Raw genomic sequence first — 275,725 nt, 5'->3', positions numbered from 1 at the left:
TAAGGTGTTAATGTCACTCATACGTTGAGGATATATTATATTACTTTATTTATTTTTTATTTCTTTTTACCATACTATAACCGGGAATATTATAGGTGATACAAGGAGACAGGTGGACAACATGCCTGGTTATCCAACTTAGGGATAATTTTGGTATTTTTGGATATTTTATGATTCGATGTCACTGTGCCTACATATTTCTATTTTCATTTTGGACAAAAATATCCTCCAAACATGCACTTTTTTAAAACGGAAAAGGGCCTAAAATACTCTTGAAATATTGAAAATGGTATAAAATTACCCTTTATCCACCTATTGGCTCCAAAATGCCCTTTTCATCCACCTATTGGCTCCAAAATATCCTTGTCATCCACCTTTGGGTTCAAAATTGACCATGTTTTTAATTGTTTTAAAATTAAACTCTTTAAATATTTTTTAAAATACTTGGCATTCAACTATTGATTATAATTTTAATTTATTAATATAATTTATAAACCAACCCACTACCCACTCATTACTAACTAAACCTCACTCAATTAATAATTCAATTAAAATATCAAAATCGTCATAAACACTACTAGAACACGATGAAATTATAGAGTCCTGAAAAAGACATTCAAAATTATTCGAGTCTGAATCGAAACACCAATTAAATTTAGGTTGAGCCTCTTATTTAGGAAGACACTTTCTTTCAAAATTGAATTAGAAATTTATGATTAAAGGTAAACAAGTAATATATCCCGAATTAAATCATGCACTTTTTTAAAATATAATTTTATAAATATTTATGATTTGTTTTAAAACCTTTAATATATTATTTTGAAAAAAAAAAGTTACTTATTAAGTAACATCACATAATTGAGACGTAGGAATAATTAAGATGAACATAGTCAGACTTTTAATTTTATCAGTGATTTTTATTTAGCCACTTGAATGTATGATAATTTAGTTCTATAATTTTTAAAAACACTCAATTGGCAGTAGCTTGCATTAATAATATGACGGATTTATTAAGAGAAATTTAATTAGTAATGGGTGGGTAATAGATTGATTTATAAATTATACTAATAAGTTAAATTATAATTAATAGTTGAGCACCACGTATTTTAAAAGATATTTAAATAGTTTAAATATAAAATCGTTAAATAAGTGGTCAATTTTGAACCTAAAGGTGGATGACAAGGGTATTTTGAACCCAATAGATGAGTGGGAAGGGTATTTTGAAGCCAATAGGTGGATGGAGGATAATTTTGTACTATTTTCAATACTTTGAGGGTATTTTAGGCCCCTTTCCATTTTTTTTAAAAAGAAAGTGGAATTCATTATTGATGTATTGAAGGATGTTTCGGTAATTTTCTTATGATGAATTCGTTTTGTTTGTTTTCTTTACTATATTAAATAAATTGTATAAAATATTATAAATTATAATAATTAATTATTTAAATATATAAAAATATATAAACTATTTGATTGATTATTTAAATTTTATCGATGAAATATAATTTGAGACAAATAGAATCTATATATTATTTTAAAATTACTTAATAAGTATGATAAATTATAGTAATTAACAACTACAAATATTTCAGAAAGCATCACAAATTACAGTCAGGGGGCGAATCTACGTTGCTGGGTTGGGGTGTCGCGGCGTCGAACGATCTAAAAAAAATATTGTATAGATATGTATAAATATTGCCACCCACCGATTGTACTGGAGAAGAGCCCAATTGGCAAAGGAGAGAGTTTGCCACTTGTCAATGCAGGTTCGAACCACAACAACAAATATCTATATTTTTTGCTTGCTTTTTTTTTTCTTTTTCTTTTCTTTTTCTCCATTCGTTCTTTGTTATTTATTATTCTTTATTAATTCAAATTGATCTCTTTTCATAATTAATTTTTAATTTTTATTATTTTCTTTTACACTAATTATTAATTTATTGATATGAGTAATATAGTAAATTTTTTTTTATCAATTCGTGAGTACTCAATTATGAGGGTCAAATGAATATTACTTTAAATAGTAGTTTTTAGAAAACATAAGTTTCAAAATGTTCTTTTTTTAATTTAAACATTCTTTCAATCTCTACCGACGTTTTTGCTAAATAAGAAGAATAGGCTGAAACTAAAATTTTTATTGTTCCAACTATATATCTCTAACAACACATAAAGTCGATGGAAGATGAATATATTATGTTAATATTATTAGATGGTTTCTACAAGCTCAAATTTTAATGTAATTTTTTTTTCTCAGAGTTTCAACGAATAAGACATCTAATTCCAAAAAGAAAATAAAAATTGAATTGTTTAGTTATCTCCGATTACATAATATATAAAATAAAATATTAGTATATGCACATTTGATCGATTTGTTTATAAAAATAAAAAAATTAATAACTTGAATTGTAACAAAAAATTAAAGCAACCGGAGACCTTTTATCTTACTTGAACCTTAAGGCACCCCCGACCTTCAAATCTTAGATCCGCCGCTAATTACAGTAATTAACATCTATAAATATTTCAGATAAATTTTACTTTATTTAAATCTCACAATTTTATTAAGATCACATAAACCGAGAAAAAAGAAATAACCCTTATAACTTAAAAATTATGCGAAAAGTATGACAAATCATACTATAATAATTAACAATTTAATATTTTAAAAGACATTAAGAATAACCACAGTTAATAATAATTAACAATTTAAATTATTTAAAATTAATATTAAAATTTAATTAACTCTTTAATATATACGTATCATATAAACTGAAATAAAAAATAATATATATTTGACTCGTGCTAACACGGACTCCGCTATCTAAGTACACATATATTCTTCACAAATCAATATGTTATTTTTAAAATTTTATTTTTTGGTGTAATGTTGTTCATATGTCAGGAATATACATTTATATATATAAGTGACAATAAACACACAACTGAAGGTCAACATGTATGCTTTAGCTGTGGGCTTATTTATATACCCAGCTATTTGCCCTACTGGATTAGGCTTCATATTTCAACCCCAAAGTTCGAGTTCAAACCTTGCCAACATCATTTTTTATTTTTGTTTTAATTTTAACTTTTTTTCGTTTACTTTTATTTGTTATGTTACGCTTTTCGAAAGTCAATTTGACTAGTTTTCAAAGTTAAATTTGATTACATAAATTTGATATTTAACCAAAACATGTAGATACTCAAAACTATATTGCAATTTTTTGCATATCAATATGATGAAAAAATATATTGTAAAATGTTAGTCAAAATTTTTATGATTTGACTTTAAAAATGGAAAGTATGACAATTAATAGTGAAAGAAGGGAGTATTATTTTGATAATTAAAGACATCTACATTTATTAATTGATTTACGAGATTTTCACCTTAAAAATTTGTGTTTTAATTAATAGAGGTCTTTGATTAATTTAAGTTTATTTATTGATTTGAGGATTTTGACATTTCGTATACGTAAATATATTTCTTATTCATATTTTAGTTGTTCCATCTTAACAACACAAGAGATAACCAATATGTCTGCTTCACATGTGTGGTTCCACGCGATAGTTAACAATATATTAACTCTTAAAATTCTATTTGTGTCATATATATTGAGACAAGGAAAATAATATATATTATTTAAAATTATATAAAATATTACAAATTACGATAAGTATTAACTTAAAATATTTAAAATTATATTATAATTTAATTAACTGTTTAAATTTTATCTATATTACATAAAATAAAATAAAAAATGTGTGTCTAGTGTCAGGAATAATGCATAAAGTTCGACTTAAAAGAGAATAATAAATTAGGGAATATCGATGCTTTATCATTGACCATAATTCTCAGGCCTCATGTGATGTATTAACACTCATAATTAACTCATGTACATTACTTATTTCAAGTTAGTTGGTTGTATTTCCATTTTATAGTTAGTATTGTAATAGTTAGTTACATAACAAACTAGTTAGTTAGTTAGTTATTTTCTTTCCACTAGTTTGATCCATCTAGTCACATGTATATATACACTTCATGAGTAATGAATGAAGGTAACAAAACACTTCACAATTGAATCACAAATCCCTGCATTGCAGTCTTCATTTTTCCAGTTTCGTTTGGGGAAGTTTGCAGCTTCATCAATGGCTGCTCATGCTACACTTTGAAGATCTTAACATGGTATCAGAGCACACGGTTAATTGCTCTTTTCTTCTTCTTTTGGTTACTCGTTTTGATTGATTCTCAATTGATAACAAAGTTGGAAGTTACTGTGTTTGTTATACTTTCTGTTTTTCTGAAAGTTCATCTGCGATCTGTTTCCTTTCTTTATCGAGGAGTTCATAATAGTCATTGTTGTAATGGCCATCGAAACTACTACATCCACATCTGCATCTGAGGGATCTGTCATATCTGGAAGTGATGCCAATGATGTTCTGTATGTGCATCCTTCAGATAATCCAGGAATGATGCTTGTCCCTGTTCAATTTGATGGAACAGGATATAGGACTTGGAGAAGAGGTGTTATGAGGGCATTGTCAGTAAAAAACAAGTTGGGGTTCATTGATGGAAGTTGTGAGAAACCAAGCAGCAACAATTCACCTCTGTTACGTCAATGGCAGAGGTGTGATGATATGGTGACATCTTGGATTCTGAACTCTTTAATCAAAGAAGTTTCAGACAGTGTGGAGTATGTAAGCAATTCTGCTGAGTTGTGGAAGGAGTTGGAAGACAGGTATGACCAAACCAATGGAGCAAAGTTGTATCAAATTCAAAAGGAGATCAATGATCTCACACAAGGAGTTTTGGACATTACTGTATATTACACAAGGATGAAGAAGTTATGGGAAGAATTGAATACTTTGAATGTGAAGAATCACTGCAGTTGTGTCTGTGTGTGTGGTGCAAAGGATAGTATATTCAAGGCTGAACAAGATAGGAGCCTGATTCATTTTCTTATGGGGTTAAATGAAGTGTACACAGTGATAAGAGGAAACATTCTCATGATGAATCCTCTTCCTTCTATGGGACAGGCTTTCTCATTGTTAATCCAAGAGGAAAAACAAAGAGAATTCAAACCTATTGGTAGAATGTCTACAGATTCTGTATCTTTGAATGTTAGAGCTGTTGATAACAAAGGACATGGAGAAAGACCTTTTAGAACAAATTTTCAAGGAAATAGCTATGGAAATTATGGTGATACTAACAGTAGTTCAGGAGGAAATCACTATCAAAGTAACAACACTAACAGGAATGTCATAGTGTGTGACTATTGTAAAAGGGCTGGACACATCAAGGATAAATGTTATAAGTTGCATGGATATCCCCAAAACAATAACAACCAAAATAATAGATCAGGAAGTTATAATGGTGGCCAGAATTTTAGACAACAAGGCTCAAGCTACAAAGGAAGGAGAGTGGTAGCAAATGTACATGGTTCTGTTGGTGATGTGGTATCTGCAAATAGAGAAGAACAATCACAATCTCAAGGTGATGTGTTAAAGAGTGTTAACTTTACGAAGGAACAATATGGACAGATCATGAATCTGCTGCAACATTTCAAAAATGAGAATGTGGGAGAAGATACTGCTATCAATAATACTTCTGGTCTGGCTGCTGGATCAATGAACTTTGCAGGTATTGTGGTTTGCTCTTCCTCTATTGTTTTTGACAATCTATCATGCAAATGTTTTGAGTCAAGTGCTAACTTGTGGATCATTGACTCAGGAGCATCAAACCACATAACTTTTAGTAAGAATTCTCTAACCAATATCAAAACTTTGCCTACTCCTATACTAGTTTCTCTTCCAAATGGATACAAAGTCAAAGTAACAGAGTTTGGAGATGTACCAGTCACATCTAATATTACTTTACATCAAGTCTTATATGTGCCTTCTTTCAAGTACAATCTAGTTTCAGTCCATTCACTAACTAATACAATGAAATGCATAGTCATGTTCACTAATGCATTGTGTCTATTGCAGGCCCCTTTAGTGAAGAGGCCACAGGTTCTTGGTAATTGTAGAGATGGGCTTTACTTCTTATGCACAAAATGCTTGAAGACATCTGAAAGAGTCAGTACATGCCAAATATGTTGTTGTTTTCCAAATAGTAGTCCTTTTTCTAGTTCCATTAGAGGTGAAACATGTAATTCTTTTTCTGATAAATCCTATTCTCTTGATCAATACAAAGTGTTTGCTTCTAATTCTGTTCCTTTCAATTCTTTTAGTCATGTTATGGCTGATCACAACTCTGGAGATAATGTAGACTTGTTGTGGCATAATAGACTTGGCCATGTACCTTTTGTTAAGATGAAAAATATCATTGGATTACCAGTTAATTTTTCTTCCAAACAACCTTTCTGCTGCAATATTTGTCCTATGTTAAGACAACAAAGGCTACCTTTTAGTCATAGCACAAGCCAAACCAAATCTATTTTTGAACTGCTACATGTAGACTTATGGGGACCCTATCATGTATCCACTTATGACAACTACAAGTATTTCATTACTTTGGTAGATGATTATAGCAGATCAACTTGGACACACCTCTTGAGTACTAAGAGCAATGCTTTACAAATTTTGAAAAATTTTATAGTCATGATAGAGAATCAGTTTAGTACCACTCTTAAAAACATTAGAACAAATAATGGGCTAGAGTTTAATAATAATGAAACACATCAGTTTCTTTTATCCAAAGGAATAGTTCATCAGAAAACTTGTCCATATACACCTCAACAAAATAGTGTAGTGGAGAGAAAACATAAGTATTTGTTGGAAACAGCTAGAGCTCTTTTGTTTCAATCTAAACTACCTATAAGATACTGGGGAGAGTGTGTTCTAACAGCTACACATATTATTAACAGACTACCATCGAGTTATTTGAGAAATAAGTGTCCATATGAGGTATTATACAATAAGAAACCAAGCTATAGTCAGCTTAGATCTTTTGGTTGTCTTTGTTACCCTACTGTGCCAAAGGTACTTAGAGATAAGTTTGAGCCAAGGACTACTCCACATGTTTTCTTAGGATATGTTTTTGGAACTAAAGGTTATAAGGTAATGAATCTAGCTACAAAGAAGTTACATATCTCCAGGGATGTAATTTTCCATGAACATGTCTTTCCTTTTACTTTGTCAACTGAAAGTTCTTCTTTCCCTTCTGTTTTGAAGTCATTTTCTTCTCCTGATTATACTGTTTCAGATTCATACAAGAATTGTGTAAGTGATTATGACAATGTGACTGATACAACTCCTTCTCATCTACCTACTCATATTACTCAAAATCATGATATACCTTCCACTAATCCTATTACTTCTTCAACACCTTCTCAACACAATACTTCCACAATAATACAAAGAAGATCACACAGGGAAAACAAAATACCATCACATTTGAAAGACTATGTTGTCAATATTCCAAAATTAAAATCATTCAGTTCTAACACATCCAACACAACCCTCAATAACAATTTGTCACTTACTGCATTGTTTACCAAACACCATCATATATCTCCTGAAGTCATTGCATCTAATAGTCAGTCACTTGTTGAAAATATTTGTCATGATAGTGAGCCATCTTCATATGAGGAGGCATCCCTAAATCCTGCATGGCAAAAAGCCATGACACAAGAAAGCATTGTATGCTAATGATACTTGGGACCTTGTTGCATTACCTCCAAACAAACAAGCAGTTGGATGTAGGTGGGTATATAAGGTAAAACACAAAGCAGATGGGAGCATAGAAAGATTCAAGGCACGACTAGTTGTGAAAGGGTATACACAGCAGGCTGGAATTGACTACACTGAGACTTATTCACTTGTGGTTAAGATGACCACAGTGAGAACTTTGATAGCTTGTGCAGTAAAGAAAGGTTGGAACATGTTTCAACTTGATGTAAATAATGCATTCCTTCATGGAGATCTTCATGAAGAGGTTTATATGAAACTACCCCCAGGACTTGAAGTACTTAATTCAGGGCTGGTGTGTAAATTGAAGAAGTCCCTTTATGGTCTTAAACAAGCAAGTAGACAGTGGTACTCTAAGCTAACTGAAGCATTGTCATCCAGAGGATACTCACATTCACAATTTGATCACTCATTATTTTACAGAAAGGAAGGTTCCTTGGCTGTGTTTGTTGCAGTATATGTGGATGATGTTATTTGAACAGGCACAGACACAACTGAGATTGCACATTTGAAGGCATATCTGGATAACACTTTTAAAATCAAAGATCTTGGAAGTCTTCACTATTTTCTAGGCTTGGAGATTCTTGATACAGCAGATGGGGTACTTATTTCTCAGAGGAAGTTTGCTTTAGACTTGCTAAAAGAGTATGATTGTTTCAATTATACACCTTTGTCCTCTCCTTTAGATCCTACTGTTAAATTGAAAGCCAAGGAAGGAACCTCTTTGTCTGATCCTACTTTCTATAGACAGTTGATAGGCAAGCTGAACTTCTTAACTAATACAAGATTAGACATAGCTTTTAGTGTTCAACACTTAAGCCAATTCATGCAGGATCCACGAGCTCCACATTTACAAGCAGCCTATCATCTGCTTAGATATCTCAAACAGGATACTACCTTAGGAGTTCAGTTGTCCAAGGATCCTGACTGCACAGTCCAAGCCTTTTGTGATTCAGATTGGGCATCATGTCCAGATTCGAGGAGGTCAGTTAGTGGCTATTTAGTACTACTTGGGAACAACCCTATTAGTTGGAAGTCTAAGAAACAAGAGACAGTCTCCTTGTCATCAGCAGAAGCAGAGTATAGATCACTCAGAAAAGTTGTAGGAGAACTAACTTGGATCCATAGGTTGCTTACTGAGTTAACTGTCTCTATTTCCTCTCCTATTAGTGTTCATTGTGATAGTCAATCTGCCATTCATATTGCTCGCAATCCTGTGTTTCATGAGAGAACTAAACACATTGAGGTGGATTGTCACTTCGTACGTGATAAGCTTCAGGAGGGGTTAATTTCTTTGCATCATGTATCGACTTCAAATCAGCTTGCAGACATTCTTACCAAGGCCCTCACTGGCATCAAACACTCAGCCATCTTACACAAGTTGGCTGTGAAATCATCACTTCCAACTTGAGGAGGGGTATTAACACTCATAATTAACTCATGTACATTACTTATTTCAAGTTAGTTGGTTGTATTTCCATTTTATAGTTAGTATTATAATAGTTAGTTACATAACAAACTAGTTAGTTAGTTAGTTATTTTCTTTCCACTAGTTTGATCCATCTAGTCACATGTATATATACACTTCATGAGTAATGAATGAAGGTAACAAAACACTTCACAATTGAATCACAAATCCCTGCATTGCAGTCTTCATTTTTCCAGTTTCGTTTGGGGAAGTTTGCAGCTTCATCAATGGCTGCTCATGCTACACTTTGAAGATCTTAACATGATGCAATCTGTAGGCAAGTGAAAACTTTAATTGAATTTTATAAACTATGTAATAAATAAAATAAATAACAAAAGGCCAAAGAAAATTGTGGACAATTTTTCGACACATTACTTAAATTAGCCAACCTAGGGTCTAGATAGGATTGAATTAGCTTAGTAATTATGTTCTTCCATTTATTCTCAGTTCACATTTTTATTCGAAAATTTTAAATGGCATGAACTTCGAAAAATATTTATTAACATATATAATTTCTTATTAATTAATATATTTATTATTTTAATTCAAATTCAGCTTAATTTATTAGTCAAATCGAGTCTCACCAGCAAAATGTCTGTCTCTCTTGTTAATAATGTTTAATTCGAATCTATATAAAAATTCGATTAAATTTAGTTTTACATTGCAAAGTTTTATATTTAACGGCTAAAATATTTTCTAACAAAGGTAACTTGTATCATATAGGGATGTGCATCGATTGATTCAATTAGGTTCTTGTATTATTGATTCGATTTATTGATTTTCAATTTTAAATACGTTAAATCAATAAAATACTTCTTTAATTAATTTTTAATTTATTATTTTTTATCCTCAACAACTTGATTTTTAGTATGACGATTGAGAAAATACTTATAAAATTCATATATGACTTCTTCAACAATTTGACACAATAAAACAATAATATAACTTTGTAAATGCTTATAAAATAGATATAATAATAACTAACCTTAAAAGAACTATATAAATGTAGCGCAAAGAAAAATTAAAAGAAATATAATTATTACTTTAAATTCTAATATTTTGTACACTGTAAAATTGTAAACTCAAAATCACTATGAGTGTTAATTGAAGGACAAAGACAATAACTGGCAGTAAGATATCATGAAAAATATTTTATATTTATTTACTGTTAAAGTAGTTAATTACATTTTTAATGGATTATTGATTTGTCCACTATTCAAACACAAATCCCAACCGATAGTAACTTTTTTTTTTAAAAAAAAACAAATCATTAACTCAATAACCAAAAATCAATAGCATTTTTTCGATGTGGTTTATCCTCAATACAATTTTTGTATACCTATAATATTAGAAGGACTCAAATTTTCGTGGAACTATTACTGGAAAAAAAATCAACACGTGTTGTGCTCAAAAGATAGTTTCATGTATTCTAAAAAAGGATAAAAAATTATTTATAAAAAAATAAATTTGAAAAATAATATAATCTTATTATAATATAAATATATTTTTAAAATTTCGAACATAAATTGAAAGATACTTATATATTTTTCCTTACAATAATAAAAATCTTTATCACTGGACCACCATCATTACTAGTTGATGATGGACAATATTAGGTTGAGCAAATGCTTGTGTATCGTGAACATACTACTTGATGGCTTGCAACTAGCTAGTTGTCTAGGATTCCATTAATATAAAGGCACCACCAATCATAGTTTGCTACAAATATATATTGTTTTAGAAGTTAACATTCAACAAAATACTTACTTATATACTAGTATTATCATGTAAAATGACAAAATAAAAATATAGTATATAGTAACAAATTATATGATCTAGATTTATAGAGGAAAATTGAGATTTGGATTAAGGAGAGGTCACAAAAATCAAGATTTGTTCTAAATATTCTCTCTGTACAATAGCTAAAAGTTAGATTTCTACAGCAAAGAGCTGGCAGGCATTCCTTTAATTACCCTGTCGGCAATTTCAATAGGACAATGCCACATCGGTGGAAATGGACTATGGTTTACACTAGTAATTACGTAACCCATTTAATTTGTCTAGAATTTTATAAATTTAGCTTAATATATATTTTATATTATAGGTATGAATTACTAGCTATTTTTTTTTTTAAATAATTTATCTACTATCTTTTTTTAACTTTTATAGTATTTTTATAAGTTGAAATCCAAATTACGATTATAAAAGTTAAATAACATGTTAAAATTACAAGTCAACCCAATTTTAAGCACATTTGAGCCAAAGTAAAATCAGATTGGTCATGATTCTGTCTGATATCTATACCGATCCATTTTAATATTTATAGTTTCAATCCAATTCGCTCATTCGATACCCCTACAAATAAGTCTCACATTTATATATAGGGGTGCAGCCATGTGCAAGTGAGAATGTATCAAAAAAAATATTGTATATATAAATAACTGATACACAAAGTGATTAAATAATATATTCTAAACATCTTTAACACAATATATTGTTGTAAATTAACAGTTTTAAATTCCTGAATTTCAAACACCTTGAATGAGCCGATACTTGCGTGTTCAAATTATATAGGACTAGTTTCTTGTCCTTGCTTTCTTAAAAGGGGGGGAAAAAAATCAATACATACACCAATAAAAAAGAACAACTTATATTTGCACTTGCCTTTTTACATTCTTGAAAATTGGATTACATCACACCTCCAATCAATTTTTATTACTACAAGGCATCATAAATAAGATATTTATCCCTCCCATTAGTACAATATTATCCTAATTATGCAACAAGCCACATCTTGTATGTATAATACAACTACAACAACCACCTACGACTTGTTATTATCATCCATCTTGACCACTTAGTGAAAATGAAAGCCACAACACTTTCAACATCATTACTCTTTTCTATTAAAATAATGTATATCTACACAAGATTCCATTATTATTTGACATTTGATGAATATTCTTCACATGCACCCTTGTCCTTATTAGTTGCTTCCCAATAAATATGACAATTATTATTATTTATACCAATCATTAATCAACATGTTTAGTACGTCCATTCTTGAGGTAGTTGCATCTCTTGGTCATTTACCACACTTGTTTGGTCTTCTAAATGTTCATTAACCAAATTATCTGTTTCATTCTCTGCATTTGCAAACAAATCAATTACCATAAATGATTTTTATTTTTGTAAAAAAAAATAAAATTAAGATTCAAGCATCAATATTTTAATTAACCAAATCTAAGAGATCATGCATCAATATTTAATGTTTCTAACCAAACAGATCATCTAATCTCGAAATTATCAATATTAATGATCCAAACGTGAACAACACTTTTAAATTCTAATCCATTTTATTCAATATCTTCAATTCAATTGCTACGAAAACTACTCTCATCATTTCACTTTTTTACTTGTCTATTATACTAAAAATAATAATTATTTAAATCATTTCCCCACAACTAGAATCTTATATTAATTATTGTTTCTTAAGGCATGTGCAAAGTCTAAAATGAACCAAGTAAAAAATGACGAAAAGAATAAATCCATTTTTCACGATCAATTATATGTATGTACTTTATCTTTTAATTGATCTGACAGTATAAAAAATATCATAGCTTACCATTTTTGGGAAAGTGAGTGGGAGAGACAGCACATGTGTTTGATTGAGACAAAGCATCCATATGGTTGTAGTGTTGTTGTAGAGCTTGTAGAACTCTTGCTGGTATTAGAACCGTTGAACTTCCTGTCCATTTGACATCAGTAAAGTATTTTCTATTGTTAGTTCTTGGATTGTTAAACGATATACTAGTAAAATAAGTAATTATTTTGCATATTATGCAACACAATAAACCTAATTGTCATCTACTTTTTGAATTAATTAAAAAAGGACTATGTTGATACTTTACTTGTTCTCATGATTATTAACTGTTTTATCACTTAATTTTTATGTATTATGTTTAACTTTTAATGGAAGAAGTAGTATAAAAAAGGCAGAGGCTATGCAGATCTTGCAGATATATAACTTATGTGGTAGAGAAACTATTTCTAATAAATTCTCGATACAAAAAAATATTTAAAAACCGATTTGAAAAATTCAAAAAGGAACTCATGAAAATACAAAGAAAAGCCAAACGTGTTTGCAGTAAAAATAAGATAGATAATCAAAACAAAAGAACAACAATAAATTGAACGTTGTGAGTATTAGTTATTCAGTCAAATATCATAAGGACCAAAAATTAGAATTTATAAATACTTCAAAAAGGATAAAAAGTCCCAATAGTAATTCAAAAGTTCTCTTTGATAACGGACTAGAAACCATATTTTATACAAATAATGATACCTTTTTTTCTTCCTAGCTACTATATGGACCCCCAACTAACACCCACCCATATTGATAGCTTAACCAAAACTAGAAAAGACAATTTTATTTTGAAAAAATGAAATGTATTAAAATACTAAAAATAAAAACCACTAGGGTTTAGGACATTCTAACAATAACTTTTTGGTAATTAATTTCTATTCACAAAGTATATAAATTAACTAGAATCGCAGCTCAACTACTCTAGTAGATAGTCAATAAAAAGGTGCTAAACCAAGAAGAGGTTAGAACATGAATTAAATTTTTTTTTGAAAAAGAACAACATACTAATCTCACCAAATGGCTAGGAAGAAGTCGATAGAATATTACACAAATTTTATTTCTATTTATATAAACAAAAAATAAAATTGTTTCTAACAAACTCTCTTTTAAAAAAAATTATTTTGAAGCCGAATAAAAATAATATCTAGCAAAGGAAACAGTAAAAGAGTAGCTCAATTATTGTTTATGACAAAAAGAGGAGTTATGATAAGTATTAGAAGAACTATGTGGTATGAAATACTCAAAAACAATTCAGATAAGACTTATCATATGATGACGTACTTATTATAAAAATGTCTCTATCATAATTCATATTCATAAAAAAAAAACCATAAATTGACAATCGTGGTGGGGTAGTAATATTGATAATATATTATATTATATGACTTAAATATAAAGTTAGTTGTTGTCTAGCGTGAATGCCTTAAACTTTAGCAACTAAAATTGATTAATCCCACTATTTCAAGATTCTCATGTAAATACATTGGCTAATTCGATTCAAATACAGATTCCTTGGATAAGAAAATTAATATTAATCTTTTCATTTTATAGAATCAATTAGAATCTATAATTGAGGTTACTTACAGCGTACCAATTTAATTAAAGTCATTTTCACTTATCTATTGTGGTCATTTAATGTGAATTATATGTAAGATATAAGTAATAAAAACGTTTAATTATATTAGTTTATTCGCAGTACCCATCACAAAAGAACAGCCAATGAAATATTACCTCATAAATAAATCGTTATAATCAAAATTCCATTTCACACTTTGCCTATTTTATGATGATTAATCTAAAATTTAGTTTTCGTGGATTCGATCTTTAAAATATGTTATTATAGTCGCACCACTTTTATTTTAATGATTAAGATTATAAAATTAAAAAAAAAAATCTTTAAAGTATGTATTGACTCAAAAAGAATCACATAAATTAAAAAGGGAGAAGCACAGGTACTTATTATTGAACAATAATTTGATTATTTTGTATCTAAACTAGGAATTAACTTGATTTGTTTCTTAAAATAAAGATTGATTTTTACAAACTATACTAGCTTAGTTACAAGATATATATATATATACTATTTATTTATTATTTAAGTTCTAAGAAAAACAAAATGTTATGCTTTACTTGCAAAAATTCCTTATGATACTAATAAAGATATCTCTAAGTTATCAATATTGAAAAGGTGATTTAAGATTAAATTTGAACGGATGGAATAAAATCATGCCTAACATTTTTCTCAAGTTCTTTAAAGTATGACACATATAAAATAAAATTAAGGTAAAAGGTATATAAAATTAATAAAATATTTGATTTATCATTTAAAAACTTGATGATTAATACTAGTATAAGTTTTGAGGAATAAAATAATAGAAATTGAAATAATTAAATTTCACATGGCTAAATAAAATAATTCTACCCACCTATAAAACGACTCCTACAGGTGTGATGGGATAGTAGCTACTGAGTAGTAACTAGTAATTACTTAATATAACTTTTAAGTTAGAGTTTTGAGAATGAAATTGTATTTATATAAGTGATTTTTACCTTTTAGGGTAATAGAATTTGATCGAGTTAGATTCCAAAATTAGTACATAAAATAAAATAAATAGCTCCAACAATATATATATACTGGAATCTAATTAGCAAATGAAGGTAATCCATGTGGGCAACCTGAAAAATTCATTTGTGATATTGATAGGTTTCTTGATCCAGTAAAAAATGTAGGCGGACAAAGTTATAACGCAACTCAACTGATTGAAACATAAATGGGGTCCTTTTTAGCCCCATTTTGGTGGACTGTTCAAATCACAGTTTTTTTAATTTTTAATTGAATTTAACAGGAAAAAAAATAGAGATTGAAAAAGTTCAAGTAATTGGAGTAGTAGTAAGCATACCAGATTTCTTCTTTTTTGGTTCTGTTGTTGGTGTAGGAAGAGGATTTGGATTGTTAATTGTGCGAGGCAAAAAAACTCCAGTTCCAGATGACCCGTTTTTCGACCCGGATCCACCGAGAAATATGGCCGCCCTAATGCCTGCTCCAGTACTCTGTACTGGATGTTGAGGATGAAGATGATGAATCTTATCTCCATTTTGGCCATGCCCACCAACTGTTTGTTTTTTTGTCAAACTACTTCGTGTGTTGTTTTTTTCAGTTTTGAGTTGCTGAACTGACTCATTAGTTGTCCCCTTCACTTTTTTTCCTCTTGAATTAGAGGGCTTTTGTTTTCTTGTTGTTGGTTGGTCTTTCAAATGGTACACCTACACATAGTTAAGTTAGATGGTGAATAGTTATCAAGAAACAACCAATAAAATCTTGCTAAAATTTCAAATTCTTACTTGAATGGGTCTCTTCAAGTCATCACTAGAGTAAAATACAGTATTAGAGTTCTTCATTTGATGATTCACAGAGTCTGTATCAGGATTAACATATGTGCCTAAAGATTCTTGATTATAGTAACATATCTCCATGGAACTGTAATTTGACCAACTCCCAGCAAACCCATATGTGTTTGATGTCTGAAAAAGAAAAACCAAATTCATTAAAACCAATAAAAATAGGTAAAAAGTTGCAATCTTTGAGAAGATATAGTTTAACCTGAACAGTATAAGGAGTAGAATTGAGGACTCTGTTTTCATCATTTTCATCTTCTTCTTCTTCTTCTTCATCGTCTTTAAGCATATAATCAGCCATTTGCCGAGTCAATTGAACAATGAAATCTTCATCTTCTTCGCTTTCAGTTTCATCAGTTTCTGTTGAGCCAAGTTCAGACCCAAAAGGGCTGCTCAAACCAGAGGAAGATGAGTGTTCTGACAACCCATAAGTACCAAAAATCGAATCATTCCCCCAATTAGCTTTCACTTTCTTCAACCCATCTGTTCTCTGTTCCTCACAGCCAGTGCCTGTAAAGTTAAAATCTTGAACTTTCTTCTTCTGTTTCTGTTCTTCCATTGCAAAACCATGAGTTGGAGGAAAACCTTTCTCTTCTTTGCCACGTAACACAGAAGAATAAGATGCCATCATTACACACTATGTGAAGTTGTTGAATTTTGCCGTTTGAGAGGAAATACAGCAAAAAAGATGCAATTTTTGGGAAAGGACGAGTTTGGGGGCTATCAAGTTGAACTTGGTCTTAATATAAGGGCTAAAAGAAGAGGCGCGAGTGTTAGGGTTTAGTGGTTGGACAGTACATTTGTCTGGCCTCCTTATTCAACTGCCACTTGTTGGGTACTAATTACATCAGAGCTTAATTTTTAATTATCAATTCTACGATAACTTACGCTTGCTTAAATGGTTGAATAATTACAAATGTCAATTTACATATTAACTATTCGAGTCATGCTAAAAGATAAGAAGAAACACAATTCATCCTCAAATTATATGACAAGTAAGAATTGTTAGTTTACGAATTTAAGTGACATCGAAGGATCAACGAAAACACGATGAGAAAACTATAAACTTAAAATTCTGAACTCGAAGGCGGATGCCCTTTTGAGGCTTTCGTAAAAGGGCTTCTTTTTTATGGTTGTATTATTGTTGTAGTTAGTTATCCTAACACACAGGCTACTAAAGAATTACAGATGTTTATGGTTAAGAGTGGTTTGGAGTGTCATACCTGTATGGTGGACTCATTGAGTTGGTAACCAATTCCCACTCTCCTAATGTTTTAAACCCAAAGGTCAATAAAGAGAAGAAAAGACAAGAGAAAACAACTGTTTTATTCAACTTTTTCTTCTCCTTTTTTTTTTTGGTTTTGTTTGGCATAAGGGCTAACTTTTGACTTAGACCATGTGTAATTAGAGGGAAAACTGTGTAACACATGTTTCAACAATGAGTTTATGTTTTTGTAGGAATCAAAAATAAGAAAGGTAACGTAATACCGTAAACACTACAAAAGAATCAATGTTATGAAATTAAATTTAATAAGAGTTTCTTGAAATTATTAGAAGATGACTTAAAATTTTAAATTCGCTACATTTTTTTTGTGTGTTGAAGTGTAAAAGTTACAAACGTTATTCATGTTAGATGGTTCTTGGAATCTTAGTGGTCCAATAAATTGCCCAAGTCTAACTATCGACGCATCATACGGTGCTTTTGTGTAGTAGGGGACCTAATTTATAAGTTATTTATTATTCATGTTAATTCAATAATTTCTGTGCTTATCATTTTTCTTTTGGAATAATATTATTTCAACTAATATCTAATTATAAATTTAATTATCATATATAATTATTTTAAAATTCATAAACTTTAAATCAAAAATGTGTCTCGACTCTCAACTAAGAAAAAGGCTTATATTTTTTAAATTGTCGTATAGACAAAAGTTAATGGTGTGGAATCATAAACTTTCAAAGCTAAAATCCACTAGCATTTGTTGCCCAGGCTAATCACCAGCTGTTGTACTGTCAACAAAGGATTAGTTCAAGCTTTGTTTTGATAAAAATAAAAGGATTAGTTCAATAATCAAAACTAAACCCCAAAATAAAACTAGTCATGCATTTAAAAAAAATGTAATTCTTGTACGCATCCATAAGTGTCACAGCATAAGTTGTGAAAGCCAAATTATTTATACATTTTTCTTTTCGTAATAAGATGCTCATAGATCTGAAAGGGAGCAAATACAAAAGTAGTTGTCTCGTGGGCAAAAATCAAAACAGAGGACCAACCGACAATAAAAAATGACTTATTTAAGGATGGAAAATGAAACACTTGCCAACGTTTGGCCCAATGATTATAACACCGAATTAAGATTTTAAGCTTATAGATTCGAAAAGATAAAGAAGGTAAATAATTATAGTGGATGATTTATAGATAATTGAGTTGAAATTTATTTTTATGATTAAATAATCTTTTTGTCTTTACATGGTAGATTTATGATTTACGTATAACGCATCTTCTTTAAATTTCACGTGTGAAATTACTTTAAAAAGATTATTATTATTATAATATTAGATGTTGGATAAATTATTGATACATATTAATGAAATTATAGTTAAATATAAATATAAGAGTTTCAAATTAAAATTACGTAGCTCTGTTAAATCCATAATTCAGATGCCTATACTATTTTTAACATATTGTGAGCTTTAATCCAACTTAGAGAAAAAAGTTATTGTGTTAACGGTCTTTGAGCCAATAAATACATAATACATATTAAAACTTATCCGCATCGAGTCTTTACATCAAATCAATATATGCATGTCATGTGTTTAAATTTATAGTTATTTTACATTATTAAATCACGTAATAATAGAAATTGCATTATAAACACCGATACGAATAAGCTTTTTCCCATAATACACGTTCATATATATTATTTTTAATATGCAATTATGATTAACTAATATATATTTGTCACTTTATATAATTACTTAATTATAGAAAATTTCCATTATTTATTAATATAAAAATTTGTTAGGGTAAGTATCTACTATATAACTAAAACATATATTTTAAGGTTAATTTCGCGGGTTTAGTTAAATTACTCAAAATATACGTATGTATTTGGGGAAAAATCAAAACAATTTATATCTATAATAAAATAAGGTCACCTTTGTTGATATATAAATCTAGTACTAGTATAGATTTACGTGTTAAAATCATTTAACTTTTGGGTTTAACAAGCTAACTTAAAGTAGTATAATTCTTAAAATTTGTTGTACCTTTTAGCTAATTGTTATACTTGTTTTTTTCCAATTTATGTACGTGCATTATCTATTATCTTGGTGTGTTAACCAATTTTTTTAAGCCTATCTTAACGTCAACTTACTTCTACATGTCAATTCATGTTTAATAATGACATGGATAGAGTACTGCAATTTGAGAACTTTCATTTTCCTGTGTCATATTGCAAATAGATTGCATTATAAATTTACAACTTATAATTTTATGATATACTTCATCTACTTCTTATTTAATCGCAATGTTTGACTGGGTATTCAAGGTATTAGTTTAACTTATACATATTTTATATGGCTTAGACTCTCAAAAGAACGTTTGATAGCTGGTTTAGAAATATGTTATGCAAGTATTAAATTCTGCATAAAGTATATTATATTTGATAGTTGGTTAGGAGGTAAGTTATTCATGTTTAGAATTAATACAGTATTCTACTGTTTTCAATTATTAGGAAAATTCATATAGCTAATAATCTATGTGAGTTTTAATACATAAATAACTAATACTTGCATTACTCTAATTCTCTGACCAACAACCAAACGAATCCAAAAGAATAGTAGTCTTACTATTTTCATTCACTTAATTAAGTGGTTGCTCTAAAGTTGTTTGTTCTATCAAAGGTAGAATAACGTGCAAGGCAACACTGATATATGTATACATACTACACTAGAAACGTATTCTCATAATATATATATATATGTATATACACAATTATATTTATCGAGCCTGTCATTACATTTGTCGTGATGACATGATCAAATAAATTATAGAATTTTAACTATTTAAAAACAAGTTGCTGTCATAACATAAATTAATTTTGTTGCCTAAATAATTAACAACTGCGTTATGAATTTCGCTAAGAATGTTTAAAGCTTTATTACATATTGCTAAAACAAAAAAGAAAGATTGATTTTCATAAATAATATGATATTCTATATGCATAATATAATTTTTGTGATGACACTTGGTGACATGTTTAATTGTTTGCCAAGAATTTAAATATAGAACTCATTAAAATTAAATCGGTTATAATCAATCTCTTGCAACACAAATAATTCTGTAATTTTATTTAATAAACATATTAAGCTGATGTAATATTTATATAGTATTAATGGATTTTAAATTTTTTTTTCTCTCTCTCTAATACTATATAGACGAAAGCAGAATGATGATGCAAATTTATATATACCGCAAATTGCGACGTGTTAGATGATGATAACATGAAGATTCTATGTAATTTTTTTACATTTTACTTTTATCGTTATTATTTCTTATCATTTATTTTTATTTGTTATTAACATGAAGATTCTATGTAATTTTTTTACATTTTACTTTTATGGTATATTATTTCTTATTATTTATTTTTATTTGTTATTATTTGATCTGATAAAAACTTGTTTACAAACGCATATCATTCTTTTATTGCTTTATATAAGTGCAGAATGCGAATACATTTTTATCCTTACTAGCTTACTTGAAAGATAGATAATTTATTAGCCCTAGTGATGAACATGATTGGGTTGGTTCAAGTTTTTCAAATATTAAATCAAATCATTTGTCTCGGATTTTTAAACTTATAAAATCAAACCAAACCAAAAAAACTCGGGTTTTTTAATTTCGGATTTTTGAGTTTTTTTGGATTTTTCAATAAAGTATTCATACAAACGTATAATTACTTGTACTTCAAATATTTCTTTAGTCCTATCAAAATACAATTATCTAAGTTATTTCTCAAGAAAATAATAAAAAAAATGATATGATTAATGACACTAAAATATCCAACAAAAATATAACAATAGAATCGCTTAGAACAAATGTTGCAAATTAATAAATCATAATAAAATTGATCATAATTTAAAATATTAAATCATGCTAAAATAAGTTTGGTAAGTATTAGTTACATGACTAAATATTAAAAGAAAGTAAAATTAGATCATGTGTTTTAATTATCTAAATCTATGTAAAACTAAAAAACAAATATTCAATACTATTGTCATTCTTAGTATTGAATTGATTTTCTTTTTGCATTAGTATTAATTTGATTTTACTTCAAATTTTATTATAATTACCAACATGTATGAATTATAATCTTTATTAGATCATTAAGAATTCTAACTTCCAAACATGAAATAAATATATTAAAAGATTAAAACTATAAAAAAGTATAAGATATATTTAAAAATTATATCAAAGTAAGTATTTTATGTATAAAATAAAATTTTAAAATTATATATATAATTATGTCGGGTTGGTTTGGTCTCGATTTGAGTTTTATAGTTGAAACCAAACCAAACCAAACCAAATATAGTCGGGTTTTTTTATCCAACACCAAACCAAATAAAACCAAATCACTTGTCGAGACATTTTTTTTTATTTAACTCGATTTACGATTTAGTTTGATTTTTTATTCGATTTTATACACCCCTATAGTCAACTATATAGGTATATACCTTATTATTAGCCGTGTATTTTTAAGAATCTGTGTCGACTAATCATCGTGAGTTATTGTGATCTCATATTAAGGTTCAAAGAGGATAAAGTTTGCACAAATTCTACCAATTGTTTTTGATAAATCTATGCAAAAAATTGTATATGGTAGTGTGACTATTTGTATGGGTTAAAAAGAAATTCAGTTCACTAAGTAAACAACATGTCGTTGTAGTATAGTGGTAAGTATTCCCGCCTGTCACGCGGGTGACCCGGGTTCGATCCCCGGCAGCGGCGTTAATTTTTTTTCGAACTCTCTCTTATCTCCTCTTTTTGAAGATTATCACAAACAAAAATCTCACCGTTGATAGCCACTCATACCAGTAATGGCAATTCTCAGCTTCTGCTTCTGTTGTTCAAAACTCCCCTCAAATCCAAAACTTCATTTCCCCCCACAAACTCATCAAGCTACATCACAGGTTTCTCTAAAATCAGCTGAATCTTCGAGAAATGGTTTCATCTCTTTAAGTGAGTCAATCTCAAGAGCAAGTTTTCTGGCTCTTCTCTCTGCTTCACTCTTCTTTGCTTCAGATCCTGCTTTAGCCTTTAAAGGCGGAGGCCCTTACGGTGCTGGAGTAACAAGAGGCCAAGATCTAACAGGGAAGGATTTTAGTGGTAAAAGTTTAATCAAACAAGATTTTAAAACTTCAATACTCAGACAAGCTAACTTTAAAGGTGCGAAGTTACTCGGAGCTAGCTTCTTTGATGCCGATTTAACTGGTGCTGATCTATCCGATGCGGATCTTAGAGGTGCTGATTTCTCCTTAGCTAATGTGACTAAGGTCAATTTAAGCAATGCTAATTTGGAAGGAGCACTTACAACGGGGAATACATCTTTCAAGGGTTCCGTTATACAAGGCGCAGATTTCACCGATGTTCCTTTAAGAGAAGATCAACGAGAATACCTTTGTAAATTTGCTGATGGTTTGAATACAGTTACTGGGAATGCAACACGAGAGACATTGCTTTGCGAATAGCTTTGTATAGTGTAAGCTTTGTACTCCTTATAATTTTCCCTGAATATGAGTCTGGCTATTCAACCTGTTCATGAGTTTCCACATAAACATCAGCAGTTAGAACCCGTATTCGGTTTGATTATATTCGATCAAATTGCCATATAGCTTGTATTTGCATTATTATGGTTCACTTGCAAGGCACAAAGATTGATTTGGATGGCTTGTCATGGTGGCTTGATATCTCTTGTGTCTATGATAGTTAAAGACTTGTTAAGATGATGATTTGAAATCCTTTAACATTGTTAGCACTTACTTCAATGTAATACAATCTCTAATAATCCATTTAAGCTACTTTGTTGCTCAAACTAATGATTCAATTACTTCCGTTATGGTTAACCTTTGGAATCTTGAAGGGAAGTAGGTAATATCAGTCTCCGCTTTAGCCCTGTTTTATGACAAAAGGTTCAAGATTCCAAAGCTTAGCTATAAAGGAGGAAGTTGAACTAGCATTAGCTCGAGCAGCAAAGTATCTTGTATGAATTAGAGATTGTATTTCACTGCGAGAAGTACCATCAATGTTGAAGGATTCCAAATCCAACAATTTAACAAGTTTGCACGTGTCAAAGATGAAGGAGATATCACGCTGCCATAACTAGCTATCCTAATCGATCTCATTGAATGGTAAAGACTACATTTTGAGTGAGATGGTCGCCACACATCAATCTGATCTGGTAAGAATGAAACTAGATTATATTTTTTGATTGTTTGTGAATTATGCTTGTCCGATTCTTATTGTTGTGTGATCCAAAAAGTATTCCATGATCACGGGTTGATGTTGTGGTACAATCAGTCCTCAACATTTCCTATTCAGAGGAATATTGGAGATTCACACATGCCTCCATTAGCATGCTTCCTAGGTCCTTATTGAATGGAACTGCCACCGAGCCATTATACTGGCAAAGTGTTGTTATCTTCTTATTCCTTCATTTTGCAAAGTCACAAGTTTTCAGTATATTGCCTCTGAAATGAAATGGGGTCTTCAGTTTTCGGTTTATCAGCTTTTACATGATTAAAAACTAGAAGAAAGATGATAATAAGTCCTGGCCTTCACTCCCTGCTAAAGAGTGATGGTAGAAGTGCAAAATTGAGCTCAACCAGCATCCACGTATCAGCTTTAGATGACATAGTAGAATGAACTCGCGCTTTATCATGGCACTCTATCTCGGCCTGCCCTTAAACTCCACCAACCCAAGTGCTGCAACAAAGCTCTGCATTGATGGTCCAACTGTATCTATGGATCTTGTGAGCTTCAACACACTACATCTTTCATCATTCCTCTTGCACAGAAACAGGATATTAGGCCTAAAGAATAAAAACAGCAATGGCAATGAATAAAAGAGCAGCAAGCCTGGATTTTGCTAATTTGCAGTTGGATCAAGGGTTGCACATTCTTGAATCTGGAATTTTTTTACCTTTTATAGCTCAAGGTTGGGACTTCGAATTGTCCTTAATGATGCAAGACAGGCGCCATTAAACCAGTTGATGTTAGCTGCTGGATCTAATTCATATATATCTATAGTTTTGCCTTCCTTTACTTGGTTGAATATTTATCACTAAAGTGGATTTTTCTTTTTCTCTTTGAAGAAGGTATTACGTCTTTAGAAAAGAAAGTCTCTAACTTCATTGCCAATTCTGTTGTTTTTATACTTTGTAGCTCAATCATTGCCAAATTCTTATTACCTTGCTATCACTGTCAGCAAAGAGGTGAGGTAATATGTTCTTCAGTTCTATTATGTATAATAAAAATAAATAGAATTTCAAGCCATCAGACCCATACATATATCAACCATCAATCTTATTCAGAATAGGCGATGCAAGTTCATTGCACAGTAGATTTCCAAAGAACCAATTCATGCAAGTCTTGACAAGAACTTATTCAGAAATTTACATCGTTTAATTGCATACGAAGAGTTAAAAGGAGTATAGAGATATAGTTCCCACAGTCCCTGCTTTGTAAGGCACAGTACAGAGCTAAAAAGATTTAAAAGGTCCATGTCATATAAGGTTTCAAATAACCATCAAGAGATCCCAGAGTAAAAAGTTTCGAGTCTGTCAACACATGGCCGTACTAGTAGTCTTCAACAAATCTATAGCAACCTGCTTCCAAGACTTCCAGAACTCCTGCAAATTAATCAAGAAATTATGGAACGAATGATCATTTGTAGCGCAACAAAATAACATCACGGTGTTACAGGAAGAAGTGAAATTATCAACATCTTAGCTAAAACAAGATACATTTTTGGAAACGACGTATTTCATTCTTTATGATAATGCCCCCACCCCTTTAAAATAGAGCAAGTTTCAACATGAATCTTTTTGTGGGTAAAAGAGTAAGCAATATGGAAGTAGACAACCATCATCATAAACTTTGCTGTTCAACATAAGAAAAAACTAAGATAACAAGTTCAGAATTTGCATTAAAATTAAATTAGAATATTTCAAGATAAAAGGTTCCGACATCAGAGACGCATATTTGGTCAATGGAATAGCTTTTGATGTCCCTCACTAACTTACCTCTACTAAATAAATGGGAATTCACGTCTTGGGGGATCGGAAGCCGTGTTTCTAGTAATAAAGTGACCCTGAAAACAAGAATTTTGCAAAAAAACTTAGCTTCCACTGATGAGTACTTGCAACAATTGCAATATAATTAACAACATGCATACCTTGCCACCAGTTTCCTCTAGATGCACTGTATTGGGTGTTTCCACTATAATCGTATTCTCCTCCTTCCTTCTTGTACTGAAATGTTTAAAAGTACATCAAAAGGAGTTAGCTTATCACATTGCATATTTTAAATTATGAAGATGATTATAAGCAAAAGAACTCACAGAAGTATATGATAGAGTTTTATGAGCATCAGATGATTTGATGTACATGTCCTCTTGACCACCATATAAGAGAGAAGAACTTAGTGGACATGTTTCCCCTCTATCTTGAAAAAGTGACTCATGTTCCTTACTGGATCTGCAATGCCCTGCACCTTGTTTATTTTTCGTCACGTAAGCTGCTCAAGGATGTATGTTTCAGACACTACTTTATCACATATCTCACAATAAAAGTATTGCTATCTCAGTGTGAATGCCGAATATACAAGCAAAAGCATCAAGTTACCACAAGTTAGAACCTAGGATTGAAAACAACTGTTCATGATTATAGAACTGATAAAAGAAACTGATTGTAGTGGTAAACCAACACATCGGTTTTCCAGTGTATAAAAGCTCATCATTATTACGCGGAGACATACATCTTTCATTTATAGCCTACTCATACTCTTACTACAAGTTACAGAGTTAAGGCTTTGTTTGGATTTATACCACAAAAAATACAGATCAAGTGTGTGACCAATTGATTGTGATGGGAATGGAAAGAGGTGTCTGAGAATCTCTTATATGTTATAGGTTTATCTTATGTCGGTAGAATCAAGTATGTGAAGCATAACAATGATTCTCCAAGAGTCCCGTGTAAATATAGATTGGAAAATAACACAAATTAAATGAGGTGAAACAAAGAGAGGAGGAATGACGATGCGGAAAAGAGAGAGATCACAAGTGATAAGACACCTGTAGCTGATTTGTTCCATGCCCTACAACCAGACGACTGTTTCTCCAGAGATTGTATGAGTTCAGCTGCCGAAGCTTTCCTTCCCATAACCTACAGGAATGTGGAAGATGAGATAGTTCAATAACTACTACTTTTATTTTCAAAAAGGAGAACACACAAGCAGATCGATGCTATGCTATTTCAAACTATCACAATTACTTTCCTAGTTGACCATCAAAAACACTTTTTTCAGCTTAAACTTCTATATTGTTACAACTATCACAAGTCATGACTTATGACATAATCATAAAAATTTAGAAACAGAGTTTCTGGTATTTACATGAGTTAAAGAATTGTCAGATTTTGGTTAGGAATTCAAGTTGACTCTGCGTTACTTACCAAACCTTCCCAACAAAGAAAAGCTAAGAAATCCTTTATCTCTCCAATGCTATGAAATTGCAATCCCTCAACTACAAGAACATCGAAAGATCCCTTGACCCCAATTCCCAAATTCTTATGTATCTGAATTTGATTGTATATCTGAAATGATCGAAATCGCAACACCCTTAACTACAAGAGTACAAGTTGTATTGATCACAAATTTTGCACGCACATCAACTGTTCCACAAGGTACGTGCCATCTTCCACCAACATAACTACCAATTAACTCTGCCACAAGCACCCACATCAACTATTCCACAAGGAGAAAGTAATAGCACAAATTGGAGTATAATCCATTAGATACCCATAAACCACCTCTAACATTTCATTCACAGGTTTCTATCACAGAAATTAGATAACATAGTTTCTCTGGTTCACAGAAATTGATGGAATTGCCATATTCTCATTAGTAAAAACAAACCCATATCTTTCCACTACTTCATTAGCAAATTGCATCTTATTTCTACTTCTATTTTCAGTTAGACACATAACAATAACTTGGAATCATATAATCAAACCCTTGACCCCAAATTCCCAAATTCTTATTCCATTGAATTATTCAACAATAAACTTTAGTATTAAGTCAAATCATATATAATACTCTAATTTTGTTCTTATAAGGAATAAGTACCTTAGATGGTGGTGGGAAAATTGAAGAGAAAATACCAGTGGAAGCAGAAACATCAGCAGAACCCACTTGCTTCTTCTTACTACTTTTTTCCATTGAAGAGAAAGGTAAAGTACCGAACGAAGATTTTTTCTCTATATAAAATAATTGAAGATGCAGATTTTTGTATAGTAGGGAATAAGTATATGAGAATTTTGAGGAAAAAAAAGAACCCGGGAAAAAATAAATAGTGAAATCTTGAAAGCTCTACATAAATTGATTACGTTACTATTACTCCTATTCATTTTGCTTTGATTCATATATTAAAAAAAAATGCATAAGTTTTTCGATCTATGTCCGAAATTTTATAGAGACACTTATATTATATTAAAATTTTATTATTTTTTGAATTTATTTTAAAAATAATTTTTTATCACTTTTCGCGCACTAGCTTGAAAAAATGTACTGAAATCACGAGATAGTATCACGTTGGCCAAAAAGGAATAAAAAATTGTTTATTAAATAAGTTTAAAATTTTAGTATAATATAAGTGTGTCGCTGAAATTTCAAGCATAAATTTAAGGAGTACTTGTGCATTTTTCTTATATTAAAAGTTACTATTTTGTTTACTTGATTTATATACCAAAAATAGAATTTCACTTCATTTTAGCAAAGTAAATTCTCTTTATTAACTATTTTTTATAGTAGAATAATTTCCTATTCTAGATAATAATTCTGAGATATAGTGAGATTTTTTCATTTTATATTTGATTAAGCGTATTGATTTCAAACGGAGATACTGAAATGACATAATTTATCTCATGAAATATTATATTTTGTTCATTTTATCTTCAAATTCAACCATACAATAATATTAAATAATCACACAAAGTAGTAAAAGGTCAAATTAAAAGTTCTAAAATATGGGTAATGAGGTAAGTTTAGGATTGTATCATATCAATAGGGACAAATTAATATAAAATAGATGGAGTATTGATTTTTAACTTTGACTTCAAATTTAAATATTTTTTGTTTTAATATCAATAAAATACTATCCAAATATTCTTTTCTTAGTTGATACTGTAAGTTTCTCTTTCATGCCTTCTTTTTCAGATTCTAAAATATCCTAATCTTGAATTATTTTTGGTATCTTTAAACTTTATTTTATAAAAAAAAATAAAAAAATCGTGTGGTGTCACATTTTGTAGAAAACAATTTTGCAAAACCACAACAATCACTATTATGGACCCCTACTATATAATACAAAGTAGTTTGATGATCGAATCACGTTTTAATTTTGGAATCAATTTAATATAAAAAATTAGAGTAAAATAATTAATATTCATCTACAAATTTGTGAGAGATACAATTATATATTATTAGAGGCAATAAAATATTCGGCTGATTTATATTTGCACAAGGCTCATTATAGCTAATGGTGTTTTGTATCAAGTTATATTGTCTTTTAATTTGATTCATTCAATTATTTTATAATAAATTTAGAAAAAAGTGAAGGATAAATAAGATTGTTTGGTAGAGTAAAAATAATGCATATATTAGCTTTGTGTATTAGTAGTTTTTTGTTTGTATATTTTTCGTGATAATATATAACTAAAGCTTGCATTAGTTATACACTTTATAGTGTATTGAAGTGCATTACTAATACCATGAATACCTAGGTATTAGTAATAGTGAAAGGAATCTTATACATGTATTAATATGGTTAAAGATCCAATCACCCCTCAAAACGCTTTTACATCTTTTCTGTCATAATTGTGGACGTTACTTTTGTAAATAAATATTTTTATACAATACATATTATTTTTTCGTACACCAACCAAACAAAGCATAAGAAATATACTATGTATAACTAATGCAAATATTACTAATACATTATATTGAACATTATTCTTATACTGTGTAAAACTAATGCAAATATTACTAATACATTATATTGAACATTATTCTTATACAGTCTACCAAACAATCGTAAGTATTTCATTTTTTAGATTTTCTACTATATTTGAACTTTTTAGCTAAACCGTCATCAAATATTTGTCGAAATAGAGTTAGAACTATCAATTTCGGAGTTTCATATTTTGCAGGAAAATTCAACAAACGGATAGTTAAGCTATCCCATAAACATTAATTATATAACTTGCAGAATAAACCAATTACCAAAAAAGAATAATCTGTGAAAAAGAGTTTGTAAATCAAACATTGTTTAGAAAAAAATAAGTATAATTCCATATGTATAATTCAGTATAAACTAAACGCCCACCTTATCTGAATATAGATTACATTGAAAGAATTAAATAGATTTTTCTACACTTCAAGATTTGATACCCATCCTTTTTCTTATCTCTTACACACATAGAGATTTATATATATATATATATATATATATATATATAAAATATAATATATGGCTGGCTCTCTTGTCTTGGTAGAGTCAATTTTCATAATATTTTTTGTGCACAAGACAATAGAAAATTTGTCCCTTTGATTAATGATGACCCCTACCTATGAAAAAGGTTTAAATATAAAAATGTTAGAACAATCGAAAAGGGTCCAATATATATGTGGCTTTCCTCATTACTGAGATATATATATTTTAATTATTAAAAGCTAGTGTATTTGAGGCAATTAACAACGTTAAAAAGCTTATCTATAAATCAATTAAAAAAAAACAGAGACATGTAAGAGATAAATCACCAGTGATAGTCCCTTTTCTTTTTTTCTTAGTGCTGACCCCATTTTCTCTTCCATGTTTTCAATTTATATACATTTCTTAAAAAATCTCAAATAGCACTACCATTCATCGAATCAACACAAACTAACAAAACGTCCTCCTCCACCCCTTCAAAATATATCTCAAAAGATCCATCCCAGCATATTAATTAAATCGATGTAAGATTTAAAATTTTATGAGTTAGAGTTTGTAATTATATTGCGATTTATCTAAACTTGATTCAAAATCTATCATTTGAACATTTTTTTAATAAATAAATTAAGTTTGAATTTTTAATATATACATTAAAAATAAAAGAACGTGGACGGCAGGATTCGAACCTGCGCGGGCAGAGCCCACATGATTTCTAGTCATGCCCGATAACCACTCCGGCACGTCCACTTTTGGCCATGTGTTACCACATCAGTTTATTATCCATCACACAACAGAAGAAAAAGAAATGTAAATTGTAAGAATGTAATATACTGATTCGGTTGCCAAGCCTTAAATAAGATCGATACATCCTAGTAGAACATAGCAAGTATGACAACATTAAACAGAATGCGTAAAAATTGACTTGAATATGATTCCGTAGATTTACATTTGTGTGTTTGCCGGCGCATCGAATATAACAGTAAACAAAACGTCGTGTATTATTCCATTTATTGGACGTGTCCTCTACACAACAAACAAAACAAAAAGGAGAAATGTAAAAGTTTAAAACTAGTAGATGTGTTTTATTTAGAGGATCATAATCCTCACATCACATGAGGTCTTCTTGAAGACAACGATCGTAAATAAGGTTGTCCGACTCATAAAGCATTTACTAAGGTAATGTTGTTTCACGTTGCTTATTTGAACCGTGAAAGTAACACCATTGATGCTAGTAGCCCTTCCCCTTCTTTCCTTTTTTTTTTTTCGCGTTAAGAGTAAGCAATTAAAATTTGAGATTGGAGGGATTATAGGTGTGTGTTGATCGATCACAAACAACAATTGTCAATAAAACGGGGACAGATTACTAGTAGTATAAGAAAGGTTTAAAAGAGGATCTCAAGTAGCCCTTCAAGCATCTAAACACATCAAGTATATAGAGCCTTAAAAATTCAAGTACCGCATGATACATGAACATTCATCCACACGGGGATAAATTCTGCTGTTAAAATGGGTTAACCATGGAACAGATAAAACTGAGGCCCCAAATTGTCTTAATACTATTACATTCTCCAGCAGAAGAAGACAACATATGTACCAAAAGTTACAGTGCCAACGTCAGAAACAACTAAAAATATCAACATCCTACCAGCTCCAATGGCAATTTGATGCTTTTTCCAAACTTCTATACCTTAGGGCCCCAAAGTAATATTGTTCCTGGGAAATGTACACTCAGTTGCGAACAAACTAGGGAGGTAATCAAGAAATGAAACATAAAACAGTTATAAATGGCAACAGAAAAGATTCAATTGCACAAAAGATTATAAAGATGATAGATCAGATATGTGAATCTTTGGCTCGTAAAGTATTACCAAGAAAGAATAAGGAAACACTGTACAATCAGGAATTTTACCCCAAGGAGAAGAAGTAATACCTCAGGTGTGCAAATAATTGGCAGCCATCATCAATTCCAATGTGATCTCAGGCTCAATATGGAATTCTGTTTCCTTGCCACTGCAGATGAAAAAAAATCCATATAAGTACAACCAAACAAAATCAACTGCATATAAGAAGTGGAAGGAGTTGCTTCATAAGATCAAAAGGATAGGAGTATCAATACTCAATAATAGTTCATGTTTGGGGCTTCCAGATTGTGATCCACAACAAAACCAGGAACACTTGAGATCTATTAGAAGCTAGCTCACTAACTCATAGAGATGTTACAACAGAACAAAAAAGCAGCAAGATACTGGAAGAGATCTATTAGAAGCTAGCTCACTAACTCATATAGATGTTACAACAGAACAAAAAAGCAGCAAGATACTGGAAAAAACTATGTGCTACTTGAGCATGCACCACTATCTGTGTGAAAATCTCTAATTTACAATAAATTATCTACCATATGGACCAAAACAAATGGTTTCCCCAAACATTGTAGATGAAGCAAAATTCGATTCAGTAAAGCATCATCTTAAATTAAGTTTTGAAGTGGTAACCGTCTTATATAAAAAATTCAATGCTCTCCTCCTCAGTGCTACAAGGAAGTCAAGGAAGCAGGTAGTTGTACCACAATGGATAGTAACACCAAAAAGTTCCCAAAACTGTAAATTTTCAGTAAGAAAAAACATCATAATAAGAAGTTGAAGAGGACATAAGTCTCAGAATCACCCTGTTCTTTTGGTTGCACACTGCAGGGCTATCTCTTCATTTCAAGCCTACTTGGTAAAAAGGAAGTCTTAGTGGTTGACAGTCTCTTGATTTTGCATTGTTGTTTTGGTAATATACTGCAACCCTAATCATTCATTTCTTTGAGTTTGGTTGTAGAATACTACCCTACTTATTCATTTCTGAGACTACTTGCTGAAAAATTAAGACAAGTGGTGAAAGGCCTGTTGAGTTTGCATTGTTCCATTGGTTCTACACTGCAACCCTACTCATTCATTTCTTTGAGCCTACTTAATAAAATCTGAGACCCTCCTTGATGAAGTTGCATAATCCTGCATACTTCCCAAATTTCCATGAATATAAACCTAGAAGCCACATATGCCCTCATTTCACCCAGTGATAAATTTCAAAACTACATTTCAGCAGCAACTTAGGATTTCTAACCCTGACTATTTTTAAAGCAAATGCAAGCAAAACTTAGGACCACCGTTTAGGACCAAAAAGAAACTACAATCTAGTTTACCACATATTGGAACCTAGCAAAGACAAAAATATATATCATGATCAATATGAAGGCAACCTCAAAGATGCTTTACATAGATGAATACAAGTTCATGAGCATGTCCTATTTACAGCTATTTCATATAACCGCGAGGAGCTCTCAGATCTAAAACTATGTATGCTATCGAAAATATTGAACATCAAAAACACAATAATGCAAATGCTCCTCTTAGGGCTCACAAATTACTAAACCAGAAACATCTGAAAAGCCTAAAACATGGATAAAAACATACCAATATAATGGTTTTTATTTTTTTATAACCATGGGGTCCAGGACAGCTTGAGCACACCTGCAATAATTTCAGGGGATACCTGCCACTCCATCAGCAAAAGGGACTCGGTAACTATGTTCCACTAGGGCTAGGACGGGACAAATGGAAAGAAATAACCTAATGTTTTGGTCACCTGAGACTTCATGGCTCTCAACCCACTTCATTGACTACTAGGCCACACCCCTACATGCTCATGGATTTTCAACTATTGTCAGTTAGGCTCCTTGCTCATACATCAAATTACAACAACGTACTTGGTGTAGTCCTTCAAAGTTGGGGTCTAAGAAGGATAGAGTGTACATAGACCTTATCCCCGACCTCAACGGCAGAGAGGGTGTTTCTAATTGACCCTGGACTCGAGAAAAAACAGTCAAATCGTACATATGAAAAAATAATGCCCAATGTAGTTATAAGTCCTTCTGAATTAAAGGGGTAAACCTGAATTCTATATTTATATAACTAAGAAATCAACACAGGACAACCATAGCAGTAATTTATGGTGTTTAAATTAAATGTAAGATATGACCTTGCATATTGAAGGGACCAGTAAAAGTACTGGCAGATCTTCTCAAGAATGGTGGTGTTAATCTCCGGGAAAGTCACTTGCCCATGCTCTGTCTCAGCAAAACTCCCTGTAACAAGCAAATTACAAATAGTTACAATCACATCCCAATTACAATCAAACACCAAACAGAAAATAACAATCGCACCAATCAAGGGAATCACATTTCTGCTGCAATTACAACGATTATTAAATTAAATCGCAATGGACCCCAAAAAAGCCCTAATTGAAATTGAACAAAGGGAAATTGACCTGGAGAAGTGAGCATGTTACGAATAGTCTGAGAAACCATAGCAGCCTTCTTATCAATGATGAATTCAAAACCTTCACGGCTGATTAGCTTCACGGTATCCTCCTTCTTCATCTTCGCCGATGGGTTAATGCCGAAAAATCAATTGATCAGTTTGCTTGTGGAAACGATAAACGGAAAAGATACACTCGTGCGTAGATGATAGAGGTAAAAAGGAAAAGCTTATTGGAAAAGTTTTGGTCATTGACAGATCCGAACTAGTGGATCGGGTTGGAAGTTGGTATTAGAAGAATTGTTGGGCCGCATGTATATCCACGTTTATATGTATTTTGAGTGATTCATATATATGTTAAATATAGGCATAATACATAAATATGTCTTTTAACTTAGTTTCAAATTATATATATGTCTACGAATTTTGGGTTTGCACAAGTAGACACTTAAACTTGTATAAAGTTGAACAAATAGACACGCACGTCCTACATGTCATTTTTTGTCCTATGTAGGATTTTGTCATGTACGACTCATGTATTTATTCATTTAAAAGTTTGATAGTTAAAGTGTCTGTTTGTGTATTATGAAAGTTCGAGTTCAAAGTTAGAATTTGAAGTCAAGTTTAGGGTTCAATATATATTATGCCTTAAATATATGTGTATTTCAGATACATGCGACTAAATATATGAGATATAATCTAGGCATAATACATAAACATGACTTTTAAGTTGGCGTCAACGAATCCAACTTTGAATGCGCACGAGTAGAAATTTAAACAATTATAAAATTGAACAAGTAAACATAAGTATCCTACATGACATAATACACGTAGGATGCCACGTAGAGTACAAAATTGTCATCTACAGCGAATGTGTTCATTTGCTCAATTTTATACAAGTTTAAGTGTCTACTTGTGCACACCCAAAGTTGAAGGTCATAATTGTCAATTGACGCCAAGTTAAGGGTCATATTTATGTATTATATCTACAATATATCTAGAACAAATTACACGAATTTAACCTCATGTATCTGATATACATGTATTTCGACGTATTTGCAGGCACCAAAATTTAGTAAAATATGTAATATTGTAAATCAAGTGTCTTTAAGTAATTAACTCCTAAACTAGTAAATTTATGTAAGTTTCCCAAGATCTAATACAACCCCTAATAAAGCATTTTAAATCGACATTTTTAATTGTTGGGAAGGGAGGATGCATGTTTTTTTCATTTATCTAGTAGGGGCTTAAGTTAATCACATAAACTATGTCATTTCTTTTAATTATATACATCAGCCTCAAATAACAAATACATATAATTTTACAACTTATTAAGCCACATAATTAAAGAAAATAAAACTATTTATGCAATTAACTTAATTATATTATAGATTAATAAAAACACACTAAAAATAATTTTAAATTAAAACACTTTGTTCAAGATGTTATATGGTAATAGGCTAATAGCACATATATAGTAGTAAAGTACTCGAGTTTAATTCTTAGTGAAGGAATAATATAGTTTCAGTCATTTCATGATGAGACCATATATGTTATTTACGTTTTGCTATTTCATGATGAGACTAATAATGTTTGTGGTTGACGCATACAAGAGAAAGTTAACGCATGCTCTATTTTATTAATCATTGATTAATATAATAAATGATATATTATTTTTAGAAATATTAAATTTTAATATTCATATTTTACTTTTATATGATATGATGATTGTGTTTGTCCTACCAAAAAAGAATAAAGCCTTCTAAAACTTTCATCATTACTTATTTTATGTATTTACCTTATTTATATATAAAACAAGATTTTATTTAAAAAAAATTGTATTCCGAAGTCGATCAAACATATACACATAAAAGTATATGAGTAAGTATAGTTACATAAGAAAATTTAAACCTTTGATTAAGAATTTTGAAAATTAAGAGTGTGTTTGGTATGAAGGAAAATATTTTCTGGAAAATGTTTTTCAATTTTCTCAGGGGCAAAAGTTTTGGAAAATGTTTTTCAAATCAACTCATTTTCCTCATAATTAAGGAAAATGACTTCCCTTCAAAAATTAAGAAAAACATTTTCCAAAGTTCTCCTCCAAATTTAAATTACATTTTTTTTTTGGAAAAAACATCAATTTTTAAAAAAAATTCAATTTCAAAATTTTATTTTTTCACTCGATCCCTGACCACCCTCCCCCTAACCCCCTCCTCAAAAAATTAATTTTGCTTTTTAAAAATATTTTCAACTTTAAATTTTTATTTTTAAACTCCTACCTCTCCTTGGCCAGCCCCCCTACCCCCCACCCCCCACCCCCACCCCCAACCCCCAAAAAAATTAATTTTATTTTTTAAAAATACTATCAACTTCAAATTTTTATTTTTTCACTCCTACCCATTCCCTTTGCCCCCACCCCCACTATCCCCCCACACCCCCACCACCACTACCCAAAAAAAAAAATTATAAATTTTTTTTTTCAGTTTTGTAAATTATTTTCTACTCTAGTAAAAATAAAAGATGTTCCTCAAAAACATTTTTCATTCATAAATTAAACACTAAGCTAGCGTTTGGCCATAGATATTCAAATATTTTTGGCAAATATTATTTGGATGAAAATTTGGGTGAAATTTTACCATGTGTTTGGCCATAGAATTTGAGAAACATATTTCATTTTTTTAAGAAATATGATTTATACACATAAGTTTCTAAAACTATCAAACTAACCATAAATTTGTATTACATAACACAATAGAAATCTCACGTAACAAGATTTATGACTTCCGCAACAAATCAACAAGAATCATTACAGTAAATATTCGTATAGTGAAAAGGTTTTGGTACAAATCATGATAATGAAAATACAACTAATATAAATTCGGGGAAAAAAGAGAAGAAAACAAAAGGAAATAAATATTGCAATCACTGAAGAACATATGTTTTCTCATCTGAAAGAGTTCAATCTATTCTTTAATATAATCTTCCCACATTTTATGAACAATCTCTTCTCGATGAGCTTATATTTTCGAATCAGACGATCGAGAAGATGAAGCGATGTTGTTACCCTGAGCCAGTAGTTCGTCACTTTCATCAACAAACATATCATCATTTTCATTTTCATTAAATATTTCATCACTACTTTGGTGTTCACGTAAAAAATTATGCAATACAGCGCAAGCAATTACTATTTTCACTTGCATGTCACATTCATAGTTGTTCATGCCTTGTCTTAGTATTCTTAATCTACTTTTTCATGTACCAAAAGTTCTTTCAATACATTGCACAGAGAAGTATGTTTATAGTTAAATAGCTCTTTTCCATTCTTAGGCTCTCTTTCACTTCCTCAGTAGTCCTGCAAATGATAGCGCATTCCAATGAATGGAGCTAAAAATCCTCTTGTGTTCCGTAGACCAACATCAACAACGTAATATTTATCTACCAAAATAAATAAATGCAATTTTCATGTTTTATTTAGTAGCTAGTTCATTAAGACTAATTATAATAAAGGAATGTATGAAATTAAAAGAATGCATGTAGAAGGGAGCTTTGGTTGGTGTCAATAAATATATTATTTTTGTAAAATAAAAAGTTAAGGGTAAAAATTGAATTTCTAAAACTTTCCAAATAATGAAATTTGGCCCAAATACTAGTTTTTTCTAGTATTTGGGAATTTGAAAAATTTGCCAAATAATAAAAAAGTGTATGGACAAACAAAATTTGCCAAGTTTTTTCCCAAGTTTTACTTGCAAAATTTATGGCCAAATGGGCCCTAAAAATCATTTCCAGAAAATATTTTCTACACACCAACCAAACATGAGAAAATAAGTCCAAAATCTACTTGTTTTCTAGGAAAACATTTTCCTTCATACCAAACACACCCTAAATGTAAAATACTTAATCCAAAATAATTTCTATTTTTACGCAAAGTGAATACTAATGTGACAAAAGAAAAGAATATCATCAATTTGTTTTATTATTCTAATATAGTAAATTAATTCAACAACATAAGTTATCTATCAATGAAATAATTTGTGACATCAATAAAATATAAATAATAAGATAAATAATTTCATGATCGCCTGATATCTCCAATCAAACACAAAATATAATAATCATAAGATTAATACTTTATACCTCCATTAAACGACTCCTTGAATTAGGAAGGAATACTTCAACATTAAACATTCACATCACAGCCCGCAGCCAGTCATTGCCAACGGAGTCTTTCCGCAAACAGCTCACCAAAACGTCGCCGTTATATTTAGCCTGAAAAAGACTATTTGATTCTTAGTTTTTGCAATAAATAAATAAAAGAATTATTTAAAAAATTGTGTGATAATAAGTCATTTTGTAAAATTGACATTTCAAAGTTAGATTCACTTAATATAAAAATAGAATTTTTTTTTAATTTAACTAAAAATTAAATCGTATAGCAATAAATATATTAAGGTGGTTATACAACTGTCTCGTTTGGACGGAGTATATATAGAAAAAATATGAATGATAATATAAGCAAAAAATAGTAGTGCGCACATTGGCCGTTTCAAAACTTCAACATTTCTCTTTTTCCAAATCATCCATTTTCTTCCTCAATCCTCTCCAGTTTCCTCTCCGGCCGACGCCGTTCCGATCTCTCCTTCCGGTAAGCTTTATATCTGCATATGATTACATTTTTCTCTATTTGAATATCAACATATACATATGCGTGAGAAAATAGCCTCTGTTTTTTGTTCACATAGCAGTTAGGTTTAGTCTGGATCCGATTAGATCAGGAATTTGTCGATCTGAAAAAGGTTTGTTCGTTTGTGTAGGTTTTGGGAGAGAAGAGAGAAGAGATCAAAGTGATCATGGCAAATAAAATGGATCACGAGTACGATTATTTGTTTAAGATCGTCGTGATTGGGGATTCTGGAGTGGGGAAATCAAACATTTTATCCAGGTTCACGAGAAATGAGTTTTGTTTGGAGTCCAAATCCACTATTGGCGTTGAGTTTGCCACCAGAACTCTTCAGGTTTGTATCAATTGAATGGTACAGTATAATTTTATTTGCATTCCTGTTAGCTTCAGGTACGGTGATTTTCTGATTTCTATTAGTTTAACCTTCAAGTTTTTATGAAGCATGAAATGATGAAAACTATGACAAATTGTTGAATGATTAATTTTAAGCTATCGGAATTACGCATTTCTGTGGTTTTGTAATGTGAATGTCATAGAGATAATTGTTACTATATGACTCATTAGTTGGTCCTTTCTCTCTTTTTCCATTGTAAGCAAAAAACAAACATCTTAGACATGGTCATCATCTAGTGAATGAACGCGTGCCAACAAAGTTTGATTCTTTGATAGCGTATAGATTCATTCATTATTTCAAGGTATGCACAAGGTACAATTGCATATATGTAGCTGGACCTTTGTATGGACATGCTTGTTATGAGTGAGGAAATTTTGGTAACTGTGGTTTTACATCTGAAGCATCATGGTTACGGATTGATCAGTCCCTGTGAGAGAAGTAGTACAATACTCTTATTTTCTTCTCTAGTAAAAGGGAAGATGTCTATATCTTATGGGATTTGAGTGTTCGAGTGGCGGTTATTGTGTCCTATAGGTCAAAAAGATTTTACACCATGAAGAACTAAATTTTGTAAGCCCTGTGGAACAATGAGGCAAATTGCTTTTGCCATCTGCAAGGTTCATTTCTTCTCATTGTTAAGGCATGGAAATGTGGGATGATACAAAAGTATTGTTCTTTTGACATCTCTCACTAATTCTACTTTATGATGCAGGTGGAGGGGAAGACAGTGAAGGCCCAGATATGGGACACTGCAGGGCAAGAAAGGTACCGGGCCATTACCAGTGCTTATTATCGAGGAGCAGTTGGTGCCCTCCTTGTCTATGACATAACTAAGAGGCAAACGTTTGACAATGTTCTGAGGTGGCTACGGGAATTGAGAGACCACGCAGACTCTAATATTGTAATCATAATGGCTGGAAACAAGTCTGACCTTAGGCATCTTAGAGCAGTCTCTGAGCAGGATGGTCAAGCTTTAGCTGAGAAGGAAGGGCTGTCATTTCTTGAGACGTCAGCATTGGAAGCTTTTAATGTTGATAAGGCGTTTCATACTATATTGACAGATATATACCAGATCATTAGCAAGAAGGCATTGGCAGCACAGGAAGCAGATAGCACTGCACTTCCTGGTCAGGGTACAACCATCAATGTCAGTGATACCTCCGCAAATGTGAAGAGAGGCTGCTGTTCCACTTGAGTTTATGTTTCAGAAAGGAAATAGAATTTATAGCAAGGCATAAACTTTTAATTTTCCCTTGTTTCTTTTCTTTTCTTCTATTTCCTTCATTCAGGGCAAGAGAGGCTAGTAGATTACATTCTTGATTGATAAAGAGCAGAGCTTGTTTCGTGTTAATATTGCCTAGTGGTTTAGGACTATCTATACTTCATATGATACACAGTTTACCCATTTACTTAAGAAAATTGTGGATACTGGTGATGTTGGCAAGATCAAATTAACTCTACTTGGTGGTACACATGAGTTGTAAATTCAATCAGAGTATGTTTCCTCGTGTTTCTGTTAATAAAGTTATGTCTGCTGTTCTGTGAGTGTTTCTTATGAATATGTCTTCTTTTTCTCACTATTGGTTTTGCTGAAATTTTGCTTCCAGTACAATATTCTGTGTCGGTATTTAAAGCAAGGAAACTTGAATATGATGTTCTTGGAAAGGAATAATGGAAATATTATCGTCAAGGAAGGGAAATGTGTTTAGTTTATTACGTGTTGTTGAAAATGACAAGAACAAGAACGTCAAAGTTGTTGAAAATGGGTAATTTGAAAATTTCAAATCACATGAGTGGAAATAAATTAGCCATTGATGCAAACATATCATGCATCATAGTAAACAAATTTACATCTATTTAGTCGCTTTGATTAGCAAGTTGCAAAGGAACAAAAATACCCCCGTATGTGGGAGAAGTTGACCAAGTCACATAGTGGACGGCTGACAACTTGGTTAAAAGGTGTGGCTTCTCAAAATTGCAAAAGGCACAACTTGGGAACTCCAGTTGATGATTAGTGCATCCTTATAATGGAAATAATATGAGAAAAATTTACAACTTTCATGTCTTGGACCTTAGAAAACTCAAAAGCACAGCAGAAATCTGGGGTAAAAGAACATCTAATTTCTCAAATTATGTTGGCAGTCATCACTCTAGCTAAGGGTTAACTAAAATAATTATGCTACCAAGAAAACAAAGACTATAAATATGAAGTACATTCACATCTAAGCTATACTCAACAAGAGAGAGATATAGAGAAAGAGAGATGAAGCAAGCAATATATACAATCTACAATGAACCTGGTTCAACTTGTATGGTTACATGATGAATTCTGTATGTGGTGTCACAATATTCCCTAACATTCTGAATAATTTCATAATGGTTGACTCCTGGCTCAGTTACAACGTGACAGGACAAAACAATTTTCCCTATAGTGATGGCCCAAACATGTAGGTCATGAACATCTTTTACTCCTGCTAAAGATTTTAGGCCATTCTCGAGTTGAACGATATCAACTTCCTTTGGTGTCCTCTCCATCAATAAGGAAAAGATAGTCTTAAGCATGGGTACAGTAGTACTAAGAGCAAAGATTGAGAAAAAAATAGTACAGAGAAGATCAACCACCAACCATTCTGGTTTGTACCACATAATAGCTCCAGCAATCATCACACCAACAGATTGTATCAAATCAGATATAACATGCAGGTAAGCCCCTTCAATATTTATGTTTGATGGTTTGCTGCAACTATGGCATGATGCTACCAGTTTCGAGCTCTCTTCTTCATTTCTTGGATGCAATTCTTGCATTTCATGATCATGATTGTGATCATGACCGTGACCATGGTCATGATCCTTGCAAGGACTAAATGAATGGCTATGGAGAGAATGATCATGTCCAAGCCACACAACTGAAATGAAGTTTATTATGAGACCAAATGCAGCAATAGCAAACATAAGCTTCCCATTCACTTTGGCGTTAGTATGAAACATTCTCTCAGTTGCTTCATAAATCAAAAAACCAGAGATGAGCCATATCAGCTGTACAGAAATAAGGGCTCCTAAAACTTCAAGTCGGTGATATCCAAAAGAGTGTTCTTTGGTTGCATCCCAGCCAGACACCCAAACAGCAAAAAGCGAAATAGAAAATCCAACAACATCACTAAGCAAGTGAGCTGCATCAGTTAGAACCGCAAGACTGTGGGCTTTCACCCCTCCAATGGTTTCCACTGCCATGACCATAACATAAAAGATTATGAGCCCACAAAGTTTCATACTTGACTTTGACCTTTGTCTTGAATCCAACAGACTGTGCTCTTGCTCTGAGAAGGAGCAGATAGGATTGCAAGAAAAATGAGCACGATTACAGTTGCCATTGCATTTAGCTCCCTGCAACTGCTTCATTTCAGACATGGAATCCTCTTGTTGCTCCATCTGTGTCAATATGGATTATTGTTAGCCAACTGTTCAAATGAATTACAAATGTGTAGAATTGCAGCATTTGAGTTAAAAGTGAATTGACGGGTACACTTCCAACTCCCAAGGCTGCTTCAGTGACATATATCAAGGTGATTGTGGAGTAGAATTGCACCCAGAATTGCATGGATCAGTATACCGTTATAAGATGTCAACAGCAAGAATAAGGAAACAAAACAGTAGATGGTAATACCTAGTTAATTTGTAAGTCAACCCAATGAGCTGTAAATCTAAACAGTTAGTCCTAGTTTGAAATGTACTCAAGAAAAGTTAATGCAGCATAATGGTCTGTACACTTCATTCTATAGGTTCTATGGTATACATACATGTTTCACCAACATTTTTGAAGTGTGTCCTACATCATTATTAAGCTTGTAATATCTAAATTCACATCAATATCAGATTCACATCATGCACCCAAGGATATGGCGTAGAGGTCTCAGTAGAAGACAAAACACTAGATAATTCTCCCTTATCTATTCTAGCCTTGGTGGGATATGATCTCACGGTAAGCAAAAAAATAAATATCAGATTCACATGGCTCCCAATTTGAACTGAAATCAGCCATCATAAAACTGATATTGAAGGAGTCAAAATGCTCTCAACTCTAACTTGTTTAAAAGTCTTTCAATCAGATCTTCAACTCATATTTGATATAACTCATCATTCGAACTCCATTTCTTCTGAAGTTTTATGGCTGTTACACTATTCATTAGTCCCAGAACAGGGGAGTCAAATTTTTTTAAAAAACAAAAATCGTGTTTAATTATAGATACCCAAAAAAAAACATTATTCCAATCACGGGTGAATGTTTGAAACTCCGAATAACCAATACTAAAATTACAGAGAAGAGAAACAACAACTAACAAAAAGATGGCAAAAGCAAATTTGCAACGGATTTATAAATTCTTTTTACCTGGATTCAGATGCAATATAAAAGCCGGCAGGGGAAGCTAGGGCTTGTAGCTGTAAAAGAATAAAATGAGAAAAAATTGAATAACCATTGTTGTATATAGGAGTTGCAGAGGCGGAGTCAGAGGCCAATCATTAAGGCGCTGAATGGGCACACCAAATTTGATTCTGACGGAAGAAGAATCAGGGTGGCCGGAAAGGAAAGGTAAGAGGCCACCAACATTTGTTTTTCATTATTCTCAAATTGTTCTGATATATATAATTATTTTTAATTTTCTTTTACTATTTATATAATCTCTCTGTTTTCTCGAGATATTAATACAAATTGATTAAAAAAAATTATATCGAGAAAAAAGCTAAGTCAGAATGAGAGATTTTTCTCCATATATATACATGTTACTCTTATTTAGGTTTTATCCTATGAAATTGAATCGTATGCATATTATTAATATTAATTTTCATCAAACGAATAATTTAAATATTTAATTTTACTTCAAATCTATGAATATAAATTTTAATTAAAAATAACTAAAGATTAATACTACATTCGTATAATTAAAAGATACTTTTTGCATGATGTTAAAAAATTAGATGATGAGTTGATGACACAAATTTAAAGATAGAATATTTTTGGTAGATACTTTATTATCTACATTTACTAAAATGACTTTTTAATTATTTACTGCATCATGGTATACAGTTAATGTAGTCTATTTCTTTTATTTGTTGAAGTTAAATTTATGAAATATAAATTGTGATATGTAGTAATTTTAATTTGGGGCCTCACCATTTTTGTGATCTCAATTGTTTTTAGTTTTATCTGTTTCTCAATTCACAAAATTCTTTTTCTTTTTTAATGGGAGACAGGAAGGGTAAAATAATAATAATATAAAAATATATTTAATGTAACAGAAAAAATAATTTTAATAAATAATATGATAGTTCGATTTTAATATTTTAAAATTTTTATTTTAATAAAAGTATGATACATGATATAATGATGAGTAATAATTTAGTAGATAACAAATTTGATGAATAATGATTATGTCAATCATCACAAGTGACAAACTTAATCGGTAGCAACATAACACTATTTGTTGGTTCAATTAAAATAAAATCTTGTAGTAAAAATATTAAAACGATTTCTATGTTATCTTTTTTATTTATTTCATTTAATTGGTTTATATCAACCTAGTGCTTTTTTGACTTTGAAAAAAAAATCTCATTTTTTCTATCAATTTATTGTTCTTTTATATACGTTTCCATTATAAAAAATGATAGTAATTAAAATTTATTTTTAAAAATAAAAAATTGACTCATGGAACAATGAATTATTTCCGCATTGGGGACTAACATATTTTAATGTCTAATTAGATCAATTCTCTACTAGGGTTTCTAGATTAGAATATTTATTAACTCAACAATGTGATATCAGACATTATATATCTACTGTACGTACTTAATACACATATAATACTTATGGTCATAATAATAGCTATGTACATATACACACTTTATGCATGTATTTACTAATTTTAAATAAAAAATACTTATTTAATTCGATGATAATAATTCTCATTCGATTGATCTATTAATAATTAAGAATTTACCTTGTAGATCTAATAACAATTTTTACATGTTGCTTTTAATCTAACAAGATTCTCAAGCATCATATATTTTTTTAGCATAAATTACTTTGATATGATTATTAAGAGATTAAAAGTAAATTTATTTTGATTAAGTCATTTGACTACGGGAAGGTGAACTTTGTAAAAGCATTTATTTGATAGGAAAGAATAGGACTTCTGACTCTAAGCCTACCCTATTCAGAATTTTCAGCTATTGATGTTATCCTCTTAGTTCCCAAGGGTGGAGATGATGAGTCGGTCCATGAATTTTCCTTCATTTTCTCTTGTCGCATTTCGCTTAAAGGATTGAAGGGAGATAGTGCATCAAGGTATTCGCAAGGGCTAACTTGATCCTCTTTATCGTAGTATAGTCTTTTAGTGACACGTTTCAGTTCTCTTCCCTGTAACTTAGAAAAACTGAGTCACCGATTCAGGTACAATATACTATCATTACCGCCTGGACAATTAGACAACCAATCCGTAATCACAACGAGCTCAATCAAGCATTATATCAAAACTATTCCAATACTTCTCTAATCTTTTCTTTTGTCATACTATTAATTATAAGCAAATATTAATATAGGAATGTTCGACTCGTGACCATTTCTGACCCAATAATATTACACAAAAAAGATATTAATGAAACTATTAGTAGCTACATTTGGCATCAATGCAAGTTATTGCTTAACGCCGGTGATTCCTAAAAAAAGTGATTGAATTCAAAACGTCTCTTTTTAAAGCATGTCTTACCAACAGATCTGCTACACCATTAATTTCCCTATAAGAGTGCTCCACGACAACACTAATTAGCTGGTGGAGGAGCCACCTGCAATCATGTAAAATGTGAGAAAAAGTAACGTAAGTATGTGCAAAAGAGTAATAATATATATCTTGAGCGTCAATCTCAGCTATGAACACGTAATATAACACTCTAGAACAAGTATAAGTCCATTGAAATATGCAAGTAGTTAAGCTATAACGCCATTAATAGCAACACTAGAGTTCATGAATCCTAAAATTCAATGACACACACAATTCTAATCTCAAATATTCAGAGTATTAAAATATTAATGTGAAGCTTTATGTCAATCAAGCAATTGAATACTATCTTATTAAAGTTTTTAAATGAATACTTTAAGGATGATATATTTGTTCAAAATTTGAAAAAATGAAGTAACATTTGATGTCAGAACCAAGCTTTATATATATATATATATATATTGATTTCGACCCGCAAAGTCTCAATTTTTCGATAAAATATTACCCAAACGCCAATTCAAGTGAAAAGGAAACCCTAGATTTTGATTTATAGTAGCAAAATTGACAAAGAGCCACACGAGGGAGGGTCAAGGGCTGCACAAGTTACATCGACTCCGACATCGGAGTTTGCAGCCCTCTCCGCCTCCAAAAATATCTCACTCTTCTTTATCCCACCAATTATTTCACATCATCATCTAACCCCCACCCCCAGATTACCATAAAAATCAAACCTTTATGGATTCTTGGGAAAAACTGTGACCCCATTTTATTGTTTTTCCATTTCAGTATTTTCTTGGCTTTTTAGGTTTTATTTAGGGTATTATTGAGACCCCCAAGTAGGAAAAAAGGAGAAGGAGAAAGGGAGATGGCTCAAAATGGGCAGGGGATAGAACCTGCGGTTCTTGATGACATAATTAACAGGCTATTGGAGTTTAGGAATGCAAGAACTGTTAGACAGGTTCAGCTTTCAGAGGCTGAGATTCGTTCTCTCTGTACTGCTGCAAGAGCAATCTTTCTTCAGCAGCCCAATCTTTTGGAGCTTGAAGCCCCTATCAAGATCTGTGGTAATTTTTTTTTCTTAACCTTCTTGTTTTACTTTGTTGGCACAGATGAATCATTATTACATGCATGTTCATATTTGCATTTGAGTTTGTGAAACCTCTGCTAGTTGTAAGGGTTGAAGACCTTTAAATTGTCTAGTGACTGTTATTCCGCGCGGTTAAATGTGAAAATTAGTTTCTTTGACCTGAATGAAACTTGTGGGGTATTGGCGAGGGTCTTCTCAGTTCTTAGAGCATGTGTGATAGCAGGAGAAGATGAAAAGCTGTTTGTTCATTTTGAATAGTTTTTTTTTCCAAAAAGTTTGAAAGTTTGCCCCCCAAGGCATAGCTCTAGTGGCATAAGGTGGAGGAAGCGAAACCCAGTATTTATGTGGAGAAGGATAGAAGGGTGGGCCCATTATCCACTGATTTTAGAAGGCTGTGATTAGTCCAAAGGGCGGGGTCACTGACAGATTTCTCGGTAATAAAAAAAGTTTTAAAGGTTGATTGCACAGTCGCCCACTATGTAGCTTGTCATTTTAATATAAATACGGGATGTATTTGTAATATGGTATACTCGTGGGATACAGTTGAATAGTGTATCTGCTGTTGGATATCATTGCTATGATATGTCACATGACAGAGCCCTGCTCCTAATGCCTATCTTTTTGCCTTTAGTATGTAACACGGCTAAAGAAAGAGATTGCTGAAAGAGCGATTTACTTGAAAGACAGTAGGAAAGTGAACAGATGTAGAAACATGGTTCAGAAAATTTGCAATTAGGCTTTCTTTGCTTGAGGCTTTGGGATAGAGAGTACCCTTCCTAGAGGGTGGCTCATCATCCTAAAGTGATCTCTAAGTGTAAATTTTTGGTTGTTCATGGTAATTCTTCACGGTTTACCAAAAAAAAAGGTAGCATGGCTCTTTGTTTGTTTAGCTATAATTTGATAAGATTACAAGGCTCTCGATTAATCTGTTAGGCTGTAGTTCAATAGGATGTGTTAGAAAAGATAGAGTAGAGTCCTTGCGTTTCCTGGAGATTGTTCTTCTATTCTTGAAAGAGTGAGAATTTAGTCTCTCGATATCTTTTCTTGTTGTGCTTGTTGAATTGCTTCGTTATTTAGACTTCCCTTGAGATTATGTTGTCATTATTATAATATTTTCTTATATTGTTTCTATCTTTCATATCTATTATCAGGAAGTTTGTTTATTTCATAACAAGATCTTTTCCTTACCTGTTCACCTCTTCAGTAGATCCATTTCACTTTTCTGTTTCTTTGTTAGGGGATGGTTGGTTGGGGCAATCTGTCATAATCAATCTTTGTATTTGGTCAAACTAATTAGCCTATCTCTTCCTTTTTTTCTGGATTCTAGGTGATATTCATGGACAGTATGGTGATCTTCTGAGGCTTTTTGAATATGGTGGATTCCCACCCCAGTCCAATTATTTGTTTTTAGGGGACTATGTGGATCGTGGCAAACAGAGTTTGGAGACTATATGCCTTCTACTTGCTTACAAAATTAAGTACCCAGAGAACTTCTTTCTGTTAAGAGGGAATCATGAGTGTGCTTCTATTAACCGGATATATGGATTTTATGATGAATGTAAGCGCCGATTCAATGTGAGGCTGTGGAAAGTCTTCACTGATTGTTTCAACTGTCTTCCCGTGGCAGCTCTTATAGATGATAAAATACTTTGCATGCATGGTGGTCTTTCTCCTGATCTAACAGACATGGATCTGATACGAAATTTACCTCGTCCTACAGATGTTCCAGATTCCGGTTTGCTTTGTGATTTACTTTGGTCAGATCCTAGTAGGGAAGTTAAAGGTTGGGGAATGAATGACAGGGGCGTCTCATATACCTTTGGTCCTGATAAAGTGGCAGAGTTCTTGATGCAACATGATATGGACCTTGTTTGTCGTGCCCATCAGGTACTTCTGTTTGATTTGTGGTTTTCTCTTTTTCTAGTATTGAGTTATTTACTAGGATATTTCTTACCTAGGTTGTGGAGGACGGCTATGAATTTTTTGCTGAAAGGCAGCTAGTTACAGTATTTTCTGCACCAAACTACTGTGGGGAATTTGATAATGCTGGTGCAATGATGAGTGTGGATGAAAATCTGATGTGCTCTTTCCAGATTTTGAAGCCAGCAGATAGGAAACCTCGGTTCTTGTGAAGCAAAAGGTCATAGCTTATGTATGTGCTCTCCCGGTGGAACCTAAGGTTTGTGTACGTGCCGCTTTGTCATTTATTCCATGACAATTCCAACTTGATTCTCTGCAATGATATTGTGAATCAACCTCTGTTTTGGATTGATCTTTTTTATGTGCCATAAAACTAAATGCCTATGCTGATATCATGGTATCCATACATATGAGGGTTGCAAAGAGGTCTGCCATGCATTTCCCCTTTTTTCTAAAAGATATGTTTATGGGTTGCGCTGGTCAATTCCCAAACCCTTCCAAACAGATTGTATGTTAGTTGTTGATATAATTTGCTTTGTAGTTCATTCATATTGACTATTCTTTAGCTGGCGAAGTCCATCTGTTTTAAGACCTAAATCTTAACCGTGTGTAGTGACACCATTTATGTGGCTTGGTTTACTGTCATTAGTACCTAAAGCTTAACTAAACGTAGTGATTGTATTTAGTATCATAATGTTGTTCTGCACTTTTCACACTTCATATTCCAGCAATCCTTGGTTGTTCTGCATTTTACACACTTCATATTCCAGCAATCCTTTTAAACGTATCTTTATCAATACCAACACTTCTTTCTGCTCATCTCCTTGCAAGTCAAGATAGAATGCTACTCCCTCAATATCAACAAAGTTACTGAAATAGTTTTCTAGTGGTATGATATCCTCTATCATTGGTTTACGAATAACCACATTTTTTAATGATAAAGTGCTCATATTTCTTTTTCCTAATTTCATATCCAACCTTCATTGGTTCAACATGTGACTGATCGTGTGCTTTAACTCCCCTAAATCTTTTCTAGGGTCTTATGCGAGGAGAATTTTGCGATGAAAATTTTATCTTTTCCCTTTCCTTTCAGAACGCTCTTTTAACAAAAAGCAGATAAACACTCTAAAAACCAGGTAATTATTAAAAACACTTCAAAATACTTGAATAAAAATTGTGTTGAGCGTTGGGAAATTTAGAAGTTATGCTTCAAAGTGATCTCTTTCCTTTCTCATTTCGTTATCTCCCTATCATATTTTGGAGTGCACTATGTTGTCTCGCATAATCATACGTTTATCCTTCTCTATTACTTCCTTGATTAAACTGAATTTTAAGTTACCAACCATCTATTTGTAGAACTTATATGATTATGTAAAATGACACATAATATGTCAAAGATTGTTGGCTGAGCTGTCAAGCTTCTCCGTGGATGAGAACTTTTATGTCCTTTTCCTAAAATTGCAGTTGATTTGTTGATTTTGTTTATAAGCAAAACCTATGGACCACCTCCTTTCTCAACATAAATTCCGGGCTTAGTTTACATAGTGAGTCTTAATTTTTCATCAATTGAACTTAATGCATTACTTTGTTAGCAATATTTATGTTGTAGTACTGTTCTCTTCTAGATAGCATCCGTGGGCAGGCTCACTCCATAGTGCCCAGTGACTTCACTCAAGTGTTTGTCCTGCCTGTGCTACTCCAAGTTTCAGGGCGCGTCTCAACCGTCCTATATCAACGCTACCTTCTTGAAATACTAATTCTTAGATACCGTCCTTTATCAACACTACCTTTTTAAAATGCTTAATTCTTTGTGAAGTCAATCTCACATAACTATATTATTACAGCAAGAGAAGTTTCTAATTCAAATTCCTCTTCATTTTACGTAATCTCTCTAGAAATGATGCTTTACCATGCCAGTGAAATCATGGATTAAAATTTAAATCGATGGTTTATTTCGTTAGGTCTATATTGAGGTGTACTTTTGTATTGTTGATCACTTCATCCTTGAGCATGACTATTTCTCAGGTATTTTATTTTATTTAAGTCGTAAGGGTTTGTTCTTTTTTCAGTAATGTGAATATTGTACGGTGTGCTCCTGTTTGCGTTATATGAGCAAAATATTCTTAATTTTCATTCCCTTGATTTGCCACCTCTTCAGCCCATCAAAACATTTTTCCAGCTTTTGCATAGATGTATGCTCAAAATTTTCTGTAATTTGGTTATTTTTCGCAGAAATTCCTTATGTGCTGGGAAAAGAGCAGTTGAAGATGCTGGCTTCTGTAATGTTTGTCATACAAGCATGCTTTCCAATGGGAAAGCAGTTGGTGGTTCAGTACAAGGACCATGAAGATTGACATTAACTGTACTAGTTTGAATACTTTTCCTCTGTTTTTCCTTGGTGGGTCGTTTATCCTTTTTTATATTTGCTCGTGCAATCTATGATTTGACGTGTACATACATTCTCTTTGTAATCTCAGTTTCAATTTTTCTAGTTTACTCCTAATTACTATATTGTAATCCGAATGGTTTGCTAGTTTCTACTTTCACTGTCTTCATGAAATGATGGGTTTTTTGAGAAAAAATTGTTTTACTGATTACTTCTAATTATACGGCCAACAAAAAAGGAAATATAATAGACGGTTACTTGCACCATAGTTTATAATATGTAGATTATCTATTTTAATTTATTATTAACATTCGTGAAAAGATAAACTATATCTAAATTTAAATATTAAAAATTTATTACTATAATTCTCAAATTGAAAAAACCGAGATTGACAAAACAATTACTCTTATTTATTTAAAGGAGATTCTATACATTGATTATCTAGAAAAAAGTTGATTAAAATATATTTTATCTGATTACTTACAATGTATGTGAGCAACCATTATGTTTCCTCTATTATGTGATTGTCTTCATATCCTTGACCGTATATGAATCACATCATACACAAATGAAGACTCATTTAAGTTAATATTTTTCTTTTATTTTAAGCACTAGAGACATATAAAAAAAAATCGTGAAAAAATATGTTGATGGTGCTTCATTGAAAAATCATAACAACACATAAATGATATAGAAAGTTCTTTATTATTTCAGAATAAACTTTTGTAAAAAAATTTGAATGAAAAACATTCACAGTTCTTCGATAAAAATGATAACATAAATTTGTCAAGCATGAAGTAGATCAAAATTTTATCATGTATGTATATTTTTCGTTATTAGCATTATTTGTTGTTATAATATCATGTAGACATAATTGTAGTCACAATATTATTAATTTTTAGCTCACAAATTAGCATTTTTTGAAACTAATTAGGAATTTTTAAAATTAAGTAATTTTATTGCATTTATTATATAAATAAATTTAAATTACATTTTACATATTTTTTTTAAATATAATATAAAATAATTTAATAATAAAACTCAAAATACTTTAGAATTGATAGACATTAACACGTGAAAGAAATAACAAAAATCATATGATTCAAAAAAGACAATCCTATTTAATAACAACTCAAGATAGTTAAAATATTAAACTACATATTTAAGTATCATGTTTAATTGTTATACTTTAAAAATTAAACTACATAATCAAAGATTAAACTATAATATAATTATTATGTTTAAAAAATTAAACTACATATTTTTATATGTGTCGATGTCTATCAATTTTAACGTAGTTTGAATTTTGATTATTGTTATTGAAATGTTTTTTAAATTATATTAAAAAAAATATTTTTATATATATTATAAACATTAATTTTAGTTGTCTCTTATAGTAGAAAATTCTATATTAAATGAATTAAAAATGTATATCCTGATCATTTATTTACACATATTAAACCAATTTGTAATTTAATATAGTACCCTGCATAAAATACATCTATTACAAAATATTACAATTGAGAAATAGGCATTGAGTGATCCTTTATTTATTTGTGTTGAAACATCCTCTTAATTAATATTATTAGAGTAACTGAATTTTTTATTCATAGTTAAAATTAGTGAAATAATATAACTAATTTCTATGTATGTTAAATCTTGATTGGAATGATTATAATATAAAAATTCATGTGTTATTCATGACATTATCATCAATATCTTTTAGAAATATCTAATTTTCAAAATAACATTATTTTTTTCTCTTGATATACATCCATTCGTAATTAGTATTACTGAGAAATTTAGTTGTGTTTTTCAATAAATAAATTTATTTAAGCAAAAAAGGAAAAACTTTTCAATGGTATTCATTGGTACCTTGTGAACATAATTGAGCACAGGGAAGGGATAGAGGAGAGAGAGTAGATTATGTATATGTAGAACATAACTTGTATGGTATATAATGAAAATAAAATATTATTGTATAAAAATAAAATTACAAAAAAAAATTAAACTAAAGATTACATTTTTTTTTATTAACTGAAATGATATTTATTTTTAAAAATAAACTGCATGAACTATACACACATGCAAAAAAGATATACAAAAAAACGTTTTTCTTTTTCCTCGGCAACCAAATAGTTTGTGTTTTAGTAGTTCAAGGAGTTTGAGAAATAGAAAATAGTTAGTTTTGTTTGGAGGGAAAAGTATGTAAAAATTGAAAGAAGGATACTATAGTCATTTTATATTTTTGGCCAAATTTTTCTGTTCATTTTTAGCATTACTTTTCCCTTTTTATTAGAAGACTGTTTTAAAACTAGACAGATAAGACATGTTCATCATTTTTACAATTTCTTAGTTGTCCATTGAATTTGAGAACAAACAAACAAATATCGGAAATGTAAAAAGATGACCTCACTCTAGTTATCAGAAATATTCTGTCGTTAAATGCAGAAATACTATAGTAATAGTCAACCAAAACAAACCTCTTCCACTTTTTCTTCCAGCCTTTGTGATTGTCTTGGTTAGGAACTTGGCGAGAATTTTGCTGATTATGTGGTGAATTTGGCAAGTGTCTTCTCTCTTCAAATTAGTACTATATATAGCCATGAAGATTGTACTGAGTATTTACAATAGGCAAGTTGTTATCAATGAAGCTAATCACTTTTTTTGCCTTGTTTTTCCTGCTACAAAGCACTGCTATTTTTTCTTTTGTTGTTGCAGATTATTCTATAGCAACATCACAATATGGTGGTAACACTCCTCCACCTGTTACTAGTCAACCACCACCTTCTCATGGCCATCAACCGCCGAGTGCTCCGGGGCAAGCTCCACCACAACATTCTCATGGTCATGTACCACCATCTGTTGGTAGTCCTCCACCGCCGTCTCCAATGATTTCTTCACCTAATCCCCCACCCTCTCATGGACATGGACCACCTTCTAAAGGACATGCGCCACCTGGAGGATATCATCCACCTTCACCCCCAAGTCATCACGGGCATCCTCCACCATCAACACCAACACCAACTTACTCTCCTCCTCCTCAAGTGCAACCTCCATATTCACAACCATCGGCGCCACCACAATCACCACCCTCACATGGACATGCACCACCTCCTAAAAGGCACACACCACCTGGAAGACATAATCCACCAAGCCATCATCAACCTTCACCTCCCAGTCATCATGGACATCCTCCCCCTAAACATTTACAACCCCCACCAACTCCAATTTACTCACCTCCTCCTCAAGTTCAACCTTCACCTCCGTCTTATTCACCTCATCCACCTACATACTCACCGCCATCACGCTCGCCACCTTCACATGGACATGCACCACCTCCTAAAGGGCATAAGCCACCTGGAGGACATCATCCGCCTTCACCTCCGAGCCATCATGGACATCCTCCACCAACGTACTCGCCTCCTCTACCAACATACTCGCCGCCGCCACCTCCGCTAACATACTCTTCTCCCCCTGCACCAACGTACTCCTCTCCTCCACCTACACATTCTCCATCACCACCTCCGCCAACGTACTCTTCTCCTCCACCTGCACAATCATCACCACCTCCACCAACATATTCCCCTCCTCCACCACCTCCACCATCATACACTCCTCCTCCACCTGCACAATCACCCCCTCCTCCACCATCATACTCCCCTCCTCCACCTGTACAATCACCACCACCTCCACCATCATACTCTCCTCCTCCACCTTCACAATCACCACCACCTCCACCCGCACAATCACCACCACCTCCACCTTCACAATCACCACCACCTCCACCAATATATTCCCCTCCTCCACCTGTACAATCACCACCACCTCCACCAACATACTCACAACCGCCACCTCCGTCGCCACCACCAGTTTACTCGCCTCCACCACCATCATCCCCTCCTCCATCTACATATTCACCACCACCACCGACTTCTCATCCTCCACCGCCAACACATTCGCCTCCTCCCCCTGCTTACTCTCCACCACCACCACCGACTACATATTCCCCCCCTTCTCCTCCATATGGTCTTTCACGAAGCACTCCATAACACTGTTCACCTGACCAGCAAGTCAGCCACTTTTTACGCACCATGGCCTATCGCCACCACGTATCTCAAATACTCCATAAGAGTTGCATTAGGTTACTAGTTGCTCTTTAGATTAATAAAAATGGTATGCTTTGTTTCTCATGTTGTCTCACTAAAGCAATTATATAGTGTTTAATAGTAGTTTTTTTTCTTATTGTAAGAGTACAACTTTTGGATATCATATCATGTTATATATTTCAAGTTTTGTTTAATCATTGGTTAAAAGTATTATATATTTGTCCAATGCGTTGGTCATGGAGGAATAAATCATATAACCACTAAATAGATAGAGGATATTTCTTTTAAAGAAAAATACAGTGTTATGTTTTCTTGAAACTATTAATTAAAAGTATATGTGTTCGATTTAATCTGAATTACTATAAAACTAAATGAAACTTTTTATCGATTATTTAAAGATAAGTAATCAAGTAAATGCACATATTAATTTGTATCATCACTACTTATTTAGCATACAAAACTAAATGAAATGTTTTGAGGACTTTTTCTAAATAATCAATGCTCCTGCATAAAGCGAAAGTAAGCGTGAAATTAGGTCTGAGGCTTAACTCATGAAGTATTTATCAAACTAAGCCATTATATAAAGTAATTTACCAAAATAATATGTTTTTTAAAAAAATTTACAAAAATTAATATAAACGTATTTCACGGTAACGTTGTAGGCTATATTTTATTTTTTAAAAGCTGACGATGTCAGATTGATATACGTTACTCACAGTAAGGTTTTAGGAGTAAAATGTTATTGTGAAATACGTTTATATTAGTTTTGTAAAATTTTTTAAAAATGTATTATTTTAGTAAACTATTTTATATGATTTAGTTTGGTAAAAAATTCTATAACTCAAAGGGAGGAGGAAGGCGAAGCCTTATAAGGTGTCTCATTAACCACCGATGTGGGACTTTTGTCACCCAACATCGGGTGAGATGGACATTGCTCTGATACCATGTGAAATTAGGTCTTACGCCTAGCTCACACCACAATAACTAGCTCAAAGGGAAGAGGATTGTCCAAACCTTATAAGGAGTCCACTCATCTCATAAAACACCGACATGAAACTTTTATCATTCTTTAACATGCCTAACATCAATATTAAAAGAAAGTTCATTATTGAGAATCATATTTGTTTAATTTATTTAGCAGAATTATCACTAAAAATAACATAATGCTATAAATAAAATGTTCACTGTATGGTGACAGTTCAGGTGGTTTACATTTATTTGAGAAATAAAAATTCTAGAATTGGTATTTGCATTAAACTGCATTAATTTAAATAACATTTGTTCTCTTTTAATTATAGACATATTTTTAAATGAACAAAATTTATTCATAATCAGATATTTTGAAAATAAACTTTTTTCTATAAAAAGACGTTTTCTAATTAAATGAATTTTACGAGATACACAGATAACAATTAAAATAATTAAAAGAGAATTAGATGAGTGGCTGAATTGGTAGCATCGTGTGTATGAAAAGTTGAAAGGCACATGTGGTTGTCTCTGGATCAAGTAGTTGGCCGTGAGCAAATATTCGCTGACAGTCTGTCTTCATCTTCGTGGAACCCACTTTACTCTCTCTAGTGCGCCTCTATTAACACCTGCCCTATATACTCTCTCTCTCTCGTAGTTTCTACTTCCAGAACTCATCTCTCTCTCCGGCAGGCCGGCGATTGGGTCAAACCTCATTGTTTGACCATGGCATCCATGATTGAATCTGCTTGGACGGTAAGACTTCTCTACATTCGATGTTTATTAGCCCTAAATTGGAGTGAATCTGCTTTTAGTTTAACTGTATTTTGAGGTTGACGCTTTAATTTTGTGGATCTACCTGAGTAGCCGATGTTGAGAATCTGTATGTTTGTGCATGCTGTTTGCTGCATGAGTTGTACATTGATGAGGCGGATTGGCACATCATTGTTTAATTCGACCGTTAACCTTTTTTTTCTTATATAATTTTGGTGTCTGAGTAAGTTTAGGTGTAGTCAACCAATTTCACATGATAGCAACTGTAATTCTGTCCGGCAAGTCTAGAACAAATGAGAAAAAAATCATTTAGTTTAAATTGTCTCTATGGGGATTTAGACTTGAGACTTGATGGTTTTCAAGTCACTTTATGATTACTAGGCCAAATCCTTGGGTGCTTTGCATATATAAACAATAAATAGTTTTGACTATGATTTATAAGTTCATCTCTCCACGCATATGATTTGATTGTTGACAGAATCTCCTCTGTATTTTTCCTTTTTTTAATTTTTAATCAAGGTTTTGGATTCTACTGAAGTTGATTGTTGAAGGTATAGTATGAGAAGGTGGTTAAGATTTAGTCGTTTTAGGCATTTCTGGAGCTTACTGATATTTTGTTGGGTAGTTGTCCTTCATTTTTTTCATATCCTTTCTCTCCCTGTCAGATAGCTAAGTGTTCTTTCCGTACAAGTATTAATTAAAAAAAGTAGGCGGTAAAACTTTAGGGGAGAGAGTTAATAAAGACTGATTTGGATTAGTGAGCCAAAAGGACACATGCTGGATTAGTAACAGGCATAACAAATAAATGAACAGCGTGAAGCACCATCAGAAAGCGAGTGCCTGGTGAACTTGGAGCATTTGGAGCTCAAACTGTGACCAGTTGTTGTTTTATTGTTGTAATAGGTTTGTGAACGAGCTGAAGTTGGATCAAACATAGCTGGAGTGTTCCGTTCTGTTTGTTTAGAAATTGTGGGAATCACAGCTAGATCAGGGGTAACAGCATGAAGTATGGTTGATCATCCTGCATAAGTGTTGGGTTAGTTTGAATATAGCTATTGAAACATACGTAAAAAGTTAATGATGAGCTATCTCATGCGGTTAACATTTATGGAATTTAGTAGTTTACCAAGAAGGTTTTGGGGGGAATTAACTAAGCATGGCAGTTTTGACGGATAATCAAATTTTTGTCTGACCAATGTCCAAGACATATCTCACTTATGAAGAATTCTCGAACTTCTTCTGGTTTGCATTAAGGAAGCTGTGAAATGATGGGAACTTGACAAGACTCAAACTAAGGCTACAGCTTTTTTTCTAGAACTTAGAAGGCTGTTTATCAATTGCAACTTAGGAGGCTGTGTATAGATTGCGAGATTGACAACGTAAATTGAATTCTAGAGGGTTAAATGGCTTCCAATTCTGATGTCCGAAAGTGGATTCTCTAACTTAAAAATGTACGAAGTATGGAACATGGCATCCATGTCTTACTATCAAATTCTTGCAACCAATAAAGAATTGAAGAGAAGATCAAGGCCATGTATAGAACTATAGTTCTGTGAAGGTGTCTTATAATGGACAGACGGAGCACTATCTGAAGCAATTATGATCAGTAGAACATTAGAGGAAGACCTTGGTTAACAAATGTTTCATTCTTGGAAAGTCATGAAGATTCAGTTTCCCACCTGCTGATGCATTCACTGAAACAAATGAAAATGGACCATTCTCCAGGTTTTATCTGGAACAATTTGGATTTATAGTGCATACTGTTATAGTGGTCAGCTTCTTAAATAGGTCCCATGGTCTGGAAGTCTTCTCGAAATTTCCGGGGAGCTGCTCTGTTATGGTCTGTTTAGTTTCCTTATCAACTTTTTTTTTTTTTTTTATGTGTGTGTGGGGGGGGGGGGGGGGGCTGAGAATTTGATGGTTATTTGGCTACGTTCAAAACTAGGGGTAGTGTGGGTCCACCCATCGGCCCTGCTTCCCCTTATATACCAGGCTCTAGTCAGTGTCAGAATTCAGTGACATGCACTAACGTCACGTCCCATGGTATTGCAATTTCAGACAAAAGAAAAAAACAGGGTGAAGCAATGAACTTCTAAGCCCTGTTAAGTGTTTTCTTTTCTCTTTTCCATTTCAAAGACCACTTCTCCCAGTAGAGTTTGATTGCAAGACATCCTAACATAAAAGCACCTCTTAGAGGTTATTTTTTTCCTTGGTTATCAAATCACTATTAATTTTACTTACAGCTGTCTGCTTCCATATTTGCTTGTTATATAATGTTGCCATAGTCAACTTTGCAGTTTGATGTTCTTTTCCAATTAAATGAAATTCATGTGTCTGTATTGCATCATTATGAGTAGTTACGAAGTGATAAATACCTGAGCCTCTTTTTTTTATTCGTGATGTTTCAGTATCTGATTACAAATTTCAATGACTTCCAATTGGCTTGTCTTGGAAGTTTCTTTCTTCATGAAAGTGTCTTCTTCTTGTCTGGACTTCCTTTCATTCTTCTAGAAAGGGCAGGATGGTTGAGCAAATATAAAATTCAGGTATCACTTTTTTACTTTATTAAGTGAATTACAAGGATTTATCATTTTTCTTCATTAAACATTCTCAATTTGTCTCGGTGTCAATTATGTGCTGTCTGCTCAAAAACATTTTTGTTTTTCTTCTATTGAAATTCTTAGAGCGGGACAGATCTTAAATAAGAAGGAAATTTCTCTTAAAATGTTCATATTTAAGTGAAACATATTTTGCATCTTCATGCATCTATAGTGTCTAACATAAAGTGTCTGTCCTTTTTCTCGCCAACGGCCAAGTGTATTGCAGCATAGCACTTAAGAAAGGAGATTATTGATTTAACCTAGAAATTTGCTACTGTCTATATGTTGTATGACAAAAGCACTTTTTTCATCCATTTTTGCTCTTCTTCCTGCATAAAAAGTTATCAAGGACTTCATATTTTGTATCAACAATTAAATTTAGAGTATTCGATGACTTTCTTAAAAGTATAATTTCATATTGAAAGCAAATAGTTCTGACAAACATTCAAATTCTTCCGGAAGCTGATTTTTTTACCATTTGACTTTCTTTTATCTTTTCTAACTCTCTCACATTAGAACCTGTTTTTTTCCCCAAAGCTGATAGTTAATATGTCTTCTGATGAAGTATTTTTGACCTTGTCTTACTGAATCTCAATAGTAGAATTCCTGACCTCTCATTTGTTGCAGACAAAAAATAATACTCCTGCAGCTCAGGAGAAATGTATCACTCGCCTGTTGCTGTATCATTTTTGTGTTAATCTCCCGCTTATGATGGCATCCTATCCAGTCTTCAAATTAATGGGGATGCGAAATACTCTTCCGTTGCCGTCCTGGTACTTTCAGGTTCTTTATATACTAAAGCTTAGCAGTGACATCTGTATATGATTATCTTAAATTTTGGTGGTGATGACAGATCCGCAAAATTTTGTCAGCTGCCAAATATATTTCTTTTGTCTTCTAGTCTTTTGACTTAATTCTATCTGTTTTTGTTGGGGTTGTCATGAGGTATCGAAGGTGTTTTATGTTTGTTTATTGATGTCTTGGGAGTGAATTGTGAATATTTTGCTTCTGTAGGAAAGTGATCTCTACGCAAGTATTATTCTACTTTATCCTGGAGGATTTTGTATTCTATTGGGGACACAGGATTTTACATACTAAATGGCTCTACAAGCATGTCCACAGTGTCCATCACGAGTCAGTGAAGAGCATTTTGTTTTCAAATCAATATTTCATTTCTGTTTTTTGGGCCCATTCCTTCACATCTGATGTTTGTTTTATCCACAGGTATGCAACACCATTTGGATTGACCTCTGAATATGCTCACCCTGCTGAAATTCTTTTTCTTGGATTTGCTACAATAGTGGGTCCAATCATTACTGGGCCCCATTTGATAACATTATGGTTGTGGATGATAGTTAGAGTCCTTGAGACAGTTGAAGCACATTGTGGTTACCATTTCCCATGGAGCCTATCAAACTTCTTGCCATTATATGGGGGGTCTGTACACAAATTTACTCTCAGAGAACTGTTAGTTCATTTGTCTACATCAACTATATGTCTGAAACTGCTACTTTTGTTTCCCAGGGCTGATTTTCATGATTATCATCACCGACTGCTCTACACAAAGTCTGGAAATTATTCTTCAACATTTGTTTACATGGACTGGTAATTCTCTACTATAAACTAACAATGAGAAAGTCAATTTCGTGTTTGAAATGCTACTAAATGCTGAAGATCATTTTGTGTGGTAGTGTTGATTATATAGCCAAAATTCAACTCCTCTGTTTTACCAGAATCAAGAACATTTACCTCACCTTGGGAGTTGATTAGGGGTGTCAAAAATGAACCCGAACATGGGTAACCCGCCCAAAATTTCAAAGGTTGGGCTCAAGATAATTTGAATAGGGTTCAACATCAACCCATTCAAGTCTAACCCATTTGAAAAGAATTCTCAGTTGAGCCCAATTCGATCTCCAATTACAACCCGTTTTAAGATTTTTTGTTAAGATATGTTCATATATTAAATGTATGAATTATTATCTATTTAACATCTTATAGGATTTATCTATCCATTTGTTACTTTTTTAACAAAAAACTTGAGCAAAAATTCAAATTGTGATTGTAAAAGTTAAATATCAATATGTTAAATTATTGAGATTAATGGGGTCAAATTGGACGGGTCAAGACCCAACCCATTTTTTTAGGTTATTTGAGCCCAACCCGTTTGAACCCAATTTAAATTTGAATGGGTCAGGACCCAACCCAATTTCTATTTCAATCCCTTTTAATATTTTCAATTTCAACCCAACCAGCCCATTTGACACCCCTACAGTTGATCTTTGTTGTCGCACAACCCCTCCGGAAAAAGAAATAAATAAGAAAAGAATGTATAAAAAATAGAAGAATAGCAAAATATGGTGAAGGTCTGAATTTTCTAAGGGTTGTTTCTCCTTTCTTACAAGTTCTACTTGATGCTTCTCCTTATTGAGCAAGCCCCTTAGGATAACCCATGATTGTTTCTGAACAGTCATAAAGTTTCTGAGAGCATGGCAATGCCTCAAATTTGATTAGCCCTTCAATATATTTTTTTTCTAAAGTTCTAAAATCAAAAAATTTAAATTGGAATTGGTAAGCAAGAAAATATTACCTTTGGGCCCTTAACTTGAATTATGCAAAACCAAAAAATCAGTGAGGTAGTTTACCCTCAAAACAAGTCAGAAACCTTTGCATTTAGTATTGAACACAGTTGAGTAAATTGTGTAGAAATATAGTGAATAAAATGGCAGAGTTGGGTCTCTGGAATTGTAGTAGTCAGGCTTAACAGTTGTAAAGCAGCACTTGATTACCTTGTGTGTTCGCAGAAATATGAGAAGTTGTTATGCAGTTTCAGTTTCTTGAAACTAAAAGAGAGCATACTGTTGACAGAAATGTGTCTTGCCAGGCTAACAGAAGAGTATCATAGAGCCACAAAATTCTTTTAGGAGTTGGCATGAATATGTCAACACAATTCTGATGAAGCCTTGAGACAAAGACATTGGAAGTATTGGACATCATTCTCTGTACTCGTTTTTCATCATGACTGCTAATCTCAATCTCAGTGATGTATCTGATAATTTTTGGAAGTTTTCATTTTTTATTTCATTGCCGAATTGAATAAAAGTTTGAGGTATCATGTCGTGTGTGAATAATTTGATGGATCTCTTTCTTTTTTAGGTTATTTGGTACTGACAAGGGTTACAGAAGATTGAAGGTGCTGAAGAGTGATGCATGTGAAGCTGAGGGTAAAGAAATGTAGAGATGTGAAAGGGTAAGTTTTGGCTGGTCTGGCATTGCAAGACGGGCTTATGTACAAGAGCGTATAGGTGAAGGTTTCTGTTGTTGATACCTCAGTTTTATGTGCTTGTGTTCGATTGTAGTTATGGCATGAACATCATCTACTTTGTAGTGTCATCTTAGAAATTAGAAGCAAGTCTTGGAAAATTTCTCCTTGCAAATGTGCCTGCCTTTGTTTCGGCTATTTACGTTATTCAAGTTCCATTATTTACATGTTTCTTCTCATTGATGGGTGACCTATATTGGAACCAACTTAATCTGATTTTTGTGATCTCAACTACAATGCCCTGAATCTGTCGGTTAATATACTGGTCCTTGGAGTAGTGAAAACAATCTTTCATGTCTAGAGAAAAAAGTTGCTAGTCATTATTACCTCTTTCCTGTTTTTACTTCTCTGAAGTTTTATTCTTTGCTAAGTTCAGAATCGGCAGGAAGCTGAGGAAAAATATTATTTACTTCCTGCTTTCCCAGTTAATATGCAAAATCTTGAGCTCCAACTTCCATTCATTATGGTTTGGTTTTGCTTGTACCGCAACCATTTTACTGAACATTACTTTGAAGTAGTTTGTGTTTCTCTTGGACTGGACTGGTCAATGGAACCTCTGGGATAGTTGCTGAAATCATTTAATGTTAATGCGTCAACTATTTCACTGAAATATGCACTTTATCTGTGTATGAAGTAAAACTATTGAAGTTTCAAATGAAGAATATAGTGATTGGCCGGTTATTCATCACGTGCGGCTTTAATTAATTCCACATATCGTATCCTCTCAATAGATCTGAATGAATTATTTTCTTCTGTTCAATTTGTAAATGACCACGAGTATATAATCATCATGTTTGCATGAACAATTACTGGGTACATTAAGAAACTGGTCTCTCACGGCAACTACAAAACCAAATATCACATGGTGTACTAAATGGTTGTTTTGTTACATTATTAGACTTTACACGCATCCAATTTTCTTTACTTTGCCAACTCAAAAATATGTTGTTTTGGTCATAAGATTGAAAAAGAAAGAGCCCCACCCCGCCAAAGAAAATATTAGTTGTGTGAATAAGGCTTGTAACAATCCAAGCTACGTGTAATGCATAAGTGAGAGCGTGTAGCCAAAAAATCAACATCACTATCCTGGGGACCCTAAAGAAAGGAGAAGTTTTAACATTCTTCATATATCATAAAGAACTTGTAGGCTGTTGCCAAATGGTGGAGACCAAAGTTAATGAGAGAGAATTGTACAGGAAAGTTGTTCTATTGGGACAACTAATTTGGAACTTTACTTCGGTGTTATCTTTAGGCTACGTATAAAATTGACTATAAATTTTATAATTAAATTACATTTATTTGATAATTCATTATATAAAAATATTATAAATTACCATCCAGATCATTTAACTCGCCGGAGGGAGCATCAAATTCATTAGAATTAACAGAAATAGACGTACCACACTTAAAAAGATACTAATGATAAACTTTCACTCTTCGCGTATTTTTATTTTGGCATTTGTAAACTTGATAATTGAAATTATAGTCTTAATCTGTACATGTTACATAAAAGCGAAAAAAATGCTGCAAAAAAAAAAAAAAAGGTTTTAATGCTGTCTACTTGTAGTTCTTCAAATCAACCACGACAACGCTGACGTTGTCGTAGCTCCGCCTAGCAAGGGCTAGTTTAGTCAAAAGCATCGATGCATCAGAGCAACACTGGTCGGAATTCACCTCGCCGTCGGTTCCATTTCCCGGCATTGACGCCGGCGATGCATTCCCTTTCAGGCACATTCCGGCAACGCCACATGCAGTGTCGTTTGAGACTACGTCCCATAATCCGTCACTTGCTAAAATCAAACAGTCATCCTCCGACGTTCGATCAGTTATCGTCACTTCTGGCTCGCAGATCACATACGGCTTCAAATAATTATCACCTGCATATATTTTACACACATTCGTAAGTATCATCATATCCGATTCAGTTATCAAAGCAAAAGAGAACTCGAACGCTCATTTTAATTTTCGATGTGACATTCGGCATTGCTCTTCTCAAATTCCTGAATATGTCTTCGAAGAAGGGTCAAGTTCATTTTACTTACCAATGGCTCTTGACATAGCCAAAACGCCTGAAACACGAGGGCCGTCCCAGTAGATTACTCTGCCACCAGCTTCCTGGATGCGGTTAAGTTCATCCGGACGATCCGGCTGAAAGGTAACATATACACAAAAATTAATTATAGATCAAGCGATTTTGATTTTATCTTTGTATTGGACGAGGGATTTACTTTTTGATCGTTAGAAAGGGGAATAGCTTTGCCATTCCGGCAAAGAATAGCTCTGGAATCACCACAATTCGCGACAATAATCTTGTCCGGCGTAACAACGGCGACTACCGCCGTTGAACCAACGGCGTCACATTCCGGCGTATGAAGTTCGCAACGGCATGTGGCTCCGGTTACGCTCTTGTTCCATTCAATCACTTCTTTCTCCATTCGATTGAAGCTTCGGTTCATTAAATGCTCCCACTCTTCATGATCTCCTTCTGTGTTCTCCAGCTCCTCCTTCACCAGCTCGTGTAACCTCTCTTTACACTTGGTCGCCACCTACAAAATCACACAAATATATACACTGCCCACAACTTATATAATTAATAAGCTGAAGACGTAAAATTGTCGGCAGGGGCGAGGTTGTAGCATTAAATCAACGAGTTGAACTCAATCCAAACAATTTGTGTGAGATTATTAGTATTATTGAGCTTTGATTCCATAATTGTGATGAATTTAGTGATGAAAATAAAGATTGATCCGTGAAGTTTAAATCCTGAATCTGCCAGTATGCATGAGTTAAATTCAAGAGGGAGTTGAGTAATTCAGTTATTAACATACATGAGAGCAGCCATGACCATCGTAAACGGCAAAGTAATGTAATTCTCCACTGTTTCCTTGTTCCATTTGGCAAAATGAAGGATGAATTGCGACTGCATCTTCCATATCTCTTCTCCTTCCACAAACAGAGGCGAAGCCAAACTTTGGGTAAGCCACTGATTGAACAAGGAGAGTAGAATTCAAAGGACCCAAATATGGAGTCAAAATAATAGTTGGCGGTGACCCTTTCGTCTCTACTAATCTCAGTTGTTCTTCATCATCGTCGGTGCTAGAACTTTCCACAGCGTTATCACAAATCCTTGAAACAGAACCAGAAATAAGTTTCATTTTTGGACGTTTAATTCCATTCTCTGTTTCGGGTTGCGTTACTCCAGCTATGACCTTTATTTTTCGAAGCTCCATTCTCCTCCTCCTCACCGCCCGTGAACTTGATTCACACGGTGATGATGAATCAGTTTCAGTCACAACTCCAAAACAGACTTCTGCCATTCACACTTTTATAACAAGCAAGACAACTTCAGAAACTGAAGAGGCCTTTAATTTTTAAGTCCTCACTCAGAAAAATATGCAGTTTACAGAACCATTGCCGGAAAAATTAAGTGCAGTAAACACAGAGAGAGAAGAGAGAAGAGAAACGTAGAAATCAGTGGCAGATAATACGAGTACCCCCATATAAAGGAAGTCACTTTCGCTATTCATTTTGTGTGTCATTTTTCTATAGGACGAAAATTTATTATATTTAGAAAATAAACATTCATATTTCTGTGCAATTATTTTATGTCAAATATTACTTCTCTTTTAATTTATTTACCTCGATAAGATTAAGAGAATTAAATTAATCACATAAATTAAGATAGATGAAGGAAAGAAGTAAAATATATTATAAATTTAAATATATAGCATGTATGGATTAAAATGGTAAATATTTGATGCGACTAAAGTTACATCAACAGAAGTATGTAATATACTAATTTGTTAATTAAAGAATATGAGTTTCAGTCTCAAATATAAAAGAAATCTTGATAGATAGTATTTTCTTGAGAATTTCTATTATAGAAAAATCTCACATTTGTAACCACATTATTACTTTTTAAAATTTATTATTCTTGTCAACATAAAATTTATTATTACTTTAAATTTGTATAATGGTAAAGTAGAAATTGATTTGCTGAATATAAATAAGAGCATAGTGAGTAATACTTTTTCGATTATTCATAATTAAAAAAAAAATTCTTTCAGCTACATATGTAAAAAGATTACAAAATTGAATGTCGTTTGATAATTACTACTTTTAATATGTTTAATTTTAGCATGAAATCAATGCGTTGAAAATGTATAATCGCACACAAGTGAAATGACGCATGAACCATTAAGACATTGACACACAAGTAAAACAAAGCGTGTATGAACCATTATGCTATTTATACAAGTGAAAAATGTCATAGCTTGAGTGATGAAATATATATGATATATGAATATGAAAATATAGTTACGGATAATATTGACCAACAAATGATTCAAAGTAACAAAGTTGATTCATCTTATCGGTTACATGATTGAGAAATATAAGATCAACTTAAAAAAGTCATTTGTACTATGTGTCAAAATTATATTAAAGATCAATATACTATAATTTATGTTTAATTATTTTTTTATTAAATTAAAGTTAGATAAAACAGTTACTTAAATGAAGAACAAATTAACTTTATAATACGAATTTCTTATGCAGTTAAATAATTTTTTATTTATTTGATAAAATTGAATAAATAATTAAAATTATTTTAAAAATTCTATAATTTATGTATTCCTATATTTAATGAAAATAAAATTTCAATATCGTATATTCGAATAAAACTTTAACCTTATCTCATTATTTTATATTATTATATCATATTAATTTCATATAAGTGAAAATCCTAAAAAGAAGATTACTAACTGCAACACATCATTATAAATTTACGATAAACTAAAACAGTTGTTTCATGTGTTTAAGTGCAGAGGGGCTTAAACCAAAGAATTTGTACACGTATGTTTCCCTTTATGAATTACGATTACATTCGTCTTTTCATATCTAACTCTATTATAAATAAAAAATAAAATAAAAAGGAGGGGGAATGAACATGAAGGTATGAAAAAATTATTTTCTACATGATACGTTAAAGAATTTTTAAGCAAAATAAATATATTGTCAGCAGACCTAACAATTCGTCAAATGTCAATTTGATTATTAATTAAATTATATTATACTAATTAATAAACAGAAAATATAAATGCATTCTTTGTAATTTGTGGTGTAAATTTTAGCTTGCTTATTAAATAAAATGAAAATATAAAAGATGTGTTCTTTGCTATTTGTGGTCTAAATTTTAGCATGCTAATGTTTAAATAAATTAAAAATATAAAATTGGGAAAAATATCTACGAAATGAATGTGTGGGGCTACTCCTCTTAATTTGAAGTCTTCGAAATCTTTTTTTTTTAATTTGAATTTTGAGTGTGAGAAAGTTTTCAAAAGGGAGCACCTCTCTTTGAACAATGTAAATATAGAATTTAAATTAGTCAGACTAACTTTTAAAAAAATATTAAAATATTTTTAAATTTAATATCAATTATTAGTTTCAGTTCTGAATAATTGACTATATCTTAAAAATATTCATTTACGTAACTAAGTGATCTTAAATACAGACTTGATCAAGCAATATATTTGTTTTTATTATCTTGAGATCACTTACGATCAAATAAAATATATTTAGATTATATTAGTCAAGTAAATAATATTTTCATAACAATTAATAATTTAAAAAAAAAATAAGAAACGTGGCTAAAGTAGGGATAGAAAGAAGTAGGCATAGCAGGTCGCGTGAAACGAGTTGTCCCCAAAGTTTTATGTTGTGTGAGTCACACACAATTCATATAAATAGTCCTTTCTTTAATTTAAAATATTAGTAAGAGTTAATTTTTTTTAAAGAATTTTTAAAAAATTATAATAATATCACGCATTTTATATTTTGTAAAATAATATCCACACATTTTATATTTTCTCAAATAATGTATCTGTTAGTTTTTTTATATTTGTTAGTATAATTTAGGCATAATATATATATTAGACCTTAAACTTTGCTTCAAATTTTAAATTTGACCTCCAATTTTCATAATGCACAAATAAACATTTTAACTATCCAATTTTTAAATAAATAAACACATGAGTCTTACATGACAAAATACATGTAGGACACCACGTAGGACAAAAAATTACATGTAGGACATGTGTGTTTATTTATTCAAATTTATGTAAGTTTAAGTGTCTACTTGTGCACACCCAAAAATTGAAGAGCATAGATATAATTCGAAACCAAATTAAAAAACATATTCCGTATAATTTATTCTGACATTTAAATTAAAATTAATCATGTAATAAATATAGAGTTTAGTTTGCTGAAAAAATGCAAAAAGTTTACACGTATTCCTTCTTCCTTGTGGCTTACAGTTTATTGATAGTGACACTCCATCTAACTTATTGCCACCTGTCTATTGTCTTTTCACTATTTACTTCCTCTCTTTGTCTCACTATTTTTAGTAAATACTACTACTCCACTAACAACTTTTTTTTTATTAGCAAAAATAAATAAATAAAATTTCATACATCCAGTAATTATGATGACCCCTCTCAATTAAAAGAAGAGCTTAGTATACTTTATTATTTCTATTTGGTATTTAATATTTTAAATTTAGACACTTTTGTTTGATGAATTTGAATTTGAAACATCTGATTAAAGAATATTTACCCCTCTAGAACAAGTCTAACTAATAAAGAAAGCTTAATTTTGGTGATTTATTGCTGGTTCAACTGCCTTGTACCCAACTCATAATTAGGATTTTGTCACCTAAAATGAATTTGCATAATGCAAAGAATTAATTAAAGGTAAGGACACGTGTTAGGATCGATGTTTTAAGAGGGAATTTGGAATTTGGATTGGCAGCCTGGCATGACAATTGGAAAGAAGATAGACAGACAAAGACAGTCTCCAAAGAAGCATTGCTTCTTCACATTTAATTACTGCTCCATTTATCTCTATTTATTTATTCATATTCTTTTTTTATATATATACATATTTATTTATTCGTTTTAACAAATAGAAAAAGAAGAAATTTTTTCTAATATGTTCTATCTAATTCTAAAAAATTTCTAGCCCTATTAAATTGTAAATACATGCTTTTTGAAATTAGAAAATAAATTTATTATACTTGGAGAGTTACATAATTTTTAAAGTTAAGGATAAAATTATAACTTATCTGTGATAATAATTGGTGTCTTAATACGTATGTCACTTCTGAAGTAGACAACTAAATAGAAACAGAGAGAGTAATATTTATTTTTAATACTAGATACAAATACCCGTGCTAGCACGGGCCCAATATTTATGCGATATAAATAAAATTTAAAGAGAATTAAACTTTAACATGATTTTTAAATATTTTAAATTGTTAATTATTGCATTTTTAGTATTTTTTATGTGATTTTGAAATAATATGTTACTTCACGTATCCCAGTATATATAGTATTTTTATGTAATTTTGAAATAATATATGTTACTTTTTATGTAGTTTTCAAATTAAATAATACATGTAATTTTTTAATTTTATTTTATGTGATACACGTGGATTGTTTTTATGAATTAATCAGATATTTTTATAAGCAATAGTGTCTTTTATCTATTTTTAAAAAAATATTTTAAGTTGTCAATTATCATAATTTGTAGTATTTTTTGCGCAATTTTTAAATATATTTTTAAAAAATTAGATAAACAAATTAAAGTAGAGGGATAAAGTACACAAATGTATATTATTAAATGTCTTTTATAAAAAATAAAAATGTGAAATTAGAGAAAAAAATTGATGCATCTAAGGGTGTAACTGATATTGTGAATGTTAATATTTTCATATTTAATTGGCGTAAATCTTTGAAAAATGTTTTCTTTAGGATAATAATTTTTTGTTCATTCTAATTTAACGTTGACACACCTCAACTTTACCTCGTCCCTTTAAACTTTTCATCCCCATCCCCATCCCCATCCCCACCATCACTACATTATCCTCCATCTAATTAATCTCTCATAGTATTTATTTAAATTATAAATAAAAGTTCTTAAAATAATTATTTTTATTTGTTCAATATCAAATATAAGAAAATAAATAAGAAACATACTTGTTATTTTAAAAATTATTTTCTAAAATAGTAATTTTCGTCATATCGAATACACCTAAATACTTACTGATTATACACATAGTATTGCATACTTAAAATTGAATAAATTCTTAATTGTGAATGATGAATAATTGTTAAATAATAAATCATTTATATTAATAAAAACATTATGTCATTAAATATTAAAAATAATACTTATACGTATAAAGTATACTATTTATGTATTGATAAAAATGATTTATTTTTAAAAAAACGATATTAATTCATTAATTATAGTATTATAACAAATTTGTACAATTCAAATACATTTGGATATGAATAAGTAATTGTCCTCCGTGAGATTTAAATGATAAATATGTGAAGTTAATTAGAGCAAGGTAGAGTAATTTAAAATTTTTAATCTGAATCTTTATACATTATAGAAATAGATAATTATAATTCACCAAATTCAATGAAAATGAAAAGTATATGAAAAAAATTACAAAATAAGTGTTATGTGACAGTTGAAAAGCTCTATGTATGGGTCCCACCATACTTCATGACTTTTCCCTTTCAGGGTATGATTCGTATTTAAATGGCAATGATAAACCTTTTTTTAGAGTTAATAATGAGATCTAAATAGCTAAGCACAGAAAATAACCACCTTAAACAAGCAAATCTTATAATAATGTGTCAAAGACTATAATATCCTCAAAATTTTTGGTAATGACTAAAAACTAACATGTTAAAACTCTCCTTTCTAATATATAGAAAAGAATTAAAATTCTTAGCTATTTTATAATTTTAAAGAAGAATTGTACAGAAATAATCAAAAGAATATAATAATAAATAAATAACTTTTAATATTCGTTCTTAAATATTTTTGCTATATGGGGCATAGTACCTCTACCTTTCATGGACTAAAGGAAGTGCTACGTAATTCTTTTTATTTAAAAAATATTTAATGATACTATTATTATTTTATGGAGCCTACTTATTTCTCATTTAAAAACATAAATTGTATTATTTTTTTTCTATCTGATATTATTGTTAGAAAATGTTTTTTCTTTTTAGAATTTTTCTTTAAAAAATTGCTTTTCTAGACAAATACTTTTAAAAATAACAATAATTTGTATTTGGTTAATTAATTTGAAAAATGCTTTGATAACCATATTGTGTGGGTGTTTTTTTATATAAACAAGTACTTTTTCCGAGTTAAATTATGAAAAAGACAAGATCAATAAACTTTTAATATTAAAATCATTTTTAAAAAATTGTTTTAAATATCTATCATGTTAAATATTATTTTTTATTAAATTTAAGGGTATATTTTAAAGTTTTAGTCAATATTTCACATAGATTAATAATAAAAATAATATTACTGTAATATTCATAAGATGATTTAAATATAATTAAAAATAACAAGCAAAATAAATTCAAAGCTTTAGGGAGGGTACAAAACTATTTTTCATTCATCTATTGACTTCAAAATATCCATCTCATCTATCTATTAGCTCCAGAATATCATTTTCATCTATCATACACTTTCGTTCTTAACAAAATATTTCAAATTCAAATATCCTTTAACTACAAAGCCATCTTTACGAAAAAACCTTATATCTCTATTAAAAAAAATTCAACGCAATTTAAATTTATTCAAAACTCTAATATAAAAACATATATAGATCCAACTAATTTTAATTAAGCATGAGAAGGAAGAAACGTGGAGGCATAGTTGAAGGAGAAACTAAGCAGTTGTGGTGTTAATGTTACGCAAGAAAGTTTACACGTATGTTTTAAAATGCTACATGTATCTCTTCAAAACATGCTCAGTGTCTCTCACTCTGCACTAACACAGGCAAACAAGTGTGTGTGATTTTCAGTGTTTCTCTGCAAACCAAGTGCCTCATACGATTTACTGTACTATTCGAAACAACAATAGCCAATTGAACATTTGACGAGTTCAGACATGAAATCAAAAGCCCATTCTCTCTCTTTCTATCTAGAACTAGAAGGTGATGATCATATTTTTTTTAGGAAAAAGCACGGATATATTTTTAAACTATAATAAATGATAAACGGTATATATATATATATATATGTCTTTTATTATATTTTTAGAATATTGATAATTTTATTCTATTGAAAGACTAAATAGGAATACGTGATATAATTTTATTAATATTTAAAAAAATATTGAATCAATGAATATGATTAAAAAACTATATATCCTCTAGTATAAAAGTATATATACTCTAACTGTTGAATGATAGGAGCATCAACGTTCTAAAAGTATGATAGATGTATCTCAATATCATTTGCGATAATTTAAGGGGATATAAATATTGAGAAAATTACGCGGTTAAGCAAATTTATACTACTTAATTAATCATCATAGCTATAGTTTGCTATAATTACCATTCACGACTAACATTGTACATTAATTACGTGGATTGACTTTGAGTTTGTATAATTAGTCACATTTGTATATGTATAATTCGTCAGAATGTAGAAATATATGTGTATAATATACAATTATCTAATCGATATACATATATAATTTACCTTTCTTCCACTCTCTGACCTCTCTCGCTCGCCTGTCTCCTCTCTCCTTTCTCTCCCAATCTCGCTGTCATATATACAAATGAATATGTATAATATACGATTATCTAACCGATATACATATACTATTCACTTCTTTTTCACTCTCGTTCGCTTCTCTCCTCCCTCTCCCAATCTCGCTTGTCATACAGATGCATACGTATAATATACAATTATTTAATCGATATACATATACAATTCAGTTCTCTCTCACTTTTAACCTCGCTTCTTTCTTCTCTCTTCTAGTCTTGCTCGCATCTCTCCTCTCTATAATATATAGCTATCAATTGTAATTATCAAATTATAACTATGAAATTGAGATCTTTTTTCAAACAAATATAGCTTTTCTTTTCTAAAAAAAAAAGAGTTAACAGTAAGAGTAATATTGACGAACAAAGAAATTAATTAATAACATGAAAAATCGAATGTACTAGATAAGTATTTTAAATAAAATAATTAATTAATATGAAACCAGAAGGAGTAATAAGTAAAACCAAAAAACCATATTGCTCCCTTTCAGTTAACAATATTATATTCCTACTTTTTTTAATAACAAAATGTCAGGTATAACTTATGAGCTATCATACTAATTTAATACTAATATAACATTCGCTATATTATATTTAAAGATAATAATAAATATATTTATTTATAATTAAAAAATTATATTAATATCGTAAAATACTTTAACGATTTTAAATAGCATTTACTCGATTAATTCTAACTATTTTTACAGTAATTTTGAATAACAACATTAACTCTATATACTTTTATAATAATACTAAAAAATTAATTATCACTAAACATGTGTATCACTTTCTATAACACCAGAATGAATTTCATATGATCCATGTTAATTTAGCCTACTAAGAGATCATGTCATAAATCATTATATTTGATTTGATGTACGAAAGAAAATATAATTTAATTTGACACATTTTTTGTTGACTGGGAAGATAACACTAACTTTATTAGGAACTAAGAATGTACATTTACAAATCATATACTATATTCTTAGCTGTTCTCAATTTGGAGGTTTTATATATGTATATAGCATTAGAATAAATTAATTATATTAGTATATTATACATATCATACATCTTTAAACATTTTAGTAAACCTCAAAAATAGAAACGATCAGACAAATAAATTAAAACATAAAGATATCGATCACAGGTCAAAATTGGCAATAGCGGGCATGATGAGAGAGGGAGATATCAAAGCATGCAACGCGGAAGTGTGCAAAGTGTGCTGAGTGTTGTAACTAAAATACAGCAAAGATGGTTTTGCCGCACTTTGAATCTGTAGACTGAATTAGAACTTTCAGAATGAAAATCTTCATCTGTGGGCTGCTGCTGGTTTTTGTGACCTCATACATCATACAATTTATACTATCTCAACTATGACATAATTTTATATTTGCGAACATAAATTATACATATATAATATGCATTTAAATATTCGGATCTTAAACATATCAAATAGAGTAGTGTATTTTATTGATATTAAGTCATAAGAGTGATTGAATTAGTTTTGTAACTGATATTTCATAAGAAAAAAACAGAAATTAATTGTTTTGTTAATATCTGTTCAGTCGAGTTTGTTACATGTGTAATTTTTATCTATGATGTAATTTGAGATCTATTGGGCCAAAAAGAAAAACACTTAGCAATTGTGGATTTTCCCAAAAACTATTGTTATTACAAAGCTATTTTTAGGATGTGGGATTCAGTGTTTTCATCTATGTAATTTGTTTAAGATTGATGTATATCTGAGTCTGGAAGAAAACTAACGGGTATCTAGGAACTCAATAAATTTAATAAAATACTCAATATATTAATATAAATTTATATATATAAAATTTTAAATTTTAAATTCATCTCTCTATGGAGCGCTGCAGGCAGCAAAGGGCGTTTATGTTTGTACCTCACTAAAAACATCTTAAAACTCGAACTTTTAGACCTATTATTAAGAGATCAATTAAGCAAGAACAAAGACAAACTACAACTTTTAATTGATTTCCGTTCGACATTTTATATTTAGTACGATAAATTTTTAAAATTTAATATCATGATATGTTTAAGATCATATATTCAAGTAAATTTTTGATACATGATGCATGCATTTAAATTTAAGATTAGATATTCAAATTTAATGACGATTTGTTAAAATTAAATTAAAACACATAAGAATAAAACGTTTGCTAACTATTAATAGTCCGCGTGATATGTTTGCAAACAGGCCAAAACTGATTTAGAAAAGGAAAATTTGTATATAATAGCAAACTAATAACCTAAAATAAATGGAGTAGCTAGAATTTGATTTAATTGTGTTCCATAGCAAACGTTTGCAAAGGCGTCTCTCTCTCGAATATCTCACTCGCCACTCTCCTTCAATCTCTCGCTCGCTTCCTCACTTTTTATACAAACACAAGTGTATATAAATTGTTTCAAATTGTATAAAGCAGAGAAAATTGTATAAATACATATATATTTTGTTCCCCTCTCTCCCCTTTTCCAGATCTCGTTCTCCACTCTCCAAAATCTCGCTCGCCACCCTTGCCTTTCTCACTTATACAAAAAGAAGCGAAATGTATAAATTGCATTTCTGTTTGTATAAAGCGTGAGAAAATTGTATATACATATGCAAGTACATATATTTTCGTCCTATACACTTATAATTATACAATAAAAATATTCTCATGCCCAGCTTCGTTTGCCTTTCTGTCTTTCTCGTTTTATACAATATCTAATTTATCTCTTTCTCGTTTTATACAATTCAATTCAATTGTATATTCCTTGTCAAGTCTCTTTTGTCTTTCTCTCTTTCTCATTTTATACAAATTCAAATTGTATATAATCGTTCTATACACTTATAATAATACAATTCGTCTTATACACTTCGTTTTTATATAGTTCTCTGCCCAAGTGCCTTTCTCTTTCTTGTTTTATACACTTCGTTTTATACATTTTGCTTCAATTGTATATATATAGCGAATTATACAGTTTTTATGTTTGCTATGGAGCACAATTATGCAAAACTTTGATATAACATACAAATATAAACTTTTTATTTGCTATATGTGAAAGTTGCTCTTTTAAAAACATAGTGCTAAAATTTACTCCATAATTAAGAAAGTGAAAGTCTTTTCAATTTTCAAATCATATGGCTAAATGTAATTTCCTAAATATCCCATTTTATCTTATCTAGCTTGATGTTATTTTATCCACCTTCCAAATGAGATAAATTAATCCTAGAATTATAACCAAAGACGATAATTTCGAAATAATTTTATTTCCAAACCAAATAAACCTTAGTTTCTTGAGAAAATTATATATAAATAGAAAACTATTAATTCAAATTAAATGCTATAAATACATTTTGATTTAATTGTACCCTATAACAAACTATTGCTATTTTCACCTCTCTCCCTGGTGGAATCTCGCTCGCCACTCTTATTTGGTGGTAGTCTCTTTCGCCTCTCTCGCTTTTATACAAATACAAACTATAAAATTCTTTTGTGTTTTAAATAAAGCGAGAGAAAAATTGTGTATATACATATATTTTTATTTTTCTCTCTCAAATATCGCTCGCCACCCTCGCCTCTCTCGCTTATACAAACAAAAACGAAATGTATAAATTGTATTTCTGTTTGTATAAAGAGAGAAAATTGTATATACACATGCAAATACATATATCTTCGTCCTATACACTTATAATTATACAATACAAATATTCCCCTGCCCAATTTTCTGTCTTTCTCTCTTTATCGTTTTATACATACACAAATTATATAATTGATATTTTGTATACAACTATTTTCTTTTGTATATGTCTAGCGAATTATACAACTGGGTTCATTGTATATGTATAGCAAATTGTACAACTGTTTTTTTGTATATGTATAACGAAATATACATATTTATATTTGCCATGAAGCATAATTATGCAGAGAATAGCTATAACATACAAATATAATTTTTATGTTTGCTATACGTGAAAGGTGCTCTAGTTTCTAATGTCACGAACTGACTGATGAAAAGCCCATATGCCAACCCATTGAAATGGGCTTTACCATCAACTTAAATATCCTCTTTTACGAAGAAATGATCAATGGGCTTTACCATCAGCATAAATAGCCTCTTTTACGAAGAAATAATTAAAGAATGTAATTAGTGTATAAAATATGTATATATTGGATAATGGTTATAAATATGACTGGCCAAATGTGGGGATTGAATTGCACTTGTTTATACATAATATAGACAGATGTGATATCCTGCTAACATGAACAGTAAAACATGAGAAGTGTCACCATTTTTATGACATGATATATATATATATATTTCATTTGATATTCGATATTTATTTTGGGATGACTAATTAGATTCGCATCAATATGTTTCATTTTGATTTGGGAGATAAAGTGTTCTTTGTTAAAAACGACTTCACACTCATGCTTGAACTTGCGACCTCTGATTAACTAGCAGTATTTACCATTTCATAACAACTCTTCCTAATCGTAATATGATATATAACACATACAAACACACTATCGTGCTACGAGTTCAATTATCATGGCAAAAGGACGTGAATTCATGAAATTGACGTGCAAAACATTGTCAATAGTGAATGATATATAGTTACATGATGAAAGCTATTGATACTAAATTGGTGAATGAATTCAACGATATTGATAGGTTGAGTTGCATTACAATGGTAGAGCTCACTAAGCTAAAAAACTGAATACTTTAAAAATCCTATTAAAAACTTTTGTCAATAGCATAAAGATAACGTTATATTATTAAATAAAAAATTCTGCAAATTTCCCATTTGATATAATTTATTTTTTTAAAAACTCTTCAAAAGTTCTAATAATATTCAACTCGTCAAATTAGATATAACACTGACAAATTATGTAAAAAAAAATCCATATTAAAAATAATCGAAATATATCTAACATGCAAGAAATTGAAAAAAAACAAAAGTTTTTTTTTTTTTAGAATCAAAATAAAGTCTTTATTAACTTTTTCACTATAACCTCCCATCAGGCTTTGGAAGCAATCGTTAGTAGGAATAATATTTCCATCTATATGACTAATTGAAGCATATTTTTGAGCTAATCAAACTAATATAGAATATATATATTGAAACAAAAAATAAAATTGACCTATTTTTTCGAATATTTTTGGTGACATAATAGTTCTGGGCCGCCTTAAGATGATCCACCCATTGCCATTTGTCTGTCTTATATAAAAAAAAAAATCTCCAAAATTTGTTAAGTAAAACTTTAATATTTTTCGAAAATGGACTAAAATTAGGAGCTAGCAGATGCCGCCACGTGTATTCAGTCATATAATCGGATGCAAACCTATTTATATTCCAATCTTTTATTCGTCTTCACCTCCGCTCTTCCCTATCCTTTCATCTCTCTCTCCGCCGCTCCGTTCACTTCAAACCCTTCACCGGCGTTCGAAACCCTAGGCCCTTTTTCTCCGATGCGTTGTCAATCGATTAGGGTTTAGTTTTGTAGGATCGTTATTCTATTCGAATTACTATCTATTTTGTCTTGATAAAGCCCTAGGTTTGGAAGGAATGGCGAGTTCTACTACCAGCAATGTTTACATCCATGTCATCGAGGATGTTATCAGCAAGGTCCGTGATGAGTTCATCAACAACGGTGGTCCAGGAGAGAGCATCCTCAAGGAACTCCAAGCAGTAATCTCTATTTTCCCATCCAAATTTTCAATTTTTAGCTTTAATGACGCGATTTAAGAATGTTTCGGTATTTATTTTAGTGGTTTACTAGTCTGATGGGGGTTTGGCTGGTTGATCTGATTACCCTGTTTTTATTCTTCTAATGGTTATGGATCCAGTTTGGTGTATTTAAGGGTTTTAAGTTTGGTGATTTTCTTTGAATATTTTAGTTATGGGAGGTGAAGATGATGAACGCTGGGGCAATATTGGGTACGATTGAAAGGAATTCAGCTGCTAAAGCGACCCCTGGAGGTCCAATAACCCCTGTTCATGACCTTAACATGCCTTATGAAGGCAATGAGGAGTATGAAACTCCCACTGCGGATATACTGTTTCCTCCAGTGAGAACTTGTTTTTTTTTTGGTTTTAGCTTGCTTAATTTTTTTAATTGGTGAGAAAGCTAGGTTTTTTAAATTGACATTTGTATGCTCCCAACTTGCAGACTCCATTGCAGACTCCCTTGCCTGGAACAGCACAGACACCATTACCTGGAACAGTGCAGACACCCCTCCCAGGAACTGCTCAAACACCTCTTCCTGGAACAGCTGATAGTTCAATGTATAATATTCCTACAGGTGGCACTCCTTTTACACCTAGTGATTACTCTCCTTTGAATGATACTGGTGGTGCAACTGAGCTCAAAGCCGGTCCAGGAAGACCTAGCCCATTTATGGTAGGCATTTCGTTGTCCTGGTTGTGTTCTCTACAAAGGAATCTGCATATGTTGTGTATGATTTACGTTGGGCACATGCACATTTAAGTTTTTCTAATAGGATAATTTGCTGGCTTTTCCCATTTTTCGGTTGCTGCTAGTATTCTGGTTGCTAGATAGTATAGTATTGAAAAGTTTGATTTTACTTGTGCAGCATCCGCCCTCCCCTTGGTTGAATCAAAGGCCCCCCCTTGATGTTAATGTTGGTGAGCAAAATATTTAAATATATTCCATGGAAGCAAATCATTTTGATACATATGTATATTAAGCATTAGTCGCCTTCCTCCTGCGCAGCTTATGTTGAAGGCCGAGAAGAAGGTGATCGTGGAGGTTCTCAGCAACCCATGACTCAGGTGACATATTATGCTTTTATATATTTGCTAATGAATGAAAGGCCACATCATCTTTTATGTAAATTGTGTCACATGTTGTTTTTATTAAACATATATACACATGCATAATTTTAACTTCCAAATAAGTAGATGCGCAAACAAGAGCAACCAGAGACTCATAAACTGACGTTTAAAGATAATTCTTCTTAAACTGACGTTTAAAGAGAATTCTTCTTTTCTCTCAGGAAACTACCAAACTGACAATTTTTAAACATTTAGTAAGAACTTGAACAATTACTTATCTTGATAGTTTAGAAAGGGATCCATGCCAAACTTGGCTTCTGTGACTGTAGTGAGTAAGTATTATTAGATGCTGAGAAATGTGTGGTTGTTTAACTGCAGATCGGTCTTGAAAAACTTTGGTCAGAATTTATTTGTCTTCCTGATTTTATTGACTCTAGGGCTCAAAGGAACACTTAGTAATCTGGAGCCCAGTTTAATATAAATGCAGGGATTCATCCTTATGAGGGAGGTGCTAATTAGATATTGCTTTGCTTCGTACATAGTTTAATATCAGAAAGTTGCTGTGTATTGTACACATGAACACATATTCTAAGTACTTTAGGGTGTAGATGCCTTTTCTTTATAATATAGAGTTTACATCATCATTTTGGATGCAATTGAGTATTGTGTATAAATCCAGGGAAGGAAATATTTGAGTTTGATTTGAACTCTCAATTTCAACCATCTTTGTGTATTCAAGAAATTATTTATTTATATATCATGTCAATGTCCTACACTACTGAATTTTCCCTTCCTCTTGGCTCTAAACGTATTTCCTCTACAAAAACATGTTATCTTTTGGTTCAGTATTGGACTTGATGTCAGCTAAATTGCAGGACTTCTTTATGAATTCTACTGGGAAGCGGAAAAGGGAAGATTTTCCACCTCAATATCATAATGGGGGATACATACCTCAGCAAGATGGTGCTGCAGATTCAATATATGACAACATAAAGGCAGGGCTTCTGCTTATTCACTGAATGGGATACTTGAATATATATCATGAATCTGTGATATTAATTCTTTATCTTTAGCAAACAAGACTTGTGATCATTATAGCTGGAAAGAGATGGGTTCTTTTTTTCCTGTGGGGGGGGGGGGGGGGGAGTTGTATGTATCCTTTCCATGTGTTCATGTCTTGGTGGATAGAGTAACCCAATATCTATGTTGGTGGGAGGTAGCATGCATTCAAAGAATTGTCACTGTCTCGCTGTCAGAGAAAGAGAGATACATTTTTAAAAAGGAGATTCTCTGAATTTCATAATCCCGCTGCTAATATAAGAGTCACTAGCTGAAGTGTAGCCACAACTTATCACCTATATCTATCCTTTGCTTTCATTGAGTTTTTTTTTTTTTGGCCGAGGTGTTTGGGCCAGTTTCCACGCACCTCAACTAACTCCATGGATACCTTTCACCTAGGTAACTCTGTCTACCAAGGCTCGGACATATGGGAAGAATTACCTAGTGTTTTTTTTTGTCTCCGCTAAGTTTTGAACCGGAGACCTCAACCACTTCATTGACCACTAGACTACACCCTCGGGTGCTTCATTGAATTCCTTTACTTAGCTATTGATTTCAAAAACTTGTAGGTCTTTTGAGATAACTTTTGCCTTGATATTTTACGTATTGGTGCATATGGAGGGTTACTTAGGACATGCCCAGTCTATCAAAGAAGTCATTTGCTCATTTTATCCTTGATATGTGCTACTTGCATCCCCTGAATATGATATCCAATCTAGTATGGCCGCACATCCATTTCGAAATTGCTAGATGAAATCTGTTTTTATATCCATTGATGTAAATCAACTCTCTTCTCCCCCACTTTTTGTTCCTGATCCTTTTTGTTTTGGTTAGCTTGGGGTGGGGCAGTGAAAGTAGATCGATTGGTCTCACTGCTAGGTGAGACCACATTATATCCTGGTTTGTGCATCCTCCGTATAATTTGATATCCAATCTGGTATGACCACATATCCATTCCAATGAAATATGTTTTATATCCATAGATTGTAAAACACCTCTCTGCCCCCACCCTCCCACCTACCCACACACACAAAAACACCTCCTTTTGCTCCTGCTCCTTTTGTTTTGGGTTCGCTTGGGGTGGGAAGAGAAAGTAGGATGGAGTTGAGTTGCCACATATTCACTGTGAGGTTAATAACATTAGTCATTTTGGGGAAATTTATTCCTACAAGGAGGATGGAGTTGAGTTGCCGACATTATTAGAATAGAGCTCTTGGCATGGAATTACATAATTAAAGGATTAGCGTAATGGTGCCCTACTTGTCTGAATAAATGCACTCCAATTGGTGATCACCCTTTTGAATTATGTTTCTGCATTTCAAAATAACCTGTAGCAAGAACAAGATGTATTGGTTTGATCACAGTTGGTACTTTACAGAGTGGTGAGGGCAGCAATATTCAGCTTGAGTTGGTCACGGTTGGTCCTGTCCAGGCTCCTGCTTATAGAATTCCTCAATTTGACGGCCCAATTCCCGACTCTTATGATGATGCACTTTCTACACCCAATGTAAGTTCTACATCTTCATTGAGTGGCATAGTCACATGCTACACAAAGATTATGTCTTTTGCCCTATTTATTTAAGTCTTGATTACCCTGTTGATTGCACATGTGTTGCTGTTATTGCAGCTAATGTGCAATATATCTGCTTTTGCTTCCGTTGTGGCATTTTAATTTTGATGTGCCCTGAGAGTTACCTTTTATACTCTGAGAATGAATTCCAATTGCCTTTTGAGTTTTGAAAGGTGTTTTTTGTAGACCACCTTTCAATAGATCAAGACGATCAAATTTTAGATTATAGATCTCTTAGCAGAATAAGCTTGTCATAATGATTAGCCAACTTCCTTACACTGCTTACCTGTGGTTATGATCGATTTGAGCATTATCCCATGTGCATCAGGGAAATGGTTATGCATATGAATGTCTGACATGCTTTGTTCCCACTTACCACCACTATCCGATGAAGCTTTCCTTGTCAGGGTTGATGTGACCCAGTAATTCAGAATCTTAATATTTTATTGACTTGGTCCACAAAGTGCTTATTTGAATGAGAAACAGATATGTTGGTTTTTTCTTTTGATGAAGTAACATAGGCATGTATTTTGATGGGATAGACTGTTACCTATGTAGGAAGGCATGGTTTAAGTTGGTTTGGAGCTGGGCAAGATCCTGAAAACCTTACTTAGTATGACATTAAATAAGCTCACAAATAGATGGTGTAACATTCATTTATATTTGATTGTCTGTGTTATCCAAATTATCTGACTTTTCTTGTTGAAGACCAAAATTTTCTCTGTTTAAGAACTCATGTCGATGTAAACTGATGTTGTTCTTTTTCACTCATAAAAAGGTCAAAGAAACTTTGTTTTTGTTTAAGAACAGCACATACTGATCTATGATGGTTGATGTAATTTTTGTTTAGTTTCACCTGGAAAAAAACCTTTTTTTTCCCTTCAAAGGCCAAGTCCACTATATCAGGAAGCAGCATTTTTGTTAAATGGGGGTAAGAATTTGATGCGACATCTCATAACCACCCATGTCTTCCTACTATTATCTTTTAACATATTTCTGACATACTCGAATACAACAAATCAGTGGAACTCTTCTCTCTTAACCTGCATGAAAAGTCAACCTGGTTAATACATGAACGAAGAATTGCACAAGTAAATAATCTAACTCGATTTTATTTTACTTTTAACTGAAGTTTCACATCTTTTTCCCGAACAATTACCTGCCACGTTTCTTCTATTTTGAAACATATACCTTAACCTTGGTATTTTGGTCAGTATAACATCCATTCCTAGATTCTGCCCTAAGTTTGGACTATGATCAACTAATTGAGAGTAGTTTTACCCAGTGTATGTTTCTGAATCCTGTCTGTAATCATAATGTTGAATAATAAATACAATCTGTTCTTACTACTGTGCCTATCCTGCAACATTTAACTGTGCCCTCTAGATCTTTTGTTGGAGTGAGGACGAGAACTTCTTTATCCTCTTCTCCTCAGATTGTTTGAGAAACATGGAATCTTCCATCTTCAGAATTTTATTTTTGTAACCTTCTTTGTTTCTTGTAACTTGAAGATCTATTATCAAGGGGTGGTCAATGAAGACTATAATATAGTCAACACACCAGCACCAAATGGTAATTTATTCTCAGCTGCATAATTTCCATTTTTCTGTAACTTATCTTTATTCTTATGCTGCATGAACATCTTCTTTGCATCTTTTAGATATGCAAGCACCTACTCCTGCTCCACTTCAGAATGATGATATTGATGATGATGACGAGCCCTTGAATGAAGATGACGATGATGAATTGGATGATGTGGACCAAGGGGAGGATCTAAACACAGCACATCTTGTTTTGGCTCAGTTTGACAAGGTTATGATGTTTTCTGGTTAATGTTATTGAGTGGGGAAGATTTCATATACCCCACTTGTTGTTTATCTAAAAGAAAAGCATGGAAGTGCCTTGCCTTGTGCTACAAAAGCTGACTTGATACAAACATCTGTAGGTGACACGTACAAAGAGCAGGTGGAAATGCACTCTTAAGGATGGCATAATGCACATAAATAATAAAGACATTCTTTTCAATAAGGTTGGATTTTTAGAACCTTTGTTTTACTTATCTTGTTTTTTTTGTTTCTTTGAGTTTAAATCACTGGTTACTTGTCTAGGCAAATGGAGAGTTTGACTTCTGAAGCAGTTGAACGAAAACGTAATGCAACATTAAGGAGCTGAAATTGGGAGTCAATCAAATCAAAAGCTGATTTACTTATTTTGTTGATGGTATTTCAGTGAAAGTAAAAACTGGAGGAGACGAAGTTGCCTACTGCTTCTTTCGTGGATAAGTTTTTTGGTTGGCCGGGTGTATTTAAAGTGTTGTAACGCTTTTGGAACATCTTGGTTAATTTTTAATACCAGTGGAATCTTTCTTTTTCTCTTGTTTATGTAATTTTAGTTGAACTGAGCTCATGAAACCCCTTTTGGCTAATTACCATGACTGTGTGCTCCTTGGATCAGCTGTGTTAATATAAATTCCCAATTGGCTTGTTAGCTATTCAGCCCTGATGTGTCATTTGACAATTTTGTTTTAGAGATTTAACTTATTGTGCTGCCTGCATTTGTGTTTTGCCTTGTTACATATTTGTCGTGCTTTAGACAGGTACCTTGTATAATTTGTTACCTACGTACGTGCTAGCCATTGGAAATTAAAAACATTAAAAAAAAAGAAGCTTTGAGACAGGTCAAGCCTTTAGTTAATTGATATACATGCTGTTTGCCATTATAGTTAATTGATGCGTATTGTTACGTGGATGTTAGTATTAAATAATGTACGGTAAATTGATATGATTTGGCGTAAACATCGAATAGTATTATATCCCATGCTGTAGCCACCAGGCAGTGCATTCTTGAGTCTTGCTTTCTATTCGACTTTGATTCATTTATATTTTATACTAAGTGCTCATTTGTCATCCCGTTGGTTCCTCAGATTTTACGACATATCAACTCAAACAGTTAGGAACCCAATATATAGGCCTATGTATACCTTAAAATAATCGAAACCAAACTCAAATAATATTCAAACAAGATACTCAATATATGGTTTTACTTTGTAAAACAAACACACACTACTCGATCCTTTAACCTCTTATTTTATTATTATATAAGAGAAGGTTCAACTTATTAACATCATACGTTTAGGAAGTAGTATAATCTAATTCACTCTTCAGAAATAACATCGCGTGTGTTCTGGATCCTGTATTTTTTTAGTATCCTTCACGAGTACAACGACGTTTCTTGAGGGTAGGAAGCAACCTATATAAGGATAAATCTCAACGCCCTGAATTTGCAAGGGTGCATTGTGACTGAAACAAGGCGAAAATGGTCGAAGGTTGTGAGTATGTCCCTAAAGCAGGATGTTGCCAATTACCACTATTCTCCAAAGGACCATTTCCTTGAATAATGTTTTTGTCTGGTCCATTAACATTGTCAACACACTTAACATTTTCATCTTGAGATGTTATAGTAGAAAATATAAGTGGAGATAACAAAGGAATTGCACAATTAGAAGAAGCTTCTTCCATGAAATTGAAAGGTACTTTATAACCATCAACATTCATTTTGTCATCTAGTTGTAGAGAACAAGGTGCTTTCTTTTGCAACCTTGTACAACGCATTTTCCCTTTCCCATCTTTCTTGCTTCTTTCCATTGTCACAAACTAATAATTATGATCCCTTAAGGAATCTTAATCTTAGTTATGTTGTCACAAAAAATATAACTAAGTTGATGAAATGCTAAATTTGTTTTATGAAAGAAGAAAAGAGAAATGTGTTTTTATGGTGCGGAAAATATGGGGTCAGTTGTGGAGATTCTATTTTACTTTTCACGGTTATAATTTTTATGTATTAATAATTAAATGATGATTTAAGAAAACAACAAAACAGTTACATGTAACAGATAATATTTTGTTCCAACAAACATTATATTCACAAGTTCCCATCACTTTACGTGGCTATTACTGTCGTGACTCTTGATTCAAATTCTGGTTTGTCTACGATGGCGAAATCAAAATTTTCACAAATAAATTCAATATACAAAGATTGAAGATACAGAAGAAGTCGAATGCGGTTAAACATTTTTTTATTTATACATAAAAATAATTTTAAATGTGTAAATAATATAATTTTTATTAAAAAGAATTTGGTGTTCCGTTGAACCCTGAACACATCTGTCATATAAATATCGTATCGATCATTGACACATGGTTGGATTTGCAGTTTGTTTTATGAGAAAAAACACACAATGACTAGAGACAAGTCAATTAGCATATAACTAGGACTGTTTTTCTGTGGCTACAAATTAACGGAGATCAAAATTATGGTGAAATGATAAATAATCATTCATTATTAACTAGAAATTTCATATTAAAGCCCCGAATAGAGTCACTTTGATAGGGAGGTTTTACCTCCTAAAGTGGAACTTTCATGTGCAAATTCGGATTAATCAGATCCCTTTTACAATGGATGAGAAACCAATAAAAAAAAGTTTATGTTGATTGAACTATTTCCCTATTTACGATTCGAATTGTGATAAATTTGTTTGGCTGGACGAGAAGTGAAAACAATTGAAACCATAGCCAATTTTTGTCAATTGAGTGTTGAAGTTCTCAGCTAAGAATCGTGGACAAATGCATTATTATTATTATTATATTGATATGCAACATATTAACATACATTTACAAGGATACAAATGTACGTATAGAGTTTTCTTACAAAATCTTCAAAAATACAATACTACTAAGAAAACATCTTGTTACTCATACATAGCAACGACGTTTCTCATAAGATCTACCAAAACTCGAGGTACTTTTACTATTACTGATCAAACAAAAGTCGCTAAAGATAGATATCCATCCTTCCATTTGATCGAAGACTTTTAGAGGGTCAAGCCACCCCGAAATCTAGCCTTAGAAGGCTCAATAAAACAGGAAAATGCTCGAAGTCTGTCATAACTTCCTATTTTAGTTTTAAACAAAAAAAAAAAATACAACATTTTCTTTATTTATTTTGCTGACTAATACACAAAACTAAACTTAAGAATCAGGTTCTTTATTTTATTTTAGAGATGTCTGTAACCAGTGTTAATTATAATTTCAGTTTGGTTGAAGAATCCTCTCATGGTTTTGTTCCTCAATAACTGCAATAAATTAAAAGAAAGTTCCTCCATTAGAAATTAACTAAATAATATTTCCCTGCACATTAATAAGTAATTAGTAAACTAATCATTTTTAATTAGAATGATTAATTACCTTGTTGAGTACTGGAGGTGATAGGAATGAGTGGTGATGATCTTGCACTGTGGAACTCAGGAATTTGTGATATTGATGCAGAGTCATTAGTAGTAGATAAATGACTCTTATGAGGCATAGTAATGGGATTATCCTGAGGCAAATTATTATTCGAAGCGACGATTACACTCTTAGGAGACATTATGTCACTTGTAGAAACTGGAATATTGGAAGTTGATGCTGATTTGATGCTTTTTGTTGTTGATGATTTAGGGGAAAATTCAGGCTGAATAAAAGAAGTTACAGCCCCCTTCATTTTCTCCATTATCCCTATTAGCAAACGCAAAAAAAAAAAAAACAGAGTTTAAATGCGCGAAATAAGACTTTAATTTCTTTGAAGAGATACATTTAACGTTACCTATATCACTGGAAGATGAATGCCTAGGGCTCATAGCCTCAGTTATGATCTGTGAAAGTGATCTTTCGCCTTCACCGGGCTCAAATTTTTCTGCAAAGTACTCTTTCACTGAAACACCTTTGTCCCATTTTTTCACTGGACTTGTAAGAGCGGTAGCATTTTGGTCTACATTTTGTCTATTCACATTACCAAAGTGAACATTTTTTGGTGTTTTTTGGATATCCGATTCGTGGTTATCAGCGTTCGATAGAGTGAGATTTGAGATCTTAGAAGCAAACGCTTGTGTTGCATCAGATACTGCAGCATAAGCTGGTGCCAATCTCTCTGTAACCGTTTCTGTTATGGTTTTACTTGGACTATCAGGTAATTTCTCCGTATTATTATTATTATTATCGTGTTCAAAAGCCTGATTACGTTTGATGCTTCTAGGAGTAACATGTTTCTCAGATAACACTGGATCTGCTCGTGGATGTTGTCGTGCTGCCTCCTTTAACGGCTCAGGTGCCAATTCTGATTCATACACTAAACAAAAACACAAAAGCTATAGATGTAATATATAGTAACATATGTTAAAATATATTCGATGAACTTCATAATCAGGATGTTTTCGTTGAAATAATAATCGAGTAATGTTTAAGAATATATTACTTGGAGCACCAAGATATTCAGGATCTACATCTTCTTCATCATCGTCATCCAACGCAACACCCCATGAAGGTGTGTCATCATGAACATCATTTTCTTGCATTTTTTTCCTACCACTTAAACTGTGTTTGAGTTTTTTGGCCTTTTCTTTCACTTTGGAGATAACTGATTTTTTGCCATGAGTTGGTGTATATTCTTCATGATCATAATAAGCTGTTGGGGATGAACTTGTTGACCAACTCCTTTCATTTCCTAATACAAAATTAGTGCTAAATTAAGCCACTAAATATAGAAATAACAAAAAATTAAAATTTTGTTTATGCTCTTTAGAGAATTAACCTGGTAGAAGTTGTTCAAAAGTTGTTGAATTAGACTTGGGAGTACTTCTGGATGAGTGTGAAAACTTATCAAGTTGAGCCATATGTATTTTTTTTCTCTTTTCTTTTTTTTTTTCTTTTTTTTTTAGAAGTTAAACTTTGAAATGAGTTTTTTTCTTTGCCTTTTCGTACATATGAATTCAACGATAGCTAAAGCATGGTTTGCGGGTTCCTCTGGTTGGAAATTAAATGTCAGTTAGTGTTATTTAATCAAAGTGTTTGTTGGTAATTTACAAATGGCGATAGATTAAGATGCATATATAATTTTAAGAATGTTTTTGATTTGAAATAGGAATTGACCTTGTCTTTAGAGTAACTAATTCCCTCTATGTTAGCCTCATGTATGGGATAAGATAATTATGTCCAAACATCATGTTTAGAGACTAAATTTCATGACAAGAAACAGTTTGGTTATTTAACTAACTAAAGATAAAAAATTTTAACCAAAAAAAATAATAATAAAATAGGCATTTTAAAATCACTATATTATTATTCTTGACTCTAAAAACATCAAAAAAAATTATATTAAGTGGTCTTTGAATTTTGATTGATGAAAAATTTATTGGTCAAATTACAGAAATACATACATTTTTTTTTAATTTTTTGAATATATTCGAGTTGTATATTGATGTATTTGAATTGGTTTTTAATGTATCCGAGCTACATATTATCCTAGATAGTATTTAATATATGACCTAACTCATCGCCAGCCTCCTAAAGTTGGCGCTAACTTTGTCCATTTTAGACACCTCATGTCATGTTTTGGTGTGTCATTTTGACACATTTTTATAATCAGCCAAATATGTAAGGTGTGTGTAACACATTCGTCGATGACGTGTCAAAATGATGAATTAAACAAAGACACTTGACATATATATATTGGAATATTTTTAAATAATGAATTTTTTTTGAGTTTTTTTTTAAAAGGCCAATAAGTTAATGACATGTGTCAATTTTAATTCAAATAAGTTTAAAAATAATTAACCACTTACAATCCCTATGTTGTCTTCTCCACCACCTCCACCCTGATCCTCAACCTCTCTGCCACCAGATTATCTTCTCCACATTCCACAACCCCCTACCCCAAATTGTTTTAATTTTCTTTGATATATTTTTATAGTAATTTAATTATTTGAAAGGAATTATATATAAAAACATAATTTCTTTGCAAAAATTGATTCCTCTTACTTATAACTTCAAATAAAATCAAATTCTTCAAATTTAAACGAAGAGTTCCCTAAAAGAATTTTCTAGATTTTTTAAAGAAAATATATATCATTTTCTTTTTCAAAACATTTCAAGGAGAAAGAATAGCAACAAAATAAGAAAAGTTGTTTAAGCTTGAAATTTTTTGGTATTGTAGCAATGTTAGATCTATTTTTCCATGGGAGGAGTTTAAGTTTTGAAAAATGGTGACTAAAATAGAGAAGAAGAAGAAAAATTAAATAAAAATAGTTAAATATAAGCTCTTTAGGAGGAGTGTATCACACTTAGCTAGCGTTTGACCATAGATTTTCAAATATTCTTAGCAAATATTATTTGAGTGAAAATTTGGGTGAAATTTCACCATGTGTTTGGCCATAAAATTTGAGAAATATATTTCACATTTTTAGAAAAATATGATTTATACACACAAGTTTTAAAAACTATCAAAACTAACTAAAAGTTTGTATTACAAATCAATTGAATGTTAGTTACAACAATAACAAATAGTGTCCATGACACTGAAGCAATGTGGTAATTTGGAGTGAGTGCAACAAGAATTATTCCATACATCGTGAAGTAGATAAAGTACATGACTTTGTTACCTAAAGCCAATTTTTAATAATTTTCATCAACAATCATATCATTACTTAATATTCACTAAATATTTCATCACTATTTTGGTATTCACGTAAAAATGATGTAATACAACGCAAGCAAATACTAGAGAGGGTGTTTTTATAAAAGATAAAAGATTGGGGTAAAATTTTAATTTTTAAAATATCCCAAATAATGATATTTGGCCCAAATACTAGAAAAAACTAGTATTTGGAAATTTGGGATATTTGCCAAAAATATTTGCCAAATAATGACAAATTGTATGGACAAACATTATTTGCCAAATTTTTCCCAAATATTATTTGGAAAATTTATGGCCAAACGAGCCCTTACTATGTCATATCAGCAAAAGGTGACACAGCGGAACATGACATGAGATTTCTAAAATGAACAAAGTTTAGTTGAGTGTCTAAGTGAAAATTAGTTCTGGGTTAGTATATCCTAGCTACATATTAGTATGCCGAGCTTCAATTATTGTATCCGATTTTTTATTTTTTAAGCAATTAATGTGATTCGAAACTTATTAGGAATAGATTGTAATTTCATATTAAAATTATGAGATTTATGTAATTTATTCAAATTTATTTATATTGAAATGAGAAAAAATGTTGGGTACACATATATTGTTTGAGCTTATAATTATTTCGAATATAGTGATAATATACTATTATCTTTTAGGGTTCTTTGCAACAAATTTTGAACATATGGAAAATAAATAAGCAACACAAATAAAATTTGAAGAAACATAATATTATTCGAGAACTGTTAGTAACGTATTTTTCGAACTATGATGATTTAGATTTGCGGAATATCTGAAAATGTCTTTTAAGAGAATTTATTACCTTTATATAGGCATAATCTAGGGTTTATGGTTGAGTAACCTTCGACAATCCTAATTTGAGTTAAACACAATATGTAGAGTCCTAACTCGAATTGAACGCATCTTGATAGAACTATCTTATGGTCGGGGTTCATCCTAACTCCCTTAAGCGAAAAATATTAACTTTTATTCATGTTTAAAATAAATTCTTTTTATGCATATATATATATATATATATATATATATATATATATCCAATTTCTTTTGCATAATTCGTATGTCTACTTTTCGTAATTCGAATTTCATCCGCGAAAATCCCTAGCAACGGAGAATGAACCTTCGCTGTGATGGGCCTCGATATTTCAAAATTTGATACATGGGCCAGGATTCATATTGATTGGATAGTAAAAGCCTACCCAATGGCGTAATCGGGTCCAACCTGAAATATCCTAATCGGTACACTCATGTTACCCTTTTCAAAAGTGTAGAAAATCACCATTCTCGATTTCTTCACTCTCCATTATCTCCTGCAATGGCGTCCATCGCCGCTCATGGTCTCGCAATACCAGTCAACCGTTCTCACCGCCGGCTCAATTCAGCTAATACAACTACCGGTACCTCTGTCACTGCTGCTTCACTCCATCCCCTTACAATCAAGTCAAAACTACCGTCATTTTCATCTTCGCAAAACCCTAAACCCTCATCCTCAAACACCCGTGACAATTCTAACATTTTTGCCTCAAAACAGCTCCAAAATGTGGTGAAAACCTCCGCCGCCATTGGTGCTGGTTTTTACGCGCTCTCTAGTGGTGTGTCTGATGTTCTCCTCAGTGGGAACGGTGGTGGTGGATCCGGAAGAGGTGGTTCTGGCGGTGGCGGTGGAGGCGGAGGCGGTGGAGATAGTTTCTGGTCGAAGATTTTCTCTCCTGCCGCGATTGCAGGAGAAGAGGAATCACAGGAATGGGATTCGCATGGATTGCCGGCGAATATTGTGGTACAGCTGAACAAGCTCAGTGGGTTTAAGAAGTATAAGGTTTCCGACATCCTTTTCTTCGACCGCCGTCGTGGGTCGACGGTTGGGACGGAGGATTCGTTCTTCGAAATGCTATCCTTGCGGCCAGGTGGTGTTTACACAAAGGCGCAGCTCCAAAAAGAGCTAGAAACGCTAGCAACCAGTGGAATGTTTGAAAAAGTTGATCTTGATGCGAAGACTAACCCTGATGGGACAGTCGGGGTCACTATATCCTTCTTGGAAAGCACTTGGCAGTCAGCTGATAAATTTAGGTGTATCAATGTTGGGTTAATGCCACAGTCGAAACCCATAGAGATGGATGCGGACATGACGGAGAAGGAGAAATTGGAGTATTTTAATAGCCAGGAGCAGGATTATAGGAGGAGGATAGAAAGGTCTAGGCCATGTTTGTTGCCGGTGTCGGTGCAAAGGGAAATTTTGCAGCTGTTGAGGGAGAAAGGAACAGTTAGTGCCAGATTGCTGCAGAAGATTAGGGATAAAGTGCAGCAGTGGTATCATGACAATGGATATGCTTGTGCTCAAGTAGTTAACTTTGGGAATTTGAATACAAAGGAGGTTGTTTGTGAGGTGGTGGAAGGGGATATTACTCAAATGGTAATTCAGTTTCAGGATAAGCTGGGCAATGTATGTGAAGGCAACACTCAGTATCCGGTCGTCCGGAGAGAATTGCCTAGGCAGGTAAGAATTTCTTTAATGCAATGGACTTCGTTTGAATTTTTGAGTTCGTTTTTAAAAGATGCTGTTAAATTTGGTTTCCATGTTGCATTTTGTTTGTGTCATTGTATTTATAGAAGAACGACTGCTTCACTACATGGCAGAGCTGAATGTTGTGCATGTTATGCTTTTGAATTGCGGGCTTTCCTTCATTGGATTGATTTTAATTTTGGTTGGTTTGATTTAATAATATGCATAAATTTGATTAATGTATAGTCGTTGTTGTTTCTTAAAGTGCTTTATTATTAGTCTGCTGATGGAGGTACTACAATAGTTTTTTGCTTCATCGTTTTAATTTTTGACTGCACTTCTGGTACAGGTTGATGATTTGAGTATTCTGTTGAATCTCATATTTCTTGCTGGTCTGTAGCATGTGTAGTTGTCCTATATCTTTTGGTTCTTATTCAGTAAAACACAGAATTAGTCTAAAGTGATTTTTCTTATCAAAATTTCTTTCGACATTCCTGCACTTAGGTATAGAATTTTATGTGTATAATTCAATTCTAGTTCTTTTGTGCTCCTACGCACTGAAGCCTGCAATGTGGGATTAACATGGCTCTAACAATGTGTGATAATTTAGCTTCGTCAAGGGAAAGTTTTCAACATTGAAGCTGGAAAACAAGCTTTGAGAAATATAAATTCTCTAGCCCTCTTCTCTAATATTGAAGTCAACCCTCGCCCCGATGAAAAGAATGAGGGAGGGATAATTGTTGAAATTAAGCTTAAGGAATTGGAACAGAAGTCAGCTGAAGTCAGTACTGAATGGAGCATTGTCCCAGGACGTGGAGGTCGCCCCACATTGGTACACTATTAAACATCTGAACTGCATAGTTTTGGTATGGATTATTACTGTTAGCCCACTGCTAAGTGCCTTCCTTTTCTGTGTCATGTATTCAGGCTTCAATTCAACCAGGTGGAACTGTTTCATTTGAGCATCGGAATCTTTACGGGCTCAATCGCTCAATTCTTGGTTCAGTTACCACTAGTAACTTCCTCAATCCTCAGGTTATCATTTCATTATGTTTTCGTTTTTGATGCTTTTGGTTGTTTTCTGCTGTCCTTTGTTGCGGTGTCTTACTCATTAGTAACGATCCCAACCTAATTTTTTTTACAGGATGATCTTGCATTTAAGTTGGAGTATGTTCATCCTTATTTAGATGGTGTTTATAATCCTCGAAACCGTACACTCCGTACTAGCTGTTTCAACAGCAGAAAGTTGAGTCCTGTCTTTACTGGGGGGCCTGGAGTAGATGAAGTCCCTCCCATTTGGGTTGATCGTGCTGGACTTAAAGCCAACATTACTGAGGTATGCTAACCCTGGTATAACTGTGATGCATCTGGCGAACAGGTTTCAGTTATGAAGTGTTTGTCTAATTTGTAGAGAACCTTTATAACATTTGGTGGTTAATAAGAAAATTCAACAAAACAAAAAAAAAGGATCTCTCTCCTGGGTGCTTAAATGACTTGTTAAATATTATGGAAGTTAGTATTTCATTATCAAAAAAAATTATGGAAGTTAGTATTAATTTTTTTTTTATAAAGCTTGGAAGTCGTATTCATAGGACAGTGTAGAGTGTCTGTTTTGATTACTCGTTTGGGACTGATAAATTTTTTTACATATATAATGTACTAATTACCATATGCATTTAACCATTTGTTTGCTGCAGAATTTCACTCGTCAGAGTAAATTCACTTATGGACTTGTGATGGAAGAGATAACAACACGTGATGAAAGCAGCCACATCTCTGCTCGTGGACAGAGGGTATTGCCAAGTGGTGGAATTAGTGCAGATGGACCTCCCACTACCCTTAGTGAAACTGGCATTGACCGTATGGCATTTTTACAAGCTAACATTACACGAGATAACACCAAGTTCATAAATGGGACAATAGTTGGTGAGAGGAATGTGTTCCAGGTAAGATTAGTTTCTGTTTTCTCTGTCTTCACTCATTGAGTTTGTTTTGCAAATCAATGTTTGGAGTAGCTTTTGGGCTCAACATTTAATAATTGACTGTTTCCTATGCTCCACAAGTCCGTTTACCTTATGACTTCTGTTGCTACTCTGACAAGTCCTCTAATTCATGCCGTAGATCTACGAGATTTTGGATATAAATTTCTGTTTACATTTCTTTTATGGATTTTAATATACTTATTGTGTTACAGGTTGATCAAGGACTTGGAGTTGGCACTAAGTTCCCTTTCTTTAACCGTCACCAGCTGACAATGACCCAATTTATCCAGTTAAAGCAAGTAGAAGAGGGTGCTGGTAAGGCTCCACCACCTGTGTTAGTCCTCCATGGCCATTACGGTGGATGTGTTGGAGATCTTCCCAGCTATGATGCTTTCACACTTGGGGGACCTTATTCAGTCCGGGGTTACAATATGGGAGAGATAGGTGCAGCCAGAAATATTGTCGAGGTATGTATTGTTTGTACTATCAAAGATGCAATGTGTAACTATTTTCTCAGTTTTTGCTTCAAAATTTATCTAATGTTACTGGTTGCAATGCTTCCTCCAGTTGGCTGCTGAGCTGCGGATACCTGTTAGAAACACACATGTGTATGCATTTGCAGAACATGGAAATGATCTCGGGAGTTCAAAAGATGTCAAAGGAAACCCAACAGAGGTCTATAGAAGGATGGGCCATGGCTCCTCATATGGCGTCGGGGTAAAACTAGGTCTAGTACGAGCAGAATATGCTGTTGACCACAATTCTGGAACTGGGGCAGTATTCTTCCGTTTTGGAGAGAGATTCTAGTTTCAGATTTCGCGGTCAGATTCTCTTTTTGCAGCTAGTCGGATTTAATGAGTCAAGAACTGCACACGGTTCTGAGTTTGGTATTCAGTAAACTCTAAAAGTTTGTTTGATAAAAGATCTTCTAAGATTATGGTTAGAACCTTCTTGAAAGAAAGCAAGTGTATGCTTCATTCGTGTAACCCTAAAAATGAAATATAGGTATTTGTGCATTTCTTGTTCCAAAATTTCAATTCTTTCCCTTGGTTGGGTTTCTTGTAATAACTGATTATTGCTTTGATTGGAATCTGCCGTTATGATGATTTCTATTGATAATACAATTACACAATTCAGCAAGACAGTATAAGAAATTCAGTTACTGTATGTCTGTATCCTCCAGATGATCGATTATCAAGTTTGTCATATTAGGAAACTGGGGCAGCAACATCTAGTGAATTAAGAAAACATATGATACAATTAACTCCAATAATATGTACAGGCAGGTTCTTCCATCTAGTACAGAATTTGAAAGCAAGCACAAAACTAAAGAGATAAAATATGGAGCAAATAATTAATTTCTTATACAAGAAGAATATAGGCCCATGGGAGTTGGGAGAAGGACGAAGATTCAAATACCCAATATGTTGGGGCTGCTGACAACGTTTTATATTACTCTCTAGATCATTGCGATAAAAAAAAAGGTTCAACACACCCATTACTAGAAAAACGATACACCATTTATCATACAAAGGACTGGTTGGTGTTTGTAGTGCAAACGATTTGTTGCTGCTGGACGAGACATGTTTCAGGAAAAAAGACAATGCAAGGATAGATCGGACCAACTGCCTATCTGCTGTCTAACTCGTATTTGTCCCACATTTTACCAGAGAACAACACCTCATGAACCTGCCATGATTCCTCCACGATCAAATGACATCATCCAGGTCTACACTACAAATGAAGTTACGCTGGGAGCTGTTTTTATAATAACTAAACGTTCAATAAAACATAAGTACATGTAAAGGCATGCCACAAAATTTTCCAGTATGCGTAGAATGCTCACTCTGATTTGCAGAAGCAACTCTGCTCATCAGAAACAGAAACCAAGAAAAATGCTTAACATGAATAAATGAAGCTCTCCTATTTACCTAATTTGTCATTTCCATCTTTACAGATCCTAACTCCCAGATAAAATGGTCAATATCCCCAACCCTCTATAACAACAGTATTCTACCTACAAGTCCTAAAGCCCAATAATGACATCTGCAAGCTATTGTTATCGTAAAACCCAAAAATAAGATCTGCAAGCTCTCGTATTAAACTCTTTCAGCTTTATAAAGTTTCACAACTGAATACACTAAAAGACCACTAAGATGAGCAAAACACAAGATTTATGGACTATGAGTAGTGGGGTGATCCTATGTTGCCTTCCATTTCTAGAAAAATCATGGATTCACCTCTAAATTCATACACGAAGAGAGTGCCTTAACATAAACATTTAAACCACAGTACTGACCAATACACAAGCAAAAAGTGAATTACATATATAACTCCCAGAATTCTTCTGTTATGTTAGAAGATCTTTCGAGTTAGGAACCTACAATCAGAAACAATGAGCTAACAGGAATGCTACTATGCTAGGGAAATAAGTCCAGTATTTGACAAGAGACCTTTTAGAAACTTGTGTTTCCATAAAGAGCTTGATATTTAGAGAACTTAAATTTACTAAAGAACTTCTAATTTGCTTAAAAAGATGAATGATTCAGTATAGGAACTATAAAGGAGTGCAATCGTTACAGGACTCATATAGCCAACACAACTAGTTTGGACTTAGGTATACTTGATTGATTGTTTACCAATTGACCAATGCAAATTTATTTTCTTTACCACAAATGCAAGATTATATGCTCAAACACACTGTCCTAGTTACAAACCACCCGGTCAGAATTCTAATAACTTAAATCAGTATTCATCCCTCTACAAGCAATTGTAAATAATTGAGTTCGGAAATCTATCCCAAAAAAATGATAACTTTTTCCTCCAAAATACTCAAATAAACATTTTAGGATATGGCAGCTCGGAAAATTAAAGGATCTTACCCCAGCTTGTGGAGCTACTTATCATTAGAAGCAACAGGATGATAGTAACCAAAATTATTTCCAGACCAATCCCGCTGTTGCACCACATTATAGTGATGATGAAACCCAAGTGGCGGTCCACCCCCGTAACCAACAGGCATGCCTACATGTCCTCCATTTGGCATCCCCATCATTGGCATCGCCACCATTTGTTGTTGGTACGGCATCAGAGTTGGCATTGCCATGTGGCCATTAGTATTGCGGAGGTGACCACTCTCACTGGACTCACGCATAATCTCTGTAGCCGGTGTGGAAGTCAACAAATGATCAGACGAAGAAGGACCCTCGTTCGGCTGCATTCTCTTCGTATACAATCTGTATTTCTGTAAATGACTTGCTACGTTCTCTCTCGTCAATCCTTCCACATTCATAAGCTGCATAATTGTTTTCGGCACAGCCCCTTTGATACCTAAGTGCGCCACTACTTCAATAAAGCGCTTGTGTAACTGCGGCGTCCAAACAAGTCTGGGCCGTTTCAGAGTCTTAGCAGACGAATCATCCGCAAAATTCTCGTTACACAGAGATGAATCAGCCTCCTCAGTGCCTCCGGATTCAACCCGCCGGAGCTTCCTCGAGTCGGATCCCTCTCTTATCAGATCCGTTTCATCTCTTTCAGTAACAGTCTCTTCTCTACTCCTCTCATAGCTAAACGTCTTGAAATTAGAGTTATTCATCGAAGCCATATCCTGTGAGTGCCATCTCTGGAGAGAAGAAAACGTATTCTGCGAAGCACGATTTACATCGGTCATCGTCTTTGACAATTCCGGCGAAATTCTGAACGCAGCAGCAAGTTCCGACGGAATCAACTGCATATTCAACGGTGTGACATCATCGACATCGGGAAGTCCAATTTCCCAGAGAAGTCTGTCATCGTTACCACCGCTTGATTCATAGTCGGTCAGGCTCACTTCTTCACCCATGGTAACAATATTTGTAAGTACTAAAATCTTCTTCCGCTGGTGGAGTATATTCCGGCGAATTTGAGAGAGATGCCGTTGAATGAAGAAAAATGGAGAAGGCGTAGAAGATGAGGAAATGGGAAAGCAATAGGCGGTGGAAAATGGAAATAAATAAGTTAGGGAAAAGTTGGATAGCGTAATAAAAAGTGCAATATCTCATTGCAACGTGGCGCGGGCCCACTACCACTATCATTGCCAGCTGGATGCTTTACCAGATATTTATCATCACTTTTCTTTGTTAATTACGCCCCTAAATTATTGAAAATTAGTATAATTACGCCCTTCGTTTATCTTTTTGTACAAAATACAATCACTCGTAGTTCTAAGCCTTTTATACAGAGAACACTCACTTCAACGATATATATATTTTTTTTTTTTTGAAACAGATCAACTGGAAATAAAAATAACAATTTAATTCATCAAGTATAAATGAAAGATAAATTATCTAATTTTTTTTATTTGATTTGAAATTATACAATAGATTAAATGGATTATATCAATGATCTGAAGTGAGCATATATGTTACTGAGGCTTTTAAGCAGAGCATATGAATTTTATGGCTTTCAATGTTCAAATTTGCAATTAAAATTTTAAAATATAAATTACATAAAGGTTATTATTTAGTAACTTGTAAACTTTATGTGTTAGTGTCGTTGTGCTTGTAGCTCCCAAGTACGATAAATTAAATATTAAAGTTTCTATTATTTGCTCTATTTTTAATATGCCACCTACTTTTATTGCACTTTGCTATGTCTTTTACTTTTTAAAGAATTGACCTCACCTATTACAATATATATTGATAAAAAAAAAATAGATTCTCACATTATCCAGAATCAACTCTCTTATTTATTTTCTCTTTTTTATAACAATATATTCAACGTCCATATTCACAATGCACTCAATTATCCTATAAAATAAGTACAAGTTGGCCGAATACTTCCAATTTACTATTAAAAAAACTGTAATGACGATTAACAAAGATTACGACTTACGAGTAGTTAGTGGACAGACGTACTATCCTGCTTTTAATAGTCTGAAAATTAAATTCACCATTATTTTGTGAAAAAAAAATGAAGAGAAATCTATTTACCTAATTTCTGAAGATACATTGTACCTAACAATATAACTATTATAAATATCAAAATTAACTGTAACTAAAAAGATCAACAAAATAGATGCTCCAATCGATCATAGACTAGATAGTTGAACGTTTTTCATTATTGGAATAAGATAGAAAAAAATACCTCGTGAAATTATCTATATCTACATTTTATATAGAGAACTTAAATCCACCAATCGAACACAAATAAAAAATTCTCATATGCATTTTACTAAGACTATTTAGACACTCAAAAACTAGAGATTCTTTTAATTCCTCACACCTATCTACCCTAGCATTAATCCGTTTTTAACCTACTCTGAACTAGTATAAGTCCAACAACAGTGACTTAACCTTAATTCATACAAATTTGAGCTAAAAGTCTTAACGTAAACAGGCTCTCTGCCTCACAAAGGTACGGGTAAGGTCTGTGAATGTAACATCTTACCTTCCCCACACCCCCACGTGTGGGATTATACTTTGTATGTTACTGTTGTAATATGATTTGGATAAGCCAACACAGCGAACATAGCAAATATAACAGCATTGAAGTTGCAAGTTAAGCAAACCAAAACATAGAAGGAAATGAGACATACTTGGCCATGATAGAACGTTGTCAATACCATACATAAAAATTCTGGCTTCACCTAAAACATCAACTTTCCACATGGCGACATTTTTGTACAGTCTCGTCGATATAAAAACTACCTCACCTTTTTATCATTTATACACCGTTTAGAGACTTGATTTTCCTCTGCATGACTATCAGGAATATTAGACATCCGAGCCCCAGCATACCTGATCCTATGTATAAACGTCCAACTACACAATATACAGTTCTCTAGTACAAGCAACAACTTTATTTGCAATCACAGCCCATAATGCTCTCAAAGAGAGTTCTAGAGCCAGAGCACAAGATACGGGGGGAAATAAAGGAAGAGAGGTAGCTCAAACTAGCCTCGGTCAGCTGTACAACTTTTTTCCTAAAAGCTAAGCAAGATTTGGAGACTGAGCAGCAATTCTTCGTTCTGCAACATCCATAAAAGCAAATCATTCAGTATCATTGTAACAAATAGATAGGCAGAGTTCTAGTTAAATGCAAGCGGAAGAGCTGCTTACCTCCAGCTGCAACAAGTTTCTCAACACGAGCAACAATGTGCTTTCCATAGGTGTATTTCTTCAGAGCATTCAAGTGAACCTTTATTCTAGAAAGGATCAGCTCGCGTTGCTGATCACTGCATGTTTCCAACACCTTCTGTACAACGTAATTTGCAAACTGATCTTTCATCATTGCCTGGGTAAAGGAGGAAGAAAAATGAGTAAATAACACATTGAAAGTAACGAGTAACGACAACATCCACATTAAGACATAGTCAATCAGAGAGACATGAAATGCAAAGGCAAGGAATGCAGACTTGAAAAGTGAAGCCATGATATAATATCATAATGAATGGAGAGAAGAAAAGAAGGGAAGAGATGGAGATTAGCAAGTCAAACCAGTTTTAAGGTAAAATGTGGCCTAGAAAAACTGAAGCTTTGATTTAGCTTAATAAACCTATGAACAAAATTTAATGAAGAAGACAAGAGATGAGGTGACGGAGATTAGCAAGTCGAACCAGTTTAAAGGGAAACTGCAGACTTGAAAAGTGAAGCCATTAAACGGTTAGTATAACTGAATGTGTTGTCAATCCAAGGAGACAAGAAATAACACGTTAGATGCCATAGACAGTCATGAGTCCATAATGCAAAAGTGGAAAACATTTTGAAAGATATCAGGACTGGAGAGTTATAAGGCTTTCCAGTGACAATTAAGGTAAACCATGTTTGGCTAAGAGTTACATAAGTATTTCAAAGGTAAGCAGCTGGAATAATAGAAAGGGGATCAAGAATAGCTAAATGAAGTACCACAAGAAAAAAATGATGTTGTTCTATCGATTTTGTAATCTTCACGGACCAAATGACAAAATGATTCGGAGAACTCATAGTAAAGCATAATTACTGTCGAGTCCTGCTACAAAGTGAACAGTCTACACAGTGTGGACTGTGAAACAATCATTGCTCAAGGATTCAATTTTTTTTGGAAAACACATGCTTGCTCAAGGATTCAATTTTTTTTTGGAAAACACATGCACCTTACTAAGTGGAGTGCTTCTTATGGTTGGTGGACAAAGAGGCTAGTTTAACATAGGAGATCTTCAAAATGAGGTTTCTCGTTGAGCAGCAGGCACCACTTGTGTGGAAAAGATTCTAGTAGTACCGGTTTATTAGCCACCCTCTTCTTTAACAGTAAGGTGTATGCCTTGCTATGGCTTAGTTTTCTCAACATACTGGGGTTTCGATGGGTGATGTTCAAAACCACAACTTGGTTGTTGCAGTATTGGCACAGAAAGAGAAGAATAGTTTGGTGGAGCACTATTCCATCTTGCATTTTGTCAGTGTGAAACGAAAGGAATGTATCATGTTTTGGAAACAAAATTACCTCAATATAACAGATCAAGTTTTAATTGCACAGGTTTGCTTTGGTTTTGTGTAGGGAAAAAACTTGTAAATGAAACAGAATCTACAGTTACCCTCTAAAAATCCCTACAAGATTATATTAGGGTTCTTTCAGTTTTTGCTTATTTGTAGTTCTGGTCTTTTTCAAGTCCTTCATATAATAATATATTACCTTTCTCAAAGAAGAACGATGAATGGCTTACCTTCAAAAACTTCCTGCCCTTGGGAAAAGAAATTTCGACACAAAATATTTCATTTTCAATTGAAGGATACCGCCCTAAAAGACTTTCTAGCTGCCACTTTTCACCAACTTCAACTTTTACAGAAATGAGTAGCTATCAACGAGCTACATGCTGATACCGTCATACTCAAACACAGAAAAGGCAAAAAAACTTCTGGCCACAGTTCAATTCTGGACTTCCTCAAGATCCAGTTAAGGAAAATAACATGGTTTTTGAAGCTCCTTGTATATTAAAGTATTTTCCTGCCTATTCTCATACCTACTATTTTGATCTAAGATTCCAATTCTTCCATACCCTATTGTTCTAAAAAAGTGAAAAAATATTAGATATCCTACCAATCTAGAAATAAGACAATTATCCTATTAGACCTAAACAATACTAGAGATATTAAAGTGCATTATAGATCAATATGAACATGATGAACTGTCTCATATAATTACCAGTTGTATCGCATTCTATTACACAGGGTCTGCTTCACCAACAAGTACACAGGAGCCAAATCTTCAGCATTGTGAGTTAATAGGTTGTTACAAGAACGCTACAAGCCTACCACAATAAGAGACCACTGAAAAGACCGTATAAGTATCATGGCTTCACCCATTCTATAAGTTTGTACGTACTTAACTGCAACTCCTAAGGACCTAGTAAACTGACGTTATTCATGAATATGGATGTTTTTGACCAGATACAAGAGTTAAATTTTACAAAAATAGAGAACGCACAACCTCTATTAAATCCAAGGGTTGAAAGTTTTATACCCTATTCCCAATCTCTGATGAGGATGTCCCAACATTACACAGATCCAAGCCAAACAGATGAGGGGAGGTTAAAAATGTTAGAAGGTCCAGTACAAGGCAGTATAGAATAATGAGAACATAATTATCATAAAAAGAATAATGAGAACATAATAATTATACACAAAAATATTATACTTGAAACTAAGACTAGAAATAAAATAAAGCTTAGACAAACCTGAAGAGGTTCATTTTCATCAGTCGTGCCAAGCATCTCATCCACCAGGAGCTGTCTTTCGCTGGCACCACCAAAAGCTAGACACTTCTCAACAACATTAGAGGCGAACTTCTGCTGGCTCATTTGCACAATCTTCCCAGCTAGTTCCTCAATAATAGCAGAACGCTCGTGTGGCTTCCCATGCTCCAGGACATGCTGCCAGTGTTGCATTTAAAATAAAAGGGGGAGGGTGGGGGTATATTAGCAACGGATGAGAAAAATCTTCAAAGGAACAGGAGTGCTAAAGAACATAGCATGGTTGGATTCCAAAAATTGAAATGAGCAAAAAAGAGCTTTTCCCTCACAGCAAGCCTATAACAATTTCTTTAGCAAGAATAACATTAACTAAGGGCAGCAAGAACTGAAGGTTAGTGAGGTATGGATGATGTATTGACAATAACTTTGATCTAAGATCCACATTTGCCTTTACAAAAAGAACATATTTGGCACCAGTAACGAAGCTACACAAATGTCCACGGTTGTTAAGATATCCACACCCTTCCAACATTGCTATAAGTCCTATTTTCAAGAACGTACCTTATTAGTCCTCCTTTCTGATATTTATTATCAGGGACAACATTTTCTCACACAGAAATAAAAGACATTCATTGGAAAATCAAATCAAAATGGACAATACTACATATCTTGAACAAGTGATTCCATATGCTATTCCCGCATCAAATTTATGAAATGGATGCATTGACTGAATTGTTCCATAATATGTTGTCAAGGATATGAGAAGGAGAACAGGATACATCACAACACACCAAGAGCAAAGCATGCAGGTTATTTCAGAAAAGCACATACCTGAATAACATAATTACCATACTGATCTTGTGCCAACATGCTAACAGATCCCAGAATTTCTTCCATCACTTTACTTTGTGTAATTGCATCACAGCAGTGTTCCAATACTCTCTGCCAGATGAAGAATTTTTTTCAAAATAAACTTCAAATGACTGTGATGAATGGCGCTATTGCACATTACTCATCTACCTGAATTACACGACAGCCATATGGATGGGTAGAGAGATTCACAACTTGACCAAAAAATGTAGAGACAATGAATTGAATGTGTTTTTCTGGTACACATTCAATACACTTCTGGACGACATGATTCCCATTCTGATCTCGTACACAGCGCATGACATGACCATCAAGCTCCTCAACCATTTTAATCTTCTGGTCCACATCTACCACTTCTATAGCCTGCAAGAAAACCAAATTTTTGTTTGAGCAAAGCTTTGAACTCACAGAGATCATATACTTGGAAAGCAGCTCATAATCAGCCAATCAGTTACAACTCTTTAACATATATCACACATCAGGGTCACTGGCAGAGCAAATATAAATCTCCAGCAACTACATAACATTATTGCTTAAGTAGTTATATAACTGTTGAGCTATTTTTCTTATCGGGATAAATATCTTTTGAACCAAAGATACAACGGAAAAAAGTCTGCATAAACAATTTATAATTCAGTTCTGTGAACCTTCTGAATCACGCGGCAACCGTACATCTGAAGGCTCAGTGTTAATACATGGCTAAAGAGTTTGCTAGCCAATTCTCTCCTCTGAGATGCCATTCCATGTTCAAAAAACTGAAAAGGAAGTTTTTGAGTCAGTCTACACAAAACACTCTAAGAGAGAACAAGACAGTGGACATTATCCACCTTTCACTCCACACTGAAACCATAGTTACACATACCTTCTGGATTACGTAATTACCAAAAACATCAGTCATCAAAGTAAGAGCTTGGGGAATAATTTCCTGAAAAACCATGTTTTTCTCCTCAGGGGTGGCAGTTTCCAGTTTTTGTTGGATGAACCGGCTACCATACTGGTCCGCACTGATTGTATATGATACAGAAAAATTCAGAATGGTTTCTGATCAACTTACTAATAAATAGGAACAATTCTAGGTATTAAAAAAATGCAACACAAAATTCACTACATACCTGAACTCGACAACGTGACCAGCAATTTCTGAAAGCTCAAAACACCTGGTCTTATTACTCTTGAACTCTTCCAATAGAGAGGAAGCAAAGCTGTTTTCCATGTTATCCAAGTGCCATGATCCGATTACACCTGAAGTTATGTTTCTCATTGCACCAGAGAACCTCATATTATAATCACTGTGCCTCATTGGACTACCAGGACCGACTGGAGAGTTTGGAACGACAGAACTTGCCAATGGACTTCCAGGATATGATAAACCAACTCCAAATGCAGGATTGCCATAATAGCCAAGATGATTTGAACCACTACCTTTACTGCTGAGTGGGACACCATATTGCGACTTTGGAGATAGTGCATTACCAAGATAAGCTTTCTGAAACAAGTCCATATAAGAATTGCCCATGTAATTCCTATCCATGGAAGGATCATTCAGTGCGGAAACCTGTGCAACATATTCAGCTGTCAAGTACTGAAGATACATAGGATCCATGAAGGATGCCTGTAAAGCACTTCCAGACATTTGATTTCCCATTCTGCCCAGATTCTGCTCTGAGACCCCAGAGTTCAAATGAGATGCCCCTAGCATTCGAGAGTCCATTCCAGGTAAAGCCATCCCAGACGCGGCAGCAGCAGTTTCAAACAAAGGAGGCAGATTATAGTTGCCAAGATGGCTTGTCACTGGATTGACGGAATGACTACCTAAACCATAATTGGAAGGACTATCCATATGCGGATATTGAGAAAGTACACCACCTCCACCATTCAGTGTGGATGTTTGAGATCCTTTCACATAAGAATTATTAGAGGCAACCGCAGATCTGTGCAGATCGTCATGATGGTTAGAACTGTTAAGGTCTGACCGCCCATTGTTGCCGGCACCAGTGTCAATATATGGTCCTTTAGCAGAGTGAGATTTGGACGACATATTAAACTGAGCAGATTCAGATCTCTTCAGATATGCATGCTGCTGAGAGTTATTCTGACTACCTGTTAAATTGTAAGAATATTATTTGTAACAAGCATTCAGTACAATCTGAGAAAGATCTATATAGAGCATACCATTTGAAAGATTCATGCTAGACAAAGCAGCAAGCAGATCTGCAGACTCGGCAGTGTGAGAGACACCATTAAATGAATTTGGACTATTAGCACTCCTCTTCTCAGAATTGCCTACCCCCCTTCCTCCACCGATAGGAGTGAGGGAAGGGCTAGGAGCCCTAGCAATGCGCTGGGCATCAGGAGTAGTGCTTCTTGATAAGGAAGCCCCCAAAGCAGCAGCATATGAAAAGGAAGCAGGCGCCCCAACATGTTGAACACCAGATGAGCCTTGTCCATTGGATACTGACCTTAAAGGATCTGAAGTTGAAAACTCATGACGGAGGTGAGACAGCTCAGCTTCTGCTGAACCTAAGTTATCACTACTTTCATCAAAAGCATTGCGGCTAGCTGGTCGTGAAGGGGGACCAGGAGCAGGAGTCGCACGGCTCAAGTCATCCTGAGGTAACATAATTTATAACCCATCAGAATGGTCATCTCCAAAATAAGCTTGACAAAGACAAACTGTAACACTTTCTATTTGAGAAACCTAAAGGTGTTTTCACCTTGCAGCTAGAAGGTTATACTACAGTCTACATAACAAATATCATTAACGATTTATTACATCGGTTGGATCCCATGTTACAAAAACGGAAGAAAAAATTATCAAGAGACAACTATATAAGCATAAGAATTGCATAATGAAAAGAATCAGATGACAAAACAGTTGAAGATTTTCCATTTCATTCTAAAAGGTATGGACTCCTAGATTCAGCGCAATTACCAAGACTTTCCTATACACAATACAAAAACTCCAGTTATATACATAGGTAAATAAATCCCACACACATATCACCAAGTATAAGAAAATTATGCAAAAATAGGGAGAACATAGCATGGTCTAATGTAATTGCAGAAAGCCGTGGAACATTTCTGCTGATTAGACAGTAAGGTTAAAAGAAAATTACCAAACAACTACTGATGTTTTTCTCCAGAAGGATTCGATTATGGGAAAGATCATCAAAAACTCAATCCAAGCAGATGGAGTAAAAGTGAAATCAGCATGACCGGACCAGATCTTAATTAGAAGAAAATCAACTAATCATTCAACTTATTCCTTTGTCCATTTAGAAGCGACGATATGCTACTGATACACAGATGAAACAAATATAGAATAAAAATGGTCATGTTTATATACCCACCAAGCAATGGACACAGTCATGATATTCAAGTTATAGCTTGTTATTACTCTATATTTTGTGTCTATCATGCCAGTGCAAGAACCAATATCATCCACGGAATATACTGTACGCATTTTTGCAATTATATGTGGTTCATGAAGGACTGTAGAATGAAAAGAAAGAAAAAAAGAGGACTAGCAGAATTGCCTTGAGACTCATAAATGCCTAATATATCCATCATCCTAACCACATGATTGAGTAAATGGAGTTGTAAAACTATCAAAATATTTCATGAACAAATAGTTTAACAAAGACAGAAATGATAAGTATAATTACTAATGTACACATATATGCAAAATATTTCAAGGTAGGAATGCTATCATGAACTCATACAGCCATAGAAAACTATACTTAAGCCATAGAAAACTATACTCTAGTATACTCCAATTTCAAAATTAATTTTACAAATTTGGAATCTCAAATCATGCCTAAATACCTCCAGAAAACCTGTAGATAGCTGTTTGGTTCTATTCCAAGAACATACAGCTTTGTCCATTAAAATTAAAAAGATTATTTCTTATAGAAACATTCCTAATATTTAAAGCATTTGATACCTCAATATGGAAGAAACATCCACTAATCAAAGTTCAAATTGAAACTAATAAAGTGTCATGTGTGCACCTGAAATATTTCAGCAATGCTCTTCTGTTTACTACCTAGTCCTAGTCCTGGCAACCCAATCAGCCCATCGCCACCCCACTCTACTGAACCCTGCAATTTGTCTGACTCGTTCTCGTTCTCAGCTTTTATCGAGTTAAACCCCGGAGGCATAGCAAAGAGTGACCTCCCACTACTACTCCCATTATCATTCTTGTTCACCTTCCTCCTATCCCCAATTGCAGAACTCCCTCCTTGCATCCTCTGTGCAAACCTCCAATCCTCCTTAGACAACAGTGGTGGAGGCAACCTAGGGTTAAGATTAACATTCGCATAATAGTATGATAAGTAAGCAGGATCAGACCTAAGCTCCTCTTCAGACATGAACCCATTATTGTTAAACAACCCACCTACTGCACTTAAAGAACCCTCAATAGTAGGTGGAGCTGACCCACTTCTATACAAATTCAGCTCTTTTTCATGATCATCAGCTTCCTGTCTCCTCTGTTCACGAAGTAACATTCCTATCTCTTGCTCAAACTCATCACCAAACGAATTATCATTGTTTCTAAGCATTGGACTTGGACCAAATTCAGATAGCATCTTTCACACACAAACGAAAATATCAATCACTTTATAGTACTCTACTCATCACCACAACAAAATATAATTTATACCAACAAACCCTAACAACCCAGGAAAGCTAAAAAGATCAACACTTTATGATACAAACAGCAAAAATCCAAAACCCCACATATCAAAACATGAAAATCAAAAATTTAATTTAAGAAAAATCCAATCTTTGATCACATAACTCCATGAAAGTTATGTATAAACATGAAGATAATGAAAGCGGTGTAAAGGGGTTGTGGGGATTTTATGGAATATGTTGTGGGAGAGAGAGAAAAAGTGAGAGTGCAAGAAAAATTCAATCTTTGCGGCGAATTGTAGTTATAAGGTAGTTTTAGGGTTTTGTTTTTCAACACTACAAAAGATTATCATTTTCTTCTCTTTTTTTTTTTTTAGTACTTGGAATAAGGAGTATATAAAAATAAAAAATTAATTACCCAATAACAAACTAAATTAAATTAATTTAATTACCTTTCCTTAATTAAAGGGACCTAATTGACCAAGTGAAAAAAATAAGTACACATATTTACAGATACTTGTTGAAAGTGCAGCACAATGATGTTTGTCTACCTCGTGGAAGAATCTTAACATGACACGTTTACACTGTAGATTCGGAGAAACCTAACCAAACACTGTCTTAACCAATTAAAATTTAACAGATGGCTTGTTGCGGTAAGTAAATATTTCTGTAACAATTTAGTGTTTATTCCCTAATTTAAATAAAAAAGGACTGGGTTTTGTTGGGTTTGTGTAGTAAATGTCAATTTCAAAGTCTTTCCTCTTTTAAATAATAAAAATATACCAATAACTAAGGAAAAAAGTTCAGATTTGTCTGTGTATAACTCCAAATTGTTCAATTTTACGTGTTGTTATACTTTTGGTTCATTCTTATCGAATTCTATCATTAATAAATATTTATTTTTATAATTAAAAAAATTATAGCGTAAAATAGATAAAAATAACGTGTCAAAGTATTTTATAACAATTTTAAATCTAATTTAATTATAACTTTTAGATTAGAGTTTCATTAGGGGCTAAGGCCTAAAGGTAAAATGGGACTTTTTGTTACTGCATGTAAGATTAAAGTAATATATTAGAGAAAAGAGAGTGAATTTGTCGAAGTTGAGATAGTAGTACACGATCAAATCTGAGATATATTTTTCCTAAAATACAATACTAACAAAACAAAGTGCGATGCACAAGGTACATTCTAAGTACACTACAAACTCATTGGTACAAGTATTTTTCTACGAAATTAACAGTATTTTAATCATTGAAAACAAATGAGAAATATATGGCACGAGGGAGAATTTATGACAATACTCAATTTTTAAACAAAATTACTAAAAATGAAAAAAAAAATCGTAATTATTTGTTAATTTTTTAAATTAATGAGTAAAAAAATAGTATATTTTTTAATTCAACAGACAATAAAAATAAACAAATGAAACAAAATTAATATATATAGAGAGAGACAATTTTAATAAGAAAAAGACAAAGTACTTACAAAGAGATATAATTAATTTTTGTGTTAAATATGCGTAAATACGAAATAGATTTTTGGAGTCAAAAAGATCTAGTCTTACTGATAATAAAAACATTTTAAGAGGAGTTATTAAAAGTAGTGTTACTAAAAATGGATTAAAAATTGTTGCGTTTGACCAGGGGATTTAAGTCCATAAACTGAATTATACTTACATTCCACCAAAAAAACAAAAAATTATTCTTATTTAAAATGAAAAGCTGAAATTATAATACTTATGTTGTCTGTTTTGAATTTTGATTATAAAGGATGGCTAAACAAACACTACATAATGGCAACAACTTAATTGTATTTGTAGTGGTAATTAGTATTCTTTATATATGTTTCTAAAGATTTTAGCGTTATTGAATTTAATGACAATTAATTAATATCGATAAAGACTTTAACATTCTATATTAATGAGTATATTTATTATGGCTAAAAAATATTTTCATTATAATGAAAAAAAATCAATAGAGATGAATCAATCTTCGCATATTTCTCCACCTTACTGGGTACATTAGATTAGCTCAAAAATAATATTCACTCATACAAAAAAAAAAAAGAAGCATAATCATCATGGCTCGTGATAGAATGGTTGTATTTAGAAAACATAAAAATAACTTGAATGTTAACGAATTTCAATACGAATATTGCAAATTGGATAAAAAATTTATTATATATGTAAAGGAATTATTCATAAAAGTAAAAAACTCTGCCTAATTAATCAAAATAAGTCGAAATGTAATATGGATGGCAATTAAATTAGCAAGATCACATCACTATTACATGTTTAAACTTCAGAGTAACAAACAAGAATGTGATTTAATAATTAATTTGGATCAAATTTCAAAAGAGATAAAAGGAAATATTAGGTAATTTTCATATAAATATATTTAAATTTTGATGGGAAAAAATAAATATCCAAAGAAAAATAATAACTAAAAAAAATATTAATAGGTTTGGGCATTTAGAATAGATTCCTAAAGTAGAGAGGCTAGAAGAGAGTGATGGTGGGCATGTGTATGTTTACTTTGTATTAAGAGATTGAGACTTATGTGATATGATGGAAGTAAGATCATTTTATTTTTTCATGCAACATTTGTTTTTTCTCCGCACAACCAAATTCTTTTAGTTACGAATTCGATCAAATCAATAATTTAAATTTAAGTATGATATTTATGTTTTTAAAAAGTTATTTTAATAATTAAAACTAATATTATAAAAGCTCAATAAAAACACTTATTTAAAATTTATCATTTATATAAATAATAATGATAAAAGCTCAAAATTTCAAATTAGAATAGATAGAAAAATTTCAATCATAATTTTTAGATTAATTTTACAAAATGGAATAGAAACACATGTAATCATATTAGTCCTTTGTGTATTCAAGTTGAATTATTTGTCTGATTAAACTAACATATTTTATTACATCACCTTTATCGCTATTAATAGGGTAATTTTATCTATATTCTGTACTAAGATAACATCACTTTATAGAAAGCTGCTGATTATTGCCACAAAAATCAATAATTGTTCAATTATTTACATTTTACACTCACATTCTTGTCAAATCACATATCTACTCCTCAAATTGGGCCCATTGGTCTTAAATTGGGCCCAGTATTCATCCTCTTTCATATTGGCCCAATGTTCACCCTCTTGGCCCATATCTTTCTACGTTACTACTACATAAATCTCACATAGGAAAATTGTATATAATAGCAAACTAATAACCTAAAATAAATGGAGTAGCTAGAGTTTGATTTAATTATGCTCCGTAGCAAACGTTTGCAAAAAATTGTCAGACACCTCTCTCCCAAATATCTCGCTCGCCACTCTCCTCCAATCTCTCGCTCGCTTCCTCACTTTTTATACTAACACAAGTGTATAAAAATTGTTTCTAATTGTGTAAAGCAGAGAAAATTGTATAAATACATACATTTTCGTTCCCCCCCTCCCTTCTTCCTGATCTCGCTCGCCACCCTCGCCTTTCTCACTTATACAAACAGAAGCGAAATGTATAAATTGCGTTTCTGTTTGTATAAAGCGTGAGAAAATTGTATATGCACATGCAAGTATATATATTTTCGTCCTATGCACTTATTATTATACAATAAAAATACTCCCCTGCCCAGTTTCTTTTGTCTTTCTCTCTTTCTCGTTTTATACAATTTTCAAATTGTATCTAATTTCTCTCTTTCTCATTTTATACAAATTCAAATTGTATATAATCGTTCTATACTCTTCGTTTTATACAATTTGCTTCAACTATATATGTATAGCGAATTATACAGTTTCTATGTTTGCTATGGAGCGCAATTATGCAAACTTTGCTATAGCATACAAATATGAATTTTTTATTTGCTATATGTGAAAGTTGCCGAAAATTGTATATAATAGCAAACTAATAACCTAAAATAAATGTTTATTATATATATAAAGTTTAATATGATACGGTGATATAAATGAAAGACTCAATTTTTCCATGTCTTATTCGGAATTGCTTGATTTTTCATCAATAATTGTAACTTTGACACATACATATATTTTTCGTAGTAGCAATCACTTTGTATTTTTCCTTGTCGTTAATTAATGGAGCTCAAGCGCGATATTCATATAATTTATGTGTCCAAATTATTTGAGAGAAAAGATTCAAATATAATTTTTAATTTGATTTAAAATTATACTTATCTTGAAGCTCCATCAACAGTAACAAACGGAATAAGACCTTTTCCAGGAAGGTGGAGGTAAAATTAGAAAAAGAAAATCTGATGAAAAAAGTTTCTTAATTAATATAAATTTTTCAATCTTGTCTTTAAGTTTGGCAGAATACATGAAAAATGATTTTTACTATCTAAAGTGTAGGGTGAATAAACTTAAGATTAACTCAGTTTTAATCAGTGCAGGAAATCATTAATTACAAGTTGTAACAATGGCTAATGAAAACAACACAAACCTTTCATTAGTTCTCTTTTTGGAATATTTATTCAGTTTTTGACCTTAATTTTTTAAAATTACGATTTAAAGATTCATTTTGAGCTAATTAAATTTTTATTAAGAAAATGTTAGAGCATATCTAAAAACTTATAAACGTAAGACGATAATCTAATGTTTTGTCCATCTATTTACACAACTTTTGAAAATAAAGACAAGCTAAAATGATGGCCTAAAATGAATTAAAGAATTATTCATATAAATCAGTCAAAACAAATTGAAACAGAGAGATAATTAATGACGAAGCTTTCTCGTATTCCAGTATAAGTTGCTTTATTGCAAAGAATTACATTTAGTAGCAGTGTGTACCCTACAAGATACGAAGTTGGTGTAACTTAAAAATAAAAAAGAAAACCAATTAGCTATTGTTTTTAGTTAGCAATTTTAAATCCTTATTAAGATAACTAATTACACCAAAGAGGAATTAGAACACACACTTAAATACATGTTCTCCTAATTAAATTTTCTTTATTAAAAAGAAATAGTAGTAACTAATGTGTTGATCACAGTGCAAATTTAACGGAACGACCAAATATATCATCATTCTTTTCTTGCTTGGAAGAAAGTAGTGGGTCAAATGTCACACTTTTTTTTTGACTAATTAATTTTCTAATTAAGGTACAGTCCCACATGAAAATGATGAATTAGCATATTGTAGATAAATATGAATTATCATGGTTATCTTGTTCAGTAAGATTAACAGTTTGAAATTCAGAGTTTTTAAAACTAAATTATGCAAATTTGCTAGAACACTCTCCAACATAGGCAATATGTAAGGAGTAAGTACTTTAATTAACTTATACGTTGTCAATATATGTAAGAATAATTTTAAACAATCAAACTATTTAAACGATATTATAAATAACCATTCATAAGAAATGAAATTACATGCTACAACATGTTAAAAAATTTTCGGTATAAAAGTTTTATTATGTATTTTGAGTATAAACTAATATATTTGAAATTTTATATCCCAACAAGTGTAACATTTTGGTTAGAGACATCATGTGTGTTTCTTGGTAAGTATTTTTAATGTGATGTGCAGATAAGACTTTAGGTACACTCTTGCCAATTGGTGAAATATCTCTTTCCTATAGAGTCTTTTATTCCTTTGGTTTTTCTTCACTATATACTGACAATTTAATTATAGTACACATAATAAATTAGTATATAATTATAAATTAAATAATGTCTAAACATATCTATATAAGCATAACTCATAGACTCATGCAAATAGACCAATTAAACTTTCACATTATCTTAATTTCTCATATTTTCCAAACTAAGGAAAGAGGAAACAATATGAGTCTTTTTTATTTTTCAAGACCAACACTTTTTTGTGTTATTTTCTGCATTTGTAGCATTTTGCTATTTCCAGAGTTTGTTATTGCAGGCGTTACAAGGCATTACAAATTTGACGTAGGGTTCTTGAAATTTAGTAAATCAATCAATTGTTTTTGAGCAATTTTTTTATTTTTTATGTTTTTAATTCTTGCAGATAAGATTGAAAAATGTGACAAGGTTATGTAAAACAAAGACAATTGTCACTGTGAATGGGAAATTCCCAGGGCCAAGAGTTGTTGCTAGAGAAGGTGATCGTTTGGTGATTAAAGTTGTTAATCACGTCTCCAACAATGTTAGCATCCATTGGTATAAATTCTTCTTTGATATTTAGGATCCAGCGTTTGCCGAAAATTATACTTCTGATCTTGGTACAATCATATTTCCTAACTATTTTCAGATATCAAGTCCGTCATGTTTGACTATGACTTTGACCGTTAGGGCCGGGTATCCATGAGCCAATGGTGGATTCCCTCGATCTCTCAGTCAAATTAGATATTTCATGTGCATATTTACTAGAATTGATTTCATGTTATATGCTAGCACATGTATTTCGAAAAGGATAAATGATGCACTTGATTGAATGCTAAGTTATATACCTAAAGAAGCAAGGATCAATTTCCTGGGACATCGCCTTTTCATCACTCAAGAAACAATATGAGTGTACTTAAGTAATTGAACTCACATGACTTGCCCTAGATTCGCCTCTTGACTATATAGTTAGCAATCTTTAACTATCCGTATATATTAATAATAAAAAAAGATAAATTTTAGTAGGTTATCTATATCTGCTTAATTAATTATTTATTATTTTCAATAAAACAGGCATGGTATTAGACAACTACAAAGTGGATGGGCAGATGGACCAGCATATGTGACACAATGTCCAATCCAAAAAGGCCAAAGTTATGTCTACAATTTCACCATTACTGGCCAAAGAGGAACTTTATGGTGGCATGCACATATTTCATGGATGAGAGCTACACTCTATGGACCTCTCATCATCTATCCCAAACACAATGTTTCTTATCCATTTGCTAAACCCCACAAAGAAATCCCCATTATGTTTGGTAATATCAAATCATAATTAAACACCACTCAATGTCTATATACTTTACCTTTAATTATTTAATTAACATGCATGTAGGTGAATGGTGGAATGCTAATACTGAGGCTGTTATTAATCAATCACTTGTTACTGGAGCTGGACCTAATGTATCTGATTCATATACTATTAATGGTCTTCCTGGACCATTATATAATTGTTCTGCTAAGGGTAAATGTATACCTTTTTTTTTATATCGTAAGTGTATATATAAATTGACTAATTGATGAGAAATTGTTTTGACGTCACAACGCATGTTGCAGATACTTTTAAGTTGAAGGTAAAATCAGGGAAGACATACATGCTTCGTATAATCAATGCTGCACTCAATGATGACCTTTTCTTTAGAATAGCTAATCATACAATGACAGTTGTTGAAGCAGATGCATTTTATGTCAAGCCATTTGAAACAGACATAATTGTAATTACTCCTGGACAAACCACAAATGTCCTCCTTAAAACACATCATAATCCACAACAAACCACTTTTGTTATGGCAGCTAGACCTTATTTTACTGGACTAGGTACATTTGATAATTCCACAATTGCTGGAATTCTTATGTATGAATCATCATCTAACAATATTTCAATTAATAATCTTCCAATTCCAACACTTCCACCAATTAATTCCACTTCTTTTGTATCCAATTTCACTAACAAATTTCGCGCTTTAGCTAGTGTGAAATTCCCAGTTAATGTTCCGCGAAATGTTGATAAACACTTTTTTTTTACCGTAGGGCTAGGTAGTAACCCGTGCCCAAAAAATCAAACATGTCAAGGTCCTAATAATTCATCAAAATTTGCTGCTTCTGTTAATAATATTTCTATGATTCTCCCAAACACAGCTTTACTCCAATCTTATTTTTTCAAAAAATCAAATGGAGTATATACTAGTGATTTTCCAAGTGTCCCTTTAGTTTCCTTTAATTACACTGGCACCCCTCCAAATAACACAAATGTCTCTAATGGCACAAAAGTTGTGGTGCTTCCATTTAATACTTCAGTGGAAGTGGTAATGCAAGATACTAGCATTCTTGGTGCTGAAAGTCATCCTCTTCATCTTCATGGATATAATTTTTATGTTGTTGGACAAGGTTTTGGTAATTTTGACCCCAAAAACGACCCTGCTAAATATAACCTTGTTGATCCTGTTGAAAGAAACACAGTTGGAGTTCCATCTGGTGGTTGGGTCGCTATTCGATTTCTAGCTGACAATCCTGGTGAGTATCATTAAGTTCTATATACTGACAATATTGTAAAAATATTAAAACAATCATGTCCTTATTTATATACTTATAAGCATTAATTGAGTTAACATGGTAAAATGGATATTTACCTGACAATAAGACACATTATTTATTACAATAGATTAAAATATATATAATGACAATGTAAAAGTTATTCATATTGTCGATGTATATAAATTAATTAACTTTTCTTTTGTTGTATGAACAGGAGTTTGGTTAATGCATTGTCACTTTGATGTGCATTTGAGTTGGGGATTGAGAATGGCTTGGATAGTGTTAGATGGAAAACTTCCTAACCAAAAATTGCTCCCACCTCCAGCTGATCTTCCAATGTGTTAACAAATTCATCAATTCTGATTCTTCTTTCAATAATAATAAGTTAATTATACAAATTTTATTTGAGTTGTTTTGGATTTGTGTGTTTTCGTTTTTCTTGCTTCACATTCTTCATTGAAGAATTGTTGCACCAATGAGGAAGGAGATTTTGTTTGTGTAAAACTTTTTCCACATGAATCAATAAAAGCATATTTTGTTGCTCGTATTATTACCACTAAAACTATCTAACACTTAATAAATATTTTGAGATTTTATTCGCGCATTTAACAATATCGAGATAATTTAGTCTTGTGTACTTGCTTTAAACAAAAGCCTGGATAATAAGTCATGTCAATTATATGGATCCATCCTTGTGTACTTGCTTTAAAGAAAGGCCAATCAAGTTAATATATATTTCCTGTCCCACAGTTCCATTCCGTTCCAATAGATTTTGTTTTGTGATTGTTATGCCTATTTTTTTAAATATAAAAAATCAACTTTTTTTTAATGAAAATATGCCTTAGGCCTAAGTTACCCTCTAAAAGATAGCTCTAAGGGAGGAGAATTGTCCAAGCCTTATAAGGAGTCTACTCATCTCATTAATCATCGATATGAGATTTTTTTTTTATTTAACACCCACCTCACGTCCAGTGCTTAGCATTAGGTGCGTGGACAATTTTGATTTTTGGAGCTCTGCTATGAATATGGATTTTTTCGAGATAGTTAACTACTTTTTTCACCGTGAGAGAGTGGATGTAATTCAGCTCGAACGAAGTGAGAGGGCTGAAAAGGAAGCTCGACCTACATGGAAAGGGAGGTCATTCAAAACGTGAAAGTATTTGTGAATAGTTATCAGGGTTTGCAATACTCTATCCTTTGAGCTAGCTTTTGGGGCATGAGTTAGGCGTAAGATCTAATTTCATATTTCGTTCCAATTTTTGTATTAAATAAAATTTTTACAATTATTTGACAATAATACCCAAAAGGATTTTACTGAAGATGTGATTTTTCATCAAGGAGACTTAATTTCACATTTCGTTTCAATTTTTGTATTAAATAAATATTTAGAATTATTTGACTCAATTTTTCGTTTTAGGGTTTAAATTTGACTACAGAAGTTGGTCAATGTAATAAAAACTTTATTCTAAAAACACTAGAACATATCTTTTATGGACCACCAATTATGTTGATATAGATAGATTTTCCAATTCATACACAATGTTTGGTTGAAGAGTACTATACGTTCCTTTATTATGTACTGTAAAATTGTAATTATTATCCTACCAAACCAAACGCTCCTTAAAAGACTTTGGTTTTGTGAAATCACCGCTTAAATATTAAAAAAAAATAATTTATCAACTATTATTAATTAATTTTTTTTAATATCACGTAACTTTATAAGTTAAGTGACATGTTTTGTTATAAATATCGAATGCTGATAAGTAATTATAGCTAATGAACATTCCTTGAACTTGAAAATGAATGGTAACAAAGGATGTATTCAATATATTAAGGGGGTAATTTAATGGATATATGAATTCTTCTAGACTAAGGTAAGTGTAGTTTTATTTATGATCATGTGGCATATGTTTTCAAGATTTACTGATCCCCATGAGTTCCTTTTGTGTATGTAGACAAATGATGACCATTTCTCTATGTTTGATAATTCCAATTACAGAAAAAAAGAATCTTTCTGATTTTTTTTTTAAAGATCAGAGAGTTAAGAGTAGCAGAAAATACAGCTTTCCCAGACAATACCATGTGACTTCGTTTTAACGGTCTATGCTTGGGTTAATCAAAATCCATAGTATTCGAAATTTAATTTTTATTTTATTTTTATTAATTTAAAAATTACGAAAATATAATTCATAAAAGATATTCTTATTTATGTCATGGCCTTTTCAATTTAATTTCTTGGAATCAGTTGGCTGGCTATACATATTGCAATTTCACCGCCCTTCTATTCGAGGCATAGATCTAACTGAATTTATTATTTTAAATTCAAATGAGGCATATGTATATACGTAGAAAGAAAAACAGTTTGATATACTCACACACACTCTGCTGTATAAGCAACAAAGAGGTAAATATAAATCATCGATTCTATGGCTGAACTCACAATTTATATGTATGTCTTGCAATAAAAATACATTGAAGATGTATACGTGTAATAGGACAAGACTCATTTTGAATTCATCGATTTTAAATCTTCGAACTCGTACAACATAATACTACTACTATGATCTGCTCTTCTCTCTATAGGATGGCAGAGAAATTAACTTATATTCTCACACATAAAAGGGTAATTAAGGAGATCTTACTTGTGGAAATAATTAATATCAACTAATTTCAAGAATCTCCATGCTTTTTCCATCTAACAAGCATACCAATGCATCTCTTTACAATATAAAATTTTGACTTCTGTTCCTTAGCCAAATTACTGCATTTGCTTCTAAAATTAGCACACCTTTGTGATGCACTTTTTGTAAGTCGACATTTTGAAGTGGAACTCTTTTGTGAAGAACTCCTTGAAAGTGATGATTTGTGTGGATTTTTTTGTGAAAGACTTCTTGGAAGAGAAGAAATATTTGAGTTTGGGCTTTTTTGGGAAAAACTCCTAAATAAAGAGGATGACTTATTATTTGAAGATGAATATGAATTACAACATGGATCATCCTTTGATAATTTCCATCTCTCATCCATGTAATATTCCATTTTACGAACTATGCACGACGGATTCTCACAAAATAATTGGATGTAGATAATGTATGGAGGAAAAAGAGAGTGGAAATTGGTAGATAACAATAGGCAGAATGGTGTTGAAAGTGTTTGTATCTACTTATAGCAATTTGGGACAAAGGAGGGATTTTATTATAACACAAAAAATTGAATAAAGTTTTTTGAATTTTTGACCAGTATTTTTTTAATAATAATGTGGTACCATTGCACGTTATAATGCTTACGTAAAATGTCTGATATTTCTTTTTGTAAAAATGTAATATTTTTATATTCCTGTATTGCTGTTGTGGCACTATGTAATTGGTTTTTTGTTTCGAATCAGTGTCAGGCCTTCATCTATTTCTAACGTCCGTTTTTGGAAAGGGTGTCTAATGAACGCGTTAAGTTATGTTTGAACGGATTAAATTAAAGTATATTAATAAATAAATAGATTAAATTGTTATTTGTTTAATATGCTTATTTTTTTATTCTTCAAATAAATTAGATGATTTAAATTTTTATGGACAAAAATTTGACAACGTTAGTTTCTGGTTCTTGAATCTCCTTTTGGAGATCATTATCCTTTTATGGAGATGCGATCGACTTCTGTATGGTGCTCCATTCGACACTCATACATCTATCCCATATTGTTGTGTTTACGTTATTTAATTTTTATTTCTTTTTTGAGTTACTGAATTTTAAATTTTAATAAATTATATTTATTAAATAAATTTCTATAGGAAAAACTTTGATGCAACTATGAAATGATTTTCATATAACTAATAAAATTGCAAGTTCGAATTATAAAAACAATTAAGAGTATCTATATCAAGATATACGTCTACGTTATATCTTTTGAGAACTATCTTTCTAAATTGAGTTTGTCCTTTTTCTAAAACTAACTATTTTTAAAAATAAATATAAAATTTAAATTAACGTTATTTAATCCGATGAAACACTTATATATCCTCATCTCAAAACTCCAACCCTAGGCAAGGGCACACGCATACTCATGAGGAAGTGTTTGATGGTAGATGGAAAATGTGACACTGATTTTAATATATAATATTATCCTAGAAAATTAAAATGATGTTAAAATTCGAAACCCATATCGCAAAATGGTCGGTAGGGTTATTAAATAATTGAAAGATTTTGCAGTTTTTTTTTTCACTCGTATAATAGACAGTTGGTCAATTACTGTGGTGATTTCTGTGTTCAGTGAGATGCTTTTTTATTTATTTATTTCTTTTTTCTTAGTCAGACTTCACTGTCACAAACTCCCTGCTAGATTTCAGTATTCCATTTAAAGTCTGGGGTATCCAATGTTTAAATATACTACTACTAGCATATTAATCTCTTCGAATTTTGCACTAAGAATTTTCCAAAAAGTCAAGAACCTTTTTCAGTTTGCACCTCATTTACTCGTTGGAATAATAATTATGTGTTTGTATCAGCTTAGGCAGACCTTTGGTATAATTCATACTTTTAACTGGGGCAAGAATGTCAAATGGGTCAGTTGGATTGAAATTAAAAATATTATAATGGATTGAATAGAAATTGAGTCGGATCTTCATTCGTTCAAGTTACTTTGAGCTTAAATGAGCTTAAGAATGGGTTGAGTCTTGACCCGCCAATTTAATCCAATTAATCTCAATTATTTAACATATTGATATTTAACTTTTATAATCATATTTCTGCTCAAAAAAAAAATTATTAAAAAAAACAAATGGATAAATAAATTCTAAAAAATGTTAAATAGATAATAATCATACCTTCAATATAGGAATATATGTTAATAAAAATTTTAAAACGGGCTAAAATTAAAGATTTAATTGGGCACAATTGAGAATTCTCTTCGAATGAGTTAAGCTTGAAAGAGTTGAAATTGAACCCAATTTAAATAACCTAGAGCCCAACCCTTAAAATTCTGGACGGATTATCTATGTTTTAGTTCGTTTTTGACACGCCTAGTAATACGTAATTCCATTTGATCAAAGTTTATGCAGGTACAAAAAAAATCAATCACTTTGAAATTTAACTCTAATTACATGTCGTTATAAATAAATAAATTGTCTTAAAACATTTCTAAACAAACAACTTAAGAAATTCTTCAACCAAATAATAACAACAATAACAGTATAACCAATATAATTTCATATAAGTAGTAGGGTATGATGTAGTATGTAGACCATACTGATATGAATATTGTCTCCAATAGATACTCGACACAATTATTTCGACTAAATTGAGTAGTAAAATGAAAAATATAAAATGTGATTGGATGCAGTACCCCTTATGTGCACGACTGGTTCTGATCACTGGCAATTATATTGTTGCTAAACTTTGGTAAAAGTACTTTCAGTAACTGTTGCAAAAATTGACTTTGGTTTCCCTATATCTATAGTGGGCGGGGGTATGGGCTTCACATCTTTTATAGCATATATTGATAACTACGTTTCATGTAAAGGAGCAATTTTAATCTATGTGAATTAACCATATTGAATTAAATGATTCTACATACATTGAATATATAAAACTATATAGTAAGCATTTCAATTTCACTAGCTCATATTTTGTTCAGAATAAGAAATTATAGATGAGTTGAAAAAGACAGGGCCAACATGCAGTGTTTGTATCCGTTGTACTCAGAGTAAGTGATAGATGGAGCTTTGAGATATCGAATTTATCTGAATTCATAATTTTATGTATAAAAATTACGTAAATTGTAATAAATAGTAGATATAACTATGTATTGAAAAAAATATATTAATTGCAACGATAATTTTTATCGAAAGTTAAAACTTACAAAACTAAATATTTTAAATTCGCGTCTGTCACATTATACCTCCCTTAGTGTGAAATGAAGATGTGAATGAAAGAAGAGGTTGAAATACATGGCTGCTTCTGAATTCATCATTCCCATGAATGCTTTGACTGTATAATATATATGAATCCAATGTTGATTGCCTATTAATTTATGAGGTTGCGACTGTCTTCTCAGCAGTAGGCTTTCTCATATCAAAAAAAAAATTGAATATTAATTTAGATTAAGTTACATATGATTTATTTTAAAAAAAATACTTTTATCGAGAGAAGAATTTATCTGAAATTTTTTTTTGGATTCGTATGGCCATATTCCTTAAGGTCACTTCGAAATATTGAGCGCAATGACTAGAGGCTATATCATTTTTGTCAAATTATTGATTGTATTTTCAAAAATATTTACTTCTAATTACTTAATTATTGAGAAATATTAACATAGACGTTAACACCATAATATCTTCTTTACTTATTAAAATTTTATGTCAAATTAAAATTAGATAAGCAAATTAAATCATAAAGCTTTTTTTATTCTCTCTGTCTCATAAATAAATTGACGCCACCGTTCATTGTTGCTCTCTCTTTTTTATTTCTTAAAAAGATATCGCTACATAATGATGATAATATTCAATTTTTTTAAGGATAGAAGGAAATATGTTGTGTTTTTTTAAATAATTACAATATATTTATTTTTATAAATAGTTGCTAATCACTTTAGCAAGGGAATCAAGAGACTGAAAAATGAGTTTGGTCAAAGAAAGTATAAAGTTGGGTCAAACTTGAAAATCTAAATTATATTGATCATAGTTTTGCAGTATCACATGGTCTGTACGAAGGTAAATTATAAAAAGATAGACTAAATTAAAACAATACAATGCATCGTCTACACATTAATATTTTTTCTGAGGTAGTATAAATTTGTGAGAGGACATGTGATTCTGGAATAATTGCATCTGAAAAGGAAGGGCCACATGACACTTTCAAGCTAATGCACTTTTTTTTGGGGGTCCAAAAATAAATATAGTTAATGATATTAGCATCATCGGTTACTTCCAGAATTTATTTATTTATTGGGGAAAAAAACGATACGATATAATAATATTTAAAGAATAAATAATCGTTATCCCTTCCATAGTTTGGAAGAAATAGATTAACCAAATACGGGAAAAATAACTTAAAATTATCGTAGTATTCTCTTATAGATATTACGTTGTTCTGCTATGATTGAGAAATTTAAAGAAGGTTCTTCGGATAATTACGTATGTAAGGATTTACCTGGCTAACTTGATTAAGAAGTCAAAATTTAATGGAGGCCCAAAATGAATTTGGCATGTTAAGAGTAGCCAGTGGCCCAATAGCCAAACAAACTTAAACCTTTAAACAGAATGAACATTTTACTACATACCACCTAGCTTTCTATTTGCTCTTTCATGTCTTTTCTTAAGAAAAATAAAAAAAATACTACTCTCTATCTAGTTCAATTAGAATAAAAGTCCCAACTTGTTAGGAATTGTTAGGTCCTTAAATTAATTGCTCCTCAACTCAAAATGACTTATTTCACGCGATAAATTCAGATAATCGATAATAATATATTCAGCGTAATTTTACGAGATACGAACGGAGAGGAATAACCAATCGATGAAAGAACATGAAACCATTCTGTTTCAATAGAGGTACGAGAAACGGTTGGGGGCAATGAAGTAGGTGAAGTGGTTGGATTTTGCGAGCTGTTCCAACCACTTTTTTTTCATTTTTCCTTGCAATTTATAAAGCATTAAGGGGACAAAGACCAGAAGTACCCAAGTTCCAAGTTTGTATGAAGGCACGCACACCATATCGTTACCTATCAGGTTGTTTTCCTAAGATTTTGGCTCAATAGATATATACTCGATTTTGTTTAAGTGTGTGAAGATAATGAAAGAGTGAAAATTACCCAACCAAAACCAAAAAATACAACATTTCAACTGCGAAAAGTATTAGCAGTACACACATTTTGTATGTACACAAGCGTAATTACTACTATTACTAGTAGCTAATTATACCCCCGAAACGCAAAACTAGCCATATAACAAAACGTTTAATTGGCTTAACAAAAATCAAACCAGCCAATTAGTGGGGACTTTGGAGTTCAACATCTGATTAAGGGGAGCTATATATACATAATACACTAATCTAAATAAGCATTAATTAAACAGCGAAGGTCCGTTGAGTACATCTAGGTTGCATGGCGAAGAAAAGTTCAATTTCAGGCGCTTGAAAATACCCATTTTCCGGTGGCTTCCTTTTATCTCCGCCGCAATCGTACGTCCGTTTCTTCCTCGGCGGCGGAGGTGGGACCACCATCGCCGGAATTTGACAATCATCGCGTTTTGGCGTCGAACATCCTTCTTCTTCTACTACTTCCATCATCGTAACATCCTCGTACTCTTTAATCTCCATTTTTTTTCTTTTATACTAAATAAGTATATTTTTGAGAATAATAAAATTTTTTGGAAAGAAATAATTGTGGAATGAATATGAAAAACGTGTGAAACAAGTGTCGTATATAAAGGTAGAGGTTGAGTTCAATTTTTGAAAGGTAAATCTGGAAGGTGCTATTGAGAAGTAGAAAAGTTTGTGGTTCGTGGGGATGAGGACAGCTAAGTAGGGTTTCATGTCCACGTGTGACCACCACGGAACATTCTCGGTTGACGTGGATCAAAATAGACGTGGCCTTTTCTGAGCCGTTCAAGACAAAAGGAGGATGTTTTTTTTGGCGGGAAGATCAAAGCGTTGTTTGGATTCGAATTTTTGAGACACTAAAGTCGCCAGTGTCCACAGTTGAAAATACAACCTTCCACCACGCATGTATAACTTTTTCTCTAATTATTTGGTTCTTTTCTTTTTAAACAGTATTTTTTAATAATTTATTTATTTTGATCAATTATATCTATTATATTTTTAATTAAATAATTAATTATTTTAAAAAATATAAAAGAATTCATCTATTTCATAATTAATAAGGATAAATTTGTGTGTTATTAATTATTTTTTTAAATAGGTATGTTAATTTAAAAGTTGACAAGTGAATACTTTCTTTCGGTTACTTATTAAGTACAATAACAATTGTGCACTATGCTATTTTTATGATACCCAATAATACTTGTGTACTTAATTTTAAATTTAATTTTTAATGTATTTTTATAATTAATTATAATCATTTCTCTATTACACTTTACAAGATATTATATTTTTTATATTCAAAGAGTGATATAATAAAATTAATTTTTTAATAAATGTGTAAAAATCAGTAGTTGACAGACGAATATTGCTGGACAATCAGAGTAATAAAGAATGATCTAATTTTACCAGACATGAGATTCAAGAAATAATTTTTTTTTAATTTTATAATTCTAAATTATAGTTATGTTAAATTAGTTAAATGTCTTTTAGTTTTGTGATTTAAAATATATTGTGTGGAATATTCAATTAAGAGCCCGTTGAAACTGACTTAAATAATAAGTAGTTTTAAAATTAAAATTGAAAAGTCAAAATTAAATGTCTTTAACTAAAAAAATAAAATGTACTGTGAGTCTTAATTTTGTTTTTCAGATATTATTGGTCATTTTTTATTTTGTCAAAATCTTCCTAATTTATTTTAAGGCTTTATATATATATATATATATATATATATATATATATATATATATATATATATATATATATATATATATATATATATATTTACCATACACTTGCTAAATTCAAAATTTGATTTAAAAGTAAAGATTAATCAATTTTTAAGTTAATTTAAATATTTTTTAAATATTGCAAAAAAGATGAATCACTCATTTTTAAACATGATAAAAAGAAAAATAAGTTATTTTTATGAAATCGAGAGAATAATTTTTATTTTATCAATTTATGTAATATATTTTAATTTAACATTAAATTTAATACGATTTTTTTAAAAATTTATAATTATAATTGTTCGGGTGATCATAAAAGCACTTATTTTTGAGCGGAAAATATATTTTCTTTTGAAGAACTGAAGTGATAGACTAATCAGTAAAAATATTTCTTTTTGCTTTAGTCAATTCCCTAAATGGTCACACAAGTTAAGAGAATTGCCTTAAAATGACATTTATGTTTCATTTAGGACCAAAATATCACTCAACTATCACTATTTTCCTCCAAATATACTTGACACTTTAAAATCATCACTCTCTCCTAATTGGTTTGAACATGTCATGAAAGTCTTTTTTTTTTTTAATTATAGACTAATTTAATTCATTGAACCTATTTAACTAAAATAATAATCATATTATTTTTTAATTTATTTTTATTCTATTAAGAATAAATTTTCATACTTAAAACCTTTTATCATAATTTTTTTTTTATGTTATGAAGTATACATTTTAAAAAGGTACTATTATTTTATCAATTTCGAATACTTATAAACACATACATTCAAAAAAAATATTTATACAAATCACTCATTAACACTATTTTACATCAATTAGTCATAACTTGTATAATAAATCAATAATATTAAAGGTCAATTAATCATTACAATAATATTAATTGTATATTTTGCAATTCATGTTTTCGATATTATTTTTTTTGAAAAAAAAGAAGAAAGTGAATAATATTATATTTTTTATCCAATTAGAAACACTAAATACCACAAAAGTCTCCTTAAATTCTAGTTGATATGCCCTGTCATTAAATAATCATTTAAAAAGAAAATACTAGACCTATTTAATTCATCAAACTTATGTCTCTGAATAAATATATAAATTAATGATAATTTATGAAGATTATAAGAAAAGCAATTTAAAAAAGTCTAGTAACTTTATATTTTGTCACAAAACAAAATTCAATGAAAAAATCGTTGTGTCCACTTATTATCTGGTGATTTTAAAATTTCTAACTAAATTATTTGAAATTTTTAAAATAAATTTGTAAGGTTGACAAAAAAATTGGTAAGAAAAAGAAAATTATTATTTAACTTTTTCTAATTTTATTTTTTTTATTTTTTTATTCTATATTATATTACATTATAACTTTTCATACAATTAAACATCAATAAATAAACTAATAATTAGTTGAATTTACTTATTTAGTTCGATAATATACATATTATATGAGATTAATATACTGATAAATAAAGATCAAAATTTTATTTTCTATAAATATTATTCACTTACTATTTTCTTCTTAAAAAAGTTATTGTAAGTATATATGGATTTCAAAGCACCCAATAATTATTTTTTAATAATTAATCGACCTTTAATATTATTGACTTATTATACAATTTATGATTAATTGAATTAAATTAGCGTTCATGAATAATTTGTATATCAAAATTTTTTGAATGCATGTGTCTATAAGTATTTAAAATTGATGAGATTATAATACGTTTTAAAACGCATTATGCATGACATAAAAAAATAAAAAGTTTAATTATGATAAAGAATTTGAAGTATGAAAATTTATTCTTAATAAATTAATTAAAAAAAATAAAAATAATATGACCACTATTTTAGTTAAATGAGTTTAATGAATTAAATTAGTTTATTTTTAAAAAAAACTTTAATGACATGTCATGCCAACTAGGAGAAAGTGATGTTTCTGAATTGTCAAGTATAGTTGGGTGATATTTTGATCCTAAATAAAACATAAATGATATTTTAAGACAATTTCCTTAACTTGGGTGACCATTCGGGGAATTGACTCTTTTTCTTTTAATAGAAGCGGAAACAACTTTTCGATTAACCAAATCCAGCCTGATATTGGCTTAGTATAATGGGCTACATATTCTTTACCTCTTCACCGGAATTGGAATATGAACCGTTTACAGGCCTACTACAGGCCCATCTATATCAAACTGTTATGAGCCCAGATGTTCTCTTTACGTTATAAATCCAGTTTCCTATTGAAAAGTGATGACGTAAGGTGAAAAGCAAAAATATCGTTGAACGACATAATATACATCAATACTATAACATTTTATGATTTTTTTTCACTAATATTAGCACATTACAATTGAATGCACTCAGATTAGTTTTCTCATGAATCCAAATTACTTAACGTGCCTCATAGTTTGTACGGTTCCTTAATAATGAAAAATATCTAACTTTTTTTATTGTTAAACAGGGAATTATTCTCTTTTTGTTTATGAAAAGTAAAAAATATAAAAATCTAGTCTTGCAACTGAGTACAACCTCGTATTTAGTTGCTTTGAGTTTTTGTTGGATCTTCTGCAAAATTAGTCACTTCAGTTAAATTGTTCCAGAAAAAGAAAACATTGAAAATTTATAGGGCTCCTAGTCAATAGTATTCTATATCCAACAAAGTTGACGCATGATTAATAGAAATTCAAATAGTTGAATATTTTAATTATGCTATTGTTTAATTAGAACTTTCTGTTTTCTGGATCAAAATCAAGAAAAGACTCCCTCTATTTTAATTATTTTGTTCGAATTTTAAATTAAGGAAAACAAACGTGAAGTATTTAAAACATTAAAATATAAAAACGTGTCGTTGAAGAATAATTAAGCGGTGTGGAAACGCGGATTTTTGGTATTAAAAAGAAGGGTCTTACCATGTGGCTGAAGACTGAATATGAGAATGAATTAATTACATAGGGAATTTAATGGTGAGTGGATATATAACGTGTTGTACTAATAAGAATACTCATTAATAATTTTAAAATCTCTCATTTTTTTTCTTTTAAAGGGAAATGGTGGTTGACGATGAGTCGACTCTTACGTTGCTAAATACAATTTATTTAATTTTAAATATTATAAATAGAAATTAAATTAAAAATATGTTAAAAAAGAAGGGTTAAGACAATTTTTCAAAAATGTACCTAGAAAGGTAAGTATGAGAGAAGGGAGGATACCCTTTTTCTACTTATTTTTCAAATGAATTCACGCTAAAAAATCACATATTAAAGTAAAAGTAATGCATTACTTCGCAAAAATAATTATACAGTTGAATACTCAAATTTAAAATTAAAAAAGTACTTATCACCCCTTAAAAAATCTAATTTATATATGTGGTTCGAGAAAGGGAAGGAAAAAATGATTATTTGTTTAACAATTGGTCAGAATTGTAGGCGTAGGACCCAAGACTTTGTTCAATCCCTTTCGGTCCATCTTCTACCCCTTACTTTATGGAACAACAAAATGTCTTTGTTTTTGAAAGTTTCTGCTATAAATAGCTTATCACTCTTTCATTCTCTTGCGCCTTTACTTTCCAGCGTTTATTTATCATACAGTAATCGAAAACTGCTCAAAGTAACTTCTCACATTCTTCTAGAGAGATCTGGTAATGATTCTCTCTTTTTATTCACATTTTTTATGATTTTGTTGCAGTTTTATGTGTTGGTATTCTTGATTGTACTTGAAAAATTGTGTTTTTATTAATTCTTTTGAGTTTCATTGTCTTTGTAGTCTGTCTTACTCCTACTTTTTGGTAGTTTTAGGAGTATTCTTGTTTGTTTTTGCCAAGATTGTATTTTTCATCTTTTTGTTTGTTTGTTTGTTTGTTCATCTTCCCCTCTCTTTTGTTAAAGTAATGTGATTGTCCCTTTGCATCATTGTGAAGTAAAGTTTCAGTTTTTATTAGGATTGATCTTCTTCTTGGTTTGTTCCTGCCCTTTTTTATTTTAGATGAATAATAAACTTCCTCGATATTGTGGAGATAGTCTGTTAAAGAGAAATATACTGGTTGCCCTGTTTGATTGTTTCCTCTGGTATGATTTTGTCTTATTTCTCAAAGATCAAGATTGAATTTTGATCAACACCTAATGATATCCAAGTATATTGAGGTTCCTGGCAGATATTGAGTTCACTCTACCTCCCGTGACCCCACATGTTTGATTTCACCGCGTATGTTGTTTAGTTGTTGTTTGAGTTTTTGAGTCTTTTCAAGAAAAAATCATTTCTTATCTGCTAATTAAGCAGTTTTAAACTAAGTTCTCTATTAGTTAGTCTTATGAAGCTGGAAATACCATGGTTGAGGTTTTATGTCTTCTCCTTTATTATCTGGACATTTTTAGTTTCTTGATCTGCGTATGATATTCATAGTAGTGAGTCAATCACCTTAGAACCAGTACCAAAGACGTTACTGTTGCAGTCCATGTTGCATTCCTCTTCCGTTATTTTGTGGGGGAGGATTCCTATTAGAGGAGCTTAAAGCATGTTTCTACTTTCTTCTTTCAATTGTTGTGGAGGGAACAAGTATTATCAGTGCGATATGTTGCTCCCTAACTAGCCTTATCATCTATACTTAATGAGAGTTTCTATCACAGTTATATCTAATATATGAGCCAAATACTAATTTTGATGTTTATATAATTTAAGACCCTTTAGAACAAAATGGAGCATGAAGACAGCTACAAGGGAGTTTCGGAGCCAAAATATGAGTGCCTTCTGTTTGGTGAGGCTTTATATCTGATATGCATTCTCCATCCAAAGGAAGAATGGAAGATTGCCTTGTGTATTATTCCTATAAATGCTTGCATTTCAATTTGCAGATGTTGATGATACACTTTATCCACTTAGCTCTGGTATTTCTGCACAATGCACGAAAAATATCATTGGTAATTTTGCAGTTCTCTTTAATTTGATATCTCCTCATATAATTGCTTCCTACATAAATGTTTGTTAGATCGAATAATCAATAATTTTCCCATTGTTGCAAGTTTTAGATTATATGATTGAAAAGCTTGGCATTGATGAGACTAAAGTTCCAGAAATGTGTATAAGCTTATATAAGGAGTACGGAACAACCATGGCTGGTCTCAGGGTAAAATTATAGCTTGTGTTAATTGACTATGAACAGTTAGTCTCAGTTGTTCATATGCTAAACTTGGCATTCAATTTTTTCAGGCCATTGGTTACGACTTTGATTATGATGACTATCATAGGTAGCACTTCTTTTCTATGTTTCCTTACACATCTTTTTATACTGTTTTTAAATGAGAAGTATCTTATCCAATCTTCATTAACAGTTTTGTACATGGGAGATTACCTTATGAACTTTTAAAGCATGACCATGTTCTGAGGAATCTTTTGCATAGCTTGCCTGTTCGGAAAGTTGTAAGTTACACATACTTCTATAGCACTACAATAAACAAGAACCTTCATGATCATATACCCTTTGTATGATAATGTTGGTGTAATGTGTATATCTGTTGTGATTGAAACAGATATTTTCAAATGCAAATGAAGCCCATGTGGCAAAAGTTCTTAGCAGGCTCGGATTAGAGGACTGCTTTGATGATATCGTATGCTTTGAGACTGTGAATCCTACCAACAACGGCAGTGCACAAGACAGCAACAATGGTGGTGAGTCTGTTGTCAGATCTAATTCCATTTCACTCTCGAGACACTACAGATATACTAATTCTAGATACTTCTTCTCCTTCCAGTATCCCCTAGGTCTCTTATTGTTTGCAAACCGTTCAAAGAAGCCTATGAACAAGCCTTTAAAATAGCCAACATTAACCCTCAGAAGACGGTATGTAATTATCCTTGATTTCTGCATTTCCATCTTGTACCAATTTACCTGAATTCTAACTTAATACTTTTTTATCTTTCTGCTTTCCTCAGCTGTTCTTTGATGACTCGGTCCGTAACCTTCAGACTGCTAAGCTCACAGGCCTTCATACTGTGTGGGTAAGTTGAATTACTAACTTTTGGAGCAACATAAAGCAAAAGAATCTCATAGTCATCCTCCTTAATTCTTTTCTAATATGCATATGAACTTCACTTATTTGGTATAGGTGGGTGCCTCCCATAGAACAGAAGGCATAGATTATGCACTAGAAAGCATTCATAACATGAAGGAAGCACTACCGGAGTTATGGGAAGATGTTAAACCAGACATTCGCTACTCGGAAAAGACTGCAATTGAAGTGAGAGCTTAGTTGTGTAATTTCACAATAAAGACAACCGTATAGTTGTAGTTATTTAATCTATTGCTTTCTCTTTTTCTTTTCTAGTTTCCTCTTTTGCCTGTTAACCTGAATAACAGTTGTTACATTGATTTCACAATCCCTAACTGTATTATTATTGCTTAGTGGATGTGAGATTTCTCATGTGACTATAGTTGTAAGAACTTCTCCTAGAAGTAAGTCCATGATGACTACTGAATCAAGTTTGAATTATAAGTATTTGGTTGTGAACTATTTGATTTTCTCAACTGCCACTGTTTATCTGGTTCTGGCCTTTCGACTCTTGCAGTACCTTCACAAGCCACATGTTCATAATTTCCTTCCCCCAAATTCGCCTTCTCAAACAGCACTCTCTCTTGATTTTCACGCGGTACAGTTGCCTCCATCATGTCAAACAGAGAAGAGAAGTGGAATAGTGCTTGTTTAAATCGAATTACAAAGAAAGTTTGAGTTATATGCCCCGTTTACAATTCCATGAAGGAAAACATCAGGCTTTATTTGCTTAATCAATCTTAGCACATCATCTCTTGGACTGTTTTCATATACTGTTTCATCAGGCACATTTTATGAGCCTGTATAAGCAATTTACAACAAGCATCTCATCTCTGTTTATCTTGAGATCCTCCAGCTGGATAGAATCCCATTTCTTAGCATTATACTCAAAGGAACATTAAATCTCTTGCAATACTTTGCTAGTCGACGCCCTGTCTCCTCAACTCTCTCTGCTGGTCTGAATCCAGCTTGTGGAAAATCAATTCCTGTAATCCTGATGGCCTAAGAAAATAAAAAACATGGCCATTGGAAAACATACAGAATACCAAAATCAATAATGTGTATACTTGTTGCTTCCCTTGTCAGCATCCCAATTGACTTGTTAGCGATTATGTTGGACATCATCCTGAATGGGGATGCTGTAACATACACCTGAAACAAAGGCGATCTAAAGTTTGTGACTTCAGAAAAACAGTAAACTTATTATATTGTACATGTTTCTAAAACTTTTGCTGAACATGATAGCAATGGATCAGTTGCCTCTGACCTGAAAGGCTTTTAATATGTCTGCAGCAGATATTCTCCTCTTTGCAAAAGCTGTAGTGCTAATGAATCTTGAAGCATACAAGGCCTATTCTCTAAGTCTTCCTCTTCTTCCATAAGCATCTGATTAAGGACTCCATCAAAGTAATCACATGCCAGAGATGAGTGATTATTTGACTACATTTCAAGAATCAAAGATGTTTACAAAAAATTCAGCTAATTAGCAACACAAATAACAAATAAAAAATGCATCTAATTTTTTGTTTTGAACAATTTTTCTGTTTGTTTATTTTAGACAAATGATGAATAGTAAATACTCTTGTTATGAAGCCTCACTTCCTAGGAAACAGAGGCAGAAAAGCCCAAGTACACTTGGGTTGAACGTAGCCGCCGAACTAGTCGTAGCGGAATCAGTATTTTTACTAAGGGATTAACCGAGGGATGTGAATGAACCCTCCTCCTACATGGCTCCGCCAGTGCATATAACCTAAATACATTTGAATGACAAATGTCAATACATTTTGATGAAGTTTCTGATGGGAACACCCTGATTTGAAGTGCCTAAATAAAAATTGAGACCCAAGTTTAAAAGTCTTGACTATATATATTTGGCCTACAATTGTTGACATCTATTTTGAGATGTAATGATTTCAGAATTGCGTTATTGCTTGGACCATATAGATAGAAAATGACAAGCACAAAACAGAAGACGACATACGATGTAAGAAGACAGTTCAATTATTAAAAAAAAACAAGTATGCTTTCTAATCCAAACGTCAATTCTAGGTCAAGCTAAATTGACAAAACTATAGGAACAATCAAATTATGGACCAGCTTCGTTCCCCCAACAACTAAAATCTCCAGGCCTACAAATCCAAAATAATAATAAAAATAAAAAGGTATAATACATAAATGCGCCCTTTAACTCGACTTTAAATCGCTTTTATGCCCTTCAACTTTGGATGTGCACAAATAGACACTTAAACTTGTATAAAGTTGAATAAATAGACACACGTTCTACATGTCTTTTTTGTACTACGTGTATTATGCCATGTAGGACTCATGTGTTTATTTATTTAAAAATTGGATAGTTAAAGTGTCTGTTTGTGTATTATAAAAGTTGGAGATCAAAGTAAAAATTTGAAACCAAATTTAAAGTCCAATATGTGTATTATGCCAAACAAAAATGTTGTCTGAATTAAGCTGTTGACACCATTGGGAATACAAAATTAATTGTTTTTTTTAAAATAATCTAAACTTATAAGGACCAGATTTCCTTATCTCTAATCCTTGTTATGCTACTTATAGAAGGAATCAATAATCCCTATATTCTTGAAGTTAGTGTTGGGACAAATATTAGCAAAAATTGTCACAGAATCAATGACAGTAACCTTTTACTGACATCATCTTTTTTGACTTTTTAAAAGCATATTCACATGTCTTTTTAAAAGCATATCCCACCCTCGAATCGAAATTCAAGGTTCTGAGTTCTTATCAGTTGAGTAACTTTTTGAATTGTATTACATATTATATTAAATAAACCAACAGAACACAAAAAAATAAAAATAAAATTGAACTGCAAAGGAATACAAAGCTGTAATATCAAAGATTAGCAAGACTAATCCTTTCTAGGGCCAGAGTTATGTACATATAATAGCTTTAGAACACATCGTTTATGGCTAACATAACAGAATTCCTATGAACTAAAACCTTGACTAACAAACATGTTTCAGATACTTCTATGCTGGCACCCAACACGAGCTAGCGCATACTACCCGGCCTTTCCAACCCTGTAACATCCATTTACCATCCTCATCAAACACAAAATCGCGGAGGTATCCAGCCTTTACCTTGCACCTTAACTTCTGCACGAGTTGTTGGTTCAACGGAAGAATCTTGAATCCAGCCCTCATATTGCGAACCTGCCATTGCTTGTACGTCTCAGGCCTCTCAACCCTCTCGGAACCCTCACAAGCAATGACATTCATTGCCTCGCGTCTGTAAAATTCTTGTTCAAAATGCAACCTCTTCTGATCACCACGGGGTAAGGTAGCATCAAACATGTCAAAGAGAGTTGAGTAATGGAAGAGGGCCTCCCTGAAGCGAGTGACAAAGAAGGGTGCACTGTAAGATCCATTGATTACAGCTTGCACGAAGATATCCGGATTCATCTTTCTAATTAAGCCCAGAACTGCATCCCTTGGACTGTCCAACATCACTGTCTCATCCAACAGGTTCTTAAAACGAAAAAGACAGTTCACAGCAACAGTCTCACCACTTGCAAGTTTCAAGTCCTCAAGTTTGATGTTCTCCCAATTCTGTGTTGCTATGGCATTATATTCAAATGGTACTTTAAAGCGCTCACAATATTTTGCCAATCGGCTCCCTGTCTGTTCTAAGCTTTCTGCTGGCCTGAATCCAGGTTGGGGAAGGTCTATTCCAGTAATGCGAAGCTTTGGAGGCCCATCAGGTATCTCTGAGAGAAGCTGGATGAGTATTGGCCACTGGAAACCATATAGTATACCAAAATCTATGAGATGCAATGTCCTGGCATTAGATGCTGTGTGGAAGATCATTTTATTCGCAAAGAATATTGATATTTTCTTGAACGGGCATGCCGAAAGATAAACCTGGTATGCTTTCAATTTCTCAGCAGCTGTAATCTTTTTCGGAGCAAGGGCAGCATATATTTGAGTGCCAGTGCCAGCCAACCGGGCTTCAAGGCCATCCGCAAATACACTGGCCAGCCTTTGGTATGCATCACCAATGGAAGAACAATGCTGCCTGATCTGCTTTAGCTGTTCATATGCTGTCCTGCGATCGTCAGCAGCAACAGACTGTGCACAGCTAACTAAGAGAGTCCTTAGATCCACAGCTTCATTTTTAGTCCCTTGTTTCTTTGCACGAGTGTTTCCACCATTTGATCCATGTGCTTGTCCATTCTGGTCTAAACTATTGTCTACTGGCATTTCACACTTGACATCACCACATATTGTCTCACCTTTATCTGTACAGAGCAGAACCCTGTCAAACATCTCTGATAACTCAGCCTCCTCCTCCACATATATTGCTGATTGTTTGTTGCTCCTTTCATCTTCAAAATCACTGTCCTCAGGATACTGATGTTTTCTTCCTTTAGTCCCATTAGGTGAGTGATTCCTCTCATCCTTCTCTACCTTGACCACAGCCTCTTTGGTCACTTCTTCCACCTTTGGAGGAAAGGTATATTTATCCAAATCAACAACAAATTGACTAACATTTGGAAGGAATTTATTAGCTTCCTCCACCCCTCTCTTGAACTGTAAGATAGACTCGCGATCAGTAAACATGTTTGAAAGAGCATTAGGATTTAAAAAAGAGTCCATATGGACATTCAAGTTGTTGATGTTGTTTAAAGAACCATGAGACCTCTCTGAGTTACTCTGCATCAAAGGTTGGATGGAGTACTCTGATGGATGACTCTCCACAGGCAAAGACAAACTAGATTCTCCAGGATCAACAATCCAGTGAGGATCCATGGAATTACTATGAGCATTGCTACTACTTGTACTATGGTCACTGGAAGTCTGGAAAATGCTGTCAGGGCTTGGGCTTTCTAACTGATGGTCAACATGATAGGGTGAAGGAGGGTACGACTTGCCAAGGGCTTCATATAAGGACTTCTCAGCAGCTTTTAGAGCAAGCGGGTCATGAAACATGCTGGGCTTATCTTCAATATTCTCCTCCATAAGTATCTGGTTTAAGTACTTAAACAGAAAATCAGAGTCATGATCATCTGGAGAGTCCACTTCCGAGCTCACGTTTGATGATGGGGCGAAATTACCAATGTCTACACTTGGGGCCGTATACGGAACACCAAAAGCAACATAGTCATCATTATAATTGTGAGGAGGATTCAGAGATCCCTCATAGCTAGACAAATTAATCTGATCTTCGAACTCGAAAGTGTTTACAGGATCAGACAACGGAATGAATCGAGGATCCATAACAGTTTTGTGTATAAAACAATCTACAAACAAAAAAAGAGAGAAGGAAAACATCACTCAAGGGGAGAAGAGGAATGAAACAGGCATTGTTAGGTCAAACTAAACAATGAGAATATACAACTGAAAAACCAGCTAATGGTGGAAAAGAAAAACAACTTTTTTTCCAACTTCATGCCTGGTTTAACATCTGAGGCCCAACAACAAACTGCCAAAAGGCAAAAAGTTACTATTTTTTTCCACAGACTATAAACATGAGGTAACTTTATACTCATAGAGATACAAATTCTACAAACACAGAAATCATAACTGATCTTAAAACCCATTAATGGCAATAGAAAGAAGCAATCAATTCAAAGGTAAACAAAACCCACATAACAGAAAAGAACAAGAAAGATCAAATCTTTAGTTGCAAAACTTCAAGAAATGAAAGATAACACAGGCACAAAACACCAAACTGCTACAAAAAATCATGATTTCTTGTTTTCTCAAATAAAAAACAGGGGAAAAAAGCATAAGCCTCTCGTTGGAAAAATCAACTATAAAAAAAACATGAAATAAACGAAAACCCAATTCAGAAATGAAGAAATATCTCAACTTGAAATACAAAATTCAATATTTATTAAATGGGCATACCTTAATGAGTGGAGTGAACAAGATGACAGCAAAAGTGAAAAAATGAGAGGCAGGCGCTTTTCTCAGTTTTTTTGAAGAGAAAATAAAAAGGGGCAAAACAAGCAAAGAAGATATAGTATGTAAAAAAATTGATGCACGCGAGTCAAGGCTGCGCCTTTATTAAGCCAAAGACAAGAAAAAGGAACCTTCTGTGAAGGAGAAGGAAAAGGAAAGTAAAAATGTGATCGAGATAAAACTTGATGGGTCAACAAGTGTTCATGGGTCGGGTCGGGTCATCTTCTTTGTTTGTCTCAGTATGTGTACTGTGCCAAGCTGATTGGTGGTTTTTCTGCTCTCTGAGCGCGGCACCGAGTGCCCCACTATCCCATTTTGTCCCATGAACGAGTAGACGGCTTGACTCTATCCACACAATTCACAGGGAGAAAAAAGTAAAGAAAAAAATTACAAAGATTCAATATCAAATCATGCTTGTTTCTTTGATTTGTTTGTTTTGCTTTTCATTTTAATTTATTTTGTTAAGGAATGACAAAAAGTTTAATATCGATGGCTATTGAGATGCGTTGACTCCTTGTAAGATATTAACAATCATCTTAGAGCTAGATTTTGGAGGTACGTTAGGTCTTAAGACTTAATTCAACATGGTATCAGAGCAAGAATTGTTTCATCGGATGTTGGGACAGGATCCGTCTCATCCGATCTTGGAGTCCTCAAAATCAAAATTGTTCATCCACCAGATGCTAAGGTAGACTCTTTATAAGACATAGACAATCCTCCTCTTTAAAACTAGCTTTCTCGAACGAGTTTTTGGAGTCTGAGTTAGGACCTAAGACCTAATTCAATACATATTAAATTAAATATTTTTTTCCTTTTTTTAGTGAATTTTAATTTTAATTTGTTTATTTTATTTCATTTCTAGTCTAGAGGACATGTTACATTACTTTAGTTTAAGATCATAAAATTGTTTTTTTCTTAAAATTGAGTCAAATTATAAAGTAGATATTAACATATCATGGTTAATTAAACTGTGAATTATGCTCGTGTTAATCCATTATATAGAAAATTATTAGTGTTATATACTATTCAATGTATTTGCCTTAATAGGCTTATAAAGTACCCTTTTATGGATCTCTATTTCCAATTAGCTATGTGTTTCTGTGTATGTATCATGGATTTATTCTGTTGTTATAAATATAGGATACAGATTAAGTGTTACTCAATTAATAAAATAAGAATTATCAGATTAATTTGAATTATGTGTAATGATAATTTAAAAGATTCTATAATGATTATGAATTATAATGTGAATCAAATTAGTACTATTAACTATTTTTATTTTATCAAAATATTAATTATTTTTATTATAATTACAACATCACATCCATTATTTTTAAGTATAAAATAAAATAGTACAACACCTGGATAGTAGTTGTACATCAGAAGAGACGTAATATCTAGGAAACAATAGGAAATGATTCAATGTGTATTCATATCTTTTTTCTATTGTGTCACTAATATTGAGACATAAAATAGGAACGCAAATGCTATATCCAGCTTAATAAATCTACAATAATTTGAAAGAATCAAAAGTAATCATTGAAACAAAAGACAGCAAATGAGTCCAATCACGAAAATAAATCAGAAGCAAACACAAAAATCAAATGACCGCGTAAAGCTAATGCAAAATGCATTTGTGATTTAATAAACTAAAATAAATCATAAATTTAAATATATTATATGCATGTATTAGTTTGATATAAACGTTTGATACGAATTAATTTTATCCTAAAATAATATATAAATTTACTCATAGACTTAATTTTAACTTGTTAAATTTGATCGATATATAATAAATAAATTATCGTTTAATGCTGATTTGATACTGACAACCACACGGTTACAAGAATGATCGGATGCTTAGCTTCTTTCTTTTGTTCATTTTCTGTTTGGATTTTCTTATTAACAAAATAAAATATTCACTGAATTTCTTCTAAATATATATAATTTATAACTTCATTATACACATATATAAGTCGATCATAGGAATATCTTTTATATTATAAGTGCATAAAGCTTTTAACTCTTAAGTCTTTATATTAGGGACATAGAAATTATTTATATCATCAAATTATTTTCATATTATTATGTATAGTTTCGTTTAGTTAGTATAGATTTACCAGTTACAAATATGGTAAAAGTACCTTGTTGTAATTAATAATAAAATTACATCCATATAGATAAAACTCATTATATAGAGAGAGATTTTATTAAAATGATTAGCCCATTGAGTCGGGTCAGACCCAGAAGCTGGTTGTTTTTTTCCTTTTGTCACTTCGTTTGGGGTTGAAAATGTATTAACACGTTTTAAAGGATAATTTAATGATTAACATGATATAATTAGAATTTTTGAGACGGAAAAATATTTAATTAGAACTCATCTATTGACTGTGTAAAAAAACATGATTAGGAGGTAATTATGTTAATTGTTAAACATGTTGTTTGGTTTTGTCAATTCATAAATTGTCAAATAATATTTTTTTCTGAAACCAAAGAATTCTGAGATTGCACATAGATAATTTATCAAATTAGTCAAATATTTACTTTTGATTTTGTCTTCTATTAAAAAAATTGTTGTGTTAGGAATGAAAGAAGATTGTTCACATTATAATATTCTTACATCATACAACATTAATTTGTTTTTTTTTTTGTAGAAGAGTAAAGTAATACTTGGAGAGGAAGTAAAATGGGCCGGGTCAAATTTTGGAACTGATTTATTTTATAATATTTGCTTATTTTTAGTCAAGAAAGATATTAATATACAAATAATTTGAATATTCTAATCTTCTTTGTCATATTCTTCCGACAGTAGACATAATACTGAGCAGGTGTTTAATCATAGAATTTGATCTTCAATTTGAAGTTTTAATGTAAATTGTCAATTTTTTTGAAATTTTAAATTTCAAATTTTAAATTGTGATTTTAAAAATAAATAAATTATTTCTTTGTCACATAGGAGAATTATATTAAAGAGTAATTGCATTATGATTCTTGTTCTTTTTTTATATTGAACTAACTTGAATCAATTAATGTCGTATATTTTTAAAGAAGTTTTTTGATAGTATATTATAATTTTTATGAAGTGATATTTGTAAGCGACATAAAAGTATTATAAGTCACAATTTTTGATAATTTAAAATATTTAAAAGATCTATGAAAAATTTAAGGTCAAAAATAGACTTATTTAAATCTTAAAATTTAAAACGTGTCATATAAAATAAAACAATCAAATACTTAATTAGGAAATTCTAAAAATAGAACATCGCTTGACTATGAACAACAATTGGAACAAAATTTTTGAGGGTAAATAGAAAGAAGTATATATATATATATATATATATATATATATATATATATATAAATAAAAAAAATTTCCAAAGTATTGAAATGCAAATATCTCTTTAAAAGAACATAAAACTCAAAACAAATTTATAAAAAAGTTGTAAAAAATCGAATCTCTCCAAAATTGAACTGATTCTAAAATTCATTGGTAATGCGCGACCTCGATATTTTTGCATTGCATTTCATTTCTTCATGTAGAATAAGTCCTACAACGTTCTACCCATTTATATTTTATAAAATATATTTTTAAATCAAATAATCTAACGTTGGATACCGATATGACCATATAAAATATAAGTAAATGCCGATTTATTTAAATACTATGGGGGGAATATCTTGCCCCACAGGAAATCATGAATGGCTTATTTTACTTCATAGTCAAATTATTTATATATGTTTGAGCAGAGGCGGTTTCTGGATTCAGAGTCTATAGGTGTCAAGTAGATACATTATCTAAGTTAATTTTAGGTTTAATTTGAATTATTCATCTTTCGATCTATTTGACAAATCAATTAATAAAATAGAAATAAACAACAATTATAATTTATTTTCAAAATGTGTTTGAAGGTTGTTTAAGAAAAAATTAATAATAGTTGAAGGCCTCACATAGCTTGAATTTTAAGAAAAAATAGATATCATATAACCGACAGAGTATGCATGTAGGACAGTAAGAATTTATGAATAATTTTGGGAAAATGCACAAGTATCTCCTCAACCTATGTCCGAAATTTCAAAGAAACACTTATACTATATTAATGTCCTATTACCTCTGAACTTATTTTATAAGTAATTTTCTACTTTTTTTCGGCCTACGTGACACTAGCTTGAAAAAAAAAGTCAACTAGCGGTGGACCCATAAGATAGTGCCACGTAAGCCAAAAAAGGGTAGAAAAATATCAATAAAATAAGTTCAGGGGTAATAGGATCTTAGTACAGTATAAGTGTCTCTAAAATATTGGATATAGGTTGAGGGGATACTTGGGCATTATCTCGTTAATTTTCAATTTTGGGTGACATGAAAATAATACCAAGACCTATGTAATTATTTGTCAAAATTAGTGACGATATTTCCATTTTTTTTTCTTGTTAGATTATATTTAATGCATTCAAATGTTTATGAAACTATCAAATTATTGAGAAAGAGAAAAAAAATAAAATTATACTCCTTTCATTTTTCGTATTAGTTAACTAACTTTTTTTTAGCCGTATTCTTTAAGAGATCATAACAAAAAAAAAGAAGAAGACAATTTACTATTTTATTTTAAGATCATTTTTGCAAATTTTTACAAATTTTGTTTACACATTCAAGAAAAATTAATTGTTAGGATAATTAAAATAAAAATAAATATATTGTTCGATTTTGTTAATTGACAAATATTTTAGTAATGTAAATAATTATTATAGAATAGAAAAATAATAATAAATGTTAAAAATATAACGAATTATGCTAAAATTTTCATCGAAATTTGTAATTAACGTGACAACCCTATCGCACTGAGTAGATCCGCCTCTGGTTTGGGGGACATATGATAGAACAAAGACACTTCAGAATGATTTGACCAAATCAACTAAGTACGTTAAGCTTTATTCATCCACTTAACACAAAATTAGTAAAAATATTAAAACGGAAGTTTCATGAGAGGTTCTAAAATTGAATCTTTTTGACCCGTCGGTGATTAGGGCAGTGCTAGAAGATCGAATATGATTGAATTAAATTAAATCACTTCTTTTTAAAACACTAATATATTATATTAAAATTTAAAAATCATAAAATTGAAATTTTTTACTCCGCTATCAATAATATATGAGACCAACACTGCTCACATACATTGGGCTTTGGCCGCCAGTTTTCTCAGATTTGGTGAAAATTATTACTTCTTCCGTCTAGTATTGTTTGTCATTATTTCTATATTTAGAGTTAAAATATAAAATTTTTGACTATCTTTTGTTATATTAATATGTAAAAAATTACAATTTATAATATTTTTCATATAGTTTTAAGATATCTAATTTTTTTATTTAAAATATCAAATTAATATAATCTAATTTGACTTTAAAAGTTAATTAAATTATCTTTTGAAAAACGCAACATAACAAATAATTCCGGACAAAGAGAGTATTTGAAAAATAATTATGTATTGGTTAGTTATTTTGTTGCATAGTCAAAGCATAATTAAAACTAAACAAAGAAAGAGATTCAATTATCATCAATCATGCATGATCCTTTGCTAACAAGTAATAAGTGTTGGAAAAATACTAAGCAAAATAATTAATGAATGAGTATACCAGAGATGTATCTAACCGACAATAATTTTTTTAAAGAATATAACAAGTCTACTCCTATCAATTATATATATATATAATATATAAAAAAAAAACTATTCAAAAGTGACAACAATTTTTCTTTTTTCAAAAATAGCTGTAAGTTATGGAAAATACATCGTGTTTATGTTTCGTTAAGTTTTGGGATCACCCTGACCGTCTATTTTAGGAACCACATTTATCCTTTATGTCAAAATATCTAAAATCATTAAAAAAAAATTATTTTTATTTTTCAAATCTACTAAGTATTATATTTCAATTGATATTCAACGTATAACTAATAGAGTAAAATATTTCTTAAATAGATAAAAAATTATTTAAATAGAAATATACTAGTATATCTTAAAAATTCAAAGCTCAAACTTAAAACTCTAACTAAAAACATAGAGATTTCTAACATCTCACCATACCTTTTTAACGATAATATTAACTTAAAGAAATACAAAAAATAGTTGTATCTAAAATCTCAAAATTAATATTCATGTCCAAAAAACATGAGAATTATATTAGTATGATATTGAACTAAAGTTTTACAATCAACTACATTTCCCTTTTCTATTGAAGGGACAAATAAACTACAAAATACAACACCCTTACCTCAGAAAGAACTTCTTTCCATGAAAAGAAGCATTTAATATAAAAAAATTCTGTTAGCAAAAACACTTTATTCTATCAAAACATTTACAAGAGCAGCTTCAACTCCTCTTGGGAAGGAACTTGATCACTTTCCCCGGTATAACTTTTATTAACATAACACCTTTTACACTAACAAAATAATCTAAAACTCTTATTTACTCCCCACCCACTTCCACGACGTTCCTAGAGAAGAAGGTAAGTCTCCGATGGCTGTTTCATCTGTTGCTTGGCTTGCTGTTGGGACCAGTAAGCGTGAGCGGTGAGGACCCTGTCCAAGAGCTCTTGTGGCACCGGCTCGCCCCTCCTTTGCTGAGGGGATATTCTTGCTGTGTGCACCAGGGTTTTCCATTTGTCCTGAATGGTAACCATCAAATTACGTATCATGGGATTACTATGTGTGTTCAGCTCATTCGCGGAAGGTTTTGTTAAGTAATGTAGATGTAATGAAAATGAAGTACATCATGCAAAAGTATGCCACTTTAAAAGTCAATTGATTGACATGTTATACCTTCAAATCAACATAAGTTCTATGTTTGGCATTATCAAAAGCTCGAAGTTTCACGTCACGCCATCTGCAAAACGATAAGACAATAACTGAAAAAAGTGAAAGAGAACTCAAGAGGTAAGCGGAAGGTGTATGGATAGCCGTACCTTGAAATATGGTTTTACTAAACATACCTTCCTGTTCCAAGCTTCTCAACAGCTTGAACAAGTGCTTCCACTTCAGAGACAGAAAAAGGTCTACGGATTCGACGTTGGGTGGCCTCGGATCGCTTGGGCTTCCGCAATGGGACTGCAGACAAGGCTTCTGCATTTACTGCAGTTAGTGGAACCAATGCTCTTGAATTTGCAGAAATTTTCTCTAGAGCCGCATAATGAGGAGATGGAGCCGATTCATGGTCACTTTCAAGAAAGGTACTCAAACTTGTTCCTGTATGATCATCAGATCTCCCTTGATGAATGCCAGTATGAATCACAGTAGAAGGAGATGGGCACCTGCTGACATATATACTGCAAAATCAAGGACTTTCAATTCTAGAACGTTTTTAAAGGGAGCGCAGTTCCAAAAAAACGGTTGTTAAGAATAACTATGAAATAATGAAAAGAGTGCTCGCTCTAAAAACTTAAGATTTTAGATGAGATGGTCACACGCTTCAACTAAGCTTAAGAGTTTAAAGACCACGAAAGGGGGCGGTTCGGAGTGGGCAAGATACTAGAAAGAGTAGAAACAATCCGTGAAGAGTTGAAAGAAGTTATTGACTTTTAATGTCACAATAATCACACGTATATATCTATCTACCCATATAACTGGTTGCTAAACTGAAGCAGCAGCAACAGCTGCTCAATAATAGAAATGGCTGCGGTCGTAATATCAAACAGAGATCGACAAGTGGAATACCTTGTTAGCGGTTGAGGTGTTTCATAAGGAAGTACACAAGAACGACAGTCTTGACCAAGAGGTTGGGAAGTTTGAACGGGATTGGGCTCAAGTGAGAAGCCCAGAGCGTCAAGCTTGTAATCGTGAGATATTCCAGTCTGTAACAAGGTTTTGTTATCATCTCTAACCTTCTTACCCTGAAAAACCACACCGATTCGTAGTCCACCACCAAGTATAGCAGTCACTGCTTCCATTACAGTCCTCTGCAAAATATTAGAAGCATGAATAGTGCTTTTCCACATTGAAATTAAAAAAAACGAAAAAAAAGGAAGGAATACTGATGATATAATCCTAATTAAGAATGTGGATTAGTATTTGAAGGTAATGCTTTCACATGCCTTTAAAGAACCAATAGTTGCATTTTCCGGAATATCAACAAAAAGCTCAGGAACCTTGAAGGACTTAATTCTAAACTTAACTGCACGAAAGGAAAAACATCCATGTTAGAACCTTGAAAGAGCAAGGTGTACAGAAGAGTTCATGTGGTGACTCCGAAAGAAGACCCTCTCACCATGGGAATCACCAGGCCTGAGGAATGGACGACCTCCACTGAAAACTGACGTTCCAACCGCTGCGCAGCCTGTCAGAGTTGATACGCAGAGGGAAATTAAGTATCAATAGGAATCAAACGCATACACCTTTATGCATAGTCATGTGCATGTTGTTGCATGAAGGCGTGAATTCTGAAGAAAACAAACCTCCTGAAGATGCTTTACTACTACCGGAAGCATTTCCATGCAAGTCATTTGTTGGAGAACTACTTATTCCATCCGTACTCATCTCTCCATCAGAATTGGAGAACGAGCCACATTTAAAGACCTTTCTTTTCTTGAAAGGAAAATCCCTCTGAGATCTTTGGTGCTTGTAGCCGTCCCGCTTGTAGCCAATGTTTCTGTTGTAGTAAACATGCATTGCTTTCCCACCTGGAAAAGTCCTCTTCATGTCAAACTCCTAAGCAATTGAACATGAAGGGTTGCATAAATAATACTCCTTACGTTTCAATTTGTTTGGTTGATTTTGACTAGGGAAAAGAGTTTATGAAAGTAAAGAAGATTATTGAATCTTGTGGTCCTAAATGGAAGATACAGAATGTACCAAGAATTCCTTTAATCTTGTGCTTAAATATGTCATGTGAAAAGTTGGACTTAAAAATTTATCAAAAAAGAAAGAGACATCTTCCAGACGGTCCGCCTGGCCACTATGAATGAACATTACACCAACAGAGTAAGTTGTTAAGACAAGATTAGTGTAAGTTATTAAGACAAACAAATTGAAACGGGGGAATAAATACTAACCAGAATTGGCATGGCCCTCGTCATCAAATTTAAGATTTTCTTTCCAATATTTGGAAGCTAGTAACTTCTTAATTGGCCGATCCCGTAAACATGGTGCTGCCCCGGAGGCCTTATTTGGGGTGCTAGGTTGAGTGCACCCAGAGTTTTCGTCATCATCTTTATAAGCTAATTTTACATTATCCCGAATCACCGGAAAGGACCTAGAAGGAGCAGGATATGTAGACAGAGATAATTTTACATTTTCATCTGAAGTAACAAGTGTTGAAGGTTTCTTGTCCCAAACATCAGGGAACTTTGAACTGGAAATTGCAGTCCCCTTATCAGTCAAAACTTTAGCTTTATTTGACAGCTCAATTTTCATCTGTTTATCGTTTTCAGTGTCTAATGTACAACTGGAAAAGACTCCACAGCCAGACGCCTCCCGTTCTGTCTTCGAACAAAAGTTTTCATGTTCCTCGCTGCTTTCACCATTTACAAACTGTTTAGCAAAGAGTAACTTCTCAGAGCAATCAGAACTCATACTGGCAGATGCAGGTCTAGAGATCGTATCATTTTGAACATGTGGCAGTTCGCTTAAAGAACGATTTACAACTGGAGCTTGTGAGACAAGCTCAGAAATAAAGAAGCCCCGTTCATAACAGCCTTCAGTATAAGATTTTTCTTTTAGAGATTTATCCTCAGCCTCCTTAACCTTTTCATCTTTCACAATTGCACCTTTCTCCTTCCCTTTAACAGAACCCTTAGAATCAGGCGAACTCTCTCCTTCCCCCAGTAACTTGCCAGCTACAGTAGCTAACAAGTCAAAGTGACAAGTTCCATTGCCATCAGCTTTTCTCTTAATAATACCCCTTCTCTAAGAAATTAAAAGAGAATTAAGATCAGGATAAGTGTCTCTATATTAGAGGAATATACTAATAAGACAAATATTGCATCTGAAAAAGAGCAAGATTACCCTAACCGATCTGGTAGCTCGAGGTATAGGAGGCACCTGATAGCCATTAAATCCATAATCTAACCTCTTCTGCAACACCATATCTCATCAACCATACCAAGAAAGATTCGAAGAACACAGAACAACAGAGATTTTTTGCCCAAATTTACAGTGTAAAAACATCATGTTACACAACTTTTGTGGTGAACTGCACCAAATAATCTAAGAAATAGAAGACCTGCAAAAGAAGCATTATAATTCAAGACATTTAATCACAAGAAAAATGTGTGAAATCAAAACTAAATCGGAACAAAAGGATCCTAGAGTTGAAATTCTCTTAATTCAGATTCCAGGGGAAAAAGGGAAAAAGAACAGAATCACCAATATTCGATAAAGCACCAGATGCCAGTAGAAACAAATCCAGTAAAACTACACCTTTGTATTGCAGAATTTTATGCCAAACTCAAACCCTCAAGTTTCATTATCTTCATTTATCGATTTGGTTATCAACCAGGATATTAGGGATAATAGATTACGATCTGATATGCTTAAATTATATCTAGCTGTTGTTATACCCTAAGTTCTGCTAGATGTCCAAGTAAATGAAAGCTTCACATCTTAAATACACAGCTCAAAGTACATATTTCAACCATGATTGGCTGCTTGATCACTACAAAATTGACTGATGTGATAGTCCTATTCCAACATTCAAGGAGAGTACTTGGATTATCAAGATCTCTATGATTTTGCAAGGTCCTCCTCTCTGGTAAATAGATCAAAATAAACAAATGTAAGTGTGAAAAATGTACTGAGGTTACTTATTTCAATACATCAAAATTTGGGAAAAGATGAAAAGAGCCACTACCAGTCAACACACAATAAGAATGACAAGAAGCATAAAAACATTCCAACACAACATTTTTCATGATCAGTCGGAATAAAGGCTATATATGAATCACCCCACCAACATAAGTCACAAAGTCTGGTCTTATGCATCTACTCGTACCATATCCACGTGATCCATCTCAAATCAATATGAACGAACGATCATAAGCACAATATCCATATGCAATGCAAAAAAGATAAGGATATGATAGAAACTCTCAACACCAAGAAAGAACATTCTTAGAACCCTCCTCCATTCATCGTTTGTTTAAACGGATAAAGAAAGCATTTTTAAGGAAATTGTACAAATTTAAAAAGAGGAAACTGAAAACCCCCCGCCCAAAAACCCTGTCAGATAGTATCCATAAAATAATAACACCTAAAACTAAAAACTCATGAATGATCAATACCCCTACCTACTTCTAGTGGTGATAAGCCGGATGCAGGATTTCCATCAAGGGTTCATCATCTACTATATATACACGAAAATAAACTAATCTTGTGATTAACCCATTTAGCCATGACCCTACCCCTGCCTACTCCACCCCCAACCCTCACCCCACACAAACAAAGCTTTGGATCAACAAAATAAAAACAACAGAAAGATAGATAGATCTAATCCAACATACCCTGCATTAAATTTTCAAAAATAGAAACCCCCACTTGGATCCAAGAAATATACAGAACAAGATTTTCCAGAGAAAAGGTTAACAGTTGAGTATTCCAAATTACTCTGTTTTAGTCACAGAAAAACATTCTTTTTCTAACCATCTTGAGAATTTTCTCTTCAAGAAAACCAGTTTCTTAAAGCAAAAATTGCAACTTTATGAATTTGGGAACAAATCAACAACAAGAAACAAACAACCCAACCTTCAAAAAACACAAAATTTATACCTATAGACACCAAAATCACCCATGATGATAGAAAAAAAAAATAGAAGATGAGAAATGAAAAAAAGATGTACCCCATAATTTAATGTGATGATGGAGAAAAACCCTGAGAAAAGCAGCCATGTTTTGTCTTAAACCCCCACTTCTTATACAATCACTGGCTGTAACGGTAAATGCACTGGGCATTACCAGGTTTCTGTCACAGGCAGAAACCACCTGAAGACCCGGTTACTCGACAAATGGTGGGCCCATATAAAATCTGTCAGGTTGGACGTAGATCATGCCACTTGGCACAACAAACCCATCAACTGGTAATCGAGAAAAACGTTGAGTCACCGAAGCCAAGCCAGAGAACCTTTTTTTTTTTTTTTTAATTTATCATAAATCAAAAAAACAATAAATAAAAATAGGAGCACAAAGGTTCTGATAAACCAGTAGTCCAACAAACTCTAAACTGAACCAAGAAGCTTTTCTTTGAATTTTTTGTCATTTTATTGTAGAAAATTACTTCTAGATGACTTCACTAATTGAACATGTTTTAATTTAACAATTAGTATTCTTAACTTGATTAGAGATGTAGAAATGATCTCGTTCACTTCCAATAAATTAAAAGAGAGAATTATTAAAAACGGTCTTTTAACATGGCACATGGCGTGAAATGTTAATTTCGTTTTTGAACTATTGACATTCATTAACTTGACTATCTACACCTTGGATATGTCACATGACATAATAACTTTTTGAAACTCTTATAGAATTATGAGACTCTTAATAAAGAATGTGTTTGGTTGGGATAAAAGTTTTGAAAAATGTTTTCCAAATCAACTCATTTTCGTCAAAATTAAAGAAAATAACTTCCCTTCATAAATTAAGTACTCTCTTCCAATTTCAAATTACATTTCCTTCGAAAAACATCAATTTTAAAAAAATATTTTCAATTTTAAAAATTTATTTTTTCATCCGACCCCACCCACCCACCACCGGCCAGCCCCCTAAACCCCACCCCCTCCTCAAAAAATTAATTTTGCCCACCCACCCCAAACCTCCAAAATAATTAATTTCATTTATAAATCAAATACACAAAAAATATTTTCTACTCACCAACCAAACATGAGAAAATAAGTTCAAAATCTACTTGTTCTCTAGAAAAACATTTTTAATAGAAAACATTTTCCTTCGTACCAAGCACCCAAAAAGTCAAGAAAAGTATTGAAAATACTTTAAACTTGACGAAATTTTATAAGAGATGTATTTCATTAATGTGATAAGATAAAGGTATGTTGAGTTCAGTCTTATAGAGAGATATTTTTAAATTGTTATTAGCTTAAGAATGAAACTAATAATTCACTTCAAATTAGGTGATATTCTCAATACCCGACCATTAATGAGATTTCGTGAGTATATGTTTTTGTTCTTGTTAAGTTAGAGATTGTATTTTTTCCTATTTATGACTTTCTTTTCTGAAATAATTTATGATAATTTATTGTGATAAAATAGTAAATCGAGATAATGATATATATTAATGATAATGAAAAATGTGTTAGATGATGGTATTTAGGTAAGCATGCCATATACTAATTAATGATTTTGTGTGTTGCATGCAGTGAGCGCAAATAAGTATTTTTTTTCCTTTTCTGAGAGTTTTTTAAACCTTTTATTTAGTAGACTTTATTTTCTATTAAGAAATTTTAAAGATGAAACTGTAAAAATAAAAAACAAAAAATAAATAAAAATTAAAATATTAGTTGACACTTGTCTATTTATGGTAGAGAAAAACGGATTACCGAAACTTCCTTATCCAATTTTTTTTTTTTAAATGGCAGGAGGTAAAAAAGGGATAAAAATAATTATTGATGATTAAGGATTAAAGTAGTTTTTAATTGGGGTTTTTACTGGTTTTTTACAGTTGAGTTCGATTTGTTGGGAGGTTTTTTAGTGAAAGAAGGGTAAATAGAAATTAAGGGATAACAAAAAACCTCTTGTGGGTAAAATTTGAAGGTGAGGTGTGTGTTTTTAGAGACAGATTATCCACTAAAATAAAATTAAAAAATGCCCTTAATTTCGACAAAATAGTGGATAAACCTTGTTTTGTTCTCAACACTGTCCTATAAAGTCCAGTAAAATTTTGTAAGGTTTGTTATGGATTCTTTTTCATTAATCGTTTCTTGTTAATCTATTTTAAGTTATTCTTTTTGTTTGTATGTGAAAATTCATTTATATGTATTAAATAATCTATGTAAGCTCATTAAGTAAAAGAAATTTTAATCCTAAACTCATTAATTAAGAATCATGACTCCGCTTGTGTTCAAAACTTAAAGCGAATAGTTAAGTATTTAGATAGAATGAATAATACACATCTTATTTTATCATAATCTCTAAAAATTTTCATTATTTTAAAAAAAATAAAATTCCCCCTCTCGAATATAGTTATCCACTATGTATCGGAATGTCTTGTCCGGTCCCCCCATGATACATTCATTCCTTATGTATCTAAATGTCTTTATCCCCTCTTTGATACATCTCTATCCTCTCAGATACATTCTTTCTCCCCTCTTTGATACATCTCTCTACTCTCGGATACATCCTCTCTGCCCTCTTTGATACATGATATATCCTTTCTCTATGTATCGATAAAATCTGCTTATATATCCGGAAGTATATTTGAAATTAAGCAGGTCATGATCCAATTAATTTTCTATTTTAACTCATTTTAATATCTTCAATTCAATCCACCCATTTGATCCACCTAGTTATATAGAGTGACAATTAGATTCCTCTTCTTTGGAGGCTGATATATACTCCCTCTGTTCTATATTAGTTGATCATTATTCTTTTTCCATACATTATTAATAAATTATGATTAAAAAGATAATTTCACTAACTCACTCCTTAAAAGAATTTTTAAGAATTTTACAAACAAAAGGTAAATACTTTCAAGAAAAAATAATAGCAATTAATGATAATATAGGAATATTTTCATTCATGGTTTCTTAATTTAGTAAGATAGACCACTAATATGAGATAATTATTTTTTACAAAATCATCGACTCATATGAAACGAATTAAGTAATTTTCTTAGCTTTCATTTTCCTTTCTACCATCCCTTTATACTTTTCATAAAATCATACTCCATTTTAGCGCCTTACCACAAAAGTAATCAAACAACTATCACAAAGTATAATAAAGTATCCCTATGCTTTAGAATGTGATACATGAAAAATATAGCATGTGGGTCATATATACATTCCAAGTGAAGACAAGTTCTACCATGAGAGACAGCATAGATACTCAACTCATAAGGAATAATAATAATAAACGAAACAATGACATGGAATCGTCCCTAAACTGATAAAATTTCTTTAAAACGATAATCACTTTATCTCTATCAAATAACATATATGAAAACCATATTAAAAAAACTAAGCAAGAAGCTCACATTAATCATTTGCTTAATGCAAAACACGATAAAGCACCTAATATCTATTTTATTAAATTACCTAATCATCATAAATAAATAAATTTTTAGATTTACACTTTAATTTACCAATACACCATTGGATCAAACCACATTCTATTTGGAAAAACACTTTAAATAAAGTCCATATAAACCAAAACTCCAAAAAGATCGATAGCATGTGCCCCATCAGCCTCCAAAAAAAGAAAAAAAAAAGAAAATTCAACCCCTGAAAAAGAAATAAAATTATTAGCCAAAGTAGAAGAACCAAACATTGTTGCATTCTCCATCCATCTAATCATATATATTTATATAAAATCTAGATCTACAATCATTATTTTCCTAATTTCATATTAATTATCATCGTCGTCAGATTTCATCAAAACCCTAAAAATTTACTCAACTTGTGATTTAACAATTGTTTACTATTTTGTTCACCATGAGACAGAGGAAGAAATCAAATTCCGATGTTCAACCGGAAGACCAACATCAGAATGGTCACTTATCAAAGTTCAGACAGCTTTTCGATCCCGAAGCTTCTTGGGATAAGGTTTGATTTTTACTTTTTTCTTTCTTAAACTTCACATTGTTTAATCTTATATTGATGTGCTGATTCCGGATTTTTAATCTTTGTTTCTGCTAGATTTCCTCATCCTAATAATAGAATTTATTGCATATCTGAGATATAAATTGTGAATCTAACAACTCTACTAATAGAAAAGGTTTTGATTTCATTAGAATGGTTGGTGGAGTGAATAAGACTTGCAAAATTCGTTTTTTTGGTTGTGATTTGTTTAAGTTTTATGGTAGCTCTTCACAAAACTGCATAGATTACAGTTACAAGTAGTTATAACTGTATTTACTGTTCAACCATTGCTGCTGTTTTTTTTGAAGTAAGTTGCTTTGTTAAGAAAGTATCAAGTAGATGCATAATTGCAGGTGCGTGATTACTAGTAGGCGAAAATACAAACCTTAGTACTAATGGAATCCTAAAACTATTCAGTATTAGATGATGCGGAGAACTTTGTCCAGTAAAGAAAGGTAAACTAAGCATTTGTCTATAAGAGCATGAATGCGGGAGTTGAGGAACGATCAAAACATCTTTTGTTCCTCTTAGTCCAAGTACACCAAAACGTTGCATCATGAATTATATTCCAGACCTTTCGGATGGTCTTATCAGTTTTCCAATAAACTCTTAACACATGTGAACTTCTCTCGAGCTTTCTGTCATCACCCAGATTAGTTATAAAAATACACGGGAACATGTTCCAAAGATGATAAGCATTGCTGTTGTTATCTGAAAAGCTTAGAGATTTTCAACCAGTAAAGGTTTTTAACTCTTTTCTTTGTTATGACATTAATCTGAAAGGAAAGATTTCTAAGACTTTTAGCTTCTCCTTTATGCCACAGCTTGATGGATCATTCAGGTTCAATATCGGTCTTTGGCTGTACTATACATTACACAAACTAGTAATTGTTTTATCTTGTACTTGCAGGATCAATTGGGTGATGTATTGCATTGGACTAGACAATTGATGGCTGTTGTTTGTGGATTAATATGGGGTGCCATTCCTTTGGTTGGTGGGGTCTGGTTTATGCTGTAAGTTTTCTTCTATACCTCACCGTCTTTTTTTTTTTTTTTTGAAGCCATGGAATCTGTTATTGACTTTGCTGTATGTCAAATATACTCTTTTTCTTTCATTTACTGCACTTCGTATCTCTGTGTTGTTTATCATGTAGATGATTTTCATTTCACTTCATTAGCTCTTGTAAATTGTTCCTTGTATGTGGAGTTAGTTTGAGTTCATTAGCTTTTGTCAGCTGTTGAGTTTATTTGAATTCAGTAGCTCTTGTCCATTGTTTATTATCGGTTGACTTTATTTCAGTTCATTACCTCTTGTAAGAAGTGACACTTATTAGGTAGCTTTTTAATTATGGTAAGTTTATATGGTTACTCTTGTGTTTGTACTTACTATTCTGCTTTGCTTAAAACGACTGGGACAAAATGTCGTAGTATGGAAGTTGAAATAATATACTGCTACTTGGAAAGTGCTCCAAAATTTTCCGTCAATATTGAAGTTCTGATGGCTGTAAAGATTCATTCACTTAGGAGGTGTATGATTTTGCAAGGGCAGGGCTGTCTGTTTAAGGATGCGTAGAGGCAGTGAGCCATGCATTGTCATTAAGAAAAAAGAAACCAAAACAGGCAGGAAAATTAGATGAAGAATTGATTTTTTCTCCGTATAAAGCTTTAAGAAGAAAGGGTGAAATTCAAGAATCCATGACAGAGAGGCAGAGAGGATACTAGTATACACTTTTTTGGGGGAAACTAGTGACCGACTAGTATACACTGCCACTCAATCTTAATGAAAGAGAGCCCTTCCATCCTAATTTCATATACTGAGGAGGACTTTCTAAGAACTCGTACCAAAGAATGTCAATAAATAAATAAATAAAAAATTATCCAAAAATGGACTTTAAGTCATGTATGCTATGCAACAATGATGGGAGGATACTCAAGAAGCAAGGATAAGAAAGTACATGATGGGAGGATACTCAAGAAGCAAGGATAAGAAAGTACATGATGGGAGGATACTCAAGAAGCAAGGATAAGAAAGTACATGATGGGAGGATACTCAAGAAGCAAGGATAAGAAAGTACATGAACATGCATAGTTGGCATGAACTTCTTTCATCATGCATGTTCTTCATTTTCCATAGGAGTATCTTCATCTTAAGTCTTATCTATGTTTGAGTATGGGTCTTTGAATTCACTAATTTTTTAAGTACTTGCTAAAAGATTCTAGTTTCAGTTTAAATGGCTTCATTAAAGTACTTCAATAACTTTTTCAGGGCATTTAATTTAAGGCCTTTTGGTTTGGATCCTGACTGTTTCTAATTTTGGTTTGGGCAAGAAATTAGTGAATAATTTATATAATTTTTTTCTTTATTGAAATTGTAGTTATGTTAGTAAAAGTTTGATATGATTATATCAGGTAAAAGAATCAAACCCGAACATATCTTTATTGAGAACCTGTGAAGGTGTAAACTAATTTTTGCTTGAGCCTTTAATCATTAGTTGACTGGAAGACTGGTCCTTTTATTCTTATGATGGTGGTGTTAGAGTAAGCTTGCAAGCACTTGAACTGTTTACTGGGTACCTGCCACCTCCCGCTAATGTGTTCTCTCCCTGTTGGGATTTGAATCTTAATTTTACCACGATGTTCCTCTCCTTCATTGACCGCTGTACCCACCCACTTAGATGCTGACTGTAAGAATACTCTTTTCTTCTTTTGGAGTAAGAATTTCTTTTCGAGGGGTGAGGTGAAACCTCTCTGTCGTTTCTGTTCCTCTCCCTTTCTTTTCTAAGTGATCAGTTAGATGTTTCAGATACTACAACTAATAATTGTTTAGATCCTTTCAGTTAAAAAAAGCATGGCAGTATGTATATGCTTAGATTCCTAATTATTTTGAGTAGTCTCTTTCCAATGAAAAGATAAGTCAGTACATCTGTAGTTCACCCTGAACCATATATTTCACTGATGGGACTATTGTCTTTTGGTGTTGTCAGTGGATGAGTGATTGACTGAATACAAAAATTTTGATACGGTAAAGAAAAGTTGGAAGACCAGACTTAAATGTGGGACGAAGGTAGAACCTAAAACTCAAGAGCTGTCGTAGGAGCAACTATGCGGTTATTTTGCTTCATACGGTGGAGATCTGAGATCATGCTTGAACATAATAAAATTTCAAGTTCATATTCTTTCTGCTTTTTGGTAGTTATAGCATTGATAAGACTTATTCCGAGCTAAACCGATTCGGAAGTTCATGGATGCTGGACTATTTGAAGCATATTTTTCAGATGACTAGTCTTTACTAGTTACACTATTTGATGCATGACAAAGAACATATATATTATAATCAAAATACTGGCAGGAAACCTAGTAGAGATCTGCTTCTCATTCTTTTAATTGGAAGGATACTGGTTGCTTGAGTTGAAGATCATCATAGTTTTCAAATATTTGACTGTATTTTAAAATCTTGTTCTGATAAACCGATTCTGACAATTGTAATTGCATTTTTAAAAAATTTAGGTTCCTTGCACTTTCAACTGGTATTGTCTACTGTTATTATGCGCTGGTGCTAAAAGTTGATGAAGAAGAATTTGGTGGGCATGGAGCTCTCCTCCAGGAAGGGCTTTTTGCTTCTATGACACTCTTTCTGGTACTTGAACTTCTTTTCAATCTCCTTTTTACTGTCTATATAAGTGAAAAACAACTTATATCCTTTACCTTCGTCTCTCATATTGTTGCTAATATCTTTTTTATCCTCCTGTTTCTTTTATTATGTTTGCACAGCTTTCTTGGACCGTAGTCTACAGTTTGGCTCACTTCTGATGTGGGCTTCTCAACTTGACTGAACTTCCAGTCACTTTTTCAAGTCAGAACTCATATTTTGGTAGATGGTTCCAGGTGTTATTTTTGTTGTTGGGATGGAACTCCCAAAAAGACAACACTGGCTGATAAAAAGGCCAATTTTCGACTGTGCAATATTATCTTCAGTGTAATCTGAAACATGGTAGCTTTCCTTTTCGAACATAGTTTAAAATGTATTTGTTCAAACATTCTTTCCTCTTTAGTGCAGATCATGCTTTGACCCAATAACTATGCTTGTTTCTTAGGTAGGTAGAATTGCTTACATCTTTATGCTTTTTATGCAATACTCTAGGCCATCTATATCCTATTCTGATATCTTATTTGAAACAAATTCAGCAGTTCTCAGTCACCACACTTGCAAAACATGCCCACTTATTACATCTCATTTATAATATTCAATTCAATTGGCTAATTTTGAAGTGGCTACATATGCTTTTCATTGATTCAAAAGTTGGAGATAAATATAAATATTCATTTTGATGTAAATGAGCATAGAAGCAGAGATTCAGAATGAGAGGAGCCAGCCAAATACTGGATAGACTAGTTTACGTATATACGAATGAGATATTGTTCATTTCATAAAAATCAATTTTCTGTTCACCAATGACCAGTTCACATATAGACAAATAAGACAATTTCATTTCATGAAAACAATTAGCATGAGCAAATAGACTAGAGTGTCTAAATATTTTGGCGGAATTCTTCTATTATAGTACTAGTAAATGTTTCATGATGGGAGACATGCCGTTGAGTTATATTTAAGAACCCAACCGATTGCAGTATAATTTTCAAATCTATTTAGTATGGAGATAACACATGAAGACGAACTGAGCTGTGGCTGATAAGAAGGTGTACATAATGCTTCGTGATCATCAGGATTAACGGAGGGGAATCCAACGAGCATCATTATCACGCCCATCTTTGTCTTTGTCTAATTAAGTAAACGCGACCATATACCCAACGTCTGCCAGGTCTTGAAATGGATTGCTGCAGTAAAAGTGCATGGTATCAGGGCAATTATATACTTGAATGAGACAAGAATCTGAGAGGTGCAACATTCAATGGCATAACAAATATGATGTTGCAAAAGTTTTGAAATTGAGAAATAGAATGTAATAATCATGAAAGAGACTGATTATTTTCAGACACATGAAGCAGAATATATAACTAAACCATTATTTACATGTAATGAGATAAGCTGGAGCAGTGATCTCCACTTTCCAGCAAGTAAATAAAAATGTAACAGTGATAGAAAAAAGGAAATATACAAAATTCTTCCAATCAAATAAGCATATAGTGTAAAGTAAGATGAGAACCGAATTCATGGTCAAAATTACCTCAACCTTGGTTTGAAATTCTAATCTGCTTCCACAAACATGACAATCAGCTCTATGCGGGGAATGATTAGATTTCTCTGCTTTCAGGAAAGCAAACACCTGAAGGTAACATTGATAAGATCTATAAAATTCATCCATTTGAGTACAAGGAAATACGATTTGACCCCTTCATCAATGTAATCATATCAAATAACTTCTAGAAATATCTGTGGAGATGTGAGAAGCTAGTCTGTAGTTACCTCCTCACCACAGTTTGGACATGCCCCTTTCAGAGCGACCAAGTCATTTTTCCAAAGTCCTTGAAGTGCTCCAACTGTGAATAGTTATCTCAAGTTATAACTGTACTTGTGATGCATTCAAGAAATAAATTCTCAAAAACTATGGCCAGCGTTGCTTCTAGACATAGTTCAACAATCACATTTACACTGATGATCATCACCAAAACAGTACAACATGGAGGAAAGTAATTGAAAATATATAATTCAACAAACACCATTTCCTAACAGTAACCTTCTTGATAAAATTATTGCAAACCTCACTCTAGTACCTAATTATGCAACAGTACCAACCTGATGCAAAATTAGAAGGGGAACGAAGTTGCGGAACTAATAAGGATCACTCTTAAACTAAATTTTCCTCTCCAATTCTTGACAAGATGTGATTGAGCCATTTCCAGTTCTAGCATTGCTGGTTCAAACAAAGATTTTAAAGTCATAATTTCTTTAGATGCTTAAGAGTTAAGATCCTTTTGTGCACACATAGATGGAGGTACTCTCATACAGTCATTTTCCACCTTTAGATGAAAACAGTCATTTGCAAAGACCACAAGTGTATTTCATCTAAAGAAAGGTAGACCATTTAGAGACTGAAAGATCCAAAAGGATAAGATGTCGTTTCTATTTTCCTTTGATGTCAATCAACCTGAGCAAAAAAGCGTAGATAGCAGCAGGTAAATTGAGATGGATAAAGAAAACCATTTTCTCTTTATAAGTAGCCTTTTCCTATTAAGGAACTAAGAAATGCTTATAATGCTCACCAACTTATATTACTTGCACTAGAACTCCTAACTAATGAACACCAAGAAAACCAAAGAAAAAAATGATGTCAATGGAAGGGTAATAAACATGATTACAAAAATTAAAGTTAAATATTGTTGAATAATATTTCTAAAAGCACATCTAAGTAATTTATATATCAGTATGAGGGTTTATGTCAAACATTATAATGATTAAACTTGAGAAATGAATGAAAGTTCAAGAAAGAAAACTCATTACCTGAGGCCGAAGCAATTGGAAAGCCTATGATAGATCCCAACACCATAAAAAGGATTCCATTGAGAATGGTAAACAACTCAAAAGATTGATCAGTATAGGGCATTCCTGATTCAAATGTGTCTTGATAAGCTTGAACAATGGTGCAGATTAAAGGCACAATCAAGAATGAACTCCCAAATCCAAGAATCAACAACCATACACTTGCTAATGCAAACACCTGTGAAGGATCTTCCTGCCCTACATCCACATTAATCAATATTCAAGTGTAGGACGGAAGCTTGGTCTACAAGTAGAAAAACTACTCCAGGATGAAAAATTATGCTTCTAGGAATGACACGGCTGAACCAGATTTGCGAAAAGCACTGTGGCGTAAGTACTGTACGTATACATTCATAATGTTTTCTTTATCCTTTGGCCATGGAAATATCTATCAAATAGGATTTAGTGAAGGCATACAAAGCACACGCAAAGTAGATGGATCAAGTATATGATAAGTTATAGACTTATATATATCAAACAAGTTAGAGGCAATAGAAAAGAAAATTAAGGTAGAGAATTTATAACAAGCTACAATTTTAACGTAAATATAAGATACTTCCACTTGGAGTTTGAAATACTCAAATTTACAGTATGTTTAAAAGGAATGGAAGAAATATTTCAAACACAAATATTTCTAACCAACAAAGTTAAAGAAAACTCAAACGGATATCACAATAACAAATTCTTATAACCTATGTATAACACAGTAGTATTACAATAACCAATTCATATCACAGTAGTATCACCTCTGCGTCAGCATAAGTTGAGTGCCGCCGTAGACTACAGCGGGGATACTTGACTACATGCTTTGAACCATACCATCGCAATCTTAACTGTAGTACAAAACAAATATGATGTGAATGAGGATCAGAACATAAAAGATAAGTTCAAGTTTTCACTAGCTATCAAAGATTGAAAAACTTACCTCTACTTTGTCAAACATATCATCAACTATTAAAGGCATTCCACTGTAATAAGCATCACGTGCCTATGAGAAAGCAGAAGTACAAAATCAGAGAGCACAAGGACAGGGAGAAAAAGAGAAAAGAAATCAAGTTTCTCTGTGGTACCACCAATCTTTGTAGCTCAAAATTTACAGGGGATTTTTACAAACACTTCCTACTAATAAGTTCTTGTTGAAATACATACAGTTAATGACAAGGTTTTTGGCCAAGGACTAAAAATAATCCATCATGGACTAAAAATCACAGGATGGACCTCAAATATCCCATTCGCATCTTCTTTAGTTCCTCAACAAATTATCAAAAAAGATAAACAAGAAGTACAAAGTACAAACATAAAGTACTCAAAAAGCATCAGTAAGCTTTTAATCACTCAGACATGCTAATAATTAGATAGTCATTAAACTCAAGTGATTCAACACATGATGGGTTCCTTAATTTACATACTCCCTTTGTCCCCATTTATGTGGAGCTACAAGTTTTTTTAATAATTTTTTTTATATATTTGAAACTCGATAATACGTACCGTAAATCATAACAATTAACATACAAAGGAATTTCTGACACTTAGTTGGCTCTCGAAATTTCAAGTGTGCCACAAAAATTGTAACATTGGAGCATTTAGTGTGTGAATGTCTGAAGGCACATATGAGTGATCATTTGTTTGATTAAGCAAAAAGCTCAAGTACTCATAATTCATAAGATAATCAATACCGAGAGTTATACAAGGTAATTGGGCCGTGAATAGAAGTCAATGTTACTGAATCCATTGAATAATCAAACCAGCCTTAATTTCACTACTAGTGCAAATCACAAAGCTTCTAACAAGCCAAAAATATGAGCATTACCTGTCGGTAGAGGGCTTCTAAGGTTTCTTTGCTAGCTGTTTCAATAGGTCCGACGAAAATACAGGAAGGTCCTAGAGGTGCCTCTCGCTCTTCACAAGTGGATACGCCATGGCTCCGGGCGGATATCCGTACCGGAAACGAAGCTCCGGCGCGAGAGTTGCTTCTGGTCAGCTCAATTACAGTGGAACCGAGCACGCGGCGAGCGATGGGAGACCACGCGCCGTCCATGAACCGGAAGGAGATTGTGGTTACGTGATACAGCAGAGAAATTTTGAAGAAAGGAGAGGTCAGGATATGTGCAATCGACGGGTAATTCTGGGTCTGGTTCGTTATGGCCACGAGTTTTTGGTGTTTATAAAGGGGAATAGAATGACGAAAATGCCCTCCTGTGGTCGTAATTTGATTTGCTATAGTAAATATCTGGTTATTAGTCGCTGATATTTTTGTCATTAGAAGCAAGTGGGTCAATATCCTTTTCTAGGAAGGCTGTGGAGTGAGGACACTAAAAACTCATTACCTAAAATTCCACATTATTATTTTTAATTGATAAGGCACACACCTCATGTACACTAAATCCTATTAGTAAAATAGGAGTATTTTTCTAATTTTAAGTAAAAACATCATTTAACCATCAATAACTCTTTTCGTTAATAATTTATGTGACATAATTTGATAAATTAAAAAATATAAGAGAATAATAAGAGAAACTCTAAAAGTTTGTATATACTACTATATCTTCTGTTATGCTATAACTAGTACTTTAAATCTTGCTTACATAAGGAAAAGATTCTAAGTTTAATTGTAAAAAGGTCCAAAAAAAATTGCTTTTGGCAACAAATAAAATTTTTAGGAGTGACATTTAAATATTTCTTTGAATCTTTTTTATGAAATTTTGTGTACGTAATTTATGCTTTGAGATTTGTGACTATAAAAGCTTGCTAAATTTGAAGTGGCTTTTCTTGAGCAAGTCCTAAATTTGTTAAATCAACAGAAATAGTTGTGGCAGAAAATATCAAAGAACCAATGATATGGCTCCACGTTTTCCAAAGAAATTATACGTAGATGGAGAAGGTGGTCCCACAAAGCCATGGAAATCGTCACTTCATTACGGTTAAAATTTGATCATCACTCACGGTAAGCGTCATTTCCTGTTCCTCACTCTTCCAATACACAAACTCAATCAACACTCAAATCTGCTTGAGGAGCTCATCTTTGGAGTAGTGGTGCTCGCTTCAATCAGCTTCATCAACAAGTAAGTTACGGCTCCATTTCTCTTTGAACTCGCCAAATTTTGCTTAATTGCTTCATAGATGATATATTTAAGTTTGAAATTGAGGTTAGGGTTTCTACAGTTGCATTGAAGAATCGCCTTCGCTAAGCTAATTATTTTTGCTCCTACATTTCGGTTTTTGCTTGATGAAGTTCTAATCATGGATATTTTGCGTATCTTCTCTTTTAGTTTGTGAAACTATTTTTTACTGGATGTTTGTGTGTGTCGGTGTGTGTATGTATTAGTCATGGAAAGATACATCTCTCATTTTGATAATTCTAGTTGTTTGATCAATGATAAATTAGTTCCGGATGACGATAACACAGCTTTTCTGATAATGAATAAGATGAAGAATAATCTAGAAGCAACTAAAGTTGTCTCTGAAACTATGTTGGCTAACTATGTAAGAGATAACGAAGGAGATGTAATGGAAGAAGATGTTAGGGGTAACAATGAAGATACTGCTGTTATAGACAAAGATAACAAAAGAGACTCACTTGGTAAAGATGAATATGAAGGAAATGACGAAAAAAAGAATATAGAAAAATTGGAAGCTATTACAAATCAAAAGACCAAAAAATCTATGAAAGGAATACACGGAAGAGAGAGTCAAATGAAAACCCTGAAGGGAAGGGTGAAATTAAGCAGGTTCTGAAGAAAGTAGCCTCTGAAGGCAAGGTTAATGAGTACTGTGGAAACTTGGCGCCCAAAGGTGACAATGATCAGTATTCTAAGGGAACAGAAATGGGAAATTTGGTCTCCACATGTGATGATGAAAGCTCTAAGAAGGTAACCCCTGGAAATGAAGCTACCTGAGAAATTGTCTAGTGAAGGCAGAGATATTCCTGAGCAGGTTGATAGCACGGGTATGATATTCATGTGCAATTCTGAGACAAAGAAGGAATGCTATTGATACAAGGTTATGGGACTCCCAGCAAACAAGAGAGAGATGGTTGAAAAAGTTTATAAAGGGATGAAACTCTTTCTATGTGACGTTGATTTGAAATTGATGTATGGTATCTACAAAGCTGCAGAAAATGGCAGTTTTAGCATTGAACCCAAGGCATTTAAGTCTCGATTCCCATCCCAGGTATGTTAGTTGTGCTATGAGTTTCTTTGTATCTCACCTTTTACTGCTTTATGATTTTTTTGCTTTGAAGAACGTTGCTAGTCGTAAAATGCAAAAGTAAAGTTGGTTTTGACCAATAACTGAAATGAGCTAACAACATCTCTGGGATCTGTAGAGGATGAGCTATAAGACCTCAATACATTATCAACAAGGGTTAACATTTAGCTGCTGTGTTTTCCCACCTGTTCCAATTCTGAGCAAAATCCCTCCTTCCTTGTCTTTTGTCTCTGGTGTTCTCCGCCTTGGACTAATGATTGTTTTCCTGACTGATGGGAAGAGGGGTAATTGAGGGAAGTTGAGAGTTCCTGAGAAGGGATTTCGCACGATAAAATTTGTTGACATTGTTACTTCACAAAATTAGTCATGAAGATAAAGTTACAGTCAATTTTTGTTGAGGTACTGTATTTTTTTTCAGTAGGCTGTGACTTATAATATCTGTTGATTTCCTACGCGAGAACAGTGAGAGGAGGTAAATTTCAGCATCTATGTATGCTTTGTAAACACTTGACGAGGGAACGTCTTAAATGGTTTTCAATGTTTGATGCTCAGGTCTGCGATGGTTTGTTAGTGAATAGTAACTATTTGTATGGACCTTTGATTCTTTTTCTATACAAAAAAATAATAATTTATGCTATAGGCAGTTAGGCACAAAGCCAACGAAGGAAAGATAATAAGCTGAATTTGATTGGTTAGAAATGCTGAACTTCTTCCATTTTTTTTTAAGAAGGGGGGATATTAAATTTGGTTGTGGAGCCTGCATTTTATATCATAGAACATACGAGGAGACCTAATTTACATGCAGTTTAATTTAACTGCAGAATGGCTCAGAAGAGACAGGTTGATTGATGAGGAACACTTTTGATTCTTGGATCCTAAATATCTTTCTTTGAGTTTGTTGTTCAAGTTATAATAGCTATTTATGTCACTAGAATTGGTGCTATTAATAGTCAAAGCAAGTATAATTTGCTTCCAGTTTAGCACTATGACTTCAAATTAGAGATGGATGCTTTTATTTTCTTGATAGGTAAATATTGTAAAACTATAGTGAAGGCATCAAAAAGGGCCACCTGTTGTATGCAAACAAACAAAAAAGGAGTAGAATTCAAACTTCTTAGATGAAGCATGTACATAAGTTGTTAGCATATGAGTGACACTTAGGGGCTTCTCTTTTGTTATATTTTGTGTGTGTATTTTGATATTGGGGTGAAAGGTGGGGAGACTAGGAGTACGATGGATGGGATTTACGGAGTTATCTTTCATTTTGTTTCTTTGGATTGGAATACTTTGTCGAGTAAGGGCTGGTGGTGGTTTTGGGTTCTAGAATTGTATTGGTGCTTATGTTTAGTGCAGTTCATGGATATGATCTTTTGAATGCCCTCTTTGTCTTAACTATATGTTTGATGATTCGGGTCTGTTTTTCCATTGTTGATGATTGCTTACCATTAGTAGAGGAGAAATTTAGGGAAGTAATTCAAACAAACTATTACACGAAGACAAAGTTTAATTGTAAATTGACCTCTGAACAGGTATCTGCACATTGTATTTGCATTTATTGGAAATCCTTAGATTTGTTTGGATGGTGATAATATTTATGTTTCCTGGTGGATCATGCCAACATTTTTTGTGTATTTGTTGCAAATCAATTGGTGAAGAATTTGTGTAGGCTTTTCATTTCTGCTAGCAAAGCGTCGGGTGTACAACTCAAATCAGAGACCAGTACTATGGACAAGACAAGTTTAACTAAGGGGCGGCGCATGGATAAAAGTAGACAGCCTGAACATGTTCGACAAACTAAGTGGATGGAAGAGCCTAGGTACCACTCACATCCACATCTGCTGAAAAGCGATGTAGTTACAACTCCATTGCTGCCATTAGCTTGGCCTCAAAATTCACAACCACTTCCTGCTGGTCAATCACATAACAAAGCTTTGGAAAACAGTGTTTATGGATGTGACACAATGACACATAATCGTGATACTTCCAGAGAGGGACGACTGGTGGAGCCTCACGGTTCTTATAGGCGGACAAACTGCTAAATCCTGATATTTACAGAGGAGAGACTCTAGCAGAGCATTATGACTATCCCAGATAGGATGCATTAGTAGAGCTTCACGAATATCAGCTAGTAAATGTGGAAGCAGGACTCCAGGATGTTGTAAACCATCATCCCTATGCTTTATACTCTGCGAATTTGTCCTCCCAAGGTCCTGTGTACTCGCCACATCCCACGTATAATCCTCCACCAGGCTTACGACCTGAGTATCGTCTTGGTAGCCTAGTAAGTGAGTACAGTTCTACCAGCGGCATGCCCCTGAGTACCAATCATCTCCAAACCCTCTGTCCGCGTTCGATTATCATCAACCCGTATACTCTCAAGATCCTGTGTACTCGCCACATCCCACGTATAATCCTCCATCAGGCTTACGACCTGAATACCATCTTGGTAGCCTATTAAGTGAGTACAGTTCTACCAGAGGCATGCCTCTTGAATGTCTCCAAATTCTCTGCCCGTGTTCCATTATCATCAACCCGTATACTCCCAAGATCCTGTGTACTCACCACATCCCACGTATAATCCTCCACCAGGCTTACGACTTGAATACCGTCTTGGTAGCCTATTAAGTGAGTACAGTTCTACCAGAGGCATGCCTCATGAGTGTTATTCATCTCCAAACTCTCTGCCCGCTTTCCATTATCATCAACCCGTATACTCCCAAGATTCTGTGTACACACCACATCCCACGTATAATCCACCATTAGGCTTACGACCTGAATACCGTCTTGGTAGCCTATTAAGTGAGTACAGTTCTACCAGAGGAATTCCTCATGAGTACCATTAATCTCCAAACTCTATGCCCGCGTTCAATTATCATCAATCTGTATGCTCCCAAGATCCTGTGTACTCGCCACATCCCACATATAATCCTCCACCAGGCTAACGACCTGATACTATTTGGTAGCCTATTATGTGAGTACAGTTCTACCAGTCATGCTTCCTGAGTACCATTCATCTCCAAACTCTCTGCCCCCGTTCCATTGTCATCAACTCGTATACCGATATTAGGTTCCGTCAAAGGTATGGTAACTCTTCCCACTAGAATTCAGCTTGAATGTTTGACTATTTAGTGATTCAATCTTTACGTGTTTCTGTAATACTGATAGTTTACTGTGTAGTTTGAGCAAAATTTCATCAGATGGTAGCCCTTTGTTTTCCAAAAGTTCTGTTGCCATCACTTTTGCAGAGTAGACATCCGTTCAGACAGGTTTAATCTTGATCTTTATGGCTGTCACCAACTTTTACTTTCAGATTGCACCATGGAAAAATCTCCTACTTTCAGACTGCAGTTACCAATAATGATCTTTTGACTGGTTTTTATGTTGTTCTTACAACTTATCATCGTCTTACTTACAACTGATATCAATATCCATTAGAGTTTAATGATTAAAAAAAGAGCAGTAGGTAGATCGATTTGATACAATCCACTTCATTGAGCAGATATGTTGGTTCTGTTCTTTATGGAATGAGTTTGATTAAGCTTGTAGGTAGAGGTCCTTATAGAGACCGTCCTAATTGGACAGAATTTTGTCCATTTCAAATCTCAAAGGGTTTAATAACCTAAACTACTCAGTCTTAGTCATCTTCTTAACTTTTGTGTTGAATTCTGATGCAGGATTTTACAGCTTGTTCTATAAACCCGTGAAATTTACAAGATGGATCCTGAATTACATGATCGTGACTCAAGCTGAGCTTAGCAAAGGTAGATGAACTCAACTCTTGGCAAACTGAAGGTACATGAACTCAACTGTCTCACCAAATGAGAGATCATTGTTCTATTTTGATTGACATTATTGCCACAGATGCTTGAGGATATTTCATGGATGAAGCTTCATTTGCTCAAATCTTTCAGTAGTATCTTATACTTTTGACTAGTCTTCCTTTGACATGGTGATAACAGACAGTTAAGGCACTGCTACAAAAATTGTGGTCTAGGCCTCACAATAAAGAGAATAATGATGACTAAACGAGGTCTAGGCCTCACAATACAGGGAATAATGATGACTAAACGAGGTGTAAGCCTCAGTTCATCAGTCTGCAATCTTAACAAGATAGGAGTAACAAAAACCCTTCTCACTCTAGCTACTCATGCACTTAAAAAATTATTGTAAATTGTTAATCAAGAGGTAGTTTGTTTCTCAAATTGTATAGTAACACATCTATTAATTGGTTGGTAGTCTTCTGCCTTGAGAAAACAACCAGAGACAAATAACTTGATTTGATTATCCATGTACGAACAGTTCCTATTTCAACAGAGTAAATTACCATTATGTCAGTCTAATAATTGCATGTATTTATGATGAATTTATTGATTATAATGTTCCTGAAGACCTCCTTAGTAGTAGAGTATTACTGGAGGGGCCAAAAAAGTACTCTTGATGACTTGCAGGTTACTTAAGATGGTAGTTGTGGTAGTTTGGTCCTGGATTGGTTATGAGTAGCCTTAGGTTGATGATGTTGGCATGTCTCAACTCTCAGGATGAAAATGCATTCAATGCAATGGTCCTAAAAGACAAAAGAGAAAAAATAAACAAATGGTAAACGTGGAGTTAGTACATGGGTTAGGGTAAGCTATTTCTCCCTGTTTACGAAAACTTACATGGTCCCAACGAAACATTTTCATGACCGAACCCCAATGTTGGAACCTTTCTCCAATTAGGCATTCCCATATTAACACTCTATAAAGTATGGATCCAGATTTTTTTACTTTGGGGCTTTTGAGAGTTTTTAAGAAAAAAAAACTTACTCCTCAAATTATATTGCTTGATTTATGTAAATATGGGTGCATGAACATTTTCTAGTTTTGTCTCTTTAAGTTGGACGGGGCTGTTAAAGTGAAACCGTGAAAGGGAATTCTCCACGTATTGAATTGGTCCCAAAAAACAACTCCTAACTGTGATTAGGAAAAACAGTAAAGATAACACTCGAAACGGTGATTTTTGGAAGTACTCTTTACTTTTTAGGACTCAAATTTTGCATTATAGTCTCATCAAAACGTCACCAATCCATTATATGCTTGAAATATTTACACATTTATAATGTAAGTACAAACAAATTTCTATAACAAGAATTAGTTCACAACTTAATAATATTGGTAACTAACGTGCAAAAATTGAATCTTTTGCTTTGAGTAGTGGGGCACTTTAGTTATAACTCTCAGTCAACAACTTTTAGTAACTTACAAGCACATCTCAGTGGGAAGGACTGTTATATCATTTATGAAACTTGGATACACATTTCCAAAATCCAATATAGCTTGTTATTGGTAGGCTACACCTAATACTGGCAATTGTTGTTTAATTTATCATGCAGTTGAATCCAAAAACATTGTACTCATATGACAAGAAATATGCTGTTTAATATTTTCTACAATTTGTCCATGCATTATGATTGATACATATACACTAGTATAGGAATATATATTCGTTTTAATTTTGTTCGTCTTAATTAACCTTTTAGTCATTATAAAAAGGAACGTATCTTTCTTTCCTGGCAACTTCTTAATTTTAACTTTTCACTAGACATATTTAAGATCATAAGATTAAATGACATTTTAATACATTCAACACTATTTTAGTTTAAAATCATAAAGTTCAAAAATAAAATAAAATACTTTCTTAAACTTTTTTAAAAAATAAAAAATGGTGAAAGTATAATTATCGCCTTATCGGAATAATTTTTATTCCGGGAGCTATATATGTAGACACGCTAGAAATTAGATAAAGAGGAAGTTGGGTAAAAATTAGTTGAATGTTAGGTATAATAATGTTTTAATTTGATAGCATGTTCACTCTACTAGTCAAATATATCTACCCTATCACGAAAGGAATTTAATAAATACACACATATATAATTTAAAACTTTAATCTCTAAAAAGAAAAATGCATTTCATTTTAATTCAACATAACATGATGCTTTAATTATCCTTTTTTTTAGTAGAGTACCAATCAGTAACACTGTAGAAGATGCCATTTTAGTAAAAGCAGTACAAATGAAAGTAACAATACCTAACACCTAACACTATATGTGGCCGTTGACAATAAGTTTAATTAAAAGACGCTAACAAAATTCCAAATACTAAAGGTGAAAAATACAACAAAAATAAAATATTCGAGGTGAACTAATTTTTAGAGTAATTAATTATTTAATTATGTACCGAAAGATACGTCGTTCCAAACATGAAGTTACATCTTAATTACCTCAATTAACACTTTTTTTCTTTTTAGGAATTGACCCCCACCTCCCAAAATTAAAATATTTGTACTTCAAAAATCAAAAGCAATAATCTTGTATGAAAAAAAAAAAGATTTAAAATGACTAGAATAAAGCATCTCTATTTTTCAAAGGCTTGGAGAAATTAAAGTTTGTCCTTAATGTCGGCTGCTCATATTTCCTTTTCCTTCCTCTCTAAATTCTTTACTTGAAGATGACTAAATTAAAGTGCATTTGAGAATGAACTTAAGGAACAAATTATTTTAAGAAAAAAAGTATGCAAATCTCATATATTTGGGACTAATTATAACATATTTTAAAAGTTTTTCTAATTATAAAAATCTCCAATTTTTTATTGATGTCACATACATTTCTTAGTTGTCTGATACATTACCTAATGGGAGGGACATATACGAGAGGGGATAGAGAAATATCTGAAAAGAGAGACATGTATCTGATCGAGAGGAGAAAAGGATATATCAAAAATGATATGTTTGCAATTTTTTTATATAATAAGAAATTTCAGAGATTATGATATGTTTACTTATATAACTTTTCCCTAACTTAATCTCAAGCATATTTCACTATTTTAAAGTTCCTCTAACTTTTCCATTAATTAATTGGATGAATTCACGATAGACTCTTGTGGTACTTTTTTTTTAAAAAAAATAAATTATTACAAATATTTTTCATTTTACTCTTAAAATTTTTGTGGTATCTGTTTCATTCGCTTTCTAAATTTTTATCTTATTATATCAATGTCAGTCTATCAGAGTGCTTTCTTTTCGTTCTGCCCCTAACTCTCTACACCCAATTTTTCATAATTTTAGTTCCATTTGTTTATAAGAAAAAGAATGAATATTGTATGCTCTACCTTACATATAAGGAGAAAGGAAATTCCCGTGATTGTCTCCTGTCTGGTGAATATTTTATTTTTCTCTATTTTACTTCTTCTTTTTTTATTTATAAAAAATTAAATATAAAAATATAGAGGGAATATTTAAAAAGAGCTAATTATTATATATTAGATTTGAGCTCATGCATTTGCAATTCGAATTGTAGCCTCTTAAAAAATAAGTTGTCCCTATGAACTTTATCAAACTTTTTGACTTATTGTGTTTGGACTTATTTTCAAAAAAATACTAAAAGCTCATTTGATTAATGAGTCATAATTATAGTTTTACCTTGCAATGTAGTGCTAATATCAATCTAATTGAGGTTTTGAAATTGCACTTTTTTAAATAAAAAATATATTTTTATTATAACTTTTTTTTAAAATAAATTCACCAAAAAATAAATCATGAATGCGTCTAATAATAACTTGAATAAAGCATGAAGGAGTATAGCCAATAGTTTTGAGAGACACAATCATTAGATTTCCATGTAAATTGTCCATGAAACTTCTTCAATCTTAACCCTTCTCCTTCCTACAAATAATTACTACCTATTTCAATTTGTTCGCTAATACTCTTTCTTTTTATTCTATTTTATAATACTTCTCTTTATGGTTTTTAAAATTTTAAAATTTATTTTTTATGATGTGTCTAAAACTAGCATATTTTTAATGTAAAATCACATTCAAAAAATATTTTTTAATTTAAACTTCATACAAAGTCAAAACAATAATAACATACTTAGTATAGTCCCACAAAATCTAATCTGAAAAGAATATGATATACACAAGCTTAACCATGTAAACATTGTTTTTGTTTTTTAGTTTTTCACTTGGTGTTCGATATCAATATTGAAGTCCGACTAAATTTAAATTCACGTTGAAAAGTTTCATGGTAAAATGCTCTCTAACATAAGCGATTTTGTATCTAGTGAGCTTGAATTCGAAACCTTTCGACTGGAAATAAAAATTATTTATCTTTCTTACCAGGATTGTTGTTAGTAAGGAACAAATTAAAACGAAGAGAATATTAAAATTGAAAAAAGAGTATAGATAGAGAAGATTGTATATCTTGTGGAGGGAAAAGTCAATAATTTGTTTGTTTTCACCTTTTACCAAAGTGCCCTGGTAGAGTGCTAGCTGTCCGTCGCGCGTGCGGCTCGAGAAATGCCTTTCTCTAATGGGCCCGCTCAAAGCCCACAATGCTCTTCGCATAGGCCCATTAATTATGGACTCATCCACCTGGTTCCCCTTTGCTTTTACAACATGCCAGTAAAAGTAATTATCAATGATTATTAAATTTGAATATAACTAAAATAGAAAAAAATAAATTTTATAATATTCCGTTTCGAAATATTACTCTAAAATTAGATACTATTTTTTTCTTAATCAATTTATTTCATGTGAAAAGACTCTGATTAAAGTGTTTTAATGGACCATACTGTAATAATTAAAAGGAAGTAAATGCGACAGAGTTTTCATGTAAAAAGTAAAAGTAATTTTAGCTTTTACTATTTAAAATAAACTGTATATATTTTTTTTACAAAATGTACTAATCAATTAAAAAAAAAAATAGCAAAAAGTAACTCTCTATTGGAGTGTGACACACAAAACAGAAGAAAAGTTGAATTATCGTTTACTGCTAAATACTGCCATTTCCAAAAAGGGATATGTAATGCTACTATAATTACATCTACTGCCACTGATTCACTTTCCTTGCTCCCTCCATAAGTAGTCCTCTTTCCCTCCACTACTTCCTCCTCATCTTCCTTCATACATTTTCCCAGTTTTTCTTTTTCCTTCTGTTTTTTAGTAGAAATGGGGTTTTTGAATGTGGCCTTCTGTGTTGCTTCACTTTTTTCACTAATTTTACTAACAGCTGAAGCTAGAATCCCTGGTGTTTTTACTGCCGGAGCATGGCAGAGTGCTCATGCTACCTTTTATGGCGGAAGCGACGCTTCTGGTACTATGGGTATGTCACCGTTTCCTCTGTAATCTTCTACTTTCAACTCACAGACTACTCTTTTTTCTGCACATAATGTACTCTATTTTTGGTCTATTTCTCGTTCAATGTTCACGGAAATGTTAGTCAATTTGTAAATCTATGAGTCTTTGCTCATTTGCAGCGTTTTTTTTTTTGTGTATGTACATGAAATGCCCCATTTCTACTCTATTTTGTTCTTCTTCTCTAGCATTTTGATTTTATTTTCAGAGAAATGCTTGTAGATCTAAAAGTGTAATGTAACTAAAATTTAGACTAATTTTGAGATTTGTGATGATTTTACAGGTGGAGCGTGTGGGTATGGTAACCTATACAGTCAGGGATACGGAGTGAACAATGGAGCACTTAGCACAGCGCTATTCAACAATGGACTGAGTTGTGGAGCGTGTTTTGAGATCAAATGTGACAACTACCCACAATGGTGCCATCCCGGAAGTCCTTCCATCTTCATTACTGCTACGAACTTCTGCCCTCCCAACTTTGCTCTCCCAAACGACAACGGCGGTTGGTGTAACCCTCCTCGCCCTCATTTCGACCTCGCCATGCCTATGTTCCTCCATATCGCGGAGTACCGTGCCGGAATTGTCCCCGTCGTTTATCGCCGGTAAGATTCCTTATCTTTCTCTGTCAGTTACTGTGTTTTTTTTGTGCCCCATTTCGGTTTGTTTTCTAGTTGGTTCTTTTATTTATTGCTTTTGTCATTTTCATTTGGGTAGAAGAAATAATAACCTGCCAAAATGTACAACTCGCATGCTTTTTCTCTTTTACCCTATTAATATCTGTTATTGTACCAAATACACAGTTGTCACCATTGGACTATAAAAATATTGAATGCAATTATTTTAATCGATGGATTAACAACTATAAAACTAATTATTTTAATCGATCGATAAATAACACCTTCTCCGTATTTTATGCGCGAATCCTCTCCGTAACTAGTATAGCGGAAAATGTCAAACAGCAACCCGTAGATTGTGAAGCATAGTTTCCTAGTAATTATTTTACCGTAACATATGGATGACTAAATTGACCTGAGTTATTCTATTTATTTACGCAGGGTGCCATGCAGGAAGCAAGGTGGAATAAGGTTCACAATTAACGGTTTCCGTTACTTCAACTTGGTTTTGGTAACGAACGTGGCGGGTGCAGGGGATATTGCGAGTCTTAGTATTAAAGGTTCAAAAACTAATTGGATAAGTATGAGCAGGAACTGGGGGCAAAATTGGCAAACAAATTCAGTTTTGTTTGGTCAGTCACTTTCATTTAGGGTTAGAGCTGGTGATAGAAGGAGCTCTACTTCATGGAATATAGCACCTGCACATTGGCAATTTGGTCAAACTTTTGTTGGGAAGAATTTCAGAGTTTAAATAGTGTAGTAGTAATTTTATTTTATGTGTCTGTTTGACTATGGTTGTTAATGGGTATTTTGGGAGATTGTGAAAGTAGTTAGAAAAAGAAAATGCTTTTTCTGGAATTGGGATTATGGAAAAGTAAAGTTTTTCTGGTAATGGGGTTCTTTTTTTTATATATTTTTGGACCTTTTATTGTTGGAGGTGAAAGGGGAAGGATTGATGAATTTTGTGGAGAAATTGTAATAGGGATTTGGGAAGGGATGAAGTGTAGATGATAGAAGAGCTGAAGCGGCTGCAAAAACATGTAGCCCGCAGCTTCTATTAGGACTATATAATTTAGTATGAAATCTATTTTACGATTATTCTACTTGTTTTGTTGTTACTGTTTTAGTATACTTTGCTTTGATGAATGTCATCCTCATGAGGTAAATGTGTTCACTATTTGTATTTCAGTAATTTGTAGTAAGCTTGATTGAAAATATATATCGTGGTAGTTGAAATTTTGTTCCAATTTGATTGCGAATAATCCATTTCTGGTAGCTACTGTGTTTTAAATGGACAATTTCTGGCATTTAAACATGCTCTCATTTGTTGAAAAGGAAATTCATGGGAGGAAGTTGAGCCATTAAAAGTAGTGGAATGTAAGTAACTTCCCAGGAGTCTTATAAGTGAATTCTACATGATAATAGCACGTACATTTTCCAACGTAAAATCTTTCTTTTTAGCCCTTTTAAATCAGTTTATTATTACATATAGGATTACATTGTTAAACTATAATACGCAATTCCCAAGTAGACTTTATGAAGGGACAGCAGAGAGCACAATTTCATGGGAATTTCAAAGGTTATTTCAACTCTTAAGGTATAGACATCCATGAAGCACAAGAAATTGTGTATGTCTGGATAATTGAGTAGAGATTTGCACGTTCCACAATATAATCATATTTACTTGGGGGTCATCAAATCTCCAATTAAACTCTTACTCCATAAACTAATAATCCAACAACTATGATCTAAAGAAAGTGAGTGTAGGTAGCATTACCCCTACCTCGTGAAAGTAGAAACATTGTCTCCTGTAGGAAACACAATAACGAAGAGAAGTGAGATCAATATAACCATTAAAATCATTTACTCAATCTACACAAATAACAGTAAAAATGAGTGAGAAAGATGAATCAGGCAATATTCCTGAAAAACCAATGGACAGGCTTTGTTGATGAAGAGAATGACAGCACTGTGCTGTGAAATTACAGAGTATTCCTCTGTAAAATAGCTCTCTGTCCTGTCAAATGCTTATTTCTACCTGTTGCCTGTTTGTGCTCAAAATTCACACAATACTTGAAGCTGCAATCTATCTAATGACAAAAGAAAGCAGCAGATAAAGAACAAACTGTCTCGTCTGAAATTTAGAGCAAAACTAATGAAGTTTTTGCAGAATCTGAACTCCTTTAATAGTTCAGCTTGCCTACTAGGATTAATACTAGGACAATCAACTCTCCTACTTCTTTCCCCTCAAACTTTAGTCAAATGCTTTATCTTAATTTCTTCTTATGGGCCTTCCACTGCTTCATTATGTGTTTAACTCCTTCATTCAATGACACAGTTCTTTTTTCCTTGTAATGCCACAACGCAGGTACTGGGTACCTGCCACTGGGGTTATGCTCATTCAACTCGTTTAACGCAGTTACAACAGATTGATAAACTTCATCACCATATTCGGCCTTTAGTTCCTTCAATTTCTCATCATCATCATCAATTATTTCCTAAGCAAATAAAAATTGAATGAGTAAACATTTCAAAAAACAAAAACAAAGAATACATGTAATAATAGTTAAAAAGTGTACATACCTCAGCAGTATGACCCTTTTGGATAATCTTATAAGGATGCCAGTTTGGATCCCTCAGGTAATCCTCCCACAACGAACATATCTCCACTGCTTTCTCTGCTGCTTCTTTAGGATTAAATTTTCTTTTGGCAGCAGCATGGAATGGCTTCCCATCAAGTTCCCCCATTCTCTTGACACCGATAAAAGCACGACTCTCCCTTAAACCCTGCGTGAAAAAAATTTGAAAGCACTAATTAACTAGAGCAAAGGGAAAGAAATGAAGATTGCACATAAAATTGCTGTTCATACAGTACTGTTTAGCAGGTTGAGACTGAAATCATCTTTTCATGTTACACAAATACTTTTATAAACTTTAGAACCATGGAGGCTGATTTGTAGGTCTGTAATTCTATTCCTTTATTCTAGATATAAAGGCAACGTACATTTAAAAATATACAGCTTGCAGCTACTACTGCAAACGTTTTCAGATGCCAATTTAATGCATGAGCTATATTAGCAAGCTTTGGCTGATTATGAATGAGAATCTCTGGAAATAAACATTACAGAGGAAGAAGTATGATAAACCAAACATGTATGATAATTCAAATGACCAAAAAAATAATGTTTATGATCGTGATTCATGAATGTAGAAAATTACATTGATTAAAGCAAGGGCATACATGGAGGGGAAAAACAATTCTAGGAGTAAAATAAACTACCAAGTTAGATTTACCATCTCCAGAAGGTTCCTCTGTAATGCATATCTCCAGAATTTTATTGAGAAAATTTTACACTTTTAGCAGATACAAACTTGTAAATGACAAAGGCACTTAATGTAGGTGGGCATACTGTTTCAAGCAGTGGAACGGCAGCTAAAAGAATTCATCTAGGCACTGGATCTTGCTAGCAAATACCAATATGTCCTGGCACTATTCTTTTTTCTTCTTTTTAACACTGCTGAGCATTTTATTGATTGTGAAGATGTAGTTCTAGATTGAATCCCAATACAAACTAATTAATGGGCAATTATCATTGAAGCAAATGCGTGAAGAATGAAAAGCGTCTGCTCGACTTCCTAAAAGGCAGATCTATGGTGTACTCACTCCTTAACAAATAGAAGGATTCATTGCTCGTGCTGGTGAATAAAAATGCGTGTTACTTTGGTGGACAAGAATAAAGTAACCAAAACCTATCTAAAGCATATATATTTACCTCCAATTTTCGTAGAGTAAAATCACATTGCTTCATTATAAACAAATATTTATGAAGATGAATTAAAAAGGTAAAATACTCACATGGATTAATTCTTTACGGGCTTCCTGCACCTCATCATTTGTAAGTCTTTCCTTTATAATTAGAGCTTGATTCAGTGTTTCCAAGCTATCAAGTTCTTCTTCACTCTCCTTGATTTCTTCTTGAATTGACTGCAGTTTCTTCTTAGCTTCGACGTCGCCTTCCTCATTCATGAGTCGCATCACTTCCATTGAACCTCTTAAGCGCTCAATCTGCAACTGTAGTGCTTGCTTCTGATCAAGGTTCGCTTCCAGTTCAATTATTCTTTTATGAAGTTGTTCCTTTACTCTCTGCAAGGATAAGCTCAAAGTCAATTGCTAAAAGTTATGGAGTATTCTGTATTCAAAGAGGCTGTATTAGGCCAAAATAGCACAACACACCTTATGATCTTCAGCCAATTGCAGCATTTTCTCATCTGCATTTCTCTGCTCCAATATTGCCCTTTCATTCTGCAATTAAAGAATTTCAAATGGCTATCAGGCTAAAGCATCAGAAGACATCTACGGACCTGGTATTCGAATTAATTCCTGTAACCATATTATCAGGCAAGCCAAGTGTTAGCAGAAAGGCGGTGTTAACCACACTGGATATGCTCGAATAATTCAAATTCCTTTAGATCAGATAAAAATTATGTTAAACATCTTTAAAAGGAACAACTGCAGTATCTTAGAGACCCAAAGAGTATCATCTCTACTTTCCCTTTGTTGAAGCATCACCTGCAAAAAAAAAATAAAGTAATTTTCTGTATGCCTCTTTTTTACCATCTCTTTCTGGAGCTGAAGCTTTCTCTTCTCACTCTCATTCAGTGCTTCACGTTTTCTCAATTCCAGTTCTTGTTGCATCAATTGTTGTTTTTGAGCTTCAAGTTGCATTTTGCTTTTCTCATGCTCACGTATAACATCATCGAGCTGATGGAACGCTTTATGCCGCATCATCTCCATCTCTGGTAAACAGATCATACAACATTAGAGGAGGAACACAGCAAAAGAATGAGCACAACTTCATGATACAAGTTACAAATTTTACCAGATGTATCTTTTAGCATTATGTTAAAAGTGAAGCAATAAGATAGAGATACATATACTATGTAACTAGTTTACAGCAAAGAGGCAAAAGGAAAACACACCTTCATTGTAGTTTTTGACCATCTCCTCCTTTTGACTCATCACATTATCCATAAAAACTTCTGCTCTGGTTATTTTCTTCTCCATCTCTTCACACTCCTTGTTCTTCATCTCTAACTCGTTGGTCAAGGTCCATAGTAGCCTTGAATCTTTCCTCTTGTTCTCTTCCTGTATTCCCGAAACTGACTTAAGATCTCCATGTTTACGGAGATAAGTACCAATGAAAGACCCAGCGTTGTAATCTTCATCACGTGCAATCCAAGCATACAAATTACTATCTGGATGTCTTACTGAATTCCAATCTCTTTTCCCATGTTTATCTAATTCGAATGCTTTTTCAAATGCTATAGCATTCATGAATCCCGACCAATCCCCTTTAAATTCCACAATGGCATATCCGGTATGACCCTTGTAGTTCCACAAAGGATGAACCTTCAGTGGATTAAACCCTTTCTCAATCCACAGCTTTTTAAGATTTGTTCCACTTTTACCTACACGTTTCCCTTCCTTATATTCAATAGGAATATTGGCTACTATCCCCATCCAAGGAAAAACTATTAGATCATCCTTGGTCTTGCTGATACCTGGCTTACTAGATGCTAGGAGAGGTTGGGGTTGCATACCATCTTTAGTACTTTTGGGAGGAGGTTCGAGTACCACTCTGTTCTCCGCATTTTGTTTTTTCCTTCTCAGGGGCTCTTCAGCACCATCAACAGGTCTATCCACTGCTTCAATGCTCCTAGCAGCAGGCGGATAAAAATTTCCTCCACCTTCAGACTTCTCCGTGACCTGAGATGGCTCTACTGGATTACTCTTGGTATATTGAGAACCTTCCCCTGATAGCTCAGAATATCTCCTCCGACTTGATTCAGACGTGTTCTTGTCTACATGTATGTACCTATCTAAGTACTTGAACAATCCCAAATGTCTAGCCTTGTCTCTAAAACTAGCACTTCTTGAATCTATACCAATGCGGGAAGAATGCCGTAGAAGCTCTTGTGAATCATACTCTCTACTTGAATCCTGACAGTATGGACATTTGAAATACTTCCCAGAACGACTAATTTTGACCTTTTCATCTCTTAAATCTTTGAAGTATTTATACTTCAGCTCTTCAAACTCTGAATCAGTCCTCCCACTTTTCCCTGATCTTCTATGAGACATCTTCAACCTGTAATGAGATTAAAAGCTAAATAACAGTTTGTATTTTGTTGATAACCAAACTAAACTAGAGAATAGTCTGTGGAACAAATTAATGCTAGAGACTGTCAAAGTGAACACAAGAAACAATCAGACAGTAATACAATTTGATACCTGAGCAGCAATTTCATTATAAAGTCCGGATTACCTCAAATTTTAGTTTGGGAGATTCAATCCATGTGTAGCAATATAATCAATTCTGTCTAATTGCTCAGTACAAAAGGCAAACTGAAAAATACAAAATACTAATTTGTTGCGTCCTATTTTCACATAGGGTCCAAAGTAAATCATAACAATCATCCACCTCGATGAATATAGTATGGCGTTTCTTTGAATTGTTTTTCTTTCAATTAAATATTAATCCAGGATTCAAAGGTAGCAGATGCACCGTTTACTATACACACAAAAACACAAAACAGAAATCTGGAACCACCTCTGTTTCAAACACAAGTAATAACAGAAGGCTCTATAGAGGGGCAGAGCCAGGTAGTATCAGCCCCTTCCTCAAAAAATTAAGCTGTTTATACATGATTCTAGTTATTTTTTTATTTATATATACAATAGATGTTGATCTTTTGACTTCACCCTATATTTACTTTTCATATTTGAAAAAAAAAAAGGCGGTTCCATGAGTTACTATAGCAAATCATCCATCACCATACCTCAAAACCCATAACCACATGAAGGGTTACAAAAACCCTAGAATGTTGCGAGAAGAAACACACACTAGTAATAACTTAATACAAAACTTGTAACAAAATAAAACGTACACATATATACATGCTATTTATACGTAAATAGAAACATATACACTTGATACCAGAGATCATCACATTTTCAAAAGCAAAAAAATAAAATAAAGTTAATGTACCTGAAATCACAAACTCCGAATCTTCAAAACAGGAATCCCTTAAACTTCTAGCAAGTTTTTAAGTTGTACTGCGCAAAAAAAAAACAGAGAAAAACAGATTAAGTAAAGATTCTAGTCTCCCGTTTCACTCAGAAGCCATTTTTACGGTCGATTTATGAAGCGATTAACAGAGATTTTTGGTCACTGCAGAGGCGTGAAGAAGGAAAATGCAGAGGAAAAGCCACTTTCTGTTTTGAGAAAACTGAAATGTACAGAGTATTTGGCCTGTTATATGTGTACAAGTATCTGTATAGTACTCCCTCCCTTCTTATATACACCAAATTCAATCTTTTATTAATCATCCAAAATAATAAATAAATTTCATAAAAAATAAAGAAAATATATATATTTCCCTCCACTAGATTTGACATGACATATATTTTAGGAAAATTAATTAAATAAAAATATATTTTAGAGTAATAATTTAGTCTAATTAATAATAGGCATAATATATAGATATGATCCAAAATTTCACGCCAAGTTGATAACTATGATCTTTCACTTTGGATAGGTATAATTAAACACTTGAACTTGTATAAAATTGAACAGATAGACACATTCGTCATACATGAAAATTTTGTGTCTATATGACTTCCTACGTTATTATGTCATGTCCGTCTAATTGTTCAATTTTATACAAGTTTTTAAGTATCTACTTGTGCACATTTAAAATTAGAGGATATAATAGTCCGCTAAAACTAAATTAAGAATCATATTTATGTTATACTTTTTTTTAAAAAAAATCTTCCAAAATAATTAATAAATTTTCTAAAAATTCATAAATATATTGTTCCCTCCTCCTCATATTACTTGTCTGGATTGACACGCCATATCCTTTTGGAAAGTTATTAATTGAAAATATATTTAGAGTACTTAATTGGTCTTATTAGTAAAACTTGATTACTATTATATAGTATGTAAAGAAGTAATAAAACTCCTTTATTTATTTATTTATTTATTTATTTATTAATTAAAATGGCTAGAGTAATATTTGTCACATATTGGGTTTTGAAAGTCAATCTGTGATTAATATTTTAAAAATATTTTATTAATAATATTTATATGAAATGTTCGACAATTTATAATACTTTTCATGCATTTTTAAATATATCTTAAGAGAGAAGTATTGAAAATATATATGAAAACTTGACATAAATTATTAATTTCATCTTGTAATTATTGACAGACTTAAAAGCATATTTCTACTTAACTAACTAAATTTTGATACACCTCTGATAACTAAATTTTGATACACCTCTGATATGTCACATGACATAGCGAGTGGTCACAAACTATTATAGGATGTATGAAACTCTTAATAAAAATTCGAGAAAAGTATTGAAAACTAACCTAAACTCGAGAATCTAAAGGTATATTTCACTAATATTGCAAAATTAGAGGTATATTTTAAGTTCAGTTAATCAAATAAAAGAGTATTTTTAAAACTATCAAATTAATTTTTAAATACAAATGTAACAAGTATATATTTTTGAGAGAGTAACTTTTTTGGTATTTCCTAATTCATATACTAAAAGTATAACTTATTGACAGACACTCAAATTAAAACGACTTTTTACTTAAATAATCTCAAATAATTTTTATATAACTTTAAACTCATATAATAGGCATCCATTATGTCTTTTAACACTTTTGACTGATTTAACATAGTATATATTCTACACGAATTTTGAACGCGCTCCTTCTTCTTTCTCACTCTTTCTCCCTACCATCTACCCACCTTTCACCACCACACAAAATTTGAAAAAGAACCTACAAATTTGTTGGATTACACTATTTGGTTCCTTTATTAATTGATTTGTTAGGATATTTATCTTATTCTCCTAATTGATTTATTAACGGAGTTTCACATGTGACATGTCACACACGAATTTATTGACATTTTTAGGTGGGAGACGTTTTGCAATACACTTAATTTGATTTTGGAAATATATAAAAAGTGTCAAAATGATACAATAAAAATTTATGAATGTTTAAAATGTATAAGACTTGTTTGAGTTGTCTCTGTAAAAAATCATGTCAATTTGAAATGTATGTCAATGAATTTCGTCAAAATTAAAAGCTTGTTGGGTACTATGTAGTTGAGCTCTCAAACATCTTTTTAAGTTTGAAATAAATGATCAAGTTGAGTTAAAAGTAGTTAAGTTGTGAATTTTTAAAAGTTTTTGTTTTTGTTTATTTATAATTTTCTTTAAAAAAAAAACTAGCCCTAGACATCTTATTTGTCATCTTCAAAAAGATAGCAGTTACAGTTTCATGCAAGGGCACTACGAAGCAGTGAGGAGCTAGTTATATGGAGCGAAATCACAAAAAATTAGTTCAAATTTTTTTTTGTTAAAAAATTACATTATATATATCATGTCAAAAATAATATATATTTGAACCTTTGTAACACCTAAGTCTTTTCACTGTTTAAGCTCCATTCACTGTTTAAGCTCCATTGGTAAACGTAAGGCCCAAGCATATATGCTTGCCTAGTTTTACATTGTGATCAAAATATGTATATGTCAAGATTACTATTTTATGGTAACTAGCATATTTATACAAAACATGAATCATTAATATGGGCTAAGCTTGTAAAATTAGTTTGGTCTGATCCATAATTTTGGTAAGGTTATGCTAAAAATTTTTAAGCTCATTTAAAAAAAAAGAATTTTTTAGTTTGCCCTGAATAAGTCTACTGATTAAAGGGGCATTGATTTGAAACAAACAAAAAAATCAAAAGTAAAGTTAAATATTATAAAAGAAAAAGAAAAAGAAATCAAAGAAGTGTTTGATGGAGCATGGCCTTAGTAGAAAGAAATGCTAAATAAGAGAGGCTAATGCCACCGTTCTGGAGTCCTGTACGCCTCTCCAGATACAAAATTTGACTGGATTTGTGGCGGAATATGACACTGAGCTTACCTAAAGCATAGCAGATTAACATTAATTTTTTCATACTCTACCCCATTTATCTTAGCATAATTCTTAAATTCTTGCCTTTATCGTTGCGTTTGTGCTATCAAGTTTATATTGAAATATTTTAAACAAAAGAAATTATCTCTTTGACTTTGCGAGAGAAAGACAAGAAGAGAAAAGGAAGAGTTGATTGACCATCGTGTTATGACCAAATAGAAATGAAACCCTAAAAACCTACAGAGTAGTTGTTTGTACGAACTAATTTGTAGAACTACCTATACAAATAACAAAATCTTTTTTTCCCTTTATTCGCGTATCAAATTGAGTATGAATATATAAATATAGCCTCAATCAAATAAATCAAAACCTGACTTTAAATTGAAATTGTTAACGATGCTAGCCTAAAAAGTGTTACTTACTTCAAAAGAAATAAAAGTAAATTATTTGCTCCTGCTTCAAATCCATTTGTGGAGCCGATTTACTGATAAATTTTCATCCAAGCCATCTGCAAAATCATATCAATTTTAATCTAGAGGAGTATAAATTAAAGAAATAAAGATAAATATTGAGAGTGCTGTTAGAAACCCAAACGGAGAAGTGAATTTTTTTAAAAAAATAAGTTAAAATGATAAGGATTTCTAAGTAATTGTTATGATTATTCAATTGAACAATGATAGATATGGATCAAAAATCATTAATGCATAGTAGAATTTCTAAGTTGTAAGTTCTAATATAACATTAATTTGGACCACATTTGTTTGACTAAAACAACATATAAAGGAATTAAAATGAAATGATAATAAGTTTTCAATGTACCATGGAGAGAACCAATTAATAAAGGAAAACATTTTCTTAGAATTACATAATTTATGACATATGAAATGCATTTGCCTTGAAAATAAAATGGAAAAAATGAAATGTCATCCCTTTTCTTTTTGTTGATGAAGTGACATTCCCTATGGTTTCAAGAGTATACTAACTAAACAATTACAAAAGTGATGTGAAAGGGGATTGGGAATTCAAAGAAATTGAAGATGGAATCATCAATCTCATATGAACACCAAGAACAACTATACAAAATAATAAAAATACACAAAGATCAAAGAGAATTGTTGGGATAAACACAAATCTAAGTAATTGTTTACCTAAACATATGAAAATGTTCCTTTAATCTCAAATCCAAGTTACAAAGTAAGAAAGGGCTTATCAAAAAATTGAGATGCAATCAATTAAAACAAGGAAACAATAAAGAGAATCAAGCAATTAACCAGATTAACATTCAAAGGCGAGATATAATTTAGAGAGAGATCTAAGTTTATACATGAATACCTACTCGCAGCCGCAATACAAGAGAGGTTCGAGATGAATGTATCCAAAAAAAAAAATCTAAGGACCTATTTATACTAGGGTTTATCATTTTAATCAAAATACTAAAATGCCCTCGATCTAACTTTGGGCTTCCTAATTTAAGTCCAAAGACATAAGTCTTTTTTGGGGCCTTCTAATTGTGTTGAGTTTTGTTGTTCACTCTTTAAATATTCATCATTCATATAAGTATATTGTAAATCTTGAAGATCGAAAAAGAAGCCTTTAATTTTATAATGGTCACTCATATCTCATCAAAAATAAATTATACGTTTGCTTAGTTAAAATATTTTTTTTATACAAAAATCAAGGAATTAACTAGATTAACATTCAAATGTGAGATATTATTCAGAGAGATATAAGTTTATACATGAAAATGTACTCGCCGTAGTTCAAGAGAGGTTCGAGATGAATGTATCCAAAATAAATTTAACATTTGATTAGTTCAAATATTTTTTTATATAAGAGAATTAAAGAAATAACTTAGATTAGCATTCAAATGCGAGATATAATTCAGAGAGATATAAGTTCATACATGAATACTGCTCATCGCAGTTCAAGAGACGTTCAAGATGAATGTATCAAAAAAAAAGAAGACCTAAGGACCTATTTAGCTTACTGATTTTCGATCCAATAAATTATAATATTACGTTTTTCAGTTCTGATTATATTTTTTATTATTAACTTTTGATAAAGTGAATCCGGTATACATATTGTGTATTGTTTTCTGTTTGATATAAAGTTACTTTTAAAATATATATTGTATTTGTTAAGTAATTAATGTATATGTAACTGCTAATAACTACTGAAAATACTATTACATTGCATTTATTTGTTTAACATAATGAATTTGATACTTAATTCTTTGAAATTTTTTGTATCGGATAATATAGTATCAAGTGTTGTAAATGTATCGGATAAAAGTTGTGATGTGTATAGGATAATAGACATAATGTTAAAAGATACTAAATATATTGCAAATTTAGAGAATTGAAACATTTGTAAATATATAGTATCAGGTTTAGTATTGTGAGACACATCAATTTGTGATGTTGAAAGAACGATAAATAATAATTGTGTATTGTATACTTAATATACTTTTTTTTTTGGCTAATTTGTTCTACACATTAATTTGTGTTATGGAAAGCATGATAAATAATAATTGTGCATCATATACATAATATATTATTTGAAAAATTTGTGTCAACTTATAATATAGTATCAACTATAGTCACTTATTTGTAACAAATTTATAAGAAACATAATGTTAAAAGGTACCAAATATATTGAAAATTAACTGATTTGTATCAAGTATACAAATATAGTATCACGTGTTGTGATACATCCAAATGTTGTTATATAAAAAATAATCGTGTATCATATAAATAACTAAGTTTTGAAAAACCTTGTATCTGCTTATAATGTAGTATCAATCATATATTAATTGTAATACACTCTATATTACAATTAATATAGAGTATAAAATATATAATGTATAAAATATTTATAATAGACAAAACGTAACAAGGTACTAACAGTATCAAATATTATATTCAAATTAAATAATTTTGTTACAAAAAACTGTAAAACTCGAGAAAATGTATCTTGCAAAATAACAAACCCTAAATATTAGTTAATGTATCTTTAAAACAATAAACATCAAAAGTTGTCTGTGAATTGCTACATAATCACTAACTTATGTGAACCAAGTCATCTTGTTGTTGTGGAGTGAAATAGCACTTCAGCTTTAGTGGATCATCGCTATCCTAACATATCCCACCTTGACCTTGTTGAGATCGTACTCCATAATACTGTTGCATATCTTGTGCGAAGGTAGTCAACTCAGAAACCATTAGATGAATGTTGAATTCATCGCTAAAGAATTCAGCAAATGCAACTACAAACATTCAACCGTCACTATAAACATTCTGCAGGTACATTATAAAAATGAATTAAATTTTGAACAAAAAGTTAATTACACGATACTTTATAGTAACTATAAAATTTTGTTTTATATAATCTAAAAATAAATACAAAAAAAGAGCAAGAAAAGAGAAGAACTTTTTCTAATACAATCTGAGTAAATGAAAAAGTTGTTTGATATATAAATGGTGTTAAATAGAGATGAGATCTAGAAGAAAAGAAGATAAAAAAATTCGAGACTAACTATGAAAATAAAAGAGTTGTTTGTAGAGTTTCTTAATAAAAGTAGACTGAAAAGAAAAATATTCAATACAAACGAAGTTGGTAATGGAAGTAATATTTTACGGAGTGGGAGCAACAATAAAAACAAAAACAAAAAAAGAGATTTCTTTTACATAATCTAAAAATGTGAGAGAGTTATTTTCGTGGTTATATATCAATACTAACATTTTTGAAAAAAAAATATGTACTAACAACTACATTTGAACCATATTTAGGGTTACACAATTTCTCGCATATGAGTTTGTCTCTTCGCTTTTAAAAGTTCTTAATAGGTTTATGAGTCTGAATGAATCAAATATGTGATAAAAATATTGGTATAATTCACACTCTTAAAATATATTTCGCTTTAGTTCCGTCATATTTCTTATTTTCTTATCTTCTTCTACACAAAAGAAACTTATGTCTCCCTATCCCTCTTCAACTATCATTTAGCAACTGATTTCTGCTCCTCTTAAATCTAGTTGGATCATAAAAATATTTGCAGAATCAATCATATTAATTATTTGGTTCATATGAATATAACCGTAAAAATAGGCAAACATAGAGGAATTCAACTTCACTTCACATATCAAAATAAAAAAAACTAACTTGTCTCACATTGCCATCTAGACAATTTTGTTGGGAAAGACAAGACACTAACAAAGAATGTCTGACAGGATAACAACGGAAGAATACCCAAGTCTATACTTTCCCTTCTCGATTTGAACCAAGAGAAGACAAACAACCACAAGCAATATGATAGTAAGGCAGCAAGTAATTCAACCAAACAAATATAACAAGACAATAATAAACCAATCACACACGACACCAAGATTTACGTGGAAAGCCTTTCGATGTGAAGAGTAAAAAACCACGGGACCAAAAGCTCCACTATAATCACCAAGAGTTACAATATTGTTCTCCAAAATTGGCCACAAAACAAGTGCCAAACAATGAGCAACAACAAAATAAGATTGCACCAAATCTAGAGAATTAAAGGAGCAAAATCACCAATTTTGCAGCTACTGTTCACGACAGCAAAACTGAAGCTGCAGGCCACCAAATCCAACTCTGTCAGTTCCTAATCAAAGATTGAGATTAATATAATATGCTGTCCAAAAATCAGCTCAATCGGACAAGAAACAAAGCAGGAATCGCAATTTGAAGTTGACTGTTAGGGCTGAATTTTTGACTGCGAAACACTGCTCTCTTTTTTTTCTTTTTGGCTGCTAAAAAACTCTTTTTATATCTGAAAATAAGACCTAAAAAGGCTTTTATTTTCCTCATAAGAATGGGCTTATGGGGAAAATATGGGTTGGTCCAAATTGGACTTTTATTTAGGAAAATTTTTCAAAATAGCAATATTTTAGCATTTAATAGGGTCACTTGTCAACACTTTCAATATTTATCTAAAATGTCAATATTTTAGTTTGTTATAATATTGACTGTGTTTATTTAATTTGAAAGAATACAAACTTTTAATAACAGAATGGAGAGAATCATAGGAGAAAATAATTCAGAAAAGGTAAAAATATTTCCCTTAATTTTTTATCTTTACTTATTTTTACTTTTTTAAATATAATTTTATCTGAATTGTATTCGAATGAACTTCTTTAAATATGATTTTTTTGTATTCGGATAAAATTCATTAAATATGATTTTTGTGTATTCAAAATTTTGAATGAACTTTTTTTTTACAAACTGAGCACGATAAATACTTATTTCAATTGAAAAATTAGACCATACAATTCAATACCTGATTGTATACCATTATGAAAATACAAATTCAAATCTGAATATAAACTAGCTGACATATAAAGTGACATTGAAAATACAAAATGAGTCAAATAAACTAAAAAATCTATTTTACTAATGCAATTAGTATAAATACTCATATAATGAGTACGTAAACAAATTATATTTTGATTATCCAGAATTAAAAATGAATACAATATCAAATCTAAATATAAACTATTTGGTATACAAAGGGATATTGAAAACACAAAATGAGTAAAATAAAATACAAAATTGGTTTTTACTGATGCAATTAGGTTGAATGCATATATAACATAAATAAACTGTATTTTAGTTGTTTAGAATTGAGAATGAATACAAATCAAATATAAATATAAAATTTGATAGTATACCATTAGGACGAATACAAAATCAAATCTAAATGCAAGCTTTTTGGTATGCAAAGTAATATTGTAAATACAAAATAAGCAAAATAAAATAAAAAGTTTGTTTTACATATGAAATTAGAATGAATACCTAAATAATGAATATGTAGTTTGGTTCTTTAAACTTGAGAAAGATGGACAATTAAGAACTTCAATCTGACAATTGATTCATCAAGTTCCATGGATTCCATAGAGCGACGATGGAGATCTAGAACCCGATGTTGAAATCGTACAAGTCGAAGAAATTTATTAAACAAGTGTAGGAGATAACAATGGTGGAAACAGTAGAGAGTGTGAAAAGATTTGGGATAAAAAAGTAAAGAGAGTATTAGAAATTGGGATCCTTTTTATTTTACTTTTAATTGGTAGTAGAGTTAAACTAGGTAACTGATGAGAAATAAAAGGATAGTAAATTTAATTACATTAGGATACATTATATTTGTCAAAATAATGACATAATGACATTTTTAATAATTATTTTATAATATAGGTGTTTTAGATAATTATGTTAGAAATTTTGACTACTTTACTAATTTTTCCATATTATCCACATATGAAGGGAAAAAGGTCCATAACCCAACAAATTTTACCTATTATATTTTAGAATGATTATTTTTACATGTAAAAATAAACATTACATATTCTTTTTGTATATAACTATAAAAGTAAAAACATGAAGTTTCACTGTAAACCTTAACATTATATATTTGGGTAATAATAAAAAAAATACATAAAGAGTTTAAAAAACTCATAGAATTATATGTAGCATAAAGTGATACAATACTCCCCCGTCCCATATAAATGATAATACTAATTATCCATTTTTAAATTTGCTCCTATTGAAATGAGTGAATTTTTATGTAACTAAAAAACTATAGATTATATATTTGATTAAAAAAGATAATATTGTACGTAATATAAGTCATTAGAGAATGTTGGCAACGAGCTGCAAATACTACTTGAGGGAGGGAAAGACAAAATATAATAGATACTACAATAGTTCTTAGTTATATATGGCGCATTTCGCCTGTCAAAAAGAATTCCTTCTTTATCTTCTTATAGCTATCGACCACCAGGTTCAATTCTCTTTTCATATAGTTATGCTTCACTGGAGGGGTTCCCCAGTAGGAGTAATTCCCAACAATCAGATAAAATAAAAGAGTGAGAAAACTGGACCAAAATACTATATATCATACACGCTTGCTCACTTTCACTTGTCCACAATGGATATCACACTTTTATAATTAAAAAATGAATAAAAAGCATATTTAACTATTATACCATGGTTATTAGCATTTTCAATTATCTTGAAAATGATTTAGAAAGTTAACCGCTTATGTTAGAATTAAAACATAAAACAAATAATCATTCTCTTGATAATTTATACATGACAAGTAAAACTGAAAATTTTATTTTAGTATCGCAGACAAGTACAAATAAATAGACTGAGTGACAACTTTTTATTTAAGGGTAGATTAGAAAAATTATTTTTTTTCTTTCTAAAAATAAGTAGATTTCTTAGGAAATGTACCCAACGTAAAATCTGTCGCTGAATATGAAATAACGAAAGCAATATTTTATGAGTTTAGTTTCTACCAAACATTTAATAGTAATTATGAACTACTATAAATAAATAAAGTGAGGACTAACATTGTAAAAGCAATAGATTGAGGGAAATATAAACAAGAGTACTAACTTAAGTAAAGCAATAGATTGAGGGAAATATAAACAAGAGTACTAACTTAAGTAAAACTAGTTGACATTAAAAAAAAATTTTAATAAATCCCCAAAAGTACAAGCTAAACTAAAGTTAAAAAGTTAATATAAAGCAAAGAACAAAAGGGGGAAGTTACTCAAAGTAATCACAATTATTTGACCCATATCCTTGTTGAATTTGATTTTCTTTTTACAAAATTCATGAATACAAGCACTTTGATAACATCAAGTAAAAACTAGTAAAAACTGACAGTAGTAAAATGAGTTGATTTTTCATATCTAAAAATGTGATAATTTGAGATTAAGATTATTGTTTGAGTAATCCACACCTAATATGGTTGATTAACTTATACGAGCTAAATCATAAATCAATTCAAAAAAGTAGAGGTACATTTTATAATAAATTGGGTAAATTAAATTAAAAAAATTAACTAACACAAATTATTTGTTTGGAATGTAGATATCTATGAGTTTGTGTCTTCGATAGGAAAACATATAATTTACTTTTTTCTATGTGGTATTGCAATAAACATACCTAACATATAACACGTACTAAAATTTCTGATTCAACTCAATAATTAAACCCCTTTTATAATTGCAAAAAAAAGGTGTATGCAAAATTAAGAACACATATATAATTGGAGCAATTAATTTAACATTTTTATGACTTACAAATGAAATTGTTAATTATAAATTTAGCTTATCCTTTTGGCCAGAAGAGCTTTCAATCTTCTCTCGTTTGTATCGTTTTTTTTTTTTTTTTCTAATGGGCTCTTGGCTAGGGTTACTATTAATTCTCTGACCTCCTGAGGTTTATTTTTGTTTCCACCAATGCCTCATTAGTAGATCCACTACAAAAATCTTCAGTTTTCCTCTTTCTAACCATCATTTCACCACCTTTCAAGTTTTGCAACTCAATTTCACATCTTGCTACTTCCACATCTTTCTCTTGTATGGTCATTGTTTTATCATCATTTTCAGTAGATTTCTCTTCTTCATTCTGATTATTCATACAGGGAATTTGATCATTTGAAACTTTGCGATGATTATATTCATCACCTTCAAAAAGTGAATCAAGATCATAAAAGGTATCATCGTTCATATCCATCACTTTAAATTGGTTTTGATAGATTGAACATCAAGATCTGAGAAGAATATAAAGAAAAAAAAGAGTAAGAAAAAAAAAGAACTTTTTTTTGATACAATCAAAGTAAATGAAAATGTTGTTTGATATATAAGTTAAATATATTGAATAGAGATGAGATTGAAAAGAAAAAGAGAGAAAAGATTTTGAGATTAACTATGAAAATAAAAGAGTTGTTTGTAAAGTTTCTGAATAAAAGCAGACTAAAAAGAAAAATATTCGATAAGAAAGAAGTTGGTGATGAAAGTACTGTTTTTTTATGGAGTGAGAGAAACAAATAGAAACAAAAAAGCGAAATTTCGTTTTATATAATCTAAAATGATCTACAAAAAGAAAGTAGGAAAAGAGAAGAACTTTTTCTAATACAATCTGAGTAAATGAAAAAGTTGTTTGATATATAAATGTGTTGAATAGAGGTGAGATTAAGAAGAAAAGAAGAGAAAAGATTTCGAGACTAATTATAAAAATAAATTAGTTGTTTGTAGAGTTTCTGAATAAAAGTAGACTGAAAAGAAAAAAATTCGATATGAACGAAGTTGGTGATGAAAATAATATTTTATATATGGAGTGAGAGCGACAATAAAACAAAAAAAATGAGATTTTTTTACATAATCTAAAAATGTGATAGAATTATTTTTGTGGTAATATATCAATAATAATATTTTTGAAAAAAAAAGAATTTATGTATTAACAAAAACATTTGAACTAGATTCAGGATTACACAATTTCTCGCATATGAGTTTGTCTGTTCGCTTTTAAAAGTTATTGATAAATTTAATGAGACGAATGAATAAAAAATATGTAATAAAAGTATTGATATAATTCACGCTATTAAAATATATTTCGCTTTAGTTGCGTCATATATCTACTTTCTCATCTTCTTCTACACACAAAAAACTTGTTTCTCCCTATCCCTCTTCAACGATCAGTTAGCAACTAAATATCTTTTTTTTTTCCTAAATCTTGTTTGATCATAAAAAAATTTGCAGAATCAATCATATTAATTATTTGGTTCATATGGATTTAACTGTCAAAATGGGCTAATATAGAAACTAAAATAAAGATTGTTATTATAACTTGCATATTGAGAAACATTACCATATTTAAAATATGAAAAATTAGGAAGAAGAATTCAACTTCACTTCATATATCAAAATAAGAAATTAACTTATTTCACAAAATTACCATCTAGACAATTTTATCGATTACATTTTAGAGTGATTATTTTTTCATGTAAAAGCTGACATCGCATATTTTATTTGTCTATAACTATAAAAGTAAAAACATGAAAATTTACTGTAACCCTTTAACAATATATATTAGGTGTAATCATAAAAAAAATACATAAAAGTTAAAAAAACATCATCAGAATTGTATGTAACATATGTGACATAAAATGACACAATACTCCCCCCTTCTCCTTATAATGAAGTTTTTACAATTTCATTTTAATGACTCACATAATCAGAATAATACTAATTTTCTTTTTTTAAATTTGCTTCTATTTAATTGAGTGAATTTTTATGTAACTAAAAAACTATGTAATATATATTTGATTGAAAAAAAGATAATATTGTAGATAATATAAGTCATTAGAGAATGTTGGCAGCGACCTGCAAGTTCTACTTTGGGAGGGAAAGACAAAATATAATAAATACTACAATAATTTTAGATAAATATGGCGTATTTTGCCTATCAAAAAGAGTTCCTTCTTTATCTTCTTCTAGCTATCCAACAACTATGATCTAAAGAGAGTGGTGTGTAGGCAACGTTACCCTACCTTGTGAAAGTAGAAAGATTGTCTCCTGTAGAAAACACAATAACGAAGAGAAGTGAGATTAATATAACGAAGAGAAGTGAGATGAATCAGGCAATATTCCTGAAAAACCAATGGACAGGTTTTGTCGATGAAGAGAATGACAGCAGTGTGCTGTGAAATTAGAGAGTATCCCTCTGTAAAATAGCTCTCTGTCCTATCAAATGTTTATTTCTACCTGTTGCCTGTTTGTGCTCAAAATTTCACACAATACTTAAAGCTGCAATGTATCTAATGACAAAAGAAAGCTGCAGATAAAGAACAAACTGTCTCGTCTGAAATTTAGAGCAAAACTATTGATGTTTTTGCAGAATCAAAACTCCTAGTAATAGTTCAGCTTGCCTATTAGGATTAATGCTAGGACAATCAACTCTCCCACTTCTTTCCTCTCAAACTTCAGTCAAATGCTTTATCTTAATTTCTTCTTATGGGCCTTCCACTGCTTCATTATGTGTTCAACTCCTTCTTTCAATGACACAATTCTTTTTTCCTTGTAATGCCACAACGCAGGTACTGGGTACCTGCCACTGGGGTTATGCTCATTCAACTCGTTTAACGCAGTTACAACAGATTGATAAACTTCATCACCATATTCGGCCTTTAGTTCCTTCAATTTCTCATCATCATCATCAATTATTTCCTAAGCAAATAAAAATTGAATGAGTAAAGATTTAAAAAAACAAAAACAAAAACAAAGAATACATGTAATAATAGTTAAAAAGTGTACATACCTCAGCAGTATGACCCTTTTGGATAATCTTATAAGGATGCCAGTTTGGATCCCTCAGGTAATCCTCCCACAACGAACATATCTCCACTGCTTTCTCTGCTGCTTCTTTAGGATTAAATTTTCTTTTGGCAGCAGCATGGAATGGCTTCCCATCAAGTTCCCCCATTCTCTTGACACCGATAAAAGCACGGCTCTCCCTTAAACCCTGCGTGAAAAAAAATTGAAAGCACTAATTAACTAGCCAATTTAACGCATGAGCTATATTAGCAAGCTTTGGCTGATTATGAATGAGAATCTCTGAGAAACAAACATTACAGAGGAAGAAGTATGATAAACCAAACAAGTATCATAATTCAAATGACCAAAAAAAAATGTTTATGATCGTGATTCATGAATGTAGAAAATTACATTGATTAAAGCAAGGGGAAAAATAATTCTAGGAGTAAAATAAACCACCAAGTTAGATTTACCATCTCCAGAAGGTTCCTCTATAATGCATATCTCCAGAATTTTATTGAGAGAATTTTAAACTTTTAGCATAATGTAGGTGGGCATACTGTTTCAAACAGTGGAACGGCAGCGAAAAGAATTCATTTAGGCACTGGATCTTGCTAGCAAATACCAATATGTCCTGGCACTATTCTTTTTTCTTCTTTTTAACACTGCTGAGCATTTTATTGATTGTGAAGATGTAGTTCTAGATTGAATCCCCCAATACAAACTAATTAATGGGCAAGTATCATTGAAGCAAATGCGTGAAGAATGAAAAGCGTCTGCTCGACTTCCTAAAAAGGCAGATCTATGGTGTACTCACTCCTTAACAAATAGAAGGATTCGCTGCTCGTGCTGGTGAACAAGAATAAAGTAACCAAAACCTTTCTAAAGCATATATGTTTACCTCCAATTTTCGTAGAGTAAAATCACATTGCTTCATTGTAAACAAATATTCATGAAGATGAATTAATAAGGTAAAATACTCACATGGATTAATTCTTTACAGGCTTCCTGCACCTCATCATTCGTAAGTCTTTCCTTTATAATTAGAGCTTGATTCAGTGTTTCCAAGCTATCAAGTTCTTCTTCACTCTCCTTGATTTCTTCTTGAACTGACTGCAGTTTCTTCTTAGCTTCGACATCGCCTTCCTCATTCATGTGTCGCATCACTTCTATTGAACCTCTTAAGCGCTCAATCTGCAACTGTAGTGCTTGCTTCTGATCAAGGTTCGCTTCCAGTTCAATTATTCTTTTATGAAGTTGTTCCTTTACTCTCTGCAAGGATAAGCTCAAAGTCAATTGCTAAAAGTTATGGAGTATTCTGTATTCAAAGAGGCTGTATTAAGCCAAAATAGCACAACACACCTTATGATCTTCAGCCAATTGCAGCATTTTCTCATCTGCATTTCTCTGCTCCAATATTGCCCTTTCATTCTGCAGTTAAAGAATTTCAAAAAGCTATCAGGCTAAAGCATCAGAAAACATCTACGGATCTGGTATTCGAATTAATTCCTGTAACCATATTATCAGGCAAGCAAGTGTTAGCAGAAAGGCGGTGTTGACCACACTGGATATGCTCGAATAATTCAAATTCCTTTAAATCAGATAAAATTATGTTAAACATCTTTAAAACGAACAACTGCAGTATCTTAGAGACCCAAAGAGTATCATCTCTACTTTCCCTTTTGTTGAAGCATCACCTGCAAAAAAAAAAAATAAGGTAATTTTCTGTATGCCACTTTTTTACCATCTCTTTCTGGAGCTGAATCTTTCTCTTCTCACTCTCATTCAGTGTTTCACGTTTTCTCAATTCCAGTTCTTGCTGCATCAATTGTTGTTTTTGAGCTTCAAGTTGCATTTTGCTTTTCTCATGCTCACGTATGAAATCATCGAGCTGATTGAACGCTTTATGCCGCATCATCTCCATCTCTGGTAAACAGATCATACAACATTAGAGGAGGAACACAGCAAAAGAATGAGCACAACTTCATGATACAAGTTACAAATTTTACCAGATGTATCTTTTAGCATTATGTTAAAAGTGAAGCAATAAGATAGAGATACATATACTATGTAACTAGTTTACAGCAAAGAGGCAAAAGGAAAACACACCTTCATTGTAGTTTTTGACCATCTCCTCCTTTTGACTCATCACATTATCCATAAAAACTTCTGCTCTGGTTATTTTCTTCTCCATCTCTTCACACTCCTTGTTCTTCATCTCTAACTCGTTGGTCAAGGTCCATAGTAGCCTTGAATCTTTCCTCTTGTTCTCTTCCTGTATTCCCGAAACTGACTTAAGATCTCCATGTTTACGGAGATAAGTACCAATGGAAGACCCAGCATTGTAATCTTCACAACGTGCAATCCAAGCATACAAATTACTATCTGGACGTCTTACTGAATTCCAATCTCTTTTTCCATGTCCATCTAATTCGAATGCTTTTTCAAATGCTATAGCATTCATGAATCCCGACCAATCCCCTTTAAATTCCACAATGGCATATCCAGTATGACCCTTGTAGTTCCACAAAGGATGAACCTTCAGTGGATTAAACCCTTTCTCAATCCATAGCTTTTTTAGATTTGTTCCACTTTTACCTACACGCTGCCCTTCCTTATACTCAACAGGAATATTGGCTACTATCCCCATCCAAGGAAAAACTATTAGATCATCCTTGGTCTTGCTGATACCTGGCTTACTAGATGCTAGGAGAGGTTGGGGTTGCAGACCATCTTTAGTACTTTTCGGAGGAGGTTCGAGTACCACTCTGTTCTCCGCATCTTGTTTTTCCCTTCTCAGGGGCTCTTCAGCACCATCAACAGGTCTATCCACTGCTTCAATGGTCGTAGCAGCAGGCGGATAAAAATTTCCTCCACCTTCAGACTTCTCAGTGACCTGAGATGGCTCTACTGGATTACTCTTGGCATATTGAGAACCTTCCCCTAATAGCTCAAAACATCTCCTCTGACTTGATTCAGACGTGTTCTTGTCTACATGTATGTACCTATCTATGTACTTGAACAATCCCAGATGTCTAGCCTTGTCTCTAAAACTAGCACTTCTTGAATCTATACCAATGTGGGAAGAATGCCGTAGAAGCTCTTGTGAATCATACTCTCTACTTGAATCCTGACAGTATGGACATTTGAAATACTTCCCAGTACGACTAATTTTGACCTTTTCATCTCTTAAATCTTTGTAGGTATTATACTGCAGCTCTTCAAACTCTGAATTAGTGCTGCCACTTTCCCCTGATCTTCTATGAGACATCTTCAACCTGTAATAAGATTAATAGCTAAATAACAGTTTGTGTTTTGTTGATAACCAAACTAAACTAGAACCAAATAGAAACATATACACATGATACCGGAGATCATCACATTTTCAAAAGCAAAACAAAAAAAAAGTTAATGTACCTGAAATCACAAACTCCGAATCTTCAAAACAGGAATCCCTTAAAATTCTAGCAAATTTTTAAGTTGTACTGCGCAAAAAAAAAACAGGGAAAAAATTTGAACATAATATATCTTACACGAATAAGCTTTCATTATGTCTTTTGACACTTTTCACTGATTTAACATAGTATATATCTTACACGAATTTTGAACGCGCTCCTTCTTCTCTCTCACTCTCTATCCCTGCCATCTACCCACCTTTCACCACCACACAAAATTTGAAAAGGAACCTACAAATTTGTTGGATAACACTATTTGATTCCTCCTTCTTTCTTTAAAATTGAATTGCACCTTTATTAATTGATTTGTTAGGATATTTATCTTATTCTCCTAATTGATTTATTAACTGAGTTTCACATGTGACATGTCACACACAAATTTATTGACATTTTTAGGTGGGAGACGTTTTGCAATACACACTTAATTTGATTTTAAAAATATATAAAAAGTGTCAAAATGATACAATAAAAATTTATGAATGTTTAGAATGTATAAGACTTGTTTGAGTTGTCTAACTAAAAAATCATGTCAATTTGAAATGTATGTCAATGAATTTCGTCAAAATTAAAAGTTTGTTGGGTACTATGTAGTTGAGCACTCAAACATCTTTTAAGTGTGAAATAAATGATCAAGTTGAGTTAAAAGTAGTTAACTTGTGAATTTTTAAAAGTTTTTATTTTTGTTTCTTTATAAATTTTTAAAAAAAACTAGTCCTAGTCATATTATTTGTCATCTTCAAAAAGATAGCAGTTATAGTTTCATGCAAGGGCACTACCAATCAGTGCGGAGCTAGTTATAAGGAGCGAAATCGCAAAAAAAATAGTTTAAATTCCTTTTGTTAAAAAATTACATTATTATGTATACCAGGTCAAAAATAGTATATATAGTAAAATTAGTTTGGCCTAATCCATAATTTTGATAAGGTTATGCTAAAAAATTTTAAGCTCATTTTAAAAAAAAGAAATTATTAGCTTGCCCTGAATAAATGTACTGATTAAAGGAGCATTGATTCAAAACAAACAAAAAATCAAAAGTAAAGTTAAATATTATAAAAGAAAAAGAAAAAAAATCAAAGAAGTGTTTGATGAAGCATGGCCTTAGTAGAAAGAAATGGTAAATAAGAGAGACTAATGTCACGGTTCTGGAGTCCTCTACACCTCTCCAGATGCAAAATTTGACTGGACTGATGGCGGAATATGACACTAAGCTTAGCTAAAGCATAGCGGATTAACATTAATTTTTCGCATCCTACCCCGTTTATCTTAGCATAATTCTTAAATTCTTGCCTATATCATTGCTACCAATTGTTTGTGCTATCAAGTTTATATTGAAATATTTTAAACAAAAGAACATCGTGTTATGACCAAAAAGAAATGAAACCCTAAAAACCTATAGAGTATTTGTTTGTACGAACTAATTTGTAGAATTACCCTTATAAATAACAAAATCTTTTTTTTCCTTTGTTCATGTATCAAATTGAGTATGAATAAATAAATATAGCCTCAATCAAATGAATCAAAAACCTGACTTTAAATTGAAATTGTTAACGATGCAGAACTAACTAATGAAAAGAAAACCTACAAAGTGATACTTACTTCAAAAGAAATAAAATTAAATTATTTGCTCCTGCTTCAAATCCATTTGTGGAGGCGATTTACTGATAAATTTTCATCCAAGCCATCTGAAAAATCGTATCAATTTTAATCAAGTCATTACTTTCTTGCGGTAAAAAAAAATTTAAATCAAGAGAAGTATAAATTAAAGAAATAAAGATAAATACTGAGAGTGTTGTTAGAAACCCCAACGAAGAAGTGAATTATTTTTTTTAAAAAAGTAAGTTAGAATGATAAGGATTTCTAATTAATTGTTATGATTGTTCAATTGATCAATGATAGATATGTTGCAAAAATCATTAATGCATAATATAATTTCTAAATTCTAAGTTGTAAGTTCTAATATAACATTAATTTGGATCACATTTGTTTGACTAAACAACATATAAAGGAATTAAAATGAAATGATAATAAGTTTTCAATGTACCATGGAGAGAACCAATTAATAAAGGAAAACATTTTCTTAGAATTACATAATTTATGACATATGAAATGCATTTGCCTTGAAAATAAAATGGAAAAAATGAAATCTCATCCCTTTTCTTTTTGTTGATGAAGTGACATTCCCTATGGTTTCTAGATTATACCAACTAAACAATTAAAAAAGTGATGAGAAAGGGTATTGGGAATTCAAAGAAATTGAAGATGGAATCATCAATCTCATATGAACACCAAGAACAACTATACAAATAATAAAAATACACAATGATTGAAGAGAATTGTTGGGATAAACACAAATCTAAGTAATTGTTTACCTAAACATATGAAAATGGTCCTTTAATCTCAAATCTAAGTTACAAAGCAAGAAAGGGCTTATCAAAAAATTGAGATGCAATCAATTAACACAACGAAACAATAAAGAGAATCAAGCAATTAACCAGATTAACATTCAAAGGCGAGATATAATTCAGAGAGATCTAAGTTCATACATGAATACCTACTCGCAGCCGCAATTCAAGAGAGGTTCGAGATGAATGTATCCAAAAGAAAAACCTAAGGACCTATTTATACTAGGGTTTATCATTTTAATCAAAATACTAAAATGCCCTCGATCTAACTTTGGGCTTCCTAAGTTAAGTCCAAAGACATAAGTCTTTTTTGGGGCCTTCTAATTGTGTTGAGTTTTGTTGTCCACTCTTTAAATATTCATCATTCATATATGTATATTGTAAATCTTGAAGTTCGAAAAAAAACCTTTAATTTTATAAAGGTCACTCATATCTCATCAAAAACAAATTTGACATTTGATTAGTTAAAATATTTTTTTATACAAAAAAAAATCAAGGAATTAACTAGATTAACATTCAAATGTGAGATATTATTCGGAGATATATAAATTCATTCATGAATACCTACTCGTCGTAGTTCAAGATGAATGCATCCAAAAGAATTGTGTTGAGTTTATACTAGGGACCTATTTATACTAGGGTTTATTATTTTCATCAAAATATAAAAATACCCTCGATCTAACTTTGGGCTTCCTGATTTAAGTCCAAAGACATGAATCTTTTTTGGGGGCTTCTAATTGTGTTGAGTTTTGTCCTCCACTATTTAAATATTCATCATTTATAAAGTAATATTGTAAATCTTAAAATTTGATAAAAAAAAGTCTTTTTTTTATAATGGTCACACATATCTCATCAAAAACAAATTTGACGTTTGACTAGTTAAAATGTTTTTTATATAAGATAATAGAAGAAATAACTAGATTAGCATTCAGATGGTCGGAGATATAATTCAGAGAGAGATATAGGTTCATGCATACCTACTCGCCGCAGTTCAAGAGATGTTCGAGATGAATGTATCCAAAAGAATGGCCTAAGGACCTATTTATACTAGGGTTTATTAGTTTGATCAAAATATTAAACTACCCTCGATCTAACTTTGGGCTTCCTAATTTAAGTACAAAGATATGAGTCTTTTTGGGGGCTTCGAATTGTGTTGAGTTTTGTCCTCCACTCTTTAAATATTCATCATTTATGTAATTATATTGTAAATCTTAAAGTTTGGAAAAAATTCTCTGTTTTAAGATGTTCACTTATATCTCCTCAAAAGCGAATTTGACGTTTGATTAGTTAAAATATTTTTAATATAAGAAAATCAAGGAATTAACTGAATTAACATTCAATTGCGAGATATATTCAGAGAGATATAAGTTCATACATGAATATCTATTCTCCACAGTTCAAGAGAGGTTCAAAATGAATGTATCCGAAAGAAAGATCTAAGAACCTATTTGTATCAGGGTTTATTATTTTAATCAAAATATTAAAATATCCTCGATCTAACTTTGGGCTTCCTAATTTGAGTCCAAAGACATGAGTCTTTTTGGGGGGTTTCTAATTGTGTTTGATTTTTGTCCTCCACTCTTTAAATATTCATCAATTATGTAATCATATTGTAAATCTTAAAGTTCGAAAATAAAAGTCTCAATTTTATAATGGTCACTCATATCTCATCAAAGAAAAAATTGTGACATTTGATTAGTTAAAATAATTGTTATATAAGAGAGTTAAGGAAATAACTAGATTAACATTCAAATGCGAGATATAATTCAGAGAGATATAAGTTCATACATGAATACCTACTCGCCGCAGTTCAAGAGAGGTTCAAGATTAATGTATCCAAAAGAAAGATCTAACGACCTATTTATACTAGAGTTTATTATTTTAGTCAAAATATTAAAATATACTCGATCTAACTTTGAACTTTTTAATTTAAGTCCAAAGACAGGAGTCTTTTTTGGGGCCTTTAATTGTGTTGAATTTTGTCCTCCGCTCTATAAATATTAGTCATTCATGTAATTAAGTATATTGTAATTCTTAAAGTTTGAAGAAAAGTCGCCACTTTTATTATGGTCACTTATATCTCATCAAAAACAAATTTGACATTTGAGTAGCTAGTTAAAATATTCTATATATAAGAAAATTAAGGAATTAACTAGATTAACAATTTAATGGCCGGAGATATAATTTAGAGAGAGATATTAGATCATGCATGAATACCTATTCGCGGCAGTTCAAGATGAATCTATCCAAAAGAACGACATAAGGACCTATTTATACTAGGATTTATTATTTTAATCAAAATATTAAACTACTCTCGATCTAACTTTGGGCTTTTGAATTTATGTCCAAAGACATGAGTCTTTTTTGGGGGCTTCTACTTGTGTTCATGAGTTTTGACCTCCACTCTTTAAATATTCATGATTTATATAATTATATTGTAAAATCTTAAAGTTCGGAAAAAGTCTCCATTTTGAAATGTTTACTCATATCTCATCAAAAACAAATTTGACGTTTGATTAGTTAAAAAAAATTATATAAGAGAATCAAGGAATTAATTAGATAAACATTCAATTGCGAGATATATTTAAAGAGATATAAGTACATACATGAATATCTATTCGTTGTAGTTCGAGAGAGGTTCAAAATGAATGAATCCAAAGAAACACCTAAGGACCTATTTATAGTAGGGTTTATTAATTTAATCTAAATATTAAAATAGGCCCTTTCTAACTTTGGGCTTCCTAATTTAAGTCCAAAGAAATGAGTCTTTTTTGGCGGTTTCTAATTGTGTTTGAGTTTTGCCCTCCACTCTTTAAATATTCATCATTTATGTAATCATATTGTAACTCTTAAAGTTCGAAAGTAAAAATATCAATTTTATAATGGTCACTCATACCTCATAAAAAAAATAGACGTTTGATTAGTTAAAATAATTGTTATATAAGAGAATTAAGGAAATAACTAGACTAACATTCAAATGCGAGATATAATTCAGCGAGATATAAGTTCATAGATGAATACCTACTCGCCGTAGTTCAAGAGAGGTTCAAGATTAATGTATCCAAAAGAAAGACCTAAGGAACTATTTATCCTAGGATTTATTATTTTAATCAAAATATTAAAATACCCTCGACTTAACTTTGGGCTTTCGAATTTAAGTCTAAAGACAAGAGTCTTTTTTGGGTACTCTAATTGTGTTGAATTTTGTCCTCCACTCTATAAATATTCATCATTCATGTAATTAAGTATATTGTAAATCTTAAAATTCGGAGAAAAGTTTCCACTTTTATAATGGTCACTCATATATAATTCAAAGAGAGAGATATAAGTTCATACATGAATACTTACTAGCCGCAGTTCAAGAGAGGTTCAAGATGAATGTATCTAAAAGAACGATCAAAAGACCTATTTATACTAGGGTTTATTATTTTAATCAAAATATTAAAATATCCTGGATCTAACTTTGGGCTTCCTAATTTAAGTCCAAAGACATGAGTCTTTTTTGGGGCTTTCTAATTGTGTTCGAGTTTTGTCCTCTACTCTTTAAATATTATTATTTATATAATAATATTGTAAATCTTAAAGTTCGAAAACAAAAGTTTCAATTTTAGAACGGTCACTCATATCTCAATAAAAATAAATTTGACGTTTGACTAGTTAAAATATTTTTATATAAGTGAGTCAAGGAAATATCTAGATTAACATTCAAATGCGAGATATAATTCAGAGAGAGATATAAGTTCATACATGAATACATACTCGCCGTAGTTCAATAGAGGTTTAAGACAAATGTATCCAAAAGAAAGACTTAAGGAACTATTTCTACTAGGGTTTATTATTTTAATCTAAATATTAAAGTACCCTCGACCTAACTTTGAGCTTCTTAATTTAAGTTCAAAGACGTGAGTCTTTTTTGGGGGCTTCTAATTGTGTTGACTTTTGTCCTCCACTCTTTAAATATTTATCATTCATGTAATCATATTGTAAATCTTAAAGTTCGGAAAAAAAGTCTCCAATTTTATAATGGTCACTCATATCTCATCAGAAACATACTTGACGTTTGATTAGTTAAAATATTTTTTATATAAGAGAATCAAGGAATTACCTAAATTAACATTCAAATGCTAAATATAATTCAGAGAGTTATAAGCTCATTCATGAATACCTATTCGCTGCAGTTCAATAGAGATTCAAGATTAATGTATCCAAAATAAAGACCTAAAGACTTATTTATACTTGGATTTATTATTTTAATCAAATTATTTAAATACTCTTGATATAACTTTGGCTTTCTAATTTAAGTCCAAAGATAGGAGTCTTTTTTGGGGCCTTTAATTGTGTTAGATTTTTTTCCTCCACTCTATAAATATTCATCATTCACGTAATTAATCAAAAAAAGAGTGCAAATGCAAATTAAACATTGCTTCAGAGAGGGAAATCAAGTTGCAGATTGTTTAACAAAATTGACTTCTTCTTCTCACCAGATGCTCATCACTCAACTCTATCCCAAATGGCAATTGCCTAGTATTTAGAAAACAAATTTCTTTTTATGCTAGTTACTTTCTTCTTTATAAAGTTAGAAGGTTCTATAGTAGTTTTTATAAGCCTTCTAATTTTTTTGTGACGGATCAGTGTTGTATTGAGTTCAGGTCTATTTCCCCTCTAATCTTTTTTGCTAATACAACACACCTTATTCAGATTAAAAAAAAGTATATTGTAAATCTTAAAGTTCGGAGAAACATCTCCACTTTTATAATAGTCATTTATATCTCATCAAAACAAATTTAACGTTTGAGTAGCTAGTTAAAATATTCTATATATAAGAGAATCAAGGAATTAACTAGATTAACATCCAAATGGCCGGAGATATAATTCAAGAGAGAGATATAAGATCAAGATGAAAGTATCCAAAAGAAAAACATAAGGATCTATTTATACTAGGGTTTATTATTTTGATCAAAATATTAAAATACCCTCGATCTAACTTCGGGCTTCCTAAATTAAGTCTAAAGACATGAGTTTTTTTGGGGGGCTTCTAATTGTGTTAAGTTTTGTTCTCCACTCTTCAAATATTATATTGTAAATCTTGAATTTTGGAATAAAAGACTCCAATATTATAATGATCACTCATATCTTATGAAAAATATATTTGACCTTTGAATAGTTAAAATATTTTATATATAAAAGTAAAACTCAGTCTAAATTGTCCGTTTTCAATATTTAAAAATGATGATTGAAACCTTTACAAAATTTCAATCGATTGATTCCATAAAGATGATTATGATCAATTTAATATTAATGATCAAGAACAAGGAATTATAAAAAATAAATGGTCATGCAAGAAAATGGTGAAAGTATAAATAGTGCAAAGACAATCTCATGCTATCAAATTTATTAATAATTTATTGATGAAAATAAAAACTAACCCTAGAGGAGATTATATAGAGAAAAAAAGTGCAAAATTAGAAGATTAATGCTAAGGATTTCATTTTACCTAATATTTGGACAATTGAAGTCCATATTAGGAAAAATATAGAGGTACTTTTAGTCATAAAGATATGGTGAATTAATATCTAACCACCTCTTATTATTTTCCCTATTTGTCATAAAATGTTCAATTAATTTTTAATTTTGGAAATATATTCTTTATTTTGAATGCATCATTCTTTATATGGTTTTATAACAATGAAGGGTTTTATTTTAGATTTGAATAAATATTTTTATTCACCTTTCATGACTATAGAATGAAGGGTTTTTTAACACAGTAGATTTAGTTCGAATTTTATATATGTCTTGAAAATTATATAAATATATAAAAATTATTAATTTAGAATTCAATAATTTAAAAGGATCCTCGTACTTAATAATTAAATGTTGGTGACTTGGTATGAATAGAAATTGAGGAAAAACTTTTCATCCTTTTATAGGTAAATATTTCCAAATCAAATCTCACATGCTTGAAGTAAACTAAATTAAAATTCTATTGGTTATGTTCCCACTAAACCTAATTGCTTAACCAGCGCACTTTACCTAACACTCTGTTTGGATGGTTGTTAGGTACTATAAAATAATAGGAAAAATTATTAAATTACATAACTTTACTTTACCTATTCTTAATTTTTCCTACTTTTTAATTAAAATTCAAGAATCTTTTTTTTTATACTCAATGATACTTTACTTACTTTTTACGTTGGAATTCAAAAACAAACCTTTCTCATCCCCCAAATTTCGCCCAAATTTTTCCTCCCTAAAATTTTCAGCTAAAAATTTAAATTAAATTTGAAATTCAAAAGAATCTTACCCCTATTCATCCGGATTAGAGTCAAAAACAGGTATATCATCTTCTCTGTTATGATTTCTTCCTTCTTTTTTTTTTTGCATTTTCACTGTCTTTTCTTTTTTTTAAATCTGTAGTTTTTTTTTCCAGAATTGAAACCTTCGAAGATTTCAGTTGTAAATCGTTGCATGACCCTATAGTCATGACAAATCCAAGGTCTAGCAAGAGAACTTTTTGCAAAGAACAAACATGCATCTACTTCAAAATACCCAAAAACCCCAAAGAAAAGGGGTAGAAAGGAGGCACCTCCGATTATTCGATCAACACTACCTATGGTATGTACATTTGTATCCCTATCCATCCTTATTTTTGTATTTTTTTCATTTAAGTATCGTTTATTTCAAATTTTCATTGCACTCATTGAACACAATTTTTTTTGATACTTTTATGTCTTACACATAAATATTAATATTTGTAGATAATATTTTAAGTATCAGTTTGATATTTTTTGATACGTTATTTTTTGTCTATATATATAATGACTAATGAAAATTTAGGTATTTGTGTATCTTTTATGTGTTTCACATGAACATTAACGTATCTAATCCATTTAAGTTTGATGTTTTGTTGTTATTTAGTATCCCTACTCTTTCACTAATTACCAAAAATTTCTTTTTTTATATTATTTTGGATACATAATATTGATGACCGAAACTTTAATTTAAACTGACGGATACTTAAATTTTTAAATTGTTGTTATCAGTTTACTGCATAAAAGAAGGGATCAAACAAGGAAAATATAATTAACCGCACGAATCATGCGGATGCTTAACAATTCCACCAATCAGTGTTCATAAACCTCTAACTGAATTAGGCATTTTTGAATTTCAAATTGTGAAACCTTCTTATTTTTCTTCAAAAAAAATTGTAAAAGTTTGATTCTTTTTTATGGCTGTTTTTTCTTTTTATTTTCTTTTGGTTTGGGATGTTATTTTGGCTCCTTGAACCTTTGGTGTCAAGAGATATTATTATTTTATATTTGGTACGATTGCATTTATGTATAGTGTGTTATGTAGTTCCAATGAAATCAATGTCGGACAGACGTTATTGATCAGTTTTGAATTGTGTTTTGAAAGAAGTTATCTTGCCAACAAGATACAAAAGAATGTCCATTAGATCAAGAAAAAAGGAAGGAAAATCCAGATGAAACTAACATCAAACATGAATTGTTATGGGCAATGTGGCAAGAAGACCACAATCGAAAAACTTGTACTTTCTTCCCGAATTTTGATCAATACTTTTTTGGAGTACTTTATTTTTTTCAGATCTAATAATTTTCAAATTATAACTTTTTTGGAGTAATATTACGTTTTTCAGTTCTGATTACATTTTTTTATTGTTAATTTTTAATAAAGTGAATCCGGTATATTGTGTATTGTTTTCTGTTTGATATAAAGTTACTTTTAAAATATATGTTGTATTGGTTAAGTAATTAATGTATATGTAACTGCTAATAAGTACTGAAAATACTATTACATTGCATTGATTTGTTTAACATAATGAATTTGATACTTAATTCTTTGAAATTTTTTGTATCGGATAATATAGTATCAAGTGTTGTAAATGTACCGAATAAGAGTTGTGATGTGTTATAGGATAAGAGACATAATGTTAAAAGATACTAAATATATTGCAAATTTAGAGAATTGAAACAGTTGTAAATATATAGTATCAGGTTTAATATTGTGAGACACATCAATTTGTGATGTTGAAAGAATGATAAATAATAATTGTGTATCATATGCTTAATATACTTTTTTTTTTGGCTAATTTGTTCTACACATCAATTTGTGTTATTGAAAGCATGATAAATAATAATTGTGTATCATATACATAATATATTATTTGACAAATTTGTGTCAACTTATAGTATAGTATCAACCATACTCATTTATTTGTAACAAATTTATAAGAAACATAATGTTAAAAGGTACTAAATATATTGAAAATTAACTGATTTGTATCAAGTATAAAAATATAGTATCACGTGATGTGATACATCCAAATTTTGTTATATAAAAAATAATCGTGTAACATATAAATAACAAAGTTTTGAAAAACCTTGTATCTGCTAATAATATAATATCAATTATATATTAATTGTAATATACTCTATATTACAATTAATATAGAGTATAAAATATATAATGTATAAAATACTTATAATAGACAAAACGTAACAAGGTACTAACAATATCAAATATTATATTCAATTAAATAATTTTGTTACAAAAAATTGTAAAACTTGAGAAAATGTATCTTGCAAAATAACAAATCCTCCAAAATATTAGTTAATGTATCTTAAAAACAATAAACATCAAAGTTGTCTGTGAATTGGTACATAATCACTAATTTATGTGAACCAAGTCATCTTATTGTTGTGGAGTGAAATAGCTCTTTAGCTTTAATGGATCATCGTTATCGCTAACATATCTCACCTTGACCTTGTCGAGATCGTACTCCATAATAGTGTCGATATCTTGTGCGAAGGTAGTCAACTCAAAAACCATTAGATGAATGTTGACTTCATCGCTAAAGAATTCAGCAAATGCAACTACAAACATTCAACCGTCACTATAAACATTTTGCAGGTACATTACAAAAATGAATTAAATTTTAAACAAAAAGTTAATTGCACTATACTTTATAGTAACTATAAAAAATCTTATTGTTTAGTTGATACATAATGATAATAATAGTAACGATACTCAATACCTCTTGATGATATTTGTTTCTGATACTAAATAAAACATCATATATTCATTATATGTTATTTAAGTATCGTGGTTAAACTATTTTATAATATAATATATTATTCTGCAAATTACATCTCATCAAAATAATTTCTACTATATAGTTTGATTGATCAGTGACAATATATCGAAAAATGAAAAGAATCAAAATTAGGATTTTATATAATGTCGTTAGATATAAAGCAAGGTACAGAATAATATGATAATTTATCATTGTTGTCAATATATCTAATTTTTTAAAAATAACTCACCAGGGATGAAGTTCTTCCACATTTGCTTTAAAAGATGAAGTTTTGTCCTTCTAAATATTATGATTCGCCATGGTTAATGAATCCTACAACCTTTTGGATCTATTTTTTAGCTCAATAATCATCATCGAAATCATAATGAGTTGATTAGATCTATTTTAATGAAAGTTTTCATCGTCAATATCAAATACACAAGGCACCATACTAAAAAGAAGGAGAAGGATTTATATGTATAAGAAAATTGTAAATAAAAACATTAATTTTTTTTAATAAAAAAATGAAATCTGAAGAATTGAAAAAAAATGATGAAAAAATAGTCTTACCCCTTTAGGAACTTGAAATTGATGAACTTGAGAGAATAGATTTAAAATTAAAAAATTGAGTAATTGGTGTAATTGTTGATATATGGGAATGATTTTAGGCGTAAAGATAGGAACAAAATCGTTGGATTGGAAGGGATGTGAATCGTAGGATAAATGTTATCCCTTTTTTAACGCCGTAACAGATAATTAACTAACATATAAAGTATCCATCCGCTCTAATTCAAGTATCATTTTGTTATATTAAGTATTCGGACTAATATAAAAAAGGGATTTTTGGTAAATAGTGAAACAATAGGAATAGAAAGTAATTTTTCCCTTAGACTATGTGATTTGCCTAGTTTTTACATAATAATATAATAAATTGTATAGTATTGTATTATTTTAATAGAATATAATGTTTAGATGGACCTTATCATTTTTCGTCATTACACAATGTCATTCATCAATTATTTGAACAATAACTTATAAAAAAAAAAAGCAAGGTACATGGTAAAATTACTCTAAAAGATAGTTCAAGGACAACATAAAATTATCAGGTAGTAAGTAAAACTAAAAACAAGAAGAAAAAATTAACGTAATGACGTGATCACACCAAATCGATCATTACTTCAAATGAAATTTTTCGTTGTCACCAAATCGATTATTATATCAAATGAGATTTTTCATTGTCACCTAATAAAGAGTTAACGATATGATACAAAAATCGAAAAAAATAGATAAAGAAGAAATGAAGAAGAGTCCGAATCCAAAACTTATAATGCGGTGGAACTACATATGTTCCTTGTGGGAAGATTACCCGATAAATACAAAATGGCTTCCGGTTAAAGTTATTTCTCAATTTTTCTTTGGTCAAAATATGCATCACATTTAGCGCGCCCTCTTATCGTCTAGATAATTTTACTGATTACATTTTAGAGTGATTATTTTTTCATATAAAAGCTGACATCGCATATTTTGTTTGTCCAAAACTATAAAAGTAAAAATATGAAGATTTACTGTACTCCTTTAACAATATATATTAGGAGTAATCATAAAAAAAAATACATAAAAGTTAAAAAAACCTCATGTGAATTGTATGTAACATAAAGTGACACAATACTCTTCCGTCACCTTATAAATGACGTTTTTATACTTTTTTTTAATCAGTCACATAATCAGAATAATACTAGTTTTCCTTTTTTAAAACTTACTCTTATTTAAATGAGTAAATTTTCATGTAACTAAAAGACTATATATTAATATATTTGATTTAAGAAAAGATAATATTATAGATAATATAAGTCATTAGAGAATGTTAGCAGCGAGCTGCAAGTACTTGAGAAGGGAAAGACAAAATATAATAGGTACTATAATAGTTCTTAGATAAATATGGCGTATTTCACCTATCAAAAAGAGTTTCTTCTTTTTCTTCTTCTAGCTATCGGCCACCGGGTTGGATTTTCCTTTCATACAGTTATGCTTCACTGGGGGGATTCCCCAGTAGGAGGAGTATTTCCCTACGATAAGATAAAATATATAGAAAAGTAAGAAAAGTGGACCAAAACACTATATAACATGCTCTTTTGCACACTTTCACTTGTCCACAATGGACACAACATTTTTTTTAAAAAAATACGAATAAAATGCATATTTAACTATTATAGTCATGATTATTAGCATTTTCAAATATCTTGAAAATGATTTAGAAAATTAAAAGTTAATGCTAAAAGTAAAACAGGAAAAAATAATTGTTCTCTTGATAAATTATATATGACAAGTAAAAACAAAATTTTATCGAAAAACTAAAGACAAATAAAAATAAATAGACTGAATGTCTATTATTTAATTAAGGATAGATTAGAAAAGTTATTTTTTTTTCTTTCTAAAAATAAGTAGATTTCTTAAGAAATGTACCCAAGATAAAATCATCACTTAATATGAAATAATGAAAGAAATATTTTATGATTTTAGTTTCTACCAAACATTTAATAGTAATTATGAACTACTACAAAGAAATAAGTGAAGACTAGTATAGTAAAAGCAATAGATTGACGAAAATTTATACAAGATACTAACTTAATTAAAACCAGCGTAACATAAAAATAAAATAAAAAAATAAAAAAGAGAGAGATTAATCGACAAAAATACAAGCTAAACTAAAGTTAAATAGTTAATACAGAGCAAAGAACAAAAGGGGGAAGTTACTCCATGTAATCACAATTATTTGACCCATATCAAATCCTTGTTGAATTTGATTTTCCTTTTACAGAATTCATGAATACAAGCACTTTGATAACATCGTCAAGTAAAAATTGACAGTAATAAAATGAGTTGATTTTTCATATCTCAAAATGCAATAATTGAGATTAAAATTGTTATTTGAGTAATCCACACCTAATATGATTGATTAACTTATACAAGCTAAATCATAAATCAATTCAAAAAGTAGAGGTACATTTTATAATTAATTGGGTAAATTAAATTAAAAAAATTAACTTAGACAAATTATTTGTTTGGATTGTAGATATCTATGAGTTTGTGTCTTCGATAGGACAACATATAATTAACTTTTTTCTATGTGGTATTGCAACAAACATATCTAACATATAAGGTGTACTAAAATTTCTGATTCAACTCAATAATTAAACCCTTTTTATAATTGGAAAAAAAAAGGTGTGTGCAAAATTAAGAACACATATATAATAGTAGCAATTAATTTAACATTTTTATGACTTACAAATGAAATTTAGAGATGGTTAATTATAAATTTACCTTATCCTTTTGGCCAGAAGAGCTTTCAATCTTCTCTCGTTTGTATCGTTTTTCTTTTATATTTTTTCTAATTGGCTCTTGGCTAGGGTTACTAGCAATTCTCTGAGACCTCCTGAGGTTTATTTTTGTTTCCACCAATGTCTCATTAGTAGATCCACTACAAAAATCTTCAGTTTTCCTCTTTCTAACCATCATTTCATCACCTTTCAAGTTTTGCAAATCAATTTCACAGCTTGCTACTTCCACATCCTTCTCTTGTATGGTCATCGTTTTATCATCATTTTCAGTAAATTTCTCTTCTTCATTCTGATTATTCATACAAGGAATTTGATCATTTGAAACTTTGCGATGATTGAACTCATCACCTTCAAAAAGTGGATCAAGATCATAAAAGATATCATCGTTCATATCCATCACTTTAAAAAATTTTTGATAGACTGAACATCAAGATCTGAGACTTAAAGAAAAAAAAGAGTAAGAAAAAAAAATTCGATACAATCTAAGTAAATAAGAATGATGTTAGATATATAAGTAAAATACATTGAATAGGGATGAGATGAAAAGAAAAGGAGAGAAATTTTTTTGAGATAACTATGAAAATAAAAGAGTTATTTGTAGAGTTTCTGAATAAAAGCAGACTAAAAAGAAAAATATTCGATAAGAACGAAGTTGGTGATGAAAGTAATATTATTTTTTGAAGTGAGAGAAACAAATAAAAACAAAAAGAGCGAGATTTTGTTTTATATAATCTAAAATTATATACAAAAAAAGAGTAGTAAAAGAGAAGAACTTTTTCTAATACAATCTGAGTAAATGAAAAAATTGTTTGATATATAAATGTGTTGAATAGAGATGAGATTGAGAAGAAAAAAAAAAAAAGATTTCGAGACTAATTATAAAAATAAATGAGTTATTTATAGAGTTTCTGAATAAAAGTAGAATGAAAAGAAAAAAAATCGATATGAACGAAGTTGTGATGAAAATAATATTTTATATATGGAGTGAGAGTAACAATAAAAATAAAAATATGAGATTTCTTTTATATAATCTAAAAATGTGATAGAATTATTTTCGCAATAATAATATTTTTGAAAAAAAAAAAGAATTTATCTATTAACAACAACATTTGAACTAGATTCTGGATTACACAATTTTTCGCATATGAGTTTGTCTCTTGGCTTTTAAAAGTTCTTGATAAATTTTAAAAAATATGTGTTAAAAGTATTGATATAATTCACACTCTTAAAATATATTTCTCTTTAGTTGCGTCCAAAATTTCTGATTCAACTCAATAATTAAACCCCCATTTTAAAATTGCAAAAATAAAGGTGTATGCAAAATTAAGAACACATATATAATAGTAGCAATTAGTTTAACATTTTATGACTTATAAATGAAATTTAGAGATTTTTAATTATAAATTTACCTTGTCCTTTTGGCCAGAAAAGCTTTCAGTCTTATCTCGTTTCTATCATTTTTCTTTTATTTTTTTTCTAATTAGCTCTTGACTAGGGTTAATAGCAATTCTCTGAGACCTTCTAAGGTTTATTTTTGTTTTCACCAATGCCTCATTAGTAGATACACTAGAAAATTCTTCAGTTTTCCTCTTTCTTATTATTTCACCACTTTTCAAGTTTTGCAAATCAATTTCACATCTTGCTACTTCCACATCCTTCTCTTGTATGGTCATTATTTTATCATCATTTTCAGTAGATTTCTCTTCTTCATTTTGATTATTCATACAAGGAATTTGATAATTTGAAACTTTGCAATGATTATATTCATCACCTTCAAAAAGTGGATCAAGATCACAAAAGATATCATCATTCATATACATCACTTTAAAATTGTCTTGATAGATTCATCAAGATCTGAGAAGAATATATTCATAAAAAAAAAAGGAGAGAGAAAAGAAAAAGAACTTTTTTTGTTTTGTTGATACAATCTGAGTAAATAAAAATATTGTTTGATATGTAAATTATATATGTTGAATAGAGATGAGATTGGGAAGAAAAGGAGAGAAAAAATTTTGAGATTAACTATGAAAATAAAAGAGTTGTTTGTTGAGTTTCTAAATAAAAATAGACTTAAGAAAAAAATATTCGATGCGAATGAAGTTAGTGATGAAAGTAATATTTTTTATGGAGTGAGAGCAATAATAAAAACAAAAGTAAGGATAAAATTTTGTTTTATATAATCTAAAAATAAATACAAAAAAAGAGTAAGAAAAGGGAAGAATTTTTTCTAATACAATCTGAGTAAATGAAAAAGTTGTCTGATATATAAATGGTGTTAAATAGAGATGAGATTTAGAAGAAAAGATTTCGAGACTAACTATGAAAATAAAAGAGTTTTTTTGTAGAGTTTCTGAATAAAAGTAGACTGAAAAGAAAAATATTCGATACGAACGAAGTTGGTAATGCAAGTAATATTTTACGGAGGGAGAGCAACAATAAAAACAAAAACAAAAAAAGACATTTCTTTTACATTATCTAAAAATGTGAGAGAGTTATTTTCGTGGTTATATATCAATAATAACATTTTTGGAAAAAAAAATTATGTATTAACAACAACATTTGAACCAGATTTAGGGTTACACAATTTCTCGCTTATGAGTATGTCTCTTCGCTTTTAAAAGTTCTTAAAAGGTTTTATGAGTCTGAATGAATCAAATATGTGATAAAAATATTGATATAATTCACACTCTTAAAATATATTTCGCTTTAGTTTCGTCAAATTTCTTATTTTCTTATCTTCTTCTACACAAAAGAAACTTGTGTCTCCCTATCCCTCTTCAACTATCACTTAGCAACTAATTTCTGCTCCTCTTAAATCTAGTTGGATCATAAAAACATATGAATTTAACTGTCAACATAGGCAAACATAGAGACTAAAATAAAGATTGTTATTATTACTTACATATTAAAAAGAATTACCAATTTTAAAATATGAAAAAAAAAATAGGAAGAAGAATTCAACTTCACTTCACATATCAAAATAAAAAAACTCACAATGCCATCTAGACAATTACCTATTACATTTTAGAGTGATTATTTTTACATGTAAAAATAAACATTGCATATTCTTTTTGTCAAAACTATAAAAGTAAAAACATGAAGTTTCACTGTAACCCTTAAATTATATATTTGGAGTAATAATACAAAAAATACGTAAAGAGTTTAAAAACCTCATCAGAATTGTATGTAACATAAAGTGATACAATACTCCCTCGTCCCCTTATAAATGATAATACTAATTATCCGTTTTTAAATTTTCTCCTATTTAAATGAGTGAATTTTTATGCAACTAAAAAACTATAGATTATATATTTGATTAAAAAAGATAAAATTGTAGATAATATAAGTCATTAGAGAATGTTGGCAGCGAGCTGCAAGTACTACTTGGGGGAGGAAAAGACAAAATATAATAGATATTACAATATTTCTTAGATAAATATGGCGTATTTCTCCTGTCAAAAAGAGTTCATTCTTTATCTTCTTATAGCTATCGACCACCAGGTTCGATTCTCTTTTCATATAGTTATGCTTCACTGGAGGGGTTCCCCGGTAGGAGTAATTTCCTACAATCAGATAAAATAGAAGAGTAAGAAAACTGGAGCAGAACACTATATAACATACACTCTTGCTCACATTCACTTGTCCACAATGGATATCGCACTTTTTTATGATAAAAGAATGAATAAAATGCATATTTAACTAGTATACTATGGTTATTAGCATTTTCAAATATCTTGAAAATGATTTAGGAAGTTAACCGCTTATGTTAGAATTAAAACAGAAAACAAATAATCATTCTCTTGATAATTTATACATGACAAGTAAAACTAAAAATTTTATTTTAGTATTTCTGACAAGTACAAATAAATAGACTGAATGGTCACTTTTTAATAAAGGGTAGATTAGAAAAAAATTCTTTCTAAAAAAATAAGTAGATTTCTTAGAAAATGTACCCAAGATAAAATCATCACTTAATATGAAATAATGAAAGCAATATTTTATGAGTTTAGTTTCTATCAAACATTTAATAGTAATTATGAACTTACTATAAATAAATAAGTGAAGACTAACATAGTAAAAGCAATAGATTGAGGGAAATATAAACAAGGGTACTAACTTAATTAAAACTAGTTGACATTAAAAAAAAATAAGTCCCCAAAAGTTTTACAAAATTCATGAATACAAGCACTTTGATAACATCGTCAAGTAAAAATTGACAGTAATAAAATGAAATGATTTTTCATATCTCGAAATGTGAAAATTTGAGATTAAGATTATTATTTGAGTAATCCACACTTAATATGATTGATTAACTTATACGAGCTAAATCATAAATCAATTCAAAAAGTAGAGGTACATTTTATAATAAATTGGGTAAATTAAATTAAAAAAAATAACTTGGATAAATCATTTGTTTGGATTGTAGATATCTATGAGTTTGTGTCTTTGATAGGAAAACATATATTTTACTTTTTTCTATGTGGTATTGCAATAAACATATCTTACATATAAGGTGTAATAAAATTTCTGATTAAGCTCAATAATTAAACCCTTTTATAATTGCAAAAAAAAAAGGTGTATGCAAAATTAACAACGCACATATAATAGTAGCAATTAATTTAACATTTTTATGACTTACAAATAAAATTTAGAGATTGTTAATTATAAATTTACCTTATTCTTTTGGTCAGAAGAGCTTTCACTCATCTCTCGTTTGTATCGTTTTTCTTTTTTTTTTTCTAGTTGGCTCTTGGCTAGGGTTACTAGCCATTCTCTGAGGTTTATTTTTGTTTTCACCAATGCCTCATTAGTAGATCCACTAGAAAAATCTTCAGTTTTCCTCTTTCTAACCATCATTTCACCACCTTTCAAGTTTTGCAAATCAATTTCACATCTTGCTAATTCCACATCCTTCTCTTGTATGGTCATTGTTTTATCATCATCTTTAGTAGATTTCTCTTCTTCATTGATTATTCATACAAGTAATTTGATTATTTGAAACTTTACGATGATTATATTCTATCACCTTCAAAAAGTGGATCAAGATCATAAAAGATATCATCGTTCATATCCATCACTTTAAATTTGTTTTGATGGATTGAACATCAAGATTTGATAAGAATATAAAGAAAAAAAAAAGAATAAGAAAAAAAGAACTTTTTTTTCGATACAATCTAAGTAAATGAAAATGTTATTTGATATATAAGTTAAATATATTGAATAGAGATGAGATTGAAAAGAAAAGGAGAGAAAAGATTTTTAGATTAACTATAAAAGAAAAAGAGTTGTTTGTAGAGTTTCTGAACAAAAGCAGATTAAAAAGAAAAATATTCTATAAGAACGAAATTGGTGATAAAAGTAATATTTTTTATGGAGTGAGAGAAACAAATAAAAATAAAAAAAGCTAGATTTTATTTTATATAATCTAAAATTATATACAAAGAAAGAGTAGGAAAAGAGAAGAGCTTTTTCTAATACAATCTGAGTAAATGAAAAAGTTGTTTGATATATAAATGTGTTGAACAGAGATGAGATTGAGAAGAAAAGAAGAGAAAAAATTTCGAGACTAATTATAAAAATAAATGAGTTGTTTGTAGAGTTTCTGAATAAAAGTAGACTGAAAAGAAAAAACATTCGATACGAACGAAGTTGGTGGTGAAAGTAATATTTTATATATGGAGTGAGTGCAACAATAAAAACAAAAAAAATGAGATTCTTTTTACATAATCTAAAAATGTGATAGAATTATTTTTGTGGTTATATATCAATAATAATATTTTTTTTTAAAAAAAGACTTTATGTATTAACAACAACATTTAAACTAGATTCAGGATTACACAATTTCTCGCATATGAGTTTGTCTCTTCGCTTTTAAAAGTTCTTCATAAATTTTATGAGTTTGAATGAATCAAAAATATGTGATAAAAATATTGATATAATTCACACTCTTAAAATATATTTCGTTGTAATTGTGTCATATTTCTACTTTCTCATCTTCTTCTACACAAAAGAAACTTGTTTCTCCCTATCCCTCTTCAACTATCAGTTAGCAACTAAACATATTTTTTTTCCTAAATCTTGTTGGATCATAAAAAAAATTGCAGAATCAATCATATTAATTATTTGGTTCATATGGATTTAACTGTCAAAATGGGCAAACATAGAAACTAAAATAAAAATTGTTATTATAACTTGCATATTGAGAAACATTACCATATTTATATATGAAAAATTAGGAAGAAGAATTCAACTTCACTTCATCAAAAAAAGAAATTAACTTGTTTCACAATATTACCATCTAGACAATTTTTCCGATTACATTTTAAAGTGATTATTTTTTCATGTAAAAGTTGACATCGCATATTTTGTTTGTCTATGACTATAAAAGTAAAAACATGAAGATTTACTGTAACCCTTTAACAATATATATTAGGAGTAATTATAAAAAAAATACATAAAAATTAAAAAAAAACATCATCAGAATTGTATGTAACATATGTGACATAAAATGACACAATACTCCCCCCTTCTCCTTATAATGAAGTTTTTACAATTTCATTTTAATGACTCACATAATCAGAATAATACTAACTGTCTTTTTTTTATATTTACTTCTATTTAAATGAGTGAATTTTTATGTAACTAAAAAACGATGTAATATATATTTGATTAAAAAAGGATAAATTTGTAGATAATATAAGTCATCAGAGAATGTTGGCAGCGAGTTGCAAGTTCTACTTGGAGGAGGGAAAGACAAAATATAATAATTACTACAATAGTTTTAGATAAATATGGCGTATTTCGCCTATCAAAAAGAGTTCCTTCATTATCTTTTTCTAGCTATCGGCCACCAGGTTCGATTCTCTTTTCATATAGTTATGCTTCAAAGGTGGGGTTCCCTAGTAGGAGAAGTAATTCCCTACAATCAGATAAAATAGAAGAGTAAAAAAACTGAACCAAAACACTATATAGCATACTCTTTTGCTCACTTTCACTTGTCCACAATGGATATCGCACTTTCATTTTTAAAAAATGACGAATAAAATGCATAGTTAACTATTATACCCACGAATATTAGCATTTTGAAATATTTTGAAAATTATTTAAAAAATTAACAGATAATGTTTGAAGTAAAACAGAAAACAAATAATCGTTCTTTTGATAAATTAAACATGACAAATAATTAAAAGTGACAATTTTATTATAGTATTGAAAACAAGTAAAAATAAATAGACTGAGTGATCACTATTTAATTAAGTGTAGATAGAAAAAAAATTCTAAAAATAAGAAGATTTCTAAAGAAATATACCCAAGATAAAAATTATCACTTAATATGAAACAGTGGAAGCAATATTTTATGAGTGTAGTTTCTACCAAACATTTAATATAGTAATTATGAACTACTACAAAGAAATAAGTGAAGACTAGTATAGTAAAAGAAATAGATTGACGGAAATTTAAAAAAGATACTAACTTAATTAAAACTAATTTGACATTAAAAAAAATAGATAAATCCCCAAAAGTACAAGCTAAATTAAAGTTAAATAGTTAATACAAAGTAAAGAATAAAAGGGGGAAGTTACTCCATGTAATCACAATTATTTGACCATATCCATCCTTGTTGAATTTGATTTTCCTTTTACAAAATTCATAAATACAAGCACTTTGATAACATCATCACGTAAAAATTAACAGTAATAAAATGAGTTGATTTTTCATATCTCAAAATGTAATAATTTGAGATTAAAATTACTCTTTGAGTAATCCACACCCAATATAATTGATTAACTTATACAAGCTAAATCATACATCAATTCAAAAATAGAGGTAAATCATATAAGTAATTGCGTAAAATAAATAAGAAAAGTTTTTAACTTGATAAATCATTTGTTTAGATTGTAGATATCTATGAATTTGTGTCTTTGATCGGAAAACATATCTTGTACTTTTTTCAATGTGGTATTCCAATAAACATATCTAGCATATAAGGTGTACCAAAATTCTGATTCAACTCAATAATTAAACCCCCTTTTAAAATCGCAAAAATAAAGGTGTATGCAAAATTAAGAACACATAAAATAGTAGCAATTAGTTCAATATTTTATGACTTATAAATGAAATTTAGAGATTATTAATTATAAATTTACCTTGTTCTTTTGGCCAGAAAAGCCTTTAGTCTTCTCTCGTTTGTATCATTTTTCTTTTATTTTTTTTTCTAATTGGCTTTTGGCTAGGGTTACTAGCAATTCTCTAAGACCTTCTGAGGTTTATTTTTGTTTTCACCAAGGCCTCATTAGTAGATCCACTTGGAAAATCTTCTATTTTCTCTTTCTAACCATTTCACCACCTTTCAAGTTTTGCAAATCAATTTCACATCTTGCTACTTCCACATCCTTCTCTTGTATGGTCATTGTTTTATCATCATTTTCAGTAGATTTCTCTTCTTCATTCTGATTATTCATACAAGGAATTTGATCATTTGAAACTTGGATCAAGATCACACAAGATATCATCATTCATATTCATCACTTTAAAATTCTTTTGATAGATTGAACATCAAGATCTAAGAAGAATATATACATAAAAAAAAAGGAGAGTAAGAAAAGAGAATGAACTTTTTTTGTTTTGTTGATACAATCTGAGTAAATAAAAATATTGTTTGATATGTAAACTATATATGTTGAATAGAGATGAGATTGGGAAGAAAAGGAGAGAAAAAATTGAGATTAACTATAAAAATAAAAGAGTTGTTTGTTGAGTTTCTAAATAAATGTAGACTTAAGAAAAAATATTCGATACGAATGAAGTTAGTGACGAGAGTAATATTTTTTATGGAGTGAGAGCAATAATAAAAACAAAAAAAAAAAGATAAACTTTTCTTTTATATAATCTAAAAATAAATACAAAAAAAGAGTAAAAAAGAGGAACTTTTTCTAATACAATCTGAGTAAATGAAAAAGTTGTTTGATATATAAATGGTGTTAAATAGAGATGATTTTTATAAAAAAAAAATAAGAGAAAAGATTTCAAGACTAACTATAAAAATAAAAGAGTTTTTTGTAGAGTTTCTGAATAAAAGTAGACTGAAAAGAAAAATATTCGATACGAACGAAGTTGGTGATGAAAGTAATATTTTACGGAATGAGAGCAACAATAAAAACAAAAACAAAAAAAAAGAGATTTCTTTTACATAATCTAAAAATGTGAGAGAGTTATTTTCGTGGTTATATATCAATAATAACATTTTTGGGAAAAAAAGAATTTATGTATTAACAACAACATTTGAACCAGATTTAGGGTTACACAATTTCTCGCATATGAGTTTGTCTCTTCGCTTTTAAAAGTTTTTAATAGATTTTATGAGTCTGAATGAATCAAATATATGATAAAAATATTGATATAATTCACACTCTTAAAATATATTTCGCTTTAGTTCCGTCATACTTCTTCTTTTCTTGTTTTCTTATCTTCTTCTACCCAAAAGAAACTTGTGTCTCCCTATCCCTCTTCAACTATCAGTTAGCAACTAATTTCTGCTCCTCTCAAATCTAGTTGGATCATAAAAATATTTGCAGAATCAATCATATTAATTATTTGGTTCATAAGAATTTAATCGTCAAAATAGTCAAACATAGAAACTAAAATAAAGATTGTTATAATTACTTACATATTAAAAAGAATTACCATATTTAAAATATGAAGAAAAAAAATAGGAAGAAGAATTCAACTTCACTTCACATATCAAAATAAAAAAAACTAACTTGTCTCACATTGCCATCTAGACAATTTTACCTATTACATTTTAGAGTGATTATTTTTACATGTAAAAATAAACATTGCATATTCTGTTTGTCTATAACTATAAAAGTAAAAACATGAAGTTTCACTGTAACCCTTAACATTACATATGGAGTAATAATAAAAAAATAACATAAGACTAAAAAACTCATCAGAATTGTATGTAACATAAAGTGATGTAATACTCCCCCGTCCCCTTATAAATGATAATACTAATTATCCATTTTTAAATTTGCTCCTATTTAAATGAGTGAAATTTTATGTAACTAAAAAACTATATATTATATATTTGATTAAAAAAGATAATATAAGTCATTAGAGAATATCGGCAGCGAGCTGCAAATACTACTTGGGGGAGGAAAAGACAAAATATAATAGATACTACAATAATTCTTAGATAAATATGGCATATTTCTCCTGTCAAAAAGAGTTCCTTCTTTATCTTTTTATAGCTATCGAGCACCAGGTTCGATTCTCTTTTCATATAGTTATGCTTCACAAAAGGGGTTCCCCAGTAGGAGTAATTCCCTACAATTAGATAAAATAGAAAAGTAAGAAAACTGGACCAAAACACTATATAACATACACTCTTGCTCATTTTCACTTGTCCACGATGAATATCACACTTTTTTATAATAAAAAAGAAGAATAAAATGCATATTTAACTATTATACCGTAGTTATTGGCATTTTCAAATATCTTGAAAATGATTTAGGAAGTTAACCGCTTATGTTAGAATTAAAACAGAAAACAAATAATCATTCTCTTGATAATTTATACTTGACAAGTAAAACTGAAAGTTTTATTTTAGTATCGCAGACAAGTACAAATAAATAGACTGAGTGATCACTTTTTAATTAAGGGTAGATTAGAAAAAAAAAATTTCTTTCTAAAAATAAGTAGATTTCTTAGGAAATGTACCCAAGATAAAATCTATCACTGAATATGAAACAACGAAAATAATATTTTATGAGTTTAGTTTCTACCAAACATTTAATAGTAATTATGAACTACTATAAATAAATAAGTGAAGACTAACATAGTAAAAGCAATATAGATTGAGGGAAATATAAACAAGAACTACTATAAATAAATAAGTGAAGACTAACATAGTAAAAGCAATATAGATTGAGGGAAATATAAACAAGAGTACTAACTTAATTAAAACTTGTTGACATTAAAAAAAATAGATAAATCTCCAAAAGTACAAGCTACACGAAAGTTAAAATATTAATATAAAGCAACGAACAAGATGGGGAAGTTACTCCAAGTAATCACAATTATTTGACCCATATCTATCCTTGTTGAATTTGATTTTCCTTTTACAAAATTCATGAATACAAACACTTTGATAACATCGTCAAGTAAAAACTGATAGTAGTAAAATGAGTTGATGTTTCATATCTCAAAATGTAATAATTTGAAATTAAAATTATTATTTGAGTAATTCACACCCAATATAATTGATTAACTTATACAAGCTAAATCATAAATCAATTCAAAAATAGAGGTACATCATATAATTAATTGCATAAAATAAATAAGAAAAGTTTTTAACTTGACAAATCATTTCTTTAGATTGTAGATATCTATGAAGTTGTGTCTTTGATCGGAAAACATATCTTGTACGTTTTTCAATGTGGTATTCCAATAAACTTATCTATCATATAAGGTGTATCAAAATTTCTGATTTAACTCAATAATTAAATCCCCTTTTAAAATCGCAAAAAAAAAAAAAGGTGTGCAAAATTAAGAACACATATAATAGTAGCAATTAATTTAACATTTTATGACCTATAAATGAAATTTAGAGATTGTTAATTATAAATTTACCTTGTTCTTTTGGCCAGAAAAGCTTTCAGTCTTCTCTCATTTTTATCGTTTTTCTTCTATCTTTTTTTCTAATTGTCTCTTGGCTAGGGTTACTTGCGGTTCTCTGAGACCTTCTGAGGTTTGTTTTTATTTCCACCAATGCCTCATTAGTAGATCTACTAGAAAAATCTTCTGTTTTCCTCCTTTTAATCATTTCACACCTTTCAAGTTTTGCAAATCAATTTCACTCTTGCTACTTCCAAATCCTTCTCTTGTATGGTCATTGTTTTATCATCATTTTCAGTAGATTTCTTTTCTTCATTCTGATTATTCATACAAGGAATTTGATCATTTGAAACTTTGCGATGATTATATTCATCACCTTCAAAAAAGTGGATCAAGATCTGTCACGACCCAAAACGAGTCGTGTGTGGCACCCACACTTACCCCCCTAGGTGGGCGAACCAAAATCTTATATTCATCACATCAAGGCCATCTATTTCCAAATTACCAAGTCTAAAAGTGTTAAAGAAACCAAAATAAGCAAAAAGATGGCCCATGTCCAAAATTCAAAGACATCAAGACGTGAATGAGAGAATCCAGCATGAGCTAGAATTAATAGCTCACCCTAAACTCTGATATGCTGGAAATTGGCTAGAGCTGAGGGCGAGTCGAAGTCGATGGTACACTTGTTGCACTCCACAAAAGAACAGAGAAGAAAATACAAGTAGGGTCAGTACAAGAACACGTACTGAGTAGGTATCATCGGTCAACTCAAAATAGAAATCAATATATAATGAATAATAATATAAAATCAACTACAATACTTAACAGGTGGCAAGCAACAAACACATGAACCATTGACAACAACAACACCATAATAGGTACAACATCAAGCACACGTATGAGGATTCATGCCTCCACACCATACTCATTTGGAAAATAGGTTCCTTGAGATTAAGTATATTAAGTTACTTCAAGATTCCTTGCCTTTAATGTTATTGTGTCGGAACGTGACACTCAGATCCCATAATACCGTGTCAGAACGTGACACTCCGATCCCATAATAATGTGTCGAAATTTGACACTCCGATCCAATTATCTCATTGTTTTATTTAAGCAAGTCTTCTTTATTCAAGGCGTCATTTTAATAGAGAGGGTTCAAGATTAGAAATTCAACACTCTCATAATTTTAGGCCAACCACAAACCACACAATCAAAACATACAACCACACAATCAAGTACATAGGAGACTTTACAATATCACTCAATACATATCAATCGCTATTTAGAGCTTATCTATCAAATAGAAATAAATCATAACCTACTCCACTGAAGAACCGAAATCAAGCAACTACGTTTCCAATGTCTTTCCTTTTCTTATTGCCTCTGAACCCTTCCGATCTACCAAGTATGTGTGTATGTGTGTGTGTGTGTGTGTATATATATATATATATATATAAGGTGTAAGTTAACAAGACCATAAATACTCTGATTATTCTGTGTCTAGCCTATATCCACCAATCCACCTAATTCTATAATCAATATCTTAAAGTTCAACCTAAAGATACGTCTTACTTCCTCCAATTAGCACAATTTAATGAAAATTATGTAACTCAATAAACCTAATATTTAATTATCTATCTCAATATATTAAAATTTTAACTTGATAACATGATAATAATATTAATAAGCTTAATTCCTATACCATTGGTGACGAAACCAGTGGTAAGCTCAACCAACTTTAATTCTATTCATATATTAAAAAAAAAAACTCAATTTACTGACCACCTAAGCAAGTGGACATTTGAGAATAATGGTAGTAGCATTTATGTTTCTCCATTACAAAATTTAAAATGTTTTACTTTTCAATTTCATCAAAGGCACATGCTGAATTTTCTAATTTGTGATCACAGGTACAAAGAGGAGTTCTCAATTCGCCTCTTTCCGATTAACATTATTATAAACTAATTCTAACCTTTAACATTAAAACAATATAGATTTTCTATCCCAACCATTAACTATCCACCATTATCCTAAATCATTACGTTGATGAATATATTATTGTATTTTGAATCCATCTAATACTTGTATAAATTCAAAAGGGACATTAATTGGCAACTACCCAACAGAAAACAAACTGGAAGGGGTTACGAAGGTTAGTAATACCTGGGGTTGTTGCCTTCGATGTGCGGCTTTCTTTTCTTATTTTCTTCTTTTTCTAAAGACCAGCTTCTACCCTAAATATCATATAATCAACTATATCATTTGATAAAAGTGACCCATTATTTATTTTAATATTATTTTCTTAACCACTAACTAAATTAATTAGTAAAACTATCCCATTAATTTCATAGTTATAATTATAAATAGTCCAAAACACCTATTTAAATCTATCGAAAAGTATTTTGCGACATAAAAGTTCTAGTGCTCAAAAAGATCGAAAATGGTCGTTACAAGATCATAAAAGATATCATCGTTCATATCCATCACTTTGAAATGGTTTTGATAGATTGAACATCAAAATCTAAGAAGAATATAAAGAAAAAAAAGAGTAAGAAAAAATAAGAACCTTTTTTTTTATACAATCTGAGTAAATGAAAATGTTGTTTGACATATAAGTTAAATATATTGAATAAAGATAAGATTGAGAAGAAAAGGAGAGAAAAGATTTTGTGATTAACTATAAAAATAAAAGAGTTGTTTGTAGAGTTTCTGAATAATAGGAGACTGGAAAGAAAAATATTCAATACGAACGAAGTTAGTGATACAAGTAATATTTAAGAGAGTGAGAGCAACAATAAAAACAAAAAAATGAGATTTTGTTTTATATAATCTAAAAACAAATATAAAAAAAATGAGTAAGAAAAGAGAAGAACTTTTTTCGATACAATCTGAGTAAATGAAAATGTTGTTTGATGTATAATTACATATGTTGAATAGAGATGGGATTGAGAAGAAAATGAGAGAAAATATTTCGAGATTAACTATGAAAATAAAAGAGTTGTTTATAGAGTTTCTGAATAAAAATAGACTTAAAAGAAAAATATTTAATACAAATGAAGTTGGTGATGTAAGTAATATTTTAGAGAGAGAGAGCAACAATAAAAACAAAACAAATAAGTTTTTGTTTTGTATAGTCTAAAATTGAATATAAAAAGAGCTAAAAGAGAAGAACTTTTTTTGATATCTGGGTAAATAAAAATGTTGTTTGATGTATAAATTATAGTATATGTTGTATAGAGATGAGATTGAGAAGAAAATAAAGAAAAATTTTTGAGATTAACTATAAAATAAAAGAATTGTTTGCAGAGTTTTTGAATAAAAGTAGTTTGAAAAGAAAAATATTTGATACGAATGAAGTTGGTGATAAAAATAATATTTAATGGAGTGAAATCAACAATAAAAAAATGTGATTTTGTTTTATATCATCTGAAATGTGAGAGAGTTATTGTTGTTATATATCAACAATAATATTTTTTTTTAAAAATGATTTATGTATTGATAACAATATTTGTACCAAATTCATTGAACATAAATAAAGTTAAGAGAGAATGAAAAAAGTTATAATTAATTTAAATAACAACTTTTGTAAAAATTATGTTATCTTAAATCATATAATTACATAATTTATTTATTTTTCCACTAATGTTATTCTTTTTTTCTTTAACTCAGTTTTCTATTGTTTAAAAAAAAAGTTATTTCAATTATGAAAGTGATATTGTATGGTTTTAGATATCATACTGGCTTTTGAAACAATTTTTCAACTAGAGATGCAATTTATCCTCTTTCACTGTATCTTTTTATATATAACTTGACTTTAATTATAATATAGTTTGTTCAAACATTTTTTCAAGTATCTCTTTGGATTTATAATTTATTTTTACCTTGCTTAAAATTATCTATCACTAAAAAAAATTTCATACGAAGCGTTCAAACATTTTTACTTTACATATACTTAGACAATATCAATTTTGTTTACCTCATTTTATTCTCCATTAAAGTCAATCTTACCTTATTTAAAATATTTTAAAATATTTTTATTTTTAATCTCATTCTTGTATTATCTCCGCTGCACCAATTCAATTAATGATATTCTCATTTATCTCCTATGTTTTTTAATGATAGACGCGAGATACTAAAACTTCCTCCTCACTGCCATAACTATTATAATCGATATATAATTATTATTTTGTGATATAATTTTTAAAATAATTTTGCTTGATATATATTTAAATTTAGATCATCATATTAATATCATGTCAATATTTTTTCCATGTATTATATTAATTGAATTTTTTGATATGTACTATAAAATTTTAATTAAATAAAAATAAACAAACTTAATTAGAATCTTTCATAGTAGATGTTTGAATTGACTTTTATGCATAAAATAAAATAATTTTAGTAATTAGCGAGCATTGTTATTCATTATTTTTCGTAATTTGAACTCAAAAGTTTTTTGTTTTTTGTTTTTATAAAAAGAAGTAATCAGGCACTTATCAAAAGTATTTTTTGAAATAATTAGCCAAAAAACAAACTATTTTATCCAAAAATTACTGTTTTAAAATGTTGCTCCCTCCGTCCTAATTTATGTGACACTTTTTGAATATGTCTTTCTTTGACCAAGTGTCATATACTTTTTTTTATATTATTTATATTTTTATGTATGGTGAATTATAATATTTTTTACGTAATTTTAAATTATATACTTTTTTCTTAAAGATTCTATGTCCAAATTTAGAATCAAAGTTAAACAATTTGACACATGATGTATTTTAATAAAAATGCTTCTTGAAATAAGAAGATATTACTAGTTTGGCCAAACAGACTATAAAAGATATTTTTTTATTATTGATAGTTAATGTGAGTAATCTTTAAAGTTAAATTGAATCAGATTAATTCATTGTTTTCAAATATAAAATTAAAATATCTAAATAAATTTATAAATATAAATTGCATACTTTTTATAAGAAAATTATCAACATACAGTAAAAGCTCACTAAATCAATATAGGCGGAACTATTAAATATCATTATTAATTGATAAATTAATATTTATTAATTTACAAAGAGTTTCGACAAAAAAAAATTGTTCAGGAATGACGTCTCCAAGAATTTAAAAGCACCACATGTGAAAACGTCTTTATAAACTTGAGATCATGATTAATAATTTCGATTACCGCAATAAAAAGGACTTTATAACCTATTGGATAGATGAAAAAGATATATGTCCAGAGGTGCAGAGTTTAGAACAATTTGTGGATATCATTGAAAAAATAATATAGATGACAAAGTTGAAGAAATGATATAATATATTTGGAACCAATTGCGCGTAAGAAAACACTTGCATTTAGAACTCTTCACAATTCTATGATGCAATTAGAATAGACAATATCGAAACTTTTGATACGATAAGAAAAGTTAGAGATGAGTTTCATCTAGATTTAAATTTTAACAAAAAATATAACATAATAGAATTACATTTCACTAATTTTTTTTTAGGTTATTTATACTTTTAAAGAATTATTAATTTATAATATTAATTGGATCATTTATTTGTATATAAGTCTTCTGAAATATATTATTTTATTATCTTATCGAAAATGGGTGAATTTTTTTATTTGTCCAAGTCGAAACCAAAATAAAATTATCATCCAAAAGAGATTATTAATGAAGCAAATATTAATTTATTGATATTTTATTATACATCTAAAAATACTGGCGAAAAATGATGAAAATACATTTATATGTAACTTAAAGAAATATATATTTTGAATTAAATTGAATTTAAATGGCAATCTAGAGATGGTCGAAATTCAAACTTTTAATTTTTTTTGTTTTTGGTTAGACTAAAAATCAAAATTAATTCTTTTCCTCAAAATCCTAATTGGCATTTTTGTTTTTTACCCAAAATATTGGCATTGGGATTGCAGCTATCACCTTACCTCCCACGTTTTTTCCCCCTTTTAGTACCTTTGGCTGCGCTGCACAAATTTACAGTTCAATTTTCTCTTTCCGTTCACTTTTCATGGCTAACCTTTGTTTCTTCCTCCCCATTTTCTCTTCCTTTGTCTTCCTTCTTCTCTGTAACGGCGTCTCCGGTGACTATCTCCTCGGAATCAACTACGGAACCGTCGCCGATAACCTTCCACCGCCGACCCAAGTCGCTGCTTTCATCAGAGACCATACCACCCTTAACAAAATCAAGATCTTCGATGCAAACCCAGAAATTATCCGGGCCTTTGCTGATACGGGTATTTGGGTAACCGTTACGGTGTCTAACGGAGACATTTGGTCAGTTTCAAAACCAACTGCTGCACAATGGTGGGTCGAACAAAATGTTGTTCCGTTCTATCCACGCACTAGAATTGATCGCATTTGCGTCGGAAATGAAGTTGTGGCTACCGGCGATAAGAATCTCATCGGTCATCTAGTACCCGCCATGCGAGCGATTCATGAAGCTCTGTTAGCAGCTGGAATAAATGATATCCAGGTTTCAACCCCACATTCATTGGGAATCTTGTCCCGTTCTGAACCTCCTAGTTCAGGTCTGTTCAGAAGGGTATATGACCGGGTGATTTTTGCCCCGATGCTGGAATTTCACCGTGAAACCAAATCACCCTTCATGATTTGTCCGTACCCATTCTTTGGGTTCAATGATGCAACCCTAGACTATGCCCTGTTTAAACCCAATAACGGGGTTTACGATAAAGCTACTGGGATGAATTACACTAACATGTTTGATGCACAGATTGATGCTGTGTATTCAGCGATGAAAGCGTTGGGTTATGCTGACGTGGACATCGTTGTGGCGGAAACTGGGTGGCCTTCTGCCGGTGACCCGAATCAACCAGGTGTGAGTTTGGAGAACGCTATTTCGTACAATGTGAACCTCGTGAAGCACGTAAACTCCGGTGTAGGAACGCCATTGATGCCAAACAGGACCTTTGAAACTTACGTTTTCTCCCTATTCAATGAGGACCTTAAACCTAGCACTTCGGAGCGTAATTTCGGGTTGTTCCGACCCGATTTCAGCCCTGTTTACGACGTGGGCATTCTGCGCAATACACAGGTAATTATCGAAAATTTAGATAATCCCCAAGGATAAATAAGTAAAATGCTTTGCTCTTTGTATGCAATAAATAACGAAAATATCCTGTTAGTATATGCTTTGAAAATATTTTATGTTGCTAATAGTAAGGGTATAATTGTCTTCACAATAATGATTATTGATCCGAGAAATCTCCCCGCTTTCTCATAGTTCGATTTTTCCAGTTCTTGGTTTGTGATGAATTGTACTTGAAAAAAATATTGCGTTACATTTTATTTTACTGACTTAAAATTCTGAATTTAGGCTTTGTCTCCGCCTGCTATGGCACCGGAAGTGTCAAAGAAATGGTGTGTCCCAAAGACAGATGCTAGTGATGCAGCTTTGCAATCGAACCTAGACTTTGTGTGTAGTTCTGGAATAGTAGATTGTCAACCTATAAAAGATGGTGGCCCTTGCTTCGAGCCCAATACGGTCAGAGCACACGCTGCTTACGCCATGAATGCTTATTATCAAGCAAATGGCGGTAAAGATTTGGACTGTAACTTCATTAATACCGGTGTTGTCACTAACTATGATCCTAGTAAGTTTTTTTTGCTTGCCAAAATTGCTTTTATTAGCCTTATGATTACGACTATTCATAATTTATGCACATGGTTGCAGGTTATGAAGAATGTAAATATGATGCTTAAAGTGGCAAATGAGGTTGGCTCTTCCTCTCAGACATTGGATCAAAGTACATTTTGGTATTGTCCAATATTGGTTTGTGATGCTGTAACTTGTTGTTCATTTTCAAGTTTGAAGAGTTCAATGTTAATTTTGCATATGGATCGATGATATCTCTTTTTAGAACTTGGTGAATCTCAACTTGCTAAGCAATTAGCGTTTTCTGTGTTCTACTTGTTTCAGCGATGGTGCAATAGTTAACTCTATGCTATACAATATTGCCTATTCACGAGGTGAACGTTAAAAACTAAAGGCATCTCAATACACAATAGAATGTGTAAAAGTATGCTAAACACTAAACGTTCCTTAATACATGAAAATCTATAAATATAATAATTAATACACAACTCAAGATATATATAAATATATAATGCTAAATGATTAGAAAAATTTGATCATAATTTGGCGAGAAATATAAAAAGATTAAAATATCCTTATTTTAAGTTTTACATTTTATTTCCTCATTACTTTTCTCTCCAAACAAAATTAACTTTTTTCTAATTCTCAAACTCCTCGAACTACTAAACATTAATTATTTGACTGCCAAGGAAAATGAAAAATGTTTTCTTTGTGTGTGTAGTTCATCCAATTTATTTTTAAAAATAAGTATTGTTTAGTTAATAAAAAAAATGTACGCTTTAATTAAAAGAATATTTTCGTAATTTTGTTTTTATAAGTTAATATATTTTTCATTATATAGCAAATTATGTTCTACATATACCCCTCCCCTAAACTTAATTATGATCCTAAGGTGCCAAAGTATACCTTTGAAAAATTACTTTTTCGCTTAAAATAAACCTTTTTATTGAAAAAGACAATTAAATTTCTCATTAATAATAATTACAAATGACTATCGATTATACTTAATATTTTGTAATAAAAAAATTGTAAAATATAGTAATTAAGCGTAGTTTTAAAAAAGCTAATTAAATTCTTCTTTAAATATAATCAACTAAATAGATAAGTTTATATAATGAGATTTTTTGAGAGAGAATTATATTGAAATTTTGATATTTTTAAAAATAATTGATGAAAAGACATTCAAAATTATGTCATGAATAACACATTATCTTTTTTATATTATAATCATTCCGCACAAGAATTAACACATATAAAAAATGGTGAAATTATTTCACTAATTTTAACAATGAATAAATAATCTAGTTATTCCAATAGTATTAATTAAGTGGATATTTCAATACCTACTTATCAATTATAATACTTTAAAATAGATGTATTTTATGTATATATTAATTTACAATATGTTTAACGTGTATAAATAAAGTATAACATAACTAGGATATGTATATTTTAAAAATTATTTTCATTTAATGTAGAATTTTAATAGTTCAATAACGACAATCAAATCTCAAAATATTTTCGAGTTGATAGACATCGGCACATTATAAAAATATATAATTTATACATGGTAATCAAATATGTAATTTAAATTTTTAAATATGTAGTTTAATTTTTTAAAAACATAATAACCAAACATAAACTTTAAATATGTAATTTTTCAACATTAATGTGTAGTTATCTTGGGTTGTTGTTAAATAGGATTGATACTTATAAACCATATGACTTTTAGTAATTCTTTAATGTGTAGTTGTCTATCAATTCCAAAGCATTTTGAGTTTTGATTGTTATTATTAAATTATTTTACATTATATATAAAAAAAAACATTTAAAATGTAATTTAAATAATTATTTAAATAGGTAATTTAAATTTATTTATATAATAAATGCAATAAAATTACTTAATTTTAAAAATTATTAATCCGTTTAAAACAAATATTAATATGAAAGGAAAAAAATAAAATTGTGACTACAACTATGTATACTTAATATTTTAGCATATCATTTAATAGCAAACATTTTTTAATAAAATTACAAATAATACTAATAAAGAAAAATATATGTGTGATGAAAAATAAAGATATTTTTTTTTCAATTTTTTTATAAAAGTTTATTTTGAGATCATAAAAAATCTCTGTATCGTTCTTATGTTATTAAAAATTTCAATGAAGCACCATCAACGTTTTCATAAAAAAAAAATTATATATGTCTCTACTACTGAAACAATAAATAAAAATTAATTTTAATGAGTCTTCACGACCCAAAAATGGGCGTGATGACACTCGTCTTATCCCACCAAGACAAGTCAGCCTAAAACTCAATCATTACAATAAAGTGCGGAAATAAAATATAAGTAACTTAATAAAACCCCCAAAACCTGGTAGTCACGTGTACAATAGAGATCCAAGAAGTGAAGATATTTCCTAAAAGTCACTATAGCCTCTCGAAGATAGGTACAGACGTCTCCGTACCGATCATCGAGACTCTATTTAGACTCAACTTGTACACACGTGAGACCTATGAACCTGGGGCTTTCATACCATTTTCAACTACTATCTGTAACATTATTTACCTCATGCAATAACTCAAAGAAACCCTTGATCACTCCAATATTTATGTATACTATAATCTCATAAACTCTAGTCACCATAAAATGACTATGTAACACATTATAACAATCTATTTTGTCTCGTCAATAAAATACTTTTAATCCCCTCCAAAATGGACGTGATGGCACTCGTCTTATCCTACCAAGACAAGTCAGCCTAAAACTCAACTGTTACAATAAAGTGCGGAAATAAAATATAAGTAACTTAATAAAAACCTCAAAATCTGATAGTCACGTGTACAAGCCTCTAAAGTATTACAATTGATTCAAAAGAAAAATTCAAATCTCAAATGAACTTGTTTCTAGAATAGAACAAGATCATAATTATGGAGAAGAAAGTCTGCTGAGATGGAAACAGCTACCTCACAAATCTCCAAGAAGCCTCGGAAAAGAAGAGAATGACAAGTACAACAAAAATCTAGGCTCATAACCTACAAAAGAATTTGTAGAAGCAAGGGGTGAGTACCAAACCACACGGTACTCAGCAAGTAAACCTCTAAACACAAGCTAAGGGGATGAAATACGGGTACTCCTACCACCCCCAAACGAACATCCACAACTACATCCTGCAGTAAAATCAACCCAACCTAACAGCTCACAGTTTACATAGCACGTAGCTCAACAACAACACTTAGACAAATTACATATCCTCAACAACAACACTTTAACAAATTACACATCCTCAACAACAATACTTCAACAAATTATATATCCGCAATAACAAGCTCAATATTGATCAATCATAAGTTCCGCAGAAAGGCAATCAGAAGATCAACAAAACACGATATCAAGTTCACTAATGATAAGTATGTGTAATGCAATGGAATGCAATGTCAAGGATAATGATGCATGTCTGACCTAGTGATACACACCCGCTGTCTCTCAGTCCGGGACCCATGGGGGACATATCTGTCCATGCATCTGTCGCGGCGCACGACACGACCCTCGATAATAGTAACCATCGCAGCGCGCGATACGTCCCTCGAAATATAGTATCCATCGCGGCGCGCGATACGTCCCTCGAAATGATACATCCTCTTAAGTACTCATTCTTTCTCAATGCACATAACACTTGTCACAACCAATGCCTCAGAATAATGCAGATGACAAGTTCACACAAATAATGAGGAGATGACCATTTTCATAACATCGCACAGTTCACAATCACACAAACATGAAGTTACATCAATAATGATTCAACAAGACTTCAACCCTTTCTCAACACAACACACATAAACAATTAATCACATTGCTTTTTGTTATCCCCATTCTTTTCATCATTAGAATTAATCAATGTGGGCAAGTCAACCTATCACCAATCCCGTTACTCCCAAGCATATACCACAAGGAAATACACGCATTCCATACACTTAACAAGAGTTTAGAAATTCACTTGCCTTAATAAATCAAGAATTCACTCCAGGACTTGAGTCTTCCCTTTTCGTTAAGCTTCCATAACAATGCAATCTATTCACATAATAATCACAATAAAATTCAAAACTAACCACACCCATATTACTATATGTCTATCTTAGACCTAGAAAATCACTCAAACATATAATCACGTTCTTAATTTGGATGCCAATTAATATTTCGGTTCTCATTTTCCTCAAATTCAAGCGTAGGTTTAAGTCATAATTTCTTCAAATACTACAACCCTAATAACTTTCACATAATATAATACACTCTATATTTAATTACCTATTTTAATATATCAAAACTTGAATCATAATATGATAATAAAATAAGAATTATTAAATATAAAACCACTGGTTACGAACCAGTGGTGGAACCGCTGAAGCAGAGGAAACAAATCCTCACCCGTAAGTTATACCCTGCATAACACCATTTCAACAATACGTAGCAATGATGAGCCAATTATTATTTTATTATTAGCCTCAATTTTTGACTTTAAATTTCTCAATTCAAACTTATGTTGGCAGCCATTAATATTTAGCCTCAGTGTCCTATTTAAAAAGCTAAATTTCCCGGTAATTAATACACCATACTAATTGAAGCCTCACACGCAATAATAAAAATAGTAATTGATCACATGAATTAACGAAAATAGGACTTATATACTAATATAATATGAAATACGGATGAATTTGTTATTTTTTTGTACCTGAAGGATTATCTTTTTCCGCCACCATACCATTAGGTCTTCTATCGGCGGCTTCCTGTTAACTTACTATTCCTCTTTTCGTCTCATCACATTGTGATAAAAAAAATATTAACCTCGCTACCTAATTTTAATAAATAAGTCAAGTAGTATAGGTATTAAATAATTAGACTTGGCCCATTAACGAATTACTAAAAAAATTAATTAAAATTTACTCTCTAATTAATTAACTATAGTTGATTAAGTAATTTAAAATTTCGATAGAATTTTTTTTTTTTACGGAAAGGATCCTTTATGAAAGAAAGTGGACTAGTACTCAAAATAGTCTAACGGATCATTACATTTTTGCATATGATATGATTAATATGTTATCGAAAATATGAAGATAATCACATGATAGAGGAAACATGATGGTAATTTTAGTTTTCTTCATATTTCGCTCACATAATTTTCAGTATAATTGAATAAAATATATTTTTATCATTAATTTTTTTTTTTAGAAAATCAGTGTGTAATAACAACTCCTTTGAATAAATAAGAGTAACTTTTTAGCTAACTTAGTCAACTCGACCAATTTCATATTTTTATTTTTTTATATAAATTTTTAATATTTAAATTTAGATACTCTCTGTCTCTATTTACTTGTCCATATTTTCTTTTATATTTGTCCATATTTATTTGTCCTTTTTAACAAATAAAGAAAGGACAATAATTTTTCTCCTAATATGCCCTTATTTAATTCTAGAAAATTTCTAGTACTACTAAGTTGTAATGCATGCTTTTTGGAACCAGAAAATACATTTATTATACTTGGTAAGTTGTATAATCTTTTAAGTTAAGAGTAAAATTGTAACTAAATATGATAATAATTGGTGCTTTAATATGTGTGACACTTCTAAAGTGGATAACTAAATAGGAACAGAGGGAGTATAAATTATATTTTCGCGATTAAATTTATAAATTAAAATAAATAATTTACACCTTACTTCTGTTTTTTATTTTTTTATTTTTTTTCTTATTATTAAGAAATAAGAAATGAAAAAAAAAACTAAAAAGAATAAGTAAAAAGGAGGAAAACTGAATTATGTTTTTTTGTTGAACTTTTTGGTTTCTTTTCTATGTTTAACTATGAAATCATCAATAATTAATTTCACTAATCATTTTCAATGTCTTGAAAACATAATTGAATAATATATTTAATATTTAAGTTAAAGGATAAAAATATCTTAAAATAAACTAAATTGTAATATAAACATATCATTTTATAAATCTGGCCAAATTATGACTAAATTTTTCTGGCTAAAACTTTTAGGTGGTTGTCTATATTGACATATCTAGAACTAAACTGTCACATTAGCCGTGACAATCATTTTTCATAAATTTCATGCTAAATAATAATGAGCCAACCAATTATAGATGTAGAGATATTTTGGCATTCAATTTTTTCTACACGTTAAATTCACTATATACCCTTTCCTTTTCATATTAGGTGGTTTTTATTTTGTACACATCCATATAGTTAAGAGTCATCATGATACTTTTTAAGAATTGAAATTCTTGATTAATGGAGTATCTATAGCTTCTTTTTCAATAAGATATCGAAGTGAATGATTGGAAAATTGAAAATAATCTAATAATTCATAACAATAAAGTTTCTTGCAAGACGTTCTAGTTCTCCATATAAATATATTTATTCAAAAAAGCTTCAAATGATATTTGATCATAATTCGTAAATGTGAATTAGTTTCGCCAAAAAAAAAAAAAACAGATTCACTTTCCTATGGCATAATATCATTATTTGTATTGATTTTCATGCATTTACACTTGAAAATATGTTTCTTATAGATATTTCGATAGAAAAATGTCATATCAATTTTTTATTATCTTTTTTATATAAATATAGAGTATAGTTTATATTTTATGTGTCCCTCTGATTAAGAGTGAAATAATCTCATCAATCATCAATACACCACAACCCTTGTTGGTGAATAGATTATAGTTAAAAGCCTTAGTCACTGCAACTCATCCACCATAGATTCCATTTCATTTCTAAATAAACTCCATTTCTAATAAAGAGAATATACAATAATTCTTTTTGTTTGTTCAATTATAATTTGACATAAAGTTTAAGAAAGTATAATCAGATAATGCGACTAATTATAAATTGCAATATAAAAAACTCTAAAAACAGTTTATGTAATTTATGTACTTTTTTTATTTTAAAAATTTTATTTATCTTATTTTTATTTAGTTTGTTGTATACTAGAAAATCACATAAAAGAAATACTATAAATCACGATTATTAATAATTTAAAATATTTATAGACATACAAAATTTAATTGAATTCCGAAATTTTATCGGTGCCATATAAATTGAAAAAGAAGAAATAATATATATTATTTGAAATGACATAAATTATTTTTCTTTATAAGTTACTATAATTAACAACTTGGAATATTTTAATTATATATATAAAAATTTTGGTTCACTCTTGAAATTCTATATGTGTCATATAAATTAGGCCACTGAAATATATGTTATTTGAAAATTATTTAAAATACTATAAATTGCAATAGTTAACAACTTCAAACATTTAAATATCACTAGATATCATGTGCTCGCATCAGCGCAGGTCCAACGTATGTTAGTTTTTTTTTTCAATTTATGTGATACAAATGAAATTTGAAAAAGTGAACTAAATTTTTTATGTGTTTTCTAAAAAATATTTTAAAATTTTAATTTATGTACCTTTTATGTTATTTTCGAATAATATATGTTACACCATTTTATTTTATTTTATGTGATACAAGTGATTTTAGAAAAGTAAAAGAAATTTCTTATATGATTCTCACATATGTTTAGTTGTTATTTTACTGTGATTCATAGTACTTGTTAGTTCTTACGTTATTTTCAAATAAGATATGTAACTTTTTTTGTTTTGATAAAAATAAGGGAGTCAACCAAATTTCATTATGTTTTTTAACTATATTTTTCTAAAAATATCTTAAATTGTTACATTGCGTTTTTAAGTTTTCTTTTTTATGTAATTTTCAAATATGTAACAAATTAGAAATTGAAACGAAGAATTAAAGTTTTCAAATCATTATATTTCTATATTAAAATGTTCAAATCTTTAAAACTCCACATATATGAACAAATTAATAGAATGAAGCCAATTTTTTTTTTAAAAAAAATAATAATATATGAAAGCTCATTTCAATAATAACACATATATATTTCATTTTTTATATATGACTCCCTCCTTTTTGATTTATATGAGCTTATTTTTTATTCCATTTCAAAAAGAAAATAACCTCTGAATTTTAATTTTTTATGTAAAATATTTAAGATCATAAAATTAAAAAATATTTCAATACACAAAATTTATATATGCCTATAATTTTAATTTAATTTTAATTGGTTCCACCTAATGTTATACTTGATATATAATTATTAAGAGCTAAGCGTAATTGTTATTTATTTACTTTCATATAATAATAGATATCACAATAACTAATAAAAAAACGAACAAAACTGAGGTAATACTAATAATAATAACTAAAGATGTTTCTAGAACTATTTAAGTTTATTGTTATCATTCTTGGTAGATTTTTGCTTGCATAAAGTTACATTTTTACCTTTGATCATCATTCACTTCATATATACAAAGATGTTTCTAGAATTATTTATTCTTGATAAATTTTTGTTAGAATGAAATTATATTTTTATTCTTGGTCATCTTTAATACAAATATATCATCCTATTCATTTTTATTTGTAAAGTTACTTTTTAACATGTTTTTCTTTAATTTCAATCTAATATATATCATTAATTTTATCACACTAATTTATTTTCAAGTATATTAATTAGAGCTAAAATAAGATTAAAATAATTAATTCATGATATTTTTATATAAAAAGTAGGCTTTTTTTAATAAGCACAATGAATATCACAATAACTCACAAAAGAAAAGAAAAGAAAGTGAAATAATAACAAAATAAGTTAATGGTAATAAAAATAACTTAATGTTTCTAGAATTATTTAATTTTTTTATTATCATTCTTGATTACATTTTTCCTTTGATCATTATTCACTTCATATATAAAAATATAATTCTAGAATTATTTATTATCTTTCTTCATAGATTTTCGCTAACATAAAATTATATTTTTGCCCTTGATCGAGATTCAAATCCAAGAATTATTCATGCATTCTAAGGCAATAGTTACTGGGTCTTATTTTCAGAAAGTTGAATTTTGTATTTTGCGAATGAAAATTCACATTTGATTTTTCAATAGAAAGGTAAGAGAAAGTTTTGAACATTATGAATTTGGAGATAGACTCAATCGAAATTAAAAGGATGAATCAAACCCAATCAAAAGGGAAGAAGGATTAGGATTTCTTTGACTTTTAGAAAAAATTAAGGAAAACAGAACTCAAGGTGCAAGTACAATAAAAAAGCAGTTCAGTAATCCGAAAATTTTTCATCTATTTTATATTTGTAGCATTATGGCGACATGATCGAGTGGTAAGGCAGAGGACTGCAAATTCTTTTTTTCCCAGTTCAAATTCGGGTGTCGCCTGATCAACAAAAAACTAAAAATCTCTTCTTTTTTTTCTGTTGATATAATCCGCCGAATAATTCGCCAGCAAATTAAATAGATATAAAAATAAATATAAAAATATAATTTTTCAAATTTTAATTACGTCATATAAATTAAAACAAAAAAAATAACATATTTTAAACCCGTGCAAGTACGAGCGCCTATGTCTAGTATGTATATATTACATCAGTGCTTTTAGGTGATTGGCATACTTTGACATTTCTAGAACCAAACTGTCGCATGACAGGAATATAACAATCATTTAAAAAAAATCAATTCATGCCAAACTTCTCGCTTTCTATTTCAGCTAAATTATAATAAGTCAATTAGTTATAGACGTAGAGATATTTCTCAGCATTTCAATCGTTTTCAACACGTTACAAATTCATTAGATACCCCCATCAATTTCACACTAAGTGGCCCTTTTAGCTTGGGACGTGGATTTGAAAAATATTTTAATTTTAATCGAAGTTATTGTTATAATATTAAATTTTATAAAAAAAATTATTTTTATATTATTTAATAATCTATTTTAAATATATATATATATCACATAAAATATATTACTATTTATAATAATGTAATATTTATACACGTCGATAACACTCTTCATTAGTTTTCATGTGAGAAGCATTTTCTTTTATCGAGTAATTATTGACACACTACCAACACCTCCATTTGCACTCATTGTCATATCGAATTATCTGGAAAAAACGGAAGATGTACATTGTGGGAACACATTTGTTGACTTCTTTTAATATAAAAAATAAATATCTTCAACAACTCATCACCTTTAATTTCCTTGTCTTTTAAGACGGCTTATTTTTTTTTCTTCTCGAATTTATATTATTGGATAAAGGGTCTAGCAATTTTTTATTAAAATAAAAATTCTCAATAGGAATAATTACAAGTAAGCAGGGTTAGGTCTAATTTTGTCAATCCTAATGAGGATCTTTATTTAACAAAAAATTATAAAGAAAAATAAATTAAATAGAACTATGTATTCTATGATGATCATAGAACTTGTAAACACTTTATGATGATATTACAAATGAGAATACTTTGAATAATGCATGCATATAAAATCCAAGAAGAACGTTGAGTTATCAATCTCAAACTAACTTTTACAAATGTGTGAATTAAAATTGATAAATAGCCCATCTATAGTAACTTCAAGTATTTTCATCCTGTCTTCTTCTTCAAATTGTCCAACAAAACTTGATAGTTCATCATTTCTTCTTGAATGTATTGAATCTTGTTGAAGTTATTGACACTATCATATGATTTTACTATTGCATCGGTAGGTGCCTTGAAACAAATTCTCCTGCCACTTTAGCAAGACGACTTAATTATTTATTGTTTCCGTCTTATTTTTTCTTTAAGTATGTTTCAAATACAACGTCACCATAATTAACCATAGTAAATTTTTTGATTAGAAGTATATATATTTCTTAAATTAAAATTTCATGTCAAAGTACTAAAATATGTTACGTCTTTGTGGCTCGTCGACGAAGGAAATAGCTAATTATAATTTATATCCTCACTACAAGTTGGTCCACTTGGACTGCCAATAATTCAAAGTTTTATATATATGTATTGTAGTTATAAATGCGTTATTTGCTCATTTATTATAAGAGAAATATCATTACCTCTCTAGATACCTCTATCAAAATTCAAAAATGAGTTTCATTTTTTTGTTGAAGATGTTAGCTTGTTTGTTTCTCTTTCTGTTCATACTATTTTCTTTGACAACGAAGAAAAACAAAGCAAAAAAACTCCTTCCAAGTCCAAGAAAATTGCCTATTGTAGGAAACCTTCATCAACTTGGAAAATTACCTCATCGTTCACTTCAAAAACTTTCTCATGAATACGGTGATTTCATTTTCTTGCAATTAGGTTCAATCCCAACTCTCCTTGTCTCCTCCGCCGACGTTGCGAAAGAGATCTTTAGAGTACATGATGTTGCTTTTGCTGGCCGTCCTCCCTTATATGCTGCAAAAAGACTTAGCTATAATTGTTGTAACGTCTCTTTTGCTCCTTACGGTAAGCTGTTAGAAAAAATACTTTTTATTTACATAATTATTATCTTTATGTGCGATCCTCATTTTTTTTTTCTTATACATGAGCAATTGTTTTTGTTTTTTTTTTATCATGATCGGATATAGAGAAAGATCTAGGATTTAGAGATCATGTGTGTCATACTGGTTTGTATATGCATTTTCTTCAATATATATACATAGGGTATATAGGTTCTATTGAGGTTTGGGGGTGATGTGACACTCCTTTTCCTTGAGTAGATATATCCCCTTGAGTGGGTGTAAGATTTTAAAACTATGTCAAGTCTAATATCATATTGAATCACGTGATAATGACTTAATTAAGTGTACGATTGTTTTGATATCATATTGAATCACATGAATGATGACGACTTCAACAGGTAATTATTGGAGAGAGGCTCGAAAAATTCTAGCATTAGAGTTGCTAAGCGCAAAGAGAGTGGAAAGTTTTTCATCAATTCGCGATGAGGAAGTGAGTCGATTGATACAAGAAATTGGCAATTCATTGAACTCATCTATCAACATAAGTGCATTGGCACTAACCTTGTCAAATAACGTTGTCTGTCGAGTGGCTTTTGGCAAAGGAAGTGATGATGAAAGTGGATATGATAATGGAGGGAAAAAGTTTCATGAAATTCTTTATGACACACAAGAATTGTTGGGTGAGTTTAATATTGCTGATTATTTTCCAAAAATGGCATGGATTAACAAATTTAATGGGCTAGATGAAAGATTGGAAAAGAATTTTAGAGAATTGGATAAGTATTATGACAAAGTAATAGAGGATCATGTTGATTCAAGAAATTGGATTAAAGAAAAAGATGATGAAGATCTTGTTGATGTATTGCTTCGAATTCAAAAGGATCCAAACCAAGATATCCCTCTTCAAGATAGTCACATCAAGGGCCTTCTTGCGGTAAGTATTTTTGCGTTCAGAGTTTAACTTATACACACTGACATATATTATATTTTAAGTCGATAAAGTAAGATTTAGCCCCTAATTTGTTTCTATTTATTCTAAATGATTTCTTCTTTTATAAATTTATAAAAAAATAAAAATGAATAAGATAGTACTTGGCTAGGCTACTAGACAACCAGTGGTGTAAATGTTTGCCAAAGAGAAACAAACAAGATAGTTGGGTTGATCCCCTTCCAATAAATGCACAAAACCAATGTGAGGCCATATGTCACATTTTTAGAGAATTGTTTTTATATATACTTATTGGTTTTTATTATTTTGTTTTATCTTACCTTGAAATTACGTAAACTAGCCAATGTAACATTATAACTTTGTCAAACTAGCTAAGTCAAAATTAACCAATATTATATTAATTTGTCAAACTAGCCATATGGAACTTATAATAGTTTATAAATTAGCTATTTTAACATTTACCTATCTATATACATGACATTATGGAAGAACAAAATACAGATTTTCTAAATCCTTCTACTCTTTAATTTGTTTGTTATTTATGTTTTAAAGTTATGTTGTTTATTCTCTTAATTCGTAGTTGGATTTATTTGTTACATCGTGAGGTATTTATTATGCGAACAAAATATACTTAGAACAATGTATTACACGCCTCAAACTGAAATATTGTTATGCAAGAACAGGATATATTCGTAGCAGGAACTGATACATCAGCAACTACTATAGAATGGACCATGGCAGAACTTATATTAAATCCAAAAGTGATGAAAAAAGTTCAACAAGAAGTGAGACAAGTTGCTAAGGGAAAAACAAAAGTCCATGAAACTGATCTTTACAAACTTGAATACATGAAATTGGTCATAAAAGAAGCTCTTAGACTTCATCCACCAGCCCCATTACTAATCCCTCGAGTAACAACATCAACTTGCAAAATAATGGACTATGAGATCAAAGAAAATACAAGAGTCCTTATCAACGCGACAGCAATTGGGACCGATCCAAAATACTGGGAAAATCCATTGACGTTTATACCCGAGAGATTCATGAATAAGGATATCGACTATAAAGGTCAAAGTTGCGAGTTTTTGCCATTTGGGGCAGGGAGAAGAGGGTGTCCAGGAATTAATTTTTCTGTGCCACTTGTTGAGCTAGCAATTGCTAATTTATTATTTCATTATGATTGGACACTTCCTCATGGGATGAAACCTAAGGATCTTGATATGGAAGAAGCTTTGGGCCTTACTATGCACAAGAAAATTCCCCTTTGCTTGTCTGCTTCTTATTATTATGACTTGTAATATATTTCTTGTATACTACTTGAATAAATGTAGAACCATCAAGAACAATAAGGTGTATCATTACACTCAATATATTCTTATAGTAATAAATATTAGGAGACAATTTGTAATAAGGAGTACAATGTGTATTAGCTGGACTTATAACATGCATGATGTTTTGTATATGTTTTATCTTAATTCATTGGTTCGTAGGTGTGAAATTATGATTAATGAAAATGTTAAAAAAAGAGATTATAACTACGATCAAATGAAAGAAAATTATCTCAAAAGTCCTATAAATACTCTTATTAATACCAACTCAGTGCAATGAAAATAAGATCCATACAATTGATAGCTAAAAATAATAGCAATTGATATATATTTTTTTGACTTGTTAAAATAGGGCACGACGACGAAAATAAAAGTGTAAATTAGGTATATAGCATTTTATATAGTAATATTTTCAAGTTATAGCATTAGAGTTTGAATTTCAGTGTATAACATTTAATATTTCAATCTATAGCATTTTATTAATAAATATAATGTTAATTATAATTTATTAAAAAGAATTGTTATTAACAATTAATAAAAAAAAGGGATAAATTAACAATGGATAATTAATATACCTAATTAACAAATGGATAAACTAATAATGGAAAATGAGATATTTTATTAATTACATTAAATATAGTTAGCACATTTTGAAACTGTACACTAGCACGTTTTAAGGAATTTTAATTAAAAATTAATATTAGATTAACACGTTTTTAGGATATCAAAAATTTTCAGATTAGCATCATTGCTTGAAATATCTCTAGTTAGTTTAAATGATATTATTATTTTTTTATTTAATTCCTTAAAAAATTCTACCATATTTTAACGATTATTTTCAGATTTTTTTCAAATTGGCATTTGAAATCTATTTGCATCATCGTTACAATTCATCTTTTTTTCAAAATTTCGCGATTATTTTCAGATTGGCATCAACGTAGAAGTCATTTTTTTTCCAAAATTTCACGATTATTTTTAGATCTGCATATTTTAGTTCGTTTTTTTAGTAACCTGATAAATTTTGGCGTTTGAAACAATTTGATTTGATGTGATGAAGAACATTATGTCAATATTGATTGAACATGATGGAAAGTGGAATTCATCATGTTGGTTTTTAATTATGATTTGTTTATTTTAATTAATTTGATGTTTTTTACATGTAGAACAGTGTTTAGATTTTTTTGATAACTGTATTATCTGAAAACAGTTTGTATATTATTTTTTTGAATGAAATAGTTGTCACCTGTACAGAATGACAAATTGGAGGAGAATTGCAGGCTGCTTGCGACTGATGTCGTGCATTGTTAGGGTGAAATTATTCTTATTTTATTTATTTACAAAATTAATTTACTAGTTTTTGATATATTGAGATAGGTAATTAATTATTAGATATATATTATATGATCTAACATTGAAATTTAGTGTATTTAAGAAATTAAGGTTAAATTCTTGGCTTGAAATTTGACAAATTGACATATAAATTATATCAAGATTTGGAGTTTGGTTGAAAATATGAGTGGGTTTTAGCGCCTATGATAGACATATAATAATTTGAATGTCTACAAAAATTGCTTACTTACGAATATTGCAAAATTGGTAGATTGGGAACGTTTCGAAACCTTGCGAAAAGGAAAGGAAAAATCTTAAAAGATTCGTGGCACAAGTTCGGCATCTAAGGTATGTTAAGACTTTTTAGACTTGTTGAAGGACGTTTTCCTAATTAAAAATTAAAAATAAAAATAGACAAAGGGGTAAGGGGGAAAGATGGTGGTCTCGTATCAATGGTGTGACGGACATTGGTACGAGTACCGGTGTTATAAAAAGGAAAATACTATTATAGAATGTGGATTGAAATTTGAGAATGCCAAAGCATATGGGCATTAGCTGATATATTATTGACTTGAATTCCTTGTGTGATTGTGTTTTATTTATTTCACCCGTATAGTTGAGATAATTGAGGTGGTTATGTATTATATTCATATTGATTGATTGAGATGCATCATCATTCCCTCTATTGAAACAATATTGTGCACATGCATCGAGATGAGACTGAGTATAAGTTGGGCACGTGGAGATCGTCCGTGCTGGGGATGGTGAGATGTTAAGATTGTAATTTGGGCACGTGGAGACCGTCCGTGCGAAAATTGTTTGATATTATGATAGTGCGTTGAGATCGTCCGCACAGACACGTGGAGATCGTCCGTGTCGGTATATGGACCTCGCGAGTCCCCCATGGGTCATGAACTCTCGATGTATTTCCGAGGAGTATCATGTATATACGGTTGAGTGAGTACTGGGTATTCTGAGACATATCATTACATGGCATCATATTGCATTGCATTTCATCCCATCATTCATTCTTGATGACTATATGTTTCGTTTGGTGTTTGGAAAATATTAAATGTTGATTTCCTTTATTGATGAAACTTAAATAGTGAGTGTAATATATATATATATATATACTTGTATAATTTAAGAACTTATTTTCTTATATAAACTCCCGTCACTACTTCTTCGTTATCGGTCAATGAGACATACTGGGTACAAGTGGTTTCGTACTCATACTACGCTTGTTGCACTCTTTGTGGTGCAGATTCGATTTCGAGTAGGAGCACATCTCGTGGAGCAAATTGAGTCCGGCTTGAAGTTCTTGGAGTTGTGGTGAGCTGCTTGGCTGTTCCGTGGCCCATACCTCCCTCTATCTTTTACTTATTCTGTTATTCAGTATTCAGACAAGATATCCCTTATGTTAGATTTGCCTTTTAGTTTCAGACTTGCATCGTATTTTAGAAGCTCTTGTACTCATGACACCATTTCTTGGGTAGTACTTTTTTTCAGTTTTCCGTATTCGTACTTATAAGAACTCAGTGTTGGAGATTTGGAAATTGTTGTCTTTTCACTTCTTTGTTAGTTAAGTTTGTTAAAAATATGTTGGTTGGCTTACCTATTGGCTGGGAATATAGGTGCCATCACGACTCGCTTATTTGAAGCCTGGAGTTTGTATTATTAGTGTATGAAAAGTATACGAAACGTGTATCAAATGTTTATGAAAGTCCTTTTTTAAAAAAAAATATTCTAGTTTCTATTGAAATTAGAATATATGTTTTTGTATTAATTTTTTATTGAAATTATATTGTGTTTATTTAATTGGAGTAGTTTGTAGGACAGTGAATAATATATTAAATGTGTATAAAGTGTGTATGAATTATATAAACTAATTATAAATGGTCATCTTCTTCCAAAAGTTTTCCAATTTAAACTTGTGGTAATAATTTGACTTGGGGACTTTGTCAAACTCTCTGAAATTTTTTGCAATTAATCTATTTGGAACAGATGGATCAGAAACAAAATCAGAAATTGGTCAAGATTTTAGATTGGTTACAACGATCAACTCTTTTAAGTCAAAACGTAACTCTGTACCATTTACATTGATAATGAACATGTCATCCCTGCCAGTTTCAAATTCAAGAAGGAAAGTATGACGCAACAATTGACATCGAATTTTTATGTTATGTAAATCATAAAAAAATCCAGATGGAATTTCTTATAAAAATTGCTGAACTTATCTTGACCGAGGAAGGTCAACAAATCAGCAAACAAAATCATGTTGATACAGAAAGATAAATGTGTTTGAACCTTCTTCTCCTATAAAATTTGTAAAACTAAATTATTACTTTTTATATACTATAAAATTCCATAGAAAAAATCATATATATAATTCTATATTAAATTGACATTCAATTTCATACACAAATCATACAAATTATATACAAAATTCATACAATATTAATACATATTCGATGGACATTTAATTCAATTCATACAGAAATCATACAAATTATATGCCTCAGTTCATACACAATTCATACAATATTATTACATATACGATTTTAAAAAAAACACTAATATGTGACTTTAAAACTACATACTAAACTCATTTAGTATGAATATGTCAATTCATACATCAAAATCAAAAAATAAAATATATAGTTGCAATACTTATTATAATAGTCAAAATTATAGGATACACAACATTAATACATCATTCATACACATATATTTAACTGGACAAGAATATCATTTCATACATATATGATACAAAGGTAATACATAATGCATACACTCCTGTATCGATAATGACGAATTATTTCATACACAAAATCATACAAAACTAATACATTTATTATGTATCAAATCATATACTGATATATTCAAATTATATCATATACAAAACATACAGCACTAAATCATTCAATATTCATATTTAATTATAATATAAAATATTAAAAACTCAACTCATACATAAATCATACAATTTCATGTAGTATACTATTGACAAATAAAAGCAAAAATTAAATACACTAACACAACACATTGTAATCCAAATTTGAAATAATCTTTTTACTGACTTTATCAACTTTTTTGGGTTTATTTATAACTTGTATCCCTGATATTTTTTTTGAAAATTTTCTTGTTTATCGATCACTTTCAATGCCTTTTTGATTTTGTTTTTTTCCATCTTCGAATTAACTGAACTACACTTCTCTTTTCCCTTTGATTTATGTGCTTGAGTTTGGGACAATATATTGAATGAAGGAACATGAAAGTCATCAGTCTCATCGACCAATCTTTTACTTTTACTTGGGGTTTCACTATCTTTCCTAGACATTCTGTATGAATTAAATGGGGAACTGATCTGAGAGGGATGTTTGGATTTTGGGTGAACTAATCTGAGAGGGATAATGGGGAAGATGAGTGAGGCGAGATTTGGGTAAGAACAAAAAATCTTTGTGTGTTGGAAAGAGATGATGAGTGAGGCAGGATTTGGAAAAGATCAAAATATCTTCGCGTGTTGGGGAGAGATGGAGTGTATTGGGGAAAGATGTCTATGTATGTATTGGTTGAGATGGGGGTGGATAGTTATTGGGCAACCATATAATAGGGAATTAATTAAAATCAAATCCCTATTATTTAGATTTTGTTTTTTAAAAGGTAACTATATAATGTAAAATTTAATTAATAATAATAATTTATTATTTATATTAAAAGCCTTAAAAGGTGAAAAAGATAGAGAAAAAATCATGTTTTAATTTGATTTAAACTAATTTGAGCATTTTAAGGAAACTGAATAATTTAAGTCCTTTTTGAATTCCTTAACATGTGCTAATTTGTTAATTATCCATTATTAATCAAAATTAATTCAAATCCCACAATTAGTGCTGGTTACTAATTCATACATAAACGTTTTTTTTTCTTTTTATTTTATCTAAAAAAATAAAAATAAAAAGTTAGTTGTAAAAAATAAAAATAAATATTTAAACATATTAATTAGTATTTAAATAATTACTTATAATTTATTTTTAATTAAATATATTTTTAATTGATATGCTATAACTCGATAATAATCCGCTATAAGTAATTTATTTTTAAAAAGTAAGTTTATAACTTGATATATATAACCTTAAATGTGTATAGGGTGTTATTTTATAAAATCGGTGCACTTGTTTGAAATTGAGACATAATTATTAATTAATTCTCGAAAGGAATTAAAAGAGGAGTATTCAACAAAACAGGTTTGGGCCTAACACTAGGTGGCCCAAGCTTTTATAATCTCCATAAGTCGATTCCAATATTCATCGTAACAGGTGAGGGTTTCAAATCGAAAACTCCAATCCAACTTTAGTATTTTGGCTATCTTCTCAGCGATCGTTTTGTAAAATTCATCTTAACCTGCAGGTTCGATCTGTTTCTTCTTCTTTTTTCCGTTTACAATTCAATTTTTGATGTATCTTTTGGATTTACTTTATACATAATTCTTATTTTGATTTGGATTTGTGTAATGCAGTTTTTCGTACTTGAACTTACTGTTGAAGAAGATGGCTTCGCGTTTTTGGACTCAGGTAATTGATTTATCTTTTTAAAATTTGCTTACAATATCAAGAGGCGTTAGATTTTCGAATATTTTTTCTGTCAAGAGTAAAGACCTAATTTTATTGTGTTTCGTTTTTATTCATAGTATGGAAGATGTTTTATAACTTTATGGACCAGTGATAATGTTTCGTCTGTATTAGATAAAATTTTCTGGAAGAAATCGTTATGGGAAAAAATCCTTTATGATGGCGATATAGGGTGTGTTTGATATTTGATCGAACATGTAAAAATTCTTTCAATTGCAGTATGTTGTTTGTTATTATATTTCTAACATTGAATGATTCAAGAAAAAAACTTGTTTTTTAGAACTTTTGCTCCATACCAAACACCACTTATATAATTTAAATTAATTACACTGCTCTAAAAGGAAGTCTTAGGAGCCTTGAAATTGGAGTGTTTTAATTTATTGTAAATGTTAAGTCTTTATCTTAGAAATATGCGTGCTCCATTCTGCATAAACTGACCCTTCAAGTTGGTGAAACCTGATCTCTAATTTCCACGGTTTTTAACAGGGTGACAGTGAGACTGAGGAGGAGGAAGAGAGTGATTATGAGCAGCAGGATGATGAACCGGCTGAGACCACCAAAACAGATGGTGGATCGAGGTATCTTGCAGCTGATGATAGTGACAGTGACGAGTCAGATGGGCAGAAGCGTGTTGTCCGGTCAGCCAAGGACAAGCGCTTTGATGAATTGTCTGCTACAGTTGATCAGATGAAGAATGCCATGAAAATCAATGATTGGGTCAGTCTTCAAGAGACCTTCGACAAGATCAATAAGCAGTTGGAGAAGGTTATGCGCATCACAGAGGCAGTTAGAGCTCCTAATCTTTACATCAAATCTCTAGTGATGTTGGAGGACTTTTTGACTCAGGCTTTGGCCAATAAGGAGGCAAAGAAGAAGATGAGTAGTAGCAATGCCAAAGCCTTGAATTCAATGAAACAAAAGCTCAAAAAAAATAATAAACAGTATGAAGAGTTGATCAACAAATATAGGGAGAATCCTCCTGTTAGTGAGGATGAAGGTGGGGATGATGAAGAGTCGGAAGAGGAATTTGAGGAGGACCCTACAAAGATTGCAGTTGCACCCAACGATGACACTAATAGAAGTCTTGATCCGGCAAATGAGTGGGAAATTATACTGAACAAGAAAGACAAACTAATGGATAAACAGTTCAAGGACCCTAGTCAAATCACGTGGGATATAGTCAACAAGAAGTTTAAGGAAATTGTTGCGTCTAGGGGTAGGAAGGGAACTGGAAGGATCGAATTGGTTGAGCAGCTCACCTTCTTGACCAAGGTGGCCAAGACCCCAGCTCAGAAGCTTGAAATTCTTTTCAGTATCGTCTCTGCCCAGTTTGATGTTAATCCAAGTCTCAGTGGGCACATGCCGGTAAACGTATGGAAAAAGTGCGTGCAGAATGTGCTCACCATACTTGACATGTTGACCCAATACCCTAACATAGTAGTTGATGACATGGTTGAGCCTGATGAGAATGAAACCCAAAAGGGATCAGACTACACAGGGACAATAAGGATCTGGGGGAACTTGGTAGCCTTTGTTGAAAAGATAGATATTGAATTTTTTAAGAGCTTGCAGGTTATTGATCCCCACACTCGTGAATATGTTGAGAGGCTGAGGGACGAGCCATTGTTCTTGGTTCTTGCTCAAAATGTCCAAGATTATTTAGTTCGCGTGGGGGACTCTAGGGCTGCTGCGAAAGTGGCTCTTAAACAGGTTGAGTTCATTTATTATAAACCACCAGAGGTGTATGATGCTATGAGGAAGTTAGCTGAACTAGCAGAAGGAGAAGGAGAGGGGGAGTCTGCTGACGAGAACAAGGTGGCTGAGGAGAGTAAAGGCCCACTAGCATTTGTTCCGACTCCTGAGCTTGTGCCCAGGAAGCCTTCCTTTGAAGAGGACAGCAGGTCATTGATGGACGTCCTTGTTTCGCTCATTTACAAACATGGGGATGAGCGGACCAAGGCACGTGCTATGCTCTGTGACATATACAATCATGCTCTCTTCGATGAGTTTTCAGTATCCCGTGACTTGTTGTTAATGAGTCACTTGCAGGATAATATCCAGCACATGGACATTTCAACTCAGATACTTTTTAACAGAGCCATGGCTCAGCTTGGTCTCTGTGCATTCAGGGCGGGACTCATTACAGAAGCACAGGGTTGCCTTTCTGAACTTTATTCTGCTGGCAGGGTGAAGGAATTACTTGCACAAGGTGTTTCCCAAAGCAGATATCATGAGAAGACCCCGGAACAGGTATTTTTTTTAACTGTTTGGCAGTATTTATGTCATGTATGCGCTCCTGTTAGCAAGATATTTGCTTTATTTTGTGTTTCGTACGTTGATTTATTATTGGATGGAAATCCATGCTTTTTCCAGCTTCAGAATTGCAATTTCTTGCTTACTGTCACATTCTCAAAATGTGGTGTCAGGTACAATAATGTGTAGTGTACTACGACTGAAAAATAAAAAAAAGTTTGGGGATCATGGCTATTAAGTACTGGTATTTATGTGCATTTTAATTTTGTACTTGTGAAATGTTAAGGAAGACATTAATTTTATGATGCAAGATGGTTGCGAATAGGCAAAGGGCTTAAATCTACATATTAATCATTGCCAGGAAAGGATAGAACGAAGACGTCAGATGCCTTATCATATGCATATAAATCTTGAGCTTCTTGAGGCTGTCCATCTGATATGTGCCATGCTGCTAGAGGTACCAAACATGGCAACCAATAGTCATGACACAAGGCGCAAGGTCATAAGCAAGAACTTCCAGAGATTGCTTGAAATTAGTGAGAGACAAACTTTCACTGGCCCACCTGAAAATGTTAGGGACCATGTAATGGCTGCCACAAGAGCCCTCAAGCAGGGAGATTTCCTGAAGGCCTTTGATGTTATCAAGTCCCTTGATATGTGGAGGCTTTTTAAGAACAAAGAGAGTGTTCTTGAGATGGTTAGAGCCAAAATCAAGGAAGAGGCCTTGAGGACCTACCTTTTTACATATTCTTCTACTTACAATTCTCTGAGCTTGGATCAGCTTGCAGGGATGTTTGACCTTTCTGATAAACAAGTTCATAGCATTGTGAGCAAAATGATCATCAGTGAGGAGCTTCATGCAAACTGGGATCAACCAACTCGCTGTGTAGTCTTCCATGATGTTGCGCATACAAGATTGCAGGGCTTGGCATTCCAGTTGACAGAGAAGCTGGCAATTCTATCAGAAACTAATGAAAGAGCTATGGAGTCCAGGATTGGTGGAGGTTTGGAGGGCCTTCCACCAAGGCGCAGGGAAGGCCAGGATTATGCCGCTGCAGCTGCAGGAGGGGCTGGTAATAAGTGGCAAGAGTTCTCTTTCTCACAAGGCAGGCAAGGAAGCAGTGGGGGCCGAACAGGGTATAATGCTGGTAGATTTGCCTCGTCAAGGGACAGAACTGGCCAGGCACGAACTCATGGTGGTCGATATCAGACAAATGCAGCTGCTAAGGGAGGCCATAATATGGATGGATCTCGCATGGTGAATCTTAACAGGGGTATTCGTGCTTAGTTAAGTGGAGCATACAAATTTTTGCTGTGAGAGAACACAACATTTGACACACATCCCAAATAATCATTTTTCAGACCTTTATTTTGTAGTAGTTTAGAATTTCGCTAGTTGGTATCCAAACAATCGTACAAAGTATTCTGTTGAACCTTTCTATAGTGAAAGTCTCATCCCATTAAACTAGGACTTTGTTCTGGTGTTATGCACGGTAGGTATTTCCTCATATTCATTCATTTTAAATGTGTTATTTGCTCGACTCATACATGAAACTTTCACCAAAACCTTTTTTGATTTGTTATTACTTTTACTAGTTCTTTAGTATATATTTGCAAAAAAAGGTTACTTTCTACTCATTGAATACTGGAAAACATTTCTCAGATAAATCCTTTTTTAATGAAATAATACTTTTCCATTATGAAAAAAGTGACCTTTCCTGAGGCACATGATAGTTATTGATTAGAAAAATTTGACCTTTCTACTTTGTGTGAATAATAATGCACCAAAGCTAAGTTGATTTCAGAGGTGATGGTGATGGAGAAATAGGCTAATGGTGGAGATAATTGCTTGCCTCCTGTCAATTTTCATTTATGATTTCTCATTTTAACTTTAGTAAGATAAAGCAGTGACGTTTACCTAACCTTCATTATACTTTTCTGCATTGAATTTAAGTTTAGATAATGTTGATGAGATGATATATTTGTATCATCACTATCATTTAGCTCGTTATAACTAATTATTTAACATAATTGTAAATTACCTCTTTAGTTAACATAATTGTATAAATATCTTTTACTCATGTATTTGGCTGTAGAATAAAAGTACAATGAACGTAGTGTTTAAAATAGACATAGTAAAAAGGAGGAGCCAACTTGTATTTCATATTGATAAAGATGTGAATTACAAGCCCAAATAAACTTCCTTCAATACAAATATAACTAATTGAGAACATAGACAACCAAACATAAAAAGCCATGAACTAAACATCAGACAAACCTTTGTAAAAAAGATTTGCAGATGGTCAGTTCAATTGGCTTAGTAATTTTATTAAAACACACAGTAGTAATAATTAATAGAAAAAGAGACATTTTGGTGTCTCAACAGTTGCAAGGGTCACATGTGCAGTTTGATCCACATTTGCAGCCATTTCCTCCTTCTGTTGCTTTCTCAGCCACTCCATAGCTGCAATTAATTCATGTAAATTATATATATATACACTTTAATATGGTAAACAAAATTCATATTAATAGAACGTGTTATGTGTTTCAATATTATTAATTCTAACATTATAGTTATCTTTTAGGTGACCTGTTTCAATTTATGTGTTATAATTCAAATTTCGAGAGTGAAACTTCTTAATTTTGTTAATGAATTCTAAAATTACTTCGTAATCATTCCGATCATATATAACAAAATGTAGAAAAAGTCTTTTATGTTAAAATTAGACTAACTTCTTCATAGGTGCAACACCCTCAATGATGGTAAAGGTAGTGGTGCTCTCCAAGTCGGGGTACATCCCACATCTGCAATTAATTATACAAAATCAAGAATTTAGATAATTAAATTTAGTGAAAGGAATAAATTAAACTGTAAACTAGATCATCTCGATTCTATGATTTTTTTTTAAATGAAAGTCGTTATATATTTATGTAACATATAAATATTTTAGGAAGAACTTACCCTCCACAGCCACTGCCGCACTTGCAGCCAGATCCACAGCCACAGCTTCCTCCACAGCAAGACATGATTTTTTTTTTCTTAGGAAAAATGGAGTGATTACTAAAAAAGGGTTTTAATTTGTTGTGTAGTTGTGAATTGTGATGAATAATAAGTTGCTAAGACTGGGATTTTATAGACTTATTGGTGCTTGTGTGTGATCATATACATGACACGTGGACCAATAATGTGATTGTTTAGTTTTTTGAATTTATAATTTATTTATTCTTTTTTGAGTAAATTTTATGATTTATGTAAAAATAAAATATCAACTCGATCAACCTTTAATCGTTTAATCAACCATTCACCGGTTAATCATTCCTATTCTTGTCGTGGAAAGTCGTCCAATATATGGTACCCCATTCATTAAGAATGATGTGATACTCTCTTCGTCTTTAATTACTTGTCTATTTTTTCTTTTATAATTATCTTTAATTCTTGACAATTTTTCTTCCTTTTTAAAAAAAAAAATTAGATTGTTGTTAAATAATACCCTTAAAAGAGAATAAGGCATGAAGTTAATTGCTTGAGTAGAATGAAAAAAATGTTTTTTCTTGAAGTCTCAAGAGAGTGAGAATTAATCAGCTCAAATAATATCTCAATATTGCTAATAAGTCCATAAATTTAGGTGAATTTTTCTTTGCCAACATTGATTTCCTTACGCGTCAATATCAAAATTCGTAGATTTTTGCTCTCCTATATTATTTGTGGTGATTTTCTTTTAAAAAAATCTAATAAGAAGTTTTTTTCAACTATTTATTCTGATATTTGAATGATTATGACATCGCCGATAATTAAGGTAATTGAGATGTTTGTATATTCTTTAACACCAATAGTACAAACTACCAAGGATGAAGTGGAATAATTTTGTCTTGAACTTTTACTATGATTAATAATTTAAAATAATTATAGTTAGCAATTACTACATATAATTTGAAACAAAAAAAGATATTTATTTTAACTTAAATTAACTATATACTTATTATATATGTTAGATAAATCCAGCTGGATGCATATTGTAAGGATATTGTCAAAAGGGAATTTCTTTTATGATTGCAAGTTGCATTTATTTATGATCAGCAGATATTGCTAACAGTATCCATATCCATGTGCTATGTTTTTCGACGTACAATTTGTAATCGTAATATAAGACGAGTTATATGCTGTATAAGTAAGGTGATATGATAATACAAAATTTTAATTAATCATATGTAATTTATTTTTATTAAAAAAAGCAATGTCTGAATCATTTTGCTAATCTCAATTAATTTATAAAATACCTACACCACTGTAGCACATGAGATAAAATGAAAAGTTGATCACCTTTTTTTTTTCTCCCCTATATGTAGAAATACAAATTACATTAGTTTTTATAGTTCACTAATTAAGTGTTCTTGTTCTTAATCGAGATTTAAATTAAGCTTCATCACAGAGCCCGTGAGGTTAATTAGGAGATAAAGTATCATAACATGATATTTGTTGGTTTCGTTGAGTATTTTTTTTCAAATCAATTCTTTTTTTGCGTTCGACCATGGTATAGTGCTTTATTTATGGGTCTTCAGAAGAGTCCATTTATATCTTCCTTCTTCATTGATTTGAGAGAAAGAAAATTATTAACTAATTAGAATCATAGATAGTAAGTAAGTGATTTGATGAGAATAAGTAAAGTGACGTGTAGTGATTGACTAATCGCATATAATAGAATGGTGGGTTGTTGGCATTTTCGATGATGCTAAAAGTTTGAACGTCACAAAAGTCAAGTAAAGAAGTATACTATTCTTAATCATTGTTAATATTATTTTCTCTTCCTACTGTCTATGAAACGAAAAATAACAAAGTGCTTTTCTTTTTTCTACTACTTTTATTTCTAACCATTCAATGTAATAGTCATTGATCATCAATCTATTTCTACTTTATAAAGCACAGGCTCCATTTTAGCCTACGTCTATTTTTAGCTATTTAAAATTCTGAGAACAAGATGCTTCACATATCTTTTACAAAAGAAAGAAGAGCATATATATCACTATTTTCAAACACTACCAACAAAGCTTGTGTTATTCCATTGTAGTACTTTCACAATTTATTCTAGGGAAGGTAGTCATAAAAATAAGCCTATCGACACGTAACATTTTTCTTTTATATTGTTAAATCATTTTTGAGCACTGAAAACGTAACATAACATTTTTCTTTTACCTGTGAGACGTAGCTAGACATGCTAGACAAAAAGGTTTATTATACCAATGTCAAAAACAGTATGATAATAGCTTTTCTGAAAAGTTCTGTTAAAATATTGTGGTGAATAGGGAAAAGAATGAGTATATATTTTTATTAGTAATAAAAATTTATAATATCTAGTGGTAGTACTAGATGCCACAAAAAAAAAAATATATCATCACTAAGAAAGAACTATTCCTTCTATTTTGTTCGTCATGTTTAATAATTGTCCACCATTTATGAACTTTCTTAGACCTAGTAGATAGTCCCTCTCAAAAAAAACCTTATTTTGTGTCTCACACATTCAACAATAGTTGTGACAGGCTGAAGGCTTTTCATTGTCTCACAAATGGACCCAAATCTTACACTTTTAGGATCCATAAATTTTGGGTACACTTTTTTTTTTTTTGAGAGAGATAAAAAGAAGCATCACACAATTAACGTCAATGTGTATCACTGAAAAAAAAAGTTCGTCACTCTCAACATCATAAACAAATTTAAAACACACTTCTATATTATGCGTCTAAATACATGAGGCAAACACAAGTGTGTACGATGCAATGGGGTCTTATGGACATTTGAAACATAGTTTAAAGCAACGCAGTAAAGTATTTTCCTAGAAAATAAACATGATTATGACTACAACCTTGGACATAACTTAAAAAGCTATTTCATGTAGTGAAAATTGTCCAAGATTTATACGGAGACAAGAACTAGCTAATTCCCTCAATTAATGCAGCACATATGGAGCCTTAACAATTAAACATAGTCCTAACGAAACATATAGTTTATGAGGTAGATATTTACAAGATTATATAAAAAGCTAACAACTTATCTCAAAATCTCATGATAATATTCGAGTTCTATAATCAACTCATTTAGCTAGTACAATGGTGTATGTTAAGCCCAAATGTTTCATGGGCTCTACTAATACCCCTAGAAGTTTAGCTACATCTTAAAAGTTGGCCATATTAGGTTTTAGGCCTGTTGAGGAAGCCTTTGATAAAGCCCAAAAATGGTTCTTTATGAATGTCACAGAGTGAAGGTAAACACAATCTTTCTTAGCACATTAAGGTATAAACTATAAACATACTACTCAACTGAACATTTGTAAATATATATACATTGAGCAAAACCAAAATTCATATACATAAATCAATCAAGAGGGGAAAAAAAAATCAACTCTGCAATACTTAAAAACATCTAAGTTCTTCCAAAAGATCATTAAAAATCATGTCCTCTAGTTCAAGTGCCAAACATGCACTTTCTAACTGAAGATTCATCCAACCATCATCCATTTTCAAATCTTGATCCACAATGGTGTCGATTGATTCTTGCTCCGGTTTCAACCTCAACAAGGTACCTACATTGTTGCATACCTCTTCATTCATTCGATTTTCTAGCAATTGAGGAACGCGACAATTATAGGTTAAGGCCTTGGGGTAGTATGTGAATGATCTGTCATACATTTGGAGTAAAACCTCATTCACCAAATCAAATAGTAGATGATGATGACAGCAGAAGTCGAATTCCCCTAGACAACATTCTTCTTCTTCTTCATGCCACAAGGACTCGAGTTCTTTAACTAACGAAGGGTTTAACACTTGGGCTTCTGAGTACCATGTTGTCTTGAAGAAATTTCTAGAGAAATCTGAATGATCAAGAACATCCCTTACATAAAAAAAGTCCGCGTTTTCCTTTCTGTAAGATTTGTCATGATGATCTGCTTTTGCTAGAATATCGACATCTACATTCTGTTTATGAGCAAAACCTGAGCCAAAAGAAACAAATTAAACGACAACTCACGCGTAGAATAACATAATGAAGGAAGTTACTAGACATACCTTCTGAAATTTGGAACTCTGCATAGTTGGAAATGTCTTCTTTAAAACAAATTTCTGAATTTGGAACCACATCACTTGGGATTGATTCATTGCATTTTATCTCTTGTTCATCATAGGAGTTTCCGTTGAACACCTTTACCTCATCGATGATCTCTGAAAGTTCTTCGACTACTTCATTATCTGCTTCATCAATATTAATATCCTCACTTCCTTCTATTTGTTCAATTTTGCATCCAGTCTCTTCAGTGGAGTATATCGACTTCTCTTCTTTCTCAATTTCACCTCTCATATGTGAGTTCCTCTCCTCTACGGTCTTAACGAGCCATTCTGAAAAACGGATATCACCAGACACCCCGTTTGGAAGAAGGGAACAGGACTCGGAGTAAGATAGAGAACGGATCCTTCTGAATGACATTGATGGCGGTATCTCGTATTCACTAGTCAATTTCAAACTCTTGGAGGGATACAAGTTCATTTCCTTCTTAAAACTATGTTCAAATAATTTAGTATATCGATTCATGAACTCGTTTAGAGAGGAACTTCTCTTGTGAATGATTGTATTTTCACTAATGTCAAATCCATCAATCTCACAACATCCATTTGACTTGTTTTGATGGTCTGTATCTACCTTATTTACATCTTCTACATCGACGAGCTCTTCATTATTTTCTTTATTATCAACTGCTCCTTTGGTACTAAGACTCGACGACTTGTCTAGCTTCAAGTTCCTACCATCATCATCCAGGAGGCCTAAACTTGTGAAGAGAGTCTTTGCATAATTAGACAAAGATCTCGTTCGAGTAACACCTATCAATCTTTCTCCTTTAGCAGAAGACCAAACTTCTTTCTTCTTGTCCTCAAGCTTAATTGGTTTGAAGTTTGTTTTCCGCGACACAGGGTATGATCCTGACTTTGTTAATCTTGCCTTTTTATAAGAAGCCAGCTGACCCCGGGATAAATTCTGATATTCTGCTTCTGATTCCCTTAAAATTTCCAAAAGTAACTCAGCATGATCTTTAAGCTGAGAGTTTAGAGCATTCTTATCATTGGAAGTATCATATGCATCGATGGCATTCATCCGTTTCTTATCTGGCGATTCTCCACCCTCCACATTCGCAGGAACCAAAACACTAGGATGTTTCTTGTCACTATGTTCAACTGAACCACTTGTCTGGAACTTAGGTTGATCAGAAGAGCCTGATTTCTTCTTCTTAGACTTCTTTTTTTCCTTATGCATCTCCTCAGCAATCAAATCTTTTATTTTCGCTTTTAGAGACTTCTTGTTAGACCCCTTTGATTTTCTTTTGCCCTTATCAACCTAAAAGTATATTATAACATTAGTCTAAATCAAAATTGAAACGTTTTCAACACTGACAAACTTATAAAAAATTTGTTCATCAAGCATTCGATAATACTTACCAAGAAGTGACTTTCATTATCATCCAAAAGCATTTCTAGTTCACTTGGATCTTGGCCAACCAATTTGCCTTTGGAAGAATAAATACCTATTGAAGGGTGAATACTTGTTAGACATTGAAATGAACAAACACACAAATATTTCAAATAGGGAGTTCAATAATTTCTACACACCATCACATTAAGTTACTAGCAATAACATGCAACTGTAACCTGTTATAACACGTTAAATTATAAAATCTCGACTTACTTCTGATATGACTGCTTCCATCATTTATACGGGGTAGAGATTTCCTCTTTACGCGAGAGTGCCAACTGTTGTAGCCAAGGGCATGTATGAATCCCATCATACAACCTGGATGAATATCCTCATCTTCATGATCTACATGCCTACTCCACTTGTTCTTTCCCATAGTATCTTGAATCTGTCTTCTCTAGCCTGATAACAACAAAACATCAAATATTCAACACATAATTAACAAATAACAAGCAGAGAACTCTGTTCTTGTAGCTGCCTCGTGTTTCCTTTACAATATTAAACTGGGGCAGAGCTAAAGAGGAGGAGACCAAAAATTATACCGATTAATATTTTTTTTAATATATATATATATATATATAACAGATATTGAACCAATCCGCCACTCATCTCAAACAAGACTCACAATAGATAAAAACTTGACAAGAAATCAAGAAGTAAATATCATGTAATCAAATACTATGTTTTTATATTTCCTCTCAATAAAACAGAGGAACCAAAGTTTGGTAATACCAATTAAAACGTTAGAAACAGTGATCGAAGTGAATAGTAAATTGAATAAACCGCATGATCTTAAATAATAAACTGACAATTAATTGATAAGTTTTAACAATCAATGAAAAACAGAGAAATTTTGTTTACCTAATTTTGAGCTGAGAAGCTAATAAAAGGGGGGTGATATTTAGAGAAATTTATTGGGGCATAAAAATAAGTAACAGAAATGAGTATTATGAAATGAAACTGCCTAATCGTATAGGCTATAATAATGTAAGAAGAGGAGCAGAAGAAGAGGGGAAAAGGTCTAAGTTTTATCAAATACGCTCCAAAACCTCTATTTCAGGCGCCTTTTTACCCGTCAAACTACTTTACTAAATCTAAAATACAATTTTTATTTTAAAAAAAATAAAAAATTCAACATATACAATATATACATACAGACGAAAGAGTTTAAACTGCTACTCCTTACATGGCGAAGCTAATTTGGAGTTGAGATTCATAATTACACAATTTATGTGTAGATATGTATAGTAGATGTTGAAATTTATTTGTTCGTTCAAATGATAATTTTTTTTTTATATTTGAAAATCCTGACTCTGTCATGTTACTTCACGGTCTACCTGTATATGAATATTTAGAGAGTTATTCACTTGAAAGATGAATACAACTAATTAAGCCAAAGACTTGCAAAGAAAAGGTCAATGAAAGGGATAGAGTGTATAATTAGATAACCAACCACTTAATAATTAAAATAAGTAAGGAGAAAAAGAAATGAAGATATAGGTCACACCAACAACTGTTAAGCTTTTGTTGGTTAGTTTAGTATGCACACTTTCCTTCTGATTTAATGCTAAGTTGCTCAATTTTAAGGGAACATTATTTAGTTGGGTAGTTGTTGGATCTTCTTTCTCTATTATAAAACTAATCTCTCCATTCTCCCAAAACTATTGTTTTTATAGTTAATATTATATAAAAATATGATAAATCACAACTTTTTTATTAAAAAAAAATATGTAGAATGTTTGGGAAATCATAGTCGTGGAAACATATTGATTTTTCAAATGGAATTTAGTGGGATGCAATTCAAATAATATTGTAAAACAAAAATACATCGTTTTATTCTGTCATTTGAAAAGTTTGTACGTACGTAAGGTGCCTCGTAGACCTTCCTAACTCTTGATAAGGAGTATTAAAAAGTGTTAATTCCATTAATAGTTAATTAATTTTATTATACTAAAATTACTAAATTTATTTTGTAATTAAAATATTAATTCAACTTTATTTAAGTATCTTGAAGGTCACTAAATTATCTTTTGTAATTATAAATTCAATTCAATTTTGTGTAAATGTCATATAAAGTAATTAGAAGAAAATTAAAAGAGAGATATTTAAGCAAAGTTGAAAGACTTTTTGGTTTGAAAAGAGAGTAAAATTAAATACTATTAATTTTGTTACAAAAAGTAGAATTAGTGACTTTTTTCAGTGTAATTAGCTGAATAAAATTGAATAATATAATATATAAAAATTGAACGTCCATCAATAAAATCAAACATATGACATGTATAAAAATCTAGTCGTTTAAAATTTTGAAGGCAAATCACCCTAGGAGATTAAATGATTTAGTTTCACTTAAGCATATTTTAAATTATATACCCTTTAAGCACGTAAAAATTACCTAATAAACTTAGAAACAAACCATATTTGACTCAACACAATATTCTTAATTTGAGGCAGAATTTCACTAGCTGACATATCTTGTACGTATTGCTCGGGCTATGAATGACTATTAATGTGAGTATAACTAGCAATAAATAAACAGCTTCTTGGTAAAGAAAAAAGGTATAAATAATTAATTATTTGCATGTATGCTCCATTGTCATTTTATCATTTGTACGATAAAAGTCAAATCAAATTTATGTAGATATCATATAATCAGACGAATCTTTAACACTCTGAGAAGAATGATACTATGTAGCTACCAAGGACCACGTTAATACTTACGTTTCTGTTTCTTTTTTTGTTTTTGTTTCCTCTTTTTTCACAACAAATAGGACCATCCTTTACGGAGAATTTATGGAAGGGTCGGACCATACTAAGTTTATATCAGTATTACTTTATATTGTTATTCGTAATAATAAATATTGACAAGCGCTTTCAATGAAAAACAAATTTAAATAAGTATTTCTTATATATCAAGGAGATTGACAATTATACTATTGTTGCATTAAAATTCTGCGTTAAAGCGTAGTTCCGATAAATTAGCTATAGTCCACAACCAATTTTACCAAGCAAGGCTTCACCATTTAATATTCAGTAGCAAAGGCCTTGTAAATCTTTCCTCTCTTTTTTTCAAAGGTGTTGAAAAAGCATCCAAATTAGACTATTGTGAACTACTTTCAAGTCCTAAAAGTGGGCGTTGTGTGGACATTTGACTAGTCTGATTATCTTTAATCACAATTTACACTTAAAATAATTCATGATGCTTTATATATATACATATATATACACCTTGCTTTTACGTCATTATAGACTATGACATGTATATTATCGGCTTATAGCTTTAATTAGTTTAGGTTACAAATTGGACTAAATCAAAGCTTCGTATAGGTAGAGAGTGTTTGTTAAACTGTTAAAGTGGTTATTCTTTGAAATGAAAATAGCTAGTAGTTGTTGACAACAGAAATTAAAAAGTAAGCTACCAAATAAATGATTGAGATTTTCGTGTACAAATTCTGTCTAAAAGAGTAGTACTTACTATATAGTATTAGAACACTTGACTTGTACTTGATGAAACCTAATATTGGTCCAAGTTTTTAGTCAATAAGATGCCGCGTTGAAGCCAAACTTTGGGTATTTCTAGAAGAAGAAAAAAACACAATGAGGAATAGAAATATCTAAGACGCCACACAAGAATAATTGACATATTTTTTTTAGTTCAACTAAATATTTATATACAAGTAAAGCTCCATTACATGTAGAGAGTGATCATTGGCATGGGAGAACATGTTTTCCCCAAAAAAAAATCATATTTAATTCATTAAAGTTTTCTACTAAAATAAATCGATAAAAGTCGTTAAAATAACTTTGTTAATTGAAGTAGAGAAAATAAATTTCATAAATATGTGTGTGGAAGGAGGGTGGTGAGAATTATAGAGACAACACATCCGATTTGCCGTTGATGTGAGATTCACACCTCACCTCACCCCCAACATCCAGAAATGGATATTTAGAGTACGGATATTTCAATATGTATTTTGATACGATGTTGAACAAAGGATTTTAAATTTAACTCAACTCAAAAGTTAATTCAAGAGGTGAGGATTGTCCAAGTGAAGATGAATCTACGATTATAAAACATGATCCCAAAAAATTATGAAGAAAAAAATTGAATTATAAAGTAATCCACATTCCTCTACACAAATAACTCAATATTCAACCAAAGTGTACCATTCAGACATTTTTGAGCAGGCATGATTGTCAACTTTGCCATAAACATATAATATTATATAATTATTTAAAAGATATATACATAACATATTTAATTTTACAAAAAAAATCGTAAATTTACGTGCTCATAATTTACACAATCAACTCAAGTGACCGTAAAGAGATCATTCACCCCTTTATTATTAATGAAATGGTATAATAAGTAATAAATTACTTGCAAGTTGCAAGAAACAGCAAAAAAGTGACATGTCACAGCAGGTAAAACTATATTGATTATATCTACCTAAGGAAGAAAATGAAAGAGAGATTCATAGAGTGGTCCTGGTGTTGATCAGTTCTATCAGAACCTTATCGTATTATATATATATATATATATCTACCATTTTTCATATATATGGTTGTTGTCTCTCTATGAATATAAAATTGTTTTCGAGGTTATTGTTATAAGTAATTATATATTTGATATTTCACTCGGTATTCAGAGTCCATATTAAAGTCTCAACAAATCTGAATTGCATATTACAGGGTCCATTATTTCTCCATACCCTATTGTTAATTGTTATTACCAACTCATATTATTAAAAAAAAAACTATTTATCTAGCTCTCATACCTTTCCCATGGAATTTTAGTATTTAGCTTGATGTTATGACTACCAAACATTGACATTAAAATTAAAAAAAAAAAACATGTTTCATCATATCGGTGATTAAGAACAAGTTAACAACCACTAGTTATGGATGGATTATTATACATAAATGAAAATATACATAGAGATAAAGAAATGGAAATCCACTTACGCTTATGACATGGGTGAAATGACTAATGAGAGTATACGAAAGTGTATATTCTTTTATATATTTTACTAGTAAATGTAATTATTTTTAATCGATCAGCTTAATTCGTAATTTGCACCAAAAAGAAGTGGCTGACTAAACGTGAGAAGAAGATTAATAGCCCAAGAATATCATATTGGGCTTTAGTACTATCCACAATCTTAGGTACTGTTAGGCCTCCAGAGCCCAAATTAAATACTTATAAAAATAATTTCTGAGATGAGCGGTCTTAAATTTTTAATTCTAATTGCTTTTATAAATAAAATTTCGAGTTAAACAAATTTAAACTTTTATTCATTAAAATTTACATATTATATTAGTAATTTTATATATATAATACAATTTTTTTACGCAATCACTGATCATAGTTGGTTGATAACATAGACAGATATTGTGAAACACACTCATTAGTTGAATATTGCAAGAAGTAAATTTGGTTTATTCAACGTAGCCATTATTCTCTCATAAGGTACGTAGTACAAACCGATGGTAAAAGAATAGTAACAATAATGATTCTATTCACGATTTACTTAATTTTGTGAGTTGACACCACCAATTTTCTTCTTCATGATACCTTTAACCATTTCCAAGTTATACTCATGATATACATAATACTATGTGAATATTATTACTCATACATTGCAACGTTTATTCCTTGTGCATCATAAAAGCTCCACTTATTTTCAGATAGTGCAATAAAAGGAATAACTGTTTTTTCGAGAAAAGTATTAAAAATACCTTAAAGTATTTGTGGCTGAATAATTACCTTCTTTTTGGATTATTGACAGTCTTAAAAGTGTATATTTACTTGATTAATTGAACTTAATTACACTCTAATCTTGCAACATGACTGAAATTTCGCTAAATTTTTACCAAGTTTAGAGGGATCATTTTCTCACTAAAGGTAATGAAAAGAATTATAGAACCTACAAGAGTTTCAGATTACTTGTTATGTCATGTGGTAGATCAGATATGTATCTAAGTTTAGTTAGTCAAGTAAAATATATTTTTACTATCAATAGTTCAGAAATGAAACTATTAATTTGTGTCAAATTTAAAGTTATTTTTCCATTTTCTTTGTCATCATTTTATTGACAAATTTTCCATTTTAGTTTGATTCATAAAAAGAAGAAAATATGTTTTATTCTTAATAAAATAACTCTTATAACTACACAAATATCCAATAATGATATTTTCTTATTAAAACAAGTAAAACCCAACATGTGTAATGGGGTCCTTGCATAGGTGTTATTTGTCGTAGCCACCCAACCCCCACCGTCTTAACTTATAAATACAACCTTTCAAGACAGCTTCACAAAACAACCAAAATAAACTAAAATTAAAATAAGTATTGCATCCATATTTTAGTTTTTTTTTTTTAATTTTATCGTATAAGACTTTAGAAATGTTCAATTTAATCAAAATATAGATAAGAAAGACGCTCTTTTTCTAAACAATAATTGATTTTTAACTATTGTATGTACCTTCTTTAAGAAACAAGCACATAAAAGTTAGCCACTTTTACATCTTTTATTTCTTATCACTTCTTTGTTTGGTAGTTATTCAAATGCTGTCTCTGCCCGCCCTTTAATTTCCACAGAGTTTTTTCCTCTTCAATCCTCATTATTTATTTGATCCAATAATTTTTCTACTATAACAAAATTCGAAATAATTATAATAATAATAATAAATAAATAATATGAATTTATGATATAAAGTAATTTTTGAACGTTCTTTACCATTATGTTATTTTTATTACTATTTCGATAAAATTCAAAAAATTTATATATAACGATTTTATTTTATTTATTTGTATAGTGTAATTTTTAGGCAATGAAATTAATTAAAACCTATTAAAATAGATTGTGGTGCAGCAATGAGATTGCTCCATACTTAACTAGAGATTTTAAATTTGAGCCTCGCATAGGGAGAAATTATTAAAAGCATCACACTTGAATAAGCCTTATAATATGTGATTTTGAATTTAATCGAAACTCTTATAAAACGAGGATAAAAAAAAAACCTTGTCAACTTAGCTACACTCATGGATGAGTCATGTGCCACTCATCTTATTACAAACTGAGGGCTAAAGATTATTTAATGAGATTAGCAGCCTTTTATATTCTTGCAAAATCTGTAGAACAAAAAAATAAAAACTAATGTGCAACGTTAACGTCAAATTATGTAGTTTAACCTGATAATTACTGTTAAAAGACTGAAGAACAGACAGGATTACAGTAACAAATCAATATTAAAAGATTATATTGCTTCAAAAGGTTATTATATTTGACAACATTCTGTTAACAGAAACTAATAGACAAATAGTTACGTGCTCTTGCAATACTCCAATTTATTTAAAACTTTAGTTGGCTGCTTAACTAATTTGGTTCTCGTTGGATAGTTCATTAATGGGATATAAAGTCCTAAAATATAAGAATTCACAGAAGAAGATAAAATTTTGGAAGAAGGCTCGAATTTGTCTTAGATTCGTTGTTAGTTGTTAGTTGTTACATACTCATATTTCGGGGAATTTTTATCTTTCGTGACATACGTAATAAATATATTTTTGAGTTTGATATAATTAAAATTTTAAATTCTTGCAACTACTAAATAGTGAGAAATTTAAATTTAAATTCTCATGATTCAAACTCAAAATGTTAGATCGTGATAAAATGAGAACTTTTCCGTTATTATAAGTTTAATAACACTATATTTTGTTTAATTTTTATTAAATGAAATTTAAAAATGGTAAAATATTGTACACCATTTTTACTTCTACTTTGCAAAATATAAAGAAATTGATTTGATATATCTTCAGCTTAAATAACTATTATGATAAAGTTTATCTATTAAAAATAAACACAAAGCAGACCAAACAAATAATAATAAAATCATTACACAACATTATTATAATAATAATAACTAACGCAAGAAAACATTTCATATCTTATCTTAATGACCAAATATCTCATTACCATATCTAATCACCTTGACTAATGAACAAAAACTAGCTAAAGAATATATTTTTGAGAAGAATTGACACTTAATAAAATGTATGTAGTCAGTTTATATAATTATTCAGTATATATTATGTAATTATTATTTACATGACTTATGATGGACCATAATCATCACATAATGGGGGCCACTGTCAATAGGGAAAATGTGTGTGGAAGGAGCATCACTCTCTCTGTTACCACTTTGAGAGAGACATACACACACCTCTCTCTGCTTCAATCTTCACAAAAATGGCTCTCACAATTTCATTATCCCATTTAACCCTTCCTACATTCCTCTATTTTCTACTTTTATCCACTTTCCACTTACCCATTTTCGCCATTAACATCACCAATCTATTATCTTCGTACCCTGAAATCTCTGACTTTGCTAATCTCTTCGCCACCACTTCTGTCGCCGCCGATCTAACCCAGCGTTCTTCTCTTACTCTCCTTGTCGTCCCCAACACCTTCCTCCGATCATCCGATCTCTTGAACAACCGCTCTCCGCCATCCTCTTCCTCTTCGAATCTCGGCGATGTCCTTCGTTACCATGTTCTTCTTGAGTACTTTTCATGGTCGGACCTTCGACTTATACCACCTACCGGAAAACTCGTCACCACTCTGTTTCAAACCACCGGTCGTGCCCCTAATAATTTTGGGTCTGTGAACATTACCCGTAATGTTAATTCGAATTCCGTTACAGTTCATTCACCTACATCGAACGCTACGATTTTGGGGCTTTTGAAAACCCTTCCTTATAATATCTCTGTTTTTAAGGTCGATTCGCTTTTAGTTCCTAATGGGTTTGATCTTATGGCTTCTGAAACGCGACCCCCTTTGGGTCTCAATATTACCAAGACGCTTATTGATGCTCATAATTTCAATGTTGCAGCTTCAATGCTTACTGCTTCTGGGGTAGAAGAGGAATTCGAGAGAGATGAAGGGGGTGCGGGATTAACGCTTTTTGTGCCAACAGATGAAGCATTTTCCGATATGTCATCGTCGATGAAATTTCAATCGTTGCCGGCGGAGAAGAAAGCAGTTGTATTAAGGTTCCATGTTTTGCATTCGTATTACCCTTTAGGTTCTTTAGAATCTATAGTGAATCCAGTTCAACCAACATTAGCTACAGAGCAAAATGGTGCAGGGAGTTTTACACTGAACATTTCTAGAGTTAATGGGTCTGTCGGTATTAACACCGGAATTATTCAAGCGTCGGTTACTCAAACGGTGTTTGATCAGAATCCGGTTGCGATATTTGGGGTATCGAAAGTATTGTTGCCTCAAGAGTTCTTTGGGAAGAATCCAATTGGTAGTGGTGGAGGAGGAGAACCAGTGGTAGCTTCACCGCCGGAGATATCTCTATCGCCGGTTAATTCGCCGGAAATTTTCAGTCCACCAAGCCACTTATCATCACCGCCGATTTTAGGGAAAGAAGTATCATCGGCGGCGAACAGAAAAAAAGGAATCTTTTTATGGTGCATAGGGTTCTTCTACCTACTAGCCATTAATTAATTCTGAAATTATAATTTATTTATTTTTTTCTGCTGCTATTATTTCACCCTTTTTTACACGGCAAATTTAAATTCTGTATCTGTGGAATTGGTTAAGGCAGTACCCATTTTTTTTTTTCATTTTTTTCTAGATTATCCAATTCTGCTGTTGTAATTTGTAAAGCTCCAATTTTAATTTTTTTTTTCACTACACTGAATCGATGAGTTTATTTATAATTTATGTAAAGATGGGTTCTTTTCGATTTATTTTTCATTCAATTATATTTATAGTGCCACTGATTGCAGGGAAAAGTGGACATCTTTTTGCACTTTGCAGATATGTGTAAATGTGTCATCAAGCACCATGGTGAATATATATTATTTTATTTTCAGGGACTTAGCTTTCGCGCACACAATTGAATATCAAGTAATTCGAACATATTAGAAGAATTACCTAGTGTTATTTTTTATCGGACCACGGGTAAATATATTGTTCCACTTTCTTACTGATTTATAGGAAAAACTGAATGTTATAACATACTAGTACTAGATTTTTGGTTATATACTTTAGTACATCAGAAAATCTGGAATTTTAGTTGGATTGTGGAAGAAGCTGTTTGTAGAAATGTACTTAGCTTGATCTCAGCAATTGTAGTACCTGTTCAGTAGTAAAAGAAGCCATTAACTACCCAAC

General features: G+C 31.2%; 30 protein-coding genes, 4 long non-coding RNA genes, 2 other non-coding genes and 1 pseudogene across 89 annotated transcripts; 17 read left to right on the top strand and 20 right to left on the bottom strand.

Moving 5' to 3' along the window:
* Positions 1–11,782: 11,782 nt before the first annotated feature.
* LOC101266832 (uncharacterized) lies at positions 11,783–17,562 on the bottom strand. Its single transcript, XM_004241154.5, has 5 exons — positions 16,396–17,562; positions 16,137–16,316; positions 15,695–16,058; positions 12,774–12,896; positions 11,783–12,294 (listed from the first exon to the last, which is right to left on the bottom strand). The coding sequence occupies exons 1-5, from the start codon at positions 16,819–16,821 to the stop codon at positions 12,197–12,199; spliced, it is 1,191 nt and encodes a 396-aa protein (XP_004241202.1). The 5' UTR covers positions 16,822–17,562; the 3' UTR covers positions 11,783–12,196.
* Positions 17,563–22,128: 4,566 nt separating this feature from the next.
* Positions 22,129–22,200, top strand: TRNAD-GUC (transfer RNA aspartic acid (anticodon GUC)). Its single transcript has one exon. It is a non-coding gene; the product is annotated as a tRNA-Asp (tRNA).
* LOC101267125 (thylakoid lumenal 15 kDa protein 1, chloroplastic) lies at positions 22,174–23,009 on the top strand. Its single transcript, XM_010324035.4, has one exon. The coding sequence runs from the start codon at positions 22,290–22,292 to the stop codon at positions 22,938–22,940; it is 651 nt and encodes a 216-aa protein (XP_010322337.1). The 5' UTR covers positions 22,174–22,289; the 3' UTR covers positions 22,941–23,009.
* Positions 23,010–24,757: 1,748 nt separating this feature from the next.
* On the bottom strand, positions 24,758–27,867 carry LOC101267414 (uncharacterized). 2 transcript variants are annotated; one of them, XM_004241157.3, is made up of 6 exons: positions 27,595–27,867; positions 26,543–26,633; positions 25,811–25,956; positions 25,646–25,721; positions 25,494–25,561; positions 24,758–25,100 (listed from the first exon to the last, which is right to left on the bottom strand). In XM_004241157.3, the coding sequence occupies exons 1-5, from the start codon at positions 27,685–27,687 to the stop codon at positions 25,545–25,547; spliced, it is 423 nt and encodes a 140-aa protein (XP_004241205.1). In that variant the 5' UTR covers positions 27,688–27,867; the 3' UTR covers positions 24,758–25,100; positions 25,494–25,544. The 2 variants fall into 2 exon arrangements, with proteins under 2 accessions (XP_004241205.1, XP_004241204.1); XM_004241156.5 differs by having other exon boundaries at positions 25,811–25,986; positions 27,595–27,863.
* A 2,754-nt stretch (positions 27,868–30,621) lies between these two features.
* Positions 30,622–30,703, bottom strand: TRNAS-AGA (transfer RNA serine (anticodon AGA)). The gene has a single exon. It is a non-coding gene; the product is annotated as a tRNA-Ser (tRNA).
* Positions 30,704–31,362: 659 nt separating this feature from the next.
* Positions 31,363–36,343, bottom strand: LOC101267899 (uncharacterized). Of its 2 annotated transcripts, XM_004241158.5 has the most exons (4): positions 34,265–36,343; positions 33,977–34,082; positions 31,887–31,966; positions 31,363–31,669 (listed from the first exon to the last, which is right to left on the bottom strand). In XM_004241158.5, exons 1-3 carry the CDS (start codon positions 34,374–34,376, stop codon positions 31,888–31,890), a joined length of 297 nt encoding a protein of 98 aa, XP_004241206.1. In that variant the 5' UTR covers positions 34,377–36,343; the 3' UTR covers positions 31,363–31,669; position 31,887. The 2 variants fall into 2 exon arrangements, 1 of the variants encoding a protein (XP_004241206.1); XR_011221535.1 differs by lacking the exons at positions 31,363–31,669; positions 31,887–31,966 and adding an exon at positions 33,412–33,468 and having other exon boundaries at positions 33,584–34,082; positions 34,265–34,521.
* A 2,379-nt stretch (positions 36,344–38,722) lies between these two features.
* On the top strand, positions 38,723–40,871 carry LOC101268402 (ras-related protein Rab11A). The gene is made up of 3 exons (XM_004241160.5): positions 38,723–38,896; positions 39,066–39,266; positions 40,039–40,871. The coding sequence occupies exons 2-3, from the start codon at positions 39,102–39,104 to the stop codon at positions 40,519–40,521; spliced, it is 648 nt and encodes a 215-aa protein (XP_004241208.1). The 5' UTR covers positions 38,723–38,896; positions 39,066–39,101; the 3' UTR covers positions 40,522–40,871.
* Positions 40,872–41,576: 705 nt separating this feature from the next.
* On the bottom strand, positions 41,577–43,855 carry LOC101268691 (metal tolerance protein B). The gene is made up of 2 exons (XM_004241161.5): positions 43,714–43,855; positions 41,577–42,755 (listed from the first exon to the last, which is right to left on the bottom strand). The coding sequence occupies exon 2, from the start codon at positions 42,753–42,755 to the stop codon at positions 41,613–41,615; it is 1,143 nt and encodes a 380-aa protein (XP_004241209.1). The 5' UTR covers positions 43,714–43,855; the 3' UTR covers positions 41,577–41,612.
* On the top strand, positions 43,787–51,762 carry LOC101243716 (serine/threonine-protein phosphatase PP1 isozyme 2). 5 transcript variants are annotated; one of them, XR_011221533.1, is made up of 6 exons: positions 45,540–47,160; positions 48,511–49,070; positions 49,142–49,362; positions 50,140–50,239; positions 51,065–51,128; positions 51,336–51,762. XR_011221533.1 is itself a non-coding variant. In XM_069298847.1 (5 exons), the coding sequence occupies exons 2-4, from the start codon at positions 46,962–46,964 to the stop codon at positions 49,313–49,315; spliced, it is 933 nt and encodes a 310-aa protein (XP_069154948.1). In that variant the 5' UTR covers positions 43,787–43,914; positions 45,540–46,961; the 3' UTR covers positions 49,316–49,362; positions 51,336–51,762. The 5 variants fall into 5 exon arrangements, 1 of the variants encoding a protein (XP_069154948.1); XM_069298847.1 differs by lacking the exons at positions 50,140–50,239; positions 51,065–51,128 and adding an exon at positions 43,787–43,914; XR_742009.4 differs by lacking the exon at positions 50,140–50,239.
* Positions 51,763–54,027: 2,265 nt separating this feature from the next.
* LOC101249466 (extensin-like) lies at positions 54,028–55,792 on the top strand. Its single transcript, XM_004242022.5, has one exon. It carries the CDS (start codon positions 54,138–54,140, stop codon positions 55,539–55,541), a length of 1,404 nt encoding a protein of 467 aa, XP_004242070.1. The 5' UTR covers positions 54,028–54,137; the 3' UTR covers positions 55,542–55,792.
* A 1,283-nt stretch (positions 55,793–57,075) lies between these two features.
* LOC100736533 (sterol methyl oxidase 2) lies at positions 57,076–63,488 on the top strand. Of its 2 annotated transcripts, none has more exons than XM_069298659.1 (7): positions 57,076–57,320; positions 59,747–59,884; positions 60,566–60,711; positions 60,953–61,072; positions 61,163–61,375; positions 61,463–61,543; positions 62,820–63,488. In XM_069298659.1, the coding sequence occupies exons 1-7, from the start codon at positions 57,291–57,293 to the stop codon at positions 62,857–62,859; spliced, it is 768 nt and encodes a 255-aa protein (XP_069154760.1). In that variant the 5' UTR covers positions 57,076–57,290; the 3' UTR covers positions 62,860–63,488. The 2 variants fall into 2 exon arrangements, with proteins under 2 accessions (XP_069154760.1, NP_001233880.1); NM_001246951.2 differs by having other exon boundaries at positions 63,092–63,395.
* A 1,213-nt stretch (positions 63,489–64,701) lies between these two features.
* LOC101244003 (probable protein phosphatase 2C 24) lies at positions 64,702–66,804 on the bottom strand. The gene is made up of 4 exons (XM_004241163.5): positions 66,086–66,804; positions 65,486–65,803; positions 65,300–65,405; positions 64,702–65,134 (listed from the first exon to the last, which is right to left on the bottom strand). Exons 1-4 carry the CDS (start codon positions 66,572–66,574, stop codon positions 64,815–64,817), a joined length of 1,233 nt encoding a protein of 410 aa, XP_004241211.1. The 5' UTR covers positions 66,575–66,804; the 3' UTR covers positions 64,702–64,814.
* A 12,324-nt stretch (positions 66,805–79,128) lies between these two features.
* On the top strand, positions 79,129–85,819 carry LOC101244295 (transcription initiation factor IIA large subunit). The gene is made up of 11 exons (XM_004241164.5): positions 79,129–79,588; positions 79,798–79,968; positions 80,070–80,300; positions 80,494–80,545; positions 80,634–80,692; positions 81,571–81,690; positions 83,133–83,261; positions 84,836–84,896; positions 84,985–85,136; positions 85,270–85,353; positions 85,433–85,819. Exons 1-11 carry the CDS (start codon positions 79,466–79,468, stop codon positions 85,454–85,456), a joined length of 1,206 nt encoding a protein of 401 aa, XP_004241212.1. The 5' UTR covers positions 79,129–79,465; the 3' UTR covers positions 85,457–85,819.
* A 2,120-nt stretch (positions 85,820–87,939) lies between these two features.
* LOC101249738 (uncharacterized) lies at positions 87,940–90,236 on the bottom strand. Its single transcript, XM_019214342.3, has 5 exons — positions 89,949–90,236; positions 89,613–89,861; positions 88,965–89,486; positions 88,568–88,876; positions 87,940–88,455 (listed from the first exon to the last, which is right to left on the bottom strand). Exons 1-5 carry the CDS (start codon positions 90,028–90,030, stop codon positions 88,412–88,414), a joined length of 1,206 nt encoding a protein of 401 aa, XP_019069887.2. The 5' UTR covers positions 90,031–90,236; the 3' UTR covers positions 87,940–88,411.
* Positions 90,237–93,111: 2,875 nt separating this feature from the next.
* Positions 93,112–97,464, top strand: TOC75-III (outer envelope membrane protein). The gene is given in 7 exon segments (NM_001345973.1): positions 93,112–94,338; positions 94,955–95,176; positions 95,272–95,379; positions 95,489–95,680; positions 96,042–96,290; positions 96,539–96,793; positions 96,894–97,464. Coding segments are annotated over 7 exon segments (2,445 nt in total). The 5' UTR covers positions 93,112–93,159; the 3' UTR covers positions 97,134–97,464.
* Positions 97,465–97,560: 96 nt separating this feature from the next.
* On the bottom strand, positions 97,561–100,327 carry PCL1 (transcription factor PCL1). 3 transcript variants are annotated; one of them, NM_001321286.1, is given in 2 exon segments: positions 97,561–98,015; positions 99,209–100,252. In NM_001321286.1, a coding segment is annotated over 1 exon segment (945 nt). In that variant the 5' UTR covers positions 100,168–100,252; the 3' UTR covers positions 97,561–98,015; positions 99,209–99,222.
* A 1,554-nt stretch (positions 100,328–101,881) lies between these two features.
* Positions 101,882–110,901, bottom strand: LOC101245368 (pumilio homolog 2-like). The gene is made up of 10 exons (XM_004241168.5): positions 109,911–110,901; positions 108,073–108,508; positions 107,013–108,000; positions 106,763–106,904; positions 106,548–106,655; positions 106,051–106,263; positions 105,862–105,972; positions 105,016–105,210; positions 102,425–102,599; positions 101,882–102,333 (listed from the first exon to the last, which is right to left on the bottom strand). The coding sequence occupies exons 1-10, from the start codon at positions 110,487–110,489 to the stop codon at positions 102,296–102,298; spliced, it is 2,985 nt and encodes a 994-aa protein (XP_004241216.2). The 5' UTR covers positions 110,490–110,901; the 3' UTR covers positions 101,882–102,295.
* Positions 110,902–116,195: 5,294 nt separating this feature from the next.
* LOC101245661 (laccase-2-like) lies at positions 116,196–119,272 on the top strand. Its single transcript, XM_004241169.5, has 6 exons — positions 116,196–116,457; positions 116,537–116,688; positions 117,205–117,449; positions 117,527–117,655; positions 117,748–118,704; positions 118,940–119,272. Exons 1-6 carry the CDS (start codon positions 116,227–116,229, stop codon positions 119,068–119,070), a joined length of 1,845 nt encoding a protein of 614 aa, XP_004241217.2. The 5' UTR covers positions 116,196–116,226; the 3' UTR covers positions 119,071–119,272.
* Positions 119,273–131,813: 12,541 nt separating this feature from the next.
* Positions 131,814–136,194, bottom strand: LOC101250026 (scarecrow-like protein 9; annotated as a pseudogene).
* LOC101246255 (uncharacterized protein C24B11.05) lies at positions 131,835–134,764 on the top strand. 2 transcript variants are annotated; one of them, XM_010324040.4, is made up of 10 exons: positions 131,835–131,898; positions 132,936–133,011; positions 133,109–133,174; positions 133,283–133,380; positions 133,464–133,501; positions 133,586–133,673; positions 133,784–133,922; positions 134,006–134,094; positions 134,187–134,252; positions 134,360–134,764. In XM_010324040.4, exons 2-10 carry the CDS (start codon positions 132,951–132,953, stop codon positions 134,501–134,503), a joined length of 789 nt encoding a protein of 262 aa, XP_010322342.1. In that variant the 5' UTR covers positions 131,835–131,898; positions 132,936–132,950; the 3' UTR covers positions 134,504–134,764. The 2 variants fall into 2 exon arrangements, with proteins under 2 accessions (XP_010322342.1, XP_010322341.1); XM_010324039.4 differs by having other exon boundaries at positions 133,277–133,380.
* An 869-nt stretch (positions 136,195–137,063) lies between the features above and the next one.
* LOC101246637 (scarecrow-like protein 14) lies at positions 137,064–140,377 on the bottom strand. The gene is made up of 2 exons (XM_004241172.5): positions 140,185–140,377; positions 137,064–139,574 (listed from the first exon to the last, which is right to left on the bottom strand). Exon 2 carries the CDS (start codon positions 139,549–139,551, stop codon positions 137,305–137,307), a length of 2,247 nt encoding a protein of 748 aa, XP_004241220.1. The 5' UTR covers positions 139,552–139,574; positions 140,185–140,377; the 3' UTR covers positions 137,064–137,304.
* A 5,991-nt stretch (positions 140,378–146,368) lies between these two features.
* On the bottom strand, positions 146,369–152,439 carry LOC101246932 (telomere repeat-binding protein 5). 36 transcript variants are annotated; one of them, XR_003247286.2, is made up of 11 exons: positions 152,053–152,180; positions 150,638–150,965; positions 150,224–150,440; positions 149,272–150,124; positions 148,675–148,899; positions 148,488–148,556; positions 148,315–148,394; positions 147,938–148,179; positions 147,190–147,549; positions 147,047–147,110; positions 146,369–146,892 (listed from the first exon to the last, which is right to left on the bottom strand). XR_003247286.2 is itself a non-coding variant. In XM_010324046.4 (11 exons), the coding sequence occupies exons 3-11, from the start codon at positions 150,302–150,304 to the stop codon at positions 146,722–146,724; spliced, it is 2,118 nt and encodes a 705-aa protein (XP_010322348.1). In that variant the 5' UTR covers positions 150,305–150,440; positions 150,638–150,965; positions 152,053–152,180; the 3' UTR covers positions 146,369–146,721. The 36 variants fall into 36 exon arrangements, 22 of the variants coding, with proteins under 22 accessions (XP_010322348.1, XP_004241221.1, XP_019070128.1 ...); XR_011221862.1 differs by having other exon boundaries at positions 147,190–147,534; XR_011221857.1 differs by having other exon boundaries at positions 150,778–150,965.
* Positions 152,440–155,385: 2,946 nt separating this feature from the next.
* LOC101247435 (uncharacterized) lies at positions 155,386–160,095 on the top strand. The gene is made up of 4 exons (XM_004241175.5): positions 155,386–155,982; positions 156,929–157,032; positions 159,526–159,655; positions 159,790–160,095. Exons 1-4 carry the CDS (start codon positions 155,872–155,874, stop codon positions 159,826–159,828), a joined length of 384 nt encoding a protein of 127 aa, XP_004241223.1. The 5' UTR covers positions 155,386–155,871; the 3' UTR covers positions 159,829–160,095.
* Positions 160,096–160,419: 324 nt separating this feature from the next.
* On the bottom strand, positions 160,420–164,671 carry LOC101247726 (PGR5-like protein 1B, chloroplastic). The gene is made up of 7 exons (XM_004241176.5): positions 164,328–164,671; positions 163,443–163,505; positions 163,264–163,350; positions 162,479–162,710; positions 161,444–161,517; positions 161,205–161,303; positions 160,420–160,854 (listed from the first exon to the last, which is right to left on the bottom strand). The coding sequence occupies exons 1-7, from the start codon at positions 164,553–164,555 to the stop codon at positions 160,777–160,779; spliced, it is 861 nt and encodes a 286-aa protein (XP_004241224.1). The 5' UTR covers positions 164,556–164,671; the 3' UTR covers positions 160,420–160,776.
* Positions 164,672–165,442: 771 nt separating this feature from the next.
* LOC104648000 (uncharacterized) lies at positions 165,443–171,063 on the top strand. Of its 2 annotated transcripts, XR_011221854.1 has the most exons (6): positions 165,445–165,579; positions 165,903–166,687; positions 168,390–169,802; positions 169,901–169,989; positions 170,398–170,515; positions 170,585–170,656. It is a non-coding gene; the product is annotated as an uncharacterized lncRNA (long non-coding RNA). The 2 variants fall into 2 exon arrangements; XR_011221855.1 differs by lacking the exon at positions 165,903–166,687 and having other exon boundaries at positions 165,443–165,579; positions 170,585–171,063.
* Positions 171,064–175,615: 4,552 nt separating this feature from the next.
* exp18 (expansin18) lies at positions 175,616–177,607 on the top strand. The gene is given in 3 exon segments (NM_001247832.2): positions 175,616–175,858; positions 176,174–176,492; positions 176,946–177,607. Coding segments are annotated over 3 exon segments (783 nt in total). The 5' UTR covers positions 175,616–175,704; the 3' UTR covers positions 177,256–177,607.
* A 725-nt stretch (positions 177,608–178,332) lies between these two features.
* LOC101250312 (factor of DNA methylation 4-like) lies at positions 178,333–183,796 on the bottom strand. The gene is made up of 7 exons (XM_004242024.5): positions 183,554–183,796; positions 181,485–182,653; positions 181,120–181,301; positions 180,739–180,807; positions 180,361–180,648; positions 179,088–179,291; positions 178,333–179,002 (listed from the first exon to the last, which is right to left on the bottom strand). The coding sequence occupies exons 2-7, from the start codon at positions 182,644–182,646 to the stop codon at positions 178,772–178,774; spliced, it is 2,136 nt and encodes a 711-aa protein (XP_004242072.3). The 5' UTR covers positions 182,647–182,653; positions 183,554–183,796; the 3' UTR covers positions 178,333–178,771.
* Positions 183,797–190,914: 7,118 nt separating this feature from the next.
* LOC138349015 (uncharacterized) lies at positions 190,915–192,464 on the bottom strand. The gene is made up of 2 exons (XR_011221532.1): positions 192,329–192,464; positions 190,915–191,138 (listed from the first exon to the last, which is right to left on the bottom strand). It is a non-coding gene; the product is annotated as an uncharacterized lncRNA (long non-coding RNA).
* A 4,509-nt stretch (positions 192,465–196,973) lies between these two features.
* Positions 196,974–202,769, bottom strand: LOC101250898 (protein INVOLVED IN DE NOVO 2-like). Of its 3 annotated transcripts, none has more exons than XM_069298846.1 (8): positions 202,692–202,769; positions 201,058–201,125; positions 199,750–200,918; positions 199,385–199,566; positions 199,003–199,071; positions 198,625–198,912; positions 197,645–197,848; positions 196,974–197,553 (listed from the first exon to the last, which is right to left on the bottom strand). In XM_069298846.1, the coding sequence occupies exons 3-8, from the start codon at positions 200,909–200,911 to the stop codon at positions 197,323–197,325; spliced, it is 2,136 nt and encodes a 711-aa protein (XP_069154947.1). In that variant the 5' UTR covers positions 200,912–200,918; positions 201,058–201,125; positions 202,692–202,769; the 3' UTR covers positions 196,974–197,322. The 3 variants fall into 3 exon arrangements, with proteins under 3 accessions (XP_069154947.1, XP_069154945.1, XP_069154946.1); XM_069298844.1 differs by lacking the exon at positions 202,692–202,769 and adding an exon at positions 201,237–201,450; XM_069298845.1 differs by lacking the exon at positions 202,692–202,769 and having other exon boundaries at positions 201,058–201,208.
* A 9,247-nt stretch (positions 202,770–212,016) lies between these two features.
* On the bottom strand, positions 212,017–213,485 carry LOC109120508 (uncharacterized). Of its 2 annotated transcripts, XR_002027917.3 has the most exons (3): positions 213,159–213,485; positions 212,839–212,928; positions 212,017–212,388 (listed from the first exon to the last, which is right to left on the bottom strand). It is a non-coding gene; the product is annotated as an uncharacterized lncRNA (long non-coding RNA). The 2 variants fall into 2 exon arrangements; XR_002027916.3 differs by lacking the exon at positions 213,159–213,485 and having other exon boundaries at positions 212,839–213,152.
* A 19,951-nt stretch (positions 213,486–233,436) lies between these two features.
* Positions 233,437–235,485, top strand: LOC101248016 (glucan endo-1,3-beta-glucosidase). The gene is made up of 3 exons (XM_004241177.5): positions 233,437–234,610; positions 234,893–235,169; positions 235,250–235,485. The coding sequence occupies exons 1-3, from the start codon at positions 233,567–233,569 to the stop codon at positions 235,276–235,278; spliced, it is 1,350 nt and encodes a 449-aa protein (XP_004241225.1). The 5' UTR covers positions 233,437–233,566; the 3' UTR covers positions 235,279–235,485.
* A 2,484-nt stretch (positions 235,486–237,969) lies between these two features.
* On the bottom strand, positions 237,970–240,017 carry LOC138349014 (uncharacterized). The gene is made up of 2 exons (XR_011221531.1): positions 239,905–240,017; positions 237,970–239,246 (listed from the first exon to the last, which is right to left on the bottom strand). It is a non-coding gene; the product is annotated as an uncharacterized lncRNA (long non-coding RNA).
* A 5,337-nt stretch (positions 240,018–245,354) lies between these two features.
* Positions 245,355–248,956, top strand: LOC101248306 (cytochrome P450 71A9-like). Its single transcript, XM_004241178.5, has 3 exons — positions 245,355–246,549; positions 246,944–247,479; positions 248,178–248,956. The coding sequence occupies exons 1-3, from the start codon at positions 246,186–246,188 to the stop codon at positions 248,790–248,792; spliced, it is 1,515 nt and encodes a 504-aa protein (XP_004241226.1). The 5' UTR covers positions 245,355–246,185; the 3' UTR covers positions 248,793–248,956.
* A 5,379-nt stretch (positions 248,957–254,335) lies between these two features.
* Positions 254,336–258,500, top strand: LOC101248584 (eukaryotic translation initiation factor 3 subunit C). Its single transcript, XM_004241179.5, has 4 exons — positions 254,336–254,558; positions 254,668–254,722; positions 255,266–257,029; positions 257,394–258,500. The coding sequence occupies exons 2-4, from the start codon at positions 254,699–254,701 to the stop codon at positions 258,318–258,320; spliced, it is 2,715 nt and encodes a 904-aa protein (XP_004241227.1). The 5' UTR covers positions 254,336–254,558; positions 254,668–254,698; the 3' UTR covers positions 258,321–258,500.
* A 611-nt stretch (positions 258,501–259,111) lies between these two features.
* Positions 259,112–260,136, bottom strand: MT4 (type 2 metallothionein MT4). Its single transcript, NM_001247362.2, is given in 3 exon segments — positions 259,112–259,496; positions 259,766–259,837; positions 259,995–260,136. Coding segments are annotated over 3 exon segments (222 nt in total). The 5' UTR covers positions 260,060–260,136; the 3' UTR covers positions 259,112–259,411.
* A 3,204-nt stretch (positions 260,137–263,340) lies between these two features.
* Positions 263,341–266,999, bottom strand: TRM16/32A (TONNEAU1 recruiting motif 16/32a). Of its 5 annotated transcripts, none has more exons than XM_010324057.4 (5): positions 266,728–266,999; positions 265,755–265,943; positions 265,508–265,593; positions 264,089–265,406; positions 263,341–264,015 (listed from the first exon to the last, which is right to left on the bottom strand). In XM_010324057.4, exons 2-5 carry the CDS (start codon positions 265,915–265,917, stop codon positions 263,438–263,440), a joined length of 2,145 nt encoding a protein of 714 aa, XP_010322359.1. In that variant the 5' UTR covers positions 265,918–265,943; positions 266,728–266,999; the 3' UTR covers positions 263,341–263,437. The 5 variants fall into 5 exon arrangements, with proteins under 5 accessions (XP_010322359.1, XP_069154944.1, XP_004241228.1 ...); XM_069298843.1 differs by having other exon boundaries at positions 266,697–266,890; XM_004241180.5 differs by lacking the exon at positions 266,728–266,999 and adding an exon at positions 266,403–266,656.
* Positions 267,000–273,468: 6,469 nt separating this feature from the next.
* Positions 273,469–275,249, top strand: LOC101249179 (fasciclin-like arabinogalactan protein 4). The gene has a single exon (XM_004241181.5). It carries the CDS (start codon positions 273,788–273,790, stop codon positions 275,051–275,053), a length of 1,266 nt encoding a protein of 421 aa, XP_004241229.1. The 5' UTR covers positions 273,469–273,787; the 3' UTR covers positions 275,054–275,249.
* Positions 275,250–275,725: the final 476 nt, after the last annotated feature.

The sequence above is a fragment of the Solanum lycopersicum genome, chromosome 6, assembly GCF_036512215.1.
Source record: "Solanum lycopersicum chromosome 6, SLM_r2.1".
Lineage (NCBI taxonomy): Eukaryota > Viridiplantae > Streptophyta > Magnoliopsida > Solanales > Solanaceae > Solanum > Solanum lycopersicum.
The sequence above is the reverse complement of the archived record's forward strand: the minus strand, read 5'-3'. Positions and strand labels throughout refer to the sequence as shown.

What these genes read in the sequence shown, in the direction of transcription:
- LOC101246637 (XM_004241172.5), bottom strand. Translation starts at nt 139,551, where the DNA reads ATGGATCCTCGATTCATTCCGTTGTCTGATCCTGTAAACACTTTCGAG.
- LOC101250312 (XM_004242024.5), bottom strand. Translation starts at nt 182,646, where the DNA reads ATGTCTCATAGAAGATCAGGGAAAAGTGGGAGGACTGATTCAGAGTTT. An exon ending in GGTCAAAAACTACAATGAAG is followed by an intron (nt 181,302 to 181,484) that starts GTGTGTTTTCCT and finishes TCTGTTTACCAG; the next exon opens with AGATGGAGATGATGCGGCAT. An exon ending in AATTGGCTGAAGATCATAAG is followed by an intron (nt 180,649 to 180,738) that starts GTGTGTTGTGCT and finishes TTATCCTTGCAG; the next exon opens with AGAGTAAAGGAACAACTTCA.
- LOC101243716 (XM_069298847.1), top strand. Translation starts at nt 46,962, where the DNA reads ATGGCTCAAAATGGGCAGGGGATAGAACCTGCGGTTCTTGATGACATA. An exon ending in AGCCCCTATCAAGATCTGTG is followed by an intron (nt 47,161 to 48,510) that starts GTAATTTTTTTT and finishes TCTGGATTCTAG; the next exon opens with GTGATATTCATGGACAGTAT. An exon ending in TTGTTTGTCGTGCCCATCAG is followed by an intron (nt 49,071 to 49,141) that starts GTACTTCTGTTT and finishes TTTCTTACCTAG; the next exon opens with GTTGTGGAGGACGGCTATGA.
- LOC101267899 (XM_004241158.5), bottom strand. Translation starts at nt 34,376, where the DNA reads ATGAAGAAGGAGGATACCGTGAAGCTAATCAGCCGTGAAGGTTTTGAA. An exon ending in TAACATGCTCACTTCTCCAG is followed by an intron (nt 34,083 to 34,264) that starts GTCAATTTCCCT and finishes TGCTTGTTACAG; the next exon opens with GGAGTTTTGCTGAGACAGAG. An exon ending in TGGTCCCTTCAATATGCAAG is followed by an intron (nt 31,967 to 33,976) that starts GTCATATCTTAC and finishes TTTCATCTGCAG; the next exon opens with TGGCAAGGAAACAGAATTCC.
- LOC101246255 (XM_010324039.4), top strand. Translation starts at nt 132,951, where the DNA reads ATGGAGCATGAAGACAGCTACAAGGGAGTTTCGGAGCCAAAATATGAG. An exon ending in ATATGAGTGCCTTCTGTTTG is followed by an intron (nt 133,012 to 133,108) that starts GTGAGGCTTTAT and finishes TTCAATTTGCAG; the next exon opens with ATGTTGATGATACACTTTAT. An exon ending in GATTATGATGACTATCATAG is followed by an intron (nt 133,502 to 133,585) that starts GTAGCACTTCTT and finishes CTTCATTAACAG; the next exon opens with TTTTGTACATGGGAGATTAC.
- LOC101248016 (XM_004241177.5), top strand. Translation starts at nt 233,567, where the DNA reads ATGGCTAACCTTTGTTTCTTCCTCCCCATTTTCTCTTCCTTTGTCTTC. An exon ending in GCATTCTGCGCAATACACAG is followed by an intron (nt 234,611 to 234,892) that starts GTAATTATCGAA and finishes TTCTGAATTTAG; the next exon opens with GCTTTGTCTCCGCCTGCTAT. An exon ending in TGTCACTAACTATGATCCTA is followed by an intron (nt 235,170 to 235,249) that starts GTAAGTTTTTTT and finishes ACATGGTTGCAG; the next exon opens with GTTATGAAGAATGTAAATAT.
- LOC100736533 (NM_001246951.2), top strand. Translation starts at nt 57,291, where the DNA reads ATGGCATCCATGATTGAATCTGCTTGGACG. An exon ending in ACTCTTCCGTTGCCGTCCTG is followed by an intron (nt 60,712 to 60,952) that starts GTACTTTCAGGT and finishes TTGCTTCTGTAG; the next exon opens with GAAAGTGATCTCTACGCAAG. An exon ending in ACATTTGTTTACATGGACTG is followed by an intron (nt 61,544 to 63,091) that starts GTAATTCTCTAC and finishes TTTCTTTTTTAG; the next exon opens with GTTATTTGGTACTGACAAGG.
- LOC101268402 (XM_004241160.5), top strand. Translation starts at nt 39,102, where the DNA reads ATGGCAAATAAAATGGATCACGAGTACGATTATTTGTTTAAGATCGTC. An exon ending in TTGCCACCAGAACTCTTCAG is followed by an intron (nt 39,267 to 40,038) that starts GTTTGTATCAAT and finishes TTTATGATGCAG; the next exon opens with GTGGAGGGGAAGACAGTGAA.
- LOC101267125 (XM_010324035.4), top strand. Translation starts at nt 22,290, where the DNA reads ATGGCAATTCTCAGCTTCTGCTTCTGTTGTTCAAAACTCCCCTCAAAT.
- LOC101249179 (XM_004241181.5), top strand. Translation starts at nt 273,788, where the DNA reads ATGGCTCTCACAATTTCATTATCCCATTTAACCCTTCCTACATTCCTC.
- LOC101249738 (XM_019214342.3), bottom strand. Translation starts at nt 90,030, where the DNA reads ATGGCTCAACTTGATAAGTTTTCACACTCATCCAGAAGTACTCCCAAG. An exon ending in TTCATCTTCCAGTGATATAG is followed by an intron (nt 88,877 to 88,964) that starts GTAACGTTAAAT and finishes GTTTGCTAATAG; the next exon opens with GGATAATGGAGAAAATGAAG. An exon ending in CACCTCCAGTACTCAACAAG is followed by an intron (nt 88,456 to 88,567) that starts GTAATTAATCAT and finishes AATTTATTGCAG; the next exon opens with TTATTGAGGAACAAAACCAT.
- TRM16/32A (XM_010324057.4), bottom strand. Translation starts at nt 265,917, where the DNA reads ATGGGAAAGAACAAGTGGAGTAGGCATGTAGATCATGAAGATGAGGAT. An exon ending in TGGAAGCAGTCATATCAGAA is followed by an intron (nt 265,594 to 265,754) that starts GTAAGTCGAGAT and finishes ACCCTTCAATAG; the next exon opens with GTATTTATTCTTCCAAAGGC. An exon ending in ATAATGAAAGTCACTTCTTG is followed by an intron (nt 265,407 to 265,507) that starts GTAAGTATTATC and finishes ATATACTTTTAG; the next exon opens with GTTGATAAGGGCAAAAGAAA.
- LOC101248584 (XM_004241179.5), top strand. Translation starts at nt 254,699, where the DNA reads ATGGCTTCGCGTTTTTGGACTCAG. An exon ending in CTTCGCGTTTTTGGACTCAG is followed by an intron (nt 254,723 to 255,265) that starts GTAATTGATTTA and finishes GGTTTTTAACAG; the next exon opens with GGTGACAGTGAGACTGAGGA. An exon ending in ATGAGAAGACCCCGGAACAG is followed by an intron (nt 257,030 to 257,393) that starts GTATTTTTTTTA and finishes AATCATTGCCAG; the next exon opens with GAAAGGATAGAACGAAGACG.
- LOC101244295 (XM_004241164.5), top strand. Translation starts at nt 79,466, where the DNA reads ATGGCGAGTTCTACTACCAGCAATGTTTACATCCATGTCATCGAGGAT. An exon ending in CGGATATACTGTTTCCTCCA is followed by an intron (nt 79,969 to 80,069) that starts GTGAGAACTTGT and finishes CCCAACTTGCAG; the next exon opens with ACTCCATTGCAGACTCCCTT. An exon ending in CAATATATGACAACATAAAG is followed by an intron (nt 81,691 to 83,132) that starts GCAGGGCTTCTG and finishes GGTACTTTACAG; the next exon opens with AGTGGTGAGGGCAGCAATAT.
- LOC101245661 (XM_004241169.5), top strand. Translation starts at nt 116,227, where the DNA reads ATGTCTAAACATATCTATATAAGCATAACTCATAGACTCATGCAAATA. An exon ending in AGAAATCCCCATTATGTTTG is followed by an intron (nt 117,450 to 117,526) that starts GTAATATCAAAT and finishes ACATGCATGTAG; the next exon opens with GTGAATGGTGGAATGCTAAT. An exon ending in ATTTCTAGCTGACAATCCTG is followed by an intron (nt 118,705 to 118,939) that starts GTGAGTATCATT and finishes TTGTATGAACAG; the next exon opens with GAGTTTGGTTAATGCATTGT.
- PCL1 (XM_004241166.5), bottom strand. Translation starts at nt 100,167, where the DNA reads ATGGGTGAAGAAGTGAGCCTGACCGACTATGAATCAAGCGGTGGTAAC.
- LOC101244003 (XM_004241163.5), bottom strand. Translation starts at nt 66,574, where the DNA reads ATGGCAGAAGTCTGTTTTGGAGTTGTGACTGAAACTGATTCATCATCA. An exon ending in ATGGTCATGGCTGCTCTCAT is followed by an intron (nt 65,804 to 66,085) that starts GTATGTTAATAA and finishes GTGATTTTGTAG; the next exon opens with GTGGCGACCAAGTGTAAAGA. An exon ending in GGCTATGTCAAGAGCCATTG is followed by an intron (nt 65,135 to 65,299) that starts GTAAGTAAAATG and finishes AAATATATGCAG; the next exon opens with GTGATAATTATTTGAAGCCG.
- LOC101247435 (XM_004241175.5), top strand. Translation starts at nt 155,872, where the DNA reads ATGAGACAGAGGAAGAAATCAAATTCCGATGTTCAACCGGAAGACCAA. An exon ending in CCGAAGCTTCTTGGGATAAG is followed by an intron (nt 155,983 to 156,928) that starts GTTTGATTTTTA and finishes TTGTACTTGCAG; the next exon opens with GATCAATTGGGTGATGTATT. An exon ending in GGTGGGGTCTGGTTTATGCT is followed by an intron (nt 157,033 to 159,525) that starts GTAAGTTTTCTT and finishes TAAAAAATTTAG; the next exon opens with GTTCCTTGCACTTTCAACTG.
- LOC101247726 (XM_004241176.5), bottom strand. Translation starts at nt 164,555, where the DNA reads ATGGACGGCGCGTGGTCTCCCATCGCTCGCCGCGTGCTCGGTTCCACT. An exon ending in TAGAAGCCCTCTACCGACAG is followed by an intron (nt 163,506 to 164,327) that starts GTAATGCTCATA and finishes GCTTTCTCATAG; the next exon opens with GCACGTGATGCTTATTACAG. An exon ending in GTCCAAACTGTGGTGAGGAG is followed by an intron (nt 161,304 to 161,443) that starts GTAACTACAGAC and finishes TGTTACCTTCAG; the next exon opens with GTGTTTGCTTTCCTGAAAGC.
- LOC101248306 (XM_004241178.5), top strand. Translation starts at nt 246,186, where the DNA reads ATGAGTTTCATTTTTTTGTTGAAGATGTTAGCTTGTTTGTTTCTCTTT. An exon ending in CGTCTCTTTTGCTCCTTACG is followed by an intron (nt 246,550 to 246,943) that starts GTAAGCTGTTAG and finishes CGACTTCAACAG; the next exon opens with GTAATTATTGGAGAGAGGCT. An exon ending in ACATCAAGGGCCTTCTTGCG is followed by an intron (nt 247,480 to 248,177) that starts GTAAGTATTTTT and finishes ATGCAAGAACAG; the next exon opens with GATATATTCGTAGCAGGAAC.
- LOC101246932 (XM_010324048.4), bottom strand. Translation starts at nt 150,304, where the DNA reads ATGGTGTTGCAGAAGAGGTTAGATTATGGATTTAATGGCTATCAGGTG. An exon ending in GAGCTACCAGATCGGTTAGG is followed by an intron (nt 150,125 to 150,223) that starts GTAATCTTGCTC and finishes TTAATTTCTTAG; the next exon opens with AGAAGGGGTATTATTAAGAG. An exon ending in GAGAAGCTTGGAACAGGAAG is followed by an intron (nt 147,111 to 147,216) that starts GTATGTTTAGTA and finishes ATCGTTTTGCAG; the next exon opens with ATGGCGTGACGTGAAACTTC.
- LOC101267414 (XM_004241156.5), bottom strand. Translation starts at nt 27,687, where the DNA reads ATGGAAAAAAGTAGTAAGAAGAAGCAAGTGGGTTCTGCTGATGTTTCT. An exon ending in TTTTCCCACCACCATCTAAG is followed by an intron (nt 26,634 to 27,594) that starts GTACTTATTCCT and finishes ACATTCCTGTAG; the next exon opens with GTTATGGGAAGGAAAGCTTC. An exon ending in AAACTCTATCATATACTTCT is followed by an intron (nt 25,722 to 25,810) that starts GTGAGTTCTTTT and finishes TAAACATTTCAG; the next exon opens with TACAAGAAGGAAGGAGGAGA.
- LOC101250898 (XM_069298846.1), bottom strand. Translation starts at nt 200,911, where the DNA reads ATGTCTCATAGAAGATCAGGGGAAAGTGGCAGCACTAATTCAGAGTTT. An exon ending in TTCAGCTCCAGAAAGAGATG is followed by an intron (nt 199,072 to 199,384) that starts GTAAAAAAGTGG and finishes CTTTAACTGCAG; the next exon opens with AATGAAAGGGCAATATTGGA. An exon ending in AATTGGCTGAAGATCATAAG is followed by an intron (nt 198,913 to 199,002) that starts GTGTGTTGTGCT and finishes TTATCCTTGCAG; the next exon opens with AGAGTAAAGGAACAACTTCA.
- LOC101245368 (XM_004241168.5), bottom strand. Translation starts at nt 110,489, where the DNA reads ATGCTATCTGAATTTGGTCCAAGTCCAATGCTTAGAAACAATGATAAT. An exon ending in GTTGCCGCGTGATTCAGAAG is followed by an intron (nt 106,264 to 106,547) that starts GTTCACAGAACT and finishes GTTTTCTTGCAG; the next exon opens with GCTATAGAAGTGGTAGATGT. An exon ending in GAAACTTGTTGCAGCTGGAG is followed by an intron (nt 102,334 to 102,424) that starts GTAAGCAGCTCT and finishes TGGATGTTGCAG; the next exon opens with AACGAAGAATTGCTGCTCAG.
- LOC101268691 (XM_004241161.5), bottom strand. Translation starts at nt 42,755, where the DNA reads ATGGAGCAACAAGAGGATTCCATGTCTGAAATGAAGCAGTTGCAGGGA.
- LOC101266832 (XM_004241154.5), bottom strand. Translation starts at nt 16,821, where the DNA reads ATGATGGCATCTTATTCTTCTGTGTTACGTGGCAAAGAAGAGAAAGGT. An exon ending in ACCAAAAAAGAAGAAATCTG is followed by an intron (nt 12,897 to 15,694) that starts GTATGCTTACTA and finishes TCAAATGGACAG; the next exon opens with GAAGTTCAACGGTTCTAATA. An exon ending in CACTCACTTTCCCAAAAATG is followed by an intron (nt 12,295 to 12,773) that starts GTAAGCTATGAT and finishes TTGCAAATGCAG; the next exon opens with AGAATGAAACAGATAATTTG.
- LOC101249466 (XM_004242022.5), top strand. Translation starts at nt 54,138, where the DNA reads ATGAAGCTAATCACTTTTTTTGCCTTGTTTTTCCTGCTACAAAGCACT.